This window comes from Callorhinus ursinus, unplaced genomic scaffold (assembly GCF_003265705.2).
Source record: "Callorhinus ursinus isolate GAN/ISIS: 27379988/994484 unplaced genomic scaffold, GSC_fseal_2.0 scaffold10, whole genome shotgun sequence".
In the NCBI taxonomy this organism is placed as follows: domain Eukaryota; kingdom Metazoa; phylum Chordata; class Mammalia; order Carnivora; family Otariidae; genus Callorhinus; species Callorhinus ursinus.
This window is the reverse complement of record NW_027397072.1, coordinates 40,225,948-40,503,780: the sequence shown is the minus strand read 5'-3', so window position 1 is coordinate 40,503,780 and position 277,833 is coordinate 40,225,948. Positions and strand designations below refer to the sequence as shown.

The window sequence follows — 277,833 nt, the reverse complement described above, 5'->3', positions numbered from 1 at the left end:
TGTCAACCGTACTGCTGACAAGTATCAACAAGTATCAGGCCTTTTGTGCAAAACTAAATAGGACAAAAGGGTGTGATTTATTATAATCTCACTCCCATAATGCCAGACAGCCATTAGGCCTGCCACCTAAGAGCTTATAAAAAGGAAGACCATACAGTTATCCATTCCCTCCTGTGGGCCATCCCTCTAGTGCAAGATGTGCTCCAGTTTAAGGCAAGATACTTCTCTTCCTGGCTCCCAACTTTCTTGGGTTTTTTTTCCCCCTCTGGTTTCTCTTTCCAAAATGGTTCAGTTCTTTGCTTGGGGTTAAATTCCCTCCCGTGGGCATCTGGGAACCCCTCAAGCTCGGAACTGGTTCCATGGGAAAGGTACCCTGTGGTAGGAGGGGAAGGGCAGCCCCAGGGCCCAATCTCCAACCACCCCCACCCCAGCTCATCGTAGAAAGCTGCCATGCTCCTTGCTGCTCTGGCCCTTCTCTGAGCCCAGAGTATTACTGGCCAGTAGCAGCTACCCTGGGAACGCCTAATCCTTCCCCATCTTCCTCACCAAGCTAGGGCTGCGGGTTTCTCTTGGCTTTGGTTGCCCCCAAAATTATTTACTGAGCAAGTGCTATTTCGTCACGACACCAGAGATGATATGGTTCCTGCTTTCAGGAAGGTTGTAATCTGGTCAGGGAGGTAGGACATGCTCGAGAAAAGACAAGCATGGAGAAGTAAGGAGGTTCCCAGGGTCAGTCAGAGACTCAGAGCTTTGTTTCATCATTTTCAGTTAGACCAAGCGAACAGGCTTATACACAACGGTGTTTCTATCTCCAGCCAATACAATTTCTTGGAAAAATGAGTTCTAGTTCATTACCCAGGGCACAAAGTGAGATTTAATTTAAAATCTCTCCGTCACACCCCAAGGCAGAATGGCAAGACTGGGGTCCCAGCAGCCCCAAGGGCTTAGGGGTGCTGTAGGCTTAGGGGTGCTGTAGGCTTAGGGGTGCTGTAGGACTGCAGTCCTCAAAATGTAATCCTGGACCAGCAGCAAGGCCTGGGACCCAGTTGGATATGCAAATTCTTTGGTGGTGTTTGGAGGTTGCGGGGCGCCCAGCCATCTGTCCTAACAGGCCCTCCGGGGATTCTAAGGCTTGTTGATGTTTCAGAACCTTTGCCTGGAATTTAGTGGGGGGAGCAGCAAAGAGAAAAGGCTCAGCGGCTCCCTGAGGCTGTTTTTGAAAGCAGTCAGGCAGGCTGAGCCCTCCAGGGGGAAGCGGCCTGGTCGCAGCAGCTGCAGGGGCCTCAGGCTAGAATGGAGAAGCCACTGTACCCTTCCAGATGTAGATCTTGCCACAGAGCCCGTTGTCCAGCACGAAGCAGTCATCCGACAGCAGCAGCTCGAGGGCAAAGGGACTGGAGTCGGCCACCTTGGTCAGGTTCATCTGTCCGGTGGCATCGGAGACCTGGGAGATGATGGGCAGTGCCAGATCCCATGCCCTGCCCCCAGCACACAGCCCCGACCTCCGCCCCTAGACCATAGCCCCCATGGTCCCCACTCACGGTCCCTGCCCAAGGAGCAGAGAGGAGACTGGGCACCCCTCCCCTCACGTCACCCTCAATCACTGTAGTGCCGAGGCCTTGCATCCATTTGGAAATTAAGTGGATTCCAAATTACGAATAAATGCAAAGAATCCAAAAAAGTCAAGCTCAGCACTGGCTTCACACCTCCTTCTCCAAGAAAGGGCCGGAAGTGAAGTGGTCTTTATCTCCTCAGGAGGGCCAGACATCCAACCATTTCCCATCCTCACCTCACTCGAACCCTGGATAAACAACCCTGCTGCCCGACCCAACCTTCCCCGGGCTTCCTCCTCTCCCTTCAGCACGCCCTGCCCCAGCCCAGGGTAGCCCAGAGTGCCCACCTTATACAGAGCCGCGGCCTGAGCGTTTGTCCGGTCAGCTGTGAGGTCTTCCTCGGGGTTGCCCTCCTTCAGAGCTGGCTTGGGGCCCAGGACCTAGAGGGGCCAGGGCGGGCCAGGTTTCCAGGGATTCCTGGGCACCTGCCCCAGACCTTCCCAGCCCATCATGCCGAAGGCTACCAGGCCTGGGGAGGCAAACTGTGTCTTGCACAAGGGCACCCAGCAGAGGCGAGTGAGGGCTGGGTCCAGTCCAGTCCACCTGCCAGGCCCCTCGTCCATCCACCCAGAGGAGCACTTTACTCTGAATCACACGAGGGCACCCTGTGAGCTAGCCACAGCCCTAAGCAGTACCCCAGACCACCCACCCGTACCCCCCTCAACCCCCCAGCTCCTCCCGGCTGCCCACCCCAACGTCCCCCTACCTGGATCATCTCAGCGGGCTCTTCCCCGTCTGTGACAATCTCCACCTGGGCCTTGCCCTGCCGCTCACTGTCCCGGATGGCCAGGGCCAGGTCCCGGGCCTTGTTGCGCTCCAGGATGTTGGACTTTCCACCACACCAGGCGAAGATGTTCTGGAGGGAAGTGGGGAGGCTCAGCTGCCTGCATCATGCCTGTTGACTCTGTGTGTGTGTGTGTGTGTGTGTTGGCGGAAGGGTCCTGAAGAACTGCCCCTGGAGGCAAGACCATCCTAAGACAACACGACACTCTGCGAGAGTGTTTCCCTGCAGCCCCGTGTCCCTCCGCGTTCTCTCCACAAGGCTCACCCACATATACATAAAGGTCTTTTATCTTGTCTGTAATCTATCTCCCCTGACTAGAACGTAAGCTTCATTAGGGCATGAGCATTTTGTTTTGTGTTGCTTTGCTTTGTTCACAGCCGCGTGCCCAGTACTTCAACAGAGACTGGCGCATATTTAGATGCATATTAAATAATGAATGAATGTACGAGTGCGTGGAGGGGTGAATGGCATCCTTGAGGCCCGTATCTCACACGGCTACCAGCACTGTGCTGCGCCGGTCGCCTGCCTCCCGCTCACTGCTGCTCGCACCCCTTCCACTGCCCTGGGTTGGCTTCTGCCTCGAGCCTTCTGCACAAGACGTGGTCCAGACTCCTCCAACAGTCTCGGGACCTAGGTCTCAGGCTCCACGAGAGTTTTTGCTCCCACTGCTCCTGTCCCCACCCAGGGTCCCCGTCAAGCCAGTCCCCTCCCTGCTGTCCGCATGCCTGTCTGCACCTCTCCGCCTTCAGTGCCTCAGCCTCAGCTCACCTGTGCCTTCATCTGGAAAGGCTTGTCCCCCTCCGTGAAGGTCTAGTCAGAGGGCACCTTCCCGGGATAGTGGCGCCAGCACCAGCGCCCGCTAGAGGGAGCCCTGCCAGCCCCAAGGCGCCTCAGCACAGGCCCCTATCACATCCTACGGAGCATCGGAGCATCGCAGCAGGTGACAGGCCTGTGTTGGCTGCCTCCCCAGGGCAAGCCATTTGTGGTCCCCGAGCTGGCTCAGAGTAGGTACCAGAGACTCACTGAGTGAACTGCTGAGCGGACAAATGAACGAGAGGTCTGGCTGGCCGCGAACTCAGAGCTACTAAGGCTCCAAGGGAAGGAGAAAGCAGGCTGCTCTGTTAGAGACAGTGGCTGGACGGCAGAGGGAGGTTGCTGTCTTTTTGAATGTAAGATGTTTTCCTAAAGGCTGAAGCGGCTTCTCGCCGGCTCCCTGGCCTCTTAAAAGCCGGGTGCCCACACAGTGCTCAGCCCCGCCCTGCCTGCTCACCTGGCCCAGGTCCAGGATGAAGCAGTCCCCGGTGTTGAAGCTGTCCCAGCTCAGTGCCCGCTCAGTGGCCCGGATGTTCTTCTTCCCCTTCACCTGGTACAGTTTCTTGATGGCAGCTGGAGCGGCCCCTGGGGAGGTCTTGTGAAATGCTGACTCCACTCCTCCTTCCTGCAGCCCAGACCGGCCAACCTTAGTGGGCTGACAGGAGGCCCGCGGCCCTCCGTACCCTGTGCCCGCGGAGGCTGGGCAGAAAGGTGGGGAGGACCCAGGCCTGAGGGCGCCTGGGCCTTCTGCAGCGTGCGAACTGGCTGGAAGGAGGAGTGGCTCTGAGAGAAGCCACAGGGTAAGGGCGCTGGGAGGTGGGCTCTGACCTGGTACTTGAGGCCACGTGGGAAGTAGCTCATGAAGAGGTCGGACTCATTGCCCTGCACCTCTCGGTGCTGCACGGGCCGCTCCCCAAGCAGGGTGTTGAGATGCACGGCCAGCACAGCACAGGCCCCCTGCTCATCCCGGGAGGACTGCTGGCCTGCGGTGGCAGGGAGGGGCAGGGCAAAGCCCGTGAGACCCATGCCAGCCCCAGCTCCACACCCTCAACTGGTCCCCCAGCCCCCTTACCTATCCACAGGTGCAGGTGGGAGAGCTCCTCCGGACCATTGTGCAGCACTAGGTAGGAGTCCCCCGAGAAGAAGACGCCCTGGTTCTCACGTGCTACGGGCACTGGCTTCAGTTTCTCCACCCGCCATACATGCAGGCCGGGATCCTGCACCGAGGCTGGGAACGGGGAGCCACTGCAGGAGGGAAGAGGGGTGGCAGCGGGGGCCAGGGCCCATGAGGAGTGGACCTAAGCAGACACCTGGGAGGACCGGGATGCGCGGGGGACTGTGGTGTGGGGATGAGGGAAGCTGTGAGGAGGGCAGCCCTTGGGGGTGAAGAAGGCGAGGGATGAAAGGGAATGGGGCACACAGCCTACCTCTGGGGGAGGCGTGTGTACATGCTGTTTCCTGTTCTGGAAAGACAGAAGAAGCCATTATGATTACACATGTTATGACAACCACCTTTCACACTGGTCTGGGGAGGCCCTTCCAGGTGTCAAATGCTATCATATTCATTAACTACTTCATCTCCAAGAGCCCAAGAGAAGATTACCCTGGCTCCATTATGCAGGCAAAGAAACTGAAGCTCAGAAAGTCTAAGTCCAAAGCCACAAAGCTTGTGAGTGGCTAGTGAAAACTATGTTTCTGACTCCTGGGCCAATGTCTTTCTCTTGCTGTGACTTCTCAGCCATACCTCTCTTCTGCTTCCAGACCCCTAACTCTGGGTCTTACACGAGGCTGACTGATGTACAGCTCTTTAAGCAATACTGCTTATATTAGAAAAGTCGAAAATCAATAACTTAAGTTTCCACCATAAAAACACCAGAGAAGGAAAAGCAAATTAAGCTCAAAATAATCAGAAGAAAAGAAATAATAAAAATAAGAGCAGAAATTAATAGAAAGAAAAATATATATACAGAGAGAAAATCAATGAAGCTGGTTTTTGGAAAAAAAATCAATAAAACTGATGAACCTTTAGACAAACTGATTAGGAAAAAGAAAAGACACAAATTTCCAATTCAGAAATAAGAGAGATGAGTCACTACAGATTCTACAAATACTAAAAGGATAAAGACAATATTACAAAAACTTATGCCAATATATTCAACAAATGGGCAGATTCCTTGAAGGATACAAATAATGAAAGTTCACTCAAGAAAAAATAGATTACCTGAATAGTTCCAATATCTATTAAAGAAATTGAATTTGTACTTAACTCCCCCTCCAGTTCCAAGTCATGGTACATTCTTTTTTAATTTTATTTTCTTAGATTATTTATTTATTTGAGAGAGAAAGAAAGAGAGAGCATGAGTGGGGACGGTGCAGAGGGAAAGGGAGAAACAGACTCCTTACTGACTAGGGAGCCCCACCTGGGACTCAGTCCCAGGACCCTGAGATCACAACCTGAACTGAAATCAAGAGTTGGATGCTCAACTGACTAAGCCACCCAGGTGACCCTCAAGTCATGGTACATTCTACCAAAAATTTAAGGAAGGCATAGTACCAACTCTATGCAAACTTTTCCAGAAAATAGAAGAGAACAGTTCTCAATTCATTCTATGTCACCAGCATTATCCTGATATAACAAACCAAATAAATATATTATAGAAAAGAAAATTAGGGTGCACCTGGGTGGCTCAGTCAGTTGAATGTCTGACTCTTGATTTTGGCTCAGGTCAGGAGTCTGCCTGGGATTCTCTCTGTCCCTCTTCCTTTGCCCCTCCCCACCATGCTCACTCTCTTTATTCTCATAAATAAATAAACAAACAAATAAATAAATAATTTTTAAAAATTAGGCCAACATCCCTCATGAACATAGACACAAAAAATATTATCAAAATTTTAGCTTATGGAATTCAATATATAAAAAGGATAAAACACTAAATGGCATTTATCCCAAGAATGCAAAGTTAGTTTAACATCTGAAAATCAATCAGTGTAATCCACTTTATTTCTTTCTAAGTCAGCATGACTGTACGTAAACTTTGTTTAAACCAAAATCCTGATTTATGTCACACCAAACATACATTGTACACGTGCCTTGTAAATGAGTAGCCTGAAGGAAACCATCTCGTTCTTAAGATAGTGACCAATGCTCCTACTTCCTGCATTCCTTGACGTTGAAACTCATGGTTCCTACCTATATGCTAATCTATAATCTCTTGAGCTTTTGTAAAATGTAGAAAAGTATACAACCCTGTAAAAACTGTCCATTCTCTGGAGCACATTCTTCCCTGTGAAGAGCATGTTTCCCAGGCAACTGTCCTAACTTGGGCTCAAATAAAACTCTCTTTCTTTCTTTTAGAGATTCTAAAAGGTTTGTTCATTTTGCATCAACTATATATATTGCATTGACAATATATGTGTGTGTGTATATATATATATATATATATAACCATCTCAACAGATGCAGAAAAAGCATTTACTAAAATTCTACATCCGTTCCTGACTAAAAAAAAAAAAAAAAAAAACTTTCGGCAAACTAGCAATAGAAGGGAACTTCCTCAAACTAATAAAAGGCACCTACCAAAAACAAACAGAGAAACACAAAAGCCCTAGAGCTAACATTACACTTAGTGCCTTCCCTAATTCTAAACTCTCAGTTCCCAGGCATCAACAATCACTTGCGGATGACCAGCTCTCCTCAAATGCCTCTGTAGGGGGCAACCACAGCACCCCAAGATCGGCCACTTTGGCATGAACATTATTTTGACTTAAAAGCAATCAAAACCCAATTGATTCAGTAAAAGTGGTTTACCTCCCCTTTAACTGCCTACTTATACTAGGAAGAGAGCTCTTAACAGATTCCTCTTTACCTAAGAAACTTACCTATATAATGGGGCAAGCTTTGTTTTCCAAGCATCTCCTCTCACCTTCCTGCTGATGGTCTTTCTCCCCTTTGTATCCTCAGACCCTAGCCCTCTCCTCAGCTCCTATTAAGAGTCTTGTTGCTTCACTGTCTTTGGAATTTCCATGTCTGTGTGGATTCCCCATACGTATGCTATTAAATTTAATTTTCTCCTGTTAATCTGTCTCCTGTCAATTTGATTCTAAGTCCAGCTAGAAGGACCTGGAGGGGCAGGGGAGTTTTTCCTCCCCCACACCTCAAACGTCATGTTATTCTATAGGCCACCAGTGAAAGCAACCTTTTTTGGACAAGTTACTCAGGGGGGAAATGGTCAAGGCAAGTATTTTAAAAATATGTATATTTTTTAAAAATTCAGCAAATGCAGTAGCTACAGCTTCACTCACCATCTCTTTCCTATGTTCCGATTACTACACAGCTTTTTCTTTTTTTGGCTTAAAATGCACAGCCCACACACTAGCAAGCACTGTAACACAATTCACGCTGTGCAGGTGAACAGCATTTTTGTAAGCTGAGCCTCTGTGACTCAGAGTAGGGGTCTGGGGAATTTCAGGGTGAAGAGGCAAACTGGCACCATGGGGAGCTTCTTGGGGACTGGGGAAGCAGGAAGAGCGAAGGGCCATCTTTAGGGGACGGGCTGGAGAGCAGAGGGTCTTGGGTCCGAGCAGAAAATGGAGGGAAAAACAGGAGCAGTGGTTATGGATGTCAAATACCATGGGAATCATGACTTCTTTTCCATTCCTAACTCACAACAGAGCTGAAGGCATTTTTTTGGAACCACCCTTTCCTAAAGCAGGAGGTGGTGAGGGGGAAGTTTGGGGGAGGGAACCTTTAATGTTCCTCCATTCCACAGAAGGTCACATGCTTGCCCACATCCCCTGCCATGGGCTACTCAGCCTGTGACTCAGGTCTGGAAATGGTGAGGCAGCTGCCCTTACGCCCAAGCCAGCAGAGAGGTGGTGTGAACAAGAGGGTCAATTGTTAGCTTTACTATTTCTCCTTCTGTGTTCCTGATCTGGGAGCTCAGGCCGTAACTCAGAAGCAGGCAGCCCCCTCTCAGGACTACAGGTCTCTGGCAGCCACTGCAGGGTTTTAACGAAAGGGGTTTGGCCACCTGCTTCTGCATCATCGTGGCTGCCTGTTAAAATTAGCTTGGGATCTTATAAAACGCAGAGGCCCCGGCCCCAGGCCTGGAGATTTTGATCACAGAGGCGTGGAGTGGGGCCTGTGCATCTGTATTTTCAACATATGTTCCAGGGGATTCTCTGCTGCCAGTTAACTGTCCAGAATGGCATCTCACATCTGCCTGTATATTAGAATCATCAAACTCAAAAAAAATCCCAATGTCCAGGCCACACACCAGAACAGTTAAAATCAGAGTTTCTGAGGGTGGAGCCCCGATAGCATATGTAAGAAGTCCCAGGCGACTCTAAAGCTCAGGTCAGGGCGGAAACCCCTGCTGTCCCATCAGGTCCCTGCCCCTTGGCCTTCTGCTCCAGGCTCTGCTCCAGGGGCTACTTGACACCTCTGCCTTCTAGCCACTCTGCCCAAGCCCACAGTGGCTTGAGCTTTCTCAGTGTGCACGCCCACCCTCAAGTCCAGTATGCACCCTCCAGGCTCAGACCAAACCCCAGCTGTCCAAGGAGCCTTCCAGGACATTTGGTAGCCTCAGCCTTTTCTGGGAGTGCTCCCAGCCCTCTCACTCGGGAGCAGATACCTCAGTCTCTACTTGCAGGTGGTCTATTAGGATGACCTGACAGCTTCATGTCTTATCCAGAGCGACAGACTTGCCTGACATTCCTGCATTCCTCTAGCAGCCCACGCCAGGCTCTATGCAATTCCATACAAAGTCTACGCTGGGAGCTTGGCACTGGGCAGAGTGATGGTGGGGGCACAGAAATGAGAAAGAACAACCCATGTCTCATGGTCTAACTGGAGGAGGCAGAGAAGTAGGGAGCCATCACACCCAGTGGGGCCAAAGACAAACTTCCCCTAGGTGGGGAATGTCACAGAATCACAGATGTCAGTGTTAGAAGGAGTCTAAATACTTATCTAAATCTGCTCTGCATCTGCCTCCCAACACATGCCCATACGCACACAGTGCAGGAATCCCTTCTATAGCATCCCTCACCATCCTCCTTTTGAACACTTCTGGGGATGGGGAACTCACCACCTCCCAAGACAACCTCTTCCATACATACCTCTTACATTAAAACCATTGCTTCTTCCCACTCTGCCAGAGTACTCTGAGTTATGGATCTGCCCACCTCCCCTACCAGACTATAAAGGCCTATTGGGCGGGGACTGTATTTTGTCTCTCTGGACCTAGCTGGAACCTGAAGGGGAGCAAAATATACCACCCCAAAATAAGCCTCTTTGCATGCCGATTATTTTAAACCGGCTATTTTTAAGAAGCAGCAGACACAGGTGACATTCTGAAAACCAAGTAGAAGTTGCCCTTCGTAAGAGACATTTACACTTATAAGGGAAATCTCCCTCTGTAAGGGTGTCTCCCCACTGCATCAGGAAGGGAGGGGGGATGACTGTAGCAACTTATCAGAGGGGAAAGCAGCCACTTAAATCTGCATAACACTCTTACCCTTGTTCACCGTGCTTTTCCTGGTAACCTCCCCTTAACGGACCCCCAACATCCTTTTTCTTTAGCATAAGATGGTATTTAAGGTGATGGCTTCGACCATTTCAGGGCGTTTTCCTGGGTCTCTCCCAAGTATACAGCAGGTATACACGTTATTAAACTTTCTGGTTTTGTCCTGTTAATCTGTCTTATATCGATTTAATAGACCAGCCAAAGAACCTAGAAGGGAAGGGAAAACTTTTCCGCCGCTATAAACCCCACCCTGTGCCCGGCATCCTGCAGGCGCTCACAGGGTGCGTCGGATACACAGGACTTGTGGTCCTGCGATTCCTAGAGCAGCTGGAGCCCGAGAGAGAGAGAGAGAGAGAGAGAGAGAGAGAGAGAGAGAGAGAGAGAGAAAGAGATTTCACAGGCTGGGACAAGTTGCAGCAGCCCCAGAGGCAGAAAGCAGAGGCTGGGGAATCCAGTGAGACCATCATGGGGCCAGGGGTGGCGGAGGATGCACACGGGTCTGGCCAGACTTCGGACTTCGGAAGGAACCTGCCTTTGAAGACAGCCTGGGGGACCTCCTCCACTCTCCCTTCCCTCCTCCCCCCCTTCCCCTACCCCAAGCCCAGGACCAGACCCTCAGCTGAGGTCTCGTTGGATCTGCAAAATAATGGGCTGTGCTAGTTTGAATTCAAATGCTCTGACCGTCCCCCAACCACTGCAGCCCACCCGTCTACAATCACTCCAGTCCAGTCTTTGGGATGGGCAGCCTCAAATCTGTCAGGAGGTCCGCACCACCTCTCCCGCCAGCCAGGTCACGCCTGACCCAGGAGTGGCTCGTCAGTATCCTGGGCACAACCTGCCCTCCTCTGGGGCAGCCTGTGGGGCTCCAGTCAGACCATAAATGTACCTGGAGCCTGGCACAAAGCTGCCAGGACAGCGGGCTGGGGGACACCGGTCCCGGACAAAGCGGCTTCCAGAAATGTGAGTCTGTTTCCAGACCCTGGCAGCCAGCCCTCACCTGCCTGCGTTAGAGGTCCCAGCTAGAAGTCCCCGGGGCCGACTCTCCCTCAACCACCCTGCCACTTTCACCTTTCCGCAGCTCTCCTTCCTCGTACTTGTTCTTTTCAGGCTCTTCCTCCTAGCCCGCCGCACCCAGCCTCTCACTTTCCCAGGTCCCGGCCCGGGCTGCCCCGCCCACCTGCCCCGCCTGGCTCCGCCCCCGCCCCGCCCCTGCGGAGCCTGGTCCCCATCCGCTCGGGGGGACAGTGCTGAGGAGCCGGACGGCCTCGATGGAGGAGGGCGAGCGCTGGGGGCCAGCAGTGGATGCCGCCGGCCTGGCTCCTCGCGGGCACCCCCGGGGGCTGAGGTCCACCCCGGCTCGGGGCCTCCCCATAGTGGCCTCAGCTGGCTGCTGGCCAGGGTCACCTCGGAGACTGGGACCTGCGAGGAGAGCCCCAGGAAAGCCACCACACTCACCAGCACTGGGCGGCCGTGTCTGCCAGCCCCGGCCTCAGCTGGGTTAGTCATATTTCCTGGGTGGGGTCACTGCCTCTGCAGTGACAATTTCCTCCTCCCCCAGACTTGTCTTTCTCCTTGCCCTGAATGCATACATTTGATTTTTTTTTTTTTTTTTTTTTTAAGCTCACTAATGAGGGAGTGTCTGGGGTCTGGAAAACATTCTTTGCTGTGTCCTGCATTCCAAATGCCTCTGGAGTCTACCCTGGGTCATCTCCTTGTTCACTAGATGTTTACTGACACACAGTCTTGGCACTGGGTGCTCTGAGGGACAGCAATAAAAGGAAGAGTGGTTCAGGGCACCTGGCTGGCTCAGTGGGTAGAGCATGAGACTCATGATCTTGGGGCTGTGAGTTTGAGCCCCACATGGGTGCAGAGCCTACTTAAAAAGAAAAAAAAGAGTGGTTCTGGCTCAGCCCAGGGGCCATCTTTTTTTTTTAAAGGATTTCACTGATTTATTTTTTTAAAGATTTATTTATTTATTTATTTATTTATTTATTTATTTATTTATTTATTTGAATGAGAGAGAGCGCACATGAGAGGGGGGAGGGTCAGAGGGAGAAGCAGACTCCCTGCCGAGCAGGGAGCCTGACGCGGGACTCGATCCAGGGACTCGATCCAGGGACTCGATCCAGGGACTCCAGGATCATGACCTGAGCCGAAGGCAGTCGCCCAACCACCTGAGCCACCCAGGCACCCAGCCCAGGGGCCATCTTGCCTACATCACATCACAGGACCCTAGAGCTAGTCTGGCCAACTTGCTTGCCCACTTCCTAGAGGAGGATGCTGAGGCCCTGAGAGCACAAGTGGCTAGCCCACGGTCCTGTGCGAGGTCACACAGGAATGGGAGGCAGAGGCAGTGTAAGGGAAGCTTCCATTTCTTTCTGAATCCATGCAGAGGGATGCAGAGTCTGTGTGTGCTCCAGGAGAAAGTTAGCCCCCAGTTACTTGACCACATGTGTGGCTCCTCTGCCCAGGACTCTGGCCTGCCTGTTCAGAACACAGGCCTGTCCTGGCTCAGGGCTGCTCAAAAGGCTAATTAAAGATAAGGTTCAGCCTTTAGGGTCAAGGCCCCACCCAAGAGGTGGCAAATTGGACAGTAGAACTAGGTCAATCCATGTGTTAAAATTTCTGGACCAGGGGCGCCTGGGTGGCTCAATCATTAAGCATCTGCCTTCAGCTCAGGTCATGATCCCAGGGTCCTGGGATTGAGCCCCACATCGGGCTCCCTGTTCGGTGGGAAGTCTGCTTCTCCCTCTCCCACTCCCCCTGCTTGTGTTCCTGCTTTCACTATGTCTCTCTCTGTCAAATAAATAGATAAAATCTTAAAAAAAAAAATTCTGGACTAGAGCAAGATGGTAAGTTCTCTTTGGAGAATGCAGACTAGTTGGCATCTGAGCGTCTCCATGGTCAAACTGCTGGCCTTAAACACAAGGTAATCTGGGTTGTAATACCAGCAAGAGCCTTGTCCCCGACAAGAACCAGAGGCTGGGCAGATAACCTGGCAGAGTGGAAAGAGCTGAATAGTCTGACTACTTACTCACTGTGTTTAATCTGGAGCCTCACTGTGCCCAATCTGTGAAATGGGAAGAAAAATAAAGGTGAAGATTAAATGAGATCATAAAATTAATTAACAAATAGATACTTAATAAACCTAGACTTATTTTTCTTCCCAACAAAGGGAATTTACGAGGGAACCCCAGTACCTGTGCTGGACACCTCAGGAAGTAATGGCCCTGCCCCCTCCAACCATGAGCTCGGTGTAGCTGGCAGGGGGATGGGAAGTTACAGCACACCACACCGCCTCTTGTCCCTAGCCCCGGGACTCCCACCCTAGCAAGGTTTCCGGACTCTAGTCTGTCCCGGTGCATAACTGGGGTTGACTCTTGGGTTCTGGACTGACTCTGAGCATTACCGAGGACACAGGATGAATGGGAGTCCCTGCTCTCCACATTTGAGCCTCACTTGGCGAAACGTGGCCCCATCACCACACAAATAAAAAGAGGTTTGCGAATTAACAACGAAACAAAAGAGCAGGTCACTCCACCTGGGAATCCCAAGCGCCTTGGCACTCAATACGCGCTAAAAACATTATCTGGTAACCAGACTCTAAAACTTGTTTTTTGTTGTTGTTTCGGTTTGTTTTTTAACCAGATCCACATTTTTCCTCTCCCTCCAGGCTCCCCCAGCAGGAATGCTCAGTTTGTCACAGATGGAGTAAAATAAATCATTCCTTTAGCAAGGATCCGCCCTCTCCCGTCCTTCCTTTCCGGAAGCGGGGAGACACGACAAGGCAAGCGGGTGTGCCCCAAAGAGAGGGGGAGCGAGCGCCCCGAGGAGGCGCCCCGGGCCAGCTGAGCCCCTCCGATCCCTACAGGGGAGCGGGGCGCCGGGTGGTCAGACCCCACAGCGCTGTTTGCCTGCCCGCGCCTCGCCAGGCGGCTCGGACCGCGGCCTCCGCGGCCCCCCACGCCGCGGGGAGTCAGAGGGAGGGGCGCGGGCGGCTGGAGCCGGCTGGGGGCGCTACTGAGCCCTCCTCGCCCCTGACCCTGCCCGGGAGCCCGGGACGCGCACGCGGACCTAGAATTGAGGCGGGTATTAGGGAGGCTAACAACAGCCAAGCAGCGCGGGGAAACTCCGCCAGGGATGGCGGTGTCCACAGCCCAGTCGACTGACAGATCCTCGGCCTAGGTCTAGCTCTGACCGCTGCTGTCTGTGCCTTGAGTGCCTGCTATGTACTCAGTGCTCTGCACACGATGTGGTTCTGTCCTCAGACTTACTACCCCCATAATTATGCTTCATGGACGGAGAAGAGTCAGGGAGGCTCAGAGGGGGTGACTGGTCCAGGGCCACATTCCCAGTTCAGCCACAGAACCAGGATTCTAGCCCAGGCTGGTCTGGCTTCAAAGCCGGTGCTAGACCTGCAATACCTCTCCCCTTTCTCTCTATTCAGAGGAAAACAGGCCAGCCAGTGTATGCACCAGCCAGCCAGGCCCTCCAGGAAGTGAGTCAGACAGCACATGGGCCACACTGCCACCTTGGATCTTGAGTGGAGAGTCATGAGCCGCAGGCAAACCCCAAAAGATGTCAGCTGACAAAAGGCATTGCGATCAGGGTATGGACCTGGCCTCCTGACACAGTGGTAACAGGACACTGTTCTTTCTTTAAAGAGCAGCTTTAAAACTTCCAACTAGGGACGCAGGGGTGGCTCAGTCAGTTGAGTGTCTGACTCTTGGTTTCAGCTCAGGTCATGATCTCATGGGTCATAGAATCGAGCCCCATGCTCTCTCTCTCAAATAAATAGTAAATCTAAAATTAAAAAAAAAAATCAAAAAACTTCCAACTAGCTTATGGGTGCCTGGCTGGCTCAGTCAGTAGAGCTTGGGACTCTTGATCTCCTGGTCATGAGTTTGAGCCCCATGCTGAGGGTAGAGTTTATTTTAAAAAATTAATAAATAAAATGTATTTTAAAAAATTCTTTTAGGGGCATCTGGGTGGCTCAGTTCATTAAGCGTCTGCCTTTGGCTCAGGTCAGGTCCTGGGAGGGAGCCCCTGTTCAGCGGGGAGTCTGCTTCTCCCTCTCCCTCTGCCCCTCCCCCAACTTGTGCACGCTCTCTCTCTCTCTCTCTCTCTCTCTCAGATGAATAAATAAAGATTTTATTTATCTGAAAGAGAGAGAAAGAGAGCATGAGCAGGGGGAGGGGCAGAGGAAGAGGGAGAGAAAATCCCAAGGAGACCCCACACTGAGCATATCCGACATGGGGCTCAATCCCAGGACACTGAGATCATGATCTGAGCCAAAACCAAGAGTTGGATGCTCAGCTGACTGAGCCACCCAGTGGCCCCTATAAAATTTATTTAAAAAAAAATATTCCAACAAGCTTGAATTTTTCTGAGGCCTACTGATGGGGCTTGGGGTAAAGGAAGTAGTTCAAAGTCTGGTTCTACCCTTTTCTGTCTGGACCATGCTAGGCAACCACACTTCACTGAGCAGTGCTTAGAAACCACCCTCCACCTGTCCACCCTCCTCTGGCCAACTGCTCACCCTGCAGACTCAGTTGAAATATCCGTCTCCTGAAACATGCAGCAATCCCTGCCTCCCTCCTCTGTAGACCCCAGGTGCTCTGGGCATCAAGGCTACTGGGCCAACTGGGTCTACAGCCTCCATGGGAAAACTTTTCAACCACACCCCACAAAGGAAGGTGGAATTGTACTTGTGGGTAACCTAGTTTGCCTCTCTGGTCCACTTCCCAACAGTTGTGCCCTGCCAACTCCCAGCTAGACATAGTCTTCCCAGAGCATTCCCATTTTCTACATTTTTAGGTAAAATTTACAGTGAAATGCACAAAGCATAAGCATAATGAGTTTTGGCATTTGCAAATACCCATGTAAACCTATATCCTACCAAGATATAAAACACTTCCACCCCCCTGGAAAGTTCCCTTGTCATCACTTTTTCTTTCTTTCTTTTTTTTTTTTTTAAGATTTTATTTATTTATTTGACAGAGAGAGACACAGCGAGAGAGGGAACACAAGCAGGGGGAGTGGGAGAGGGAGAAGCAGGCTTCCCGCGGAGCAGGGAGCCCGATGCGGGGCTCGATGAGGGGCTCGATGAGGGGCTCGATCCCAGGACCCTGGGATCATGACCTGAGCCGAAGGCAGACGCTTAACGACTGAGCCACCCAGGGGCCCCGCCCTTGTCATCACTTTTATCATCTGCTACATGTGTACCTCTCCCACCACACTGTTGGCTCCTCCAGCCAGGAGCTACATCAGGTTATCCTTGTGAAATGAGGAGTGCAAGGGCAGGCCACGCCAAGATGGGCCACCTTGGCATGAAGGTCATATTGAGTTAAAAAGCAATCAAAACCCAGCAAATTCAGGAAAAGCTCTTTACTCCCTTCCCCTACCAAAGGCCTAAAAGAATTTAAGTAGAGGAGCTGCTCCAGGAAGACAGCCATCACCATCAACAATTACATTATACTATGAACTAGGTACGGTAGACTGGAAGGAACCTAGCCCAGGCCCATCTGATCAAAGTCCTCTCTGTCCATTGTTTCTGAGTGGCCTAGAAAACATTTGTCGACCAAACATTTACTCTTGTTAATCCTCCTGTGCATTGCATTCTTTCCCTTTGAAGTCCCAGAACCCTACCCCCTTCTCCTTAATTCAGCATGACAACTGGATCTCATTTTGCCTGACTGTCTCTGGAATTTCCACATCTATGTGGGTTCCCCATATGTACACTATTAAATTTGATTTTCTTCTGTTAATCTGTCTCACGTCAACTTGATTCTTAGTCCAGCTGGAAGAACCTTGAAGAGAACAAGAAATACCTGCTCCCCGCAGACGCCAGCACCCAGCAGAGCACCTGGCAGGTAACAGACACTCAAAAAACATTTTTTTAAACTAGATTTTTACTCTGATTAGCAGATTAGAGAGCAAAATCCCCATATTCTAGCGCATCCCCAAGGTACTTTGTCACCTTGGGAAAGTCACTTAAACCTTTTGAGCCACAGGTTTCTCACCTGTGAAGGGAGGACAATAACCCAGTCATCCTACCTTAGGGAATTGTGGGCATCCAATGAGATGACCCGTGGGAAGGTCTCTGAAAAAAATAAAGACCTGGACACATGCAAGGTGCTATTACCATTATTATTAATAAACCACTTCTAAGACAAACATCTGGCTGAGGAAAAAAAAAAAAACAGGAGAGAGGCATCCGACACTGACTTCTGGATGTGGCTACTTGGGCTCTGGCCAAGGTCTGGAGCCATCCAAGATGTCCAGCCCTCTGCTTCTGTGTCCATGGATCCAGGCTTATGAACTGATTTCCAGGGCTAAGGATTTCTTGAAATTGCAAAGGATTCTCCCTAATTGAGTTCCCAACCTGGCTTCTAACTACCCTGCCATATGGTTCTCTCTGAGTCTGTTTCCCATCTGTAAAATGCAGACAGCAGACAAGGAGTCCCTTCTGGGTCCTCTGACTCCAATCCAGAGGCACAGCTCAGGCTGAGCTGTTGTATTTCCTCAGCCTGGGAAGCTGGCAGGGATCTGTTGCAACACTTAAAAATTCCAACATCAAAATTCCCCAAAATATTCCTTTGAAGGCACTGACTCAGAATGCATCTAGCCTTTAAATTTTATCCATAATGAATTTTTCTAGATCTTTTCAATCAGCTCTGAGGAATGGCCAGGGGTCTGGACCACCATATTTTCTGAATAAAGCTGTTGGGTCCTCAGAGACATTCTGGGCAGTGACATGCTGGAGTTTCTTGGTGACCTCTGGGAAAGTGGGACTCATCCAGTACGGCAAGAATGAGTGGGCCAGGAGGCTTCAGGGGAGCATTGTGGTGACAAGAAGGGCACTGGGTGATCGGGGCAGGAGGAAGGGCTGGTTTATCCCCTCAAAGCCAGGGTTACACTGGATCCTCAACACCACTGTAAGCTCATGGTAAGAGCTAACAGTCTTGAGGGCTGGCACTATATGCCATGTGCTGTCCTTTTTATGATTTTCTCCTTCAATCCTCCCATTTATTTTCTAAAGTAGATCGTTTCATTATCCCCCTTTTACAGATGAGGAAATGGAGACCAAATGAGGTAAAACCAAACCAAACCAAACCAAACAAACAAACAAACAAACACTTGCTCCATGATCCCTTTAGTGAGTGGCAGAGGGTGGATTGGGAGCCTGGCGGGGGGGTGGGGGGGGGGGGAACCTCCCAACACTCACAACACACAGCCTCCTGAGGCAGGGCTGGGCTGAGTCAGGCCCCCCCCCCCTCCCCACCAAGCCCTGCCCCTCCCTCCTTTCCCAGGGCCCACCCTACTCTCAACATCAAATGCTAGTCCCAGCTGGGAGTCCTTTCACTTGCAACAAGTTACCTCTGTTCACCTTCCAGATACTTGGCTTTAAAGAAAAGAAGTTGTATTTCACAACAATTGTAGACTCACAAGAAGTTGCAAAAAACAGTATGGAGTACTGACACATGCTGCAACCTGGATGAAATTTTAAAACATTATGCTAAGTGAGGGGTACTTGTGTGGCTCAGTCGTTAAGCGTCTGCCTTCAGCTCGGGTCATGATCCCAGAGTCCTGGGATCTAGCCCCACATCGGGCTCCCTGCTCTGCAGGAAGCCTGCTTCTCCCTCTTCTGTTCCCCCTGCTTGTGTTCCCTCTCTCGCTGTGTCTCTCCGTCAAATAAATAAATAAAATCTTTAAAAAAATAAAAAAAATAAAACATTATGCTAAGTGAAAGAATCCCATCACAAAAGACCACGTGTTATATGATTCCATGAGATGTCCAGAACAGGCAAATCAGTAGAAATAAATAGTAGATTAATGGTTGCTTAGGACTGGAGGAAATTAGGGGGTGCGGTTTAGGGGTGGCTGCTAATACGTAGGAGTTTCCTTTTGCGGTGATGAAAATGTTCTAAAATTAGATTGTGGTAGGGGTGCCTGAGTGGCTCAGTCGTTAAGCATCTGCCTTCCTCTCAGGTCGTGATCCCAGGGTCCTGGGATCTAGCCCCGCATCGGGCTCCCTGGTGAGCGGGAAGCCTGCTTCTCCCTCTCCCACTCCCCTTGCTTGTGTTCCCTCTCTCACTGTGTCTCTGTCAAATAAATAAATAAAATCCTAAAAAAATAAAAATATAAAAAATAAAATTAGATTGTGTTAATAGTTGCACAAGTCTGTGAATTGTACACTCAATAAAGCAGTCAACGAACAAACACCCAAAGGGCTTTGTAACCTTTGAGCAGTAAGGCCATCCTTGATTCATTTGCACCCCACTTAAAAAAATATTATAGACAGGTCCCACGTCTCTACCACCCAGCTTCTCCTGATGGCGACATCTCAGATAACTATAGTAAGCGTACGTTCCCTTTTAAAGTGAGCGTCCTGAAAGCCCAGAGCCTTTTCTCCACTGTCTCAAGTTCAAATTCTGACGATGGTAACTCCTCACCCATTACCGTCTTTACAGTTTACAAAACACTCCCACCCCCAGATGGTAACTATACTTCATGATAACGATACTTATGGTGGTGTTCCCTAATATATGTAATTGTCACTATGTTGTACACCTGAGACTAATATAATATTGTATGTCACCTATACTTCAGTAATAAAAAAAAAAACCCACCCCCCAACCCTGTTTATGTAATCCTCAAAGTAAACCTGTGGGCCAGGATTGCCCCATTTCTTGGTTTTCTTCCTCAGAAGAAACTTCCTTCCTCCCTGAGCTCCGTCTGTAGGGTTGCCAAATTTGGCAAATAAAATCTTATCTGTCAACCCTACGAGCTGTGCGGAGGCCGCACTTCATCCACCCTCCAGACCCAGGACAGTCTCTCTCCAGAGGCCTCTTCTCATTTCTGGCTCCCAAGTGGGGATTCAGGTCAGCTCTAATGTGCTCAGCCAGTCCTGGGCGAGCCTGTTCATCATTTTGAGACAGCATTGATCACAGATTCTTAAGAACTGAAAGGGCCCTGGACCCTCCCCTTGCCCAGCATGGCCCACAGGACTGGGCTGGGCTTCCCAGGCCAAGTCCTCACTCTGGCCTTTCCTCTCCCACGTTTACACTCGGGCCTGACTCGGCCTGACACCAGGGCAGACCACAGCCTGAGCATGCAGTTTTTCCTGCCTCAGTTTGCCCATCTGGAGGCTGGTCTTGCAGGTGCCGCTGAGGCGGTGGGCCGGCTGCAAAAAGGTCCACAGGGAGCCTGGCCGGAGCTGCGAGTCCCGGGCCAGGTCCGCTGTCCAGATCCAGGCCAAAGAGGAACAGGATGGCACTACGACACCTACCCCTCCACCCTCCTCCCACCACCCCCCACCCCCGCCCTACCCAGGCCCGAACCCCAGCCCGAACTACAAGTCCCAGTAGGAGTGGGCCACAGGGCGGGGCCTCGGGAGCCGAGGCCTGCGACCTCAGTGCCAACCCCAGGTCCAGTGGACCCTCGGGCATGAGGTCACGAAGACCGGGACGCCACAGCGGATCTCGAGACACACAGACACACCCACGCCAAACCGTGCTAGCCCCGCCCCCAGGAACTACAAATCCCAGTACGCAGTGGGCTGCGGGGCGGGGCCTCAGGGACGCGGGCTCTCAGGACCGGAAGAGTGACCCGCGCTGTTGGGATCCCCATCGCGGAATGGGGGCTTTCCTGCTACAGAGAAGAGGGTCTTCTCTCCCCGCCAGCCGGGCTCCTCGCACCTGCACACACTGCTCGACCGTAGGGCCGCGGGTCCGAGCCCTCCCTCTCCGCTGACCCAAGCCCTGGCCCGCCCTTCCCGCGAGCCTGCGCTGCTGGGGAAAGGGGATGGTGGGTGGGGGCTCGGACCCTCCGCGGTAGAGGGATGCAGAGTGCGCCTCCTTGACCTCTCCTCCTGCGCCTGGAGCGAACTCTCTTTCCCAAGAGCGGGGGAGCAGCCTGGACCCTGAGGCGGGACTGAGCCTGTTAAGGTCCTTGTAGGGCCTGCAGGTCTCCTGGAGAGGCTCGGGGAAGGCCTGGGTTCTCCGGCCCCTGGGACATGTGTCCCGACGTTCGGGCCGCGGTGTCGGACCGCTGTCAGTGCCCTGCGCCCAGGCATCAGCTTTACATGACAGACCCTGATAAAGGCTGCCAGGAAGTTACAAGCAGGGCATTCTCATTTAGTATGCTCTCTCTCAAAATGCTCTGCTCACAGTTCAGGGTCAAGCGCCAGACTTTTGTCCTAACTTTCAGGTTACCCAAGGATCCTCTGAGGCGTTACAGAAGAGACTTACCCAGTCCCTTCAGTACAAGTCAGGAACTCAGTCCAGTCTGCTCAGTGCGGAGGCCGCACTTCATCCACCCTCCAGGACCAGGACAGTCTCTCTCCAGAGGCCTCTTCTCAGCTGATTTCTGGCTCCCAAGTGGGGATTCAGGTTACACCTGTATCGGGAGCAGTGACACCACAGTGGCTAGCAACATATTGGACTTTCTGTCTCCAACCCTATTTTCAGCTTATACACTTTCTGATCTGATCATGTACTGCTGTGTCCCTGATCATCAAGGTTGATAGGAAAATACCTAGTTTATGAAGGTATAGTCATGACCCTGTAATGTCAGTGAAATTTTATTCTGTAGTTAGCTCGAGACCAGTATTTCCTAGAAATATTCCATTTATTTTTGGAACAATTAGAAACAACCTCAGAAATGATATTCAAAGTAGGTCGCCTACGTTCCTTTGGTAGCAGGAGTGGAGGTCATATTAACTAGTCAGGTGGTCTTTAAGCATACCCATTTCTGTCTGGGAAGTTCTCAAAGGCTTGGTTTTCCAAGTACTTTTGTTGAGACAACCAGTCTTTTGTTGACTGGTCCTGTGCCCGGAGAGACGAGAGACGAGAGATAGATACCATAGAAACTTGGAGACAGCCTTGCCCCAGGCCCTGGACTCTTTAATAAAAGCCCATTCTCTCCTGTAACAGCGACTTCTGCATTCCAGGGCTGAGCACCAGACTTGAATCAGTTAGAGCCTGTGTCACTTGCCTGGGAAATGCCAAGAGCCATTTAATGCCTATCCCTGCTTCCTAAAGATCCAGCTGACAGGATGCAGGTAAAGTCACAAGGCAGTGTTAATTAGGTCATTACAGGGAATGTGGCTAAGGGTAAGGTGCACCAAAAGTTGGGCTCTTTCCCCTTCAGGGCCATGGGAGAGACTCAGGACCATACATATTGTATACATGAAAGTAACTGCACCTATACTGGTTACACATCCCAATGCAACTGCAAGATTCTCATTTTGATGGAGTTATCCTTGGCACATGAATGTTTTATTTATTTATTTTTTTAAAGATTTTATTTATTTGACAGAGACACAGTGAGAGAGGGAACACAAGCAGGGGGAGTGGGAGAGGGAGAAGCAGGCTTCTCGCCCAGCAGGGAGCCCGATGCGGGGCTCGATCCCAGGACCCTGGGATCATGACCTGAGCTGAAGGCAGGCGCTTAACGACTGAGCCACCCAGGTGAATGTTTTAAATAAAAGTTTGTTAAAACCATCATTTAAAATCAAAACAGAGGGGCACCTGGCTGGCTCAGTTAGTAGAGCATGTGACTCTTGATCTTGGGGTTGTAGGTTCCAGCCCAGCGCTGGGTGTAGAGATTACTTAAAAATAAAATCTTAAAAAAAAAACCATAAACAGGGGCGCCTGGGTGGCTCCGTCGTTAAGCATCTGCCTTTGGCTCAGGTCATGATCCCAGGGTCCTGGGATCGAGCCCCGCATCGGGCTCCCTGCTCTGTGGGAAGCCTACTTCTCCCTCTCCCACTCCCTCTGCTTGTGTTCCTGTTCTCGCTGTGTGTCTCTCTCCGTCAAATAAATAAATAAAATCTTTTATTTTTATTTTTTTAAAGATTTTATTTATTTATTTGAGAGAGAGAATGAGAGAGAGAGAAAAAAAACAGGAGAGGGGGGAAGGTGAGAGGGGGAAGCTGACTCCCCGCCGAGCAGGGAGCCCCATGCGGGACTTGATCCCGGGACTCCAGGATCATGACCCGAGCCGAAGGCAGTCGCTTAACCAACTGAGCCACCCAGACGCCCAATAAATAAAATCTTTTAAAAAAAATCATAAACACTAGTTTTTTTATTATGTTAATCACCATACATTAGTTTTTGATGTAGTGTTCCATGATTCATTGCGTACAACACTCAGTACTCGTTTCAATAACACCTACCATCTTATTTGTACATATTTTTAAAATCTTTCATTTGTATAGCACTTCACAGATTTCTGCCCATTTTCAAAGCAAGGGCCTTGCATCAACAGCAGGTGGTAAACCTTTGGTGGTTCTGCAGGCCACGCCCCTTCCTGTCGGCCTGTCCTGGAGATGGGGACAGGTAGCCACGCTCCTTTTCACCACCAGGGGTCGCCCTTTCCCGTAGAACGACGGCTGTGGTCCCTGTAGCGGACCGGGTCGGAGTGGGGGGATGAGGGCTCTAGTCCTGTGTATAATACGATTGGATGGCCTTGGCCCAAGGCCCAGCATCCATCCCTGCCTGAGTCTCAAATTTTTCCGTTGGTAAAGGTGGGGAGGGCGATCTCAGGGCCCTCCACGCCCATCAAGGAAGGATGTGGGATGGTGACACATCCGTTAGCGGGAGTGCCTGGTCTCTCCCAAGGGGGAGGTAAAAGGCCTGGCCGGTGTTCCATAATCTCTCAGTTTACCAGTGCTAGGAGAAAGGAACGAGGAAGCAACGGGAATAGCAGATATCTGCCTCTCTGGCTCTGAGCTCGGGCCATATTACATCCGTCCAGGGAGATGGGGGGTGGGGGAATGAGAGGGTGGAGCGCAGAGGTTGGGGCGGAATAGGTGCCTCCCACACTCACACACTCAGGAAGGTAAATGGAGGAAAGGACCCAGTAGGGTAAGGGCACAGTCAGTCACAGGTGCCCAGAGAAGAGTCCTTGGTAATCCATCTGCATTTAGAGAAGGGAGTCATTCGCAGATAAACAGGGAAAGGGCCTCAGGACACTGTGCTCAGTCTAGGCTTAGGGGTTGGTATCCAAGGGGCAGTAAAGGAACAAGCTATGGCCTTTCAGAAGAGAGACACCAGAGACGTTTGCAGAGACGCAAGCTTTTTTTTTTTTTTTTTTTTTTAATTCTTATTTGCTGTCTCTGTAGAATAAAAGGCTCCAGCGGGCAGGGATTTTTTTTCTGCCATTCTGTGTAGTATTTCCAGTGCCCAGGCCAATGCCTAGCATGTAGTAGGTGCTCACAGAGAGGCAGGCTTCAAGTGAGATTTGAATATGTAGCGACAACAAATATTTATTAAGAGCTGGCTAGGTGCCAGGCTGTGGGCTGGGCACTTGGAATTGGGCCCTGAACTGAACAGACACAGTCGCTACCCATTTAGAGTGCTTCCGGTCGAGTGGGAGTCTGTAGTCTAGCTCTGAAGTAAACCTCTAGATTTAGTGGGAGCTCCAAGAGAGAATGTGTTGTGAGGAGAGACAGACGGCCCTGGTCTGGGACCCCTGCTGAGGGGTCACATAAGCTGTGGCCTGAAGGGAAAGGGAAGAAAGGGGCCAGAGTGTTGCAGCAGAAGAATGGCAGGTGTGCAGCCTCCAGAAAGGGATGAAAGAAGCCCATGTAACATGATAATTGTTTGCAACCACCCTGCCCCCCACCCCCACCTTCCCCAGGCTTCCCGAATCCTGGGACACTTCCCGAGCTCTCTATCCAGGTGCTCCTTCTAGAATCTGGGCAGTGGGCTGATGGATCAAATTTAAAGATAGCCAAAGCAGCTCTGGTGATCTGCAGAATCAGGCCCAGGTGGAGGGGAGAGTGCTGGTGTCTAGGGAAGGAGAATGTGCTTCCACCATCTGTGAAGAGAGTGTTGCCCCTTGCAGAGCTGAGTAAAGTGAATGGGGGTGGGTTAAACTTTTTTGAAGTATTACATACATAGATAAGAGTCCTTTTTTTCTTTTTTACTGCGTTTTGCTATACATGAAGAGTGCCCTCCCTCGGTTATATTCTCTAAGGACTCAGAAGGATCTAAATTTCTTCCAACTGAAATGTCCTTAAGTCAACAGGGTGCAGAGGGGCAACACCCCTCCTGTTGTAACCTCAGAGAGAAGGTGAGTGTGAGTGAGTCCGTGGGGGGAAATGGAGGGGCTGGGGCAGGAGAAGAAGATAGGGGCCTGACCTTACAAGGCAACAAGAAGCATTTGGCTCCTTCATTCAAGGAGCCATGGGGAGTCACTCATGGGTCTTAGGCAGAGCTGTGACATGGCAAAATCTGCTATGAGCAAAGGCTCCGGAAGAGGGAAGGGCAGGGTGTGTGGGACAGAGGCGTGCCAGGGGCAGGCGGAGGCAGGGTGCTACCGACTCGTGCTCTTCACCCTAGAGACCCAGAAAGCTGGCATCAGCCGTCAGCCCCCACCCTAACCCTTGGAAAATCTGAGGGAAACTAGTGTTCTGGCCTCCAGAAAAAACACAGAGACCTACTACACACCAAGCTTGGTATCACCTCCATTTCCCCCCACGGACTCACTCACACTCACCTTCTCTCTGAGGTTACAACAGGAGGGGTGTTGCCCCTCTGCACCCTGTTGACTTAAGGACATTTCAGTTGGAAGAAATTTAGATCTTTACTGAGTCCTTAGAGAATATAACCGAGGGAGGGCACTCTTCATGTATAGCAAAACACAGTAAAAAAGGAAAAAGGACTCTTCTCTGTTTTAGGGAGAGAGAGGGCAGGTCCCTGACCTTCACTTTAACCCAATCACAGAGTTTGATTGGCCTCAGGCTCCACCTGCTCAGGTAAAAATATCTTGAGGACTCATTCTCCCTGACCCCTCACAGGACGTTGTTTATCACTTGCAGGTCTCCCCTCCCCAGCCCTGCATGTTCAGGCCGCCCCAGGCCACGGTCTCACCTCTGCCTGGTCTCGCCTTTCTAGGAGACACCCACATCTGGCCTCGCAGTTGGGCTTCTGCAGTTTCAACTCTAGAGTTCTTTTTTTTTTTTTTTTAAAGATTTTTATTTATTTATTTAACAGAGATAGGGAGAGAGCACAAGGAGGCAGAGCGGCAGGCAGAGGGAGAGGGAGAAGCAGGCTCCCCGCTGAGCAGGGAGCCCGATGCGGGGCTCGATCCCAGGACCCCGGGATCATGACCTGAGCTGAAGGCAGACGCTTAACCAACTGAGCCCCCCAGGCGCCCCTCAACTCTAGAGCTCTTAAGTGAAAGAAAGACAAACCCACCCTAGCTAGTTTAGGCTAAAAAATAATTTATTAAAAATACTCGGTAGCTCACAGTGTCTCCGGGAGGACCAGAGAAACCCCCAGGAACAATGTCCCAAAGGTCACGGCCAAGTTGACCTGGTGGAGGCACCTCTGGGCACAGACACCACTCTTTGCCAACGCTGCTAACCTGGGCCCTGGTGGTACCACTAGCATCTCAACCTCCAGCCTCTGGAAATAGGATACAGCTGTCATCCCCTCCCCAGGGTGGGTTCCTCTTGGTGCCTGCTTCAGATACAAAGTCTGACATGAGGGCGTGTGGCTGGCTGAATGCCTGCACCCCAGCTGCAAGGGAGGCTGGGAAGGCCTCATGGGGCTCCTATGGCTGGAACCAGGATTCGGAAGATGGAGAATGCCCCAAATGCAGGACATGCTCACCAGTCAGAAAGAATGGCACATGTCCCCTTCCATTCTCCAGGAGTCTGGCCACCCCATCTTAGGGCTTCTGCCCCACACGCTGCCCTCCCTCACCCCTGAGACCTCTGGCCATAGCCTGCTTACCTTCCTCCTCCGGGTCCTCAGGAACCACGCCCTCCTCCTCACAGTACTTCCCACTTCGCCACACCAGGGACCCCGGCTAGACCTCGCCACCCGCCCTGTCTGCTGGCAACAACCTCGTCAGGCACGACACCGCTGTCTCAGGAAGAGCTGATATTTTATGGGGCGGCTGAGGTGTGTTTCTTGTGCCGTCCCCTCATTTGACCTCAGAAGCTCCCCTGCCAAGAGGGCTGCCTACTGACATCCCCATTTACACAAGAGGAAACCGAAACTCAGAGATTGGACATCTCCTTGGGGGGTGCCCGCTCCATCACTCAGAGGGGCCCCTTGAGAGCACGGTCTGTGTCACGTTCTCTCTCTGCTGGGGACCCCTGTGTTCTGAACAAGCAAAAGTCCATACAGGATTCTAAAAATGTCCTAGAAGTCACATGTCCTCAGACTGTTTCCTGTGGAACAGCATTTCCCAAAAACGATCATAAAATTAACCTAGGATGTTTGTTAAAAATAATATAGAGTCCTGGGGCACCTAGGCGGCTCAGTTGGTTAAGCGTCCCACTCTTGGTTTCGGCTCAGGTCATGATCTCAAGGGTCATGGGATCAAGTCCTGTGTTGGGCTCTGCACTCAGCTCAAAGTCTGCTTCTCTCCCTCTCCCTCTGCCCCTCCCTACTGCTTACACGTGTGTGCTCTCTCTCTCAAATAAATAAATCTTTAAGATAATAATAATATAGAGTCCCAATTCCCTCCTGGAGCAGACAATCCTTAAGATCTCAGGGAATGTTCTACCTGCCGCTCCCCCTGCTTATGCACACACGCGCTCTGTGTGTGTGTGTGTGTGTGTCAAAAATAAAAAAAGATCTCAGGGAAGGTCTGGGAACAAGGGCTTTTAACAAGCTCTCCAGCGATGCTTGTGATCATGCAAATAGGGGGGGCACTGCCCCAGAGAGCTGTCTGTTTTCTTAGGGTGGATTTACCTTGGGCCTGCAAATTATAGTCTGTTCTCATTGGAGATCAGCAGCTGAGGCCCAGAAAATGTGGAGCATCACTGCATGCCATGGAAGGACATTAAAACAGGCACTCGGGGGCTACCCGACAATGGAGCCTTGCAACCAAAATGTGAGCTTCTAGCAAGTCCACTTCTAGGGATTCATCCCAAGGGAAGAGTTATGGTTCTGCATAGAGCACTCCTGTACCAGAGGAGAAAGTTGTTGTCCAAATCTGCCTGTGTACTTAGGAAGAAGCACAGTCCTCACCCCACAGAAGGCCAGTCAGGATGAGACAAAGCCATGAGGCAGACCTCCTTCCGCCCCCGCCCCCTTCTCCCTGATCTGTCCCGGCCAGTGCCCCCACCCAGATGGCACGATTCCATCCTCTGTGCTTGGGGCCCTTTCACTCACTCAGGTCCTGGAATTTGCCTATGCAAAGCCCAGAATGGGGAGGGGGGGCGGCTGGGTACTTACTGGAAACCCACTCAGTTTGGGTATCTAGAGCAGTGGGGTGGTGTCTAGAGCCTCCTGCTCACTTGGACCTGCTGACCCTGTCCCATAGGAGGTCCCCTTGGTAAGGGAGCTTGCCCCTTGCATTACGGTCCAAATGTGGAACAAAGGTCAAATGGGGAGGGGAGGTCAGGGAGGAGCCTCCTGTTCTTCCTGACCCAGGCCTGGATTGTTTCTCTGTTTCTGTTTTCTCAGTGTTTCCCATTCTACCACATGGGCTCCCTGTTAAGCCACCCCAGTGATTTTTCATAGCTTCTGAAGTGCGCATTGACCCGCAGGTCCCAGGAATCATCTGGTCTTCCTCTCTGAAGGCTGTGGCCAGCTCCAACCGTGGGGCTTTCTCCTTAGTGTCCCAGCCGCGTGGCCTCCAAAGATGTAAGCACCTGGCCTTCACTTCTCCTTTCTGCCAACAGCGAGAACATCACCAAAGTAACAGACAGAGGAAAGTTACGGTGCCCTAGAAAGGTCTTATGTTCATGATCCTCATCTGTGTTTCCTCAGTCCCTGTTTTAAACAAAGTCAGACCCCAGGCCTTTCCCCCAACACTTCTCAGATATTAAAGTTCCAGAAGTCACTCGAGTAACAGAACACCTGGAAGTCATGGGCTCCTTCAGGCTTCAGGAAGCCATGTTTCCTGCTGTGTCTAATTCCGTCATAGGAAAGGTGGGTAAAGACTCAACCCCAGATGAGACACAGGAGCGCGCATTGGTTAGGGCACAGGCTCTGGGTTGGGCAAACCCTGGTGGGATTGTCTGACCTTGGGAAAGCCACTTAATTCCTCAAAGCCTCTGAGCTTTGGATTGCATTTCCCTCCTCCACGCATCTGGTGAAGCCCTACTGCCCACTGTGATTGGATTTGAAGACAGGCTCTGGAGGGAGGTCACTAAGGTTAAAGGAGGTCACAAAGGTGGAGGCCTGATTCCATCAGACGGGTGTCCTTCTAAGCAGGGATCAGAGACATCTCTCTCCAGGCCTGCACAGAGTCTAGGCCATGTGAGGACACAGCGAGAAGGTGACCGTCTGCAAGCCAGGAAGAGATCTCTCCCCAGAAAGGAATCCTGATGGCACACTGATCTTGGGCTTCTGGCCTCCAGAACAGTGAGAAAAGACATTTCTGTTGTTCAAGCCACCACATCGGTGGTATTCCGTGATGAGCCTGCTCTAACACGCTCACTTCCCTCATCTGAAACACAGGGATAAAACTAGCATTTGCATCATGAGGCTATTGTGAGGATCCAGCAGGAAATACACATGCCTCCTTGGGTTTTTCTATAACATCTTCAGCACCTGGAACAGTGCCTGGCATAGAGAGGATGTTCAATAAATATTTACTCAATGAATAAATACAGCCATCCACAAAGGAAGCTGTCAAACTAAATACACACGCATATTTCTGAGCTTTTCACTAACCTCTATTTCTTTGATCGTTGGTCACCATTCACCAGCAAGCATAAAGCGTTTAAGAAAGTGCAAGGACAGTCTCCCATTTTCAACTGGACCCGTCCCTTCATGTCCTATGTTCTGTGAGTTGGGAAAGGTCAGTCCGGCTGACAGCGGTGTGAGTCGGAACCTCTGGGAGGAGGAAGCACCGATCAGAGGGCTGCGGGAAGCCTCTGAGCACGGGTCCAGCCTGTGACCCTGAGGCCCTGGAGCAGAGGGGAGGAGAGCTCTTCCTCCAGTGGGGCAGAGGGGCTGGAGACCGGGGACCGAAGCTGTGGGAGGCAACGTAGGGGAGCTTATGGGAGCCTCATGGGGCAACTTGGTCCGAGGTTAGAGGCCACAGCCGACCCACCTTCCTGGTGCTTGTGAGATGCAAATGTTGAGAAGAATAGGGCCTCTGTCCCCAGGCCATTTGTGGTAGAGCCTAGGCTCCCAGGAATCAGAGCTCCTTCAGCCTGGCCATGGTGAGAGTTGGTCCTGGGGCAGCCGCAGGTGCACAGATGTGCCCACCACACCTGGGGGCCCAGGACGCTTCCCAGGGAGAGGCATCCGGGTGGCACTGACTCCTCCCTTATCCGCCCCCCTCCCCCGATTCTTTCCAGGACAAGCTCAGGGGAAGCAAGCGCCGGTGAGTACTCGGGCTCCTCTCTCCTCTGCCTCCTCTGTTGTCTCTACCTCGATGCCCCTTTCCTGGGCACAGCCCTACTTGCCCAGTGAGACCATCCTCCTACCTCCACCCCACTGTGAGCACTAGGGCTCCCTCACCACCGGCTTCACTGGGGCACCAGTTCATCCAGCTGTGTCCCCACCAGGCACTAGCTCTGCCCCCAGACTGTTCTTCCTGCTGCCCTGGCCCCAGGCTATTGGCACACAACTCCAAGGGGCGCCACTCACATAGTCGCTGCTGTGAATGTCCTGGGAGCAGTGCAGTGTCTGGCCCCTTGGGCAGAGTTGACTAGAGTCTGGTTGCAGGTTGGAGCCACCCCCTCCACCCCCCAGACGTGTAGGTAAGTGACGGTGGCCTCCTTATTTTCAAAATGCCGACCTCACGGTCCCTGCTGCAGTGTTGGAAAGGCTCACCATGAGTGGCTCCTCCGAGTCAAATGAAGCAGCGAGGCCCACTGTAAAAAGGCAGATGGTTTATTATGGCAGGGAAAGAGAGTAAGTCATTGTGGGGTGGGGGGCGCTGGAAGGTGAGGCCAGTCTCATCAGTCCCCTGTCCAGATTCCCCAGCCTGGAACAAAGATGCCCCCAGCCCATCTCCTCGGCCCGCCCCGGGGACCTGGAGACTCGAGGTAAGTGCAGCTGCTGAGCCTGGGGTGGAGGGAGGTGGGCCACAGTGGCTACCACTGGTCCTGCCCGTCTTCTGTCCCTTCTGGAAAGCCCAGGAGGAGGAGGAAGATGAGGAAAATAAATATGAGCTGCCCCCCTGTGAGGCTCTGCCCTTCAGTCTTGCCCCAGCCCACCTTCCTGACACCGAGGAGGAGGACTCTTTGTACTTGGGTAAGGGCTGGGGAGTTGACGCAGGGAGTTGGGTGGTCGGGCAGGACAGAGGGTCCCCACGAGGAAAGAGGTTGCAGGCCTTGCCTTGTCTCCCTTTGTGCTGGGGCGGTAAGGAGAGGCCTCAGCTGGCAGCTGTGGAAGCTTCTGGGCTGGGCAGAGAGAGAGAAGGATGAAGGAAAGGCGGAGGGAGGAGGGAGAAATGCAGGAGGAAGAGTGGGAAGGGGAGAGGAGCCTGGAGGGGCACTGTAACCAAGGCAACCGTGGGAAAGCAGGAGGCCCGACAGGGGCCCTGGGGCCTCCTCCGAGATCCCTCACTTCTTAGAGCAAGGGTAGGGATGCCAGGAGAGCCCCGGCGGCTGCTGGCATCCCACCCCCAGGGCTCCTCCGCTAGGCCAGGTGGGGGCAGGAAAGCTGGCCGCCTCCAGTTGCCATGGAGACGGGGCTGGGGGAAGCCAGGGAGGGGGAGAGGCGGATGGAGGAAATAGCGGCTAGGTGGGGGGCGGGAGGAAAATGGGAACCGACGCGGGAGAAACCCACCGACCCATGATGCCTGGGGCCTTTTCCAGATCACGCTGTGCCCCTGGGCCCTTCCAAGTCACCACCACCGCAGCCCCAGGCCACAACGGTGAACAGCACCCCCTGCCCAAGTCCCTCCTTCCCCACCTACCCTACCCGGCTACCATTTCCCAGGGAGTAAATCTAGGAGGCATCTCATCTGCAAGATTCCCCCATATTTGCATTCAAGAGGCCCCTGAAAAATTAGATGTGTCAGAAGCGGAGCCCAGTTAGCCCTTGCTGCTCCCACCTGCCCGACTGGCCCTCCCCCTCCCCTCCCCCCCACTCCTGCCTGTCAGCATCCCCCAGGACTCACCCTTCCTCTGGAGCTGGAGCTGGGAAGGCCTGGCAGGCTCGGCTACCCCTCCCCGCACCCTGGGGCCTGAGGACCCCTCCCTGCCTAGAGAGGGAAGAAATCCCCCACTCTGCCGCCATCGCTGCCAGCTCGAGAGCCCGCTGTGCTGAGAGAAGCTTATGGCCTTGGACGTTACCACTTTCATCATAGATTTTACTGGAATAAAAAGAAAAACAGGGAGAGACTCACAACAAAGGAAGAGCCACAGGACAGAGGCAGAGAGTCACCTCTGTACCTGAGTTCTTGTGCTGCGGTGGTTTCGAGGCTGCGCAGACATACATAACCTGGCCGCACCCCACCCCGCCATCCTTGCCCTTCCCCTGCCCCCGGTCCCCCCCGCCCCACCCCTAACCCTATTCTTCCTCCCCGCCCCTTGTGCCCACAGCTGAAGGCGGTCCTGAGCCTGCCGGAGACTAGGAAGCAGGGACAGCCCTTCCCCGTGGTAAAGCAAGGTAATGAGGATGTCCTGTGTCCTTCCGAGGCCCGCTCGGTGCTCACCCTGAGGTGGGGAATCCTGGCCCCCTCAGGGTAGACCTGAGCTCAGGCTACTTGGTTTCGGGCTTTGCCTGGTCACTGCCCTCCCCCCCTGGGGGGGGGGGATCCTCATTTTTTTACCTGCTGATTCCCCATCCCCGCTAGGGCAGGCAGTTCAGGAGGAGACTGAGGGCTGGAGCCCAGAAATGCTTTGTGTGAGATCACAGAGCTTCAGAGTCCCAGACTCCCAGGTCCTGTTGTGCATCTGCTGTGGTCTCCGGGGCAGGCAAGGGGCACTCCGGGATGAGGAGATCCGAAGGGCAGCCTTCACTATGGAAACACATCTGAGTGTCAACCCCCATCCAAGGGACCCTTTGGCCCCAGTCTCCAGCCTTGTCATCATTGCTATCACTGTCCAGAGACTCTGCCTGTGCTAAGTGCCCTGAGGCCTGTGAACCCAGAACCCTGGGATGTCGGGATAGTGAGGGACCTCAGCCAATGTGTTTTTGTCTGGAAAGGGCCCAAGAGGGGCACTCTCCTCCTGCCTCGGGTCAAACAGCTAATCTGAGGCAAGTTCTTGTTTACTGTGCCCAGTGGTTAGTAAGCGTTCATGAGCTTGGGGGTGGTTTTGACTTTTGGAACAGCCCGAAGTCGTTTGGAGCAATCCCGGCAAATGGTTTGGGAGGTCGAGCCCGGCAACACCCCCAGGGTTGTGAAGTGGGGCAATCAGAGCTCAGGGTGGCTTTCTCCTGGGGCTTCAACGCTGGCTCGGAGGATGCCCTCAGATGAGATCAGAGGACACTCCACTCTTCCAGCCTAAGTCTCACTGAATTCCTTTCTCCCTGTGCTTCTGACTGGTGGTTTCTCCTTTTCCTTCCAGAGCTGGCTACACCGGCCAGAGTGGTGAGTGGCCCCTCCGTCCCCGCCCACCACCACTTACCCTCTAGGGTTCTGGCTAGCAAGTTGGCAGAGTTAGGGTAGCAGGCCTGGGAGGGTCAGGAAATATCTCTGAAACCAAGGAAAAAGGCTCAGAGCAGAGTGGGCTCCGTTTGCCACGGGCCCCTGACAGGGTGTAAGCCAGCTGTCTGTACTGACCAGCGCTACTGGGGAAGGCCTCACCCAGATCTCCTCCTGGACGCCCATGTCCTAGCAGAGCTGGGGCCTACAAGCACCTCTGAAGGAGGAAGGTCCTCATGGATGCTCCTCCCCAGGCAAAGGAGCAACTTGAATCATTCCAGCTAGCTCTCAGAAAGAGGTCCACCTTGGGGGGGGGAAGTTGCCCAAAGTCCCCCCCCCAAATGATGGGTTCACCCTCTCTCCCACTTGCCGGTCAAACCCTTAGGTGCCAGGCCTTCCAAAGACATCTGATGAGAACCTCTACCTGGAGTGTGAGCCCAGTCTAGGTAAACATCTCCCTCTGTCCCAGCTCCCTCCTGCCCTGGGGCCCTCAGCTGCTCAAAACAGGACACATTCTGGCTCCATCTTCTTCCCTCGTCTTCCCTCACCGTTCCACCAATACACATTTGCCTTCAGACACCCACAGGGACACCCATCCTTCAGTCTTTGGTCCAGGTTGCCCCCCACTCTGCCTAGTAGGGGAGACTTAAGCAAGGGCTGCACGGGGCTTCCCAGCTCTTATGGCAGGACAGCGCTCCCTCTGGTTGGAAGGACTCCCAGAGATCCCAGGCTGCTGAGAAGCAGCAGGCCCTGCGGGCATCTGCACCCCTCCCTGGTCAGCGTGGATCTCCTGTCTGGTGCCCAGCCCAGCCCAGCCTGCCCCCCCTCTTTCAGTCCCGGCCTTGACTCAGACTCTGCGCTCCCAAGTCCTGATGCCCCCAGTCTCTCTGCCAAGGGTATCATTGGTGCCCAGGTGAGTGCCCACCAGGTGTGTGTGTGTGTGTATGTGTGTGTGTGTGTGTGTGTGCACAAGATGGCCAACTCAGGCTTCCCCAGCTCTGACCCTGTGATCTCTGAATGCACTGGGCTCTTTCTCTTAAAGGAGGTAAAACCTGAGCTCTCTTCCCCAACTTGCCCCCACAGGCCCACCGTAGCCCCCCAGGAAGATCAGAATGTAAGAGGCTAGTAGCCAGGGGAGAAGTGACCTGTGTTGGGGGGAGGCTCAGGGAGGGACTTCATTGCCCGGGGGATGGGGCTATGGGCCCGAGTCTCTTCTGACCAGCCTTTCTGTGTCCCAGGGAGCAGTGAATGCCACCTCTAAAGGTGAGTACAGGCATCTTCTGCATGAACCTCAGGCAGTCCTGCCAGCCCACCCCAGCCACAGCCCTGCAGGCCACAAACTCTGCTCCCCACCCCCCTGCCCGCCCCTCATGCCCCACTTTGCTGTGGGAGTCCTTGCAGCTCTGACTTCAGCTGAGAGCAGGCCGGAGGGGATCCCACTGGGCAATTTCTAGGGTCTTCACCAAAGCAGGAAACTCCCAGCTTGTACCTCAAGATCACCCCTCATTTGGAGGTCACACATGGCCTAGCTGATAGGTCCTACCAGAGCCCAAGACCTGGGAGAGGAGGGGTGAAGCACTGAGTGTCCTGCTTTGGGCTTCAGGCCTCTGTGCACAGCCCTCTAACCTCCCGCACCTCTGCAGCTGGGCCCAAAGCTTTCTTTGCCTAATCCCCTCCCCGCCTCAACTCTGTAATCTGCTTCTTCCAGCAGGAAGGAGATCCTCTCTTTCCTCTAGAGCACCCACCTGGAGCACCTCGGCTGCTGAGGTGAGGAGGGGCTGGGAGAGGGCTGGGGGGAGGCCGACAGGGAGCCCTCTTGGGCTGGCGGCTGCCATTGCAAGGAACACATTGACTGTGTGTGTGCCGCACCGTGCTGGGCAGCGGGCGGGGACACACCTTTGTTCTGCTGGCGGAGACTCCGTCTGGGGAAGGCAGATGTGAACACAAATTACAGCAGCCCAGGATTCTCTGCCCCCCAGCCCCTCTCTGGTGCCCTGGCACGTCCCTGAATGGCTGCGTGTGTATGTACAGGACGGCAGCCTGCTGGGTCAGCCCTGGTACTCAGGAAACTGTGACCGCCATGCCGTTGAGAGTGCCCTGCTCCACTTCCGAAAGGTGGGCAACTGCAGCCCCCCTGGGCCTTTGAGGAAACCCATCTGCTCATGGATGGTGGTTGGCTGAGCAGCTGGGAATGGGAAGGCGGGGTGGGGGGGTGCTGGCCATCTGTGGGCCAGGGCTGCAGGTTGACAGATGGGGTCTCCTGCACAGGACGGGGCCTACACTGTGCGCCCCAGCTCAGAGCCTCACGGCTCCCAGCCCCTCACCCTGGCGGTGCTTCTCCATGGCCGGGTCTTTAACATTCCCATCCGGCGGCTGGACGGTGGGAGCCACTATGCCCTGGGCCGGGAGGGCAGGAAGCACGAGAAGGTAGGTGCTAGAGGAGGACCGAGACTAGCAGGCCAGAGGGCAGAGCAGAGCCGTGTGCCGGGCCCAGCCGGGCGCATTTGCCTGGGGAGACTAGCAGGCGAGAGGGCAGAGCAGAGCCGTGTGCCGGGCCCAGCCGGGCGCATTTGCCCAGGGGAAAACTCACATTTTGCAGTTTTTCTGGACTGGGTGGACATGACAGAGGCCAGTGACTTGAATTCCTTCTCAGAGGTCTGCCTTCCTCTGGGGGAGGCACCCCCTCCCGCAGGGCTCAGTCTGCCCAGGGCCCGGGGGCGGGGGTGGGGATTTATGCCTGCCTTGACCCCAGCTAGGAGGCGAGCAGGGCCCAGGTAGTCCAGACTCCTGTCGGTGCCAAGAACCCGACTTTGTGCCCGGCACTTGCTGAGGTCCCCATCCTGGAGGACCCAGGCAGAGGCAGGGCGCCAGAGTTATTTCTACCTGGCCTGGCTAACAGCAAGCCCGCAGGTGCAGTTGTGAGAAAGTTGTGCGAGCCCTGGAATGGGGCACAACGTGGCCATGGAACTTCATGGGGCAAATCTGAGGGAAAGGATTTAGAAGAATGTCAACAAGCCTCCTCCCCAGAGTTTCTTCAGGAAGTTTCTCCCAGCACGAGGCTCGGGGGACTCACCACTGTCCCGCGTCCTGTCTAGCTGTTCCCCTCCGTGGCGGCCATGGTCCAGCACTTCACGCAGCATCCCCTGCCCCTTGTGGACAGACACAGCCGCCGCCATCACCTCACCTGCCTGCTCTTCCCCACCAAGCCCTGATGCCCCCGCGCACCGTATGCACCCACCTCTGGCCCCATAGTTTGCTCTCTGCCCTGGCCACCTTGGGCTGTCTCCCTCTCACCTCTCCCAGGTCTCCACCCTCCTAGGCCCTCCTCTTCCCTTGCCCCAGTCCCTGCAGGCCTGGAGGAGAGGCTTCGGGGAAAGGTTGCCCAGAAGCAGAAAGAACCCTGAGACCCCACTGCATGTTCACCTGGGGCTCAGCACTGCCCCTCCCTGCTGCATCGCCAAGGCTGGGAAGCAGGGTTCAGGCAGGGCCCCCATTCCCAGGCCCCAGGCATGGCGGTGTCTGCCCTGTTTACTAGAGCCTCCCAAGCTGTTCTGGATAAAGGCCGCCTCGGGGAAGTTGAGCCTCAGGAGGCCTGCTGGGAGATGGGGGGGCAGTGGTGGGCACTGCTTGGACAAAAAGAGAATCCTTTCACATTCTCTTGGGGGCTTAGCACAGGGCTGGCAGCTTTGGTCGCACTGTATATAGTCCGCTTTCAATAAATACTTGTTGACTGAATTCTTGAATCTGCTGAGCGAGGCAGAGGTGGCCTCCATGAGGCCTCCATGATACTCCAAGATCTTTTAAGTGTCCAAGGTACATACTGGGTCTGGGAGTGATGGAGCAGTGGTGGCCAGGCCAGGGCAGGAAGGGCCAGCCCCATTTCTGTCCCTGAGTGGGTCTTTTGCCCTCAGACATTCGGTGGAGGCCAGCCTGGGGTGGCTGGTTTTTGTTTGACTTTGTTTGCGGCGGGGGGGGGGGGCGGGGGGGGGGAAGGGTGGGAAAGGCTTGGTGCTGTCTCTACCGCCCCACAAAATGATAAGAACGGACTTAATTACTTGTCCCCCACCTACTTGCCGTATAGTGCTGTCCCAGGGAGGGATGAGCCTGATTTTGCTCATTTGGTGTTGTCTAGAGTAAGGGGGACAGGCGGACCCCAGGAAGCAACTGGGTATTGGACGCGCCACTCCTAAGATCAAAAGCTATGGAAGGCCCAAGGGTGGAGCTCAGAGAAGACAAGCGGCCAGGGAACAGAGATGCCCGCGGCGCGCGGCGGGGAAAGTCCAGCCGCGGGTCCGGGAGCCTGGGGGCGTCCGAGATAGACGGGCGGGCGCGCGGGGCCGGCGGGCGCGCAGGGGCGGGGGCGTCCCCGAGCCCTGGCGCGGCGCCCGGAACACCCCGTGCCGGAAGCGCCATGTGACCGTGACTGCGCAGAAGCCGCGAGCGCCGCCAAACAAAGGGCGGTTCTGCGGCCGCCTGGCGCTCAGGCTGGCACGGAGGGGCCGAACCCCCTACCCCCAGCCGGGCCCCCGGCCCCGCCCCCCGACGGACCCCGGGCGCTGGCCGGCCGGGCGGCTGGGCATCGGATGGTGCGGAGGCCGGGGAGTTGGGCGAGGGGGGCCGCGGGCACCGTGCGATGCAAGTGCGATGCGGGGCCAGGCTGGGCGATGGGGCGTTGGCCGTCGGGCCCGCGCGGCCGGCTCTGACCGAGCCTCCTCTCCTTAACTTCTGTAATAGAGGCGGAGATAGAGGTCCCTACGCAATTATCCTAGGGGAGGAGGCTTAAGTGAGGCGTGCTCTGGAAAGCAGTGAGGACAGTGCAGGGCCTGATGGGCCTGTCTCCCAGATAAGCACGCACGGGAATTCGGGTTAATGACTGTCACTTTCAGGGCCCACTGTACTTTCCGGCCAGGCCACCGGGAAGAGGAGCAGCATGGGGCCGGTGGTATAGGGCCAGGTGAGGGTGGGCGCAGCTGTGTGATCTGGAGGGGATTAGCAGCTGGGGGCTCTCGCAGAAGCAGGCGGATAGGAGACCCCAGGCCAGCCTCCCTCGGCTCTAGAGCCGGTCCTGGCTCCCTCTAGGCCCTACGTAGGAGTGGCCTGTCTCCTCTACACTTTCCCCAGCTGACGGAGGCGGGAACTTAGGGACTGGAGAAAGGTGGAGAGCCCAACCTTGTGTTGGCCTCAGGGTACTATCAGACTCTCCCATCTCCCACCAGATTTTCAGCTTTCACTTCTCGAGGAGCCCTCTACCCCAGGGCCCGCTTTTCCTAGCCCTGCATTTGCCTAGCCCCAGAGCCAGCTAGCCTGGGGGGGGAGGGGTGGGGATAGCAGAGGCCACAGCACAGAGCTCTTGGGTTGGTGGCCTAACACTCTCTGCTTGGTCACAGCTGGAGAACTAACTTTAAGGAACTAACCTCCGTCCTTCCCTCCCTGGGGAAAAAGAGAGGAGGAGCAGTCCAGGCAGTGGGAACAGCCTATGATAAGGGCCACTGAGGACCAAAAAGAGCTTGGTCTAGAGAGCCACTCAGTTTAGCTAGTACCTCCTCAGCTTACAGGTTGCACTTAGATGTCCTCTGTTCCAGGAAGCCTTCCCAGATCCCCAAACCTGGGCTCAGGCACTTAGGACACCTTCTAGCAATTGCCTTTTCACTCCTAGAAAAGGACCAAGCTCCCACTGCCCACTATTGTGTATTCAGGACCTGGAATACAGTAGGTGCCAAATATTTGTTGAAAGAGTCACTGAATAAAAAAAAGAAAGAAAGAAAGAAAAGGAAAGAAAAAAAGTCACTGAATAGGTCAGATCTACCCTGGATTCCTCTAAAGCTGTTAACATTCCTTGATCAGAGCTTCCTTTGTTAAGAGAAAAGCTCAATAGAACTTTCTGGGATGATAGGAACGTTCTATATCTGCATTGTGCAGTACAGTAGCCATGAGCACAAGAGGTTATTGAACACTTGAGATGTGACTAGCGTGACGGAGGAACTGAATTTTTAACTATAATTGAATTAATTTTAATTAATTTAAATTTAAATAGCCACATATGGTTCCTTACTATCCTATTGTTCCAAGTCTTTTGCATTCCCAAGTGCAAGAGGCAGTGGTAAAAGAGAAAACTAGAGAAGTTGGGAGGGAGGGCTAGGTCCTGAGAAGCCTGGGAAGCCTCCATAATGAGTGTGGGCAAAGGGGAGCCACTGAGGTTTGAAGCAGGGGAGGGTGCAGGAGGGATAGTATTTTAGGAGGGTCTCTTTAGCTGGGCCGAGCTGAATGGCTTGGAGAGGTGGCACGGGGACAGAGAACCATTAGGGGCTGCAGATATTTCTGTGGTTTAGGTGAGAGATGACATCCTTTGATTTTTTTTGCCATGCCAGTGTCCCACCAAACACCCCAGCCCCATTTCCTCTCACCTGAACAGGCCAGACTCTAGACAGTTCCAGGCAGGGTCACCAATTGGGGGATCAAGTCTGGGAGAAATGCCATTTGGTGAAGAGGTCCCTGTATTACCACGAGTGGTTCGCCTGTCTCCGTTTGCCAGGAAGGGCCTGTAGGACGGGGAGCGGAGGAAGTAAGCAGCCGGGAAGTTGGGAAGTTCGTGAAAGTCCCTGGCAAGACCACACCTGCTGGGGCTCACAGTGTGCAACTGTCCAGCAAGCTTTCAGCTTTGGCTTCTAAAGCAGCAGCTTGACCCTGGATAAAAATATGGGCTCTGGAGTCTGAAGGACCCACCTTTGAATCTGTCTCACTCACTGCCTATGTGTCCTAAAAGTCTGTCTCTTTACTTTTTTTTTTAATTCTTTATTTAAATTCAATTTAGTCAACATATAGTGTATTATTAGTTTCAGGGGTGGAATTTAGTGATTTATCAGTTGTGTTAGAACACCCAGTGCTCATTACATCAAGTGCCCTCCTTAATGCCTGTCACCCAGTTACCCCATCCCCCCACCCATCTTCCCTCCAGCAATCGTCTCTTTATTTTTAAAATGGGGCTAATAATACCTACTTCTTAGAGTTACTGTGAGAATGAGAAATGATTTATGGAACATATACTTAGCCTAATGTGGAGCCTGACATATAGTAGGGCCAAATGATAGGTAATACTATCATGATAATCCTGTGAATAGACCAAGCTTGGTTCTGGTCCCACCTGCATGCTCCCTTTTCAGGGGCTCTTTCTGACTCTGGCTTCCCCAACACCCCCCTTACACGCACACACGCACACGCACACGCACACGCACGCGCGCGCACTTGACCAACCTTTAGGTATTGTAGGTACTGTATTATTGTTTTGTCTGCCCACCTGGCTTTCCCATCCCCCTCCTCCTGTGACGTCATCCACTCCCCCTTACCGTAGGACCAGGTATGTGACCCAGGTCTGACTAGGGCCCAAACAGCCCCAATCAAAGCCTTCTCTGAGATGGATATATTGATGTTGAGAGAGAGAGAGAAGCCATCTCTCCAAGCCTGAATTTGGGCTGCAAATGGCCACCTTCTCCGCCACAGGGACAGATCCCACCTGCAAAAGTCAGGCAAAGACAAGGAGCCAGAATCTTGGGAGACCCTGGGTCCTGCCCCAAGGTCGCAGCTTTTGCTGTATGTGAGCTAGAAATTTCCTTTTTGGTTTAAGCTAGTGGGAGTATGGCTTCCAATATTTGTCAAGAAGACCCCTGCCTGCCACAGGCACTCGAGTGCTTGAAGTTTGGGGGCATCGGGGATTTTTCCGAAGCTCAGAGCTGTTAGTGGTAGAACCAGAGTTCAGACTTGTCTGACTGGCTCTAGATCTGCCATGAACTCTACCACACACCCCACACATCACTCACAAGTGTTTACTGAGGGCATATTATGTGTCAAGCACCAAACTAGCACCTTGTCCCCCTCCGCACCTCCTGGAGGACTCCTCCCCCCACCTTCGCTCCCAATCTCTAAGGACTCGCAAATCAGGATGGGGAAAAAACAGCCCTCTCCACCAGGATGGGGGAACACACTACACTCTCTTTCCAGAATCAATACTCCCAGAATCCTCCTTCTGTGCCAAGGATATGAGAGGAGCCAGCCAGTACTTACCTACCTACCTACCTAGCTACCTACCTACCTACTGCAGTCTGCTTGGCATGGAGTTAAGTCCTAGCCCTGGCCCAGAGCCCCGAGGCAGAGTTTCTGCCTGTGCCGTACTCTGAGCGACAGCTTCCTGCTTCCTCTACGGCTGCTCTGACCATTTATGGGGATACTGAGGTGGTTTTACAAGTGTTTTTGATCTCCATTGACCCAGATGTCCCCTTTGCTTACTTTGCAAATCTGGCTGAGGAGAGAGAGGGGTGTTGAGAACAGAAGGACTTAAGAACAGTGGTTTCCAAATCCGGTCCTCAGAACACCCATGGACCATGAGGGTGATATCACCAGTTTGTGATAAAAAAGGAGAAAAATACAACCTGAAGAGTGAGCTCTTCCTGAAGCAAAATTATTCCATTTAAAGGACCATCTTCTAAAGGGAAATCAAGTTCTTGCTGCTTTCTTGGTATCAAATTATACTTTCTTTTAGGTCACTTTATTTTGCTGGGCCTTATCTTTAAACTAGAATAGGAGGGGCAGGGGGCTCCTTAGGTAACCTCCAAGGGCCTCTCCGACCTTGATATCCCAAGATCTTCGGGGCCTGGGGTTCATTGCATGCTGCCTGGGACCGTGTCTCTCATAGCCTGGACTGCCTCCCCCTATGCTCTCTATTTCTCCCCCAATCCCCTCCAGCCCTCCCTGCTCAGCCCCACAAAGTTTGCCCTCTGGGCCAAGCTGGTCTTCTGTGCTCCTCTCAGAGAAGCGCCCCCTTTGCAGTGCACTTTGGGTTAATTGAAAACCCAGGAGATACAGCTTATAAAGGCAAATGTAGGTTTGGAGTAGCCTCATGTTTGTCCTGATATAATGAGTGGATCAGCCCAGCCTCCATAAAAGCCTGGAAGGTAGGGTGGAGGGTCAGAGACCAGGAGCAAAAACCCAAGAACAAACACCAAGGCAGGGTCTGCATGGGGGGAGAACATTGAAAGAGAAAGTTCTAGCAAAATAATGCTATCATGGACTCCTACAGCACCTGAGCCATCTTGTCCTGTCTCCCCATGTTATGGATGAGGAAATGAAAGCCCAAGGAAGGGGGAGGAGTCTATGATTGGGAGGGGGTGTGTGCATTTTTTCTCTGGCACTGCCTCGGCTGGGGGTAGGACCTGGAGATGGAGAGGAAGTGAGGGAGACTTGGAAACTGAGTCCAGGAGAGGCCGGAAGCACTAGGTTAGGGATGACCCGGGCTCCCATGAGCCCTTGTGTCCCTGCCCCCCCCCCCCCCCCCCCCCCCCGAGCCTGCCCTTTCTGCTCTGGCCCTCCAGCTCCCCTTTCCTTTGCCTGGCTCCCTCAGCTCAGCTCTCAGACATCACAGACAGCAGCCCCGACGGGCTTGGAGCAGGAGAGGGCTGGCAAGAGAGAGGGCTGGTTGGAGAGTGAGGAGGGCTGATGGGTGCCCTCCAGAGGGCCCGGAAACTCCACACGCCCCTTTGAGAAGCTCCAGGAAGAGGGGAGATGAAAGGGAGCTGGCATTCGCTTACGTTTCGAACAGACTCCTCTCCCCGACACACACGCACTTGTGTACCCCAAAAGGATCCAGGGACAGAGGAGGTGCCAGGCAGTTCTCCCGGATGCTATGAATCCCAAACACTGGGGAGAACAACAGAACAGGAATCCCTCCCCGAACCGCCTGTCGCATTCAACCCTGAGGTGAATAAGTGTGAGATAAAGGCCACATTGGAAGTCTCCGTGATACACGTCCTGCCCATATGTGCAGCACCTGCTGCTGTTGGTAGAGGGCCATTTTTAAAGTGGTGATGTCAGGGGCCAGAGAAGAACCAGCTCCAGAGTCCCTGAATCTACCTGGGAGACGCCACCAACTTTAGGAAGGCTTCCAGCAAGGAGACCTTGGCCAGGCCGGGTGACCTCCCAAGGCCCTCAGCTGTGCCTGTCCTTGAGCACACAGGCCATCTGCTGCCCAGGACGCTGGGAGCTGGGGCAGCTGGCCGGCCTGGGAATGGAGAGCCCGAGGAGCCCCAGGCCTGCTTGCTCCTCCTGCCCATCCTCTCCCCGAGAGCCAGAAGCAAGGCCAGGAGGCTCCAGGGAGCCTCCTGCCTAATTCCCAGGGCCCAGCAGCCAGCTCCGCAGCTGATGCAAGGCCAGAGTGGGTGAGCTCAGCCAGTCTCCGGTGCGGAGAGCTTCTTGTACCCCTCCGCACTCTAGAAAACATACCCATTCATTCCCCTCTGCCTTGGCCCTCCTAGGTCTCTAGCTCCATTCCTTCTGGAAGCAGAGCAGGGCCCCCTAAGGGAAGTCTCTGGGAGCTGGGGTAGGGCTGGGCGTTTCTGAGTCAACCCAGCTGCCCCACACCCGCAGCCTGTGAACAGAGCAGGGACCTGTTCAGGGAGGGCCTGGGCACCCAGTGGCTCTCAGGCTCTGTCCAGGCCGGCCCGATTCCTCTTCACTGGGAGGTCAGACCCTCTTATCCCGTTCGAGGGTGGACTTACCTCTACCTCCTCTCACTCTTATCTTTCAACGCCCAGGCCATAGGTAGGGATGCCAAGGCCCTACCACCCTCCTGAGGCACCGTCAGCTCAAGATGAGGATTCATTCACCATCCACTGACCAAGAGCTCCGTGATAATGACGGGAGGTGTAATAACATAACATGGATGATGTGTGCCACATCTGATGTCCTCCAAGGGACGATGCCACGATGTAAGGCAGCCCCAGGTGAAGCAGCAAAGGCCCGGAGAGGTGAAGTGGCAGAACCAGGAGTCAGGCCCATGGGGGTCTTCCCGCATCCTCGATCTGCCTTTGGCCCGTCCATCAGGCATGCGCCCAAGCAGGAAACAGCCCTCCGCAAACACACATGCTTGCCACCGGGACCCTGTTGACACAGAGGAACTTTTCTCAAGGGCACTGGGGGCCAGGTGGAGGAGGCTGGCAGAACCAGTTGTGGAGCTGGGGTAGAGCTACACTGGGAGCCAAGCCTGACTGGGAAGGCCTGGAGACATTCTGGGAGCACAGAGATGGGAGGAAGGGTACTCGGAGCCCAGAAGTGGCAGCCCCTGAGTGTCACTTGCTCCCTCAGACAAAGGGTCACAACAACCTCAGGCTGCCACCAGCGGGGTTGGGGTCGCTGCCCGGGGACGGAAGCAGGCTTCAGGACTGGGCCCTGCAGTTCTGGCTCAGGACCAGGGATCGTGGCCACGGCTGGCCTCCCTTTCTATGCCAGGGCCTGAAGGAGGGCTTCCTCGTTGACTGCCTCATTCCATTTGGGCTTGCCCTTTGCCCTCGGCTGTATCTGAGCCTCTCCGGGTGGCCACATGCACCTCTTCATGACCTTTGCCCACCCTCCCAGCGCTGCTTGTTGCTGATGCAACTTGTGGGCCTGGTGAGCTCAGGCCGGCCCGGTTCGCAGGTAGGTGAGCACACAGTGCCCTGCGCTGGAGGGTACAGCCTGTGCCAGCGACACCTGCCCTCCCTGACTCAGGCTCATGGGCCTGGGGCGGAAAGTGTTGTGCAGAGGAAGGCAGAAGAGGAAGGCAGGTGTGTCCTTCTCATTAGAGGGACTCCGAGACGACACCCCGGCTCCGGGGGCCACGCCAGGCCCAGCCAGCAGGGCACTGCTGAGCCCTGGTGCACCCTCCAGTTCCATCTTACATGTTAAGGCTCACTTCAGGAAAGCATGTCTCTCTGAAGGCTATAATGTGCCTAGAGTGATTTGGTCTACGCTCCTAGCCCTTCACCGACCCCACGTGGTCAGAGAAGGGGCATCTAAGGGAGAACACCCAGTGCAAAGCCAGCTCCCAGCTCTGTCCCGACCTCGAACCAATTCCTAGAACCACTCTTAAGTTGGAATTATACTTAATTTGTATTAGATATTCTAATCACATGGTATTAAATTAAAAAAGCGTAAAAGAGTCTAACACAGGGAAAGACTGTCCCTCCCATACCTTTCGCTCAGCTGCCCGTTTTTCACCCCCCGAGAAAAGCAGTGTTACCAGTTTCTTGTGTTATCTTTCCAGAGACAGGCTAGATTAGCCATGGGATTTTTGATTATTAGAGCTTGCACAACAAGGTCACATCTTGCTTCGATTTTCTGCTTGGGATGAGGAAGGGTAAACTCCCCTGCTTTGAACACTCCCTGAGAACGGACAGGAAGTGACCAGACATTAGCTTCCCACAGCAGGCCCACGTTCCGGTTCTCTCCCCTTCACTACCCTCCACCTGTTACTTTGCCAGATGCCCAAGGCAAGAGCGAAGGACAGATGGCATTGGCCTCATTCCTTAGACAGGGAAGCTGAGGAGCCAGGATGTTAAGGAGCCGCAAAGCCTCACACTTCAAGCTGAGGCACCCTGATTTCCCCATACCATCACTCTACTTCCCTGATATCTTCCCCTCGCCTTCTAAACGACCTTGAGTTCTTCATTCTGTTTGCCACAACTCGACTATGGACATTGCAAGGGCAGGGTCAAGGACTCTTCTGTCACCCCCTCCGAGCTAGACTCTGAGCTGGGCCCTGTGCAGCCCCCAGCAGTGGGAAACAACGTTGGCGAGGACCAGTGAGAGAAGCAGAGGGTGTACTGTTTCTTCCAGGGGCATCCCAAGGCCCTGAAGTTTGCTACCTGGACACATGAACATGGCTGACCACCAAGCTCACGGACCCACAGGCCTGTGCCTTATGAGTTCTTTTCTTGTGTAGTTGGCTCAGTTAGTGACCCTAGTCAGGAGGCCAAGGCCGTGGGTTGGATCCTCAGGGGTGGAATCATCCTGTGGTGAAACACTCTGTGCCTTGTCCATGAACTATATAGAGTGTTGCAAATTACAACTGGGTGACAAAAAGAGGTTTTTCCCCTCCGTGAAATGCAAAGCGCAGAGTCATCTAGCTGAAGGGGTTGACCTCCTTTGTGATCCCCACCTCCTCCCAATTCCTGCCCACTCCCACCTCTGTGATCCTTGGGGTTTCTCTGGGGTGAGCCCTGATGCACCCTCCAGTTCCATCTTACACGTTAAGGCTCACTTCAGGAAAGCATGTCTCTCGGGCGCCTGGGTGGCTCAGTTGGTTAAGCGACTGCCTTCGGCTCAGGTCATGATCCTGGAGTCCCGGGATCGAGTCCCGCATCGGGCTCCCTGTTCAGCGGGGAGTCTGCCTCTCCCTCTGACCCTCCCCCCTCTCATGTGCTCTCTCTCTCTCAAATAAATAAATAAAATCTTTAAAAAAAAAAAAAGTCTCTCTGAAGGTTATAATGTGCCCAGAGTGATTAGGCTCCGAGAAAACAGTGTAATAACAAGGGACAGTGGCTTCCAAAAAGTATGAGCTGTACCTGTTCAGTGAAGCAGCGGGAACAAGAGGAAGATTTTATTTATTTCAGAGAACAGAACAGAACCTGCCTTGGCTGTTGTGTGAATTCAGGCTCTGCGGTGGGAGTGAGGATGCTGGTGGGTGAGGGGGCCCCAGGGAGGAGGGGCTGGAAGGGAGGCCTGTGACCGTGACCAGAGCGGGTGCTGACTTGAGAGGATCAGAGGCCGTGCTGCTGGAGGGACAAAACAGGAGGCAGTCGGGGGCTAGAATCAGAGAGCAGGACACCCGAGTATGGAGAAGGGCGAGGGAGTGGCAAATCTAAGGTGTGCCAGGTCAGGGGTCACAGAGAAGGAAGCTGGAGGCTCCACCAGATGCCAGAAAATCAGTGTACTCACCAAAGAAGCTCCTCTGCCTGTTTCCTCATTTTGCTCAAGGTGTCACCATTCACCTGCTCTGGGCCCAGGACCTCACCTAACCCTCACCAGGCTCCCCAGAGACCAAAGCTCTGTTGTGGGATCTCAGGCCCCACCTGCTTTCCAAGGATTCCAAATGTGGCCTCCTCCCAAGCCCTGCTCCCCACCCCCACCCAGCCCCCACCACTGCCTTGTTCCCCCTGGATTTCCATCACAGGTGGCTGTGTGAGGTCAGGAGAAACCTAATTTGGAGTGCGAGATGATCATTGCATTCAATTGGATGGAATTGGTTTGTTGAACCATTGACCATTGAAAATGGTGGCCTTTCTTTAATATAGCCGTAATAGCATTCCTCCAGATAAAGCAGTAATAGAATCAGCCACATGGAGCCTGAACTTAGTCCGTCAATAATACTAGCAACAACAACACAAGGGTTCATGGTTAGTGAACACAGTCTCACCTGGCCTCTGGGCCTCCACTCTTTTCTGCTTCCCCTTTATTTCACCAGCCCCTCCTTCTCCACATATTTTTCTGGTTCCTCTTCATCTTCCTGACGTCTAACATTGGAGGGCCCCAGGACTCAGTCACTCTTTTTTCTCTGTCCTTGCTCACACAAGATGACCTCATTCAGGGTCATGAAATGAGATCCATCTCTCTATGCTGAGAGCAACTATGTTTATATCTCCATATAAACTATGTTTATATATCTGGAGATATAATTTGCCATCTTAGCCATTTTTAAGTACATGATTGAGTAATATTACTGTCCCCTGAACTCCAGGCTTGAGTACCCAACTGTCTACTCAACGCCTTGACCTGGACATCTAATAGACATGGCCACACTATCCAAAATCAAACCTTTTCTGTGCCCCCCAACCTGCTCCTTCCACAACCTTCCTGTAGTGGAAACTCTGGCCCATTGGTTTTCTTCTTTTTTGTAATGCAAGTGCCTGACTTAAGCTCAGATGGCCAAGGTAGCACTTCCAAGAGGCATCCACCTCACATTACCAGCTACAGGACTAGACCAAGAGCCAGGCGGCTCCCTGGACTGAGGCTCCTTTGTTTTACAGATTTTGGTCGATTTTGATAACTGATCATTTGGGTCCCTTGCCTTTTCTCTTCCCATGCTTTAAATTCCCCCTCTTGGGGCACCTGGGTGGCTCAATCGTTAGGCGTCTGCCTTCGGCTCAGGTCATGATCTCAGGGTCCTGGGATCGAGCCCCGCATCGGGCTCCCTGCTCCGTGGGAAGCCTGCTTCTCCCTCTCCCAATCTCCCTGCTTGTGTTCCCTCTCTCACTGTCTCTCTCTGTCAAATAAATAAAATCTTAAAAAAAAATAAATTCCCCTTCTTATGTTTTAAATTCACCAACACAGTGTGAGTCTGTGAAACCCGAGACCTCTACCTTTCACCCCAGGCCTCCATGTGCATTCTCTCTCTCTCTTTCTCTCCTTCTCCCTGTGACCTCACTCTGTGGCCCCAAATATGCTATGTAATTTCCAGGTCCTGTAAGTAATAAACCTTTGCTTTTTAAAAAAATTTCCCTGATGGTTATTGCTGAAGGGTGTGTTGCAATCATTATAAGAACCACAGGGCCAGTCCCACTAGGGCATTGGTTATTGATAGGCTGAAGCAGGTACGCGATACTTCCCCATCTCAGTAAATAGCCACATGGCACCTTCATCCCTCCAGTGCTCAGACCAAAATTTGTTCAAGGACTCTTCCTTGATGTGTTTTATTCGCACTTCACAGTCAGTGTATCAGCAAGTCCCATTGGCTCTGCCTTCAAGATCCATCCACCACTGCCCCTTTTGCCACTACTCTTAGCCACCGAAGTCTTGACCATGGCCTACCACCGAAGTCTTGACCATGGCCTACCAGGCTCAGCAACTTCTGGCCCGCTGCCACCTCCCTGCCCTCCTCTTCTGCCCCTCCCCCTCCTTGGCTCCTGCCATACCGGCCTTCTTCCTGGCTGCTCCTCAGACCCACAGCCCACTCCTGCACGGAGGCCTTGGCACTGCTGGCCTTTGGCGTTGGCATTCTCTCCCCCAGGCACTCACAGAGCTGGCTCTCTCATTCCTTCTGATCTCTGCTTCGATGTCACCTCCTCAGTGAAACCTCCCTGAAATACCCTATTTAAGACAGCAAGCCCTCCTGCACTGCAGCCTCCAGACCCCTCTTTACCCTCTCTTCGTAGCACGTAAGCACTGCCTGGGCTGTCATATATGTGTTTGTGTAGGTGTGTGCACATATAAACATTCAGATATCACATCTTTCTTGGATGTTTATTATCTGCCTCTCCCCTCAAGAAACTCCGTGAGGGTGGAGACTTGGTGTGAATTGTGCCCGGCTAGACTGCAACATCTAGAACCGTTCCTGGTGCATAGTTCCCTAGTTATAAAAGTTGTTGAATGAATCATCAGGCTTACAGAGGCTAAATTAGTTCCCCAAGGCCACAAAACTAGCATATGTAGAAACTCAAAGGGTTAACTAACTTGCCCAGGGTCACAGAGTGAGGTGCAAAGCTGGGATTCAAGCCCAGGTCCGAATTAACTACTGTGTTTTCCACTTCCCTAACCTCTCCCAATACCAATCATCTGGGTCCACCCAGCTTCGCCTTTCTGAACAGTAGCCTGCCCATCAGCCTCTTCCACACTGCAATCCATGCTCTAGAGAACATGATAGTTTATGTTCTTTGTATAAGTACAGCATAGCACACGCTTAACCTAGAAAATAGGAAAATATTTTTTAAAAGTAGGAAGAAAAAAAAAATTACCAGTTTCCCAGAACCCAGAGGCCACCACGATTCTATACTGCTCTTTCATTCCAGTCTTTTCTGTGACATTTGTGCGTGATAGGGATCATCATGACTCCATCATTTACTTGGGCCACAAATCCTTGGTTCTAATCCCAACAAAAGAGAAGCAAAGGCATATTATGGGCATAGAAAGATGAGCAGGCTTTGGCTAGAGGACACAAGGACAAGGGGTCTCCCTCGGCGGGGGCAGACGACAGGAATGGACAAGAAGGTTCTGAGGGAGGGGAGGCGGGGGACGATGGGAATGGCTGTCTCAACAGGAACACCGGGGAAAGTGAGAGACACGGTCAAGTGGGAGGAAGGCACGGGGCGCTGAGAACAGTAGCTGAGGCTGCGGAATTTGAACTCCACAAAGGAAGCCTCCAAAGATTCCTGCGTGGGAAGTGGAGATAGGAGAGGTAGGGAGACATGGTGAGATGAACGGTTCTTATCAGAGATAATTCCCACGGAGGCAACTGAACTGGATGTGAAGGTCGTAAGAAGGGGAGGAGAGCGGCCGAGTGACTGGGTGAAGAGTGGCGGCTTTATCAAGACTCCAGAAAGAGGGAAGGTGGCCTGGTGGACTCAGTTCTGGTTGTCACGAAAGGGCGGGAGCAGTTCTTCAAGCTGCAATGGCATAAACACAGACGTTCCCCTGAGAAGAGGAGATGGGTGAGGGGAACAAAGTGTAGAGAAGTCGGCACTAGGACGTTCTCCAGCCAAGACCCTGTGAAGACACTGCCCGGTGGACTGAATCTGCTCCACTTGCCTGGTCTGAAGGGCCCACCCAGCCCAGGCCTACCAGCCTCCTTCTGCCTTCCCTCCGCCTCTGCTCAGGAAGGCCCTCCACCGCCAGTGGACCAGCGTCTTCTCCACTTCACTTGCCTCCATGTGCTGGGTTGTAGGCCTCCCTGGCGGGCTCCTGTGTCTCGCTCCCCACGCACACCCTCAGCTCCCAGGCCTCCTTGCTATGTGTGCCTGGAGCTCCACAAATGCCCCTTGACTTGACTTCCCTTTCTGTTCTCTCCCCATCCAATCCCTGGCTCTGTCAGCTTCACTGCCCACCGAGGGCCAGGGGTTGAGCTGGACTCTAAGAGCTGCAGGTAACCTGGGGTCTTTGTGTCCACCATTGCTCATTGGAACCAACTTAGCCTTGTCAGGCTGCTTTTTTAGTACAGATTCCTCCAACAACTCCCCAGACCCACTTTATTTTTTTTTTAAAGATTTTATTTATTTATTTGAGAGAGAGAGAGAGCACATGAGAGGGGAGAGGGTCAGAGGGAGAAGCAGACTCCCCGCTGAGCAGGGAGCCCGATGCGGGACTCGATCCCGGGACTCCAGGATCATGACCTGAGCCGAAGGCAGTCGCCTAACCAACTGAGCCACCCAGGTGCCCTCCCCAGACCCACTTTAATGTGCCTGTGAATCCCCCAGGGTCCCAGTTCAGATGCAGACGCTGGTTCAGTGGCCTGGGGTCAGCCCAAGAACCTGTGTTTCTAACAATTCCCAGGCGCTACTGATGGACTAGACTTGTTGTAACGAAGACCTGGGTGACTTTAGGGAGTCACTTTAATCCCTCTGGCCCCAGTGTTCTCATCTGCCAAATAGGACTCTGACCACTTCACTGGGTTCCCATAGGGTCAAATGAGTTAGTGTTTGTGAAAATAAAATAAAACCAAAGTCACTGAACAAATGTCAGTTGTCCGCCTCTGTCTCAGGGGTTGCTGCCAGGATGAATGTGATAAAATACACAAAAGGCCTTAGCAGGTGTGCGACAGATGCTAGTTGCCCCCCTCCAGAGGCTGCAAGGTTGTATCATGATGGTCTTCTCCCAGGTAGAGATGCGTTCCTCAAAGTCAAGGCAATGAAGGAGGCTGGGCCGGGCTGAGGTAGGAGTGTAGAAAAGAGGGATCGTGTTAAGGGTACACAGTTCCGTGAGGCCTGGCCACACAACACGGCTAAGACACAGAGCATAGGCCTGGGCTTTCCAAGGGGAGCCCACTGCCACCCCAAAGCAGAGCTCTGTCCCTAGAAGCCAGTCACAGTGCCCATGCTCTGTCTTATGAGCCCAAACCAGCTCAGCTCCCAGGTCTGTTCTGGCTCATGACGTCCATACCTGTCTGACTCCTCTGGGCCTGGGAATCTGGCCCTGACCTTGACCACATCTCCTCATCTCACCCACCGCCCCATCGCTCCCATTCCACTCCACTCTTGCCATTAGTGACAGGTTTCCATGCTGACGCCAGCCTATTCCAGGCGGGGTCCCCTTCCGCCTGATCTGCCTGACAGGTCAGACACCCACGGTAATCTCACAGCCGTTTACAATGGGATGAGTGTGAAAGCCATTACCAGCAGCAGGCGACTGTGCGTGGTGACTAACTGGGTCGCTGTGCCAAGGGAGAGGTAGGAGTTGAAAATCATTCCAGGTTTCAGGTCTGGGCGGTGGAAGGATGAGGTCATTTTGGAGCATTGAGCTTTAGGGCCCGTGTTGGTCAGGCAGCAGAGTGGACCTTTCTCTGGGGCAGGTGGGAGCGTGGGACTGGAGTTACCAGAGAAGTCAGGCAGAAGTGAGGGCTTGGAGACACCCCCACAGATGCAATTGTTGAATCTGCGTAAAGACAAAAGAGAAGACTCAGGATCAGACATTGGAGAACATTGCTGTCCACCCATAAAGCCGAAATCATTTCTTGGGACAGGGTGGTTCTGACCGGGCCTTTCAAGCAGACTGGGGTCTCTCTCGGGTCCCAAATGGCTTCCCTCCGGGTGCTATTGTGGAGGTGGGTCCTGGGCGGCTAGCAGAAGGACAATCAGGCTCGGGCCTCACTTTTACAACAGGTCTCCGACTTAGACTCTTGTTGTTACTTCCAAATAGGATTATACTTACACTCACAGAGAGGCCCTGAGAGAAATGAAAAGAAGACACAGTGTGGCTTAGTGACTGGCCTTCCAGCCTGTGATGCAAAATGGACTCCTGTTTCTTTAAAATTCTGTGAAGAAAGTACAATTATATTTTATCTTTTATGTTAAAGTGTGAATTATAGGTGAACATTTAAACTAGACCCAATGTTGTAATCCTAGCTTGGTATTCTTCATTGTTTCAGAAAGGAGCCCCCCAGATTGGAACGGGGCAGGACAGTCTTTGCTTCTGCTTCTAACCCAAATCGCCAAGAAGTCCAGCTCCCGAGGTCTTCAGGGCGTTCGTGGTCCAGCCTGAGTTCCTAGCTGCCCTTCTCAGCTACCTCAGAAGTCAGTCTGTCCTGGAGTCTGGATTCACTTGGACTCAAAATATTGTTTCAACTACATTTTCCAGCTCAAGCTTAAATTAATCTTTACCAAAAAAAAAAAAAAATCTCTGTTACTCAAAAAAAGCTTTTTTTTTTTTTTTTTTTTTAATTTCTAACTCTGTGCTTGTGTTCTGTCCTTCAACACTTTCATACATCTGCTCCTCAGTAAGGAAAGCACATTTGATCCGGGTGTGGACACATTTAGCAGACATGGAACCACCATCCACCCTGCTGACATGTTTGTTCATTTGAGACAACTTGATAGGAAGGTGAAGTCTCACAGCACGAACTCCTCGGTGTCAGCCCAGGGAAACCCCACACACGTATTTTGGTGCTTTTCTAACCTTCTTGGTATAAAGGGAAACAATTCTATTATCAGGGGTTCGGGACAGCCTGGTTTTGTCATAGGCTGTGTTGTAGGACAGTCTACGATGGTATGTCAGCTGCTGGACCATCTAAATGCCTCTAGACACTGTCCCCAGAAAATTAAAAAAAAAATTAAGTTGTGGTAAAATATATGTAACATAAAATTTACCATCTTAGCCATTTTTAAGTACATGATTGAATAATGTTAAGTATACCCACATTGTTGTGCAACCAGTTTCTAGAATTATTTTCATCTTGCAAAATTGAAATTCTGTATCCATTAAATAACATTTCCCCATTCTCCCCTCCCAGCCCCCGCCTCTGGCAACCACTATTCTATTCTCTGTCTCCGAATTTGACTAGTCTAGGGACCTCATATAATTGGAATCATACATTGTCTTTTTGTGACTGACTCGTTTCACTCAGCATAATGTCTTCAGGTTTCATCCATGTTGTAGCATGTGTCAGAATAGCCTTCCTTTTTAAAGGCTGAACAATATTTCATTGCATGCATGTATATACCTTATTTTTTTATTTACTTATCTATAGATGGACACTTGGTTTGCTTCCACCTTTGGGCTCTTGTAAATAATGCTGCTATGAACATGGGTGCATAAATACCTCTTCAAGACTCTGCTTTTGGGGCGCCTGGGTGGCTCATTCGGTTAAGCATCTGCCTTCAGTTCAGGTCATGATCCCAGGGTCCTGGGATGGAGCCTCACATCTGGCTCCCTGCTCAGTGGGGAGCCTGCTTCTCCCTCTCCCTCTGCTCCTCCCCCTGCTTGTGTTCTCTTTCTCTCTCTCTGTCTCTCAAATAAAATGAATAAAATCTTTTAAAAAAACATTTTTTCCTATTATAAAATTAATTCGTGTTCTTGTAGAAAACTTGGGAAAGTGTAAGCCAAATAAAAATCATCCCTCATCAGTGCTGTGCTGATAAAAACGCTTGATTTATAGTATTAGGCGACTTCTGTGGCATCAATATTCCCACCATGGTCAATTTCAGCCGACTTTCAACCACCTGTATGGCCTCACTAAATGCAGGGTAGGGAAGAGATGTGCACAATGGGCTCTCACACCCCTGCCCCTAAGTCACCAGCTGGCCATAGCCATAGTTTGTGTAGGTGACAATCACACAGTCAGCCACGCAATGGTCCAATGGCCATTTGCTCCCCCTTCTCCTTCAGCCACTTCCACGACAGCATGGGATGTCGTGTCACCTAGTGACTTAGTGCCGGCCAACGAGATTGAGGATAAATAAGTCTTTTCAGGGGAATTTGAGAAAGAAAATGTTCCTCTCTGTTAAATTTAAAGAAGCATACTAATCAGGCCCTTCTCTGCCTCCCTGTTGTTCTCTTGTTTCCTGGCTTTGAATGTGATCTTGTAAGTCGCGCTTGAAGCTGATGCAGCCATCTTGTGACTATGAGGCCAGATGGAGAGTTTTAGAGATGCCAACTCAGCATCTGGACTTTATGCAACTGCTGAACTAAACCCTGGAAATGCCTATTTTCAGATTTCTTAAGTAAAGATATATATATATATATATATATATAATGATTTAAGCCAGGGGTCAGCATGGTTTTTCTGTAAAGAGCCAGATAGTATTATTTTCGACTTTGCAGGCCACACAATGTCTATCACAACTATTTAACTCTGCTGGTGTAGCGTGGAAACAGCCATACACAACACATAAGGAAAGAGTGTGGCTACGCTCTAGTCAAATTTTATTATGGACGTTGAAAATTAAATTTCATATAACCTTAACCTGTCATAACATCTCATTCTTCTTCTTCTTTTAAGAGGCAGAGAGAGGAGACTGTGTGCAAGCAGGAGCAGGGGTCAGAGGGAGAAGGAAAGAGAGAATCTTAAGCAGGCTCCATGCCCAGCACAGAGCCTGATGCGGGGCTTGATCTCATGACCCTGAAATCATGACTTGAACCGAAATCAAGAGTTGGATGCTTAACCAACTGAGCCACCCAGGAGCCCCCTCATTCTTCTTTTTTTTGTTCAATCACTTAAAAATGTAAAAACCATTCTTGGTTCACAGGTTCTACAAAAACAAGTGACAGGCCAGATTTGCCTTGCTGGCCAGTTTGCTTATTCCAGGTTCAAGTCCCCACTAGTTGGGTATTCTGTTACCACAACCAAAAGCAGTGCTGGTCCTAGTTTACAAAAGACTGTCCTCAAACACACATATACTGAGTCTCATCCACTTTCAATCCCAGGAGTCAGAGAGGCAGTGCTTATGCGCCCCTTGTTGAAGTTCCTCGACATTCATCAACATGTGCCAGAAAATATACTGAACATGTTGAGACTGGGAAAACATAATTTGGGGTGTAAATTGAGGCTTGGATATGCAAAAGTGTGTCTGGCAGCTTATTTGCCTGGGTGACTGAGCAGACTTCTGGGAAAGCTCTCCTCCCAAAAATGGGACCAGCCTGGGCCAGGCAAGAGCTGTTGGAGGAGAGTCATGTTCATTGGAGGAGAGAGGCACCGTGTGTCAGGTTAGAAATAAAAAAAAAAAAAAATAGAGAAACATTTTTATTTTTCAAGTTGGTGTGGCCATAAGTGGCTTTAGGATCCCTCTGACAAATGTAACACAATAGGGATGAACAGGTCTTTCCCCATTTTGCAATAGAACAATGTGCCATGTTGGCATCACAAAATGCCAGTATCTCCTGGAACCTAGTGGTGCCCAGAAGATATCCGGCGGGAGACTTGGGGCAGCCCTAATGCCAGAGAAGGGCCCATGTATTCCTAAGTCCTTGTGAGCCACCCCTAAAGACTCCCAGAAATTCTTGATGAGCACTTTGCAGGGCAACCTTCTTCCTCAAGGCAGTGTTTCTCCCATGGCTTTCCCATTCAGTGCCCTCTCGGAGACTTCCCCCTGTCCCTCTTCCTGCTCCAGCTGGTGTGTGTAGACTATCCTCTCTCTTATCTAATCCAATAGCAGCAGAGACTCGAACGTTTCCTGTGGACACCAGCTCCTACCCCAGGAGCTGTGATGGCCCCTTTCTAGTCCTGGCCCCTCCCTCTCGTTTCTGCCCTCATTGTGATGACCAACAAAATGGGGAGAATAAAAAGAGCCTCAGATTTCAATCTCCTATTTCCTAGCTGTAGTACATCCTGAGGAACTATCCCTCTAGAGTCCCTTTCCTAGGGACTGCCCGTCCCCATCTCCGTGACCATGGGAGCCGCCATGTTAGTAAAATATGACTCTACCCCCACCACACTATTGGTCCCTCCCGCACCAGCCATGGCCTCTACGCTCCTTGCCAAAGTTAATGGGTTTAGGAGGGACACGTGGCTCAAACTGGACTAACGCTCACTTCCTAGGGATTGGGAGAAGCAAGTGTGTTTCCCTGCATAAAATTTTAAACAACGAAAGTCAGCAGAAATCAATATTTCCCTCCTGAAATCCATTAAAACGGCAGTGGAGGAATTTGTGAAAAGGCATAAATGAACAAGAACAAAGAGAATCTGGGAGGAGACAGAGGAACAAAATGGAACCTGGAAAGTAGATGGTTGAATGGTAACTGAGAAGACCTGAGAAAGCTGAATCATAAACCAAAAAACAAACAAGACGCTACCCGTTTACACCACAGAACCCCCAGGAGCTTGAGATAGGAGGCAGCAGGTACCACTCACTTGGAGTAAGGTTAAAGGTGAGCATAAAAACAGGAGGACTGATTAAATGTTGATTTAAGAAGCAATTAGACCCCCAACCCCTCCTCCACTGCCCTTAGTGAGTGGCCATCCCTCCTCTACCCCAGCGGGAGACACTAGAGACTTCCACTAGGAAAGGATAAAAACAGGTTTTCTGGAGTGGGAGACATCAGTCACAGTTGAGGGCGTAGGGGGCATACTGGAAACAGGGGGCTTAAGCAGGAACATCCTACATAGTGAACGAGGAGACCACCACCTCTCTTTCCCCATTCCACAATCAGAACACTGACAGACTTATTCCCTCTGAGCATGAGACTGGCAGAAACTTTTCTGCAAAATCTGACCAAGCCCAAGAAAAAAAACCTAGAGATACGGACATCAGTGGTTTCCCAATGAACTGGCCCAGCCTGATCACGCTGCACTTAAGTCCCAATGTGGCAAGCCCCACATACGTATACGGGGTTTCTTTTTTTAATTAATTTTATTATGTTATGTTAGTCACCATACAGTACATCAGTATATGGGGTTTCTAATGCACTTTCCTATGCCCCACTCTTAAATATGTGCGCAGCCAAGACATCCCCAGGATGATGGTCAAATGAGACCCCATGACTACCCTACATAGCAGTCCTAAAGAGCGGTCCACACAAGACAGGATCAGGTCAAAGGCACTGGAGAGATTTCTTCAAGATGATGAAACTGATGGAACATCCATTGCTTGAACTTGATGAGAGATTTATACCACTCTCGGGGGAGGGAGGAGTTTGAGACTGGATTAACAAGAAGTATGTAGAAAACCAGGCAAATGAAAAAACAAGACATTAGTTACTCTAAGGAAGATAGAATTGTGAAGGAAAGGGGACGTAATTCGCTGGGACAATGAAAGGCTTGGGATGTGCGTGTGAAGGGGTGACGGGCTGCGGTCTGTGGGAAGTCGTCCTCACCGTCCATCATAAGAAGTCAATATCGAGCATCTGAAATTCTTCCATGGGTGCCAGGGGCAACCCAACTGGCATTCTAATAAATTCTCCCTTTTTTGCTTAAACTTGTCAGAGTTGTTTTTTATTGCTTAAATCTGAAAGAATCGCAGCGAAAACGTTAGTCACAGCATCTCTGCTTGTCACTTCCGTCCCTAGGCCTGGGGCTCCCTGCCCATTTAGCAAGGCCCTATTCTTTGATTCTGTGCACCTTTCAGCAGTCCACCTCTTCATCTCCTCTCCTCCTACTCAGCCTTTCCACCAGCTCTCTGCCACACCCACTCACCAAAAGGAAACTTCCTTTGCGGGTGTGCGCCCTGGCCCACATTGTGTCAACACTCAAAGATATTGACAAACCCTGCCTGGAGGACGGCCTGCTGAGGCAATCCCTGGGGGAAGGGCCTGGGGGAGAACAGAGCCCACTTTCCAGTATGTGGGTGTGATTCCGCTGCTCCCCAGTCCTGGACTTTCAGCTTTGATCATCTCCACTTTATTTTTTTTTTAATATTTTATTTATGGGCGCCTGGGTGGCTCCGTTGTTAGGTGTCTGCCTTCGGCTCGGGTCATGATCCCGGGGTCCTGGGATCGAGCCCCGCATCGGGCTCCCTGCTCAGCGGGAAGCCTGCTTCTCCCTCTCCCACTCCCGCTGCTTGTATTCCTGCTCTCGTTCTCTCTCTCTCTCTCTGTCAAATAAATAAGTAAATAAATCTTTAAAAAAAATAAAATATTTTATTTATTTATTTGACAGAGAGAAAGCAAGACAGCACAAGCAGGGGGAGCGGCAGAGGGAGAAGCAGGCTCCCCGCTGAGCAGGGAGCCCGATGCGGACTTCATCCCAGGACCCTGGGACCATGACCGGAGCCGAAGGCAGACATTTAACCAACTGAGCCACCTAGGTGTCCCTATTTCCCTTCTATTTTAAGGACACTTCCAGAAAGTCCCCTATAATACTTCCACTAACGTTTTAATGTACTGAACTTAATGACATGGGCACACCTGGCTACAAAGGAATCTAGAAAATATCTTTTAGTTGGTTGGATTGCTGCCCCGAATGGGATCACTAATGAATGCGGAGGCAGGCAACAAGCAGTTTCGGCTACAAACACTGACTGTGGCGGGTGCTTCCAGGCCCAAGAAATACATGAAGACAACACAGTCCTCGCCCTTAAGGAATTCACACATTTTAGGAAAATGCTAATAATCAACGGAATATTCTACCATTAAAAAAAAACACATTTTGTAAAGATGTGAATAAAGAATTCTGGGAGGAGAAATGAGGTAGCAATGAGTTAACTAGAGAGCCAGGGAAAGATTCATAGAGAAGGTGCCCACAGAGCTGGGCCTTCAAGGGAAGAGAATTCAGAGAGGAGAAAGTGATCTAGGTGCAGGAAAGAGCATGCACACAGGAAAGCATTAAAACAGGTGGGTTCTTGGCCAGGGGCAGGGGAGGGGGTTTTGATTCATTTTACATTCCTTAAAATAGGGTCATCAGAGTCCTGGTGGAAGGTAAGGCCAAAATAAGGTGGTAAAGGGCCAAAACCTCCACTGAAAGGATTCTAGAGGGATTGGGAAGCCCTGAAGGTTTGTAAGGCAGGGATATCGTGGGGTCAGATCTTTATGTTCAAAAGAGAACCATGGAATGTGAGAATTAATGAGCTAAAAGAGGAGAGCGTGGGAAGCGAGGCGACCAGCTAAGGCGCAAGCTAATTGTTTAAGTGATATGCCCTAAGGACCTGAATGAGGCAGGGTAGTACAGGGGTTTGGGGAGAGGTTGGTTTTGAGAAACAAAAGTTGGCTTATCACAGGTTTTAAGGAGAGTTAGAAAGAGGCCGAGACCCCTAGAAGACTCTGCAGCGTCTAGTTAATCCGTCAGTGGCATCGGATTCCCGGTCTCTTCTACCCCATTAAACAAGGTGCCTGGCGCTGCTCTCCTTCCTGTCCTCGGGGGCCTCCTGTCTGGGAGGGCGGGGTACCAATTAACTGAGCAATTTAAACACAATGTGGTGTCAAGTATAAGCACGCCCTGTGTGGAGCTGGCTCCTGCAGAGCAGTGTCGGGGGAACCGGGAGGTGAAGGACAGGCAAGGCACGGGAATTAGGGCTAGATCTGCCCACGGGGCTGGAGCCACGTGGACGCTTTAGCCGGCCAGTCTCCAGGGGCCTGCGTTAGAGTCTAAGTCTTCAGTTAGTGAGAGTATTTCCCCAGGCACCCGAGAAGAAAGTTCAGAGTTCATCTGGCCTAGAATAACACCCCGTGGGAAGGCCTGACCTTTCTTCCCTGAAGTGCAGGTGGGGATGCGTAACTAGCTAGGACTTTCTGGAAGGCAACCCAGCAATAAATATAAAGTACCTTGGGAATATACATTCCCTTGACCCAGTGACTCTTCTAGGAATCTACCTCAGAGAAATAATTAAGGATGTAAGCAAACTGTTTATATTAGCAAAAAAATTGGAAATGACCTTATTGTCTAACAGTTGAGAATTTGCCAAGTAGAATCCTATTTAGCCATTAACATCCACTGTGGTCATTTTTTTTTTTTAAGTAATCTCTACACCCAACGTGAGACTCGAACTCACAACCCTGAGATCAAGAGTTGAGTTGCATGTTCTGCTGACTGAGCCAGCCAAGTGCCCCTTATTTCACTTTTCAAATCAACTCCACTCAGGTAATGCATCTACTGTAATATATTTAATCATAATCTGCAATGTATATTGTATTTTCAGGGATTGAATTATTAGTGTGTTTTTACGATAGCCAATTATATTTCTAATATAACTGAACTGGAGTATATTGTTTTATTTTTTATTTTATTTTTTTTTTAAAGATTGTATTTATTTATTTGACAGAGGGAGAGAGAGAGCACAAGTAGGCAGAATGGCAGGCAGAGGGAGAGGGAGAAGCAGGCTTTCCGCAGAGCAGGGAGCCCGATGCGGGGCTCGATCCCAGGACCTCAGGATCATGACCTGAGCCGAAGGCAGCCGCTTAACCGACTGAGCCACCCAGGCGCCCCGAGTATATTGTTTTAGTATATGGGTTAAATCATTATACTTAAATCATTATACTTTTTTTTTTTTAAGATTTTATCTATGTATCTGAGAGGAGGGAGAGAGCACAAGCAGGGGGAGTGGCAGAGGGAGAGGGAAAGGGAGAAACAAACTCTTCTGCTGAGCAAGGAAACCGACATGGGGCTTGATCCCAGGACCCTGAGATCATGACCTGAACCCAAGGCAGATGCTCAACTGACTGGGCCACCCAGGCGCCCCAAATCATTATACTTTTAAGGTAAAAAAAGATTAATGAAGTACATTACAAATACATTTGTGAAATTGTGATACCTTGGAATAGCAATAGACAAATACCCAGGAAATCTAACAATCCAGAATTTCTAAGTATCTGGCACGTTCCAAGTCAGATCTATGCTTGGTTATTGAACTTTTACTGTATTATAAAAATTTGGAGTATGCCAAAAATTGTCAAGAAGAAAAGTAAAAAACAAAAATAAATTTGGTCTCAATTCCACCACTCAGACACAATTAACTGTTGACATGTAGGGACCATCATTCCAGATGTTTCTATCTACAAATACACAGATAAGAATGAGAATAAAAGAAAGTGTGTGTTTGTGTCTGTGTAGGTGAAAAAAAGAGAAATAGTTTTACAAAGAATGGAAATACCCACAATAGCATTACCCCCCCCCCCAAAATGGGATCACATTTTTCTTTTCAATAAAAAAGCGTGACATTTGTCAGGAGGGAAAAACTTGAAGGAATTCATGAACTTCAGAAAATATTTCTTGACACCAAGAAATACAGGTTCCTAAAAATAGCACTTTAAATTAAGAAAAATGACGACATTAAGAGTCCTGAGTCATTTTTACAAGACCAGTGCTCTAACCCCTGGAGAGTCTTGAGTCATTTTTAAAAGCATGTTTCACCTTTAGACAATGCCAGTTGACTTCCAGCCAACAAACATGAGGACATTAACACACTTCTACTTTTTCCCATTTCCTCTTACCTTGCTTCCCCCTAATTTTGTTGGTTGTATCATTTTCACATAGGAAAGGTTAATAATATTTACATTCCATTCTTTTACCACAATTCCCACAGTTGTCTGGTTGGCTCTGTGTCTAAATGGAACTGGTGCTCATTATTGTTCTTTTTCCATGACTTCTCCATTCCTATGTTCGGAGTCATCTCTTCATTGGTGGGGATTTTGTCATCAAGTAGTCTGTTTTCCTACAGATCTCATTGGATTCTTGCATGCTTCAAAGGGTCTGTGTCATTATACTTAAAGGGCACACTGAACAAAAATTCTTGGGTTATTCTTTTCCTCAGATCTTTCCAGACATTGCTCCTTTGTCTTCTGACATTGAGTGTTGCTTTGGGGGAAGCCAAAGGCTAACTGACTTTTATTCCTTGTGCATGACTTGCTTCTTCTCCTTGGATATATTTAAGATTCTCTCTTTCGCTCTGAAATTCAGCAATTTCACCAATATATACTTTAATCAGTGTATTGTTTAGGGTAGAAATTCAGACACAAACCCAAAATAACGGTGGCTTTAAAAGAGAGAAATGTGTTTCTCATTTAATGATGTAAACCGATATAGTAGCAATTCTCTGATGAAATTGTCAGGGGTTCAGGCTCTTTCTATTTTGTTGCTTTATCACCCCTAGGGTGTTGTCCTCATCCAAGGACCAAGATGCATACTCTAGCCAATAGGAAGGAGGAAAGAGAAAGAGATCACACTCCCTCCCTTTAAGGATGTACCCAGATGTTGCACACAGTAATCTTTTGTTCACATCCCACTGGACGGCACTTGGTCATATGACCCTACCTAACCGCAGGAATACTGGAAATACAGTCTTCATTCTTGGTGACTAAATATCCCGCTAAAAACGTTCCACTATAATGGAAAAAGGGAGAATGAACACTGAAGAAAATCTAGCAAATTTGGCTATGATCAATCTGTATCAGTTTTTTCCTGGGGTATGGTCTATCTTTTCAACCTGTAGATTCAAATCTTTATTTCAGGAAAGCTTCTAGAACATCTGTGACGATTTTTTTCTGTTCCATTTATTGCATTTTCTACTTTAGGAACGCCAAGTATCCAGCTTTTGTACTCTGTACGTCTTTCTTATTTGAACTTTGTATTTGTATTTGTATCCATCCAACATGTCTTGGTACTAATCCTCCTTCCTCCAAATATTTTACAATGCTTTCTTTCTGTTTCATTTTCTTTTCATTTGTGTTCTCAATTGTATTCAGTCAGAAAACTTTTTCAATTATATTTATTCCAGTTCTTACTGTTTCTACGGGTCTATGTATCTCTGTGATATTACTATTTTTTTCCTTTCTTTCTGAACTAGGCCAGCCTACTTTTCATCTCCTTCTGTGGCCTTGGAACCTCTTTGCACTCTTGCATCTTTTCTTTGAGCTCTCTTGTCAAAGAGAGACTGTTTCATCCCACACTCTTTAAGATCATGGAGAATTATTTGTTGGACTCCGTTTCCTGAAGTAATCCCTCTTCTGATGTATGTTTTTCATCTGCTTTTTGCTTATGTATCTCTCTTCTTTTTTTCAGGAGATGAAGGCCATTTATGGTGTAGGAGCGGAGTGACAGAAAGTGGTTGGAGTTTCCACCATTCAGGAGACAGACTTCCTCTTTTCTTTCTTCTTTTGTTTCTTTTGCCCCATGGTTAACATTTTGGTATATATACTTCCAGAGAGATGTGTACATGATAAGATGACAATATACGTTCTCTTCTGCGGTCTGTTTTCTTCATGTCATATATGTTTTGTTTTGTTTTGTTTTTAAGATTTTATCTATTTGACAGAGAGAGAGACACAGCGAGAGAGGGAACACAAGCAGGGGCAGTGGGAGAGGGAGAAGCAGGCCTCCCGCTGAGCAGGGAGCCCGATGTGGGGATCGATCCCAGGACCCTGGGATCATGACCTGAGCCGAAGGCAGACACTTAACAACTGAGCCACCCAGGCGCCCCCATGTCATACATGTCTTTATGTCATGAAATATATTTCTCCCACATTATTTAAATAGTTGCATTGCATTCCACTGGCATGATATAGCATATTTTTTTAACCCAATCTCTTGGCAGACTTTTCCATTGTTTCCAGTAATTCACTATTGTAACCAAACTGATGCATAATTTAAAATCTCTTATTTTGACTCTCTGGACTTAAAGCTAAAGTTGTGGAGGATCTCACAGGTTTTCACTTTTTCCTTTCCTTCTTTCGTTGAGATGTAATTCACCTGCCATTAAAGCTACCCTTTTAAAATGTACAGTCCACTGGTCTTCAGTACATTCAGAGTTGTGCAACCATCACTGCTATCTGTTTCCAGAACATTTTCATCACCTCAAACAAAGAAACACCGTATCCATTAGCAGTCACCCCCGTCCCCCTCTCCTAGCTCCTGGCAACCTCTAATCGACTTTCTGTCTCTGCATTTGCCTCTTGTGGACATTGAATATAAATGTAATTATAAAGTAAGTTCTCCTTTGTGATTGGCTACTTTCACTTAGCATAATGCTTTTAAGGTTGGCTCATGTTGTAGCATATATCAGTACTTTATTCCTTTTTATAGCCAAATAATACTTCATTGTATGAATACACCACATTTTATTTCTCCATTCATCAGTTGATGGACACGTGGGTTGTTTACACCTTTTGGCTATGATGAGTAAGCTGCTATGAACATTCGTGTACAAGTTTTTGTGGACTTACATTTTTAATTCTCATAGGCGTGTACCCACTAGTGGAATTGCGGGGTCATATGAGAAGGTGAACTTACCCTTGATCCTCGTGTTTCTAATTCCACATGACATCACCGGTCCCTTTGCAATGTGTGCCCCTAAGTAAAGAGCCTTTCAGATTTAGTTCCTACAGACACTGAATCTATAGTTTCCTGCTTGGGTTGGTGGTCACCTTGCCTTAAGGAGTGGAAGAAAAGGACTAAGCTCTGGGCACCTGGGTGGCTCAGTTGGTTAAGCAACTGCCTTCAGCTCAGGTCATGATCCTGGAGTCCCGGGATCGAGTCCCACATCAGGCTCCCTGCTCTGCGGGGAGTCTGCTTCTCCCTCTGACCCTCTTCCCTCTCGTGCTCTCTATCTCTCATTCTCTCTCTCTCAAATAAATAATAAAATAAAATCTTTTTAAAAAAAGAAAAGGCCTAAGCTCTAATACTCAGCTGTTTTCACCCTATGCATCGCCCCCACCTTACACAGTATCTGGTGCCTTGATGGCCTCTGCAGACACTTTAAGCCAGAACTTCCCCCACTTTGCTAATTTAGTTGCCTCTCACTCCTTCAGGGGCTAGGCCCCTTTTATATTTCTTCATTGTCATTTTATTAGGGTTTTGGGGAGGAAAGGCTATAAATACCAGCTTGTTTAACTGGAAGTTGTACTAATTATGCATAAGTCTTTCTGATTATTGTTCATCTTTGAAAGAGACCGGCTTTGTTAAAAATTAGTTGAGAGAAAGATGAGGCCAGTGATCTGGACAGTCGATGTTCCTTGAACGCTGCCACCAAATCTGTTTTGCCTTTGTCTGGGGCCATATTCCCCCAGTTTTCAGGATGTAGGAAGTCAGTGTGGTGACACTCCCTAAGATAGGCTTTGTCTTAGTCTGTTTGGGCTGCTATAAAAAAAACACCGCCAACTGGGTGCTTAAACAACGACATTGATTTCTCACTGTTCTGGAGGTTGGGAAGTTCAAGATCAAGGTGCCGGCAGATTTGGTGTCTGGGAAGATCCCACTTGGTTCGTAGATGGACATCTTTGTGCTGTATCCATATGTGGTATAAAGGATGAGAGAGTTCTCTGGGATCTCTTATTTTTTTTTTAATTTTTTTAAAGATTTTATTTATTTATTTGACAGAGAGAGTAAGAGAGCACAAGCAGGGGGAGCAGTAGAAGGAGAGGGAGAAGCAGGCTTCCTGCAGAGCAGGGAGCCTGATGTGGGACTCAGTCCCAGGACCCTGGTATCATGACCTGAGCCGAAGGCAGATGCCTAACCATCTGAGCCGCCCAGGTGCCCTGGGATCTCTTTTAAAATGGCACTAATCCCATTCAGGACGGTTTCCCCTTCATGATCTAATCACCTCCCAAAGGCTCATCATCAACTTGGGGATTAAGTTTCAACACAGGAATTTTGAGGGGACACAAACATTCAGGGTATACCAGGCTTTCTGATAATTACTATCTCCTCTTTCCCCCTCCCTATCTCTCCTTACTTCCAGCAGATTCCCTCAGGTAGGAGGCTGGGACGTAGATAATAAATATGGCACTTATACGTGGCTTCTCCATTATTTCCACCTTCCTACTGCCTACACCCTGCCTACACCCTGCCTACACCCTACCTCATTCTGCCTACATCCTGCCACACCCTGATGGAGTTACTTTTCTGGAGTCATTCCAGATGCTTTTCTTACGGTTCCAAACAATGAACCATAAGATGGGCTTTCCTGGGGCACCTGGATGGCACAATCAGTTAAGCATCTGACTCTTGGTTTCAGCTCAGGTCGTGATCTCTGTTGTGAGATCGAGCCCCAAGTCAGGCTCCGCAATCGGTGTGGCATCTGCTTGAGATTCTCTCTCTCCCTCTGCCCCTCCTGCTCATGCTCTCTCTCAAATAAATAAGTCCTTGTTTTTTTTTTTTAAGATTTTATTTATTTGTGTGTGAGAGAGAGAGTGCGCACACAAGCAGGGGGAGCAGCAGAGGGAGAGGGAGAAGCAGGCTCCCTACCGGGCAAGGAGCCCAACTCGGTACTCAATCCCAGGACCCTGGATTCACGACCTGAGCACAAGGCAGATGCTTAACTGACGGAGCCACCCAGGCATCCCAATAAGTAAATCTTTAAAAACAACAACAACAAAAAGATGGGCTTTCCAGAACAGTGCCTTTACCTTTATACTTGGCAGTCTACAGCTTCTTTGCGTCACTGAAGTTGGAGACAGGTACAAGAATGTTCAACACTGTCTGTAATAACAAAAAGCTGTAAACAAATGACAGCGACCAGGAGGGTGGATAAATACAGGGTCACATATTCACACAAGGGAATGCAATTCATCAATAAAAATGAGTGAATGAGGGGCGCCTGGCTGGTTCTGTCGGTAGAGCGTGTGACTCTTGATCTTGGGGTCATGAGTTCAAGCCCCATGCTGGGTGTAGAGATTACTTAAATAAAATAAATGAACTGAAAAAACAAAAAAGAGTGAACCATATAGCTGCACACAGCACCGTAGATGGGTCTTAAAAACACACAGTTGAGTGAGAAGAAAAGTAAGTCACGGAAGAATATATACGCTGTGATTTCCATAAATGCAAAAACTCCCTCAACTTAAAATATATTGTGTAGGAAAATAAACATGAGGAACAAATCTCTGAAGAAAAAGAAGGGAATGATTAAGTCACAATTCAGGATAGTAGTTATTGCTCGGAGGGAGAGGAAGGGGTGTGACGGGGCGAGTCCACACAAGACCTTCTAAGGCACTACTGAAATCAGGTTTTTTAAAAACAGGTTGGTAGGTACATGTGTTCATTTTACTGTGATTAGTTGAATTGTTCATGTACATTAAGTACATTCTTTTGTTAGCATGTACTTTCATAATAAAAGATGGAGTGATTGTTCCCTTTTTTCTCATCTCATCTTTTAAAAGATGGAGTTGTTTCTCTTTTTCATTCTTTGGAGGGTTTTTGGGTGGGGAGAGGAGTAAAAAATGCCTCTCCCCATCTTTATCAATGACTCTTTCCCCAGGGATTTGAATAATTTTCATGCCTAGCTATGTAAAGATATGGGCCATTATAGAGCTTGGGTTTCCATGTAACATTGAAGAAAAAGTCCCCGGAGAACTGACATCAAGAAGTTTTGTGACTTCCAAGATTGTTTCTTTCTGAAACCCTTGAGAGGAAAATGGCTTTAATTCAGAAAATGGCTCGGACTTCCCAACCTTTGGCAGTAGCTGGCAACTGTCGTCATTCCGTGAGGTCATGTCTTTGTCGACGGCGCAGCTGCTCAGGGACCTGACAGGTCTCACCTGGAGGCTCCCGGTGCAGTGTGCCCAGATCCATTCCAAGCCTCCGTGGGAGGAGCTTGGGACCATGGATGTTGCCGTTGGGCTTGCCTCCTGCGTCCTGTGTTTCCTCCTGCCATCGGGCTGGGTCCTGTCACATCTGGAGAGCTACAAGAAGCAGGAGTGAAGGGGGCTGTCCTGTCCCTCACTCTGTGACCTGACCACCCCTGGCCTCTCCTGATCATGTCTGCTGCATCCCTGGCCAGTCTTCCCGGGATCATGTCCTTCAATTACAATGACCTCTTCTGCAGTCATGACCTCTCCATTTCTCCATGTTGACATCCGGGGACCACATATATTGGTTTGTAAGGCCCTACTTGGTAGGGCCCTCCTTATAACAATAAAGTCTATTTAAACTTGAAAAAAAATTTTCAGAAAATGGCTCAGGCACTTGTCTGGAGGGACAGTAAGGCAGGGTTGCTGCAACAGTGACAAAGGAAGTAGCTAGGGGGACTTCACCTCTGCCTGGGCCTCCGTGACTCCCAGAAAGAGAAGGGGGGGGACAGGTGGTCTAGGTGAGCAGTCGCTGGCCCAAGGTGAGACCTGCTTGAGCAGATACCCAGTGGACCCATGCCCACCTCACATGGCATGATGCCTGCAGGAAGGGTAGATATTTTTTCCCACTCAGGAGCTCCAGATCTGTTCATGCCACAACAAATCTTGAGTTGAGCTGTGAGTGCTCAAAGCCATGGCCCGAAAGAGCCTTCATGTTAGAACTTGGTGGAAAGACGGGGGTAGGGGTGGTGCACATGCCAAGAGAGGTCAGTGGAATCAGGCAGTGCCTGGGAGGGAATTTGGACCTTATCCTGAGCAATGAAGAGCTGTTAAAAGGGTTTAAGCCAGGAAGAGACAGGATAAGATTTGATTGAGAAAGCATGTAATTTTAAAAATGCTGGTAAGACTTCAACAATTTATTTAAAGGAATAAACTGCATTAATCACATCAGCATCTACATCGATTATAATGATGTCCATATGTGGGTAAAATATGCTTTCACTCTGTGAGAGAGGGAAATCCTGATGCACATCAGGAGTCAGAGACACTTTAGGCAGCCCTCTTGGGTCCCCTCCCTCTTCAGAAGCGTCATACTCTCAATAAACTTTGCTTTGCAAAAAAAAAAAAAAAAGGATTCAGAGACCCTTTGCCAGACTCTGTGCCCACAACTTACACCCCTCCGAGGCTCCGGGCTCACAGGGTAAGCGCTGCCAGTCCAGTTAATGTTAACGCTAAACTGTTCTTGCCAGCAATTAGCAACAATTTCAGCTTCTTTCCTTAGGTTAAGCCCATGTCCCCAACCTAGGAGGAATGCTTGCTTTCTCATCTGCGGTAAAGGACACACATCTAAGGTGCATGCCCTGCTGTTGCTTTCAACCACTTAAGTATGTGCAAAAAATAAGGGAGGAACGAATGCACAACATGTATCTATACCAATTAGGACTGTTAGCAAAACTAATAAATAGTATTAGGATGCCAGTTTCGAATTTGCTTGCCTCTTTTATCCTCACAACATCAGCAGAGGTGGATGCCGCTGTTGCAATTGGAATTAACGACTTAATTATGTAATCTCTGTTTAGTATCCAGGTCCTGTGAAAAGTTCAATGAGGGCAGGGGACATGTCTGTCGCGTTTGCCCTTGTATGCCTGGTGCCTTGAAGAGTGCCTGGCATGCATCCAACATTCAAAATGTATTTTTTGAGTCCTCTTTTATAAGTGAGGACACCAAGGCTTACAATTGTTAAATAGCTTACCAACTATTAGGTCACCAGCTAATCCAAACTCACATCTGTTGGATTTCATCTTCTTACTGGCTCCCACATAGTCTAAGGTTTTATAAGGATCACATAGCTTGGTCAAGTTTCTAGCTATTAAATAGAAAGCTATTGAAAGATTCATTAACACCTTTTGAAAGGTCGTAGACATTTTCAGAACATAAAGCAGAATTCAGAGGTGGGCTGCAGTGGAATGGTTATGTTTAAACTTGCTATGTTTCATGAAGATATGACATTGAGAAATTCACACCTGACATTTGAGAATAAAAAGCTGGCTTAGAACTTGGAGGAAGTATTGTTGGGTATTTGCTCAGCTAAATCTTCCTAAGCTTGTTATCAATAAAGAAGGTGTTTTTATTAAAATAGAGATCATGGGGCACCTGGGTGGCTCAGTCGTTAAGCATCTGCCTTCGGCTCAGGTCATGATCCCAGGGTCCTGGGATCAAGCCCCGCATCGGGCTCCCTGCTCAATGGGAAGCCTGCTTCTCCCTCTCCCACTCCCCCTGCTTGTGCTCCCTCTCTCACTGTGTCTCTCTCTCTGTCAAAAAAATAAATAAAATCTTAAAAAGTAATTAAATAAAATAGAGATAATTATGATTTTATAGCCTTTATCCTTAACTGCTACCTTTCTTGGAGGAGGGTTCCCATTGTCATGGGCCACTTGGCATTCATCATTCTTACCTTGCTTGCCTGAAATTGTTGCCCAAGGAGGCCCGAGTCCTGATTCCAGCCCCTGCCTCACACCTGGCCTGGCCTGGGCACACACTGCCTGTTAAATATTCAATACTCCAAGGCCTGTGAAAGAAGCATAGGAAAATAAGATTACCATTTCCCATAGGAAGGATATTGAAGCAATTGTGCAAGCTACCTATGACGAGAGAGGGAAGTTAAGTCTCTGGGAATGGCTCCATTGGGAGTAAATAACAAGTCCCGGCCTATTCTCATTTCATCCCACTTCTAGGCAGGAGTCTAGGCCAAGTAGGCTTTCAGCCAGACAGTGCAAGAACAAGTGATGTGTGAACGTGCAGGTATTACCCCGCTCGAGAGACCGGCCCAGATCTTGTCTTTTCTCTGGGTTCCATCATCCAGAGTGTGGCTGGAAGGGAAACCGCAAACAACAGCCTAAGACTTCACATGTTCTCTCTTCGCTGCAGCAAGGGTAGAGGTCAGGGTGCAAAGGTCTCAGAAACTTGGATTCCATGGATCTTAGAAACTAACATTGGCATAGATTTTGATGGTCTCTGAGTCATCTCTGATGTGCAAAGTGTTTTCACATACACTTTCCTGCTGAAGTTGATAGACCAATATTATTATTCCCAAATTGGAGACAAACAAAGGGATTATGGTACTCATCTAAAACCATGGCATTGCCACCAAAACCCGCTTCCTGTGGACTCATGCTCAGTCATGTTGTTTGTTTTTTCTGCCCTTTCAAGCCAATCATTTCCCGCCTTTTTTTTTTTTAAGATTTTATTTATTTATTTGACAGAGAGAGAGAGAGAGACAGCGAGAGAGGGAACACAAGCAGGGGGGAGTGGGAGAGGGAGAAGCAGGCTTCCCGCCAAGCAGGGAGCCCGATGCGGGGCTCGATCCCAGGACCCTGGGATCATGACCCGAGCCGAAGGCAGACACTCAAAGACTGAGCCACCCAGGCACCCCAAGCCAATCATTTCCCACTTTTGCTTTTGGTGTATCATCACTTAGAGAATCAAATGAGCACTTTGGATTCCCATCCCAGAAAAAAAGCACATTTATTCACTGGCATACACACGGGCACATGCACACACACACAGAGTTGTATATTGGCACAAGCTAAAATTATTGAGGATCCCAAAGAGTTTTGTTTATATGGATTGTATCTATCAATATTTACTGGATTCAATATTACAGTGGGAAATTGTAAAAATAGTTATCAATTCATTAAAAAGAAACACCCCCAAAATAAGATAAAGTAGGGGCGCCTGGGTGGCTCAGTGGTTAAGCATCTGCCTTCGGCTCAGGTCATGACTCCAGGGTCCTGGGATCGAGCCCCGCATCGGGCTCCCTGCTCCGCGGGAAGCCTGCTTCTCCCTCTGCCACTCCCCCGGCTTGTGTTCCTCTCTCGCTGTCAAATAAATAAATAAAATCTTTAAAAAAATAAAATGAAACCCAACACATGTTAACATCAGAGTGGCGATGCCAGCACGCATCATGTAGCTTCTGGAAAACTCCACTGCACACTCAGCATGAGAGTAGAGAAGGCAAATAGTATCTTAGCATTGCTATGAAAATAGTTTTAAACGCACAGATCCCCTGGAAGGGTCTTGAAGACCCATGGGTGTCCCGGAACCACACTTTGGGAACTGCCTACTAGATCGTTCTCCTCAAGACCCAGCTGCCCAATTACTCAGCATCAAGTTTCAGTCCCTCGCCCCTGCGGCTGCTTCCTCCTCATGTCTCCTCTACTCACCCCCTAGCACTCTCCTGCTTGAGCCTTCCAGCCCCGGGTTTGTCTCTAGTACCCTTCAGGGCTTTGTTCTCTCCCCTCAAAAGCCCCCTTGCCTGGGAGGTTCTTGTTCTTTTCCAGCCACCCCATGGCTCAGTGGTCAGTCCCACCCTCAGACTCCTGGACTGTCCCTGCCCGGCGACCTCGGGCCGTGGTTCTTCTCTGCAGGTGTGTGTGCTAGTTTCTCCACCAGATGAGCCCGGGGGGCAGGGGACGGCTTGGATTTAAACCCTAACTCTGCCTCACTAGCTTGGTTTACATTTTTTCATTGGAATAAAAAAATTACATAGTAGCATATACTTCTTGGAGAAAAAAGAATAGGGTCTTGCATAAGGCAAAAGGAGCCTCTTCCTCTTGCTCGATTCCTTCCTGCTCCCCGGGGGGTAACCATAGTGGATCCTTGTCAGGTGTTCTTCGAGACCTTTTCGTAAACATATGCATGTGTACAAGCTTCTTCTAATTTTTCTATTGTTATAAAGAAGAGACCGTATCATACCTATGTCCTAGAACTTGCTTTCTTCTTTTCCTTTTCCTTTCTCTCTCTCTCTTTCTTTCTTTTTTTTAAGATTTTATTTATTTATTTGATAGAGAGAGAATGAGAGAGAGAGAGAGCACATGAGAGGGGGGAGGGTCAGAGGGAGAAGCAGACCCCCTGCCGAGCAGGGAGCCCGATGTGGGACTCGATCCCAGGACTCCAGGATCATGACCTGAGCCGAAGGCAGTCGCTTAACCAACTGAGCCACCCAGGCGCCCCTCTCTTTCTTTCTTTTTGATAAAATATCAAAGATACTCTTTGAATAGGTCTGCCATATTCTTTTTTCAATTTTTTTCCCAACACAAACGAGTCTCATTTATTTGAACAGTTTCATTAAATAAGTCCACAAGGGTAACAAACCTCAGGACCAAGCATATTTGGACAAAAAGTCTAGTGTTCTGGGGGCTACCTGGCTGGCTCAATCCATAGAGCATGTTACTCTTGATCTTGGGGTTGTAAGTTCAAGGCCCATGTTCGGTATAGAGATCACTTAAAAACGAAATCTTAAAAAAAAAGTCTAGTGTTCTGAGTTGGAGCAAAATGTCCAGTCAGTGATTGAACCAGAACCCCCTTAATATTTAAACTTATTTTACTTTTTACTCTATGTATTTAAATAACATAAAGAAAAACTCTAATTCAGGAAAAAATTCATGTGGAAAAAGATATGCTAGAAACAAAATAATCTGAAAAGTTTAAAGACCCAGTTTATACCATAGGAGGAAAATAATTAAAGCTATTTTGTGTTAAAGTTTTCTGTAAGAGAAAGAGCCTCAGTCATTAATGAATGAAGAACAAAGTGCTCTGTCGGGCTGTCCTGCCCTGGGCAATGTCTCCTTCTGTCTTATATTGCTTTAGATGCCCACCCTGTCTGCTCTATCACACTCGTGCTCTCCCAAGGACTTTTGAGCAAATAACGTAGGCCAAGTGGATAACTTTCTTTAAAAAGGGTATGCCTGGGGGCACCTGGGTGGTTCGGTCAGTTAAAGCATCTGCCTTCAGCTCAGGTCATGATCCCAGGGTCCTGCTCCGTGAGGAGCCTGCTTCTCCCTCTGCCTGCTACTCCCCTTGTGATCTCTCTCTCTGTGTCAAATAAATAAAATCATTAAAAAAAAAAAGGGTATGCTTGGGTTCCCTGGGTGGCGCAGTGGGCTCAGTGTCGACTGTCGATTTTTGGCTCAGGTCATGGTCCAGAGGTGGAGCCAATAGCTGACTCCACGCTCAGCAGGGAGTCTGCTTGATACTCTCTCCCTCTCCCTCTGTCCCTCCCCCGTGTGTGTGCACTCTCTCCAATAAATAAATAAATCTTAAAAAAGAAAAAGTATTCCTGCCCTCTTCATCTCCACTTTCCAAATACTTTTGCTTGAACTTATCTCATTTTTGCAGCTTTAAAGAGTCAACAAAAACACCCATAAGGGAACAGGCAGGATCTCCCCAACTTTGTGAGCTGGTTCCTTGTGCCTTGAGCTGGGTGAAGGGCTAGAAATGTACAATTTCTCCCATTCAAGAAACAAGAAGAGCACCCAAGAAATCAAGTCCCAACCTCCCTCCCTGTTTTCAGAGCACTGTGGAGATCCCAAACAAAGCCAGTTAGGCAAGAATGTATTTAGAACTTTTAAGTTCCTTTCTATACCAAAATTTAAATTTTTAATTATTTTTAAAAAATTTTTAAAGATTTTATTTTTTTATTTGACAGAGAGAGACACAGCGAGAGAGGGAACACAAGCAGGGGGAGCGGGAGAAGGAGAAGCAGGCTCCCCGTGGAGCAGGGAGCTTGATGCGGGGCTCGATCTCAGGACCCTGGGATCATGACCTGAGCGGAGGGCAGACGCTTAACGACCGAGCCACCCAGGCGCCCTTAAATTTTTAATTATTATATTTATTATAAACCCATCAGTTTTATCCTTTTATGGTTTTTGTATCTTCTTGGTCTTGCTTGGAAGGAGCTTTCATAATCCCAATATTTAAAAAAAAAGTTCACCACTGTTTATTTCTAGTACTTTCATATGGTTTGCTCTTCAATCTATCTGAATTTATTCTAGGGTATTTCCCCAAACTTATGCGTCAATTAATCCCTCTAGTTAAGCATTTCCCCATTTATTTAAATGCCCCCGTTAACATGTAAAATATTCTTTTATTCTCATAGCTGTTTCTGGATTATATTCTGTTCTATTGATTTGTTCCAATGACTCTGTGCACTGCATTGTTTTTATTACTATAGCTTCAAGGTAAGTTTTGATATCCAAAAAGATATCTTCCCATTTTTCTTTATTTTCCCATTTTTTTCTTGGCTTTTTTTTTAAAGCTCTTTTTTTTTTTTAAAGATTTTATTTATTTGAGAGAGAGAGAATGAGAGATAGAGAGCACGAAAGGGAAGAGGGTCAGAGGGAGAAGCAGACTCCCCACTGAGCAGGGAGCCCGACGCGGGACTCGAACCCGGGACTCCAGGATCATGACCCGAGCCGAAGGCAGTTGCCCAGCCAACTGAGCCACCCAGGCGCCCTCTTGGCTTTTTTTTTTTTTTTTAATACTTCATTAGTTTTACAACCTAGAGTAAGTCTGAGTCTGTTTTCTCATCTGAAAACATTAAGACTATGGGCTCTAGAATCATTTGTCTAGATATCAGTGTGGTCCACCCAGGAAAATGGAAAGTCTTCTCGGTCCTTCAAGAAGAGGAGATTTTAATGCGGGGAATTGGTGACCCGAGATGGAAGGACTAAGAAGCCTAGTGCAAGAACAAGAATCTACTCGACTGGGGGTACAACAGGAGGAGGAGTAATATTGCTAGAGCCCAGAGATGGAGCCATGTGGTGGCATGTAGGACATGGAGACTCCCTGATAGAAACTGGGACCACGGAGTGAGAGACTGCAGAGCAGATGTAGGTAGGAGACATAGCTGTTGCCAGAGACACCACAGGAAGCAAAGAGAGAGAAATGGGGAGAAATATTCTGTTTTCTCTCCTCCTCCCTCTCTCCAAGCTTCCATTGCGGCTTCCCTTTGGACTGAATCAACCTGGAAGCCAGAGAGCAAGGGAGCCTGGGAAATGTAGTCCTCTGTGATACAGCATAGAGGTTAGGAAAGGCAAGGAATTAATCTGAACAAATTGAGGCAGTTGGCCACAACCACATACCAGTTGTGTGACCTTGGGAAAGTTGTTAACCTCAGGTTGTCTCTGTTCCCTCCTCCAACAAGTAGGGATAAGTAACAGTAGTATTTACCTCACAAGGCTATCATGAGGATTAAATGCATTAATATAGGTTAAACACCTTTAAAGCACGTAACAAGTATTATTTATTATTATTATTATTATTCTGTAAAATGAAGATAACAATGCTTATCTTGCAGAGTTATAGTCAACAGTAAAGTGAGATAATGACTAAAATGTTTGCATGTAAATGGTCGTGGGTACTTCATAAATGTTAGCCCCCTTGTGGCCCCAATGCCTCATCCTTAGCACATACTTAATAATGTCTGTAGCTGATGGTAATGATGGCCCCCCACTGGGGAGGAGGCAGCCTCCCGAGAGTTGGGAGGGGCATTCTTGCCGTGCTGAAGATCTGGGGGGACTCTGGAGGGCTGGAGCTTTAGGGGTCTGGGCTATGCACAGGCCTACATTAACGGGTACAACCATACATGAAGACACATTTGGAATGACATTCTGCATCCTTTTCAGACGTTTCTTCTCCTGCTGCCATTGGTGCCCCTTTTCTGATTTTAGCCTGTTCTCATTGGCTTATACGGATAACTCTGCATTTCTGTGTTTGCATCTGTGGTATGACCTGTGTGTGTAAAGTATGTCACCACTTATGGATGTTGTCCCATCTGACCTTCCGGACAAGCTCTCTAATGCAGACAGGGCTGGCTTCTTCATCCCTGTTGAATAGCAATGGAAGCCAAAACCTCAAGAAGACAAGTGGCAGACGCAAAGGCCCATAGGGACTTGGGACTAAACCATCTCACTCTAACTCAGGACTCTTCCTACTAATATCCCAGGCTGCCTCCCATGAGCACATGTGAGTTAATGTGCACATACATGCATGCCTGCACCCCACACGTACAATAGATACAATATCCCTGCAGGGAAGGTTCATGCCTTGTCAATCTTAGTATTCCCTCCAGTAGATAAAGTGCCTGGAAGCTAGGAATTAATAGTGATTGTGAAATTGACTTGATCTTGACTCTGGAGCCAGCTTGTCCTGGGGGAGAGAGAGAAGGCGCACAGATGAAGATCATGGCCAGAGCCAGAGTTCAAGACCAGCTTGACCGAACTCTGACAGTGGTCTGGCCCTCCATTCCGGCTCTGCCCACACCCTTTCAGGCCACCCACAGAGCAGAAGGGCCTGGTCACCAGGAGAGGCTGGAGAAATGGATCTGCCCACCTGGCTCTGCCCCAGGACTTGTGACAGTTCCTTCTGGGGAGTGGGAGCCCTGGCAGGCAAGAGCTTGCTATAAAACAACAGTGCTAAACACCCACCTGCTTCAGCTGCCCACCCAGGACCTGGCATCCACAGTGATGCCTGGGAAACCAGTTGGAGCAGAGGCCTCATTCATGTGGGCACAGAGTGAGGACAGGGAGCATAGGACACTAGGAATTAGAATGAAATGGGTCACCACTATTAGGGCATTACTGTTTTGCCAGGCACTGCTGTATAAAGGTACCTGCTTCTACTCTTCACACAGCCACGCACAGCACTGCTGGACTCTGACTCAGCCCTTTGCACTTGCTTCAGCTATGAACTTGCTCCCCTGCGACATTTTGTAGATGCTACGTACTTGATTAATTTGGCCTGACTTTGCATCTGTGCTCTCTCCTGATCCTGAAATGGGAGGCCATGGTGTCCTGTCAGCCTGAAAGACTTCTGGAGCAGGGGCATGGGGGTGGGCCCGGCACAGGTGGCCCAGGCTGCTGCCCACACCACTGCTATGTGCTTTCAAGAATCCTGTTGGCTGCCCTATTCTCTCCTCTGCCCACAGAAGTCTCAGCACCCTTGAGAATCAACAGGAAAAGGCAGGATCATGAATTCAACAATGAGCGGTGAGTGGGAAGAATAAAAGCCAAAGGCCTCCCACCCCACAGTGCACTCTGAGACCACACAGAGCCTCTACCCACCCCTCATCCCCTCCCACCATATCTCTCAGGCCTCACTTCCTCTTCCTCTCCTCTCACATTATTCTTCACTGTTCCTAGAACATGCCAGGCTCACTCCTGCCACGGGGCCTTTGCACCACTCTTCACCCAGATAGTCCCATGCTCCCTCCTGCTTTCTGTTCAGGCCATTGTTCTAATGCCACTTTCTCCCCAAGACCTTCCTTGACCACCCTCTCTACCACTGCAAACCCCCATCACACTCCAGTCCCCACCCCCCTGCTTTTTCCTTGGTACCTCTTACCATCCACCTTGCTTATCTCGATGACTGGTCTCCCTGCCTGAGCAGTTTTGTCTGTACCTCCAGCACAGAAACAGTGCTGGACCCTGATTTTCACAGGAATGGGGCTAGACTGCAGGCTACTGTCAGGCAGCCTGTGGTTCAGGTCAGGCCCCCTCCCTCCCGGGCCTGACTACGCTCATCTGTCTAATGACGTGGCAAGGGGCCCTTCTTTGTGCAAGCTGCCTTCCCTTCCCATGGTAGTAACTGAGGAGTCCAGGTGACATGCTCTTACCACCCCAGGGAGGCCCAGACCGAGGGCACCGAGGGCACCCAGGGCAGGGCAGCAGGAAACAGCTGCTAGCCTGACTAACTGGGATCTCAAGTGGCAATCCCTCCAGGCCTCAGTGCGGCTCACGATTGTTAGCTGTTGAGACTCACATGGCGTCCTGGCCTGACCTGGCCCTAGATGACCAGGAGGCACACTTGAAAAAATAACCCTATCTGAGGGAGTTGACACTGAGGCTTGGAAGAGGAATAGAGACTTGCTGAACTCTGTACAGAAATTTTGCAAAAGTAGACTTGGTCCAGTCCTTACGAGGACTCCCACTGTGCCAGGCACTGTTCTAGGCAAGACCAGAGCAAAGAAGCAGAGGGGCAAGGCCCTGGCTTGCTCTGGGTGTTAACCTATGGGTTCTGCTATGCCATCCCTTCCCAAGGCCCGGGCCCTGCTTCCCTTCCACCTCCTGCTCTCCAGTATCTTAATCCTCCCCTGACCTACCAGCTCTATCTAGACGGGTAGATTCCCGTCATCTCCAAAACAGAGCAACGGTGACAACGCGCTGCACCCCGCCCCTGCTGGGCCAATGGGACTACTGCGCCGGCCTCACCGTGTCCCCTCCTCATCCCAGTCACATCAGCTTTGTACTTCTGTCCAGCTTTTGGGAAACTCCAAATCCCTCTCTCACGACCACCTGCCTATGTTCTGCCGCCTTCTACACCTGTTGGGCTAAGTGCCTCAGCGGCCCCCAAACGGATCATATGGCCCCGTGTTCAGCACATTCGGGTCCTCATCCAGTTTTCCCTGTCAGAACCGTCTCTTCTCTCCCTTCCCTCTGCCTCTGCTGCTCATCATGGGATAAATCAACTCTCTCATCTTCAAGGGGAGGCCGACTTCTCCCTGATGAACTCTCCACAGCCTAGCATGCCTGCTCACCATGAACGCATCGCCATTGGCCCCACACATCTTCCCATGTAATTATTGACTATCCGAGGGTGTTCGATGTATGTGTATACTATCTCTCCAAGAGGAAGTAAACGCCTTGAGGGCAGAGACAACTTTATCTTTCTGTAGCCTATACAGCCCAGCACCCACTCACTGGGCACTCAGTCCATGGTAGATTTGACCCAGGGATTTATGGATATCTTAAAAGGATACATTTGGGGAAATGTGTATTTGTTTACAGATATTAAGAGGAAAATGTAGAATCCAAGGTTGTATTATGGTCCAAATACTACAATTTAAACTGTGTATCCAATGGGTAAACCCGAAAGGCTATTGGTAAAAATAAACAAAAGAATTGTGTGTTAGGGTTGTTAGGTCATGAGTGATTTGTTCAAATAGTCTGTGAATGTTGTTATCGCATTGTTTATGCATTTAAAAAGATTTAAAAAATGGATCGAGGCTTTAAGTGTCACTGAAACATTTCACTCTTGGGTACAAACTCATTAAGTCTTTCTTAGGAAATAAGTGGGAAGGGGAGTGGGGTGGGCAGGATTGGTCGTCCTTTGGAGAGTTTGCTCAAGTCATATTTATACACGAATAGATGAGGAAAGGCAAGTGCAATTTTTGCCTGCAAATGTTCATTCCCTGGGGATGGGACAGAAAAATAAACAGTTTAAAATAACCAAATGAAATCACGTGAGCTGTAAAGGTTTTTTTTTTTTTCTTCTCTCAACAAGAATGAAAAGGTCATGCATTCCTCTTGAGTTTCCTGACGTTTTGTGCCATAAAGCTCCAGCAGTGGAGGAATGGCACTGGGAGCGGCCCCGTACACCTGTCCATCCAGGCAAGGACTGCTCTGGGCACCAGCTTGCTCCGAGTCTTTAACCTTTTTTACATGTTTATTTTATCCATCTCAGACCATGGGCTCTCAGAGAGGCAGACTGTATTCTCCCTGCCAAAGGGGTGGTCCTACAGCACACCTAAATATCTAAGAGGAACCTGAGAGATCATTGATCCAACCCTCTCATCAGACACTGGACTACCAGGCTCAGAGAATTAGACATGTGCCGAGGCCACACAGCCAACAGTTTACTTGGGGGGCTCTTTTTAGAGAGCTCTGGAGTGCTCAAGCCCAACCCCTGCAGTGTTGCTACTCAGCTTGGGTATTTAGAACTTTCCTCTGGTAAGTGTGTGTTGAGCATATATCCTCTAGGCCAGAAAGACAACAAAAGGCCAACAATGAACAAACCATGCTCCCTAACCTTAAGGAGCTCCACTCCGGATTTAGCGGGAGAGATGGTGCAAGTTCCCAGATGACCAGAATGCAAAGTGGAAAGGAGAGAGAGTTGAAAGGAAGGAGCCCTCTGATGAGGTGGGCTGAGGGAGCCTCCCTGGGCATCAAGCTGGCTTGAAGAGGTTGGCTTGCAAATGAAGTCAGAGGCACTGAATCTGTCACATCCATTTAACAAATACTGATGGTCAGCTACCGCATGCCAAGCAAGGTTCTGGGCATTTGGGAAGCAAATCTCTCCCCTCGTGGAGCTTACATTCAAGTAAGAATGGGGACAGACACTATGCAAGATATGTAAGTACAAGTGGGTTAGGTGGGCTGGTGAGAATGTAACATTGTGCAGCCGCTGTGGAAAACAGTATGGTGGTTGCTCAGAAAATTAAACAGAGCATTATCCTTTGATCCAGCAATTCCACTTCTGGGTATATACTCACCCTATGCCAAAATCTGGGGCAAGAGTAATCCAAACAGAGGGATTAGCAAGTACAAAAGGCTTAAGGCAGAAACAGCAAGGAGACTCCAGAGCCATTACTATGAGAATCCATTTGTGTATGTCTGTGGCTCTTTGGTCAATTCCAATGGTACCAGGCAAACTGCTTAATAACGGAGCTGGGAAAACCCTCCCTGGGGAGGTGGGCATCTGGGGGGGCGGTGCGGAATGCACAATGCATAGGGCCTTATTTTGGTGAGGGGTTGGGGGAGTGATTTGGTGGTTTTACACCCCGAGCCAAGTTACTGTAGACGCTAGCTGTTACCTTTCACTGGGGAATATGATCACTCAGAGCCTAAGAGTTGCATGTGACCACAACTTCATTTCTCTGGAAACAATTCTGCTAGGACAGGAACTGAAAATTCTTTCTCCACGACCTCTTGGTGTTCTAGGAGAACACTGGTTTGCACTTCTCCTCACACTGTTCTCGCAGCTCCTGGGACTGGAAGAGGCCATGGTCAGACTCTTTTATGACTTTCCCTCCCATCCACCCAAGGAGAAAGGTGAATAAAGAACTCACCCAAGTGAGTAGAACACTCTCAACGCCCCAAGAGGATTCCTTTTCATAAAACCTGAAGTTTCGTGCCAGGGGCATTATATAAAAATAAAGCCACAGTAGCCAAGGGCAACTTATATTGTTATAGACAGTGCTGTGAAATGAAGTCTTTCTTTCAATATATTTTAATTGCCGGATGCAAAAGATAGTAGGATCTTTTCTGGTTGAAACTTCGCCAGCCTTGTGGCTAATGCCCACTGTGGCTGCATTACCGGCCCTGGGGCATCACTGGCAAGAGGTGATGGCCAAGAACCAGGGGTGACTTCAGAGTGAGCTCTCTCAACCTGCCAGCCCCCACCAGCTTGCCCTGGTCTGCGCACCAGCTGCCCGAGTCGTACTTGCAGCTCCCATTGGATTGGTGTTCTGTCCTCACGTAGAGGCTAATACTCATGTTATATAAAGTTTTAGAAAACTAGCTTGAAGTTTAATGCTGAGGGATATTGTGGGCCTAAGGGTGGTCTCTGGGGGGATCTTCTCTGGAATTCTCCGCTAGGACCAGAGGGTCGAAGCCACCGTGTTATGGAAAGTGCATAGGAAGGAACAGGAGACAGGAAGTCTACGGGTTAGCCACGGTTCACCTCTGTGCTGGTTGTCTTTTGTTTGCTTCACCTACCCCTGACGCACTTCCTACTCTTCTTTGCCCTGTCTTATGCCCCAGGAGGCTGGCCTCTGCAGACTTCGACAGGCTCCCTTGACTTCTGGCTTTACTGCCGCCAATGAGGGTGTCCCAGCAGGAGAGACAGGTTGGGTGTTAGTCCCCCAGACTTCTCCCAAGGTCTCTGCAGGCTGCGGCCGGCTCCTCCCACCGCAGGTCTCCCTCCAGCTTCTGCGAACAGGGTCCTCCTCTCTCCTCCTCAGGGCTGGGTGGCTCCCCCAAACACTGGGCTGTCCCCTGTGGCTTCCCAATGCCCTGCCCCCACTTTTGTGAAGAGTCCTGAATTCTGCTGAAATTACCCAGCTAGAGTGTGTCCTCGGTTTCCTGCCAGGACCCTGACTGCTGCAGCCACTAATGAGCTGGGTGACCCTGGTTATAGCCACTTAGGCACCTCGGCCTTGGTTTCCTCGTCTTTTTTTTTTTTTTTTAAGATTTTATTTATTTATTTGAGAGAGAGAGAGCACCCGCGTGCGCGTGAGGCAGGGGGAGGACAGAGGGAGAAGCAGACTCCCCGCTGAGCAGGGAACCCCATGCGGGGCTCGATTCCAGGATCCAGGATCATGACCTGAGCCGAAGGCAGACGCTTAACTGACTGAGCCACCCAGATGCCCCGGTTTCCTCGTCTTTAAAATGGAGATAAAAATGCCAGTTCTTATACACTTGCTCCACAGAGTATTCCTAGCGTTTAAAATGAATACAAAGCGTGAAACGAACATGTCTTCAAAATAAATACGCTTTCTGAGTTTCACAATTCCAGGAATGCCTAAAAATAACCTGCTCTCTTTTCTATGGCATGATACTGCTACCAATAAGCAGACACTTTGAATAGTTTGTGTAAAATATGCATGGGTTTTTTTTTTAAAGATTTTATTTATTCATTTGCGAGAGAGACAGAGAGAGAACAAGCAGGGGGAGAAGCAGAGGGAGAAGCAGACTCCCTGCTGAGCAAGGAGCCCGATGCAGGACTTGATCCCAGGACGCTGGGATCATGACCCGAGCCGAAGGCAAACGCTTAACCATCTGAGCCACCCAGGCGCCCTATGCATGGGTTTTTGTTGAGGACCCAAAGGCTAACCGGATTTCACTGTGATACACCCAAACACGTTAGGTGGCTAATAATACTTTAATCCTAAAATCTATCTCAAATTCAGGAAGACCGATACTACAAAGCCATTTTTAATATTTTGCACCCATCAGGGTAGTAATGATTAGCATTTTACTAGAACACCATCTAAGCATAAATATTAACATATTTTTCATTTTGGATAAATAAAACTAGCTTTGTTATCACCACTGGCTACCGTGAGGCAATCTGGTGCAGGAAAAAGGATATTGTCAGACTTAAAAGATGGGTCCTAAGTGCCAGTTCTGACATATCCTTTACGCAAAGCATTTAACCCTGTAAGGTTTTTATCAGATCTGTAAACCGGGGGTGAGAGCTGCCTCCCTTACTTACAAATGAGATAACAGTGAAAGTCCTTCGTAAATGAAACTGGGCTGTTTGCAATTGCTCCCCCCAGGCTTCTTCAAATACGTCATCCCTCCCATTATTCTCATCTGATTAAGATAAGTGGGGACAACTGAATGCTGCTCTGATTTGGGACTCAGAGGGGGATGGCGTAGATCTTGGGGAAGACAGCAGGGGACAAAGGAGAAAGAGGACCAGATGTCCTGATTAGCCCAGCAGTGAAGAGATTTTAGCCACCCAAGGCTGGCTGCAAATAAGACCAGTCCTTGCCCTCGAGGACTTTATCCTTTAGCCAGAGAGCTAAGTGCAACCCACAAAAAATCATTTAACAGGGGGTTATAATTGCCAAAGTGTGCGGTTCACAGGATGCTCCAAGCTCACGGTACACTGGAGTATTTATGTCAGGTTTTGAGGAAGAGCCAGGCCTCCAGGGGAACCTGGGGGTAGGGGTGGGGCGTGGGCACCATGCACCCAGCAGGGAGGAAGCGGGCTATAGGGAGGGGAAGCGACTTTAGGAAGGTTAGAAGGGTCCAGATTTCTAGGGCGGCAGAGCCAGGCTTGATAACACTTATATTCTAGGCATTAGGAAACAGAAAACCACTGCACATTTTTGAGCAGAGTCCTGAGGTGAGGGTGGATTTTTAGAAAGGGTTTTGTTAGAGATGAGCCAGATAAAGTGATGGAGAGACCACAGAAAAAAGACAGATTTTTTTGTTCACTCTTTTAAAAGAAACCTAAATATTTGCACTATAACCCATGAATTAGGACAGGTGGTTCTGCTTCCTGTCAAAGACAAGGCCTTCCCAGAATATTTGTTTCCCCTTTTATTTTTTTCCTAAGTAGGGTCCAGGCCCAATGGGGGGCTCAAACCCCAGAGAGCCAGAGTCACTTGCTCTGCAGACTAAGCCAGCCAGGTGCTCCTCTTTTCCCTTTACAGGAAGTTTATTTACCCTTCGAAACAAGAAGTTTACCCTACCGTGAGGTGACTGTCACCGCCCGGCAGGTCCTAAATCAGACGGGGTCTCTGCTTGCGGCTTTGCAGACTTACCACCACAAATTCCCCACTTGTCATACTCAAGTGATGGTGCATGTGCATTAAAAAAAAAAATAGGGGCTTTCACAATATTAACCCATTGGTATTTCAGAGATGACCCCTGAGGATCAATTTAGCACCTTTTATTTTTGGTAATCGGCTTTCCTCTATTATCAGACTTGGCAGGGCAGCTGAAGCCTTCCTGTCAGGCCAGGTTGGCTCTCAGAAGCACCTGGATTGCCTCCCTCAGAGGCCAACGACCCTTTGTCTCAGGTCCAAGTTGTTTATTTATCTTTCCTAGGCTATTTGAGTCATTAAAAGAAACGTATTAGTTTGCTTTTTCAGTTTGCTATTCTCTAGAATTTTACTTACAAGGAGTCAGGCCTAGCATTTTTTTGGGGGGCGGTTTTAGCAGATTTTGAGGTGGGGGGACCTACTATGAAATAAAGAGGGAATTATCCTTTTATTTTTTTTTTAGTTTTAATTTTCTCCCTCGCATTATCATAATCACCACCATGTCATAAAATGCAATGTATATTGGCACAGAATGTATGGGAGGCACCGCCCCACGTGAATGTCAAGATTCCTGTCCTTTGGGAGTCTACAATCCAGGTGGACAGTCTGTCTGGAATAAGCTATATATCCTGAGTCAGGACAGCAAGCTGGAGGAGGTCAAGGGTCAGAGGCTAGGGGAGGCAGGGAAGGTATGGAGGAGGTGGGGCCCTGAGGCCTCTTCTGGGGGCATCTGGGCCCGGGGGGCGGGTAGGGATGCCAAGCAATACTGCTGGGGAGGCCAATGCAGGCTGGTGGTGTCTGAAGGAGCGGTCACTGGGAGTGTGCCAGAGGAGAGGTGTGTGTATTGTGGTGTGGGGGGGTGATAACTCTGAGAAGCCAGGCCCATGTCCCAGGGCAGGGGCTTGGAACCCCCACTCCGTGGCTGGCTTCAGGGGTCCTGAGCCCTGAAACTGTGCTGATGACGGGTGCTGGGCAGGGGGGGGATTTGGTGCTGGTTTCTGCAGAGATGGCTACGGAAGTCAGAGGAGCTAGGGGAGAGCTCAGCATGCTGTGCCTTGGTTCTGGATTTTATTCTGTGGAAGCCATTGAGTTTGGGGGCCGAAAAGAGGGGTGTGGTGGGGAAAATAGTTCTGCGTCTGGGTTTTTGTGGTTGCTGCTGTTTGATTTTTACTGCTTAAAGATTAACCCAGCAGTGATGGGTTAGAATGAGGAGGAACTCAAGCAGGGAGATGACTTCAAGTCCCTGTGGCTCAGGCATGAAGTGAAAAAGGCCCAAACACGATGATGGAATGGGCAGGAGAAATATTATAAAAGATGAATTGGGCAAGCGTTGGAGATTGCACGTGATGGGCGAAGAGAATGTAGCCGTGCGTCAAAGTGACTGGGGCCTCAGCCAGGCCCAGCGTAACTAGGTTTATGCACAGCCCTGGCTTATGTCTGTAACTTACTGCTTTTAGCAACAGACTTTGCTTACAGACTGCCCCACTTATAGTTGCCAGAGTAGCATTTTCTTGAAGCATCAGTGGGTCTTCTCAAAAGGGTGTATGAGTGACCAACAAGCTTTGGGCTCCTTCATAGACTGAGAAGCTGGGCCAGGACACCCTATTGAGCTGAGGGTGACCAAATATGTAAGGGTTTCCAGGAGAAAGTCACAATAGGCCTTAGGGATTCATCAGTTTCCACTGGTCCATCTTTCTTTTAAATTATTTTTATATGGGCAACATGAAACCATAGAAGAGAGTGGAGAAAACAGGAAAAAGGATTTCCGTTTTTGGCTTTGGCATATAGATCCCTGAATAATCCTACTAAATGCCCCCATAATAAAAGTATTTGTTGAAAGCCTACTACAATCAAGGCTCTTTGGGATTTAAAAACAATGAGTGCAAAGGCAAGGTATTTCCAACAAGGAAATTAATGTTTTTTAATATAACTTTCACTGAGTTGAAGAAATAGTAAAATTTTATTATCTTGAAAAGAAAAGAAATGGGTCAGAATGCTGTTTTCAGATATCTGTTTGGTTTTCACCGGGCTTTTGGCTTTGGGTCAACAGAGTTCTCTCCTGTCTGGGGCCCCGAGTGGTGCGTGTGAGCTGGAGAGAACCCACTCCGGCCACAAGGGGAGATGGTCTCAATCTCCCAGGCCACGTTGTCGCCTCTTGTGCCCAAAGCGGGAGCCAGGGCAGTGCGGAACAGACAGGTTTCTCTCTGGCTCTGCCTCAGAGCCCCTTTCCAATAGGTCTGATAGAAGCCAAAGAGGAACGTTGCAGGGTTGAGGCTTGGGACCAGGTGGGAAGCTGAGAACCCCTTGGGAAAACAAGTCAGTGTTTCCTAGACAAGGTGAAAATGTATAAACCTTAGGACCCAGAAACAACCCCAGAGAAACTCTCAACCGTGGCCCCTAGAGTTGCCTGCGGGAATGTTCCCAGTGGCACCACCCGCAAAAGCAAAAAATGCCAAACAACCCAAACATCTGTTGAGAGGAGAATGGAGAAGAAAATGGCAGAGTAGTCACATAAAGTAGAAGGTCGTACAGATGCATGCCACAGCAAGGACAAATGTCACAAACCGCATGCTGAGTGGCGAGAAAAGCAGATCAAAGAATACATACTGTATTTTAGATAAAGTTCAAAAGCATGCAAAACCAGCATGTTGTTCAGGGAAGGGTATTTTTAGGGTAAAATTATGAAGAAAAGTATAGGAATAATCAACATGAATTTAGGAGGGGGCTGGGAGGGGGAGGGGCGGGGAGAGGTACGTAGTGGGGCTTCAGTGGCCTGGGTGTAGCCTCTGTCTAAGCTGGCCTATAGGTAGTTGGATATTTGTTTTTTATATTTTGCTCATGTGATTTATTCTTTTGTATGCATTTAATATTTAGTTAGATTTTGAAAACTAGATGGGGCGGAAGCCTCCTGCCAAAGATGTGATTACAAAGCCTGATCCTCATAATCCTGGAACTCGAAACTCATCAACTCTGTCTTTGTTTAACCATCACACAAATAAAACGAAAAGGCCAAATATATATACGGAGCAAATATAGATGGCACAGATGGCCCAGGGGCCCCGAGTTTCTCTCCCTTTCTGGGTCGCATTTGCCTTTGACATTTCTTCTTTTTTATATTTCATTCATGATCACCCTCAAAACCATTTCTTGAGTATCTCCTGAGTGAGGCATGGTTGACGTTGTGAGGACGGGTGAGTGGAAAGCAAGACAGACATTGGTTCCTGCCCTTGTGAAGAAGACAGATAATTAAGCATTACAGGGCGCCTGGGTGGCTCAGTTGGTTAAGCGACTGCCTTCGGCTCAGGTCATGATCCTGGAGTCCCTGGATCGAGTCCTGCCTCGGGCTCCCTGCTTGGCAGGGAGTCCGCTTTTCCCTCTGACCCTCCCCTCCATGTGCTTTCTCTCTCTCTCAAATAAATAAATAAAATCTTTAAAAAAAATTAAGCATTACAGATAAATGAGGACAGGTGATGCACAGAAGTATAGGTGGCCGGGAAGCACAGGGAAGCCGCTGACCACCGAGTCACTGACTACCAATGTACTTTAGAAAGTAATAAGAGATGCTTACTGCATGTGAGGCCATGTTCTAAGCGCTTTACATATTCTGTACACCATATAGTAACTCACTGAATCCTCACAACAACCCTAATGAGGTAGGTGCTACCATTATCCCCATTTTACAGCCAAGGAAACTGAAGCACAGGGAGGTTGAGTGACTGGCCCAAGGTCACACAGCTAGGAAGTGCTGAGTCAGGATTCCAACCCTGGGCACACTGGTGTTCTTAAGCACCGTGTTCTGCTGCCCCTCATGCTTCCCTAAGAAAGTGGCATTCTGGCTGAGACTGGAGAGATGGAGAGCAGTCTGTCCAGTAGAGAGGAGAGCAACGAGAAACTCTCAACCGTGGCCCCTAGGGTTGCCTGCAGGAATGTTCCCAGTGGCACCGCCCGCAAGAGCAAAAAACGCCAAACAACCCAAACATCTGTTGAGAGGAGAATAGAGGAGAAAATGGCAGAATAGTCACATAAAGTAGAAGGTCATACAGATGCATGCCACAGCAAGGACAAATGTCACAAACAGCATTGTTGAGTGGCGAGAAATGGGGGTTCTGGGCAAAGGGCCCATGTATGTATCACCTGAAGGTGTTACAGGGAGCTAAAATAAATATTTAACCACAAAAAATGTGAAAGAGCCATCCAACTGAGACCAGTCCTCCTTTCTATTCTTTTCTTTCCTTTTCTTTTCTTCCCTTTTCTTTTCTTTCTTTTCTTTCTCTCTCTCTCTCTCTCTTTCTCTTTCCAGACTTGGCTGAGAAGAAGCAGTGCAGGGATGAGGTGAGGTCTGGGGGAGGTGGTTCGAGCTGTGGGCGAGACACAGACCCCGGTGCCAGGGCTCCGAGGGTTTCTAAAGGCCCATGGCAACAACTGCCGGGGCTCCTGGGAAAATCCCCAGGCATCCAGGATCCTGTGGCTTTGGCAATCCCTCTGTCCCCTCTTGGCCTCGTTTCCCAAATGGACCCAACATCAATCAAGGACAAGAACCTAAGGCACGACCTAGCAAACAGCTGGAAAACTATTTTTAAAAATCCAATTTAAAGTTGTGTATGTGTAAGCCCCAGTGTATTTCTCTGGGGGATTCTATCTTTCAAGTGGAAAAAAATTTTTTAAGTCAAATAAGGTAATCTCTATTTTGATTCCCATCAAGCCCTAGTGCAGGGCCCTGCAGCCTACGGTAAGTGCTAATCCACTTTAAGCACAGGCAAGTCAGAGCTTGGGAGTCAGGGAGACTCCAGGACCCACGGACAAAGGTCAGGACTGCTGATATTTATTGTGTGAACACTCTTAGTGTGTGTTGGGTTTCGTCCAGCAGAAGAGAAGAAAGAGAGGACATTAACTGTGGCTGTGGGAGGGTGGGGAGAGCCAGGCTTCTGGGGTCTGCCCATCTGTTGTCCAGCTCCCTAAATCTCAGACCCCCTCTGGCCCCTTCCAGAAGAAAAAAATATTAAAGCTCTCAGAAGAAACAAGCGTGAGGTGAGAGCAGGGTCTGCGGCAGGGAATGGAGCAGAGAAAGTGAGAGGGAGGGCGGTCAGGGAGGCCGACACAGTCCGCCAAGACTTCACAACGCCTGCTTGTCTAACTCAGGCTACTGTTTTTGTGGTGGTTCTGCAGCCGCCAGGCCTTGGCTTCAGGCGCCACTGGCAAGATAAAACATCTTGTCCCGGGGCCAGCAGCACAGCGTAGCCTGTGAGGATGACAGCATTTTGCTGCTTCTAACAAATGCCTTTTGCATTCAGCAACCCAGATTTATTCGTCTGGGCTCTTCTTCTTTCTGAGGCCTACACTGGATAGATACATCTAGGGAAGGATTTCTCCAGCTTTTTTCCCCCCTCCAGGCACTTGTTAAGTTTCCCTTTTTCTCTCAAACAAAGAAACTCTAGATAACCCAAAGGACCCTTGGTTCCCTGAAGAGTCAAGCCTGTGGTGGCCACAAACCCAATCAGAGTCCTCATCCAACATCCTTGCAGGTGAATGTTTTGTTTTTTTTTTTAGTCACTGGAAGGAGGGAGCGGTGCTGGACGGGCATCCTGGGGTAGGGCGGAGAGGGTCCCAGCCAGGACAGATAGGCGGGGGGCAGAAGGAAGCCCCAGAGAGAAACACTTTATACTTTGCTTGCTGTGATGAGACCCAGGGAGGAGCTGCAGGAGGCTGCTCACAGGCCGGAAGGCAGTTCTATTAGGAGGGGAGCGGGACAGGGAGCCAAGTCAGAGGCAGGCTTTTCAGACAAACCATGAGCCTATAAATGTCACTTCCCGGTGCTCGTAGTCACCAGTGTCTGCAGCCGGGAAGTGACTGATCACAGTTTCATCAGGCAGCTCATGTTCAAATCTCAATCATTAAAAAGTCATTCTTGTATTGAATTAATGGACACCAAGCCCTAAGCACACGTCAGAGTCTGGTGTATGGTTAAGTGCTTCTAAATATGAGCCAGTATCATGAGTATCTTCGAGCAGAAAGCTGCCTCCCCCAAATAGTTAGCCATTGGCCCAGTGCTCTCTTCTAAAGCAACGTGGCCGATCTGTTCTAGGCCCTCTGTTTTCATTTCTATAAAAAACATTTTTAGTGTTTTCCAGTACTGTACAGCTTCCAGACATGGCACCATCATTGCCTCTATAGACAATTCATCAATGGCCCTTTTGAAACATTTTAATCACGGTACCCAAGATTGACTCTAAAATTCCAGGTATCATCTGATCATCCAAGAATACAGTGGGAAAGTACTCCTTGAATTCTCTCACCTGTTGATGCACAAACCATTATGCAGGCAGGTGGGGAAGGCTGGAGATATGAAGATGAATACAACATAGTGCCTGCTACTTACAATCCATCATACCTGGATGGACCAGTGAATCGTGGTCCGTTCACACCATGGACTATTATAGGGCAATGGAAATGAACTACGACTGCACACAACAATGTGGGTGACTCACAAACATGATGTTGATTAAAAGAGTACCCATTATTTGGGGCCTTATTTTTTTTAATTTACAAAAACAGCCAAAACTAATCTATGCTTTTGAAAGACTGGATAGTGGTTGCCTTGGGGAGGGAAATAGGATAAGGGAGCCCGAGGAGGGCGCCGGGGTCGGGGGGGGGCTGTAATGCTTAGTTTCTTCATCTGGGTGCTGACTGTATGACTTTGTTTAGTTGGTGAAAATTCTGTGAGCAGCACATTTACAACAGGTACCTTTTCCTGCTTGGATGTTGTATCATCAATAAGAAGTTAAGGGGGGAGGGGCGCCTGGGTGGCTCAGTTGGTTAAGCAACTGCCTTCGGCTCAGGTCATGATCCTGGAGTCCCGGGATCGAGTCCCACATCAGGCTCCCTGCTCAGCGGGGAGTCTGCTTCTCCCTCTGACCCTCTCCCCTCTCGTGCTCTCTATCTCTCATTCTCTCTCTCTCAAATAAATAAATAAAATCTTAAAAAAAAAGAAGTTAAGGGGGGAAATATGCATAGGATCAAGGTAATTGGAGGAGACAGTGAGATAACTTCAGTGCAGCAGGGGGAGATGCCCCGAAGAGGAAGATATAATGTGTGATATGGTGATGCAGACAGAAGATGGAGCAATAGCTAAGGCTCAGGGGTGGGAGAGGGTCAGTGAGGCTTCCTTGAGGGGGACCCTAGCACTAAACAGGAACTGAACCTTATCCTTGGAGGCTGAACACTTGGGAGAGAAGGTAAATGTTGTTTTAGATATATTTACCCAGAGAAGGCGGAGATGTTCAAGGCCCTCGTCCTGAGGGTCTTGCTTGGTCCTTGAAGTAAGAAGGCAAGAGAGTTCACAAGGATGAGAGTGGAAGTAAGAAGTGAGAAGTGAACATGATGCTGATTTAGAATAACGGGAATGAGGGCCAGAGCCAACCAAGGGTAAGTAAAAATAAATTGATGGGTGGCAAAGAGAGAGCCCAGCAGAGGTATAAACCATGAACCTGGGGTGGGGCCATTCTCACTGGGTAGGTGCCCTTTTCAGGAGCAAAGCCAGAAAATCCAGGGTTGGGATTTTACTGGGTAGATGTGGCAAAAGAAGGGCAATTTTCAATTGTGAGGGAGTAGCTTAAAAAAAAAATCAGCCAGGGCGCCTGGGTGGCTCAGTTGGTTAGGCAACTGCCTTTGGCTCAGGTCACGATCCTGGAGTCCCGGGATCGAGTCCCACATCGGACTCCCTGCTCAGCAGGGAGTCTGCTTCTCCCTCTGACCCTCTCCCCTCTCATGCTCTCTCTCTCTCTCATTCTCTCTCTCAAATAAATAAATAAAAAATCTTTAAAAAAAAAATCAGCCAGTGTCCAGCCAGGGGCAGGGAACAGTCGTCTGCAACCCCAATCCCTCCTGTTCCTCTCACAGCCCTGATCGCTCACTTCTCAGCCTCACCCTGGTGGGGGGGGGTGCCTCTTCCTTTACTCAACACTCAAAAATGGGTATCTGTAGAGCACCACCTTGAACCGGGCCTCTTTTTTTTTTTTTTTTTGGTCACACAACTTCCTTATACTCCTTTTCCACTCCCACCTGATCTGGTGTGTTCTATCTCCAACTCAGAATTTGCTGAGCTCCATACTTCTATGTCTACTCAACATAATCAGATTCAATGTGTTCCTCCACTCAATGAGTTCAGAATTGAGCTCAATTATTTTCTTCCCCACCGTCTTCTGGTCTCTAACCCTCTCCTTCCTCCCTTCGCCCCCCAATCAGCTGCCCGAGGCAGATGGCTGGGCCCCCTCCCCCAGTCAGGCGCCATGGCTGTCAGTTGTCCTTTTTAATGACTCTCCCAGCTGAGGCATTCTCCACCCCCACCATCACCTCCTAAATTGAGCCCTGCCCTGTTGCAAAGCCCTCTGACCAGTCGCCCCGACTAGTCTCACATATGCCCTCCGTCCTCCAGGCTGCTGCCTTGGTGGTCTTCCCAAAACCCCAGTGATCTGGTCACAATGCTTTTATTAATGCAGCTCAAACAAGCTGGTCCTGTGTCAGGACAAACCATAGTCTCCCACCTAAGAGATCCCTCTTTTTAACTCTTCCTTTTCCCTCCATGTTCCTTGTCTGCTTTTAAAATACTTATTTTAAGAAAAGTCTTACATTCACATGGTATAAACAAGTCAAATATTATAGAAATGCATCAAATAAAAAGCCAAAGTTATTTTTTCCTCCCTCCAACCCCCCAGCACCACTCTCCAAAAGTTACCAATGCTTCTTATGTATCCTTCCTGAAAAAAAGTCTGCGGCTACCTGTATATATTTTACAACTTAACACAAATGAGATCATATTGCTGTGCACATTGTTTTGTTTAAAAAAAAAAACAGAACACCTTTAGAAGATCTTTCCGTGTTCTACCTCATGTTTTAATGATTGCATACTTTTCTATTACATGTCTGTATTTAACTGGTCCCCTGTTGACGGATGTCTAAGTGCTCTGCAGTTTTTTGTTATTATAAACAATGATGCAGTGAACATGATTTTGGCATAATTTTGCCAGTCTATCCCTGGGGCAAATTCCTAGGGGTAGAATTGCTGAGTCAATGAGAACGAGCATTCAAAATGTTGACAGACATTGCTAAATTGCCCTCCAGAAGAGTTGAATCTGTTTACACTCCCAAGAATGGTATATGAGGGTGCCTATTGCCCCATAATCTTGCGAACACTGGATCTTACCAAACTTTTATTCATTTGCTGAGTTGATCGATGACAAATGGAATTTCATTGTTTTGTGATGCATTTTTTTTTTTTTAAGCTATGAGAGAGGTCGAATAGTTTTCACGTATCTACTAGCTATTTGTGTTTCTTGTAGACTGTTCATATCCTTTGCCTGTTTATGAGTCTGGGTATATGAACCATCGTCTAGTCTCCAAGGGAAGTTAATAGATTGATAGAATTCCATGAATTTTACGTTTGTATGAGCCTCAAGCAATGAGAGGATTGAGTGGCCTCTGAAAGTTCATATAAGGGCTTTTCCTGGAGCTTTCTGTCCACTGATGCTCGACTCAACCAGCTGAACACTCCCTACTTTTTGTGCAACCATTGCCCCCAAAAGAAACCCCATACTCATTAGCAATCCCCCTCCATTCCCTTTTCCTCTCAGTCCCTGGCCACCACAAATCTAATTTCTGTCTGTAGATTTGTCTCCTCCGGACAACTCGTATAAATGGATATCACAACCCTTTGTGACGGGGTTCTTTCACTTAGCATAATGCTTTCAATGTTCGTCCATGTTGTAGTACGTATCAGTACTTCATTCCTTTTTTTATTTCTACTTTAAAAATTTTTTTTATTTTTTAAAGATTTTTTATTTATTTCTTTGACAGAGAGAAACACAGCGAGAGAGGGAACACAAGCAGGGGGAGCGGGAGAGGGAGAAGCAGGCTTCCCGCTGAGCAGGGAGCCCCATGCGGGGCTCGATCCCAGGACCCTGGGATCATGACCTGAGCCCAGGGCAGACGCTTAATGACTGAGCCACTCAGGTGCCCCGTACTTCATTCCTTTTAATGGCCAAATAATATTCCATCGTACGGTCATGCCACATATTGTTTATCTATTCATCTGTTGATGAATGTTCAGTTTGTTTCCACCTTTTGACTATCATGAAAAAATTGCTATGAAAATTTGTGTACAAGTTTTTGTGTGAATATGTTTCAACTCTCTTGGACATATGCCTAGAAGTGGAATTGTGGGTCATATGGTAACTGTTTAACTTTGTGAGAAACTACTAAACTGTTTTCCATTTTCCATTTCCGCCAGCAGTGTATCAGTGCTCTAATTTCACCACACCCTTGCCAACATTTGTTCTTATCTTTTTTATTATAGGCATGCTAGTGGATGTGAAGTGGTATCTCACTGTGGGTTTGATTTGCATTTCTCTAATGACTAATGGTATGAGAATCTTTTCATGTGCTTATTGGACATTTGTATATCTTCTTTGGAGAAATGTCTATTCAAATCCTTTGCCCATTTTAAAGTTATATTTCTTGTCTTCTTATTGTTGAGTTGTGTGAGTTTTTTATATATTCTAGATAGTAGACCCTTACCGGATATATGATTTGTAAATATTTTCTCCATTCTGTGGGTCGTCTTTCATTTTGTTGATAGTTTCCTTTAATACAGAATAGTCTTTAATTTTGAGGAAGTCCAATATATTTATTTTTACCTTGGTTGCTTATACTTTTGGTGTCATATCCATTTTCTGGTCCAAGATCACAGAGAGATACTCCTACATTTTCTTCTAGGAGTTGTGTAGTTTTAGCTCTTACATTTAGATCTTTGATCTATTTTAATTTTTGTATATGGTGTGAGATAAGGACCTAGTTTCATTCTTTTGCATGTGGCCATCCAGTTGTTCCAGCACCATTTGTGGAAAAGACTATTCTTTCCCCTATTGAATGGTCCTGACACCTTGGGTGTATTTCTGGACTCTCAATCCAATTCCTCCAAACTTTCTTTAATGAGGGAACTTCAGGATGGAAGCATGGCAGGAGGCCAAGGGGAGAAGGTCAGAGTCTGGCTGTGTCACTGGTGGCAGCTGTGGGCCTGGGCATGGGCAAGAGTCCAAGGACAGGGCAGATTCTGTATATATCAGGCCACACCTCTAAGGGCTATCCATAGGGTAGTTTGTGAAAGATGGTTCTCAGGGCCCAGCCAGAGTTCATGAATGTAGTCCAATCTCCAAGCAAAATTCTCAATCCAAAGGAATGACTAGGGCAGTATCGCTGGAATAGATAGATACCACTGAGCCACAGGGAGCTGGCATTTCCCTGTGACTCAGGACCACGAGTAGTGAATTTTTAGGTCTTGAGCAATTTTCTCAAATAGGTACTTATCCAGCAAGGGCCAGGTCACTTATTGTTCAAGTCTAAGACCACCTGCAAGGAGAGCAGATAGTGGCATTCACTAGTATGTTTTGCCCTGAGAGGAGTAAAAGGGAAGCACCATGTGTGTGTCTCTGTGGTGCCTCACTTCTACTCCAGGTCTCAGTATGTGGTGTTGGTGTTCTTTGTTCCCAGGTTGGGAGTCCATCTCCAACTGCCTGTAGTTTGCCTCTGGGCAGTGAGGGCAGTGACCAGCCTCAATCTGCTTCACCACCCCTCTTTGCCCACGTCGCTCCCATATCCAGTGTCCAGAAGCCCTGCCAAGTGAGACTATTCCCTGTCAGAGCCAGAGACTCAAGTCTGCAGTAGTCCACAGACAGGGCTTTATCGTCAGTGGGGCTATGGGCTTCATCAAGTATGACTTTTAGGGACTTACAGTTTCATTCCAATCCCCAAAGGGAAAGAAGGCAAGGCAGACTTCCAGATAGGGTACAAATAAGTTGGACCCTGATTTATGAACTCCAGCATTAACAATAATCCTTTAATGTTTCCAATAGCTCAGTGGTTCTTAACTGGGGAGCACATTTTCAGTTGTCACAACTTGGGGGGGCGTAGGTGCTATTGGCATCTAATGGGTAGAGGCCAGGGATACTGCTACATATCCTATAATGCACGGAATAGCTCTCCATAGCAAAGATTTATCCAGCACAAAATGTCAATACTGCAAAGGTTGGAGAAAACCTGTAAAATATCTGATTAATAGCATCTGTGTACTATTTTGGACCAGAAACTGATCACACTTTTACTAATATTTCTGCATGCTACTGGGATCTGGCTCACAAAAAGTTTCTGCCTGGACTATCCTGAGTTGTTTCTTTTATAATCTCTTCTACATAAGCTCTAAACAATTCGAGGTTCAATTCTTGGAGTATTCTCTCAAATGGGTCTGGGTAGATATTCTTCCAATTTTTGTGGCTTTTTAACTCCAAAATAATATTTTAAAAGTATATGCTACCAGCGTATTTTTTACAAGACTTATTTATTTGTTTGTTTGTTTGTTCATTTAAGGGGGCGAGGGGGTGAGGGGGAGAGAGGACAAACAGACTCTGCTGAGTGTGGAGCCCAATGCTGGGCTTGGCTTGATCCCAGGAGCCTGAGATCATGACCTAAGCCAAAACCAAGAGTCAGATGCTCAACTGACTGAGCCGCCCAGGCGTCCCTACTACCAGCATATTTTTAAGTAGATATCTAAAGTTTTTCATCATAAGTACATTTGAAGAGTTGTAACTTTCAGCACATTGTAAATATTGGCATTTAAAACATAATAAACCATTACTCTTAAATATGTCCAATGGAATCTAAATACCATAGAGTTAATACCCACCAACATTCATTTAAAAAAATACATGAAGAAAAGGTAATCATAAAAAAAAATTAAAATACATGAACAAATTCCTCTTTAATAGGGGAAAAATTTGTATTGTTTCTTTTTCTCTGTGAACTCCAATCTATTTCCCCAACAGAATTTTTTACCTATGTAATATATTTTATATTTTATCTTGAAAGTCTTTTATTGATCATCCTATCACCTATTCTGTTCCAAAATACACATGTAAATTGAAATATATTAGAAAATGTTTATTATAAGTCTCTGAGAATTAGCCAAATTTCCTGTGGCTTGACTTATCAAATAATAATAAGTATACAATTTATCAAAATCATACATGTATTATAATCTTTTATAATTATCAATCAAAAAAGGAAAAATATGTAAGCACGTGTGTATGCATGTGTGTGTGTGCGTGTGTGTGTGTGTGGGTGTGTGTGTGATGAAGTGAATGGGTTTTTTCTCCCTCAATTAGTTTAAAGTCCATGGGAGAATATTACATATTGCTAGAAAGAGAGAGAGAGGGTTCATTATTGATTCTAATCCTATTTTTCATTTTTACAGATATAAACACTAAGGAAACTTGTTCATATAAATAGTTTTGTTAGAGCAGTTTTACTAAATGTTTTTAATTCTTCTAAATGCCAAAAAAAACCCCAAACAAAACCATATAATGGTCTATCATCCAAAATTATGCGTAATGTCCTATTAGCTAACAATGTCATTAAGTCATCCAGTTGTGTAGAAAACAAAAGGTTAAATAAGATTTAATTTGCAAAAAGATATGTTAGTTATCAGAATCATTAATTTTCTCAATACCTCCACCAATATTTCAGTGCGTTTCCTTGTTTAGTACCCCAGCGTGGGACTTGGCTGGGAGAGGTCTTCCTTTCCTTAATGCACTTCAGAGAAGGGCCATTGTGAAAGGGGACATGGGAGATGGGAACCCAATCTTTCATTTCGGGCCTATTCTCTGGCAGATTGGGGTGCCTGGGTGGCTCAACTGGTTAAACATCAGACTCTTGGTTTCCACTCCAGTCATGATCTCTTAGTCATGACCTCTCAGTCGTGAGTTTGGGTTCCGAGCTCAGCTCGGAGTCTGCCTCAGATTCTTTCTCTCTCTTTCTTCCCCTCTACCACTCCCTGCTCACTCTCTCTCTAGAATAAAAAAAATAAAAAATAAAAACCTTTATTCTCTGGCAGATCAGTTTTAGAAAATAGTTGATATGGAAGTTGGGGATCTGGAAATTGATCAATTAAAACTATCAGTGTCTAGATAGACCTTGGAAAGTTTCATGTAATCCCAGGGGTACCCTATCCCAGTTTGCAGATTGCCAGTCTAGATTCTTGCTACTCATTGAACTTCATAGTCCAGCAGGATCAGCACCACCTGGGAGCCTGTTAGAAATGCAGAATCTTGCTAAAATGTGTATTTTAACAGGTGGTATGTATGCACATTAAAGTTTGAGAACGCACTGCTTCCCACAAAGGTGTCCGTGGTCCTGAAGAATAACACTTTCATCGTATATATAATATGGATCTTGCAGGCCTCTGGAAGATGTAAGGTTATTACCATTGATTCAACCAACAATTGGCTAGCCCAATAATTTTCAACCCTGGTTATTCATTAGAATCACCTTTTGCTTTAAAAACCTACCTGTGCCCTGTCCCAAGCCCAGAGATTCTGATTTAGTAATCTACAAGTCTAGTCATCCCCTGATTTAAAGTGCTCCAGTTGATCCTAATGTATAGCCGGGGCTGAAACCATAATGCTGTTCCTTTGAATTATCTATTTGAGAAAGGTTGCCCAAGACTGAATCCCAGCTGTTGCAGTTGCCGAAGGAGTCCAGAAACAGATTCTGCTAGTTCTAATCTGCATATAACCTAATCCATGACAGTTGGGTTGATGTCTTCCAGATGGAACCCTGGAAGGAAGGTACTGAGAACCTTTACAGAGGAAAGCATCATTCCAGAAGAACACACTGGATGATCACTCTGCCGGACCCTCTTCCTTGTGATTGGTGCCACAAACCCTCTGAGAGTGTAGGTAAAGGTAACATCACTCCAGACCACATTTGGGGGCCAAGACCAGAACTCTGTTCCCCAGCATCTGAGAAGATCTCAACCTTGTAGATCCTGACCATGGCCTGGTTTGCACTCTCTTCCTCTGCCAGGTCTTTCATCACAGAATACAGTTTAACCCAAGTCTCTTTACATTTCTCCTTTGTGGATTGCCTTTTTCAGTTAAATGGGATTGTAAGAAACATCAACTATTCAGGCTTCCTAGAGAACTGGGTAGCCTAGAGGACTGAAAAGTTATCAAAGTATGGCAAAAACCTCAGCAAGTGTGTAAGGTCTCTGTGAATTGTGAAGGCAACACCACTGAGGACAGGGCCAAGTGCTCCCAGTTACCCACCACACCAGCATTCTCTGTCCTGGGGGCAGCTGTGTCCTCCTACAGAGCAGAGGTGGGTGACAAAGGATACAGAAGTTCCTTCCTACTTCTACCCCAACATTCTTAGTTATCCAGGGGTATGGGGCAGGTTCTTCCTTTGGCTGTCTATGGAGGCAGTTTACAATGGAAGGACCCTGAGGCCATCAGTTAGTGGGAGATCAAACCAAAAATACTATGCCAAAAAAAAAAAAAAGTGGGGGAAAAAGAGATGAAAAGGCAGGTCAAGGATGCCCAGGCACCAAGCAAACAAAGCTGGAAGCAAAAGCAAGTAGGTTACAAATAGGACAAAGCTGGCATTCATCCAAGGGTCAGATCTGGCCCTGAATTCAGGGCAAGTCTAAACTAGAACCAGTCTCAACAGATGGGTATGCGCTTTCCTGAAGTGTTGGGGTAGGGTCTAAAGAGGTAAGTCCCCAAGTGATACTTTGTCTGTGGGAAATGACACTGGCTTTCAGAGAAAAGCTGAGGATGGCCAGAGGTACATCTACACAATAGTGAAAACAATCTCAATCTGACCCAATAAAGATACTGATGAGTCAAGTGGACATCACTGTAGACAATAGCCAAGTGGCTGGGCTAAACAGCAACAGAAATGGTGAGACTAGATCCTTACAGGAGTCCCTGATTGATGAGCTGTAGCCTTTGGTGGCAGGTAGACTTGGCTCAATCCTAAGAACCCCATCCATATTTGGGTGGGAGAGAGATTTGAATCCTAGTGCTTGGACCCTATACACTCCCATGAATGGCACCATTAGAAATTCTGTAAAGCATCATCAGAATCATGAAATCTTCACCAGAGGCCAAACTAATAGGGCAGCTGAAGACTGAGCATCCTATTATTTAGATTCCTCCTTCTGCCCTTCCCTCCTCCATGTGCCTTGTTTTTCCCAAACTCACCATACAAATCAATTAATTCATTTACCTATCAGTGAGGTTGAGCATCTTTTCACATTTATTGACAATTTGCATTTCCTCCTTGATGAATTACATTCTTTTTCCTGGGTTTCACTGGGCTGTTGTCATTTTCTTATCAATTGGTACTAACCCTTTGTCACATGTGTTGCAAATGTTTTCTCCTATTGTCTTTGATTTTACTGATACAGTAATTTTTCATTTTTAATGTAGTTAAGTCTTTCAACCTTTTCCTTTGTGGCTTTTGGATAGTCTAACTTTCTTGCAGAAGTCTCCCAAGGGTAGGGGCGCCTGGGTGGCTCAGTTGGTTGAGCGACTGCCTTTGGCTCAGGTCATGATCCTGGAGTCCCGCGTCCTGCGTCGGGCTCCCTGCTCAGCGGGGAGTCTGCTTCTCCCTCTGACCCTCTTCCCTCTCGTGCTCTCTATTTTTCATTCTCTCTCTCAAATAAATAAATAAATCTTTGAAAAAAAAAAGTCTCCCAAGGGTATAAAAATATTCTCCACATTTTTCATTTGTCATACTGACAAAAATTAAAAAGAGTGATAACACGCAGCATTGGCGGGAGAGCTGGGAAATGATCTTGTCATACCCTACTGGTAGAAATGTGAGTTTTGACAGCCATTTGGAAAGTAATTGGCTGTAACTAGTAACGTGTAAAAGTGCACATTTCCTTTGTTTCAGCAACCCCATTTTGGGACATCTTTTCCACAAAAATAAAAACATTGGTTCACAAAAGTGTATGTACAAATATGTTCGGTTCATCAGCATTGTGTATGGGGCAAAAATGAGAAACAACTTGAATGTCAACCAGTAAGGCAACAGCTGAATGAATTGGATGGCAGAGTCAAACTATAGTATATTTTACTGTTAAGAGAATGATTTTGCAGAACTTAATGTCACAGACTGTACATTTAAAAATGGTTAAAATTATAAATATTATGTTTATTTTACTACACTAAGAAAAAGAAAAAAATAGAATGATTTACCCCCAGTGTCCTGGAGAAATGGCCATGAAAATTTTTAAGAAAAAAATCCATGTTTCATGTAAAGTGTGTGTATGTGTTTGCATGTTAATAGGAAAAGGTATGAAAGGATATAAACTAAATTTTTTTGGTAAAAAATTTTATTAGTTTAAAGTAATCTCTATACCCAACATGGGGCTCAAATTCACAACCCTGAGATCAAGAGTCATATTCTCCACCGAGAGAGGCAGCCAAGTGCCCTGGATACAAACTAAATATCAGTGATCTCAGGGAGTATGAAGGATTTATTACTTGACTTGTAACAAGGAGCATGAATTTAGAGCTCAGACCTAGGCTCAAGTCCCAGCTCCACTACTAAATTGATGTATGAGCTGGATGACTTACGTAATAGCGTCTTCATTTGTAAAACAGGGAGAGAGCTAGTAACTGCCCTGTTAGAACTGTTGGGAGGCCTAGATATGAGAACAGTGATTGCCACAATAAATGATATTGCCATTATAATTGTCTCTTTTAGTGTCTTCATGATACCCTATCCATTCTTCCATCCATCACGACTTTTACTGGAATTGTCAAAAGATTTGAATAAGAATCAGGAGAGAAAAAGAGAAACAAAAGCAAATTTCAAGAAGCCTAAAAATGAGGGGATTCACATCGTATTAGTTTCAGATCCCACTAGAGCTAGCTTGTGTCTGAGGCCATCTGAGATGTCTGAGCTTTGGCCCTAAAGGACTGGAACAATTTTGGAGACATCTGGTCTAGATTTCTTTCTTTTTGGCCTGTTATCACATCACATCACATTTAAGGTACTCTTAAGATTCACAGCCTAGCAGCTTTCTTCTCAACATCTCCACACCTTCTCTGTTGCTCTTTGATATACCTACTGTCATCTTCCTCTTTTCTCCTGCCCAATCAACAACTTCTTGCATGGTAAATGTTTTCTCTTAGTTACTGGAACTCTCTTCTTCACTGGCAAACTGATAAGACCTGGAGTTGTTATATTTGCTATGTGAGTCACAAACACTAGTTTATCCAGTCCCAACCTTGCCACTTTCATAGACTACTAACACATTAATATTCTTTGTGTTGAGAAATCTGGAGCCTTTAGGCAGTGATTAGATTTTTTTCTTGTGCTTTACAACATTTCACATTCCATAAATCTCATTAATATTATATGTGAAGTATATCAATAACTTCTCCTGGTTTATTTTACCCTTAAAGGCACTAATGTATGGATTCAAAAATCTCTTCTCAGACCAGGATGGCAATGAAGTTCCCTGATAGTAAAGGGCCTTCAATTTTATTATGATGCTTGCAACTAAAACCAAACTGTAGCTCTTTTCCATTGATCCCAGGATTTCTCATTTCCCTATTTCCTTCTGCCATCCTTATATTTATTCCTTCTTTGTTTCCTTCCTTTTCTCCCGCTCTTCTCTCTCTCCTCAAATATTCCTAATCAGCTTCTGTGTGTCAGACACTCAGTAACAAAGCTTGAGCAAAACAGACCACCTTCTCATTGTCATGGAACTTACAGATTACAGCGATAAGTGCTATAATTTCAAATAGCACCTTGTAGGAAACACAGGACCCTGTGAGAAATCAGTGTAGATGAAGGCTTCAGCCAGGAAGTGGCAGCTGAGCTGGGATGGAAGCATGAGGAGGACTTAGCTAGGCATCTCCTCCCATTTAGAGCTGGCGGGGAGAGGGGGTGGGCAGAGACCAGGACTGTCATAGCACCAGTCCCCGGGGCTGCGTGCCAGAAGTGCTCATAAATATTTGTGGGAGTAAGGAACAATGGGAAAAATATAAAATCAATGAAAATGTGTCTGCGTTGTTTTGAAACTAACCAATTAATAATGTAACTGTTACTAATTAAAAGATAAAAGTAAAAAACAGAAGGAGAAAGTGGCACAAGATGAGCAGCCAAATCATACTCAGGATATGGAGGGATTTTAGTCTCTATCCTCACAGCCATTAGAAGCCATGGAAGGGTTATTTTTTACAGCTAATGTTTTAAAAAAATACCTATTATGTTCTAAAGCTAAAAACTACTTGCATGATTTTATTTAATCCTTGAAGCAATCTTATGATAGTACTATTAGTATGCCAGTTTTACAGACTGAGGACACTGAAATGTAGAGGTTGTTTGCTCAACACTGTTAATAAGTGGCAGAGGCTTGGCTCCAAAACCCCTTATTCTTAACCACTATATTACACATGCTATGAGCAGGAAAGAGAAGTAGGTAAGCAAGTATGAACAGCTGATTCTAATCTCCTTGGCAGGAACAGCCCTACTGTGGAGCTGGTAGCATAAGGGTATCAGGGTTTAATGAGCTAATCATTAAATTTAACTAATCCCCTTGTTCTGACTCCATATTAACCAAATAACCTTCTAATTATATTCTGGCTCCCCATATAGATTTTTCTGCTGGGAGATAATGCACTGACCAGCCTACACATGCAATTTGTTCCAGTTGGCAATTTTATTACTCATTGTGAGTTAATAAATTGGCATTGTGCTTTAAAAAAAAAAAGATGAAATACACTAAAACAAGAAAAATTATGGAATAGTCTTATACAGTTGTTTTTCTGTGGTTAGTTTTAAAAATAAAAACATACATATTGTCTCTTCTGTGATTTAACTTTGCTGCCTACTTTGAGCCAACATGGATGTGGTCAGAAAGTCTAAGAGATCATGAGCCCTTTCTTAACCGTCTTTGTCAAAGCCCCTAGCACAGCCCAAGGGCTTCCATTGTTTGCCAATGGCAAACTCCCACCTTTCCTCCCGCGCTGACAGGCTTGTTCTTCAGAATTTAGCTAATTCTCTGAGCGTTAAAGCAGCTGGAGGCTGCTCCAAGGGGTCTCATTCATCTCCCCAGGGTAACATGCATCCTATCCTAGGAGCAGGCCATTCTCTAATAACATCGTTAAACCCTATGTTAATGCACTCGGGACCACCAGGACCGCAGCCCCTGTCGGACCTGCACCGAGTCAGCCCTCTCAGCCCCCGGAGAAGAGTAAGTGACACCTGCCCTCCTTCCCACTTGTGGACTCCTTCCAAACGCGGACTCCATGAAATCCGTTCCCGTCTCCCTACTCCTTGTTGGCTCGTTTTGTTTTGTTCTTTTTCCTTCTCTTCATGGGCAAAACTGGGACAAACGCAGGTGGATCTTTAAAGTGAAAGCTTCATGAAATGGACCATTTCATCTTACCAAGAGATCTGCTTAATCACATACAAAGGCTAAAATAGGCCTTTCCCCCCCCCCCAAAAAATATTCAACAGTCTCCTGAACAGAGGATTGAAAGGATACTCTAGACTGTGATTATTTTCCCCTCCAAGACATTTGAAAGTCAGCAAGTGCCAGGTCAGCCTTGTGAGGAGCCTCCTTTCTTGGACGGAGAAAAGGCCGGAGCCGAAGGGGCTGGAGTGCGGCCCTCACTGCAGGAGCAACAAAGGGAAAGGGCCTCTCTCAGAAACTTTAGCGCTGGGGTGGAAGTAAGACAGCAATCGATGACAGAACTCTCGTTATTCTGCTTTTTGGCCATTTTCACCACCGAGGCATCAACCAAGAAATTATTAGCAACCCTCAGGATTTCCAGCCGCTAGCACCGCGCGGGGTGGGGATGAATAGGCCGTGCAAAGAATCGCTCGCTGACCAGCCAAGATGGCCACTTTCACATGGCTGAGGGCCACTGGCTCCCTGTCCCCAGGGCATCTAAAGGCGGGGCCGGCCGGAAAGACCCTCGGGCAGAGCCTGAGGACAAAACCTCTGCCTATTCTCGCCGTCGCCGCTGGGGGACGCGACCTCGCGCACAGACAGCTCGGTCAACGGTCGGGAGGGAAGTGCCATGTCACAGCAAGGGGAACAGGCCCACGAAGTCCTCGTCGCTTTTCCATCCACTTCGAATACGGAAGGGTACAAGGGCCCCAAGCACTCGCATTTCCACTTAGCCCTTGTTAGAAGTGCTTAAGATAACTAAATATTCGCAGGAAGGGCGCGTTACCTCCGCTCGCTCCCCCTGCCCCGCGGAGTGGTTCAGCCCGGGCTCCCCTTCCGCGCACCGCCCCTTCGGCCTACCCCCGCGCTAGTGGCGCATTGGCGCGCGGCGCTGAGGGGCGGGGCCTGGGCCGGGCGCGCGCTGGCGCTGTGTATAAATACTGGGCCGCATCGCCCGCCGCCTCGTTCGCTCTGCGCCGCCCGCCCGAGCTGAGTAGGACGCCGTCTTCTGCCTGTGCATTTCGCAGTCGTCGCCTCGCCGCTCCCTTTTTCTTCAACGCCACTTACACTCACCGCTACGAACACCAACATGAACGGGCAACTCAACGGCTTTCACGAGGCGTTCATCGAGGAGGGCACGTTCCTCTTCACCTCAGAGTCTGTGGGGGAAGGCCACCCAGGTGAGGTGACGGGCCCTGGAGCGAAGTGAGGGGCGGGGCATGGGCAGGGCCGGCCGGGAATCGCCGGCCGCGGTGCCCACGCTGGTTGCCCTCGCCCGGCGGGCGGTGGGAAGAGCGGCGGCCGCGCGCCTTCCTCGTGGCGCCGCCGGTCCCGAGCGCGTGGCCGCCGTTCCCCTCCCCCTTCCTCTCCTCTACTCCCATCCGGCCGCGCGCCTCGGCATGCGGAAGATTCCAGAAAACGAGAAGGGCGGGGGCCGGGGCAGCTGTGCTCCACTCGGGGAGGGCAGTATTTCCTCATCTCCGCCCCGCCGTCTGAAAGCCCTCGAGTGGGCGACCGGCCCTGAGTGCTCGCGGCCGGTCCTCGGGAGCGCGCGCCCCGCATTGCAGCCGCAACCACGTGTTTGCCGCATGTGGCATCTGGGCGAGGGGGAGCCGTCGGGCTCCCGGCGCGCTCGGGTGTGCGGAGTGGGGGGCCCGGGCCTCGGGACGTCTGCCGTTTCCGTTAATTCCTTGCCTTGGGCCATTACGGCCCCCAGAAGAAGACGGACGTGTCTTTCGGCAATATATGGCCTTGCCGTCAAGGTGACAGCCTCCAACTAAATATAGCGCAGGTTGTGGGAGGCCTTCCTTATTTGGACCACGTTTGAAAAGGATAGGAAACATGAATTAAGTGTAAGCTGCTGTTGCGTTGGATTTCCCTTTAAGTCTTTGGTGCTTTGCCGTTAGGAAAGGTTTTACCGAACATTTCCTTCTCTGGGCTTTGTCCACTAGTCCGCCATTATGGAGATCAGTTTACACGTGAACGAGTGAAGCTGTTTCAAGGAACTTTTCAATCTCAGCCTGAAAACCTCACCTAGTGGAGATCGCTGTTTTGCTGTTCGAATTCTGCCTTTTCTTGGGATGACCACGGTGACATAGTTATCTAGTCTAATGGTTTTAAGGATCCGTTTCTCTCTAGTCTACTGTGCCTCTGAAATCCCACAAGCAACCTAGTGGTGTAGGAGAGGACAGACGCCAAGATCCTGATGAGGGAAGGTCATGTGTTGTGGTGGGGGTTACCCACCTTCCCTCAAGTGTTGAGAACTTAACATGTATTTGATCCACGTTTTATTAATTTAATCACGTAAGTCACAGGCGCTTATAGCAGTTTGTAAATTAAATCTTGAGCCTCTGACTTGATTGCAATACATGTCTTGCTTTAATTGTTCCGGATGATTGTAGAAAATTCAGGAAAGTGGTGTTTCTGTTCTCCCACTCTTTAACAGATCGCAATACAGTGGGGAAGTAACAAGGATTCAGAATTCATTTGGACATTTTCCAGTCTGTTCAGCTCATGTTCCTGGAATACACCTGACAAAATCAAATATTTTATTCCTTCTGTTCGTAAAGTGTCCTTTTATTGTTTAACTGTGACATTTTTTGTTGCTCTGATTAGTGTTCCTTAGGATCAGGGAGAAATTGATGGGGGGGGGGCAGTTCACCTTTCTGGGGGTTGCTTAGATTTATAATGAAGATTTTAAATTTGGGGGATAAAACGTAAGTATAGTTGTCCTTGAAAAATAGTATTGTATAGCAAAATGTTTCCCAGCTTTGCTTTTGGGTTTGAAGATAAACTTTCTGCTTTAACTTAATTCCAATTATGTGGCTGTTGTTTAACAGTGGAAATTGTATTGCCTGGGAACTTAATTTTTCAAAATGTCTGAAATACTTTAGAGATGGGATGAAATCCTTCTAAGGTGTAAATTGCATGAATCACAATGAATTTAAATGTATTAAAAGTGCTGGGTGTTCTGCTGGCTAATTGAATTGGTGAGCTTGTGGTGCAGCTATATTAAGACTGGTGTCAAGTTTTCAAGTAATATGCAGCATTATATCCAGCATTTATTTTTCAGGCAAATGGTTTCTGGTAAAGCAGTACTTTAATTAGACAGTAGTTAAGGTCTCCATAGTTGAAATGCCACTGAATTCTATGCTTGAAAATGGTTAAATTGGTAAATTTTATGTTCTGTAGGTTTTACCACAGTTTTTAAAAGAAAGCTCTCCCAAAGATCTGTACAGCAGTACTTACAAGGAGGAATGACATACATCCATTGACAGTAAGATAAAGAGATTGAGCCGGGAATCTTTTTTTCTACAGATAAGATTTGTGACCAGATCAGCGATGCTGTGCTTGATGCCCACCTTCAGCAGGACCCTGATGCCAAAGTGGCTTGTGGTAGGTTCTAAACCCTGCTTGCTTATCAACTGAAGAAAAGGTAACATCGCAAAAATTACTTTGTAAAAGAGTGACATTTGAGTGTGAATTTATCTTTTATTAGAAACTGTTGCTAAAACTGGAATGATCCTTCTTGCTGGGGAAATTACGTCCAGAGCTGCTGTTGACTACCAGAAAGTGGTTCGTGAAACCATTAAACACATTGGATATGATGATTCTTCCAAAGGTGTGTTTTAATGAGTTGGCTTTTCTCAGCTCATTTTTCCACATTTTCAACTCTCTCTAGCTCTGTCTTCAGAGTGTTCTTACTAAACCATTAATTCCAGTTGTACATTTACTATCTGTTTTGTTCTAGCCCTATTTAATTCTCTAAAAGTTCTAGGTTTTAGGTGTACAAGTTTCCCCCGCTATCCAAAAATGGGACGTTCCCATGAAACTTGTAAGCCAAAATGACGCAAAGCATGGCTTCATTTTTACAGCAGACCTACATTAGTACACGGCTTTTTTTGTAAAAGCATAAGTCCTCTGCAGATTTTTTTCAGTTAGTGAAAAGTACTGGTATAGGTCTTTCCTAAAAGTGAAGTGGTGAAACACTAACTTTTGAAAAGGGGGGTGGCGGGGATACCTGTATTTGGTTTCTTTAGCAGTATTTAAAATCCCAGATACTTACTGTAAATAGAAGGCACTGGTATTGCTTTGGCCCTTTTTTTTCTTAAGGCATTGTTTCGTTTGTAGGGTTTGACTACAAGACTTGTAATGTGCTGGTAGCCTTGGAGCAACAGTCACCAGATATTGCTCAAGGTGTTCATCTTGACCGGAACGAGGAAGACATTGGTGCAGGGGACCAGGTACCTTGGTGTAGACTCTTACCTGCATCTCTTCTAACATTAAATTCCGAAGCTTGGATTGATCGCATTGACTTTTTCCTTTCTTAGGGTTTGATGTTTGGTTATGCCACTGATGAAACTGAGGAATGTATGCCTTTAACTATTGTCTTAGCACACAAGCTCAATGCAAAACTGGCTGAACTACGCCGCAATGGCACTTTGCCTTGGTTACGCCCAGATTCTAAAACTCAAGTAAGTGATTATAAAGCTAGATCACACATACTGCACAGAACATCAGTAAAGTTGTTTAAAGCCAACTGAAAAAAAGACTATCCTTCCGTATGGTAATTTAGTTTTGTCTTGGCTCTAATCCGTCTAGTAAACTGATGTTCTGATCATCTGCTTTGCCTTCAAGGTGACTGTGCAGTACATGCAGGATCGAGGTGCTGTGCTTCCCATCAGAGTCCACACAATTGTTATATCTGTTCAGCATGATGAAGAGGTTTGTCTTGATGAGATGAGGGATGCCTTAAAGGAGAAAGTCATCAAAGCAGTTGTACCTGCAAAATATCTTGATGAGGATACAATCTATCATCTACAGCCAAGTGGCAGATTTGTTATTGGTGGGCCTCAGGTAAGGCCTTATGATACAATTTGACTTTTTTTAATTTTCTGTAATGGTTACTTGCAAATTTGGCTACTATAACTCCCCCCCCCCCCCACTTTTGTAAGTCTGCATGTGAATCTTCTGCGGGTATCTGCTGAGTGGTGCAGAATAGGCGTTTTAACAAACCTGACCTAGAACCATTTATTGGAAAGCACCAGGCATAAAGTGACTAAAATCCTGTAATTTCAGGGTGATGCTGGTTTGACTGGCCGGAAAATCATTGTGGACACCTATGGCGGTTGGGGAGCTCATGGAGGAGGTGCCTTTTCAGGAAAAGATTATACCAAGGTGGACCGTTCAGCTGCTTATGCTGCTCGTTGGGTGGCAAAATCCCTTGTTAAAGGAGGTCTGTGCAGAAGGGTTCTTGTTCAGGTATATACTCTTTTGTGTAACTGGAGTGATTAGAAGGCATGCAAGTGGGAGGGCATTTAGCGTAGTATTTGTCTTTTTTAAATACCGGTGTGTTACATAAGTGTGTGGGTCTTTTAGTCACTGACTCTCATATGACATTTGAATCCTTTTAGGTCTCTTATGCTATTGGAGTTTCTCATCCATTGTCTATCTCCATTTTCCATTATGGCACCTCTCAGAAGAGTGAGAGAGAGCTATTAGAGATTGTGAAGAAGAATTTTGACCTCCGCCCTGGGGTCATTGTCAGGTAAAGATGGTAAAGCCTATTGCTAGTCAAAAATGAGGGTGTGGGTGTTGCGTGTATATACATATATTTGAGATATATTCAAATCCGAGAACGTGAAGGTCTTGAAGACTCCTTAAGTGGGGAAATGTTTTAGTTCTTATAACTGTTGATGTAATCTTTAAATTGCCTTTAGTAAAGGCTTATGTTAAGAACAATCTAAAATTACAGTGCTCCATGGCTTAGACTAACCACCCTAGAAAGTCTTCCACATTTGATACGGGGATTTGTGCTCATGTTATCTAAGGATGTTTATTTTACTTAAAAGAAATTAGTACAGATAAGTGGGATATTCAAGGCTGCTATAAAGAAAATAAACAGGGTGTGGGCATGGGACCTTGGTAAGTATGCCATGATCTCAGATGAGCTTTTGACACTTGGAATTTCTCAGAATAATGACAAGTTTTCGTATTTGTTGAGCCAAGGATGGAAAAACAAGAACTGTAGTTACTAATAAGGACTGTGCGAGGAGTTTGGACACCAGGGAAGTAACAAACACTTCTGCCACAAACTTTTTTCCTAGCAAACCCCAGAGAACTGAACTCATTTGCCAGAACTCTTGAAAATGAGTCTTGCTGATTGTTTTGCTTTATTTTAATTGAATGCTACATATTAAGTTACGGACTTGTATATTCCAGGGATCTGGATCTGAAGAAGCCAATTTATCAGAGGACTGCAGCCTATGGCCACTTTGGTAGGGACAGCTTCCCATGGGAAGTGCCCAAAAAGCTTAAATATTGAAAGTGTTAGCCTTTTTTCCCCAGACTTGTTGGCGTAGGCTACAGAGAAGCCTTCAAGCTCTGAGGGAAAGGGCCCTTCTTCCTAAATTTTCCTGTCCTCTTTCAGCTCCTGATCAGTTGCAGTCACTCCTAGTTCAATGACATGAATTTTAGCTTGTGTGGGGGACTGTAAGTTGGGCTTGCTATTCTGTCCCTAGGTGTTTTGTTCACCATTATAATGAATTTAGTGAGCATAGGTGATCCATGTAACTGCCTAGAAACAAACCAACAACACTGTAGTAAATAATGCTTTTTGAAATTGAACCTTTGTGCCCTATCACCCAACCTTCTAAAATCCTAATTGCATTGACTTTCCCACCAAATGCTGAAAATGTCCTGTAATGTGCACGTAAAGTACTTGTAGTTCCATTATAGCCTCTGTCTGGCAATGCCATAGCCCTGTCAGCATGAATTTGTAATGTCTTGAGCTCTATTATGAATGTGAAGCCTCCCCTTATCTTCCCTATAACTTAATCCATTTCTAATTATGTAGCTCTTTGTCAGGGAGTGTTCCCTATCCAATCATTCTTGCATGTAACGCAAGTTCCAGTTGGAGCTCTAGCCTGACAAAAAAAAAAAAAAAAAGGCAGTTACCATTAAACCATCTCCCTGGTGCTTATGCTCTTAATTGCCATCTCTTAAATAGCACCAAATCAAAATCTCTCCACTTTTCAGCTGTCTTTTGGAGGACGTACGTAATAAGGTTTTTATTTAGTAAACCAATCCTATGCATGGTTTCAGCACTAGCCAAACCACCAACTCCTAGCTCTAGAAAAACAGGCACTTGGCACCCTTGTGATGTCATACAGAGAAGTCACAGGGCAGTACCTGAGGGTCTGTAGGTTGCACACTTTGGTACCAGATAACTTTTTTTTTCTTTATAAGAAAGACTGAGTACTCCACACTGCACAATAATTCCTCCCAGGGTTTTAACTTTGTTTTATTTTCAAAACCAGGTCCAATGAGCTTTCTGAACAGCTGGTGTAGCTACAGAGAAACCAGCTTCCTTCAGAGAGCAGTGCTTTTGGCGGGGAGGAGGAAATCCCTTCATACTTGAACATTTTCTAATTGCTTATTTATTGTATTCTGGGGTATGGCGTAAGTACAGAGAAGCCATCACCTCAGATGGCAGCTTTTAAAAGTTTTTTTTTTTTTTTTTTTTTTTTTTTTCCTCAACACCATGATTCCTTTAACAACATGTTTCCAGCATTCCCAGGTAGGCCAAGGTGTCCTACAGAAAAACCTTGGGTTAGACCTACAGGGGGTCTGGCTGGTGTTAACAGAAGGGAGGGCAGAGCTGGTGCGGCTGGCCATGGAGAAAGCTGACTTGGCTGGTGTGGTACAGAGAAGCCAGCTTGTTTACATGCTTATTCCATGACTGCTTGCCCTAAGCAGAAAGTGCCTTTCAGGATCTATTTTTGGAGGTTTATTACGTATGTCTGGTTCTCAATTCCAACAGTTTAATGAAGATCTAAATAAAATGCTAGGTTCTACCTTAACTGTCTCCATTATTCTTTAAAAGTGTTTTGGTATGAATATGATCTGAGAACATATTCTTTATCCCTTAATAATTTGAGGTAATCCTTCCCATGGTTCAGGGGAATCACCTCAAACCCCTTCAAACCATGACTGCAAACATTTATTTTTTTAAACTATTTTATTTATTTCTTCATGAGAGACAGAGGAGGGGGGAGAGAGAGAGAGAAGCAGACTCCCAAGGAGCAGGGAGCCCGATACGGGACTCCATCCCAGGACCCTGGGATCATGACCTGAGCTGAAGGCAGACGCTTAAACCATCTGAGCCACCCAGGCGCCCTGCAAGCATTTTAATAGGTTTGTAAATCCTATCCCTAGCACTAAGAAAAATATCCCAAGATTTGACGTTTGTCCAGCACTGCCTTTTTGGCTGATGCAATGGCCAAGATCCATGTGTCCTTACTGCAGCAGCCACTCAACTGCCAGTTAATGTTTTAAGATTTTGACAGATACGGTGAGAAAGGGAACACAAGCAGGGGGAGCGGGAGAGGGAGAAGCAGGCTCTCTGCGGAGCAGGGAGCCTGATGTGGGACTCGACCCCAGGACCCTGGGACCATGACCTGAGCCGAAGGCAGACGCTTAACTACTGAGCCACGCAGGTGCCCCCAGTTAATGTTTTACAGAATTGTCCAAGATTAAGAACAAAACATGGAATGGTAATGTTCAGTCTTGAAACGTAAACCCATTATCTAGCTTTCCAGTGTGAAAAAGTTTTTACTTAGATATGTCTTAAGTATTAATACCTTTATTATAAACAGGTGTTAAGGCTGCAAGTTACATACATGTTCAGTACATGATAGAATTGGCAAAATTTTTCAACAGTGGTGAGGGGGCCAGGTTCTAATCCATTTTATAAGATAGCTCACAAAATTACAGTGAAGATGCTGTAACTTTCTAAAACCTTTGAGTTTGTAGAGGTCTAGACAAGAACTCAAGAACCATCCCTTTTTAAGCCTAGGAGCTAAAGTACAGATAGCCATTTGGCACATGTTTACACAAGCATGTATGAAAATCAAGTGGTGTGAGACCCAAGGAATGCTTAATTACACCTATTTGGAGGCTTAAAAATTTGTAACTGTTGGGAGGGGAGGCAAAGTTAAATCTGAAGGTCTTTAAAAGTTTCAAAACATTATCTAGAGAATAGTGCATTGCTGTAAAAACCACCATGCTGGTCAAATAAGGGGAATGGGGAAGAGTTGGGTGCCTGTAGGCTGGTGGGACAGCACCAGAGAAATTGTTGGGTTTCAGTATTTACTAGGAAGATAACTGGACCTCAAGGAGCTTGGAGAAGGATCTTTTGTAAAAAGGCCCTGTCTTCTGCCTAACATGGGGGAGAAAAGATTCTAAAAATAAGGTGAAGAAATCGTAACCAGCCCAGCGAGAAGAGAAGCAAAGGTGTCAAATGGGGTGATGGTGACTGCAAATGGTTGAATATCAAAGCATGCCATGTTACAGAAAAGTTTTGAAGGGATGACCTGGCTAGCGACTAAAGATCCAAATACTGGAAGTAGAATGAATTGGAATATTAAAGCCTGGCTAAAAGGATGTTGATAGCCCATTCCTCTAACAGCTACGCAGGGCCTGATTCCTCCTGAAATCTGAACTCATTTATTCCATTGAACAGCATTCCTCATAAACAGTATTAAGACAACCACCTTTCCACTCCACACCCCAACATTTTCACTGGGAAAAAGAGGTGGTATGCTAACAGTTTTGGGATAGCATCCTTGCCTATATATATATATTTTAAAGATTTATTTGACAGAGACACAGCAAAAAAGGGAACACAAGCAGGGGGAGTGGGAGAAGCAGCAGGCCTCCCACTGAGCAGTGAGCCCGATGTGGGGCTCGATCCCAGGACCCTGGGACCATGACCTGAGCCGAAGGCAGACGCTTAACGACTGAGCCACCCAGGCGTCCCACATCCTTGCCTATATTAAAACTATTGTAAGAGTCCCTTCCCCAAATGAAGAACTACTTTTCTTACCAGTCAAGTAATGAGCTGGGTCGGGGGGTGCGGGGGTAGTGCAGGGGAGCAGAAGATAGCTGAACTTCCTAGCAAAGGACATTGTGCCAAGGTATATTGTGTCATTGAGATGTGCAAAACTATTGAGAACCGTGTTTCCCCACACTGGTCTTGACAAGTGATCAAGATACCCCGGGGCACCTACAGCTAGCTAACTCACACAATGCCTTACAGGAGTCAGGCTTCAGGGGGATGCCCTGATTCAGGCCCAACTGCACCTGCTCTGGTCTATCTCTGCCTAGATTCCAAGATAAAGGGTGAAAGAACAGAGGTAGTAGAGATGAATAAATTGAAGAGGTAGAATTGATACAACTTGGAATTCGGGAAATGTGAGGAAAAAAAAGGAAGACTCAAGACAAGATACTCTTAATGGCTTGGCCAGAAAAAATGCAGTTGCCACTCACTAATAGAGAAGCAGGTATGAGTTGGGGATGAATTAAGTTCTGCTTAGCACAGAGTTTGAAAGCTTTGCGGGATGTCCAGGTGGAGCTAGTTAGATCTATAGGTCCAGGGCACAGGAAAGAAAGCTAAGCAGCAGCGGCACTGGAAACCACGAGGTGGACATAATCATACCAAGTGTGTACAGTGAAAAGGCAGCTGCCTAGGAAAGAACCACTGACTGGGGGTGGGGGGGGGCATGGGAAGCGAAGCCTGAAAACAGAGATGCCATCCTTCATCAAAAGTTACTGGGACTGCCAATTTACTGCTAGTCTTTGCTGTGAGACCATGAACAAGCACCCAGAGCAGGAGCCTTTTTTTTTTCTTTTTTCTCTATGCATTCTTACTTCCTAGCCCAATGCTAGGCTTTTGAGTTTTCAAGGAATTGAGGTGCTTCCTCAATCACCCTGTATATCCAAACCTACAAAATAACTGCAAACATACCCTAATCCATCACAAAGTTTGGTTAATCCCTACATCACTTTCTGCTCATCAAAGGCTAGAGTAATGCTAAATACACTGCACTTGAGAGAACTACTACCAATCATCTAAATCTCCTTATTAGTTTAACCTTGTCCTATTGTAACTATTCTCAGAGCTGCTAGTGAAAACCTTACTGGCTGTATACATAATAGGAACCATGAAGAAACTACAACTGTAGGGAAGAGAAAATTACTCTGCGAATTTAGAACTTGATCACCATCCTAATCTTACCTGTAACTAAGAAGAAAAATTTGAAGCTACATTATTTCATAATTAATGTCAGTGATTCTGCAAATGACAAAAGGCAGGGTACGGGACCTTAAGTCAAACAGACGAGATTCAAACCATCGATACATCTCTTACTAGGTATTGCCTTTGAGCAAATTATGTTGTCTCAGCCTCACTGTCTCCAACTGTAAGATTGGGCTGATGGTCAGTAAGGACTAAATGCAGTAACACGGGCACAATGGTTCTCACAGTACCTAGCATATGGCAAGTACTCGAGAACAGTGAGGTGTTACTGTCATCATGGTACATTAAACCTCTTTCCCCAAGGAGCCAGTCACTGTAAACCTCTTACCCCTTTATCCTAGAAGGGCATTTTCATATTGCTTTTAAACCCCTCCTAGCTCCTCAACCTTGATTTGATAAAGCTTATCCTTGCTTGGCTTCTCTAAAGTATCCTCTCTGAATTTAAAAGAACTATAGACACAGAAAAAAAAAAGGATAAAATATCAATTTCTTCACATCTCCACTGCATAGGTTAATGGTCCTATGACTGGTTGCTCCCACATCTGTACCCAACATCTGCCCCCATCAGAACTCTGAGTGGACAGGGTCAGAATTTGGTTCAGGAGGATTAGAATTTGAAGAATCTGTGTTTGAATGACTCGACTCTCCAGCTGGCTCAAAGGGTCGCAAGTTTGCGTAAGTCACCTCTTGGGCCAGCTGCTCCAGGGAAGGGCGGCCTAATACCAGATTTCGAAGTGAGATACAAGTCATCAGGAAACTGAAAAAGAGGGAAAAGGTCACCCAGTCTAAACTCCTGTTTCTACATAGGAATTCCTGCCAAAGCCCTAAGGGCTACCTGGTCCTACCTTCTCTCATTCAGGCCTAAGTGAAAATATCCCCCTAGTGACCCACCCATCCCAGCTGGAAGGGCACCCCACTCTTTATATGGTCTGGTAGAGGATTCCAGAGTGGGGTAGGAATAACCCACAAGAGGCTGGTGATAAGCTGAGGTGGAACAAGACAGCAGGCCATCAGACACAGGTCATTTACTCTTCCATTAAGTCAGGGAAAGGAGAATGGAGAGGGAAAAAGATACGTAGCACTAGACTGTCCTTTCCTGGGAGAATACCATCCCCCCCCCATCATTACTTCACCAGAGAAAAGTTACCCAACTCACAAGCATCTGATGGCAAATGACTAGTACTGTTGTGGAAAACTTACCTGCGGCGAAAAATATAGAGCTTCCGCAGCAAGAAGCGGAAGAGCCGCTCGTGGAAAGGGGTATTTCTCCGGCGTTCAAGCTCTTGGAGCCTTCGCTGGCGTCTAAGAAAGGTCTGAACCAGCGGTGTTGGCTCAGGGCCCCCTTGTACTTCTCCTTCCAGCAGAGGTTGCAGCTCTGGAGGTAGAGGCCCCGTTTCTGCCCAGAAGATGGCAAAAAGAGGAATCACTGAGATTATTCTTTTAGAACTCTCACCAGCCAGAACCTTCCAGTTCATTCTTTTAATGGCTAGATCCTCATTCACAGCCCTGATTTCTCATAACCAGGTGCCTTCTCAGCCCAACTCTTCATATACTCACCAGTTCCATTCTCCACCTTCTCCTTTAATTCTTGTAGATATGCCAGGTCTTGCTCCAATGCAAGCTCTGTAGTATTGACGTAGATGTACATGTAGCAGGAAGGACTGGATGATATCGTATACACCTTATGGTACTCACCAGCAGGCAACTGACAAGGGGGAGGAAATGGATGTATTTCACTCCCTAACCTTTCCCTAGGCAGCCTGTGCGCCTCCTACACTACTTACTGTACCCCAATCCACCCTCCCCCACCTCCCCGAGGCACTTTCTTCTCATTGTGCTTTGGAGTCCAAAGGAACTGACTTCTAGAATCCTGGATGAGGCTATTCACAGCCCCGGGGGGGGCGGGGCGGGCTTGCTTTTTGAGCTGCCACTTTTTAAGTCTGTAATAACTTAACTCCACTCATCTAAACTTCTCTGCCACTGTTAATTCCAGCAAAATACCTGCATTTTTTCTCCTTCCTGAAGAGTCTGATTCTTCTGTTCTGCCATCAGCTCGACAATCACCTCCCCCTGTAGCAGCTGAATGCTAGTATTGCCCAGGTCTTCACTCACAAAATTCTCCAGGTGCAGCCCTGCCAGGGGCAACAGAGTTCCCCATCCCATCCTATGGAAGATGAAATCACTCCCAGCCAGAACAGAGACATCACACCTTTACCACTACCACCCCTCAGGTTTCAAGAACATTCCTCCCACCAGGAATGCCCCTCCCCCCTCTATCACATGCAGTGTCCCTGGCCAAGGAAGCCACAAGGAAAGACAGCAAAGCTTTCTTTGCTTTCCTCCGTACCAGGGAAATCTGCAATGAAGACCACCTCAGTGTGGTTGTCCAGGCTGCTCTTGATTTCCTGTAACTTCGTCCTCCAGGGAGACAGGTCCATCAACAGTGGCTGCAGCCAAGGTGTACGCTGGAAGGGGGACCAGGTGGCTTGCACGATGTCCACACGAGGGTCAAAAATCCTTAGGAAAGAAAACCATGTTCTAAGGAGACCACAGCCACCTACCCATTGGAATTTCTGGTTCTGTTTCTTTCATCACTGTTCCTAGATAGAGGGAACAGGGTTTCCAGATAGAAGAAAAGGCTTATGTCAGCATGTTATTGCCATTCTAGGGCAGAGAGAGAAGAGGAAAGAGATTCTGGAGCACAGGGGAAGAATGGGGGTTAGCGGCCACCTGAGAATTGCGTTAACAGCTTCTTAAAGGAAAAAAAAAAGTTACTTTTTCTTCTGGTTGATGGTGCCCCCTGCTGGAAGCAATCAGCTATGCCCACAACCAGGTGAACAGGGACATGCACCAGAGGACAGCCTTTCAAGCAAGACAACACTGGGGAGCATGGGCTACTCATCTTGGCAAAAGGAGTGGGACTTCATTTTTCCCCTTCTCTGTTCCCCTTGCCCACCTCTGCTGGAAGCGGTCATTGATGGAGACCCAAATATCAAAGTAGATCTGGGGCTCAGTGACATTGTACTTGGGAAGCAGGTGGCTCAGGCAAGTGGCATATTGCTTCAGCATGTCTGCGTGATCCTTCCATCGCCGGCTCTGTGTGAATACCTGCCCCAAACCCCCATGTTAGTCCCACCTCATCGTTATCAACCTCCCAGAAAGATCATGCACCGCCAATGGCACTACGAGATCCCTGCCTGGTGCCTGTTTTGACCAGGAAAAGAAAAAACCTGAACTTGTCTTTGGGGAAGAATTTTTCATTGCTGGGCTTTTTAATACTTATTTCCTAAACCTAATTTCAATTCAAAGGAAGTGAATGGCACTGTCCTATTTCAACTTCAACACAAGAAGGGTCAACCTGGCTCCTGAGAAAGGGCAGAGTGGACCCAAATGTGTTTTATAACTATGTTTAAGATCAAACCAGACCCCAATACTCCAGGAAGCTCTGAAGAAGTGTAAGTTATCAACATCAGGTATCTCACCCCAGGGTTAAGGTAGCCCAGCTCGCCAGTGCGGCCGTCCCGGTAGGTGATCTTCACGTGCTGGTGGGAGCGTGAGTGCACCATCATGTCCCAGGAATAGCCATACAGCCCATTTGTCCAGTTGTTATAGCCCTGAGAAGGCAGGGCAGAGGCAATCAGCCCAACTGTTCTCATATTATCCCCATGCCCCACCAACACAGGGCTGCAAAACCAGCCCCACACTTTCCCTAATGCTGTGCCCTCTGCCACCTCCCAAGCTAACCCCCAGGCCACACATACCTGGGTGAGGAAATGGGAATAGGGCAGGAACAGCTGCTCCAGGAGGTAGAGCAGGGTGAAGGCAGCACCCAGCTGATGGCGCAGCCCTGGCTTTTGGCCACCTTTGGCCCGGCTCCTCTTGTACATGCAGGACTCACTGGGTTGAGGGGCAGCCTTGAGGGGCAGTAGTTCCTGCAGCTTTTCGGGGAAGCGAGATATTAGCTTCCGGGGCCACTCAGGGGAGCAGAAGAGAGGGCTGCTGGCCAGCATGACGTAGGGGAACATTCCTAGAAAAGGAGGGAGGAAATAAGCATTTCAGGAGTTTGGTTGGGGGGGCACCTGGGTAATCCCTCAAGCCCTCTCCTTTCGGAACCTCTCCCAGGTACTCCACTTGTGACGAAAGCAGCTCGTAACTAGAGGCGTCTTACTTCCCCAACACTCCTTACTCCGCAACACACTAGCTGAGCCCAGACGCCCCGGCCCTCTCCTCCCGTTTACTGCCATTTCAGTGACTGCACCTGGCTCAATGCAGCTCCGGGTGCCATCGCCATCTCCCGCTCCCCGCACCCCTGCGGCTTCCCACCTCCTACCAAACCACGGGTACTGACCAATGCTGAAGAGCTGGGAATTCATGCAGTGGAAGTAGGACACGAAGAGGAGGCCGATGGACCTCGAGGCATCAAAAAAGAGCAGGAAACCCGCTGAGAGGTCGAGCAGCAGTCCGCACCAGTGCACCACCAGCAGACTGGTCATCTCCTCAGACAGTACCAGTCTGCAGACACCAGAGACAAAGGTCAGGCAGCGGCCCACTGCAGAGCCCAGCATTTACAGCACTTCTGCAGCCAACCTGCCGCTGCTCACCCTATCCTTGCCAAAGGAAGTACCCTAGCGGGTGCGTAGAACGCTACATGAAGACACCCTATGGTAGAGTTTCCAACCCACCTTCCTTTCCACACAATTCAGGTGTTCAATTTCTTTTCAATATATCCTATGTGCTAACCAAGGGCAGATTTCCTAGGGCAAATCTGATGGAGAAGTGAGTGTACTTGGTGGTGGTGGGGAGGGGCGGGAGTGGTAGATTCTTCACAGAGATTATAAATAAGAAACTTTAAAAGGTGAATGCCTAACATAATAAAATCAAACGTTTGGAACTGGGAAATAAAGAACAAAGTAAAACACGAGGAAAAAACACACGGGAGGAAGGGAGAAATCAAGATTTTCTAAAGAGGTGGCAACAAAGCTTTGGCAGGGCAGGGACGCCAACTGTCCATCTTCTAAGTCTGCTGGCCCAGAAGTCCTGGCGAGAGGCTGGGGTGGCCACCCAATGACACGGGGCCCACCCACAGCAGTGGCTGGGAGCTCGGACTCATTCACCAAGTCACCTTATTCTGATTCTTCCCCTTTGTTCTTTAGTTTTTTTCCCTTCATTCTTGCCCCTACCACACGTCTCCTAGATATTCTGGTAAGACTGACTCCGCCGTCGGCTAAAGAGAAAGATGAGCGGACAGAGGAAAGCATGTGGCAAACTGAGGCAAAGCAGGACCGGCAGCCGTCCCCGCAGACCTGAGGGAGGCGAGTTCCCCACTGTGTACCGGTGCCGTGGCAAGAGAACTCTGCCCTGCCTGCCACTCACTTGAAGGGAGCGAAGAGCCAGTGCCGGGACAGATATTCCATGGAATAGCCCTCAACCCAGTCCGCGTCCAGCTTCTTCACGCCCGCAATGAAGTACACGATGAAGATCTGCAAGTGCAGAACGCAGAGTGTTCAAACACAAAAGAACCTGGTTTGCTACTGACTGTCACAAATGACCTAAGTCCTGACCTGAGTTCAGGGCCTAAAGATTTTGATACATTCAATTCACTCATCTGAGATCTCCACTCGTCCAACAAGTATTTGTGGCCATTCTGCCAATGGCCATACAATGGCCTGCCAATACGATGCCAGGCATAGTATTCGGTCCCAAGGGAAGTCATGAAGCACAGCTCTCTCGTAAGGATGCTCTTCTAGGGGCGCCTGGGTGGCTCGGTCGTTAAGCGTCTGCCTTCCGCTCAGTTCATGGTCCCTGGGTCCTGGGATCCAGCCCCGCATCGGGCTCCCTGCTCAGCGGAGAGCCTGCTTCTCCCTCTCCCACTCCCCCTGCTTGTGCTCCTACTCTTTGCTATCTCTCTGTCAAGTAAATAAATAAAATCTTTATTTATTTATTTATTTTAAAGATTTTTATTTATTTGACAGAGAGACACAGCGAGAGCACGAACACAAGCAGGGGGAGTGGGAGAGGGAGAAGCAGGCTTCCCGCGGAGCAGGGAGCCCGATGTGGGACTCGATCCCAGGACCCTGGGATCATGACCTGAGCTGAAGGCAGACGCTTAACGACTGAGCCACCCAGGTGCCCAATAAATAAAATCTTTAAAAAAAAAAAAAAAGGATGCTCATCTAGCAGGGCCAAAGCTCTATCCTTTCCATGACGAGGTGAGAGAACCCAGAGACTAGGGGATTGGCAACGAAGGAATCAGCCTCGCTTTCCAGCAAAAGGGAAGAAAGGGAAGATCCAGGGAGGCAGAGTACAGAGCCACCTGGCAGCAGGATGGTCGTGCTGACAATGGCTGTAGAAGAACACCCTCCTCTTTCCAAAAATCCTGTACCTGGCCACGCAGCACAGCATAGTTCCAGAGGGGCACGTGGGCATTCCGCTTACAGGCATTCAGCAGGCCGTCAGCAGACCTACACCGAGGAAGTGAGGATTAAGGGGAGCTGCTCAGTCCAGCACATTTCCACCTTTCTCAGTGTAATAATCTATCTATCCCAGGACATCCCCATATCCTCTCTGGTCCTCTGGGATCTTCTGAGGCTCTTCAGAATTATATGAGCAAATTTAACAGTGCTTATTTTCAGTCATAACAGAAATGTTACTAGTGGGTTAGAACACACAGTTCAGTGTTTACCATTAGTTAGTAAATTAGTTGGTCTTAATGGAACAAATCAGGAAAAGGATTACAATGCTTCAGAATATGACTGAATTTGAAAAAAGAATGCATTTGAGGGAATGTTTGAAAAGCTCAAGGTGTAGGTGTATGTAACTATATAGTACTTTTAAGAAAAAAAAAAAATTCAATATCCAAAACAAACTGACATCTCAGAGACCTAGATGCCAGGATCTAGTGCTGGAGCTTACCTTGGGAGAGAACCTATAAACCCAAGATACTAAGACTAAATATATTCTGGGGAGGTGGAAGCAAAGCAGGTTTCAAGAAGACAATGAATGAGCTGAGAGGTTGGGAAGGGGGCAGCTTACCCTTGTGGTTAAGAGCCTCATGGCATTGTAATGAGGAAAAATTTAAAGTGTTTAGTGCCTGGCCATGTGGAAAATCCTGAGGGCTAAGTATTTTTTCAAACTGTGTAAAAATTATAAAAATGAAACTTTTCAGGAGTATTCTATCAAAACTGTCTCTTGATTTTATATGATCAGAGCTGAGCATCTGAATGAGTTTAAAGGTTTACAAAGGGTATCTGTAGGTATATTTAATGACTGATAAATCACTAACAAATTCAATGTTTGAGATTTTTTTCCCCTATACCCATCTTACTGGCATCTCCTATTTCCTTTTCACTTAATGGGAAGAATCCCTAGAGTTTATCTGCCCTGCCACCCTGTCTCCAAATCCCTTCACCACCTCCCCTGAGAGATGGTCACCTAAGCCAGAGGTGGGGGAGGGTTACTCCCTCCCAGGACAGCACTGCTGAGCAGCCCTGGTGGGCCCTCTCCTTCTGACATGACTCTGCCTCACAGCAACTTCTACTCTTGGCTCTAACTCTGCCCCTCTGGGCTCACACAGAGAAAGTCTGCTCCCTCTTCCACATGACCACCCTTGAAGTATCTGAAAACATCTATGTCTGGCTTTAGTCTTCTCTTCTTCTAAGTGGATTACAGGAAGTGGATAGATCAAGGCACCTGGGAAGATATGGAAAGAGTGAAGGGGTGGGGATGGAGCCATTCTGCTTTTTGTCATCCCAAGTGCCCCAACCTCACTGACCCTTCCCCCTCCCAAATTCATCCAGACCAAAGTGTGACCCTGTAACCACACTTTGCAAAGTGCAGTTGGAAATATGCTTGCTGGGGGGCGCCTGGGTGGCTCAGTCGTTAAGCGGCTGCCTTTGGCTCAGGTCATGATCCCAGGGTCCTGGGATCGAGCCCTGCATCAGGTTCCCTGCTCCGTGGGAAGCCTGCTTCTCCCTCTCCCACTCCCCCTGCTTGTGTTCCTGCTCTCGCTGTCTCTGTCTCTGTCAAATAAATAAATAAAATCTTAAAAAAAAAAAAATCTTAAAAAAAAAAGTAAATATGCTTGCTGGGGCAAATTCTAGAACCTCACCGGGCCCCTACCACTGGTAACCATCCTGACCCAGCCAACCCCTTCCCCTTTCCCCTAGAATCATACCAGTAGTGGTTTGCATCCATGAATGTTAGCTGAAAGGCCAATAAACCATACAGATAGGAGTGGTTGTTCCATGACGTCTTGTCCAGGAGAAACACATACCAGTACGGCAGCAGGAATAAAACACAGCTCATCCGGTAGCACAGGCCCAGCATCATGCCTAGGGCCCCTGGGATTTGTGGGGGAGAGGATTAAGAGGTCAAAGGGTCACCACAGGCCCAGCTCCCCCAGGACAGGCTGTGGGTGGGATTAAGAAAAGTCATCGGACATTTTATAATCATAAAACCAAATGAAAATCAAATGTTATTTTAGTATTTTAAAAAGACTTATGGGGGTCACAGCTCAGATGACACACAGGTCGGCGGGATGAAATGAGGAATCACAGCAGAAGTGAAATAATGAACCCAAGACTTTGGTCATTCACCAGCATGCTTGGTTTAGGTAGGCCAGTCAATATTCCCATCTCTCCCATACTTTCCCTCACCCAGAAACATGACGGTATAGACAAGATACATCCAGTCAAGTGGTAGCGGCTGCAGGGCATCCAGCAAAGGGAAGCGGCACACATCTAGCCCATCCAGGTATCGTCGGTCCAGGGAGCTGAGCCCCCGTTCTTGGGGAATGTCCAACACCATCATCAGCCCTGGGAAGGCAGTCGAGGAGGGGCTGTTAGGCCTCAGCAAAGGAAGCAGTGAAATACACTGGAATACATTTGGATGCACCCAGCTCCAGGGTCAGACTTCTTACCTAACCCTGGTTCTGCCATTTATTCATTCATTCAACTCTAATTACTGAGGACCTGCTCTGTGCTAGGCATTATGCCAGCTGTGTGATCTCAGATAACCACTGCACCTCCTGGAGCCAATTCCTCATTCCTTGTTTGAGAAAGGGACTCATAATATATAATTTACAGGGTTACAGGGGGCGCCTGGGTGGCTTAGGCGGTTAAGCATCTGCCTTTGGCTCAGGTCATGATCCCAGGATCCTGGGATGGAGCCCCACATCAGGCTCTCCGCTCAGCAGGGAACCTGCTTCTTCCTCTCCCTCGGCCCCTCCCTCTGCCTGCGCTCTCTCTCTCTCTCTTTCTCTCTCTCTCAAATAAATAAATAAAATCTTTAAAAAGAAACTGTATAGGGTTACAAAGAGGATTAAATGAGAGAAGTGTACAAAATGCTATAAAAGCTGTCCGGGTTTTGATAATTTAAGGTCTGTCCTATGAAGCCATAAAAAGTGTTCTAGGGTGGTGCATCTCAACTTTTTTTTACTTCTTAGCACACCCAGAAAATAGTATTTGGCTTACCACAGTAGAGCAAACAGAAGGGGCTACTCAGGTCAGGAAGCCAGTTCCAGTTAAGGCAGGGTTTCTCAACCTCAGGACTACTCACATTTTGGGCTGGTTAATTATTTGCTGGGAGGGGCTATCCTGTGCATCACAGGTCACTTAGCAGTATCCCTGGCTCCTAAGTAGATACCAGTAGCCACCTATTTCCCTTCCCTCAAGTTGTGACAAAAATGTCTACAGACATTGCCAAATATCCCCTGGAGAGCAAAACTGTCACCCTTGAGACTGGGTTAAGGGAATTAATACCTTAGCACATCTGTAACCCATTCCAAGCATACATGCTGTGGCCTATGAGTTAGGAAACTCTGGATTAGGGAGCCACAGCCAAAATGTCTGCCCTGTCACGCCTGCTATTTCTCTGAGGTCTGGTCCTGAGTATAGTTACTGGGCAGCTTCATGCCACAAGCAAGATGGGTCTCTGGTCATCTGCCTCTGTATTTCCTATGGCCTCAGATCAAAGCATTTCTGGCCTCCAAACCCTAATCAGAGGAGACAAAGGTGGATTTGATCCTAAACGCCACAAATCTCTCTTCCAGGAAATCAATATCTATCTTCAGCTCTGAAGGAAAGGGAGGCAAGCCACTAAGTAAGTAACCAAGAAATGCACAAGGGACGATGGTTATTCTCCCACCCACCACCACACTGGCCCCTCCAGAAACCCGATTTACCAAAAAGAAAACGGAAGACAGCCAGGCTGGCAGGATCCGTTGGTCGATTCAGCAGGGTCACCAGCCTTCCCCAGCTGGAAACATCTGTCCACTCAAACCCCAAGAGTGTCCCCATTCCGCTGCCCTGCCTGGGCCCTGAAGACTGTCCAGCCTTGTCTTTCTGTACTTTATCTGCAAACAACAGAAAGTGTATGCGCAGGTGTGGGGACGGAAATGCTTTAAAATCGGCTCCTTCCCAAATCACAGAAATCACAGTCCCTACAGCCCCAGGGTTTCTTCCTACCAGGGTTCTCCCCCTGATTTCTGACTACTAGAAACACCCTCGCAGTGCCAGATCCTTCTGGATCTCCCAATGTCCCAGAACCTCTCTCAGACTGCAGCCCCCAACCGCAAAGCTCCCCGAAGGTCATCATCACCCCCAAAGCCGCGGACTGCAATCTCTCTCTACAAGCCCCTTCCAGAGATCCCTTTCCCGGGGTCCCACAGGACAGTCCTACCGCCCCCGCCCCTTTGAGACAGAGTCCCTCTCTCTCCGCCGCATGGGAGGACTCTGTGCCTACGTGAGTCCGGCGGGACCCGCGCGGACCGGGCAGACACCGCCATGGCAGCGCGGAGGTAAGACGGCCAAAGCAGTGGCGCCCAAGTAGTGGCGCCCAAGTACGGAGCGTCGGGAGGAATCACTTCCCTAAGCCCCGCCTCCCCGACACATCAGCACGCGCGCGGCCGGCCGGAAAGCGCTAGGACTGTCGTGAAGGGCTCTCGCCGGCGGCGCCTGCTCCGTGCTTAGCGGCAAAGGGCGGAACTAGGAGCTTTGGAGTGGGGGGAGAGGGAGCTCGGGTTGGTCCCACCTTACCCGGTGACGGAGGAGGAGCGAGGACACCTCCAGAGGAGCTTGTTTTCAGCCGCCAGACTAGTCTCGCTATGAAGCGTCCCAAAGCCCCTGGTGCTTTCAGCCCTAAGAAATCTCAGAGTCTTGACAACTTCCCTGCCACCCCCCCCGCCCCCATTATGTCTCTCCAGGTTGTAGTGTCCCTGCGGTGCTCCTTGACGTGAGCAATGTGGGTGCAAATGTCAGACTCTTTCCCCAAGAGGTTGACCTCAAGAGTTGAGGACGCACCTGGAAGGGCTGTCTCGGCGTAGGGAGAGGGTGCGAGTTCCTTTATTCTCTCTTCCAGTACCTGCCAAAAACCAGAGGTTTGAAATCAGCGGGGGAAACCCGAACGACACAACTGTAGGGGGATGTAGAATAGGGGCAGCGCGTAGAGTGTGCTCGATCAGGGAGGATTCCTAGAGGTGAGTCTTGAACAGCACTACAAGATCTAATTTTCTGCCCTGGGATTGGCCAGCAGGATCATAGGAAGGCATCCTAGAAAAGCAGTTCTCATATTTTCTTGGTATCAGGACACTTTCACACTGCTACACATTATTGAGAACCCTAAAGAACTTTTATTTATGTGGGTTATATTTTTCCACATTTACCATGTTGGAAATTTATACTGAGAAATGTTTATATATTGATTCACTTAAAAAAACTAACCATGTTTACAAATAAAACATGTTTACATAAATAACTTTTATGGGAAAAGTTTATTTTCCACAAAAAATTGCACAAGTAGTACTGTATTGTTTTATATGCAAATCTAATGTCTGGATTAATTGGAAACAGCTGGATTCTCATGTCTACTTCTGCATGTAATCTGGTGTTGGTTGAAGTATGTGAAGGAAATCTGGCCTCACAGATACTTAGTTGGAAAAAGGAAAAACATTTTAATAACGTTTTTAGATAATTGTGGGTATCCTTCGTTGATACCACCCCTAAACTTAAAAGTGGTAGTTTTTTAAAGGTTAGTCAGATGTAGAATCTGAAACCATATCAATGAACTTTATGCTCTGTCACATTAAAATTATTGGTATATCTTGCGCTTTGAATGGAACTTTTACAAAATCATACATGTAGGCTTTGGAAAACATTGGTTCACTGAGTTATGCTGCTCTTCTAAATGCAGAGTCTGTTAAATGTTGGAGAGCTGCCCAGCTCACACTGGCGGATACAAGTTTTCCAAAATTCTAATTTTCATTTGAAAGTTCAAATTTATTCATTGGCAACAAATACTGTCTATTGTTTCCCTTCAAGGAACAGCCACACGTCTTTGATTTTTGGAAAAAAAAAAAAACCTGCCAAATGTGCCAGTTTAAATAACCATAGTTTGTCCAATATCCACAAGTAAAATGATGTTTAATTTTTAAAAAAGAAAGAAAAAAAGATACTCAACATTTATTAGGAAATTGCAAATTAAAACAATGAGATAACTATTAGAGTGGTTGAAATCCAAAGCACCACCAACAACAAATGCTGGTGAAGATCGGAGCAACAGGAACTCTACTTCATTGCTGGTAGGAATGCAAAATGGTATACCCACTTTGGAAAACAGTTTGACAGTTTCTTACAAAACTAAACATGCTTTTACCATATGATCCAGCAATTGTGCTTCTTGGTATTTACCCAAATAGTTGAAAAATTATGCCCACACAAATGTATAGCAGCATTATTCATAATTGCCCAAACTTGGAGGCAGCCAAGATGTCTTTCAGTAGGTGAATGGCCAAACAAACTGGCACATCCATACAGTGGAGTATTCAGTGATAAAATGAATGAGCTATCAAGCCACAAAAGGATGTGGGGGAACCTTAAATTCCTATCCCTAAGTGAAAGAAACCAATCTAGAAAGGTTACATACTGTATGATCCAAACTGATATCCTGGAAAAAGCAAAACTGTGGTTTTAAGGCAAAAGATCAGTGGTTGCCAGGGGGGAAGGAGGAAGGGATGAATAAGTGGATGAAACTATTAGAGAGATGAAACTATTCTGTATGGTACTGTAATGGTGTCATGGTGCGTACATATGATTATATATTTGTCAAAACCCATGGATGTGAGCCCTAATGTAAACTATGGACTTTGTTAATAATAACGTATCCATCTTAGCTCATCAGTTGTAAAGCAAATATACCATACTAGTGCAAGCTGTTAATAATGGGAGAAAAATGGGAGAGTGCTGAGAGGTGTGAGGGAACTGTCTGTACCACTCCAAAAAAATAAATTCTGTTAATTTTAAAACATTACTTCAGCTCACAGTTTAACTACACGAGTGCTTTTTCTCAGAACAGCTGTAAGAGAGCCATCATACTTGGGTATGCAAAGTGTAGTGTGTGTATTTCCCATTTCTTCCCACAAAATAGTTAAGGGTGTGTACTCCAGTGTCAAGAATTAATAAAATTAGTGGGGCGCCTGGGTGGCTCTGTCAGTAAGCATCTGCCTTCGGCTCAGGTCATGATCCCAGGGTCCTGGCATCGAGCCCTGCATCGGGCTTCCTGTTCGGCAGGAAGCCTGCTTCTCCCTCTCCCGCTCCCCCTGCTTGTGCTCCCTCTCTGGCTGTCTCTCTCTCTGTCAAATAAATAAAATCTTTTAAAAAAAGAATTAATAAAATTAGTAATTTGTACTGCTTCATTAGGGATGTTGGAAATGGCATTTTTTGAAAATGCAAGTGTGCAGCCAGGTGGAATACAAGGACTACTACTACAATTTGGTGCCATTGTCTCATTCCTGCTAAGTTGCCAACAGTTTTATTACCCACAGTTGCTTTTATCATGAGTGCAAATGGCAACATAGTTAAAAGGAAAAATAATGTATCGGTATTATTATAGAAGTGGTTTTATTCTTGAAGACTCCAGAGGTTCGTGGACCATGTGTTGAGAACCACTATCCTAAAGGGAAAAGAATGTCTAGAGTAGATGTAGGAGTAGGGATTACTAGGGACAGATGTGTTTAGCAGGTAGAATCATGGGGCTAACAGTGTTCCTGCTACTGAGGGTCTGGTCCACTTCCAGGTTATCCTAACAGGCAAGGTAGGCCAAGTCACTTTGGAAGCCACAGATCTATTTAGGGGATGAATCTCTTAATCAGCTGTCAAACCCCAGTCCAAATGAATTCAGTGTGGGTCAGAAAGTTTGGGCTAGCTCTTCTAAGGCCACTCAAAATTAGATGGTTCCATTGCATTCAGCTTTTATAGTCTGTTATGTGCCAAGAACTGGACAGGTTCTAGAGAAAGAAACAAATGATTAAGCTGTGGCCTCTGATACATAGGAATTAAAGGATACGGAAACATAACAGAATGTGGAAATAATAGAATGATAATATAATGTACAAAATCCTAAGTATTAAATGAGGTTCAAAGTGCTGTGGGAGCAGTGAAGAGGAAATGAACCACGACTGGAGAATTCAGGAAAGATTTCTGAAAACTTGGAGCTGGGCTTTGAAGGATGAGCATCATTTTGAGAGGAGAGAGGGAAATCAAAGTTCTTAGTATAGTCTTGGGTGACTGGAGAGCATTCGGTACAGCTAGTAAATGAGCTGTGCTAACTCAGTACCTCTCCACCCAATGACCGTAACTTGTTTTTGTTGAGGGGGTTGATTGCCAGTTTATCCTTTCAGGACCAGTACACAAAGACTCTTGCCATTTAGTATTCATTTATCCATAAAATTGTCCAAAATTTAGGAAAGAGATTTCTTCTTGGGTCTTCTCTTTTTTTTTCTTATTTTTAAGATTTTATTTATTTATTTGAGAGAGGGAGAGAGCATGAGTGAGGGTGTGGGGCAGAGGGAGAAGGAGAAGCAGACTCTCCACTGAGTGGGGAGCCCAATATGGGGCCCGATATCCCAGGACCTTGAGATCGTGATCTGAGCCAAAGGCAGACACTTAACCGACTGAGCCACCCAGGCGCCCCATGCATGGGTCTTTTCTAATAAAAATTATCTTTTTATCTGCACAGCAGAGAAAGAAGCCCTCTTTCAGATCTCTCAGTTCAATACCCCAAACCTTTAGTGAATGACTACTGTGCGCATGGTGTATGTTATTTTTGACAAGAGTACCACAATAAAGACATAGTCCCTGCCTTCACAGAAGTTAGAGTCTCGGAGGTGTCAATGTGTATGCCCCTAATGGCAAAGCATATTACAGATTCTATAAAAGATAAAACGTGTTTAGGGATTCCTAGCTTGGGGAACTGGTACAATGGGAGTACTACCCAGCAGGAGGAATGTGGGGAAAAGTTAAAGGGTTTGGTTTAGCTGTTGGAAGTGTCTGTGAAGAGGGCACTGGAGAGGCAATTGAGAACAAGGTCAGGGCTGAGATACAGATTTGGGGCTCATCCGTAAATGGCTGCTGAAACCATAAAGCATGGTACTTCCCTTGGGAGACTAGGGTTTCAACCTTGGCACTATTGACATTTTGGTCTGTATAATTCTTTGTTGTAGGAGGGCTGTCTTTTGCATGTAGGAAATTTAGCATCCTTGGCCTCTACCCACTGGTTGCCAGGAGCACATCCCCCCCAGTTGTGACAACCAAAAATGCCTCCATATGTTGTCACATGTCCCTTGGAGAGCAAAATCAGCCTCGCCTCATAGAGGACTATTGCTCCAGGAGAGTGCAGTGTCTGAAGGGACAATGGCCACGGGTGGAAACTTCCGGCTCTGAAAGCACAGTCAGAAAGGGAAAGAGACATTGGGAGTGATGGGGGGTGACTGTCACAGATGGGGTGGCCAGCAGTGTAATAGTCTACAAAGGGTTTGGAGACAAAAGAGGCCTTGGCAGTGGTGAGAGCTTTCTGATCCTTTAGGGAGCAATTCCAGTTGTACCTCCTGAATGTGCCTTTTCCTTGTTTTCCAGCCCTTCCCCAGAGAGGTACGGGAGTAAACTGCCACTTGGGCCATAAATAAGGTTGAGATAGATGTCAGTGCACCCCCAAAGTTTCCCTGGTTGCTTTGCAGGCTGTTAATATTCCTCTTTCACTATTTTCTCATTCTATTTTCTCTATTAATCTCCTTTTTCATTTGCAAAGTGCTTTAGCAGAAATACAGAAATATATATCCGGATTATTTAATCCCAATAATAACCCTGCAAAGCAGCTTTAATTCTTCTTCCCATTTTGCAGATGAGGAAACTGGAGCTCCTAGAGGGAAGTGGCTTGCCCAAGACTACACAGCCAGGGAGTAGTAGAGCTGATACCCAAACCTTTTGGTCACACAGGGACTGAGAACATTCTTCATCACACCATGATTCCTTCTTTGGCTACAGTGCCTACCACCTAGCATTTTTCTTTGCAAAGTGACTGATACTCCATTTCTCCATAGAGCCTTCCTTGATCTTGCACCTTGCCCATAGTACCATTTCTTTTTTCTTTCTTTCTTTCCTTCTTTCTTTCTTTCTTTCTTTCTTTCTTTCTTTCTTTCTTTCTTTCTCTCTTTCCTTTCTTTTTAAAGTAAGCTGTAGGCCCAATGTGGCTTGAACTCACAACCCCAAGATCAAGAGTCAGCATGCTCTTCTGATTGAGCCAGCCAGCCCCCCTTCCCACCCCCCCCACCCTGCCATATTACCATTTCTGTTCATTGTGCATTGTTTGGTGCCTTACTGAATGGCTCGTCTTGTGAGGGTGCTAGCAAGGTGGTCTCTTGACAAAGGGAAGCATTGTGATATGTATACAGGTGAGGCCAAGCCTGCAGGGATTCTGCACGGTGAAGAGGAGGGTGAACAGGTTGCAGTTCCAACTGTGGGTGCTGGAGAATCTCCCTAATGGGTGCTGGGTTTAGGCGAAGGGTCAGCTCCCGCAGGGACACCAATGTATGTCCCAGGCTGGCGGTGGCATACTAGACCCCAGTAACTCCTCAACAACCTGATTTCCACCCGGGAAATCCTCCTCCATGTCTTTCTGTTCTCCTCAGCCATCCTACTCTGGCCCTTTGTTTCTTGGCACCTTTCATGTTTCCCTACCCACCACTGCACTTAGCATCTGGAATTCTTAATAACAGTAATCATCATAGCCACCACGTACTGAGGGCTCTTTCGGTACCAGGCACAGACAGCGAGGTAAGTGAGGTTTAGAGATGTCACATCAGCCTGTCCAAGGTCACACGATTATTAAGGTATAGAACAGTGTGTCTAATAGAAATATAATTTGAAGCACATTTGTAATTTTAAATTTCCTACTGGCCAAATTAAAAGAAAAGAAACGTGAAATTTAACTTTTAAAATTTAACTCAATATACCTACAACATTATTTCAGCATGTCATCAGTATGTAAAATTACTGAAGAGATATTTACATTCTTTTTTGCATAGTAAGTCCTTGAAATACTTGGGGCGCCTGGGTGGCTCAGTCAGTTGAGCATCCCACTCTTGATTTCAGCTCAGATCATGATCTCAGGGTCATGAGATTGAGCCCTGGTGTAGGGCGCCACACTCAGAGGGGAGTCTGCTTGAGATTCTCTCTCCCTCTCCCTCTGCCCCCCCATGTGCGTGCATGCGCGTGCTCTCTCTCTCTCGCTCTCTCCAGTAAATAAATTTTTTTTTAAGATTTCATTTATTTATTCATGAAAGACACAGAGAGAGAGAGAGAGAGAGAGAGGCAGAGGGAGAAGCAGGCTCCCAAGGAGCAGGGAGCCCGATGCGGGACTTGATCCCGCGACCCTGGGATCATGACCTGAGCCGAAGGCAGACGCTTAACCATCTGAGCGACCCAGGCGCCCCATCCAATAAATAAATCTTAAGAAAAAAAAGAAATATGGTGTGTACTCTTCCATCACTTCTCAGTTCAGACTAGCCACAGTTCAAGTGCTCACCAGCCACATATGGTCAGTGGCTACTGTACTGGACAGCACAAGGACAGATCAAGGATTCTGACCCCCCTCTAAGGATGGTGAGAAGTGGGGCAGCCGCATTGTCTGGGAAAGCGGGCTGGTACTGTCCACCAAATTTCAGGCTTGCAAAATATAATAATCTTATCCAATTGAAGATAAGATTTCATTATAAAGTAGAATAAAACATATCAAAACAGAGGTCCAAAATTTGTTAATTCCTTTTAAAAAAGTATGTGTTAGAGAAGCTGACGTTTCCCTCTTAGAACTGACACTGATACTTCAGGGTTGGGACAGGAATGTTTGTTCCCTTTTGCATGGCCCTGTTATTCTTCTGTCTTGATAAATACCATCTGGGAAGACTAGATTTTCTGTGGCCTGGAGCCAGGTGGTGGAAAAATCCTTTGCCCTGGGGCCCTTCTCGGTCCATAGGGCAGGCCTCTGACCATTTCTCACGGGGCTCACCAACCCCTCATGGCGGCTCCTGAAGGGACTATTGAACTCTGGAAGGAAAGAAGGGACTGGTAGGCCGGCATTTCCTGGTTCCAACAGTGGACAGGCCTTCCTCCGGGACACTGTGCCAGGCACGCTGCAGGTGCTATCCTTTTACACCTCCCCACCATCCTCTGAGGTCAGCGTTAGCACCTGCAAACCCCAGAGAGTGAAGAGGTTCATTCAGGGTCACAGAGCTAGTCACCCTGAGCTTTCTGACACCATAGCCCCGGATTACAGCAGTCCAGCCTTTGGGGATTTTATTTTATTTTATTTTATTTAGAGAGAGAGAGAATGAGAGATAGCATGAGAGGAAGAGGGTCATAGGGAGAAGCAGACTCCCTGCCGAGCAGGGAGTCCGATGCGGGACTCGATCCTGGGACTCCAGGATCATGACCTGAGCCGAAGGCAGTCGCTTAACCAACTGAGCCACCCAGGCGCCCCCAGCCTTTGGGGATTTTAATACTTTCTGCCCACCCACGAACATGGGAACAGGGGTTGCCAGCAAGAAATTTTCGTATCTGTGTTCTGTTTCCATGTGAACTACCCCTGGTGGAGTACTTAGAGTTGACTTCAGTCTCTAAGATTTGAGATCAGATATTCAGGACATGGGGAAAAAAAAAAAAAAAGAAAGGAAAGAAAGAAAAGAAAAAGGAGACAGCCTCCCTCTCTCTATCAGGAGGTCCAGCCTCAGGAAACTTAGGAGGGCTGCTAGAGCTTTTTCGTCTTGTTCCTGACAAGTTCGAAGATCTTTGGTGCCGGGAGCCCTGTGGCTTTAAGCCCGACCTGGTTTGTTTGGGAGGAGACTGGGAGGGCGAGGGAAGGTGCCCGCCTACCTGGGGGAACCTGCTCGAGGTGAGGCTGGAGCGGCTCGGGATGCGAGGCGGGCGGGGGCAGGCTGAAAGTCGGAGCAAGCAGGAAGTGAAGCGAGGGCCGCCCGGGAGGAACCAGACCAGGCGAGTCCCGTCGCTGACAGGCCCGAGCCGCTGGGAGACATGGTGAGCGAGCTGCGACCAGAAAGGGGCTGATTCAAAGACGAGCCAGAGTGGGCTGGGGTGGGGGTGGGGGGATCGGGGGAGCTGGTGGCAAAGTCAGAGCGCGGGGCCAGGGCTGACTGTGGCCGCTCTTCTTTGACAACTTGGCTGCGTAAAGCTCCGAGCTGCCTGGACGGGTATTCCTGCTCCTGGCCTACTCCCTCCCACCCCTGACCTCCGTGCCGCCCCGGAGCAGGGTTTCGGTGAGGGGGGCGGCGGGGGGGGGGTGATCCGAATTCCAGGCGGGGAGTTGCCGAGAGGCCCTGCATTTCCTCCTCCAGCCCGCCAGCCGCCGGGTGTTGTGACACCCCTGGGCAGCACCTCCGAAGTTCTCGGGGGCACATTCCAGCCCCGCGGCTGCCTTTCACTTTATCCCTATATAGAAACTCCAAGAATCTGTCTCCCTGCCGAGTCTAAGGAACCGGCGGCCCCCTCTCTCTAAACATGAGGAAGAAAGCTAAGGGTTTCTAAAAGAACCAGAAGTTGGTTCTCTGTGATAGTCCGTCTAGTTTGGACCCACGCTCCCCGGCCTGTTTCGGAGGTCGGGTGGGTCGGGGAGGGAGGAGCCTAAGAGTGGTTTTTCCCTCCCCGTTCAAAAACCTTATCATCAGCCAGGGGGTACTTGCCCTCCATTTCCCCCAACACCCAGGCTGCTGTTTTTTTTTTTTTTTAAAGATTTTTATTTATTTATTTGAGAGAGAGAGAATGAGAGATAGACAGCACGAGAGGGAAGAGGGTCAGAGGGAGAAGCCGACTCCCCGCAGAGCGGGGAGCCCGACATGGGACTTGATCCCAGGACTCCAGGATCATGACCTGAGCCGAAGGCAGTCGCTTAACCAACTGAGCCACCCAGGCGCCCCTGGGCTGCTGTTTTTATTTAATATCTGCTTAAGCAGGCAGGGGTGGCCTGGTGCCTGCACACGGTGCTATGTGGTGGTGAAAGCAGAAGTTCATGGCGCAAGGGTCCTCCCTGGTGGGGGAGGTCCTGGTGGGGGCCTTGGAGCCTGGTTGCTGTTACTCTCCAGCTGCTTGCTGTCTTGCAGTGAGAGGGGCTTGTGCCAGCACAGATATTTATTTATTTATTTATTTTTTTCAGCACAGATATTTTTAAAGAGTACCCTGGTAAATAGTGGTGGGCTTCTCCATCCTGAGATGCCAGCTTAGCAGTCCTCTGACCCCAGTGGAGGAGCAAAGCCACCCTGGAGTGGGATTTAGGGCTGTGTTTCTTTTCCTCGTCAGGGGCTCCGGAGAACCTGACAAGAAACTTGATCTAGTCTGTCTAGCATCAGCACTCACCTTCTGGGGCTTCAAAATGCATTTGTTTTTGATTACATGAGTAATACATGAAAACATTCTCTTTGTAAACAGTTGAGGCATTAAAAAAAGCTAAAGTCCATCCCAGGCCTTCCCCTCCCCTGGCCTCTGAGACTGAGTCTCAGTTCCTCCACCACTTGGCCTAATTAACCCCTGTGTTGCCGCCCAGGAGGAGGCCAGTGGAGGTGGGGGACATGACCATGTGCGGAACCTGCAGAGTGAGGTGGAGGGCGTCAAGAATATTATGACCCAGAATGTGGAGCGGATCCTGGCCCGAGGAGAAAACTTGGAACATCTCTGCAACAAGACAGAGGATCTGGAAGCCACAGTGAGATGGGGAGCCCACGGTTGGGGGTGGGTAGAGGAAGAGAGGGAGGGAGGATTGTTGGGTTTTGGGGGGGCTGGTGTTGTTGGGGGCAAAACGAATAGGAGGGAAGTCTGTCTTTTCACTTGTTTTGGAAATTGACAAGCAAGTCCCCAGTTCGATTCTGCTCTACTCCACTGATACTGGTACTGGGGTCCAGGGAATGGCTCCAAGGACTGGCGGGGGAAGGAGGAAGATGGGTGGGGCTGACTCTTGGAGGCATCTTCTGAGGCAGCTAAGATGGCCCAGTTAGCCCTCGAATTCTTAGGCTTCTCTCCCATGAAACCGATTTTTCCCTTTGAAGGCTGCCCTTGACAATCATTTGGACCTGACCTCCCAAGGACAAAAATATTGGCTCTGGAAAATCCTCCTAGGGCCTTTGGCCTTCTCTAGGAGTTACTAGGCAGGGGGGCGGAAAACTGTTAGAGTTTTGCTGAGTCTGCTTTAAAAAGAAGCTGGGAAGAGCTGTGAAATTCTTTGATCCAGGGGTCCTCTGCTAGCTGAAGGCTAGAATAATATCTCCCACACATCTTGCTAGACCTCATTCCTCTCCCTCTCTCTCTCTCTCTCTCTCTCTCTCCAGCCAGGGGCTGAAGCCAGCTGCTCAGGGAGGGAGTAACTCTAACAGAATAGTCCAACAAAGGTTGGAGGCTAAGTTTCCATGTCCACAGGGAGAGATGCTGCGGCTTTCTGAGTCCTAGGCGTCATCTTGGGTATAGTCTCCCCGGGACTTAGTGTTTCTTTCCACAGCCTAGGCTGGGGAGCACGGCCCTGGGAAATGTAATTTCTGCAACTCGAGTTGCGGAGGAAGAGTAGCAGTTTCTCTCACCTCCAGCCTCCCTGCTGCCCTGGTCTGTCCTCCAGCTTCAGCGGTCCCCATGGGGCAAGGAGTCGTGGACCCAGGGAGATGCGGCCACCTGGAGCTTGCGCTGCTTGGCCCCAGTGTGCGCCCTCCCAAGGGCGGATTGTGCAGACAGTGTCGCATCCCTGGGTGTGAGCATATGTAAAAGGCCCCTCGATGTGCGTGATGGTGCAGGGGTAAGAAGAGAAGAGGGGAGGCAGGGGGCCAACGGGAGCCCAAGAATTCTAAATTTGAGCCTGGCCCATCAGAGTGTCATGAAGGTGTATCTGTCAAGGTAGAAGGACAGCACAGTTTTTTTGTGTAACAGTCTGTTCCTTCAACTGCTCACTTAAATATTTAGATGGATAGCATGTGGGCCTCTGTTTGTCCTCTGGTTCCGGTGGGAGGAGGCACTGGTTCACTCTGCCTTGTCCCCAACAGTCGGAGCACTTCAAGACCACATCGCAGAAGGTGGCCCGGAAGTTCTGGTGGAAGAACGTGAAGATGATTGTCCTCATCTGCGTGGTTGTTTTTATCATCATCCTCTTCATTGTGCTCTTTGCCACCCATGCCATCCCAACCTAGGGAGCCCCTCGCCCCCGTCCTCCTCTTCTGGGCACCCCTCCATAGTGGGTGCCAAGAAGGGCCCTCTCTCCCGTCATTGCCTGCAGGGAGTGCTGCTGTGTCCTCCCACCCCTCACTCTGAGGCCCCTCTGCCACACTGTCTGCCTGAGGCACCTTGGACCCCTGGAAGGAGAGAGCTGGACTGTGGCTATGTTTCATGGGCCCTCAGAGCTGGTTGGAGAGACCCCAGAAGGCCCAGCCTGGGGCTGGGAAACTGATGGTGGCCGGTGGGCAATAAAGACCTTTCAGTATCCCTACACATGTGAGGTAATTTCTTCCCTTCCATTTTGCCTTTGGCTCTTCTATTTCTTTTCTCCCTGGGGACACCCTCTGGCTGAGATTCTCCTATTTGAGGCCCCATGGTTGGAGGGGTAGAGAGTGTAAGTTTGGAGAAGAAAGGTGGGGTCTCCCCATCCTTCTCTATTTCTCATTCTTTGTCACAGGTCTTAGGAACCAGAATTTTCTGAGGCTCTTGGCATGTGGAAAAATAAACTGTTTTAGGGTGGTATGCAAGACTCCTAAGTGTGTCCCCCTGGGGTCTTGCCATGTCCATTTATTACTTTTCTGCTGGAAGTGTTAGCCGAGACAGGCAAGGGCCTCTTTCCATCTCTCTTCTGTGGCCCTGTTGTAGTCAAGAGTGAGGGGTTGGAGGAACTAGGCCACTTTTCCTTCTTTTTGTTTCTGCAAAGTTCTTTTTATTTATTTCTTTTTAATTTTTAAATTTACGTAATCTCTACACCCAACATGGGGCTTGAACACACGACCCTGAAATTAAGAGTCACATGTTCTTCCGACTGAGCCAGCCGGGTGCCCCTGGTTCTGCAAAGTTCTATTTGTCTTTTGTCTGCCCCTGCCCTTTTGGGACTTAGCAGGGCCTCCGGGTCTCAGCTGAGGGGGTGAGCATCTCTCCTCATGGCTCGTGGCTGGGCCCAGTCAGTGTCACAGGACAGGGCCTATGGCCCTCCTTCCCCTCCACATACAATGGGCCTCTTTGTCTTTGGGCTTCTCTCTTCTCCACCAGGTTCCACCTCATTGTCACTCTTTCCTGTCTTGGTTTGGGGAAAGGATTCTTGCCGTCTCTGTCCCTGTTTCTCCTGTGCGCTTTCCAGTATTGAAAACAACCTGTATAGAAGGGATAGGGTTGGGAGACAGGATTTGGGACTCCTCCTGGCAAGTCAGGTTCTGGAATCATACTCTGAAAACCAGGGAGGAAAAAAAAAAAAAAGGCACAGAAAAGCCCTCAGGGCAGACTTTGTCCTCCTATGTCCTCCTATATCAGACTGTGGCCATCTTCTCTCCTCAGGTCATTCCTGGACTCAGAGTCCACAGAACTGGGGTGAAACCTCTTCCTTGGGATCTAGATCGCCCAGGGTGGGAATGTGGGCTGTACTGACGTGGGCTCAACCCAAGGAGGGAAGCCCTCAACCCCCTTCCCCAAGAGGGACCACAGTTGAGATAGTGGGGGTGGCATGGGGTGGGGTGGAGAACAGGTGTCTCAGACTCCGCTGCAGAGGAGAGGGGGAGAATGGGTAGATTCAGCTCGGGAAGGCTCTGGAGGGGTGGCTTTGCCCATCCTCCCTCCCACTGAGGAACAGGGTCATATGAGGGCAGGGCTGCAGCTGCCCTTGTGGTGAAGAGGGCAATACAGAACAGCCAGAACTAGCACCTTCTCCCTGGGGGTCTGTTTTCTTTTTGAATGGGGGTGAAATTCACACAACATACATTGTATAAGTGTACATACAACTGTAACAGACAGTGGTACCATTTTCTTTTTTTTTTTTAAAGATTTTATTTATTTATTTGAGAGAATGAGAGAGAGAGAGCACATGAGAGGGGATAGGGTCAGAGGGAGAAGCAGACTCCCTGCTGACCAGGGAGCCCGATGCGGGACTCGATCCAGGGACTCCAGGATCATGCCCTGAGCCGAAGGCAGTCGCTTAACCAACTGAGCCACCCAGGCGCCCTACCATTTTCCGAAATATACAATTCAGCGGCAGGTAGTGCATTCACAATGTTGATTGTGAATAGTTTCTTTCGTTCCAAAACTTTTCTTCGGGGAGTCGGGTTTGGGTTACCGGTGAACGCACTCACCCAGGTGGCAAAGACCCGGCCCGGCTGGCTGTTCGAGGCGTCTCTAGCACAGTGCCCAGCATTGGCACGGATACAGAGGCTCGTGGAACGAGCGATACCTCCGCTCCGGAGCCCACTCTACTGTGCGCGGGTCACAGATTGGGCCCCCGACATGTGGCCAGCGTGCCGTGCGAGCACCAGGCTGCTCAGGCGTGAGGCCCCCAGTTCCGGAGGCTGGGGAAGCCGTGCGAAGCTGGGCCGGGTGCCGGCCGCTTTCGCTTTGCGTCGCCCCCCGCCCCCGCCCCCGCCCCCGCCGGCCGCGGCCCCGCCCCTCCGCTTCCTCCCGGGTATCTGGCACCGCGGCCGCTGGGCGACAGAAGAGCCCGAGCTGGCGAGGCGGCGGCAGCAGCTATGGTGAGGGCCCGGGCGGGGCGGAGCCGGCCGGACGGGGGCCAGAGGGCGATGTGGGGGTGCGCGGCGGGAGGCTGAAGTCCGAGGGCGGGGGTGTCGTCCGGGACCCAGGCCGGTCCCCCCCAACAACACCACCGCGAGGTGGCCGCGGCCAGGAGCCGGATGGGGGCCATAGCCTCCACTGGGGGCGCGCAGGCTGGGAAGGGAAAGTTTGATCGCCTGCGTGCAGTGTGCATGACTCCGGCTTCTCCCTTCCCTGAGCCAAGTGGTTACGAGCCCGGGCTTCGGAGTCAGACTCCCGGCTGAGATCCTGGTGGTGGGCACTTACTGGCTCTGTGACCCCGGGCCAGTCACTTAACCTTCCTGAGCCATCTTCTTCGCATCTGTGAAGTGGGGTCAGCAATACCTGACTTACTGGGTCCTTGCGAGGTTAAGGGAGATAAAATGGCAGAGCCCTGCCTGGCACCCAGAACCTGCTCCTAAGGAGTGGTAGGTAATGTGATGACCTCTTCAGCCCTTCCCGGAGCTGTGAGAAGCCAAGTGTGGCCCGGGAGTTGGAAACCTGAGCAGATGGGGTGGTAGAGGCCTTACCAGCGCCCTGGCAGGGTATTGGAGGGCACACTCCTTTCCCTGCAGAAAGATAAAGGGAGATGTTTACCATAAAAGTTCCCCTGAAGTTATCAGACTATGGCACAGTCCTGGCTCTCTCCTAACCTCTACCGAGGGACACATTCTTAAGGTGAGTCATCCCCCACTCCAGCTGCAGACTCTGGCCTGTGTCCCCACTTGCCATCTCTAAGGCAAAGGTGTCAGAAACAGGTGGTGCCAGTAGCTTGCCTCCATCCCCTGGACTCCTGGGAAGATAGGCTGGGCAGGAAGCAGGCTTGGTGCTTTAAGCTTCTGCCCTGGAGAAACTGGCAGAGGTGTGACAGATGTGGCCTGGCTGGGGGTCGTGATGCCTGGATGGCCGCATCTCTAGGGAACCGGAGGCAGGAAGAGGAAGCGGGGCAGGAAGATTGCACTGAGCTCTAAGGCCACGCCAGGAAACTGAGGGAGGCTCCAAGAATGGGACAAAGCTCCGAGCCCACTTCCCAGCATGCAGGGCAAGGGATCAGGCAGGGCTAGGGGTGGGCTTCCAGTCAGCCTTGAGCACTTGGGGAGAAGAGGAAACTCCTGAAATGAAGGCTGAGGCCAGGATAATTTATGGGGTTTCATCTGAGGCCAACAGTGGATCAGAGCCTGGGGGGGGGTACCTTGATCTTTCTCCCCTCCCGGCTCCTAGCCCCATCCCTCTGTTTCTTTCACACCTGCCCCTTTCTCTGGCCCCAGCTCTTTCCCTTTCTTCTTCCCACCCATTTCCCTGCCTGGTCTTTCTTCCTCGTCCTGTCTCTGATTCATTCAGTCAACAAGCATTTCTTGGGCATTTCCTCTGTGCCAGATGTGGTGACAGGTATAGGGGAGAGAGCAGGAGTAAATAGTGATGGGAAAGATGAAACCTGAATGGGTAAGGGCTTGAATTCATTCATCCTATAGATGGTCCTCTCTCCTGCACTGTCCGGTGAATGTGGGTTTTGAGCCACGGGCTTCCCTCATATAGCACACAAGTTGACTTGGCCGCATTAAAAAGTCTGGGGAGTCTTTGGCCAGCCAGCTAAAGGATTTGACCCTCCTTTACCTGCATTCACTTTAGCACCGTGGTTAAGAATGTGATTCTTGGAGTCTACACTGGTTCCACTCCCGGATCGGCTACTTACTGGCTGTATGACCTTGGACAGATGATTCAACCCCTCTGAGCCTCAGTTTTTTATAAAACTGGGATAATAGCATGCCTTCAATGGATTGTTGTGAGGATTAAATAAGATCAGGTGAACAAACAGCAGGCAGCACCATGCTTAGCTCAGAGTGTGTGCCCATTGGATGGTGGCTGTTTTCCCCGTCAAGACGTAGAACCTTCTCAACAGCCTGCAGTACCTGGTGGACGTAAACTCCATGCAGATTATTGAAGGCCCAGGTGATGTTCTGTATTTAAGTTAGAGACAAGTGCACACGTTTGCAATAAGGAAGAGCTTGCTTGGCTGGGTATTTTGTAGAATTATTTAAGAGGTTTTATTGACCACAGGTATTGAACAGTTCTTGAGATCTGACTGCTTAAAAAAAAAAATCAGTGAGGGAAACTTTGGCTCCATCCACAATAATAGCTATTATTTATTGAGCATTTAGTACGTGTCAGGTATTGTGCTAAGCACTTTGTAACAGGTCATATGCGTTAGCTAACATGGTAGATATCATTCTTGTTGCCACTTTACAGATGAGGAATTGGAGGGTCGGAAAGGTCTCGTAGTAGGTGAGGGGCAAAGGCAAGATTTGAGGGAACCCAGGGGTGCAGTGCAGAGCCCTGGCCCTTAGCTCTGAGCTCGGGTGAATGCTGACCTAGGAAGGAGCTGGTACACCCCTTCGCTGCCCCCTGTCCTGTGACTAGGACAGTGTTGACAGCTGCAACAGGGTTTGTTTGGCACTCGCCAGGAGAGAAGGGAGACAGGAGAGTTAGGACAGGGAGGTTGGGAGAGATTTGTCTTCAGAGGAACCAAGGGTATGTGGCCTGGAAACACCGGAGCTATTTGAGGGTTTTAGGCGGGATATTCTGTACAGAGGGTAACGGTCTGTGGAGAACATTTCCCGTGTAACTGCCACCCCCTGTCTGCCAACCACGCGGCTGCTCCGCACTCCACTGCACCCCCTCAGCCCTGCAGACCCCGGGCAGGGCTGCAATGCACCCCTCTCAGCCGCCCTCCATCTCTCTGCTCTCTGCTCCCCACGAGCCTGGCAACTCCTCAAACCCTTGCTGGTGGCACCCTCCGGCCCAGGGTTCTCTGCTGCCAGCCATACTAGTCTACCACGGATAGAGAAATTCTTTTTTTTTAAGAGTTTATTTATTTTATTTTATTTATTTGACAGAGAGAGAGAGAGAGAGAGCACAAACAGGGGGAGCAGCAGAGGGAGAGGGAGAAGCAGGCTCCCTGCTGAGCAGGGAGCCAGATGCTGGGCTCCATCCCAGGACCCTGGGATCATGACCTGAGCCGAAGGCAGAGGTTTCACCGACTCAGGCACCCAGGCATCCCTAGAGAAATTACTCTGAAGCCCCCCTCTGCTGTCCCCCTTGGCTCAGAAGTCTACACTAGGTCTTGTTCCAGTCTTCCCTCCAAGTTAGTGTCCTCTTCTGGACTTTCATTCTGTGTGTTCTCTGGCCCCACCCTGCCCCTCCGCCCTTACCCTCGGCCTGGTCTGTCTCTGTGGAATGCCCCATCTCCACCCCATCCTGCAAGGGCTCCTCCCCCCGGGAATCCGCTCTCTGAGGGGGGCCCCGACCCTCAGCGTTGGCACCTCACAGCACAACCCTCCACTCTTCCCTAACAGTGTCACGTATATCTCTTTCCCCCAGCCTATAGTGAGCTTCTTAGGAACAGGCACAACTCATTCAGAAATGTTTTTTCCCGTGTCTACTGTGTGCCAGGCACTATGCTGAGTTCACTACTGCTGGAGGGAGCGTGGCCCTGTCTCCTGGTCCCTTATCTCCATCCCCATCCTGTATAGTTCTTCATTTCTCCCCATGCCAGCAGAGACCTGTGCATGTAGTTTCCTTTTTCCTCTGGTTCAGGGAGGGCCAAGGAGGGCCAGGGGGTTAAGCCTGAGGCCTCTGTGTTCCCTGGAGCGAATGTGTTCATTTTGGCCCGGTCCCACCTCGGTCCGGACAGACCTGGCTTCGCAGCAAGAAGCACAGCCAGGTCTCCTGGAGAATGTGACCCAATGCCATCCCGTGTTGGAGCATCAGGGAACAACAGCTGTGGTTTTCATAGCGGAAAAAATAACATTCAGCATCCCACCAACCTCTAGCTGCCATTGTCATTTGGAAGCTTTGCCCATTCTCAGGTTTTGGCCTTGGCCCATTATGAAGGTGGGGATGCCTGGAATTGTGTGAACATGGGCCCTGGGGGTTTGTTGACTACAATGGTAGTAAGAATAGTGCTGATGATGGCTGACTGAGGAAAACGTGCAGATGAGCGCAGCCTCCCTGCTCTCTGCATTATTGCTCCTTGTTCCCCAGTCACTGCTCCCCAGCCTGGGAGTGCACCCCTCTGGCCTGGTTTGCCTGCCCCCTCTCCAAGCAGGTTGCTTTTCTAGCTCATGGGTAAATATTGACCTACTCGGGTTTCAGATGCCTGCCCCTCGAAACTCCTGCTGGGCTGGATAAACACACTGGCATAACATCCCTTGAAAATAAGAGTTGCTTTTGGATAGGCTATAATGTGATTGACCCACTCACTGAGTCCTTGTAATGGTCAGCACTGTGCTGGCCCCCCTGGGCCACCGGGATGGGAGCAGACAAAGGTAGTCCCTTCCTCTGGGGCTTGTGGTCCAGTTGGGGAGATAGGACTCATATACTGGGAATGCCTGGAGGCTGTGTGCAAGGCAGCTGCAAGGATCCTGAATGTGAATTCTTGCCTGAGTAGGAGTGGCCCTCTGTGACCACCAGATCTTTCCCCTTTCTCCGGTTTTAAGTGGAATTCAGTCAAGTGCCAAAGTGTCTGTTGCAGACAATGGGCAATGTGGTCTGGCAGGAAAGGGAGCTTGGCCAGTGCTCTGTGGGGAGGAGATGAGAACAGGGATGGGCTGCAGGGGACTAGGCTGGGAGGAGGGAGCTGCTGTGGTTTGTGAATCTGCTGGGATTCAGCTCCCTGACTCATCCCTGGACCTGTTTCTGGACTTCCAGCTCTTACTGGGGCCTCCTGCCTTGAGTCTCTCTCAGTTGCCTGTCTAAAGCCCAGTCCCTTTCTTGCTTGTGACACATGCTCTCTTCCTCTCCCCTGTTCTCTCAGCACTCCCCACCCCTCCCACGCTTGGACCCTGTGCCTCCCTTCTTAGTCCTCTGAAATGAGCTGGGTTCTTTTGTCGGGTGTGGTTGCTGCTAAAGCTGAGAGGTCTAAGAGTTGGTTTCATCTCTGTGAGTTGGACCCCAGGGAAGATCCTGGGTAGCTGGAAGGCTGAGGCCAGAGGCCAAGGAGGCTGAGGTTTCCAGGCAGACAGGGAATCAATTTTGAGCACTGATGTGGGAGTAGGGTCAGGAGGCAGAACTGGCCTGACCAGTCAGAAGGAGGTCTGATGTTTTCAGTTTGTTTCTCTGTGTGTGTCTGTGGGGTGAGGCAGAGGTTATGATGCATGGTGGTCCAAAGCCCAGGGTAGAGGTCATCCTAGAGCAGGTGAGGAAAGTATCTGCTTTGTGGGGCAGGGGTGGGGTGAGATCCTGGGAAGTTTCCATCCAGGGGCATCTTAGAGGAAGCTGAGATGCTGTAGCCAAGGCTGACCTAGGACCTGCCTTGGTGGGCATAGGGAGGAACCTGTGAGATCAGAGGCAAGCCACACACACTCAGGAGACCAGTCCTTCACTCTGTACATATCATACCCTTACCTGAAAGATGCTATTCCCCCTCCCCATACACGCCCCCTCCCCCCTCCCAACACACACAGTGGGGGCAAGGAGGCTGCTAGGTCTCAGGATCAGATGCGGGCTGGCTGGGGGCCTCATGCAGTTCTGACCTTGGGCTTGGTGCCCAGGCAGGGACAGAGTTGGAACGGTGCCAGCGGCAGGCGGACGAGGTGACAGAAATCATGCTCAACAACTTCGACAAGGTCCTGGAGCGCGATGGGAAACTGGCAGAACTGGAGCAGCGTTCAGACCAACTGCTGGACATGGTGTGAGGCCTGGGGAAGCAGGGATGGGGGTGGGAGAGGCCAGGGGGAGTCCTCAGAGAGAGTTCTCAGGCTGTGCTCAGGGTCTCCAGGCCCTTGGTGGGGCCTGAGGCTTGCCTGAGGGCCAGTGTGGGGCCTATGGGTTTGCATAGCCTAGATAAGCTCCAGGTAGGCCTCATGAAGTCAAAAGACCTTGGTTTGAAGCCGTGGACCTTCCTGAAGGTTGAGGGCTGGTATTGTTAACTGAAAGTGAGCCTGTAGGGGTACGAGTCAAGGGCTACACAGTGTCTGAGACCAGGAGTCAGGTTGGGAGGGTCCCAGGGTGGACGATGTGGAGAAGGGGAGCCGAGAGGCTGGGAAGATACAGATTAGGCCTTGCTGTGGGCGGCGGGGGCGGTGGGGGGTTGGGAGAACCTGGCCCTGGGGTTCCGGGGAAACCACTAACTCCCACCCTGTGTCGGGATGTTCACAGAGCTCAGCCTTCAGTAAGACAACCAAGACCCTGGCCCAGAAGAAGCGCTGGGAGAACATGCGTTGCCGGATCTACTTGGGGCTGGTGGTGGGCGGTGGCCTGCTCATCCTCCTGATTGTGCTGCTGGCCATCTTTCTTCCACAGAGCAGTGGGGGCAGCAGTGCCCCACAGGCCCAGGACGCGGGCGTTGCCTCAGGGCCTGGGGACTGACCCAGCCAGGCCTGGAGGAGAGGCCGAGTGGCCGCACTGGCTGGTCCTCGTCTCCAGAGAACCCTGGCGTTTGCTCCCATCTGAGCCACCCAACTGAGCACTGAAGAGCGACCCTGATGCGTGCACCTTTGCATCTCCTATCACGCCACAGACTGGCCCTTGCGGGCAGCCTGCTGCACTGGCCACTGCCAGGCCAGCCCCACCTGGAGCTCAGTAAAAGCTGCTGTTTGGTTAAAAGCTGCTGTTTGGTTAAAAGCTGGTATGTGTGTATGTGAGTGTGTGTGTGTGAGTGTGTGTGTGAGTGTGAAGCTCTCCATGTTGGTTCATCCTGCTCTGCCTCCACTCTTGGGGTTGCTTAAAAAGTCGGTAGAAGGACTTCACCCCTGGGAGGGGGCCTCTTTCCTCTTCCTTCTGTACTTGATCCAACCCTACCCAGACATAGCCTTCTGGAGTGCAGGTGCAAAGACAGAGTGGCTCCCAAACCAGACCCTTCACAACCAGGGCCCTCTGAGCCTGTTTCCCTCAGAATGAACTCTATTCTTTTTCTGATGTCTTGAGGATGCTCAGAATAGGACTCCAGAAGAGGAAAGCGCCTCAAAGGTTTTTTATCTCACAAGGCTCTCACTTAAAAAAAAAAAAAGATTTTAGGGGCACCTGGGTGGCTCAGTTGGTTGGGCAACTGCCTTCGGCTCAGGTCATGGTCCCAGAGCCCCGGGATCGAGTCCCGCATCAGGCTCCCTGCTCAGCGGGGAGTCTGCTTCTCCTTCTGACCCTCCCCCCTCTCATGCTCTCTCTTTCGCTCTCTCTCTCTCAAATAAATAAAACAAAATCTTTTAAAAAAAATTTTATTTATTTGAGGGAGAGCAAAAGAGAGAGCGAGCAAGCAGAAGCGGGGGTGGGGGACAGAAGCAGAGGGAGAAGCAGGCTCCCCGCTGAGCAGGGAGCCCAATGAGGGACTCAGTCCCGGGACCCTGGGATCATGACCTGAACTGAAGGCAGATGCTTAACCACAACTGAGCCACCCAGGGGTCCCAAGCCTCTTATTCATTTTTTTAAAAAAGATTTTATTTATTTATTTCACACAGAGAGAGCACAAGCAGGGGGAGTGACAGGCAGAGGGAGAGGGAGAAGCAGGCTCCCCGAGGAGCAGGGAGCCCGATGTGGGTCTCGATCCCAGGACCCTGGGATCATGACCTGAGCCAAAGGCAGTTGATTAACCAACTGAGCCACCCAGGCGCCCCCCGCCCCCCACCAAGCCTCTCATTTTTTAATAGACGTTTCCCTCTCTGAACACTCTGTCCTCAATTTGTCTCCTACATTCTTCCTCAAACTTTACACTTGATTACAGATGAGGCCAATAGCAGTGAAAATGGGAAGGCTTCTCCGGTAATGCATCATTACAAAGGATAGCCTAGAGTTTGCCCTGTACGCAAGAATTTGGCCTTTTCAAAGCTCCAGGGCCACACAGGGCTAAGCTGGCAGGGCCTCAGGGTCACAGGAAAGATGACTGGGTAAAGGCCATGGAAGAAGGAAAGACTGCGGGATCTGGGCAGTCTCTGCCTGGGCTACTTGACTGCACCTCAAAGTCAAGTGTGGGTGGAAGAGGAATTCAGAGTAAAGTGTGTAACAACAGAAGCAGTTCCTTGTTAGGTAAAGTGAGAGCTTCTGACAGAGAAACAACAAAGCTGAGACCTGTGTGGAGCTTTACCTCTCACAGAGCTTGTTACTTCCATGGGGCTCATTACCATCTTCTTTTCGGAAAGATGGGGAAAAACACTTGGCCCTGTAGTTGGTCAGCAACACCACTTAAAGGCCATGTGAATTTGGGCAAGCCACTTCTGAGGCTTGGGTTTTACATATGTAAAAAGGGACATACTTAACTCCCAGAACAATTGTGAGGATTACTTATATTGTGTGTAAAACATCCATCAATGTAAATGGTTCTAGATGCCAAGTAAATGATAGCTATCATCCAAATCATTTAGTGCAGTTCTCAACCCTGCCTCACATTAGAATCACCTGCAGAACTTCTAAAAATACCACCCCTAGGCCTAGATCAGTGAGTACCAGAGCTAAGATTTAAATCCAAGTCTGTGGGATGCCTGGGTACCACCCATTAGCTACTGGCCTACACAGCTTCCTTATGGGGCCTAAATCGGTTAAATCAGACTCTTTGAGGGTAAGTCTCTGACGCAGGGTTGTTTTCCCCTAAAGCTGCAACCCCTGGTTCTCTCTCCAGGATAGTCATGGCTAGCCAGGGAGGCAAACCGCTTATTGAATTCAAGCCACTGATTTCACAGAAGCTCGGGGAGAGGCTGCTTAAGGGGCTGGAGGTCACATACATAGTCCCATGTGAGGGTAAGGCCCCAGATTCCCCAGCAGGAATCTTCCCTCCCTCGGTGGGGGAGTTTTGTCCCACCCCTTATTGTGCCTAACAGAAGAGGTAAGTAGGAAATTTTTGTTTTGCGGGTCAGAGGGGAATCAAGAGCCAACTCCTGAACCACTTAGCAGCAGGTGCAAAAGTGCCCGGCAGAGTAGTTACTCAGGCCAAGTGGAAATGACCCGGTAAAGCCAGATTCCAAGTGGCAGTGTGGACTTCCGTGCTTGTTCCAAACGAATGTACCGGGACCGGGCAGAGCGGCGGGAAACGCCGTGATTCCAGGTTGGCAGTACCGTGAGCCCCTGCGCCAGCGCCTCGCTCTCTGGAGGGCCTCTAGCACCTGCACGTCCTAGGCCCTCTGAGCCGCAGAACGGACTGACACGACCCCTACAGCCCCGACATCTGGCTTTCCAAGGCGCTGTGGACGCGAAGCTCACGTCACTCCCAGATCGCCTACCCTAGGTTCGGAGTCCAAAACAGATGTTTTCTGTCCGGCCCCAGCCGCTGCCATTGGCTTTAGCCTTTGGTCACCTGATTTGTTCGAGCCAACGAGGGGCAGCAGAATTAATACTTCCGCTTTCAGTGCCCCTAACGAGCCTCTGTGCCCACCTTTTGGGTGCTCTGATTGGTCTTCCTCTCTCAGGCCCGCAGCCTATTGGCCAGCGCCGCGGGGCCGCAGTCCAGCGGGGTGCAAAGGCTGTGTCAGACAGCCCCGCTGCCATGGCGTCCTATTTCGATGAACACGATTGCGAGCCGTTGGATTCCGAGCAGGAGGCCCGAACCAATATGCTTCTGGAGCTCGCAAGGTGGGTGCACGGTGCTGGGAGGTGGGGGCAGGTAGCAGGCTTCTGGGCTGGGGCTGGCTGGAGAAGGCGGATTATATGGGGCAGAGGTTCTGGGGAGGACGGATGAACAATCTGGAGAGTTAGTCCGGAGACGAGATTCGAGGAAGGTCGATAATTTGGATCATCCGTGGTTGGGCCGGGCAAGGGGATTGTGGGAAAGACTGGAGCTGGCGAATAGGGGGCAGTCGGGAGCGGGACGGTAGCCGGTTCTAGCAGGTACGGGAGAAGACGGGTCATGGGGTCTGGGGAGGGGCCTTGGGGGTGTGAGTAGGAACCTTCGTTAGGAACAAGCACGGAAGTCCACACTGCCACTTGGAATCTGGCTTTACCGGGTCATTTCCACTTGGCCTGAGTAACTTCTCTGAGCCTGTTGCCTCATGTGTAAATTGGGACTAAACAGCTTGCATGCTTGGGGTTGTCTTATAGCAACTGTAAACCATTTCCCACTGTGCTTTTTATCTACTGAGCACTTTTGTGGGGTAGCTGTTAGTACTAGCTGTTCAGGGTATTTATCTGTTAATGCCTAGTGGATTGTGGGGGCAAAGAGAAAGGATGGTTTTCTTTGGTTCTGAACACGCGTCGTTCTTCCCAGGTCACTTTTCAATAGGATGGACTTTGAAGACTTGGGGTTGGTAGTAGATTGGGATCACCACCTGCCTCCACCTGCTGCCAAGGCTGTGGTTGAGAACCTTCCCAGGACGGTGATCAGGGGCTCTCAGGCTGGTAAGAACACTAATTCTTTCTGCTGTTTGGGGCAGGCGTGCCAGACCCACCCCCTCCCAAGCTAGACTGGTCTAGCCCTTCAGTTTTCCAGGTCAGGTTGGGGCAAGAATGTCCTTCAGGAGTGGGAGCCGGGAGGTAGGGCCTGTAGCAGCTCTCCTGATCAGCACTCCCTCCTAAAGAGCTCAAGTGCCCCGTGTGTCTTTTGGAATTTGAGGAGGAGGAGACTGCCATTGAGATGCCTTGCCATCACCTCTTCCATTCCAACTGCATTCTACCCTGGCTAAGCAAGGTACTGCTTCCTTTCTGTCAGCCCTCACCCTGCCCTGGGCCCAGTTTTCAAGCCTCTTTCTGTTTATGGACTTTCAGGGGATCAGAGAAGGGAGAGGGGTAGGGGTAGGAACTGGGAGCAGGGGATGGATATTAGCTGATGAAGACCAGACCTGGGCTGGAACACTGTGCTCCTTTTCTCAGACAAATTCCTGTCCCCTGTGCCGCCATGAGCTGCCCACTGATGATGACACTTATGAGGAGCACAGACGAGATAAGGTAGGGGCTGGTGGTAAGTGGAGAGGTTGGGTGGTAATGGGGACCCCCCCAGTCCCTGTCCTCAGTGTTCTCATTCCCTACCTTAGCAGCCCTGGGTCGGCCTCAGGGTCGCTGGCTCTGGTCGTTTTCCTGGTGACTTTGGCAAGGGACGAGAGCCTTGGCAATGTACATGCTAGGGGCCTGAACAGTGATAGGCAGCCCCATGATAGCTGTCCCATCACTCCACCCACAGGCCTTCAGGTATGGCTCATGCCCAGTGTAACTCTTTCCTTCAGGCTCGCAAGCAGCAACAAAAGCACCGACTTGAGAACCTCCATGGAGCCATGTACACATGAGGTGCCTGGGGCGGAGCACCTGTCTGCCACAGCATCTTCCTCTTGCACCTGAATCCTCATTAAAGATTCCTTTACCCACCCTGCACTGCATTGCTCACAGGCCTGGGCAGGGCCTCTGCACCCTCCATAAGGTCCCTACTGCTATTGGGGAAGGTAGGCGTGAACCACGGAAAGCACCAGGCTGTGTGTCCCTTCCTGCCAAGCCTGCTGGCCTGAGAGCAGTGGAACCCAGGTCAAGAACCTGGCCACTAGACCAGCCAGTGCTTGGGCCTATATGCTCATCGTTGGAAAGCAAAATGGGTCAGGGTCTGGCATCCAATGGCTACTTACAGATGGTAAAGAAAAATTAGCCTACATCTCTCTCCCCTGCAATTTTTAGTCAACCTTGGAATCCCACAGGCTTTCTTTAGCTTCATTGTGAAAATTGCTTCTAGCATTTTCAAGTTGTTCTATGAATGACCCCACCCCCGCCAATATCCCTTACCAAGGAAGCCAACTTCAAACCACACTCTGAGTGGGGGGAGGATCACGTCAATTCTTCAGACAGTTTAAAGGCCTAGAAAGGGTTTCAAGCCCTTGAGGGGTATTTGGATGGCACCAGGCATCCTTTACTCTTGGCAGCCCTGCTCTCAAAGAGCATTGGGCACTCAGGACTCTCCCTGAGGGCAGGGGTTTCCTCCCATCCTTTGCCTAGGGAGGCTTAGGCCCTCCCTTGATTCTTTAGAACATACTACAAACATGCAAATTAGAATTCTTTTAATAGATTAAAAAAAAAAAGTACTAAAATACCCATGTGGTTCTGCTGTATTATTTGCCCAAAAGAAAGTAAGGGGCAGAGTGAAGAATCCCAGTGCACCTCAGTGGGCCCAAAAGTGGGCCTTCCCACAGACTTCTGTCCCTCTTGCTGTTCCCAGCCCCCAATTTCTGCAGCAGGAAACCCCAGTGGTGTGGCCTTGGCACTGGGGAGTAGAAGGCACCTGAAGGGCCGGCTGGGTGAGTGAGGATATGTGACCTTTAAACATAAAAACAACCCTGCAGAGTTGGAGAGTAGGTTGTGTGTGGTCCAGGCCACCGCCAGGCCTGCTCCCCTATGGCACAGGTGGGCATGGGATGGCCACTCCTCCAGCAGCAAGGAAGCCTATATCCCAGCAGAATACTTTCTCAAAATTGTTTTTGGTACAAAATAAATGCAAAGTTAAGAGGTGGGGAGCTGCTGAGGCTGGGCCAGCCACCCTCCCCAGATCTCAGATCATGGTGATGCTTTCGGGAGCACAGTTGAGGTGCGTGGAGGTGCTACAGCTCCCGGAGGACTTGCAGGCCCGGCCAGGGGCAGGCTGCAGCGCAGCCACCAGTGTCTCTGAGGAGACTGCCCCAAACTCATAGCTGAAGGTGCCGTAGAAAATGAGGATGTCAATCACAAACACCCACTCACACAGGGCTGCCCCGTGCTGCAGCTGAGAGCTCTCATGCATAAAGAAGACACCGCCTGGAATGGGGCTAAGGAAGTGTTCAGTAAGACACGTGGGAGCTGGTGACAGTTCTATCTTCCCAGGTAGATAGCTAAGCTGGGGCAGCCGGGGCAAAGAGCCAGGTCTCCCCACCAGGGAGGGGAGGAAGGAAACCGCACTGGGCAGTATTTTCTGGATATATGTATGCGAGGCTCTCCCCCACCCCCCGGGGTCTCGGGTGGGGAAAGTCTGGGCTAGAGGAGGAGTTCCTGGCTGCACTGTCCCAGAAGGATACTGAGGACTAGGGTGACAAAGGCGATGGCTGCCAGTACAATCCGCAGGTAGGCCATAGCCAGGTCCTGGGGGGCAGTGGCCCCATGGTAGGAGAGGGCACAGTGCAGGCAGACGAAGAGCAGCCCAGCGGGGAAGGCCACACCAGTTCCGATGTAGTGCAGAGACTTCGCATGATCCACCTGGGCCCGGAGAGAGGGGCTGATCTGTGAGGCAGCCCCCCCTCCACCACCCCTCTTTCCCCTGCCCCCTTCCCTCCCAGCCCCTCTCTCCCCACCCTCAGCCTTGAAGGGCTGTCTCTGCAAATGGGGTCAGCCTTCACGGGACTGAGGGCACAGGCAGAAGCCAGGCCCCGTTAGTAAAAGTTCAAGAGGCAGGCAGGCGGGCACACCTGGAAGTTGCCGACCACCACGAGGCCCGCAGCATTGGTGCAACCCGTGATGAGCGTTGTGGTGTTAACCCAGGAATGACGACTCTGCTCCAGGAGCTGCCCGTAGAGCAACAGGCAGATCAGGACCACTGGGGGAAGAGAGCACAGGTGGGGCCGGCACTGGGGCCCTCCTCCCACCAACTCCCCCACCCCTATCCCCGCCAGACACTCCTGAGGGCTGAAAGGGAAGAGAAGGGCAGGGTTTCCTCAGGCTCTGGCCAGCAGGGTGGCTGTGTGGGAGCCTTTGGCTCTTGTTAAAGGAACAGGAGAGAAGTGGCCCCTCTTGCTTTAGCCCTTGGTGGGGTGGGCTACACTGAACAAGGGTTTCCTGGGCCTTTCTGGGGGGGGTGGGGAGTGGGTTGGACTGGGCTGGCTAGGGGGGCTGAGGGCACAACTCACCCATGAAAGCACCCATGTTGCCAATGAGGCTGAAGAGGCAGCTCTCTGGGGGATATGTGCCACACTTGCTGGGGGCGGGGGGCAAGGACAGAGTGAGAGAGGGGCAGGAGTACTAGCACCCCCATTCTGGCCCATCTGTCTCCTGCTTTATCTGTGCCTGTTCCTTAGCAGGCAAGCCACTGATTTATGAGAAGGACCAGTTGTGTATCACAAACAACCGGCCCCAGGCTGGGCCCTCCCCCAGAGCAGAGCTCATGTGTATGATGGGTAAGGGAGTGCCCAGGATTGCTTGGCAGGGCCTGAGACTCCTTGGACTCCCTGAGATTGTCAAGGCCTGCAGCCAGTCTGGCTTCCCTTGAGCCAGAACTGGGGCTGGGCAATCAGAGGGCTTGAGCTTCAGGTGCCTCCACTTACTAGCTCTGTGATCTGGACCGATGACACACCTCAGTCTGTTTTCTTGCCTACAAGACGGTGAAAACAGGAGCTGCCCTGGTGCTGGCAGGATTAAATGGCACCATGCACGTAGAGCACTCAGCACAGTGCCTGGCACATAGTGACTGGCACGGAGAATCGTTCTTAAGTAATCTTAATACACTCATTATTCCTGAGACTGAGGAACAGGTCTTTGCCTGAGGGGCTTGGGTCTCCCTGACCTGCCCAGTTTCCAGACTTTACCTGATGAGGGGAACATCGTCCAGGGTGCAGCAGGTCTTCGGGCCCCCTTGTTCAGCGGTGTCAGGAGAGCAGGATTCGTTGTAGGACCTGGTAGGCAGGACAGAGAGTAGCCTGGGGAAAAGGGGGTTGCCCCAGCTTCTGGGCCTGTAGCCTCAGGCCCTCAGAGACCACCCTTCCAGACTTCCCTTGGCAGGGACAGAAGAGCCCACTTCCCAGAACCCGCCTGAGACAGAAGCCAAAGGGGTGAAGGGATGGTGGGAAACAGGTAGATGGGCATGGAGCCATGCCTGGGGAGGGGCAGGCGTTGCCAATGTCAGATAAGAGCAGTGAGGCCCAGGGTCTCCGTCTGGCTCGCAGCTGCCCCGACCCAAGAGGGAACAGAGATGAAGGGAGCTTTAGAGGGAGGCTGTCTGCAGAGTGCGCCATACCAGTTCTCCACAGGGCATGCGTGGCGGTTCATCACGGCCATGGCATACCTGCGGGAGCAGAACTGTCACCCCACACCCATGGCCCTCCCAGCCCAGCTTGCTCCCATGGACTCGTTTCTCTTGATTCTGGCCCCATTCAGCCTTTGTTCTTGCTGGGGACTCAAGTTAAGGTAGCCCTGAAGCTTGATGCCACACGAGAACCCACAGCATGGCCCCACACTCGAGGACCTCTGGAAGTGGCCCTGGCTGGAAGGTCTGTCAGAGTCACCCTACTGGACGGCAGTGGTGCCAGCTTGTCCGAAGGGGCTGTGTGCCCAGGCACCAGGCCAGGCTTTGGAGACAGCTAGCGTGATCATGGGTACCACGCTGGAGCCCCCAGCAGGACAAGGGACTCTGTGTGTGCCATCGAGCTCCTGTTGGGTCCTAGCCCTCCTCAGCCTCAGCCCATTTTGTCCCTTAGTCGCCCTCCCCCTCCTTACTCACACAGTCCATAGGCCCGTGATGGAGAATGCTGACAAGCTGACAGGAAGGAGGATCCAGGCGGTCATGAGGGAGGGGAGCCAGGGTGGTGGTGGTGTAGGGGGAAGGACAAGAGGTAGGTGGGAAAAAGGGGGCCGGCCCAGCTACCTTAAGATACTTCGTCAAAACCATCAGCGGCCCAGGCCTGGTGGAGAGAGACAGGTCAAAGTCCAGGGTCCAGTGACTGGCCGCAGCCGGTGGGGGGAGAAGGTGGTCAACACCTGATTCACAGCGCCCACATTTGGGGCTGAGCCCACGCCAGAACGTGGACACCTTCTGGCCTTCACCGTGGGCCTCCGCGTTCCACCCGAATGCCACCGGTGCACCCCAGACGCTCAGGCGGGGCCGAAACATCTGGGGGTGGCTCCCACGCTGGGGGGGGACCGGGCTGGGGGAGGGGCTGCAGTCAGGGCCGTCCAAGGGGCCGCCCAAGGAGAGCCTGCGGGCGGGTGCGGGGCCCGGCGGAGCGGCGGCCGCGCGCAGGCAACACCTGACTGCCGGCGCCCCGGGGAAAAGGCGGGTTCGCGCAGGAAGCCCAGCCCGGCCCCCGCCCGCGTGGGCGTACGGAGCCCCCCCCCCCCCGGGAGCCGGGAACGCGAGCCTCCCCAGCGGATCCTACCCCCGAGGGCCGGGGACACGAAGGGGCCCAGTACGCACCTCCCCGGAGCGCCCCGCCGCTACCGCCGCCGCCGCGCCCTGCTCGGCCCCGCGTGGCGCCGTCTCTAGCTGCGGCCCTCGGAGCAGCCCTGGAAGGTTTAAAGGGCCGAGCGGCCCCGCCCCTGGCGCCCCAGCCGCGCCGCGCCGCCCGCCGGGACGTGGAGTCCGCGCCGCCCCGGCCCCCGCGCCCGCGCTCGGCCGGAGACTACAACTCCCGAGCCCCCGCGCTCGAGTGGTGGTGGAAGCGTGGGCGGTGCCCCGACTTCGGGGCCCTGAGAGCGGAGGGCTGTGGCGTGGGACTCGGGCGGAGGCTCCGATTCCGAGAAGCCCGTCGTCCTGGGTATCTTGTTTCTGCGGTGGAAGCTTCGGGGGAGCAGGAAGCTCAGGGGCCGCCCCGCTGTGATTGGCATCGCGCGCAAGGCTGGAGGAAGACTCCCTCCGCCGCTGGGCACATTTTTGCAGCCCGGACCGGCCGACAGTAAGACTTGGGGGAACCTCCCTTAGCGCGGCGCCCCTTGCCTGCCTCTGTCCTAGGCGAGGAGGGTCCGCGAAGAAGGGAGCACAAAGCCTTGGCTGTTAAGTTCAAGCGCCCGCGATTGGGCTTATGCTTCCCTCGGCTCAGCAAACTCTGGAGGGCTACTTTCACGAGATACTTTTTATTTTCAAGGGTCCAGGTACATAGAATACTGTCCAGAAGTCAGTGTCCAAAACCTGTTTCCTGGCTGATGAACACTTACTTGAAACAAGGCCACGGAGACCAATGGATATCCATGGTCACACATGGCCAGGTATTGGTAAAGAAAAGACAGACTGGAGACCCAGAGCAATTTGGGAAGAGGAAACAGGATAGTGTGGGAATAAATTACCATCGGCTTCACCAAAATGTACAGGCTAAGGGTGCCTTCTTGGACATTCTTTTCATGATAAAAAGGGTGGGAAAACGTTTCACATACCTGAAGTGTATGTGGCACTCTAAGAAGCCCGTCAGGTGCTGGCATCCCGTGACAGAGCACCAGGGCTGACAGCCGGCTACCCGAACGGAACATGGGCCCAGGCTGCCAGGAGCAGGGGAAGCTTAGGTCTGGCAGCATTGGTGCATCAAAGGTGATGTGCAGAAACGGAGCCCGGTATCATGAGGAAAAAATGGAGCAGATAAACTGCTCAGGGGCTTGAAGGAGCAACCTTTTTTGGACCAAATGGAAGGTAAAAACGGAAACCAGAAATCTATTGGAGAGTGCTTTTCCGAATCAGGACAAATAGTTTAAGCAGGGCCAAGAAGTTTGGTTGAGCAGGGGCGCCTGGGTGGCTCAGTCCATGAAGCGTTTGCCTTCAGCTCAGGTCATGATCCTGGGGTCCTGGGATTGAGCCCTGCATAGGGCTCCTTGCTCAACTGGGAGCTTGCTTCGCCCTCTCCCTGCCCCTTCCCCTGCTTGTACTGTCAAATAAAATCTTAAAAAAAAAAAAAAAAAAAAGTATGGCTGTGCAGTGATCACCTGGCTGAATGGATCAGTGGGGTTTTGCCTGCCATGCTCTGCGTCCCAGGACACGGAGGTGTTGCTTTCTAAATCAGAGAAGCACCATCTTTCTGCCCAGGTGTGTTTCCATTTGGAGTAGGCACCTTTTTCCCATCTGCCCAATGGTGCTGTGAACCCTCAGCATTTCCTACCTCACTGGAAGCTTTGCAAGTCTTAGTCAACACTTACTATATCCTGCTGAGTTGGGTTTGAGTTCCTATCCAACTGTTATCATGGGGAAGACCTGAGAGGGTACTTAGGACCTAAATTGGCTATTCTAACAAAGTGGGGGTAAGATGGGCACTACAGAACTGTGACAAAGAGGCAAATTTTGCCTTAATAGGATAATAGCAGTCCTTAAAGTAGAATTACCCCAAGACAGAACTCCCTATGACAGAAGGGCTCTTCATGGGTAGTTGGCAGGATGGAGTTACTTACCAGATAAGAAGTGGGACCAGACATCTTTAATAGTCCCTGCTAGCTCTAATGCTACGTGAGTCTAGTTGTTATGCTCCAACCAGGACGGTTCTTAAAATAGTCAAGGCAAAGCAAGAGATGAGATTTCAAGTGCTGATCCTGTGCTGCTGAATGACTTGAGGGCAGGCATTTAATCTTCACTTCCCTATGTACACAAGTGATTTCAAAACTCTTGGCAAAAACAGTGCTGTAAAAATAGTTTATTGCTTAAAAAGAATACTGTTTTCGAAAAGTACCACCTTCCAAGATTTTCAAATAATTTGCACACTTCATTCATTCACACAGCAGAAACATTGGAAATGAGAAAACAAGAATATATGGCTTGTTATACATTTAACACAACCAGTGCAACCAATCTCTCATCCTGGAGGTTCTGAGAAGGCAAAGGAGCCATATACTCAGGTTTTTACTTCTGGCGTCACTCTAACTACTGGAGAAATTTGGGTGGGTGCCTATGGCTTCTTGACCATCTGAGTCCTTAGGGATAGGATAGGAATTCAATGAGGGAGCTGAAAATGTTTCAAATGATTGTTAACATTCCGTGCTGATTATCCCAAAAGGCTCAAAGGTAGGAAAGTCATCTGTCCTCATTCCTCTTTTGATATGCAAAGGTCTCATTTATGCTTGTGAACCAGATGGGGATCCACTACCCTACTATCCATGCATCCTGGCAAATGCACAGCAGTTCGGATACTCACTACTTCAAAGGGTTTCTTCCAGCCCCATGGGCTAATCTCTAGTTGGCAGTGCGCCTCAGAGTGGACCATGGAGGTGAAATGCCCCTTTCAGAGGCTCATCCACAGGGAGAGTCATTTGTTATTGCCCACGTTGGTTCTACTGGCTGGCCAAGTGCCACAGACTCCTACTCTCAGTACAGAAAGCTTTACATTCTTCCTTTTCCTTCTTTCATTACATTCTTCAAAGATTTCTAGGCTTGTCAACTGGCTAGAACTCAAACTTTAGTGTTTACTCTTACACAGCCCAAAGCCCCTAAAAACCCCAGATTCCTTCTATTTATAGTATCACCCATGGTGGCCCAGGAAACAGAAAGCCTTAAAATCCAAGGCCTACCCTCAGTAAGTGAAGAACACTCATGGGCATGAGATAGGTCTATGAGACTACCAGACTTTTTTTTTTTTAGACAGCCAAGAATGCATCTAGTCAAATGAGTGTTCTTTCTGAAGCAGCCTGCCAGAGAGCTCCAGTCAGTCTGACACTGTTGCCACTGTACCAAATAGCATGGGGCAGTCCTCTGTAACATCTCTAGAGCCTGTGGGAAATGCTCTGTAACATGCTCCTTGATGGGAAAGCACTGATTTCTGAAAACAGCTGGAAGATGTCTGGAGGCAAGTCTGGTGAATAAACTGGATAGTAGCAGTACCATCCTGGACCCTAGAGGAGGGGTGGCAATAAGCAACGAGCCTGAGCTAAAAGGCTGTCAGCTGGCTGAGAAGCAGAGAGGCATTTCAGGCACATCCGGGGCTATGGCAGCATCACCACCAACAGGCCTCCCCAAAAGGACAACCTCCCGTTTAAGTACCAGGCTTAGTGCTTCCTGTAGTCCTACTGCTTAAATTAGCTAAGAATTAGGCTGCTTTCTTGGGTGGAAAATATTTTATATGCACTTGATTAGCAAAATGCCTCAAGAAAGAAAGTTCACAAACAAGGAGTTCCAATCAGTCTCTTACCTGCGAGTGTGAGTACATGACAGACATAAAAGGTTATATTAGGTACACACTTCCCTTCTCACAAACAGGAATGGAGGCCAAAATTTCAGGTGCCATGCCCCCAACCTCGTCTTCTGGTCTTGTTTCTGAATTCTGTAATAAATCCGTGAAACAGGCCATCCAGTTGTGAGCAGACCCAAAAAGTATTTCCAGACTAGGAAGCCTAAGAGTTCCAGTGAAATCCTATGTCCAAGTCAGAAGATCAGTTGAAGAGCTGGAAGACTAAAATCCCCAGGCCTCTGAGCTGCAGGAAGATTGGGGAGAGAGTATGGCACAGCCTCCTTGACTCGGAGACTCTGGAGGATAGTTAACATTTTAAGTCAAAAGGCACTTCTAGCCTGGCTGAGTAAGTGGAGGGCAGACTTTCTCCTCTGAAAGTAGAAACGAGCCCAGGACTGGCAAGTTTAAGGCATTTAACCTTGGGCCAGCTCTGTGGGCCAGGAAACACTCTGGTCCCTGGCTCCCTTCACAACCAGGCCCATCTAACTTATCTACCTCACTCACGTTGCCAGAATTCCTCTGGGCACTGCAAGCTGTGGCTCACTGGGTTCTAATGATGTAGTTTAAGTAGCTGCCTTGCCCCATTTCTGAGGTGGTAGATTTTCAGGGGTGTAGGCGCAAACCAACAGTGCCCTCAGGTGTCCTTTAAGAGAAAAGCCGCTGAGATAGAACAGCCAGACTGATCTTGAGACCCTGATGTAGAGAAAACCCCTGAGGCAGGGGGACTTTGGTTTCAAGAAGTCTTAGTGTTCATGGGCTCACTTAAACCCCATACTTTAAGTCACTGAGGTTAGGTCAATTGCTGGAAATCTGAAGTGGCAGTACATAGGATGTCTTGTGGACTTCTCAGACAGACCTTAGCCTAATCCTGCATTAGGGAAAATGTTCACTGAGGTGAAAACAGTGATATTCCTAGGATCTTTTAGTCTAAGGATCTCAGTTTCTATACTCTTGGGAGATAGGAAAGGAGAAAGAATGGGGCAGGGGCAGGGCAGATGAGAGAGGCTCATTTTGCTGCCCATTGTACAGGCCTTTTTTTTTTTTTTTTTTTTTTTTGCAACTAGGGCTCCAAATAGGCAATTATTGCTCATGTTGAATTTCCCTTTGTACATACATTCAAGACTGTTAGATCACATTTGGAGAGTCAGTTTCAAGCTTGTTTTGATAATTCACCTTTAGCCTGAGCCGGGGATGGTCTGTTCACAGCTAGGGATGAGGTTGAAAACTGGAATCCTGTAGCCCTAACCAAGGCAGGTTTTGCTGCAAGAAATCCTTGCAGTTGAGTTCTGGCATCATCTTCCTAGGTCTCTTTATCTAGACAGTGCAAAGCCGTGCGGTATGAGAGAAACTTGCAAAAGCCATGGAAGGGGAGGGAGACATGCTTGCAAGTCAGTCTCAAAAATGAAGATCTCCCACTTTATTGGTATGAGAATTACCGGGAAAGAAAGGTAGAACCCCCAGAACTCCCCACCTCCAAAGTCCTGAGCAGTTGGGAGGTGCACAGTCACATTGGGAGGTGCGGTGGAACTGATGGATTCTGAGACAAAGATGAGGGAATGGAAAGAACAAAGAAACGGCTGAAAAAAAGATCTAGGAAAACATGGATGGAAGTGAGCAGAAGCAAGGAACAAATGAACTGTAAAACAACAAACAGGGTTCATTGAGCTGGGTGGAGCAGCAGTGGTTAGGTGTCCCACGGCATACGACCTCAGTAAGAAAGCAGCATGTTGGCATAAGGTTTCATAAAGCTCAGCTCTCCCTGGAATCTATGCTTCTAGAACACCAAGTTAGCCAAACAAAATTCTCAAATTCCAGAATACTAAGCTGGTCAAATGGGCCAACATGCAAGAAAGAATGGCCTGTAAAGCAGGCCTGTCCCTGCAACACTCTGTTCCTATGGATGTTGAACTTGGGTGTGTGTGTGTGTCTCTCAAGATCAGCTCAGACTGGTCCTGGCACCCCCAAACTAGGAGTGAGCTCCCTGGGCAGTGAATCCAGCCTGGTGAGAATGCCTTCAGCCTGGTCAGTGTCGCCTCTGGCGCTTTGCAATCTCCTCCTGGATGCGCAACTTGAGGGCCTCTCGCATGGGTGGATCCAGAGGCGTGTGTGCTGACACCTCCTCACTCACCCTTCCTGGATCATCGTCCTACGTGGAGGAAGAGTCAGGAAGCTCAGGGCCTGGCCTCTTCTGGAAAGGCCACCTGCCCTGTCCCTAGACAACATTCTCACAGAACTCCATTTGACTCACGGCTTCTTGCCAGTGCCTGTCATTTCCCAGGTGTCCCCTGTAATAGTGATTTTCAGCTGGGGGCCACATGCCCTCCCAGGTGCCTGCTGAGAATCACTGTGTGACAGGCATGAGTTGTGCTCGAAAGCATCGCCCAGCAGTCTGTGCTCCTATGTGGAGCCGACACTTCCCACTGGCCCTGAGGAAAACAGTGGCTCAGGCTCTGGCAGTGATTTCTAGCACGGCCAAGGACCTTCAGGCTGCAGCTGTTTCCACGAGGCATACCTGATACACGATAACTGAGGTGACCTCTCCGCTGTCTGCCTCATATTCTAAACAGAAGAGCTGATGGCCAGAAGGTTCTGGCTCGGAGCTGCCACTACTGCTGCTTTCACCGGACTCCTCACAGTCTGGGTTGCTTGGGTGGGTAGAGCCATCTGGAAGGATGAATCACAGTGAGAGGGAAGAGGGGAAGGCTGCTGGAGCCCCTGCTCATATGGATGACACATGAAAACATACCGTAAAGAAAGCTCTGATCTTCTTACAGACTCTGTGCATGTGTGTTATGTGTTAAGTGCACAGCCAATCAATAGTTTCATTTACTTTTGTATCCCTGCTCTGGGGCCAGCACACTCATATCACGTAGTAGATACACAATGCACCTTCATCTAGTGAGTAAGTTTGGAAGGTAGTCGAGATGTGGCCAGAGTCCTACCTGGGTTCAAATACAGGTTCTGCCATTTATTAGCTATGGGACCTTGGGCAAGTTAAGATCTCTGTGCCTGTTTCCTGTGAAACAGAAATGACAGTTTCCATCTTATGGGATCCATTGAAAATTAAATGAATTAACGTACCCAAGATCCGTAAAACACTTTTAAGTAACGCTAAACAAATTTAGTGCCATGTTAGCTATTGTGGTCTCTAGGTCCCTGGGAAGCTGGAGAAAAGGCCATTTTTAGTAGTGAGTTTGAGTTGCATTCCACACCTATGTCCTAGTCAACTATAGCTGTGCCAGTCTCCGTCAGGTAGTGAGAACCCTAAAGCACAGCATGGTGGGCAAACCAGCAGACAAACAACTACTTGCTGGCTCCCAAGTACTTCCTATTAATAGTGATGCTTAACTGGGGGCCACGAGCCTTCTCTGTTCTTAGGGAGAATCAGTGAGCGAATGGGGAGCGTCGAGGTAGGGGTTCCGGGGAAGGACGACATGAACTGAGCCCTGGGGGTTAGGAAGTGTTTGTTTTGTTTTGTTTTTCCCACGTAGAGAAAAGAATGCGTAGAGACAGAGAGCTGGGGGCCGAAAGAGCGCGCGGGCTGGAGGAGGCAGGCGGGGTGGGCGGCCTCACCTCGGCGTCGCGGCAGGTACACCTGCAGGTCGGGCTTGCGGGGCCGCGTCGGCGCGGGCGTGTGCCGCCTCCTCGCCTTCTCCTTGGCCGCCTGCTTCACCTTCTTGTCATAGTCGTCCCTGCGGGGAGCCGAGCGGGAGTCAGGGACCGCCGGGCCAAGCTAGGCTGGGGGCGGCGGCGGGGCGGGGCGGTACCGGGCGAGCTGGTTCCGTCGGATGTGGTGCACAAAGCCGTGGCTCATGTCCAGCCGCCCGCCAGGTTTGCAGCAGAGCCCCGGCCCGGGATCTGGTGCCGCTTCCATCTGGAGCCTTGTGCTGGGAGCCGCCACCAACTCAACGGCCCTAACGGCCACCCTCCCGTCCGGCGAGTTCCGCGCCGCCCCTCGCCTGACTTCCGGCCCCGAGCCCTGACGTCCCGCCCGGAAAGAGCCTGTCGGGCCGAGCGTCGCGGCGCGCGGAGTTCCCGGCGCGGGTGCTGGGATGGGGCATGCGCGGCTTCCACCCCTTGTCGGGGCTTTTCTTTGTGACATTAGCAATAGGAAACAGGACTTAGGCTTACTGCTGATACATCAGAAAAATCAGAAAAACACAAAGCACCCATCATACCACTCAGCAATCGGTGTGGAGTCTTCCTTTCCTTTTTGTGGTGATAAAATGCTGTGAAACTCCCATCACCGGTTGCGTGACCTCGGCTACTGAACCCCGCGGAGCCTCAGTGTCCTCATTTGTAAACGAGGACATTGAGCGCATCTACCTCAAAAGAGGTTGTGAGGAGGCGAATGCTCAGGCAAGGCACACAGCGGCATCCTGGCCGCACAGCCCCGCGAAGGCTGCCGGCGGCGGGGGCGCCCCTTCCAGCCCAACCAGCGCCCGAGCCCACCCGACCCTTAAGTGCCTCCGCGGGAGGACCCAGCGCTTTTTAGGATCTAAGTGTGTAGTTTTGGAGTCCTCTTTAAAAATGACAAAATTAGAAATTTGTGATTAGTACAGCGACATACTGATACATCCACACGATGGAATAGTGCTGGGCAATCAAAATGAACAAGTTGTTGATACACGCAACCACGTGGATGAAACTCAAAATAAATTCTCCTAGCCAAAGGGACCAGGCAAAAAAGAGGACACGCCGTGGGCTTCCATTTATATAAAACTGCTCTGTAGTGACAGAAAGTAGATGTTTGGGGAAGGACAATTTTGAGGCTGGTGGGTAGCTTCCTTATCTAGATCGTGGTGTTGGTTTCAGAGTGTATACACCCATCCATCAGTATTTAGCAAATTGCACACTTTGAATAAACATGCATTTGATTGCATGTCAACTTCATCTCGGTAGAACTGTACAAGGTCGTGAGGGTCACAGGCCCTGAAGTTTGAACTTTATTAGGGTCAAGGTTGTCTCTCTGCCTGACGTTTGTATTTTCCTGTGAGGCCGAGAACAATCCTCTAAACGCGGAATTAGAGTAGCCAGGTTGCTGCTTGAAGGGGATGGTTTGGGGATGTCGCCTAGTTCTCTGGTGCGCAGCGACTGTGGAGACGACCTCCAGATTCTGGTTCCCGGGCACAACTCGAAGAGATCCGGGGCCCAATGACAACCTTTTTTAATCCAGAAAAGTATGGGTAAGGTGGCAGTAGGCCCGCAGGCTTTTCTCAGGTGCGCACGCAGAGGGTAAGAGGCCACTGGAGGCGCAGTACTTCCCAGAAGTTTCTCGCGGCATGATGTGTCCTCGACGGCGACTCGTAGAGAGCCGAGGGCTCCATAATAGCACGGCTCCTGATTGGCTACCTGCCGCGCGCTCCAGCGTGCCTGGAGCCTGCGCAGAGCGACTCGGCTGGTAGTGGCGATGTCTGGTCGGTCCAAGCGTGAATCTCGTGGTTCTACCCGCGGGAAGCGCGAGTCCGAGTCGCGGGGCAGCTCGGGTCGCGTCAAGCGGGAGCGAGATCGGGAGCGGGAAGCCGAGGCGCCGAACTCCCGAGGCAGCCCCGTGCGTGTGAAGCGGGAGGTCGAGCCGGTGAGCGCGCGGGAGACCCCGACGCCCGTGGTCCCGGCTGTGCGGGTGAAGCGGGAGCGCGAGGCCGACGAGGACTCTGAGCCTGAGCGGGAGGTGCGAGGTGCGCGGGGCTGGGCTGGGCCGGACCGTGCCAGGCGCGGGCTCCACTCTCACGTGCTCCTTTTTCTCTTTCCAGCTTTCCCTGGGGGTGGAGGTCGGCATGGGGTTAGGGGATTCACACTCATAGTGTCCGCGACCAGAGTTGACTGCATTGTAGTGAGGACAGTATTAGTTCTCCAAGGCTTTATAATTTTGCTTTCTGGCCCTGGTTATCTGTGTATGATTATACTTTAATATTAAATCTTAAACTTCTTGCTTAGGGTCCTCTGTTTGACATATTTTTGTATTACACAGAGTCCAGAATAGCACCTTGCGCGTAGAAAATGTTTGATGAATATTCTTTGAATAATTAATAATTTCAGGGTATTCTTTGATTTTTCTTAAGTACCATGTCAGCTTCAGGTTTCCCCTTATTTGGAAGAGAAGTTGTTTCTTAGGTATCTTGCGGAACTGTGATAAGGAGATTGTTTTCTCTGAGACACACCAGGATCCCACTTGCTCTTCTGGCTTGTCTTTTTTTGTTTGTTTTTTCCCTTTCACTTTTGGATGAAATAGATCACAGGTACTAAGATGGACTGAATATAATGTACAGGTATAGTTTAAAGAAGAGTGAAAATATACATCCTTAAATTTACCACTTGTCAAGAACTGTGAAGGGTTTGAGATTTTATTTGCAAATTACCTAGTTAGCCTGCCATGGTTTTCTGGATGTAAATGAAGACGGGACAAGTTCCTGTAGTGTCATTTCCCACAGTGCAGTTTGAAAAGAACTTTTATTTATAGTGGGTGGCCTTCTAGGAGAGGAACTCTGGGCTTACAGAAGGTGAATCTTTTATAATGGTCTGTGAACTTGACTCCCCTTTGCACTGTAGGGAGGCCACAGACCGCCCCCCCTCCATGCGTTTACTATACAAATATCCTTGACAAGGTAGTGTGGAGGCGGACGGTGCCTCTGGTCACAGTGCGGGCAGAAACATGAGAGACCATGGAGAATTGTCTCCTAATGCTGTTCAGCATTAGAAGTGCCACATAACCAGTACTTTAGAAGCTCCCATAGGCCCCTTCCCAGTTGTATCTGCCTGCTTTCCTTGCTTAAGAATTCACTATTCTGAAATTTTTTCTATAATCATGTCTATTTTTATTTTTATTTTTACCTCCTATGTGTATCCCTAGGTAGTACTGTGTTTTACTTTGTGTTTGATATAAATGGAATCATACTATATGTGGTCTTCTGATTTTCCTTTTTTTTTTTATTGCTAGCCATATTTTTGAGGTTCATCCACATAGATGTTTATGGCTATATAGTGTTCTATTGATTTACCAGAATATGTTTATCCATTTTATTTGTGGTAGATATTTGGTTCGTTTCCAGTTTGGGCCCTTTTAAATATCGTTGCTATAAACGTTTTTAGTAAAGTACTCCCAGTGTACATGTGCAAAAGTTTCTCTCTGGTTTGTAAGTAAAGATTGCTGGGTCAGAGGTCTGCATATTTTCAGCTTTGATCTTGCTGTACTATTTTCCAGGAAGTCGTAACAATTTACACTCCCACCAGCAGTACATGAGCATTTCCATTGCTCTCTGTATTTGCCAACACTTGGAATTTTCTGGTTTTATTTTTTCCTCTCTGGTACGTGTGAAGTGGTATATCGTGCAAGGAAATTGGCATTTTCTTGATTTTTGATGAGGGTTATATTCCTCATTTTCTGTTGGGTTGTTTGTCTTTTTCTTATTGCTTCACTAGATTTCTCTATATAATCTGCAAATGAAACATTTGTTGGTTATGTGTGTTTCAAATATATTCTCCCAGTTTGGTGCTTTTTCCATTAGTGGGCTTTTTGGTGTATTGCTGGGCCACCTGTGTAGGAGCTCATCCTGTTGGGTTTTTCTCATTTTTTTGTTTGTACTAGTAGTTGACCCTGAGTACAGGTTTCCCATTTTCACAGCCTGTGATGATTTTCCTTTCAGCAAAGAATGGCCGCGTGGATTCCGAGGACCGGAGGAGCCGCCATTGCCCATACCTGGATACCATTAACAGGTTAGTAGAACAGGGATGCCGAGGGCAGCAAAAAACAATGGAATCTATGCAGAAAATTCTTTGAGCTGTACATCGAACAACACGTTCACAAACTTTATCCCTTTTAAAGCTTTCTGCCCAGAAAATTGTGCTTCTTGCCATATTTATTAATCTTTGCCTTTTAATATAAAGTGTCAGAGTGTTTTTTTTAAGGGTGGGAACATGCATAAAGAGCTTTTAGTTTATCTTGAATTTGTTTGATGGAATAACAGGGTACATGGTGTTCTTAAAATGACAGTAGCAAATTTAAGTATCTTTTGAGCACTCGCTATGTGCTAGGTACTACTTTAGGTGGCTGGAATTCAACAGAGAAAGGAAAAACAGATAAAAATATGTCCTAAAGCAGAAGTAGTTACCTTGTCCTTGTTTCTTTTCTCTGATCCCAGTTGGCATCTTAGGATGCTTTTCAACTTAGGCTCTAAGATCGTACTGTCTAATACATAGATTAGATACAGAACTTCTCTCAGTAATGGAATTACTCTTTACAAGGGCTATCCATTGTGACAGGTACAAGCCATTTATGGCTAGAGAGGACTTGAAACATGACTTGAGGAACCCAGTTTCAAATTTTAATTATTTTAAATTTAAATGTAAATATCCACTTGTAGCTATTGCTTCCTATAATAGACATTGCAGCTTTACTGGGATCATTACCAATTAATTAGAGTTAATATTTGAGGAGAAATCTCTTTGTCACTTGTGGATTCAATGGAAGTAAAGTATTTTTTGTCCCTTAACCTGTCCACTACTCATATAACATTACTTTGCAGTTGAATAAGTAGATCTGTTTGTAGGTATTCTTCTAATATTCAGGCTTCCCATTTATCTTTATGGACAAAAATAGATTTTTCTCTTATAAAAGGGTTTGTTCACTCTTTTGATGTCCTTCCACTACCTGTCTTTTTTTTTTTCTAGAGAGGGGGTGGGCAGAGGGAGAGAGAGAATCTTGAGCAGGCTCCATACCCAGCACAGAGCCTGACTTGGGGTTAGATCTCACAACCCTGAGATCATGACCTGAGCCGAAATCAAGAGTTGGACACTTAACCGACTGAGCCGACCAGGTGCCCCCATCCCCAATCTTTTAATTTGGAATGCCACTGGGGCCCTGTTACGTTAGTCCTACATTTAGCATTTCCTCCAGAGGAAGCAAGTGCAGTGGAAGGTTCTCTACTGGTTGTAAATTTTAAAAAGAGAGGGTCATTGCTTTGTGTGTCTGGTAGAGATACCTTGACACTGCTTTGGGGCTTGGTGGGTAGGGGTGCTATATTGAATGTTTAGGGAGGAATAGTTAAGAGTTAATGTCCAGTGTTCCCCACAGTTTATGTATGGTCGTTGAACCATCTCTGAAGGATGCTATGTGACGTTGTGGAATGTGGAGCCAATGCTGCTTCACTTGGGTGCTTTCCTAGGCATCTCTCCCTATTAATTGTTTTTTCTTTTGTTTGGTTCTTTTAGGAGTGTGCTGGACTTTGACTTTGAGAAACTGTGTTCCATCTCCCTCTCACATATCAATGCATATGCCTGTCTCGTGTGTGGCAAGTACTTTCAGGGTAAGTAAATGTTGTATATTATAAACTTGCTAAGTTTTCAGTGCCAGCTACTGGTCTGCTCCAGAGAGGTTTTTTTTTTTCTTTTAAAGAAAGTAAGCTGCTGTCAGGAGTCATATCTGAGAATCCCTATCTTTGTTCTCAGGAAATTGGGATACTCTTAGGAAATCAATAGGAGATTCTCCAGTCAGAACCTGTATACATATGAAAAGGAGAAAGAACTAGTTGAGGCTGTGTAGGAGAACTTAAAGGCTGTGAGTTTTTGAATCTCTGATGTTTTCTGTACTCAAGTCTTTTTTTTGAAAATCCTTTTGCTCTGAGGGCGTTTTCATTCTGTTCTTTTCTGGAAATTTATTATTTCAGTTCACTCAGACCAAGGAAATGCTATGTACACAGTATACTGGAGGATTCAAAAGAAATGTAAACTACATTCCTTGCACTTATAAAGAGCTCATAAATAGTCAAGGTTAACAAGTAAAATGATCAGCAGACTCTATAAGATCATAAGGATTACTGCTGGACTGTTTGGCACTGAGTATGAATAAGGATTATGGGAATTGAAATAGGCAAAGATCAGTGTTAGCTGGAGTGTTTATGTTTAATTCGCAGAGGAGGTCAAGGTAGGACTTGAACTGGCAGGACATAGGGGGTTTGAATGGGTTAAGGGAGAGGGATTCTAGAAAGGAGTGGCAATGTGAACAAAGGTACGTAGGTGCAGGACTGTCCTGAACGTGGGTGTTTGGAAATTCAGGACTGAATGGTGGTGGACTGTCATAGAATGTTCATGTGTGTATATGTACATATCTGTGCATGTGTTTGCATTTGTTAATACATGATACACACATAGATAATCTTAATTTTAGGTAATATGGAACTAACTCATACACAGCCGCACACACACACAGATTTCATATTTATGTGTATGAAATTAGTTTCCCTAACAATGTCTTATGCCAGCCAGGGAATAAAGGACTAATGTGCTATTCTTCCTTGCTAATTTTTTGATGAGAAGAGTTCATGTAAGAGATTCATTGCACAGATGGCATAGTACTTTGTTTTTGCTGATATTAACATGTTCCAGTACAAAATTATGAAAGGAAAATCAAATCTGATTTGTGCCTCTCTGGCATCTGCCCTACACTTACAGCCTTTCATCCTTCCCTATAGGCCGGGGTTTGAAGTCTCATGCCTACATTCACAGCGTCCAGTTTAGCCACCATGTCTTCCTCAACCTCCACACCCTCAAATTCTACTGCCTGCCAGACAACTATGAGATCATCGATTCCTCGCTGGAGGATATCACAGTATGTCCAAGAAGGGCTTGTTTGGAACTAGTTCTCTTGGGAGCCATCCCAGGGCTCCTGGGGATCTGCCTCACACGAGGTTAGGGAAGAATTTCAGTCCTTGAGGCTTGGAGAGGCTTCTTTTCCTTTTGGAGGAACCAGGGTGATGTGAGTAAGAAGGTCAGGATTCATTATTGTGGTCTATGGTCTGCAGCCTAGCTGTTATTTCTGCTTTTAATGTGAGAGGATTAAAAGAATATGGCTATCTTCTAATTGGGGTGAAAGCATTTTTGTGAAATATATTCCCTTTCACACTTTGGAGTAGGAATACGAATTGGGCCTGGTGTAGGACAGTGGATACCAAGCTGCATACCAGCTCTTGGCTAGTTTGATATGATGCGGCCAGAATGGCCAGTGCATCCCATCTGTGGTCTCTGGTGTGTGATCTGTGCCAAGAGTCACTGTACTTAAGTGGAGAGCATGAAAAGTCTTGGGTGTGATTAATGTTGGAACTGTTACTATTTTCCTTTTTAGCAAGTGTCTATATATTCATGCTGAATGCTCTGTTCATTTTTAAGGAAAGCTTGGTGTTCAGGGTTTGAAACATTGTGTTACTTTTGTAAGTTTTATAGACCTATTAATAGTTGAGGTTAAAGTATTCACTGATATGAGGAATTCTTAATCTCAGGAAACAAACTGAGTGTTACTGGAGTGGTGGGGGGTGGGAGGGATGGGGTGGCTGGGTGATAGACATTGGGGAGGGTATGTGCTATGGTGAGCGCTGTGAATTGTGCAAGACTGTTGAATCACAGATCTGTACCTCTGAAACAAATAACGCAACATATTTTAAGAAAAAAGAAAAAGAAGCAGGAGAGGAAGAAAAGGGGAGTATGTCAGAGGGGGAGACGAACCATGAGAGATGATGGACTCTGAAAAACAAACTGAGGGTTCTAGAGGGGAGGGGGGTAGTGGGATGGGTTAGCCTGGTGATGGGTATTGAGGAGGGCACGTTCTGCATGGAGCACTGGGTGTTATGAACAAACAATCATGGAACACTGCATCAAAAACTAATGATGTAATGTATGGTGATTAACATAACAATAAAAAATTTAAAAAAATAGTTGAGGTTAAAGTAGTTACAGTATTTGGAGAGAGAGAAACTGAAATACGTGCAAGGTTTCAAAGTGAGTTAGTAGAGACCTCTGTTCAGCCCTTTATGTGATGACCCCCGGAGCTCTAGGACTGGGTTCCTGCCCCTCCAGCCACAGGGAGTTCATGAGATCTCAGGTTTGCAGAGGTGGGGAGACATTCCTGCACCTGTGCTGGTCCATGCTGGCTCTGTTAGTTCCCACCTGGGACTCAGACTCCTGCTGCCTGCAGAGACTTGAGTGTCCTCCGGTTTCTGACAGTCCTTTGTCATGGAGTTGGCCAGACCTGAGGTCGGAGGAAAGACCTAGATTCAGTGATTTTGGGTTAAACAAAGAGATCCCTTTCTGTTTAAGTAATGTGGTGAGGGCCTATTCTATGTTACCTCAGCCTTTATACCTATTATTGGGAGCCCTTTAGGTGTGTGGTGAGACATTCATGACCAAAGTGTTTTCTGTTTTTGGGGAGAAATTGCTATTTCAAATATATCTTATGAACTCTGTAGACAGCCCTACAACAACTTGGAATTTTCTTTTGCTTTGCAGTATGTGTTGAAGCCCACTTTCACAAAGCAGCAGATTGCAAACTTGGACAAGCAAGCCAAATTGTCCCGGGCATATGATGGTACCACTTATCTGCCAGGCATCGTGGGCCTGAATAACATAAAGGCCAATGACTATGCCAATGCTGTCCTTCAGGTAGGATCAGGATGGAAACAGTGGGGGAGAGTGGGGGAGGAGGTAACCTGGGAACATTATGAAGGTGAGTCAAGAAATGACTCTGTTCTGGTATAGTCGGTGGTTCTTGGAGACACCAGGTCTTGCAGAGAACTATACTTGACTTTTTTTTTTTTTTTAAAGATTTTATTTATTTATTAGAGAGAGCACGAGTGGGGCAGAGGGAGAGGGAGAATCAGACTCCCTGCTGAGCAGGGAGCCCGACATGGGGCTTGATTCCAGGACCCTGAGATCCTGACCTGAGCCAACGACAGATGCTTAACCGACTGAGCCACCCAGACTTGACTATTCTGCACCAAACAACATTCCTGTGTCGCTTAAAGGGCTGCTGCCAAATTGTGAGGCCTTTTCTAGCCTTTGGGCTCAGGGCCTCTGGAGTTTTCAGGGAATAAAGGATAGAATGTGTGTGTGGCCTGGTAGTACCAAATAAGAAACACATGCATGAGATGATGGTTTTTTGTTTTGTTTTAATAGTGCGGATGTTCCTTGTGCTGGTTGTCTGATGTCTTGATCCTGCTCTTGTGCTTAAGCCCCAAAGTGGGGAATGCAGAAAGCCAGAGTTGTCCTATTTGCAATTAAATTTTGTTTTTTTTTTAAAAGTATATGAGTAATATATACACATTGTAGAAAAATAAGAAAATGTTGGTAAACACAATTAAGAAAATTAATCTTGATTGACAAAAAAATTAAAAAATTTGTAAACATAAACACTTAGGGGTGGGTGGAAGATGTAGAAAGTATAAAGTGAAGGCTTCATTCTTTCCTTTCTCTAGTACTCTGTCCTGGGCTGGCTTAACAGCATATTATGAAAGGGGCGCCTGGGTGGCTTGGTTGGTTGAATGTCCAACTCTTGATTTTGGCTCACGTCATGATCTTAAGGTTGTGAGATTGAGCCCTGCTTCGGGCTCTCTGCTCAGTGTGGAGTCAGCTTGGGATTCTCTCTCTCCCTCTGCTCCTCCCCCCGCTCATGTGCTCTTGCGCTTTTTCTCTCTCTAAAATAAATAAAATCTTAGAAAAAGGTGTATTATGAAATCAACACAGGCATACTTCATTATTGTGCTCCGCTTTGTTGTACCTCCCAGGCATTGTGCTTTTAGAAATTGAAGGTTTGTGGCAACTCTGTCGAAGAAGTCTTTCAACGCCAACTTCTTATCACTTCATGAATGTCACATTTTGATAATTCTTGCAATTTATTATTATATTGGAATTGCTGCAATCTCATAAAATGTTAGTGAATGAGGAGTTGCTCCTTATGAATGAGCCGAGAAAGTGGTTTCTTGATGGAAACTACTGGTGAAGATGCTGTGAGGATTCAGGACGCCTGGGTGGCTCAGTCGGTTAAGTGTCTGCCCTCGGCTCAGGTCATGATCCCAGGGTCCTGGGATCGAGTACCGCATCGGGCTCCTTGCTCAGCGGGGAGCCTGCTTCTCCCTCTGCCTGCCGCTCCCCCAGCTTGTGCGTGCTCTCTCTCTCTCCCTCTCTCTGTCAAATAAATAAAATCTTAAAAAAAAAAGATGCTGTGAGGATTGTAGAAGTGACAACAAAGGATTTGGTATATTACATAAACTTAGTTGATAAAGCAGTAGTAAGGTTGTAGAGGATTGACTCCGGTTTTGAAAGTTGTGCTGTGGGTAAAATGCTGTCAAACAGCATCACGTGCTGCAGAGAAATTGTTCATGAAGGGAAGAGTCAATTGAGAAGGCAAACTTCACTGTTGTCTTATTTGAATAAGCTGCCACAGTCATCGAAGCCTTCAGCAACCTGATCATTCAGTAGCCATCAACATGGAGGCAAGACCCTCCACCAGTAAAAAGAGAGTGACTCATTGAAAGCTCAGATGATGGTTAGCATTTTTTTTTTATTAGAGAGAGAAGGAGAGAGAGCGCTTAACCCACTGAGCCATCCAGGTGGCCGAATGGTTAGCATTTTTTAGCAATAAAGTATTTTTAAATTAAGGTATGTACATTGTTGTTTTAGACATAAGCTATTGCATACTTAATAGATTATGGTATAGTGTAAATACAAACTTTATGATGCATTGGGAAACCCAAAAAATTCATTTGACTCTCTTTCTTGCAGTATTAGCTTTATTGTGGTGGTTTGAAAGCAGACCTGTAATGCCTCCGAAATAGGCCTGTACCTGCGCTTGGGCCGCATCTTTAATGATTACATGTTAGTCCATTTCATGGATGAATTAGAGCTTAATCATCACCTCTTGTATTAATGTATCTAGGGCCTAGGTCTAGGCTGTAGGGTGTTTGTAGCAATTCACAAACCCATCAACAACACAAGAGAGGGTTCTTCATTTTGCATTGTCACTGTTACACTGTTATTTTTCCCCCATTTTGATACGTATAACATACCTTTTTTTTATTAATTTCTAAAGTTGATTAGATTTTTTCATGCAATGTTGGGCCGTTCGTGCTCATTTTTCTGTTGGTGGTTTATTTCACTGGGCTCTAAGAGATACATATTAGCCTTTTTCTGTTGTATGTGTTGCAAATATTTACTTCTAGTTAGTTCCTATAGGAAGTTTTTATTTATAAAATAAGTAGATGAACAAACCCTCTGTGATATTATTGCCGCTAGAATGGGATTGAATGGACAGAGTTACTCCCTCTGGAGGCTGAATAATTTCTCTCTGATACTTTTTGTAATGGTTGCTGAAGCCGGAGAGCAACCTCCCTCCACATCTTGGATGACTGAGCACTAGGAAGAACTTTATCCATACTCCCTTCCTTAAGAGAGTGACTGGTTTTTTAAAAAAATTATTCTCTGTGCATGAAGTCCTTGTTTGTTTATCTGAGCTAAACTTGTAGGGGCTGTCCTAATCCCGTCTGTTGTGACAGTGCTCCCTGTGTCCTGAGTTGTCTTCCTCGAAGATGCCGGGGTTTATTTAGTAGAAACCTTGGTCCTCCTTTCTAAATGGATTACCTCTCCATAGAAGGTTGTGCTCATAGTAAGCATTGTTGTTGAGGATTCACAACCCATCAGGAGGGGCCTGCAGGCAAACTGTATTTATTTTGGGTCTGTTCTGTGGTCTTCCTCCCAGTTTTGTAGCTCACACTAATGAGCATGTATTTCTTCCTGAACCAACATGGCTGGTCTTTATCTTTTTGCTTAATGAGTTAAAATGTATTTTTGTTTTTCTAAACCTTTTGACCATTTCAATTCTAACAGATTTTTTTTTTAAGATTTATTTATTGGAGAGAGAGCGAGATAGAGCAAGCACCAAGCAGAGGGGAGGAGCAGAGGGAGAAGTAGAAGCAGACTCCCCGCTGAGCACGGAGCCCTGTGTGGGGCTCGATCCCAGGACCCTGGAATCCTGACCTGAGCTGAAGGCAGACCCTTAACTGACCGAGCCATCCAGGCGCCCCATGTAAAAATTAATCATTTTTACATATATGTTCATTTTGTGTCATTTTTATATATAATTCATTTTTCTTTCATTTTATTTTATATTTATTACCATTCTCTTAGTAAATACCACTTTGGGAAAAAAACCAAATTTTAAGATGATTGTAAACATAGTCACAGGCCTGATTAGAGTAAATAAAGGAAATTATTTAAAAAAAAAGTTGTTCAGGGGCGCCTGGGTGGCTCAGTTAAGCGTCTACCTTCAGCTCAGGTCATGATCCCATGGTCCTGGGATTGAGCCCCGTGTCAGGCTCCCTGCTCATTGGGAAGCCTGCTTCTCTCTCTCCCACTCCCCCTGCTTGTATTCCCTCTGTCGCTGTCTCTCTCTCTGTCAAATAAATAAATAAAATCTTAAAAAAAAAAAAGTTCAGTGGTGAATAAAATCTAAAAAAAAGTTGGCCAGTGGCTAGGGACTTGAATACTTTTTTTTTAAACTTCCATGGGACGCCTGGCTGGCTTAGTTGGTGGAGCATGTAACCCTGGATCTTGGGATTGTGAGTTCAAGCCCCATGTTGGGGGTAGAGATTGCTTAAAAAAAAAAAAGTAAAATCATTAGATGTCTGGGTGACTCAGTCAGTTGAGTGTCTGCCTTTGGCTCAGGGCATGATCTCAGGGTCCTGGGATTGAGTCCTGTATCAGGCTCCTTGCTGAATGGTGAGCCTGCTTCTCCCTAGGCCTGCCACTCCCCCTGCTTGTGTGCTCCCCCCACTTCTGACAGATAAATAATAAAATCTTAAAAAAAAAAGGTGAGATTTAAAAAAAAAAAAAGTAAAGTCTTAACAAAACTTCTTCATCATGTCTACGTCAGTAAAGTGTCTGCAGAACTGGACCTTATGTGACTTAGTGCAGAGGATGTTTCTATAACATGAACTTTAAACCTGAGCATTTCCTTCTGACTCTTGAAGGCCATCACAGGCCCAGTTCTAGTAGAAGAGCTTGTCCCCAGGGCTGTGCACAGGGGCCCTGGATTAATTGGAGTGTTCGACTTCCAGGCTTTGTCTAATGTTCCTCCTCTCCGGAACTACTTCCTGGAAGAAGACAATTATAAGAACATCAAGCGTCCTCCAGGGGATATCATGTTCTTGTTGGTCCAGCGTTTTGGAGAGCTGATGAGAAAGCTCTGGAACCCTCGAAATTTCAAGGCACATGTCTCTCCCCATGAGATGCTTCAGGCTGTTGTCCTTTGCAGCAAGAAGACCTTTCAGATCACCAAGCAAGGTAAGGAACGAGTCTTTCATCTTTTCTGATGGTGGCGCAACAAGACTAGTTTGATGAGCAGATTTACTTGTGCTTGCAGCAAACTTTGTAGTAACCGGATGTCTAGTTGATAGCGTGATTGGGTTCCTCACTCCTCTTTCATCAGCCTGCCCTGCTCAGAGTCCTGAGACTTGAGCTGGATAGAAAGTCTGTCTTATTTGGTAAACTAAACTGTATGGCTCAGGGGAAAACTAGGAGGCTGGGAAAGGCACCAAGCCTGAAACACTTGCCCCCTTTGCTTCTCATTTTGTCATGTTGCAGACTAGATATTCCGATGACCTATTTTGACTCTTTTCATCCCTCCAAGTCTAGCTAATTATTGCCGTGTGAGTAAAGTGGACATTCTGGAGTTCTTAGCGCCTGGATCTCATACAGCGTCCTCTTGCCTCCTCTCCGTTTACTCACCACCTCTTCCTGCTGCTCTCATAGGTTTTAGAGCTCCGGGGATGAGCAGCACAGTTGTTTTCTTCCAGGAGATCCCATTCTAGTGGGGAAGATAGTTGTGTAAAAAGGTGACTCCAGGGTGTAAGTGCTGTGCTAGAGGAAGTGAAGTGTGCTCTGGGAGGGAGCATGGAGCAAGGAGCCCCAGCTAAGCACATGGGCGGTCAGCTGGGTCAGAGCGGAGGAGGAGCTAGCTGAGTTCCAGGCACAGCGGAGCTAGGTCAGGGCTGGGCACTCCAGGTAGAGAGGATGCTGCCAGCAGTGTGGACGTGCCCGGAACAGATGGGAGGCTGCCAGTAGCTGGGAGCTTGGAGTCCAGCGGACAGCGTGAGAGCCGAGGTGGGAGGGAGGGACTGGATCATCTTGTTTAGATGCCACTGGAAGGAGCTTGGGTTATAGCCTCACACCAGTGGGGAGTGAGTGAAGGCTTTTAAGCCAAGATGTGACATCAGACTTAAGTTTTAAAAACATGATTCCGGCTGAGGAGTGATTTAGAGGAGAAATTCAATATTGGCTTTTGGTGGGTGGTGAGAGACAGGTTTGAAGTAGAGATGATAATGGAAGGTCTTGGTTGGGTCAGAGAGCCCAGAGAGAGAGTAGAGATCAGAAGACTAAGAGCTTGACCTTGAGGAGTGCCAGCATTTAATGGCCAAATAGAGGAGGATGCTCACGGGACGGGATGGTGTGGCCTGAAGGGAAGGAGGAAAACCAGGAATGTGGTGTCCTGCCAACCAGGGCATGGTTTGGGTTGTACTAATTTCCACCTTCGACATGCCCCACCCTTCCTTCTTTTCCAGGGGATGGAGTTGACTTTCTGTCCTGGTTTCTGAATGCTCTACACTCAGCGCTGGGGGGCACAAAGAAGAAAAAGAAGAGTAAGTCATGTTCTTTTGTAAAAGAGAGCTCTTTTTTGTTTGCTTCCTTTTATGGGCACTTTGCAACTTCCCATCCTTTTCTTAACTGTTGATTTTTGGTGTCTTAGGATAGTGTTTATGTACACGTGAGCTAAGTTTTATTCCTGAATAGGCTCCTCTCCATTTAAAAAAATTAGGATATGGTTAATCCAATGGCATGCTTAATACATGGAAATGGATATAATTATACTCTAGAAACTCTGACCCAGTTCCACACTGAGGGGCTGGGCAGCATGTTGTCAGCTGCTAGTCTGGTAGTGCAAGAGTTGATGTGAGGAGGGCTCACTGAGTGTTTGCTTGGCTTCTAAGTTGACTGGTAAAGCAGAGTGAAAGCTGGTTCCTCCGTCTGGGCCTATACTTGGAGAAATGAGGCTGGCCTTTGTACAGATTCTCAGACTTCAAGTCCTGTGTCCCTTAACATCCATGGTGGCATATCAGTAGTTAGTTTCCATGAATGCCAGAAATAACTCTCAGCTTAGAGACTGCCAAGCTAGATTAATAATTTTGGAGACTGAATGCAGTTTTTTATCTTGGCCTTTTCCTCGGTTCTGCTGGTGTTGATGTTTATTTTTATTTATTTATTTCTTGGTGTTGACGTTTATTGATGTGGAATTGTGGGCTGGTGCTCTTTCTACGAGGTGGCCCTGCCTCTTCCACCAGTTGTCTTCAACCTGCGCCTCTGAGTTCTGTTACTCGTGTCCTGTCCGGATTCTAGAACCCTGTTGTGCTTTCCCTCTGCTTTGGGTCTCTTCTGCTCTGTCCCTTAGTCTGGATTTTCTTTTATGTCTAGCACAAGGTGGACTCTGTCTTCCTTTGCACACAGCATATGGTTATGGGAAATTCTTTGGCCATGTCTTGTTTTGCTTGTGAATTCTTTGTGATTCATAAGTCCCTAGGTTTTATAAATCATTCATTCATTTCAGACACACTTAATTTTTCTCTTATGGGCCAGGCCCTATGCTGGAGGGTCAAAGGACATCTTGTGGAGAAGACAGCCATAAAATAATTATTTACACAAATAATGATGAAGATGGTGGTATGTGTTATACAGGTACTTCTATGTTTAGTGAGAGCTTTGGGTCTTACGCTGGAAGATGCTGGTTTATTTCAGAAATTTAGAAGTTAGGACTGTATTTGGAAACACTTTCCAACCTGACGGAATTTGCATTTTGATTTCTATTTGTACAGCTATTGTGACTGATGTTTTCCAGGGGTCCATGAGGATCTTCACTAAAAAGCTTCCTCATCCTGATCTGGTGAGTGGGTTGAACCTGACTCTTGGCCTGATTTCTCTTGTCTGAGGGGATTTAGGGTTGACAAAGAGATAGAGATATGTCAAGTCCTCTTGCCCCAGGATGAGATTCTGTAAAACACTGGCCAAGGGACAGTTCCTCAGGTTCCTGTCATGCCAGTGTGCCGAAGTGTGGGAGTTATGGGACGGTATAGTCCACTGGTTAAGTGGCCTGGCCACTGGGTGGTGCTGGCATGATTCTTCAGAAAGCTCAGGTGAGCTTTCTAGATCATCTGAAAGCGTTTTAAATAGTCTGGTATTTAAATAAAATCTCTTTGAAGATGGAAGCCCATCACTTTTTGCATTACCCTAACAAGGTAGGTGATGCTGCTGCCCATGAAATGCCCGGTCTCTTGGGCACCCTCTTCATTCACTTCAAAACAAAATGAAGTGAATGTAACAAAAACATTGTTTCTTTCCATGTATGTGGTGGTCTCTGTACTGCTCACACTCCTTCCCTCCTTTCTCTCCTCCCTTGTCTCTAGCCCGCAGAAGAAAAAGAACAGCTGCTGCACAATGACGAGTACCAGGAGACAATGGTGGAGTCCACCTTCATGTACCTGACTCTGGATCTCCCTACCGCTCCCCTCTACAAGGACGAGAAGGAGCAGCTCATTATCCCTCAGGTGCCGCTCTTCAACATCTTGGCCAAGTTCAACGGCATTACGGAGAAGGTAGCCCATTTGCACATCTGCCCTGCTGATGCTTTTTTCTCTCTTGACTTTTTCAATTTCTTTTTATATGTCAAAGTTGCCACATAGGTGGAATGCATTTACCATAAAGCATATTATCTGTATTGAGCTTCCCAGACTCCATTGCTGTTTCTAGCTGGTCACGCCAGCTCTTAACTTGATTTGCTGTGCCCCCTCTTGTACTTCTCATACATTCTTTTAACCCTAACCATCTGCCTCTGGGTAAGTTGGAGAAAGGAGGGGATATTTAGGACAGTAGAAACTCAGAAAAGTAGGAAAAACTCCCATCTTTTAAAAAAATGTAGTGTTGGGGCGCCTGGGTGGCTCAGTCTTTAAGCATCTGCCTTCGGCTCAGGTCATGATCCCAGGGTCCTGGGATGGAGCCCCGCATTGGGCTCCCTGCTCAGCAGGGAGTCTGCTTCTCCCTCTCCCACTCCCCCTGCTTGTGTTCCCTTTCCTGCTATGTCTCTCTCTGTCATATAAATAAATAAAATCTTTAAAAAATAAAAAATGTAGTGTCAGCATTAAAGTGGAAAAAAACAGGGCTAAGATATAAATAAATAGAAATCATTTGTTCTGTCACGTTACTTTTCTTTTTTAAGATTGATTGATTGATTTGAGAGAGAGAGCATGCATGTGCAGGCCTGCAGGCTGGGTGGGGGACGGAGCAGAGGGAGCAGTGATTCTTAGAGACAGCAAGTCCCGCTGAGAACTGTACTTGACTCTTTTTTATTTTTTTAAGGTTTTATTTATTAGAGAGTATGAGCCGGGTGGGGGGCAGAGGGAGAGGGAGAAGCAGACTACCTCCTGAGCATGGAGCCCAATGTAGGGCTCAATCCTAGGACCCTGAGATCATGACCTGAGCTGAAATCAAAAGCTGGCCACTTAACCGACTGACTACCCAAGTGCCCCTGTAATATTACTTCTTATGAAGTTAAAAGTGTCTTTTTATCTACTGAATTAATGTTTCTTGGTTTAATTCCCTTCTTCATGCTAGACAAATGTAATCCTTTTGGTTCTGGGAGAATTTACTAGGAGAGTTTTTTTTAACTTAACGTTTCATTCCCACCCCTTTCTGCCCTTTCTCTTCATTAGTTAATGTTTCTCTTCATTAGTTAAGATTCTTTTGTTTTCAGATATTAAATACCAACAAAAAGCTCACTAAAAGAGGAACTTTATTGGAAGGCATCTCAGGATCTTCGGGAGACTTGAACTGAGCAGGACTTGGGAAGGACGGAACGAGAGTGAGGGGGTTGTCAGAAGTGGCGGTCCGTTGATTGTCCCTTGTACAGGCTGCTATTACCTTATCTCCAAGGCCCAGCCTCTGCCACGCTGCTCTGGGTTCCCCGGGGGGAGTTGAAAGGCCTGCTTGAATCAGGTGTCCTTTCTGTTCAAAAACCCTGTGACTAGGGGCCTTTCCTTGAAAAGGCTGAGTTGTGAGGTAGGCAGCCATACCAGCACTCTAAAACACGCCTCCCCTGACCTCCATCACTATTTCCGTCCAATGCCCGAGTCCGTTGTACTCTTAGCACACTTAGGAAGCACAACAAGCCCTGGGTATCTGTGGACATTGGCAGCTGCCTGCCTCTCTGTCTCTCTCTGTCTCTCTCTCACACACACACACGCACAGAGATTGGTAACAGTGATACCTAAGATGTCTAATCTGCTGTTCAGACTCATTTCATTTTAGGGAGGTGAAAGAGACCTTAGGGTTTGTGTAGCTCAGTTTCTTTATTTTATGGTTTTAAGTGACAGAGCTGGGAATTTAAACTCCAGTTTTTCATCCGGCATTTTCAGCCATGCCACTCTTGGTCCTTATTATCACTGTTCAAACTTAAGGAATATTGAGATTCTCTTGAGCCCTCAGTATTGATTTACATTTGTTTTTACTATAATACTTAAGTTAGTATAAATGTAAACTTTGGTATAAGCTCATTATACTTACAGCTTTTAAGCAAGTATAAAGTTATAACACATTTATAAGTTATGCAGACAAAATTTTGAAACCAATAAAAGTGATTAACAGTGCTATTACAATGTGATGCATAGTTACAGCCAAATTGTTCCTTGCTGTATGAATGTGGTACTGCTGTCCATGGTGAAATTCTTCCTCCACGTTTTCTGGAACTCCTGAGAAAACTTTGTGTTAGGCTGTGATATCATTTATGTGTTAAATCCTTCCCTAGTCTGAGATAATTAAAATGAATGCTTCTTGTGACCACTTGTTCATAGATTCAGATGTGGACAATGAAATCTCTTAGCATTTACCTGATTAAAAAAATTTTTTTGTGGCGGTGGGGAGAGGGGGAGGGCGCCTGGCTGGCTCAGTCAGGGGAGCATGCAACTCTTGATCTTGGCTTTGTGAGTGCGAGCCCCATGGTGGGTGTAGAGCTTACTTAAAAATAAAAACCATTAGGGGCGTCTGCCTTTCGCTCAGGTCATGATCTCAGGGTCCTGGGTTAGAGCCCCACAGCCCTGAATCGGGCTCCCTGCTCATTGGGGAGTCTGCTTCTCCCTCCTGACTACCCTCCTCCCCCAGCTCATGCTCTCGCTCACTCTCTCAGATGAATAAATTAAAAAAAAATTAATAAAAAAATTAAAACCTTAAAATTTTTTTTCTTTTAACACAGTATGTTATTTCAGCCACGCAGAAGTTACTTGATACCAACAAAAAGATATTTTTTCCAGTAGTGCTTATACCTATAGATGATCAAATATTTACCAGAAGGATGTGCCTATGCTGTGTGTAGTAGAGATGGAAAGCTTATTTCTCCAGTGCTCTCAGGTTACTCATCATGTGACAGGGCAATTTGATTTAAAAAAAACATAACAGCTTTATTGAGATATAATTCATATACCATACAATGAACACTTTAAAGTTTATAATTGAATGGTTTTTACTATATCCACAGATACGTGCTACCACCAGTTAGTTGTAGAACATTTTCATCATTCATGTTTTTATCACCCTTTTGTTACCTCTCAACCTTCTCATCTCCCTGAGCCATAACTTCTAATCTACTTTGTCTCTCTGGATTTGCTATTCTGGACATTTCATGTAAGTGGAATGCTGTAATATGTGGTCTTCTGTGATTTGCTTCTTTCACTTAGTGTAATGTTTTCAAGGTTCGTCCATGTTGTAGCATGTGTCACTACTTCATTTCTTTTTTGTGGCCAGATAATACCCCATTGTGAATACACCATATTTTATTTATCTGGCCATCAGTTGATGGACATTTGGGATTGTTTCTACCTTTTGGCTACTGTGAGTAATGCTGCCATAAATATTAGTCGACAGGTTGTTCTGTGAACATGTTTTCATTTTTCTTGGGTGGTAATTAAGAAGCAGAATTGCTGGGCTGTATTGTAACTCTTCTGTTCAGCCATTTGAGGAACTGCCAGGCTGTTTTCCGAGGTGGCTGCGACGTGTTGTATCCCCATCAGCAGTGAATACATGTTCCAATTTCTTTGCATCTTCACCAACACTCATTACTGTTCGTCTTCTGGGTGAGAGGCATCCTAATAGGGTGTGACGTGGTAGCTCATTACGGTTTTGAGTTGTATTTCCCTGAAGACTAATGCTGTTAAGTATCTTTTCGTGTGCTCATTGGACCTTCATGTATCATCTTTGGGGAACTGTCTATTCAGATCTTTTTGTATATGTTTTAACTGGGTTATCTTTTTATTATTGAGTTGTAGGAATGCTTTATATAATCTAGATTCCAGTCCTTTATCAACTGTCTGATTTTGCAAACATTTTCTCCTCTTTGTAGATTGCATCTTCACCCTCTTGATAGTATCGTTTGAAGCACATAAGTTTTAAGTTTTGTTGAAATGCTGTCTAGGTGTTCTTGTGAAGTGTGTGCTTTTGTTTTCATATGTAAGAATCTGCTGTCAAATCCCAGGTCGTGAAAATTTACCCTTATGTTTTCTTCTAAGACTTTTGTAGTTTTAGCTCTTATATCTGCTGGGATACCCCCCTCCAATGAGGGGTCCCTCACTGCTTCAGAAGTACTTGTTCTGTGCATATCTGCCTCTCGTGGTCAGGATGTTCTTCCTTATTTTGAATTCAGTGAGACTTTCGTGGTTTTATTTTTTATTTTTAAAAAGTATTTTATTTATGTATTAGAGACTGAGAGAGAGCATGAGTCAGGGAGAGGGGCAGAGGGGGAGGGAGAAGCAGACTCCCCACCGAGCAGGGAGCCCGATGCGGGACTCTGTCCCAGGACCCTGGGATCATGACCTGAGCTGAAGGCAGATGTTTAACCGACTGAGCCACCCAAGCACCCCAAGACTTTCATGGTTTTAATTCTGCAGTTTTTAACAAACCTCTTTTTCATCTGACATTTTTGTTTTCCTTGTAGAAACAGATCCCACATTGCTGTGGGTGGAGTTCAGCAGTATGCTCATGTGCTGGTGTAAACACGGCCCACAGCTGTATTTTAGTCAGCCGTGGCCATGTTGCTGTCCCTAAGCCTTTATGTGACTTCTGGGATCAGGCGTCTTCTGAATTTTTTTTTTTTTAAGATTTTTTTATTTATTTGAGACGCAGAGAGAGAGAGAGAGAGTGCACGAGCAGGGTTGAGTGGCAGAGGCAGAGGGAGAAACAGACTCCCTGCTGAGCAGGGAGCCCGATGCGGGGCTTGGTCCCAGGACCGCGGGATCATGACCTGAGCTGAAAGCAGACGCTTAACCAACTGAGCCACCCAGGCACCCCTGTCTTCTGTAATTTTAAGCACAAGGCAAAATTATATTTAAAAATCCAAACCAAAACAAAACTCACTCCCCTACCCCAATACTCCAGCACTAATTTGATAATTTCTTTCTCACTCTGTCTAGGAATATAAGACCTACAAGGAGAACTTTCTAAAACGCTTCCAGCTCACCAAGCTCCCTCCATATCTCATTTTTTGTATTAAGAGATTCACTAAAAACAATTTCTTTGTGGAGAAGAATCCAACTATTGTCAACTTTCCTATTACGTGAGTATTACGCTGCTTCACTTTCTCTTAGGGGGAGTGAGCCTGAATCTCTTTTCATGTTTTTGTACCGTTACTCATTTTGGACTGTCTTAGAGATTGGGAACAGAGCCTACTTACACTGTGTAAGTTAAGGGTTGTTGTTGGAAGGATACAAATATTTCAGGGACTTCAAAGATAGATGTTTACCTCGAGGCGGTCCTTTCACCTTCACTCCTGTTGCTTGTGGGGCAGTGTAGTCTTTCAGCATAGGGAAAAACTGTTGATGAAAGTAGGGCAGGACCGGTAGGATTCTGCCTGGCTTTGAAGATGATCCTGAGCAGTTAGAGTCTGTCCGTCTGTTTGCTGGTCTTTGCATCTTCTTGCATACTGTAGTTAGGCACAGACAGTGGGGATGGTTCCACATTTGCCTTGCCATCTTGGGGTCCTTCCCTATTGGTGAGAAAGATAAATTTTGGTGTATGGTCTTGTTTTTAGTTTACCATGCAGTTATCTTTTTTATGAACGTCTATGAGTATTTAATGCAAATTGAGAGGAGTTGTACCAGATGCTTTCATTTTACTACTATCTAACTCAGAAAGCTCCTGCAAGATCCTTTTGGGGGTAGACAGTTGGTTTTCGGTTCTCAGGAGACATGGTTTTTCATACTGTGAAGAAGATATCTCTGAGAACACAGAGAAACCTGGTGGCAGGACTGGCAGGAGGAGTGAGGGTCTCTTTGCTGGTGTTTAGGTCAGAGTGGAGCCCTAAGGCAGCTTCTTGTTGAGAAGGATTTGGGTGGATATATGACAGAATTAACTTGATGTTTAGCTCAGCGTTGTTTTTTGTTTTTTGTGTTTTTCCCCCCAAACCCTCAGAGTAGTTTGGGAGCTGTAATGTGTAAATGCTCATCCCTTCCTTTCTTTGTCTCTCCATCCCTCTCCATTTCTCACTTGCCCAAACCATACCAAGACTGCCAATTTTCTCCTTTGAAAATGGTTCCAGTTCTTAATTCTGGTAGTGTTTAAGAGGGTAGTATCTGAAAGTAAAGAGGCCTGAGTGCTGTGCCATCCTAGCTGTGGGACTTTGGGCAGGTCATTGGCATATCTTCTGGAGTTACTCTGACATGGGTAAAATGAGAGGCTTGGACTAGGTGAACCCTCTGGGTCCTTCCAAGAATAACATTTTATTTTTCCTGGTTCCATGATCACCAAGAATCTGAGAACAGTTGAAGGGGTGAGGAGAGAACACCTTTGTAGTTAGCATTACAGGAGAATCTCTTACTTGCTTTTCCCACACTTTTCTTCCTGTTCTTCACTAGCATCTTGTCTGTGTGACAGTGAAATTCGGGGACATGGAAGCCAGTGTTCTGCTACCTTGAGTGAGACCACAGAGAACCTTTGTTTGAAAGTCCATGTAGTCGGGTTTTCTTTCAGAACTGGACTTTTGTGAATTGCCACAGTCACCAGTGTGTTTGTGGGAGGAGGGAGTGCACTTGACACAAGGGCAGTTCTGGAGGAAGGAGGACTATGAATCGATAATAATTCCTGCTCAGTCACCACAGAAATGGCCTTACTCCATTGGTTTCTTTTATATTGCACCTGGAATATGTTTATTTGGCTGCCAGTTGCATTTAGGCTTTTGGTAACTGATTTCAGTAGTTTGTCCTTTGGAAAGCTTGCTTTGGAGAAGTTGAGAAATGCTAGTCAGCCTTTTAGAGACCAGTTCTGGAAGCCTGTACTTTAAATGCTTTATGCATTATGGTTCTAGATTAGCTAAAGCCTCCATTTTTTTTTTAAGATTTATTTATTTTAGAGAGTTCGTGGGCGAGAAAGGAGAGAGAGTGATTACATGTGCGAGCAGAGGGAGGGGCAGAGGGGGAGGGAGAGGAAGAGGGAAAGAATCCCAAGCAGGCTCCACGCTGAGCAAGGAGTCTGATGTGGGACTCGATCTCATGACCCATGAGATCATGACCTGAGCCAAAACCAGGAGTCGGATACTCAACCGACTGAGCCACCCAGGCGCCCCTAAAGTCTCCACTTTTTGAAAAGGACCCTTTTTTTTTAAATTAAAGATTTTATTTATTTCACAGAGAGAGAGAGCAAGAGCAGGAACACAAGCGGGGGGAGTGGGAGAGGGAGAAGCAGGCTTCCCGCCGAGCAGGGAGCCCGATGTGGGGCTCAATCCCAGGAGCCTGGGATCATGATCTGAGCCGAAGACAGACGCTCAACGACTGAGCCACCCAGGCGCCCCGAAAAGGACCCTTTTCATACCTAATTTTTCTCCTGTGTTTTATTCATAACACATCTTTTTACTGGAGATTGATCAGACTTGCAGTGATTAGGTGCCCTCTGCTTATTTGGAGGTAGATTTTTTGGAGCACAGGATTAAAGCTGCGCTTCCAGCTAATTAGGTGTTCTCTGAATTGGACTGTTCTGATTGGGAGAGGAGTATAGTGGGCTCCTTTGGCTATTTTCTAAAACAAAATGATTTAACATGTATTCATTCCCTTTTATCACTAAACAGTTTTGGTTTAGTCGTGAAAACTTGAGTACTAATACTCCTGAAGATTCTCTAGGACTTGTTCAGACAAACAAGTCTGGACAGCTGTTGTTAAAGCTGGGGAGAGCTAGCTTGAGAACACAGCTCTTAGCAGCCAGCAGGCCTTCTGGCTCTCTGGAGCTCATGTGGATTTCTTTCAGCTCCTGTCTACATTATCCTTAACAATAAGTGTTGCAATCTATATGGTACACACTCAGTCTGTAGAAGTAAATAGCTATCACTAACATGAAAGCTACATAATATAATTAGAACAAAGTTGTATGTTTATTACTACATGGTTTACATAGAAAGTTTTTGTATTTTTGGACAGGTGATATATTCACGGTCTAGAATTCAGAGGGAGATACACATTTGGAAGTGACCACGGACATGACCACTGTTAGCATTTCCCATGAATCCGTCATGGGATGACGTTATTGGAGTTCATGTTTTGAGTGGTAGTACATCAGATGGCATGTCAGTTCTAGAGATACTAGAAATATGATACAGTCTCTCTTCTTGCTAACAGTCACTCTGTTTCCCTGTTTAACTATAGGAAAGTTCTGCACAGTTGTCTTTGTCCCGTTTTCATAGCTGACATTTATCATAGCGTTTGACTTTGCAATAACTGGTGTATACATTTATGCTTCAACTGATGGTTAGAATCCAATGGGTAAAACACAAAAGTAGATATTATTCCATGTTCAAGAATGCATCTCTCTATTTGAAAGTGAATATTCAGATATTCAAAATAAAATAGATATTTTGCAGTCCCAATTGAAGGAACGTAGTCAGTAGTTTCTTTTGGCAACCAGAACTGAGAAATCGGGAAGCTGTGGCGTAGCCCGGGTGGCTCACCTAAAGAACAGAAAGAGGGGGTGCCAGAGGGGAGAGAAGGACAAAGCCGATGTCAGAGCAGAAAAGAGGTCATGCGTCTCCCTTGGATCTTGCTTCTTTTCCAGGGCCTGGTTCTAGCCACGTTTCTACTTTATTTTGAGTAAATTCCCTTTCTGTGCTGAAGCTACCGGTCTGCCTGCTTTGCCATATAGAAATTGTGAAAATGACTGTTTAAGTGGCCGCTCACAGAATCATGCGGTCAGGCCTTCCATAGCCCGAGGCTAGGGACCGGGCATCGACTGCACCCTGCAGCTGTGGGATTCCCACAGAGGGCAAAGGGTGACAGATTACTCCTGCTGTCTCCCTTAATCCTCACCATCTCAGAGGAGATGGTGACCCTCCTTTTCATTTCCTAGAAGAGCCTTCGGCGGTGTAACCTGCTCAGATTCTCACATACCTACCTCTGAAGCGGCAGAAGCCCTCATTCCAGTTCTAATCTGAATGACACGAGGCCCTGCATCTTCTATGGCTAGACATGCTTTTACAGTGTGCTTTGCCTCTAGAGCCAGTCTTTCTAGTTTGCCTCATGTTTGTGGCAAATTATGTGAATTTCCACCAACCTGGGCTTCCATGGCTCTGCAAGCCTACCCAGATCCAGGCTTCTAAAATAGGGTTCAGTAGCCCTGTGGTCCGTTGATGTCAGACCGTTTCCCCTTCTGTAGCCTTTGTCTGATCTTGTGACTTTATTTTCATCATCCTTAGAAACGTGGATCTGAGAGAGTACTTGTCTGAGGAAGTACAAGCAGTGCATAAAAATACCACCTACGACCTCATTGCCAACATTGTCCATGACGGCAAGCCCTCGGAGGGCTCCTACCGGATCCATGTGCTCCATCATGTGAGTGGCATAAATGGGGGTTGTTCCTTTGGCATTTCAGTGGGCAGCTCTCTTCACTTTGCCTTATCTTGAGCTTGACTTGGGCGTTCTGCAAGTAATAGAGCTGTCAGTGGTTAGTTTCAGGCAGTGGTTCTCAATTTTGGCTGCACGTTGCACTCATCTGGGGAGATTTTTAAATCCTGTTGCCTGGGCCACTCCAGGCCAGTTCCATTAGAACAGTGTAATTTGTGCCTGTTGGTTTTTACCTGGAATAGAGGCGAGGGCTGCTGGTAAATATCCTGTAGCGCACAGGCAGCCTCCATGACAAAGAATTATCTGGCTCAAAATGTCAGTCGGTTAAGAGACTGCATTAGATTATCTGGAGGTGGGAACTAGGCAGCATGGTGTTAAAATTATTTGGGAGATTCCATTGTGCAGCCAAGGTTGAGCACCACTGTCTTAGACTAGAGCCTTACCACCTGAAGTGGAATCCTCGAACTAGCAGCATTGATACCATATGAGAACTCACTAGAAATGCAGAATCTTAGGCCCCACCCAAACCTCCTGAATCAGAATCCGCATTTTAACAGGACCGTCTGGAATGTAATTAAAGTTTATGAAGCACTGATCTAAAGGTTTCTTTCAGCTAAAAAAAAACTGTTTTGAATTTGTCTCAAGCTGAAAATGGATGAAGCATGTACTTAAGATATATTTGGTTTCACACACATTATTAGCACAGATTGTTTTAATTTGATTAGTCTTCTGGGACTGTGGGTGTAATAACTAACTCTGTTTAGCAAGTATTTTAGTTGAGCTAGAAAGTATGCCAAGCGCTTAATATATATTCATCTCATTTGTATCTTTTTAAAGAAAAAGTATTTATTAATTTGAGAGAAGGGGAGGAGTGCCCAGGGAATCTTAAGCCGACCCTGTGCTAAGTGCAGAGCCCAACACAGGGCTTGATCTCATGACCTGAGTGGAAACCAAGAGTCAGATGTTTAACTGTACCACCCAAGCACCCCTCATTTGTATCTTTATTATTTTTTTAAGAATTTTTTAAATGAATTATTTTTTTTTAAGATTTTTTATTTATTTACTTGACAGAGAGACAGCAAGAGAGGGAACACAAGCAGGGGGAGCGGCAGGCAGAGGGAGAGAGAAGCAGGCCTCCCACTGAGCAGGGAGCCCGACCCAGGGCTCGGTCCCAGGACCCTGGGATCATGATCTGAGCTGAAGGCAGACGCTTAACCAACTGAGCCACCAGGCGCCCTGCATTTGTATCTTTAAAACACACCTCTGAGACAGGTGTTAATACCTTTTTTTTTATATTTTATTTATTATTTGAGAGAGAGAGAGGGAGAGAAAACACATGAGTAGGGGAAGGGACAGACGGAGAAGGAGACAGAATCTCAAGCAGACTCCCTGCCGAGTGTGGAGCCTGATGCAGGGCCCAGTCCCAGGACCCTGGGATCATGACCTGAGCCAGAGTTGAGCTGGCCGCTCATCTCACTGAGCCACCCCGGTTCCCCTGGTTTCACTGTGTTCTTAACCAGTCCTCAAAACAGGAATGGGTGCTTGATTATGTGATCCTGAGCTTTTGTTATGTTTCTGAACTGTTGGACTATCTGAATATCTATAGTCTGTAGTATCTGCCTTTGGCATTTCTTTGAAGTTTGGATGGTTGAGGCAGGTGAGCTTCCAGCAGTGCCTCTGCCATAATCCAGAAGCCTCTTTTCCCCCTCGTGTATGGCAGCATGAAGTAAGGTAGATTTGTTGTATTTGCAGCACTGGTTTTATAGACCAAAGGAAACCGGTTACTATTTTGAACATTGTCCACCAAGGACACTTCTCTTGGCTGTTGCTGTGTTCTCTGGGATGGAGGGCGGGGATGTGTACTTCTAGGCTTTCCCAGTGGTTAACACTGCACCTGCTAACTGAGTGTGTCTAGTCTATCACCTAAATTCTTCTTAAAAGTGTTGGGAGACTCCATTGTACTTCAAGGAATCCTCGGCAGGGATTGCATTTGCCAAGATCAGCACCCCAAAAGCTCTTTAAATTGATTGATGCCATGCAGAAGTCATGTACCCTCTTAATTACGATTCTTGCTGAGTGGTGGTCTAGCAGCTATTCTTCTGATTTTTCTCACTTTTTGCTGCGATCCTTTCCTTCTACACCTTTTGGTTTTAGGGAGCAGACTAACCCATCCCTTCATACTTTTTGCAGGGGACGGGCAAATGGTATGAATTACAAGACCTGCAGGTGACTGACATCCTTCCCCAGATGATCACGCTCTCGGAGGCTTACATTCAGGTGAGTTGGCCACAAACTTGGTGGCGCTGAACAAATAGGGTGTGGGGCCAGTGAGGGGAATGATGTGGGTGAAGGCAGGAAGTGGGATTGAGTCAAAGCCTCGGTTAGGCTGGGTATCTGTTAGAATGCACGGAGGAGTGAGGTGGGGCCAGATTATATGGCCCTGAGAGCCCAGGGGTGATTGCTAGAAAAGAGAAGGGCAAGGAAGTGTGAAAGATTTGTGGATGTGCAAGGAGGTTATGTGTGTGGTCAGGTTAGTTTTGCGGAGGTGTGTGGTCTGGTTTCAGGGCGGAAGAGCCTAGAATCATCAGGACCCCAACAAGGAGTCGGCTCTGAAGCTTTCCGCAGCATCCCAGGCCAAGTGAGCGCTCTTCATGACCCCACAGCGCTTTCTTCATGTCTTTGCCAGAGCACCAACCTTATTATTTTAACGTCTTCTCTGTTGGATCGAGAACTCGTGAAGCAGAGTATCTCTGTTTCTCTTTATAACTGCCCTGGTACCTAGCAAAGAAGGAAGACAGAGACCAAACCTTGTTCTGTTTTGTCTTGTCGTACCATACATTGATTGACAAACACCGGGTATGTTGAACTCAAGAGTTTGATCCATTTTTCAAGGAGACTGCACTTCTTAAAGCACTCCTTTTCACGTCTACTTAATAGATTAAATAAAACATCCTTATTTCTTAAGCAGTTGGTATCTTACTAGAAAAAAAGGTACAGCACATCCAGATCCAGAGTACAGAGTCATCATAATTAGTAACTGCCACTTGTGTTCCACCGAAAATGGCAGATGGCTTCCTGGGCCCTCCTCGGAGGGGCTCCTCCGAAGCCCAGAGCTTGCGAGCCTCGGCTGCTCTGTCCCGACCGAGGGGCTGTTGGAACTTCTGTGAAAGGTGCGGAGATCCAAGACGGTGGAAGTGGCAGCGCCACACCACATCCTGCCCTTTTCAGGACCTTGTTCCCTGGTGTCAAGAAGCTATAGCTTCGTAAAAAAGAATGGAGACACTTCTCGTTCTAGAGATAACACTTTAGTGACTTTGTGGTTATAGGCTTAACTGGGAGTTCCTAGCGAGTTTGGCATGGAAAGTTAAGAAGGAGAGAGGGGGATGGGTAGAAAGATAAAAATCAAGCCAAAAGGAATTTTCTGAAAGGATTGAGTTAGTTTCAGGGGACAGACAAATATGGATGTGGAGCGACAGGCTGTCCCTCGCCTAGGGTAGAACAGGTACTTGATAAATGTGTGGATTGAATGTCAGCTCTTACATGTCTGTTGTATTCATTTCTTACAGATTTGGAAGAGGCGAGATAATGATGAAACCAACCAGCAGGGGGCTTGAAGGAGGAGTTTAGGGTTTTGCTCCCCAGGGCTTTGGCTGAAGCTGTAATAATAGCAAAGCTGTAGCTGACCATGGGCTGACTGGCACATTCCCTGAGCCAACCCGTTTTGTGGGTTCGGGTTCACACCAGGACATCAGAGGGGCCCACCCGCCTGGGATGGCTCTGCACCGTCACCTAGCTCTTCTGAGATCAGTTGATTATAGATTGATGCTCCTTTCTCCTTCCTGTCGAGCTCCCCTCTAGTTTCAGCAGGCCAGAACTCCTTAACAGATGTATATAATATCTTTCTGGGCATCTGGGAGTATCTGAAGGGCAAGATGATGTCTTTTACACATCAGAGCCTCAGGATTCTAGGAATAAGAGCATGAAGCCAGTAATATCCTTCTTACATCGTAGGTGTTTTTCCTGTGGTTCACTTCATTTCCTGATGTGTATTTTGGAATGGATTAAATGTTTTCCTGTTTTTAAACCAGCCTCTTGTTTTATATCCTTCCCTTAGGCTCTTGTCAGCTTGTGGGTGGTGTGTCATTTGGGATGCATTTTGGTCTCTAGGTAACAAAATATCTGACTAAAGCAATAAATTCCTGTGCTTAACTAGAAGGGTGGAGGTGGGTGGTTTCAGGCTGAGGTGCAGGGCTGTGTGAGGGAAGAAGGGGGGGAAGGAAGGCAGGAGGGACGTCTGACTGCAGTGCAGTTCTGAGAAAGTCTCAGCCAGGCCAGTGGGGGTCCCAGAGCAAAGATTGCCAGTCAAAAGAATCAAGCAGAAATGGCTTTCTTCAAGCTCAGTCGTTGATTAGGACCAGCCTGGAGAAAGTGTGGCCTCGGCCCAAGCACTGTGACAGAGCTGAAAATGTGGGCGATGTAAAGAGACAGCCTCTGGTGGCAGTCAGTCAACCAGAGCATGGTCTCTTAAAGGGAGGTAGGAGCCCTGCACGTCTGTGGCTGCCACCCTTCTGGGAGTCAGCGCTGTCCCTGTTTGCCTTTACCTCTTTGACAGCTTCAGGATGTCCCTTGCTGACTCCTCTTCCTCTCTCCGGCTGTTAAAAGTTGAGATTCCTCAGGACTCAGTGCTGGGCCCTCTCCTCAGTTTGCTTTCTCCCTAGGCCATTTCAAGCCATGTCCATGGCTTCACCTACCCCCTAAGGGGGATGGCTCCCATCTTAATCCCAGACTTCTCTCTGTTCTTCAACTTTAGAGCCAACTGCCTCTTGATATATTTTAGGTGTCTTAAAGTCAGTTCAAAGCCAACGTTGTTAAAAACTGAGCTTGTGAGTTTTTGCCTCAAACTTGGTCCCTTTCCAGTGGTTTCTATGGCGCTCTAGGGTTCCATCATCCAGTTATATAATTTGGAAATTTATGCGGTTCTCCTTCCCCCACCCCCACTTCCCTCATCTAATCTATAACTGAGTCCTGTCGGTTTCAGGTTGTAAGTGTCTCTTGAATCTTCCCCACTTTAATCCTCTTCCACTGTCCAGGCTAAACTATAGTCAGCTTAGTCCAGGTCCAGTTAAAAGAGAGAAACCATACAGTAATTTGATCAGGGAAAACTCAATTTCAAGAATTATTGACTATAACGGGATTGAGGTCAGAACTCTAAAGAACACAGCAATAGCAGGTGTAAGGAGCATCTGCCATCCCTAGGGTTGCCATAGCATCTAAGGCTGAAAGTCCGACCTCTGGTGCCCATCAGTGGTCTGTCTAGGGCGTCAGGAAACGCTGCTTATGGGGAGGCGTCTCACTCTGCTTCCCAACTGCCTGGGGAGGAGAGGAGTGCCCGGTGCGGCTGGGGCACCCGAGGCTCTGTGGGCACTGCGGGAACCTGACGCCAGAGCAAGCTGCGCGTGTTGCCTTTGAGCGGGTGCGCCGGCTCCGGGACGCAGAGCCCTGCTGCCTGCTGTGTGTCTCCAGCACCTCGGAGCATCCGTGGCAGCTGGCGAGGAACAATCTAAAGGACCCAAATCCGTTTTCATAGAGCGGGCGACAAGGGTGAATTTGTGGAGTCGCAAGGCACTAAATTGTGGAGTTGAGAGGCACAGTCCACCCCTTGAGGACTCAGCTTCCATATACACTCTTACACACATTTGAACTTCTGTACAACAGTGACGACAACAGAGAAAAGAACTCTATTTCTGCCTAACAAAAAACTGCCCTTACGAGTGAACAAGTTCTCAACCTTTCCCAAAACAAGATGACCTCAGAGTCCTGTATCCTCTGATGCCTGTATTGGTTACTCCTCAAATCCAGTCCTAGTCCCACTGAATCTTCCGTTCTCTAAAGACTAAGTTGTAAAGGTAACTTCCAAGGAGTTGTATATAAAATGAAAATGGGAAGAAGAGAGAAAAATGGTTAACAGATGCAAATTATCATGTATAATTATGTATATCGTGAAGGCAATAAGCAAGTAGAAAACAAAGCTATAGTCCATATTTCTGTAATAGGGCAAAAGGCTACAGTTGATGTCTATGCTTCTAACTTCCACTGCCCTTTCTGGGTCTAGTCTGCCCTTAGCCTCAGCTAGTTGGGGTTCTGTACCTGGTAGGGTGACACAAATCTTCAGTCCCTAAGGACCTGACTCCTTAATCATCTGACTCCCCACCCGCTTTGTGTTGCTCTAGTTTTCCATTAACCTTTACGACTGGGTATAGTCCATCTTGCCTGCATTTTGTAAGAGCAACCCAGTTTCACCGTGATAATCGGGATCAGTAGACTAGTAGATTACACTCCCCCCCCTTCCCCCCACCCCCATTGGTTTAGTAGCATAAGGAACCCAAAATGTCCACGTGGTAGTCTCATCTTCTAATTGAGTGAAACCATGTTTCCTGGGTGGAAGTATTTCATCCTTGGGAACCAAGACCTTCTAAACTAGCAAAGTTGCTGCAACAGAAGTAAAAATTCTGCTAAGTTGTTAAGTGTACTAGAGGAGTCACACCAATGTTCACCTATTTTTTTAGACCCATGTATTTTGGTAATGGGGGAGAGAGTACCATATAATGTTCTCTGGTTCAAAGCATACTGCATCCTATAAAATGAGCACTAACTGGTACTGTAGCAGAGTTTTCAGTAAGCCATTCTATCTTGTAATGAGGCTAGCTCCTTCCAGATGATGGTGTATGTGTTAAGACCAGTGAGATCTACGGGCATGAGTCCATTGCTGTACTTCCTTTGCTGTGGAAAGACTTCCTTTGTCAGATGCAATGCTGCATGGGATGCTGTGATGGTTGATAAGGCATTCCGAGGATCCATGCATGGTGGTATTGCCAGAAACATGGGCAGGGACGGCAAACGTGTGTCTGGAATGTGTTTCTATTCCTCTGAGGATAGATCTCTGCCTCCATAATAGAAGATGTAATCAGCCTGCACCAGGTAGCTGGCTGATGCCCACAAGGAATAGTGCCATACTGGGGACTCACTGTTAATTCCTGCTATTGGCAAATTAGATATTCAGCAGAAGCACTACTCAGGTCAGGGGACGGGAAGTCCAGGTTGTTGAGCCCACGCATAACCTCTCTTGCTGCCACCATGGCTCATGAGCTCACTGAGCGAGCACTGGAGAAAAGAGGCTGCTGGCTGACATTCCACAGGTAATGTCACTTTGTAAACCTCATTATTAAGATTCTCCTCTGTGGCAGATGCCTTTTGGGGGCATTCATATACAAAACAAATATTTTCATGGTATATAATATTACTATAGTAATATAGTATATATATATGTAGTATATAGTATATATAGTGTAGCATAATATACGTATGTGTGTATATATATATGTAGTGCATAGTATATATATAGTGTAGCATAATATACATGTGTGTGTGTATATATATATATGTAGTATAGTATATAGTATATATAGTGTAGCGTAATATATGTATGTAGTATAGCATATAGTATATATAGTGTAGCATAATATATGTATGTGTGTGTGTATATATATGTAGTATATATATAGTATATAGTATATATAGTGTAGCGTAATATACGTGTGTATATATATATGTAGTATATATATATAGTATATAGTATATATAGTGTAGCATAATATACGTGTGTGTGTATGTATATATGTAGTATAGTATATAGTATATATAGTGTAGTGTAATATACGTGTGTGTGTGTATATATATATATGTAGTATATTCAGGGTCTATCCTTACACCTCTTCCCCAGACTTCCTTTTCGTCAGGTTTACAATCCTGTTCATTCTGAATCCCTGGCTATCCAGCCAAACCATCGGCAACTACCCATGAGTTAGTCGAGATCTATACTTCTGGCCATCTCACACTCCAAATATAGTAAGCAACCCAATATACTGTTTGCAGAGGCTTTTCCTTCCCCACTGTCCTTCAGTGTCACCCTGAGTGGGGATGAAGTGCTACAGCTGTCTACTTGCATTCTGTACCAGCATTTTGTACGACTCTATCTGTAAACCAGGCTTGAGTTTTGTCTTCCTTTGTCAACTGGACGTAAGTAACACCCTGGGAGGCAACGCAACAGGAGTTGGTGTCAAAGGAATGTGGGCCACCTGCTCGTGTAACTTACTTGTGCCTTTTGGACCTGCCTGAGGTTGGCTTAATATACCACCCATTTAATGATAGCTTGCAACTACGCATGGCCAACATTCAGGTTGGCAGGTTCATGAGCGGAGATTCAGTTTCCCTGGTCGCCTGTTAGCCTGTGTTTAGACACTCAGTCTATTCGGGCCCAAAAGCTAGCCAGAAGCTATTTCTCAGAAGGAGAATAGGTATCTGCGGAAGATGAGGGCATAGACTTGTTCCAAAATCCTGAAATTCTGCACTGTGATTCTCCTGTTGGTTCTTGCCAGAGGCTCCATACAGCATTGCTATTTGCCAAGGACACATCAAAATAGTGGCCATCCTGGATCAGAAGGTACAAAGAGTAGAGCAGTCTATCCTGCTGCTTAAACTTCTGTGGAAACTTTTCTTGTCCTGGCCTCCCTTTGAAACCAGTAGCTCTACAGCTGTCTCCAGTTGGGTTAAAGTAGCACACTCAAATGTGATATATGATGTCTCCAAAAGTCAAAAAAGCCTACCATCCCTTGTGCCCTTTTTCTTTGGACCTGCCCAAGCAGGTGGGGCAGGGGGGAGGTGATAGGAGGTATAGCAGCCTGTCTTTCACAAAGGAGGGGATACTTTGACATAGTCTAGACCACACGTAGACCCCCAGAGACTTCTAAGGTGGCAGGCCCCTGAATTGTTTTAGGGTTAAATCGTACCCTCTTGTTTGCTTATGGCTTACTAAGACATCTAAAGTACCTGTCACAGGGCGCCTGGGTGGCTCAGTTTGTTGACCGTCTGACTCTTGGCTTGGGCTTGGGTTGTGATCTCGGGGTTCTGGGATTGAGCCCCACATAGGGCTCCACACTCAGCAAGGAGTTTGCTTGTCCCTCTCCCTCCCACTGCTCCTCCCCTTGCTCACGCTCTCTCTTCTCCTCTTTCTCTTTCAAACAAATAAAATCTAAAAATAAATAAATAAAGTACTTGTCACTTCCTGCTCATTGGATAGCATCATCATAACATCATCAGTGTAGTGGTCTAGTGTGATGTTTTGTGGAATGTCAAGATGATCAAGATGTCTGCACGGTGTTATGGTAGAGCGGGAGAATTGACATTCCCCTGAGACAACACTGTGAAGGTATCCTGCCAGGTAAAAGCTAACCATTTCTGGTGATCTTTATAAACTGGTATGGAGAAAAAGGAGCTAAAGCTGCATGCCAAGGACCACGGGCTGTGCCGTAAAGATGCTACATCTGGGACAACAGCTTCAGCTGGAGTCACCATCTGATTATGTTTATGATAGTCTGACGTTATTCTCCAGGATCCGTGTGACTTCTGCACAGGCCCTCTGCCACTGTCATTCTAGTCTAAGCTATTGCTAATTTCTGTTTACAGTGGTCTCCTCACAGGTCTCCACCCCTTCCCGTGTCCCCTTCTCCCAGTTCATTCACACTTTGGCCAGGCCAATCCTTTAAAGCACACACCGAACCAAGTTGTTTCTCCTCACACCCTGATCTCCCACTGAAGACACTTTGTTGGCTCTTAGATGGAAATCCTTAGCCTCTCAGCCTCACGTCTTGGGAAATTTCTCCTGGTCATCAATCCCAGGACCCCTGTCCTTCCTTCCATTTCCATGCAGGCCTTTGTGCCATCTGCTTCTTCTGCTGGGGATGCTCTCTCCCTTCGAACTTGCTCTTCCTTCACCTCTCTGACCTCTCACACCTCCTCAGCACCGTAGTGTCTCTGAGTGACAGCACATAGCTCACCTGAGGTATTCCTTTTTTTTTCCCCCCTGTGATTCTATGATTGATGTCTGTCTTCCCAACTAGACTCTAAGTTCCAAAAGGACAGACAGGAACTGTTTTTTTGTTTTTTTGTGCCCAGCCCTAGGAAAATGCTTGACACTAAGAGTCAGTTGCTAATGTTCACTGAGGAAATTATATAGTGCTAAGTCTGTGTTCTCTATCCTTTTGACAAAAATTTTGTCTATTTTTTTAAGATTTTATTTATTTGAGAGAGAGAGAGAGCACGAATGAGGGAAGGGGCAGAGGGAGAGGGAGAAGCAGACTCCTCGCTGAGCAGGGAGCCCGACGTGGGGCTCCATCCCAGGACCCTGGGATATGACCTGAGTCGAAGGCAGACGCTTAACTGACTGAGCCACCCAGGCGCCCTGATTTTGTGTCTTTAAACCCACCCAAGATGTTGACAATAGACACTATTGACTAAAAGGTTTAGAACCACTGCTCAGAGCTGACTGTCATGTCCTGTGTACAGAAGCTTAAGGGCCTTTGTGGGTGACATGTGGCTTGCTTCCACCCCTGCTGTCTGAACTGGGGTCACAATGTCTCTATGGCTATGATCTCAGCAGATGCTTCTGCTTTTGGAGCCCTCAGGCTCTGGATGGTCTGACCCACACATGAAAAAGAAGTGGAATTCATGTTTTCTTAGCCAGAAATCACAAAGGAAAAGATAGATACATGGAAAACATAACCTAAAGGTAAAAGACATATGACAGGGTAAATTTTGCAACATACAAGACAGTAAAGAAATGAATATACCTAATATATTTTTAGTGGTAAGAAGAAGGATACCGCTGGAGCACCTGGGTGGCTCAGTCAGTTAAACCTCTGCCTTCGGCTCAGGTCATGATCCCAGGGCCCTGAGATGGAGCCCTGCGTGGTCGTGGTGGGGCTCCCTGCTCAGCAGGGAATCTGCTTCCCCCTCTCCCTCTGCCCCTGGCCCCTTGCTCGTGTGCAAGCTCTCTCTCTCAAACAAATAAATAAAATCGTAAAAAGAATATCCCTATGGAAAATTGGGCAAAAACTCCAATAGGCATTTCACAAAAGGTAAAAAATATAAACGGTCAATAAATATGTGAAAAAATTTTTACTTAGTAACTGAAGAAATGCAAAATAGAACAACAAGAGAGGTCATTTTTATATTTTAGAGTAGCAAAGATTTGAAAGTTGCTAGTAACGAGAGTTGGTGAGAGTGAAGAGGCATGTGTTTGTTATTGGGATAGAAGCTGGTATGGCTGGTACAGAGGGGTAGTGTGGCAATACAGCCTATAGTTAGAGTAAAGATGTGCATGGTTTTTGTCCCCAAATTTCATGTCTTGGAATTGACTTTAAGGAAATTGACTGGTAAACAAAGATGTAAGTGCCAGGGTTTTTATTTTTCACAATATTGTTATTAATGCTAGTTGATACTGTTGATAAAGGGAAGAGTTTGTATCCAGAAAAAAATACCATGCAGCAGTTACCAGTAATGACAGACGTCTCTATTTATTGACCTGGAAAGATTATTTTTATTTTATTTATTTATTTTTTAAGATTTTATTTTTAAATAATCTCTACACCCAACCTGGGGCTCAAACTCATAACCCTGAGATCAAGAGTTGCATGCTCCACCAACTCAGCCAGCCAGGAATCCCTGGAAAGATTCTTTTTATTTTTATTATCTATTATTTATTTATTTTAATTAAAAAAAAGATTTATTTATTCATTTCAGAGAGAGAGAGGGAGAGCTTGCGTGGGGGTGGGGAGCAGAAGGAGAGAGAGAGAGAGAGGAAATCTTAAGCAGATTCCCCGCTGAGCACAGAGAGGCCCAGTCTTGATCTCCGAACACTGAGATCACCACCTAAGCTGAAACCAAGAGTCGGCCACTCGACCGACTGAGCCACCAGGCGCCCCTGGAAAGATTATTTTTATTTATTTTTATTTTTTAAGATTTTATTTACTTGAGAGAGAGAATGAGAGAGAGAGAGAGAGAGAGAGAGTGCGCACAAGATGGGGGAGGGTCAGAGGGAGAAGTAGACTCTCCGCTAAGCAGGGAGCCCGACGTGGGACTCGATCCTGGGACTCCAGGATCATGACCTGAGCTGAAGGCAGTTGTATAACCAACTGAGACACCCAGGCACCTGGAAAGATTATTTTTAAATGAACAAAGCAGTTGTTCAGTTTACAAAGCATATATAGGATGTTTCCATTTCTGTAAGTCTGTTATATATAGGGGCGCCTGGGTGGCTCAGTTAGTTAAGCAGCTGCCTTTGGCTAGGATCACGAACCCAGGGTCCTGGAATCAGGCTCCTGCGTCAGGCTCCCTGCTGGGCAGGGAGCCTGCTTCTTTCTCTCCCTCTGCCCCTCTCTTTCTCAAATAAATAAAATCTAAAGAAAAAAAATCTGTTACATCTATTTTTGTGTATGTGCAGAGAAAAGTTTGGAATGATCTGTAATAAAATGTTATAATGATGTGTTGTGGATTTTAAATCTCAGTCATTAATCAGGGGGACATGAAAGTAACTGTCTTTATTGTTTTAAAATTGAACTCATTTGGGCTCTTAAGCCCCCACAATATAATATTTCCATTCGAAAGTGATTGAGCCCCTTCCTTTTTTTTATTTAAAAAAAACATTTTATTTATTTATGAGAGAGAGAAAGAGGGAATCCCAAGCAGACCCCACACCCAGCATGGAGCTCCACGCAGGGCTCAATCTCACGACCCTGAGATCATGACCTGAGCTGAAATCAAGAGTCAGCTGCCTAACTGACTGAGCCACCCAGGCGCCCAGCCCCTCCTTTTAATACTCAGCCCCTCTTGGGTTATTAACGACTGGACCCTACTTCCATTTTTTCTGGGAATGATTGACAAAGTGCCCTGTCGTGAGGAGAGGTATTGGGGACTGTGCTCTCCCTGGTCCTCTCGGTTCCCCTCCCCTTGTGCTGGGATGGGCTGTCAGGTCTGACTTCTGCTCCTCTCAAGGTGCATGAAATCTGTCAGTGCTTTGTCCCTAGTCATAGGCTCTTTTGGGCCCTCCATTTTGTGCAGAGCTGATTCTGATGGCCTCTTGGGCCCTGGGGCTGTGCTTGCTCTTCTGCATCATGCAGGGGGCACCCTCTGAGGCTGTCCTCAGGCCTGTCTGCTAGGCCCCCTCTTGAAGGCTGTTTTTTGCACTCTTTCTAATGTCATGTTGGAGGCAGCCTTCTCTAAGGGACTTGTGTTCTCCTCATGCCCTGGAAAGGGAAGAACAAGTCCTCTCTGCTCTTCGGCCCTCACACCTCCTGGGGCTTCTCCTTTCCCACCCTGCTCTGGGGGTGCAGGTTGCTGGGCATGTCTCAGGGACTCCCCAAGCCTCAGCCGTAGCCGCTTCCTGCAGTTCTCTCCTCCCACCAGCTGGTCCACTCCTGACCCTCCTGTTGCGTGAAAGCTTCTCTTCCATCCTCACAAGCTCATCCCCATGCTTGCCTCCCCTCCAGGCTCTGTCTTGTCATCTTCCCAGCCAAGCTTTTAAAAAATTTAAAACGCTCTTCTCTCGGGGATCTTGACCTTACAATCGAAATAATGGTTTCCAAGGCAATAGTCTGCTATAGATTTACAAAAATTCACTTACAAGTTCAAATTCAGAGGCCAGGGATTTGTGTCCAACATCCTTACCCCCAAGAGCACATTGTATAGAAATCTTTTTCCTGGAGCTTGAATGGTGGAGATGTGGGGAAAATGGATTGGAAATGTCTATAGCTCAGTGCCAAAGTATACATCCTGCTCCAGTCCTCTCCCGGGATTGGCAGGATTGTGGGTGATTTCCACTCCTTTGTGACCTGCAGGTTCTGAATTTTCTATAATAAACATGTATATCTTTCATAATAGGACGTATAGTAACAAAAGTTCTTTTATAAATAAAGGGACACTTCCAGGCACTTAGGTCTTTAAAGATAAAGGTTCATTTAATTTTTTTGTTGTATATTTTGATTTTTGGGGTACCCTAACAACCTCATCTCATCCCCACGAGTGGGCTCTTTGGGAGAGGGGAGGGTGAGAGGTGGGGGTGGGGCGGGAAGCATTTACGGGGAGGGGGCAGCACTGTGGGCGCCTACTTCTCCCTCAAGGAGGAGAGTGATGTCGCTGCCCAGTCCAGCTGCGTGAGGCTGCAGGCTTCGGGGGCATTTTCAATGACTGTCTTTTTCCTTTTAGTATGAAGCAATAGGCTTTATTAGTATTGTTACAGGCATTGGATTACATAGGAACCGATTTTTAGCCCGTGCCCCAACTGAGCTTTGAGGAGATAAATCATAGCAGAAATGGAATCACCCTGGAATTTCAGCCAAAACTTGGAGGAAGCTTACCTTGCAAAAAGATAAAAAGAAAACCCCTTTCTACATCTTAAAGTGATAGCCCTTAAGCCGGAGAACATCTCAAATATGAAAGTTTGTCCAATCACCTTCCCACCTTGCTTGAGCCCTGCCGCATCCATTCTTGACAAGTCAGGGATTTCCTGATTTTTTTTTTTTTTTTAAAGTTTGACTTCGTATATCTATCTTTTATGGTACTTGATGTTCCCATTTTTTTTATTCTTCTGAATTTGAGTTTTGTGAAAATATTGGCAAAACCACTGTAAAAGCCAGTATCTTATGCACATGGAGATGAAAGTGAGGCAGGCTGCCCTCTTGGAGCCAGGGAAGGAGTGTGTGGCTGACGAGTTCCCCGGGACCAAGCCTGGGGGTGTTGTGGGAGCTGCGCTGGCTCCAGTGGGGTGTGTGAAGTCTGGCCGGAAGTCCCTGTGCCGGAAGCCCCCCTCTTGCAGATCTCCTCCAGCAGATGCTGCCCTGGCTGCTCCTCACACCCGGAGAGGAAGAAAGTGGCTCTCCTTTAGGCTGTGGTTAGAGACAGGAGAGGTAAGACTGACAACAGGACTGAGGTCACAAGCTGCGGGCTCATGGTCCATCAGCTTAAAGGAGATGGGGAAGGCGACCGTGGGAGTGAAGGCTTCCCAGTGTGGGCAGAGGGCAGGGAGCCTGAGGAAGAGGCTTGTCACGTGGGAGAGCTCAAGAATCCTAGAAACCACCTCTTTCAATCCCCCTTTGCTGCTGAGGAGAATGAGAGCCAGAGAGGGGGCAATGTATCTTGGCTGGGGAACCCAGGGTCAGTTGATGGCAGAGTCAGGACCAGAGCCCAGGCCCCCTGGGCCAATCCGTTGCTTTTCCTGTTCCAACAGGGATGGAAGGCCTGGCTCTTTCTGGTGCCGGAAGCCTTAGGAGCTGGGGAAAGGAGACTGCCCTGGTCTCCTGGGCAGCTCCCAGCCCCCAGATCCCCCCAGCTGCCATCAGGGTGGGGGGAAAACATGAATTTGGTCCCTGGGGGATAGGTCTGAGTTGGGGCAGACACTTCCTCCTCACCGCCTCCCACAGGGGCTTATAATTCTAGAGAGATTCGGGAGCAGGCCTGGGCTGCCCCACTCAGATGCAAGAGTCAGACCCTGGGGCCTGAGCGCCAGGAGGGCATGGGGTTCATCGTTTTCTTCACAACGGTAAACCTTGCCCCTAAAGCGCAGCCTGGCCATAAGGCACCCACTACATTTTTTTAAAAAATGAGTGAACAGACCTAACACACGGGTGTTAGGGTCTGGCTCTGAGCGGAATGGTGAAGTGGGCCAAGTTTGCTCTCAGGGACACTTCTAGCCCACAGTTGCTATGTCTGTCCCTCTCAGGGTCATTTCCCTGTCCTGAGGGCCCTGGTCATAGGGGCTGCATCTGACTTACCCCTCCATTCTAAGGTGCTACCTCTGACTTAGACAATGACAGTCAGGAAGAGAGAAATGTGTCTCAGGAAGGAGGAGTCAGATGATGGTGGAGTTCCTGGCTTCTAAGGGGACAACATCTTTGTGCAGCACAGCATGATTTCCCCTGAACTTCAGGAAAGGTTGGCCTTGGTACGTCAAATACTGAAGATCAGTGAGTGCAGAGGGTGAGCTGCAGCTCCCTCTGAGGCCCGGGACAAGGTGAGGGAGGTGGGAGCTGGGCCTAGCCCCAGGGGTGGCAGGATTCTGAGGAGAGGGAGTGAGAGAGGCCATTCTTGAGATGGCGCTGTGAGGGGCCCTCAGGAGCCTTGAGTTGTGGCCTATGAGGGGGAGGATGGGGCAACCAGCAGCAGTGACTACCTCTTCCTGCTTGGGGAACACAGGGCCCCCTGTCCCGATGGGTACACGACCCATCTACCTCTTCTTCCCCTCAACGGGGAGCCCGGACTCACCTGCCATGGCTCTGAGTTCTCGTCAGAAGTAAGGAATGTGGGTACACTGGAGAGGACTGAACGTGGTCTTACACGCGCCCAGGGCCTGCCGTAGGGACAGAGTTAGGGCCGGAGGCCTTGGACCCTGTTCCCCCTTCCCAGCTCTGAGGGGGATGAGAAGCTCCTGCTGGAAGGGGCAGCTTTCACTTTGACTGCCATGTGGTGGGTGTTCTTGGTGTGACCTTGTAGACCTCCTAAGCCATGGGCCTTCTAGGTTTGGAGCCTGAGGAGGTGGGATGCTTGCCCCAGAGCACCCACTTGGCAGCTCCTGCCGAGCACACGCTGCTCAGCGAACAGCCTCCATTCCCTAATGTGCATCAGACCATACTCCTTACAGCTGCCCCCTCCTTTCCTATGTCTCCTTGTCCATTCTTTTGTGGCTTTTCCTTGACCCGTGTTAAAATAGCGTCCTGGGCCTGCACTCCTGGGGTTGCCCTGGCCCCAGAGGAGCGAGGCCTCTGCCAATTGTGGACCGGAGAGGGTGGGGGCTCTGGGAGCTGAGGAAAGTCCTGGCACCAGCCGGGAGGGTGAGCACCTGGCAGGTGGCGTGGGCATCCTGGCCCCCGGCCATGAGGGTGTGCAGCTGGGGTGTGTGCTGTTCCACAAACTGCTCGCACTGAGGAAGGAGAAAGAAACAGGTGTGTGTTGGGGGGGTGGTGGGCCTGTTGCAGGACTCTCCCCTTATCTGCGTCACTCCAGCGCTCCCTCCTGACCAGGTGGAGGTCCAGCCATTGCCCCCAGCGAGCAGCTCTGGCTGTGAACAGGCTGGTGTGGGCTGAAATGGAGGGTTCTGTCGGGAAAGCCGGGGACATTGGAGATGGAGGGTCTTGCAGCTCATGCGCAGGGGCTGCATCTTAGCCACCATCTTCCCATCCCCCCAAATTTCAGGTCTAGAAATCTTCAAGCTCCTCTGGGCTTGGCAACCTGACGTGGTGGGCAGTGGGGAGCCCTGCACATTCTGGAGCAGGGGAGTGCCATACCAAACGCTGCCTCCCTGGCAGGTCATCAGTAGACTTGCCTCAGGACTTGACTTTGTGAAGAGAATTCACTGTAGGGACTCTGAGTCCTGGGACTCTAGAGCCTTCAAGCCCAGCCCTCTCTGTGGGTGGATGTGTCCCTGGTGAGTCGCACTGAGAGAGGGATGGGGCAAGGACAGGACAGGGACCCTGGAGAGAAGGCCAGGCCCTCTCCTGCTCCCGTGGGCATGGCGTGATAGCCGGGCCTTAGTCTTTGTCCGTGAGGGAGGCCTGCAGGTCCTCTGGGGCCCATGCCCTTTGTCCAAAGGCGACCCCTGACCTTGGCAGGTTTTGCCCTGTGTTATTTTTCCAAGGTTTTTGGGCCCACGTCCTGCCTGTTTGAGCTCCTCGAGGGCAGGGGTCGGACCATTCTGTGCGTCTCTGATGGGGAAGCCTTTCCCGGGCTCCCCCCTCCACTGGGGGCAGGCCCAGGGCCCCAGGTCCACCGCGTGCCCGTCCCTCACCTTTTGCCTGCCCAGCCAGGAGCTGAGGCATGCCTGGTGTATTGCCTGCGGCATGGCCTGCTCGCTGCTGTTCCCGGCCTGTGTGGCCACGAACATGCAGACTTGGCACTCGGACTCTTGAGGTAACCATTCTCCGGGCAGGGACTCCGGAGCTGTGAGGACTGGGAGAGAAAACCGTCAAGCCTGCCCTGCAGAGGTGCTCAGTTGTCGTCCGGACTGGTGCAGTGCAGGGGGCACCGGGGAGAGGGGAGGGCGGGGCAGGGCCAGGGGCAGGGAAGAGGAGGGTGGGCGCTGGGGAGGGGCGGGGGCAGCAGGCTCACCGGGACCAGGGCTCTCCTCGGAGCACCGGAGGACCAGGCCGCACACCATCTGGGGCAGCACGCGGCTCAGCAGAGCATCTAGCAGCAGGACAGTGTAGCGCTCGGCCAGGCACTGGCAGATGCCACCCACCACCAGGGGTACGACATGGCACACCTGGCCCATAGCCATGGCCAGCACACCCTGGGGTGGGGCAGAGACAGGGCATGGCGGGGACCTGCCCTGGCAAGGTCTACGCCATGCCCGGCACCTGCGGGCATCTCGTAGTTTGACCCTGCGCCCTTCTGGGAGGGGGAATGAGTACGCTGTTTACAGATAAGGACGCTGGGCATCCAAGAGTCTGAGGGGCCCCGCCAGAGTCACTAAGTGAGTTCAGGAGCCAGGCTGCCATCCCAGCTCGGCGTCCACAGGCTCTGGGGCTGTGGGAAGGAACGTGGCCAGCCCAGACAGGCGGCCGTCAGCCGGGCCACACGGTGATCAGACCTGGGTCTTCCCCCTGCACACGCGGGGCTTGTTACATTTCCCTGCAGCGGCAGCAACTTTCATCTGTGGCTCCTGGAGCCCCTGGGGGAAGTGAGGAGGTTCCCCAGCCCACCCCGATTCCAAACTCCATCTCCCAGCTGAAGGGCAAGGAGAGAGGTAGAGGTGACAAGCACTCTGGCTCATTCCCTCCTTTCTTCATTCATTCAACCAACACGTGTCAAGAACCTGCACGGCGCCAGCTGGCCTTGGCTGTGCCGCAGCTGGTGGCCGCCCCGTCCCCCATTGCTGGGAAGGTGGAGGTGGGCGCACGACACAGTGAATTATTTGTCTCTGGGGTGCTCTACCTTCCAAACGGGTACATTTCACCAAATGCTTGTGCATGTCACCTGCTTGTGTCAGAACCCACACTCGCCTAGCCTCCCCGCTTCACTGACAGAGGAAAGAAAGGTTGTTGCTCTGCCCAAGGCCAGCCCATCGACTCGTGCCCTGGACCCCCACCCCCACCCACCCAAGTACGTTACCCTGCATTGTCCTCTCTCCCCAGCTCACTGCTTCTCCCATCTGCTGGCCAGTCCCATTGGCACACAAACGTGCCAAGATGGCTTCTGTCGCTAAAAGCCTCACTCGTCCGGGTGCCTGGGGGGCTCAGTCGGTTGAGTGTCCAACTCTTGATTTTGGCTCAGGTCTTGATTTCAAGGTAGTGAGATGGAAGCCCCACGTTGGGCTCCCCACTGAGCGTGGAGCCTGCTTAAGATTCTCTCTCTTGCCCTCCCCCCACCCTCACAACCCCCCTCTTCCCTTTTGTGCACTCTCTCTGAACAAACAGAGAAACAAACCGGGATTCTTTGCCATCCAATGGTGAGCTGCTGGTGGACAAGACCGAGGTCTTGTTCATTTTTATTCTTTGATGCCTGGCACAATGCCTGGCATATAATAGCGGGGGCTTTACAATTGTTGAATGAACTCTAGGCCTGGCCCCCACGGCGCCTGAGCCTGAGCTCCGGGGTCCCTTGTGTGGCCCCTGACAGGGGCATGAGGAAGGGTAGGGGAGGGTGGAGCTGTGGAGGGCCCTGCTGAACTACTCGTATTCCTGGATGTCTTACCTTGGGCATCACAACTTGGATCCGCTTGATCAGAGTCCTGCAGAGCCAGCAGTAGGGGAGGGGGATGGGCAGCCGCTGCTCGGAGAGATCCTGGGGGAGAGAATCACCCCCAGGTGAGGCCAGGCTGGGCCCTGGGAGAAGACATCCTCCAGGCCCTACCTCCCCTGACTTCTCTTCCCCTTTTCCCTGCCTTAAGCCCTGCTTAGAGCTTCTTGCCCCTTTCTGGCTCTGCCCTCTCCAGGGCAAGTGCTTACGGGCCTTGGCTGTGGCGTCACTGTATGGAATCCCGCCTATCTGTATGAAGGGCCAGCAGTGCAGGGGCCCTCTGTCACCTGGGTGTGAGGCCCAGCCCTCACCTGGAGGGCTCCCGGCAGCCGGGGGAAGATCAGCTTCTCCGGCAGCAGGTCTGACAGCCCTGACTCCTGCCCTGGCTCTGGACGCCCAGGTTCGCACAGGCCCAGGTGCTTGCAGATGACCTTCGGGTTCTAGGGCACAATGCAGGGTGAGGGAGTGGTCAGGGTGTGGGAGGGGACCCACTCCTGCCCAGCCTGGCTCAAGGGCTTGCACTAAGACCCCTGGCTTTGGGCCTGGAATGAGGGGCAGCAGGCTGGACGGCGGCTGTGGCTTAGGGTTCTGTGGTGAGGGTGGGGGGAGCCAAAAGGCAGAGGTGGGGCTGTGTGGGGTCTTCGGGCAGGTGTCTGGGGATGTGTGTGAATGAGCACAAGCATGTGCGTTTGTGAGAATGGATGAGTGCAAGCATGGGTGTGAGAGTGTGTTTGTATGTGTGAGTATGTGATGGTGAGGGTTCTGCATGAGACTGAGTGTGTGAATGAGTGTATGTGAGTGTGAAGGGTGTGAGGGTGTGTAGTGGGTGTTTTGTAAACCCGTTGTGTGGACCCACTCAGTACAGCTGAGCAGGTAGGGCTGTGATCTGGGGCATGTGGCTCTGGGTCACTGTGTCTCCTGGACTGGTCACGGGTAGGGTGTGTGTGTGTGTTGGGCTGGGGTGTAGTGTGTGTGGGTAACTCTGCGTGTGGCTGGACATGGGGGCTGTCAGGGAGGCAGGTTGGAGGCAAGGTTGCCGGGCCCTCACAATCTGGCTCTGGAAGTAGTCAATGAGCACTGGGAAGTAGGTGTCGAGCAGGTGACTGCACTGGGGCACGAGAAGCTTCGAGGGCAGAGTGTCACACTCTTTCTCCAGGAACTTCCGCATCCTGTCCTGGGAGGCAGGGAGAAGACAGTCAGGCTGGTCTCTTTGAGGTCTGTGCCCGCCCGAGTCCCTGGAGGCAGGACCACCACCAGGCAGGCTGGCCACCCTCTCCCAGGTCACCAGAGCTGAGAGAGTGCCGAGGGGTTAAGTAGTTGGCTACAGGGAGGATCCTCCCCCTTAGGAGATACCATCTCTGGCTCACTCCCAGGACCCTCTCCTGGCCAGGAGGTTCCCGGAGTCCCCAGGCAAACCCATGCCTCACTCTTGGCCTGGAGATGGCCTCTTTAAGGGGCTAACCTCTGTGCCCTGTTCTGTCCCCCATCTCTTGGCCCCCACGCTTCATCCAGGATCTGGGCCTCATCACCTGGAAAATGGCCTCCTTGGTCATCTTGGTGAGGATGCGGATGATGGCCTCACATTCCTGGCACAGGTCATCCTGGGGAGGGGGCCCCAAGGTGGGGAATTTGAGTGGGGGGGCCATGCTCCCAGCTCAGGTGTGTGAGGCTGACAGAGCGCTCCAAGGCACAGGCAACTACCCCCCATCCCAACCCAACCATATCATCTTATCCCATCGTATCCCAACCCATCCCATCCCCTAGGGGGGGCTTGAATCCCCTCAGGCCCACGCAGAGGCCACCCAGCATGCTCTATGCCAGACCTCCAGTCCCGGTGCATCCACGGGAGGCACTCACAGCTCTTGCATGGCCCCAGACTTCCTGTAGGCAGTGCCCCAGGGCTCTGCACTGCAGTGCTTGCTCCAGGCTTTGGCACCAGAACGCGGGACCTCGGGCACAATCCAGGGACGAGGCGGTCCAGTCAGCTGCAGTTTGGGGCCAGAGCAACCTTGGGATTTAGGTCACACCTGGCACTCTGACTTCACCCAACCTCCAAACCTAATTTTACCAGGAGCGCTTGGCCCTTAAATGTGCTGGAGTCAGATGGAGCAGGGTCCCACCTGCAATATGCGCCAACCCCCCCCCCACCGCCCCAAGAGCTGTGTAACCTTGGACAAGCGCGGGAGCCGGAGCCGCTCCGAGCCTCAGCTTCCTCAGCTCCTACGGACGAGGGCTAACGCCTGGCTCAGGGCCGGAGCTCGGTGCGCCTGGAGGCAGACAGGAAGCCTCCTCCACACCTGGCCCCGGGAGAGAGGGAGCTGAGAGGCTGGGGAGACTCACCGGCGCCTGCGCCGCACAGCGTGGACAGCAGTAGTAGCCACAGCAGCCTCTGGGACTTGGCCATGGCACCTCCACAGCCTGGATCCCCTGCTGGGCCGAGGGCCCTTATACCTGGCCAGGGGCGGGGGTTGCCAGGCTCTGTGGGGGCAGCAGGGACCTCAGTGTTTGCCTTTGTCCTGGAGAGCCCTCCAGGTGCTTTGATCCCTGCCTCTTCTGAGCGGTGACACTCTACCAGCACCCCCCCCCCTCCCGTTTCCTGCCTGATGCCTGGTTCCTGCTCCCTCTCTCCTCCTGCCCTAAGTCCCATGGGCCTGCACTCCTGGGACCCTGCAAGCAGAGGGCTTTTGAGTGTCCACATCTGTCCCATCTCTCTGGGCTATGGGGGGGAAACAGAGGCAGGGCAGGGCAGCCAGAATGAACCCCATTACTCCCCAGCCCCTCAGGCCTCCTTTACTCTTGAGCAATACTCTCAAGAGCTTCCTGCCTGGCTCTCTCTCTCTCATTTGTTTTTTTTTTTTTTAAGATTTTTTATTTATTTTAGAGAGAGAGAGAGAGAGAGAGCGAGCGTGAGCAGGGGGGAGGGGCAGAGGGGAAGGGAGAGTGAAACCCAAGCCAACTCTGCACGGAGCCTGGAGCCCAAAGCAGGGGTTGATCTCATGACCCTGAGATCACGACCTCAGCCAAAACCAAGAGTTGGTCACTTAACCGACTGCGCCACTCAGGCGCCCCTCTGCCTAGCTCTTGACCCAGGGCAAGCCCCGGAGGGGCAAACCTGGGACCCTCCAAGGCCACCTACCTCCCACCCTCTCCTAATCTTTCCCCAGAAAACTCCTCTGGTTCTGTGGACAAAGGATTATCATTCCTCAGAAGAGCGTTTACGTGAAACCAACAAACAAAACCCCCAAGTGCCCCAGGAGTGTGAGACAAGGATGTGGGAACAAGATTTCCAGAGTGGCTCCTGAGCAGCCCACGTGTCCCCTGGGGGCCCCTCCCGGGCCAGGGCGGGCCACCACTGGAGGTCCAGGAGAAAGGAAGTGTCCTTGGCAGGGGTAGGGGCTCCAGGGTCAGGTCCCACTGGCAGGGCACGCCCGGGGATAAGCTCGCCACCTGCCCAGGGGAGGACACTTCTGTGAGTGCAAGGAGTAGAGACTTAGCTCCTCGTCACCAGCTGGTGATGAGTGCATTGATGACGGAGGCACCCTCTGCAGGGGAGTCTCCCGGGCTCTGAGCTCCTGGAGGCGCCCCGATCCTCCTGGCGTTGGGGGGCTGGAGTTAGTGCCACTGCACACTGGATGGTCAAGTGACACGCTGGAGGTCACCCAGCGATCCGTGCAGCTTGTTGGCTCAAGCCCTTGTGAGTAAGAGAATGTGCGACCACAGATCGGGAGCAGGGTGACTTGGGCACGAGCCAGGAAGGTGGGACCGGAATGTCCTAGTGGGTCACTAAGTGGGGAACAGCCGAGCTGGACGCAGCCGGTTTGGGTGCAGTCAGGATTGGCCAAGCAGCAGAGCAGGATTTGGGGACGGCCGTCTCCAGGGTGCGCTCCTCAGCGTAGTGTCACAGAGGTAACACAGAGCCCTTGAGGCCAGTGGCTTCCCAGGACACATGCTTGTTTCTCACTCCCATCCCAGGACAGAGCAGGTTGTCTTGGGTGAGGGGGAGGATCTGGTTCACAAGGTCGTTCAGGGGCCCGGGCTCCTCTGTCTGCCTGGCCGCCATCCCCCAGGGCTGGGAGTTCTCCCCTGGATCCTCTGCCTCTGGCCAGCAGGGCACAGAGAGGCAGCCCTGAAGACATGAGGGAGGTTCGAGGCCGGGCTGAGGAGGGCTGTCCATCATCTGTGCCCTCAGCTCATGTCCAGAACTCAGGCACAGGTTCCTGCTGAACCACACAGCAGGCTGGCAGATGCAACGTGCCCGAGCGCCCAGGGCACAGGGGAATGGAGTCGGACACAAGGCTTCGTCTCACATCCAGCCCAGTGAACGCAGAACTGAGTGTTTCGTGAGGTTTCCTGGATAGCAGGTCTGTGGCTTCTCCCCACTGCTGCGAATTGTCATCCATGAGTATAAAATAAAAGACACGCAGAAAGCCAGTCATTGCAGAGAGCCCCGGCCCTGGAGGGGAAGGAGGTACCCTGTCTCATGGTCCCTAGAATGGGTCTCTGGTTCCCCTTGCCCCAATACCACTGTCGGCACAGTTTCTGATCAAAGTTTGGCTTTTCATGGGGCATGGACGTAGGGAGAGCCTGCACAGATCTGTCCCCTGTCCTCCTGGCCCATCTATTTCTCACTGTCAATGAAAAAAAAAATCATTCTGGGAAAAACAAACATACAAACAGACAAACCCAAACACTATTAACCTTCCCAGGGTCTGGGAGCTCATGAACTATAGTTTGTTGATAAAGATGGCTCCCCCCGGGGTGTGGACAGTTATCATTTCTGTGGGCCAGTCTCTGGTGACCACACTGTTTCCACTCAGGCTTCCTGTGTAGCACCGTGTCCACAGCTGACCTCGGTCCCCACTGCCCCTGCCCACAGCAAGAAAGTGGCTTCGTGGGGCACCCAGGCAGCTCAGTCAGTTAAGCATCTGACTTCAGCTCAGATCATGGTCTTGGGGTCCTGGGATGGAGCCCCGAGTCAAGTTTCCTGCTGAGCCAAGGAGTCTGCTTCTCCCTCTCACTCTTTCTCTGCCCCTCCCCCCAGTTGCTCTCTCTCTTTCTCAAATAAATAAATGAAATCTTAAAAAAGAGAGAGAGAGAAAGATGTTAAAAAAGAGAGGAAGAAAGGAAGGAAGGAAGGAAGGAAGGGAAGGAAGGAAAGGGAGGGAGGGAAGGAGGAAGGAAGGTAAGGAAGGAAAGGAAGGAAGGAAGGAAAGGAAGGAAGGAAGGAAGGAAGGAAGGAGGGAAGGAAGGAAGGAAGGAAGGAAGGAAGGAAGGAAGGAAGGAAGGAAGGAAGGAATGTAAGGAAGGAAGGAAGGAAGGAAGGAAGGAAGGGAGGGAGGGAGGAAGGAAGGAAGGGAGGAAGGAAGGAAGGAAGGAAGGGAAGGGAGGGAGGGAGGAAGGAAGGGAGGAAGGAAGGAAGGAAGGAATGTAAGGAAGGAAGGAAGGAAGGAAGGAAGGAAAGGTGGCCTCACCACACTCCTGGAATTGGAAGGCCCGTGGATCGCCTCCCTCCACTCCCCTACCCCAAGAGCCAGCTGCACCAGGGCTAGACACCTGCCCCAAAGAGGTTCAATCCACAGGCTTGGCGGAGCCAACTGGACTTTGAATTGGGAGATCAGAGCTGGGTCACTGGTGGTGGAACAGTGGAGAAGCGAAGATGTAAACACTCCAGTCAAATTGATGGTGCATGCAGAGGGTCCTTGGCTACTGAAGGCCCAGTGGCCTGGACCAAACCCTTCACACCCTCTAGGATGGCTGTTATTATTATTTTTTAAAGATTTTATTTACTTATTAGAGAGAGAGAGAGAGAGAACACAAGCAGGGGGGAGCGGCAGGCAGAGGGAGAGGGATAAGCAGGCTCCCCGCTGATCAGGGAGCCCAATGCAGGACTCCATCCCAGGACCCTGGAATCATGACCTGAGCCGAAGGCAGACGCTTAACCGACTGAGCCACTCAGATGCCCCTAAGATGGCTCTTATTAAAAAGCAGGCCATGCCAAGTGTCAGTGGGGATGTGGAGAAGGGAACCCCAGTGCATTCCTGGTGGCAATGTGAAAAGGTGCCGTTGCTGGGTGAGCAGCCTGGGCAAACCAGTTCTTCAACAAGTCATCAGGGTACTTGGTGCCACTGAATGATATACATGGTCGATTTTGTTTGTGTATATTTTACAGCAATTTTGAAACATTGAGGGCAGGAAGAAGACAGAGAGAGGGAGAAAGAAGCCAGCTGGGGTGGAGCCAAGTTTGTTTTTCTTCTTCTTCTTTTTTTTCCTTTGTAAATGAATTCACTTTTTACTGCAATATAGTCGGCAGACTTGTTTCTCTGACTGTGGAAAAGGCCAGAAGTCTGAGTGGAGAGAACTGGGGCCTGAGACAGGGGGTCAGGGAGTGTCGTCACAGGTTATACGTGGAGATCTCTGGGGTCTCCCTGGAGAGGTGCAGGTGAGGAGCCCACCGACTTCCTTGTCACTCCTCGGTGGCTCTGGGCTGCGTCTCTGTGACTTGCCCCTGGGGCTGCTCCCCAAGGGCCTAACACTGCCCTCCCTGGCCATCCCCATGCTCACGGCCATCCCCGCTCTGGGTTTGGGGGTAAAACCCAGGGAATGCCTGGCAAATGCCAGCTTGGGAGGCCTGATGGGAGCCCTTCCTAGAACTGCTCCTTTCTTCTGCCTCCAGTTCTTTCAAAAGAAGGAATTTCCCCTGGGAGGGGGGCAGGGTGGGGAAGCCTGGCCTTTATACCAGGGCTCTCATGGATGCATTCACCTGGCCCAAGACTGGTTAATGATCTGGGAGTTGGGAGCACAGGGGTCACTGCCCTCGTGGACTTCAAGTGCCTTGGGAGCCACAGACCGGTAAGCAGAGCAGGGGCACGGCCCAGGCCCTGGAAGAAGGGAGGCTCTGCGGGGCAGAGGACAGCGAGGTAGAGATTTCAGGAAGCCTAGGAGTGGGGCCGGTCAGATGGGGGGTGGATCTGGGAAGTGCTCCAGGCAGTGGGAGTGGCTCCTGCAGAGGCCTGGGAGGGGGTGCATTGGGGTTATTTTGTTCCTGTTGGCTGGAGGAGACAACTGAGGCCCCCTTCCCAAGAGTGAGCTCAGAATGGTGGGGCCCAGTGCAGGGTAATGGCCGGCCTTTTAGCCTCCAGCCCCTGAGGGAATATACTTCTTTTGTTTGAAGCCGCTCCTTTTGGGACTCTGTAAGGGGGCTCTCACAAAGCACTACCGTTGCCCACCATACTCAACCCGTTCCATTTCTCCCTCTCCGACACCAGCGGCTACGCCCACACTTGGCAAATCTGAATTCAGAGCTGCCAGGTACATGGAGGCCTGGTGCTGGTCCATGTTGCTGTGCGTGGTTTTGTTTTCTGGGACGCAAGGGTCTGATAGTGGTAGAGACCTGTGGGAAGAACACGGTTTCTGGGTGTTAGGAGAGCTGAGTCTATGCCCCAGCCCTGTGGATGCGCTACGAGTCGGCCACACCAGTCCCCTTTGCCAGTAATGACTTTGGAGTAAACATGTGTTCAGGTTCTGGTCCAGCAGAAATCTGCTGGGAGCTTCAGGGGTGGGTGTATTTCTGGCAACGCGTCCTCCTGGTTCAGAGACCAGTGGGGACAAATGCTTCAAGATTTTTGGACATTCCCATGCAAAGATGTGATGCTGGAGCAATAGTAGCCATTCTGTCCCAGAAGGTAGAAACATGAGAAGCACAGAGAAGCAGTTTGGAGCCCTGACCTGGCTGAGCTGCCAGTTTACTATTCCTGAGCCTTTTCTGTTCAGCTTATACAGTTTCAGATATTTTCCTGTGTGTGGCCCAAATCATCTTAACCCAAGGCAGAAGGAAGGGAAGAAAGACCTAGGGAGGAAGCAAGGGAAGAGGGAAGTCAGTGGATTTTTTCCATTCTTTCTATGCAGATTAAATTCCATCTCCTCCAAGGAGGTCTCCCAGTTTGCCCCCACTGGAGTCCATCCCCCCTCCTCTTGCCCCCACGGACCACCTGTCCTTTGTGGCATCTCTCAGCACTGGCAAACTTGCATGAACTTTGGCTTGGAGGCCACAGAATAACCCCTCCTGGGGTCTACACACAGTGTGTTCTGCCTACGTCCTGGGATGGTAGCCCTGGGATGAACAGAAGCGGGGGGTACTGGGGAGCCTTTCTGGAGAACCCTCTCCCTGAGGGACAAGGGAGTCAGCCGGCCAGACTTGTCCCTCTGACAAAGCCTCAGACACCTGAAGAGAGGTGGGGACCTGAGCCTCTCATGGCATCTGTCACTCCCCAGCCCAGCCCTGCCCCCTCAACTAAGGCCTGGTAGGTGAGTGTGGGGAGGGGGCAGGGCAGGGCTCAGATTGGGTATAAGAAGCCCACTTTGAAGGTCTCTGGATCCAAGGTCTCATCAACCCTAGAAGCTAGAGATGAATATGTCAGTGATGTGTGGGTTTCTTAAAGGAGGGGACCCATGTTGGGGTAATGCTGGGATGGGAGAGTCATGTGAAGTTAGGACAGAAGGTGGACACAAGGGAGAAAATGTGATGTAAAAGCATTAACTTTGTTTTTCTTTCTTTCTTTCTTTCTTTCTTTCTTTCTTTCTTTCTTTCTTTCTTTCTTTCTTTCTTTCTTTCTTTCTTTCTTTCTTTCTTTCTTTCTTGACAGAGAGATAGAGAGAGAGAGAGCACAAGTAGGCAGAGAGGCAGGCAGAGGGAGAAGGAGAAGCAGATTCCCCAATGAGCAGGGAGCCCGACGCAGGGCCCGATCCCAGGACCCCAGGATCATGACCCGAGCAGAAGGCAGCCGCTTAACTGACTGAGCCATTCAGGCTCCCCGTAAAAGCATTAATTTCTGAGAGCAGAACCCTGGGTGAAGCTGGGCCCCTCTTGTGGCCTGGGAACTTGAGAAACTGGTCTTGGTGGTTCTGAAGAAGTTTGCTATCTCTATGAGAAACTCCTGATCTCTTTTCGTGTCACACTCTGAGGTGTCATCAAATGGTGTTGGCCTGTGGTCAGAAGTGTGACCTGAGCTTTGATCAGGAACACTAATGAGAGGTTCACGAATCAGCCCTCCACATCTGATCTGTCTAGTTGACCAGAGCGGTGCATTCAGTAGCTTCTGTCCAAAACACAAAGCAGGTATGCCCGTCATTTCTCAACCACCAGTCAGGCTTCTAGGGTCAGCAGGCTGCCGAGGCACTGAAATGGCCCCTTAGAGTCAGTTGAATACATGAAGTGTGTCTGTAACATGTAGTTTAGAAGGTATCCAGGGAGGTGCATCCAAAATGTGAGAGGAAGCTATACCATGTGGAGCTCCTTCCTGTCATTCAACCATCCATGCATCCAACCCAAGTATCATTCAGATTTCTCTCCTTCACTTATTCCTTCCAGACCAACTCCATCCATCCATCCATCCATCCATCCATCCATCCATCCATCCATCCAACCAAAAAGACACAAGGAGGTGATGGACACGTTCATCTTCTTGACTGATGTGCTAGTTTCATAAGTGTAGACGTGTCAAAATGATAAAGTTGTACACTTTATGTTTTCTAAAACTTTTATTTTTTTAAACAAGTGGTATAATATTTTTTCATTTTGAATTTATTTTATTTTAGAATATTTGGTGTATACAATGAATTTTTTAAATGATTTCAAGTAACCTCACTGAAATACAGGATGTGAAGATTTATAAATTTTTAAACTGCTTAGTATGACTCATTTACTTTTACTATTCTTCTTTTTCTTTTTAAATGTAGTCTCCATGCCCAGCATGGAGCTCAACAGAGGGCTTGAACACACAACCCTGAGATCAAGACCTAAGCTGAGATCAAGAGTCGGATGCTTAACTGAAATCCCCGAAATAGGACACAGTGAGTGGTCGGTCGCTGAAAGGCAAAGTGGATGAATGCTCGAGACATGTCAACACATCCCATAACACTGTGATAGGCGTTTTTGTTCTCAGTCTGAGTGTGAGGATATTGTGTTTCCCCAGGTAGAGTCAAGAACAGCAGAGAGTTAACAGGGAGGGGCTGGTTCACGGGGCTGAACAGCGCAGTTCTGGGGAGAAACAGCAGAGCTCGTGCAGGGAAGTTTGGGGTGGCCAGCTGAAATACCTCACGCTTGAACCCTGCGTCCCCCTCTCTTCCATCCTCTGCTTTCTGGGCTGGGTTGTTCTGGTGACCATCTTCTGATTTTATGTCCTTTTTACTGCCTTTAATGATCTCACTTCTGGTTCCCTGCCTGGTTTTTTTAGAGCCACCTGCCCCATGAGTAAGCTCCAGTCCTGGGCCCCTGTGTGGGAGGAAGCTGGACTCCTAGCAGCTCAACCTTCTTTGGAAGGCAGGTCTGTTCTGTGGCCTCCCCTGGGAGATGCCAGGAGCAGGTCCTGGGGTCACCTCCCCAGGCCACGCTGCTTGAGCTTGGTTCCTGTGCATGAGAGTTCCTCCTATAACATATTTGAGTGATACAAAAGAGGACTTGGACGAACAGGTCGTGCTATGCTCATGGTTGGAAAAGTGACTATAAAGGCATAAACTTTTTTTCCTATTAATTTTTCATCCTAACAAAATTTAAAATGAAAATTACAATGCGGTATTTGTTTATTAAAATAATTTCATAGGTATAAGTATTATATTTAGTAGTTGGTATATATTTAGTATATAAGGTATGCTTTATATATGCTTTTGGTATATAAAATTATTACAGTATATAAAATATCTGAAGTGTAATGTTATTTTTGTTTACTTTTCTTGAGTCTAGTTGACACACAATGTTACATTAGTTTCACGTGTACAACACAGTGATTCCATGAGTCTATATGTTATGCCAGGCTCCCCACAAGTGTGGCTATAGCATCGGTTACCATGCAACCCCAGTACAACACCATTGACTATATTCCCTACGATGTTCCTTTTATTTCTGTAACTTACTCATTCCATAACTGGAAGCCTGTACCTCCCACTTCCCTTCATCCACTTTGCCCATCTCCCCACATTGCTCCCCTATGGCAACAATCCGTTCGTTCCCTGTATTTGTAGATCTGATTCTGCCTTTTGTTTATTCATTTGTTTTGTTTTTAAGATTCCACATGTGAGTGAGGTCATATGGTATTTGTCTTTCTCTGTCTGACTTATTTCACTTAGAATAATACCCTCTAGGTCCAGCCATGTGGTTGCAAATGGCAAGATCTCATTCTATTTTTGGCTGAGTAAAATTCCATTGTGTATATATATTACATCTTCTTCATCCATTTATCTAACGATGGACACTCGGGTCAATTCCATATCTTAGCTATTGTAAATAATGCTGCAGTAAACATAGGGGTGCATATATCTTTTAGAATAGTGTTTTTGTCTTCTTTGGGTAAATACCAAGTAATGGAATTACAGGATCATATGGTATTTCCATTTCTAATTTTTTTGAACAATCTCCATACTGTTTTCCACAGTGGCTGCACCAAGTTACATTCCCACCAACGGTGCATGAGGATTCCCTTTTCTCCACATCGTCACCAACACTTGTTATTTCTTGGTTTGTTTTTTTTTTGATTCTAGCCATTCTGACAGGTGTAAGGTGATATCTCATTGTAGTTTTGATTTGCATTTCCCTGATTGATGATTGATGTTGAGCATCTTTTCATTTGTCTGTTGGCCATCTTTATGTCTTCTTTGGAGAAGTGTCTATTCAGGTCTTCTGCCCGTTCTTAAATTGGCTTGTTATTATTATTATTACTTTGGTGTTGACTTGTATAACTTCTTTGTATAGTTTGGATATTAATTCAATGCTGGATATATCATTTGCAAATATCTCCTCCCATTCTTAAGTATAATTTTAAAATAAAGTAATATCAAGGGACAATCTGAAAAGATAAGCCATAGTGGTTGAATAATATGGTGTTAATTGAACATAGGCTATTCAGGTTGGTGAGACAAAATACCTAGCACAGAATTTTATCTTACTACGTACAACTTAAGATATGATGAAAGAATCCTTTCAAATCTGCTGGGCAGAGGGGAAAATATTATATGATGAAGGTTTTAGATGAACCAAATAGCATTTTGAAAAGAATAAATTTTGATCCCCCTATAATTTATTAAAATAAGTTCCAGAGGAATAAAGTGTCACCTTAAAAAATAGATAGCTACAAAAATTAGAAAAAAATTTTTTTCAAGGAAAGGAGGGTAATGACAACTTTCTAAACTGAAAAAGAGATCTCATGAAGAAAGATACACGACTCTAGAAATTAAAAATTTTCTAAACATAAAAAAAACTTACCATAGTTTAAAGTCAACCAAGAAGTGACAAAATATTTGAAGCAAATATATCATACCATTAATACATTTATTCCGTAAGGAATTTCTACATATAGAAAAAAATAGCAGAGTCTGATAGATATTGGATAAAGGAAACAAAAGACAAAATGAATTTAATAGTCAACAAACATATGGGAAAATATTAAACTTAATTCGCATTTTTTTTAAAGATTTTATTTATTTATTTAAAAGAGAGAGAGAGCACATGAGAAGGGGGAGGGTCAGAGGGAGAAGCAGACTCCCTGCCGCCGGGACTTGATCCAGGGACTCCAGGATCATGACCTGAGCCAAAGGCAGTCGCTTAACCAACTGAGCCACCCAGGCACCCTTAATTCGCATTTTTAAGTGAAAATTAAAGATAGTTGCTATGTTCTCTCATTACATTTGCAAAATAAAGACTCTGATAATATTTAATGCTGGTGAGAGCACAGGGAACTGGTATTGGCGACGGTGTAAACTGATACCATCCATTTGGAAAGTATTTGATCATGTTCATTAGGAGCCATGAAATTGTAACTGGAGGATATGTTAGGTAATTTTATTGGGTATGGCTTCCATAGAGGGAAATGTGTAAGTCATTTAACTGTAGAATTGGAGGAGATTTGCTAGATGCACCGCCCCCAGGCAATTCCCAGCCCATTAAGATATAAACATTATCATCACCTGGGAACGTCCCCCCTCCCCCTTCCCCAGGATGCCCGCCCTCTCCTCTAGCCTCCTTCCCTTGTTCTGCTTGTTGATGCCACAGATGAGTTTCGCTTGTTCTAGAATTTCATACAAATGGTGTCATACAGAATGTAGTCTTTTTGCTCTGTGTTTCAGATACATCTGTTTTTTGCATATATCAGTAAGTCATTCCTTTTTATTGTCAAGTAGTAGTATATTGTATGGCTGTACCTTAATTTGTTTATCCATTTACCTGTTTTTTTTAAAGATTTTATTTATTTATTTGACAGAGAGAGAGACAGCGAGAGAGGGAACACAAGCAGGGGGAGTGGAAGAGGGAGAAGCAGGCTTCCTGCCGAGCAGGGAGCCCGATGCGTGGCTGGATCCCAGGACCCTGAGATCATGACCTGAGCTGAAGGCAGACGCTTAACCGACTGAGCCACCCAGGCGCCCCCATTTACCTGTTGATATACATTTGGTTCACTTATAATTTTTAGCTTTATGAAAGTTTCTGTGAACATACTCCTTTTGTGAAATTTTTTTGTGGTAAAATATGTATATCAAAATTTGCCATTTTAACCATTTTAAATGTACAATTCATTGGTGTTGATCACATTTAAAATATTGTACAACCGTTGCCACTATATATTTCCAAAAAATTTTATCACCCCAAATAGAAACTGTGTAATCATTAAGCAGTAACTCCCTCATTTCCCCTCCCCTAGTCCCTGGTAACGTTAATCTTCTTTCCTTCCCTATGAATTTGTCTATTCTGGGTAGTTCATGTAAGTGGCATCACACAATATTTATCTTTTTGTGTCTGGTTTATTTTACTCAGAATAATGCTTTCTAGTTTCATCCATGTTGTAGCATGTGTCAGAACTTTGTTTCTTTTTAAGGCTGAATAATATTCCATTGTATGTATATACTGCATTTCATTAATCCGTTCATCTGTCGATACACACATGGGTTTTTTCTGCTTTTGTCTGTTGTGAATAATGCTGCCATGAACACTGATGTACAAATATCTGTTTGAATCCCTGTTTTCAATTCTTTTGAGTATATATCTAGGAGTGTAATTGCTGGGTCATATATGTGTGAACATTCTTGTGTAATCTTTATATGTACATACGTTTTCATTTAGTGTGGGTAAAAAGGCAGATGCGGCATCGCTGAGTCATAGGGCAGGTGAGGCTTAACTCCATGAAAAGCTGTCATCCCAAGTTTCAGAGTGATTGACCACTTTATACTCCTGCCAACAATGTCAGAAAGAGCAGCTGCTGCACATCCTCGCCAAATATTTGGTGTTTGCTTTTGTACACCCCCCCAACCATGTGCCAAAGCAATTCAATAGGAAAAGGAAAATCTTCAACAAATTGATCTGAAACTGGGGAACCTCAACCTAGCTCACTTGAGATGAATCATAGACCTAAATGTCAAAGTTAGAAACTATAAAACCTAGAAGAAAACCAGAGGATACCTTCATGGCCTTGGAGAAAGCCAAGATTCCTTGAAGAAGATACACAAAGCAGTAAGCTTCACACAGGAAATCCTGGAGGGCCTGGGCTTGACTTGCCATCCATGGGACCCCACGAGTTGGGAGAAGGTAGGACCTTCCCAGGTGCTCTTCAGTGGGAACCCAGACACCTGCGTGGAGGCTTGTGACTAACGACGTGAACCTCGTCCTATGCCCCTCAACTCCCCAGGCAAGAACATACTGGAATATCTCGTCTTCCCACATACCCACAGCAAACGTGAGTCACCCTCCAGAGCCTTTTCCGCTTCATTAATGTGGTCTTCACACATTAGACCAAGGTCCTTCCTTCCATGTGATTAGAGTACAGGGGGCCTGCTGAGAGCAGGGGGAGGCAATGCTGGAGCTGGCTGGGAGAGGGGTGGCAGCTCCACACTGGACACCTAGATAGAGGGGCAGTGTGGGATGGGGGAGAACCCGGACTTTGGAGTCAGCCAAGCCTGGATTCAGCAGAGGCAACTCTGCCCTGGAGCGGCCCACATATAGCGGCACACAATGCAACACCTCAACGGAATTTTTCACAGACAAGCTCCTTCTCCTATCTTTCCTGCTTCACAACCAGTCCCTCAGCTTCCCAGGCTGGAAATATGGTGAAACTTCGGCCTCCTCTCTCCTCTGTTTCCTGTTTCCGATTACATACAAAGTATTATCAAGTCTTCCTTCCAAAGGCCTTTCTTTGAGCAAGAAATCCTCCTGTAGCCCATACTGCTGTGGCCTACTTGATTCCCATTCTTCTCATCTTTCCTGGCAGCAGCGCTATTTTGTTCAAAGTGACAGCAAAAGTCCTGTAGAAGGCTTTCTTCCTTATAGCCCTTGGCAGCTGGGGTTGCAACTGAGACCTATGCATGAGATGGAAGCAGAAGGTTTCTGGGAAAGATTTGCTTCTCTTAAATAGGTGCCACCCCTTCCTGCTTCACTCTTTCCATTTTTCTACCTGGGATGAGGCTCTGAGCCCTGGACGAGCTTTGGCAGCCATCTTGAGATCATGAGGCGCCCTATTTCTATTACTCACCTAGACCATTGCAGGAGCCGTCACAGGGCTTTCCCCAGCTTCTGCTGTGCCAGTGAAAGCATCGTAGTGGACATATGAGTCCCAGAATCAAAGGACTCCAGTTATAGCTCATCCCTAAAGTAGAACCTTAAGCCACCAGTGGAAATGATGAGGGAAATCTACATAGATTGACCTGGAAGGATGCTCATGATATTTTGTTGAATTAAAAAAGCTGTTTACAAATAGTTTTTTATGGTATATAGTTATACATAAACATATGCATTTAAAAGTGTAAATGAATAGTCCTGTAAATCTACAATAGGCTTATTATATCTGCTTGATGAACTTGTATTTGAATTTTCTTATCTGATTAAAATATTTTTTAATAAAAAATAGGAATAGGAGACAAAAGTACTTAAAATGCTGAAATTCCATGCTCCTCAGTCTGGCATCGGTGATGTCCACAATGGGCAAGAATAAAGACGGGGTGTGTGTGTGTGTGTTTGTGTGTGTGTGTGTGCGCACGTGCATGTGGCAAGAGTGCGGTCAATGTGTGTGAATGTGTGGTCTGACACCTAGTGTGTGAGTACTTTGCAGAGCGTGTGAGTCACTGTGAGTGAAGCATGTGATGTGAGTGAGTGTGTGGGTGTGTCTGCCCTGCTGGGGTTGGACAGAAGAGCCAGAAGGACTCAGGGCGCCCCACGTTTCTCATCTCAGTCTGATCCATCCCGGGGTGCAGCAAACCTGCTTGGCCCACTCTCCACTCTGCCCACTTTGGAGCAGGAAAGGAAGTGAGAGTGAGGAGGACCTCAGTCTGACCGTCTGGGGAGGGACCTGGCTGTCTGTCCTTCCGTTTTTTAGTCTCCATGACAGCTACCCCTCAGGCTGTGTTGGCTACTGAGCCAACATCCTCCTGCTCACACATCCTGAGATGGTGACCAGTTCAGCTAGTGTCTCAGAAGCCCTCTCAGAGCTCCTGGGCCAAAAGGCTTTGTGGTCAATGATGTTCGGAAAGGCTGAGAAATTGGGGATACACCAGAGATGCTGGCATGTCAAGGGTGCTGAGAAGTCCCCTGGGGAGGAGGCCTGTGGCACCTTCCTAGCAGGGCATTTCCTCCTGAGGACAGGAAGCCCCTCCCAGTCCCCTCCACAGCACCCGCTACCCTCCCACAGTAGCAGTGCTCACGGAAGCCAGCTTGGGGGATGCTGACCCAGGACGCCAGCCTACCTCGGCCAGCACAGCGCAGGTGTAAGCTTCTCAGGCACAAAGACAGGCCACATGGGAGCCCCATGAGCAGGCAACACTACACCCACTTCACAGATAAGGGAACTGAGGCTCCAAGAGCTGAGGAATCTTGCTCAGGTGCCCCTAGCTTGTCAGAGGTCTGCTTGCCTAGGACTCCACCCTCTTTCCTTCCCAGCAGAGGCTGAGGGGAGAGCAGGGCTATGAATGGGCTCAGAGAAGATAGAATAATTTAGAGAAAAAGACTGGGCTGACCCTTGGCCCTCAGCCCATGATGGGATTTCCAGGCCATGGGATGGGGTAGAGTAGTTAGAGCGAATACTCAGGGGGGATGGAGGCCTGGGAGGTGCTGAGGGGACCGTGCCAGCTGGTCCTGGCTGGGTGGCTCTGCCATCTCAGCAGCTGGGAGTGAAAGATCCCAAAGGAGGTGGGAGGCGAGTTCTAGGCCCGGCAGTGTGGCCAGCAGCCCACAGGGCTGAGGTCAGGCCCCCCGCTCTCTGCACGCAGTCTCCTCCTCTGAGCATGAAGGGGGAGGGTGAAGAGTGCCAGACAAAAGATGGGATGCACAGGGTAATGTGAGTGTCAGGTAAACAGTGCACACAGTTTAGTATGAGTATATTCCACGCAGTGTTTGGGACCTACTTACATGAAACAATTCTTCATGATTTATCTGACTCTGGATGCTAACTGGGCAGCCTGTATGTCTATTACAGACGAGGGCCAGTGACCTTCATGCACAGATGAGGAGTCAGAGCCCCGGGGAGCTGGGACTAGATCCCTGGCCAGGGATCCCTTCCTTCCCACGGGCTATCTCTCCCTGTGGACCGGGTCACTGACAGGCGCGGCTGAACCTGGCTCTGAAGGAAAAACTCGCCTCCATGGTGATGGCCAGAAGGCTGGTGACGTGCTGAGGACCCAAGGAGTCAGCAGTGCTCATGCTTGGGGTTCACCACCCTGAGGAAGCAGGGCTGGAAGGAGCCATCAGCTTCCACGCTGAGCCACCTGCCTCTAAATCCGGCAGAATCTGGTAGTGTCCGTGGGCCGCAATGGCTGGGGGAGAGCAGGGGTCCGGGAGATGGCTGGTGGAGGGACCCCAGCTTAGCCCCCTGGGAGAGGGGGGAGAAGAGAGGGAGGGGGTGGGATGATCCATGGCCAAGGGCCCTCCCTGAGCCCTGAGGCGCAGGGACTGCTCTTCCATCAGCACATCCCGGGCAGGGTGGGGGCATCATGGCGGCTCCTGCCCTCCAGTTACTCCCCACCACTCAGCTCAGAAAGTTCTAGCAATGTGTGTGGGGGGAGGTGGAAGATAGTGTGGAACCTCAGAGGAACCCCTCCCCCCGTACTTCTCCACAAACTGGTGTTGGGGTTTGTGGTAAACCCAGTGACCCGGGGAGGCGGCCTACACGAGGAGCAGGACCCAGCAAGGTCACGATGTGAGGTGGCCAGCCTGCATAAAGGGGGCGTGGAGGGTGTCTCAGCAGCTGCCCCACCATGACCTCCTGGGCCCTCCTGCTCCTCGCCTCGGCGCTCCTGGCCACCCCAGGTAAGGACATTCCCCATGGAGATCCTGGCAACTCCTCCTTAGCTGAGGCTAGGGACAGTTCTGGAGAGGGGGCTGGACTGGACCACCTGACTGGAATTCTCCGGGGAAGGCAAAAGAAAAAGGAAAAAGAAAGACCTCAGAGAGGAGATGAGGGACGGTTTCTTTTAGGTCTAATCTGTGTTGTGTGTGTGTGTGTGTATATATTTGGGGGAGGGAAAGAGAGAGAGAGAGAGAGAGAGAATAGGGACAAAGAGACAGACAGAGACAGAGACAGAAAAGGGGTTCATGGATGATGGTAAGGGGAGGTATAATCTTTTTCCTCCTGTTTTCCAGAAAGAACCAGAGAGCATGTCTTTGGCACAGAGACTGGGTCAGAGCAGTGCCAGGGCATAGTGTGAGGAAGGGGCTTCCTGGGCTCCTCACAAAGCCCTACCCCTGTCCTGGGCTCTGGCCACCTCCTGGGCTCCCCACCAGCCAGGAGATCTGACTTTCCCTCTCCTTCCACCTGTGGAGGGATGCTGATGTTGTTTCTTCCGCAGGGCTGACCTTTTCTGGTCTGTCCCCTGAGGACCATGACCTGTCCATGGCTGACATGTATGAGGAGGAGCAGTTCTTCGAGATCCTGGCCGAGGAGGCCACCAAGGTTGGCAGCTGGCTCCCTGCTCACCTCCCACAGCACTCCCCCCGCCCGCCGTTGCCTCTCCACCTGGGTCTCCTCCCTGGGAGCACCAGGCAGGGCAGCACTTCTATGCTGGTGGGAGGCGAGGCAGGGCTGTGGACTGAAGATGCTGATTTTGTGCACACCCCTGCCTGGGTGGGGGCCATGTTGGTCTGGCTGGGCTCTCCCCAGCAGGGTCCTCCAGGGTCTGACCAGACAACAGAAGAGGGGCAGGTGCTGAGCTGGGTAAGGGGCCGTGGGTGTGGGGCAGGGTCTGGGGTGTGTCAGCCCCACCAAGACTAGCAGGAGGGTGGCAGGGGCCAGCCAGCCTGCTTCAGGCCCTAAAGGACAGAAAGATCATAGATGATCCTGCTGGCTTAGGAGGCATGCAAGAGCCTCTTCCTGGGGTCCTGCCAAGGGCTGTTGGGGGTGTCTGAGAGATCACATTAGGGGGCATCATTTTCTGACAGGGGGACCAGATGATCTTCACCTGTAAGTCTTGCAAGTTTATAATCAAGAGCCTGAGAAAAATCCTGGGACACAATATCACGCGGGTGAGGCCTTATGGTTTGGGGAGCCATCTGCAGGGTGGTCAAGGGCATGAGTGGGGATTCAGGGGGTGGGGGCAGCGCTGAGGGAGGGGCTGATCCCTGGTTGGGCTAGAGCTTCTCAGCAAGGGATCTGTGTCTGGGGACTGACTTCAGAGAATCCCCTAAGATGGTGGAACTCTGGGCGCATGAATGTGGGAAGAAGAGTGTGCCTGGTTTCCCTTCCACTGTTAAAGGAAACTCGTCCCCAGAGAAGGTAGGAAGCTTTCCCCTGTGGCCCCACTGCGTGTGTCCTCAGCAGAGCTTTGTGAGGCGGGTTCCAGGGGGCCCTGGGTCAGGACTGATCAACCCCAGATCTGTCACTTCCTAGCTGCAGGGCTGGGCCCAGTCCTCATGCTTTCTGAGCCTCAGTTTCCTCCCTGAAGAATGAGATGGATAATAATCCCGATCTTGCAAGTTGCCTAAGCCTTTTAAAAGAGCTGCGGGTGTGGGACATGCTTAGCTCCCTGTCAGGCCCTGAGCAAGGGCTGAACAAGGGGATGTGTTACTACCAAAAAGCTTTGTTTTGCCCTCCCCCGCCTCCTTTGTTCCCCGATCCTGCTCAGCCCACCCTCAGCCCTGGGTGCTCAGCTGTATCCTTCTCCATTGGGATGATAGTAGCAGATACTTCAACATCAAACGTGCCAAGGCTCCACGCTCTCTCTTACCCTAACCTTCCTGACACAGCCCTGAGCATGAGCCCCGCCAGGCCTGGGACCCAGGAAGCTTGGCAGGCAGAACCTTCAATGTGGGTCTAGCAGCAAAGGGCCCTGTTCTCTACATGGAAGGCAGGGGGCTGGGGTGATGATATGCAGGGGACTGAGACACAACAGGGCCAACTGTCTTTCTCTCAACAGCCCCTCGTGGCCAGGCTTGGGCTGGAGCCTGTGCATGAGGGTCGATCCCGGTCTCTCCAGCTTCTGCTTCCGTGGCCACCTGGCACCAGGTGCTACTCCCAGCATGGCCGCGGTCGGAGGTGCCCAGAGCCTCGAGCTGCCGGGGTCTGCGGGGGGCACCTCTCAGCTGGGCAGAGCTCACCTGAGTCCTATGTCTTTCTGTGGTGCTGTTACTGCAGGAAGCCATCAAACAGGTTATGTCCACGGTGTGCCGGAAGACACTTATGCGCAAGATGTTTTGTGATGAAATAGTCACTAAATATCTTCGTGCCATCACCCAGGGTATCCTGAATGACAAATCCCCGCAGGAAATCTGTGTGAAAATCAGGATGTGCAGACCAGAAATAGGTGAGCGCAGAGGGGGCAGCAGGGCCTCCTTGGTGGAGGGCCCAGGTCACATCCCTGCACATGCTGCTTTCCTCACAAGCCATCCTGAGGTGACAGCAGGTCTCCGTCCGTGGCCTGCTGGGCACTTGAACAAGTAGCTTCACCTCTGGGAGCCTGAGTTTGCTTACCTGTGAAGGGATAATAATCCCTATTTCTTCTTCTTCTCTTTTTATTATGAGTCATTTTTCTTTAATTTTTAAATTTAAATTCAATGAATTAACATACAATGTATAATTTTTTTCAGGGGTACTGGTCTGTGATTCATCAGTCTTATATAATACCCAGTGCTCATAACAATCCCTATTTCCTATTTCAAATAAGGATTGAATGGGATGATTATGCATAAGGAGGTTGACACCAGGGAAGTGGTCTCAGACCAGGATACTCATAGACCTCGGAGCCCTGAGTGACCTCCCTTCCCCAGTCCAGCATGGGCTCCGGGGGCTGGGGGCCAAGCACCACCTTTGCCCAGGATGTTTGGGGCCTGAGAGCTGGGCTCAGGAACCCCCTGGCAGGAAGGGTCTGCAGTCTTTTCCTCCAGGGCTGCTCAGGACGTGCCCACAGTCAGGCCAGGGCTGCAGGCCATGGGGCAGGGAAGGGCTCCCTGAGATGCTCTGGCAGCTCGTCTAGCCTTCGCTGAGATTTTGGGACTTGATGCTGGCAGATCTGACTCACCCTGTACAGTGAGCTCCCCTCCATTTCGTGTCACGGAGCCTATGGTTTTCATCTCCAAAGCCCCACAACCCGCTCAGGCTCCTGACTGGGTTCCAGGATGTAACTCTGGGCATGTTCAGTAGGGGCAGGTGGCTCTGAGTCCCCATGTCCCCCGGAGACCCCACACACCTGCCCACAGCAGACTCTTCTCTCCACTCCAGGTCTCGGGGCCTCCGGGGCCTTACCCCACCCTGGGAAGAAGCACGGACTCTTCAGCAACCTTCGCCGCATCCTGCCTTTCTAAATGCAGCGCGGACCCTCCAGTTTCCCTCAGGGAACTCTTTGCAGCGCCTTCCCCTGGCAGAGAATAAAATGTCATGCAAGCTTGTAGGCACAGCTTCTGTTCCTTTGGTGGATTTGAGGGGAGGGCCTCAGAGGCATGCTGGGGGGACTCACGCACTCTTTCAGGAAATGTTTATTGTATGTGTCCCGCTCTGTTCTAGAGGCTAGGGATTTCGTGGTGAACCAGACGTTAGCAGCTCTTACACAGATGGTCCTGAAATACTTATGAAGCACTCACTAGAGACACATACTCCTCCTCTAAGAGCCTGGGGTGCACAGTGAATATACCCCCAGAAGCTCTCAGACCCGCGGGGCAGAGCAGCGGGGTTGTAGTTAGGAGGGCCTTTGGTCATCGGGAACAGAAACCCATCTTTTGTTTTTCTCTGCAGGGAGTCCTTTTTTTTCTGTTTTGGGGGAGTGTATTACTTAGGGTTCTTTTGGTTGTGAGCAACAGGAATATTACCTTATCTGGTTTAAATTAAAAAGGGCAATTTATTGGCTGAAAAAATTAAGCAGTCCATAGACAGCATTAGGCATAGAATGATCCTGCAATTTGTGGGGTCACCAGAACTCCAGTCCCGTAGCTCAGTCTTTCTCCTAGTTTCTCCCACCGCTGTCTATGGAGATTGACCTCAGGCTAGCCTCCTTCTGGGCAGCAGCAATGACCACATCAGGTCCACCCTTTACATTTTATACTACGTGATCAAGAAGGAAAGAGAGTTCTTTGGTAGCCTCTCTCCAGTGGATCCTTTGGAAGAGGGTGGAAGCTTCGTTCCTAGAAGTCCACTCAGACATCTCCTGTGTTCTCATTAGCCATCTAGAACCAAGCAGTATGTTCCAGGGGCATGGGCTACACTGATTAGCATGAGCCAAGTCAGGCACAGCCCTCCAGTTGAGGAAGGGTTTAAAGTTCCCAATGACTTGGATGAGAATGGACATGAATACCTGGGTGGAGATCATTCTGGGAGAGGGAAAGGCATGCCGGCCTTCACAAGGAGCAATGGTGCATTGGTCCAGGCTCAATCATAATAGCAATTCAAGGATTCCCAGTGGTGAAATCTGGAGCCACTTGTGTTTCAAAATCGATAGAGATAATATCAGATTATAACCCATTGAGTAAATTAGAATCCGTGAATTTATAGAGATATTAATAATAAATTAATAATCAAGCAAAGGAAAGCTTTACCTTACTGTAGATGCCAACTAATACAAGTAGACATAGCTGCAAAATATTTTCTCACAGAATATATACTCACTTGATATGTGTGAATTCAGCAGGCATGGACAGTAAAGAACTGGAGAGAAGTGAGGTCGAGCTGGAGGCCATGTGAAGTTGGGGGGGGGTGTGTTTCAGATGTGTCCATGTGGATGAGAGTGGTCCCAGCAGAGGAGAGAGGCTGATGGTGCAGGACAGAACTGAGGAACAGCCTCAGGGGAGGCCTTGAGAAGGGAGAGGATGGGTCCAGGGCACGATGCAGGGACTTCTAAATGTGGGAGCATAATAAGGTGGCCTCAGCCTAGGGGTAGAAGCTAGCAAAGGACAGAAACCAAGCTGGCTCTGGTCCCCTGTCAGGAAGGGGCCTGAGTGTACTGATGTCATAATATAGACTTGGCGGGGGCACCTGCTCTCTTTCATAGGCAGTTCTCTTTTCTGTTCTTTCTTTCCCTTCTAATGGGTCATTCTTTCTTATTTATTTGTATCTTGCAATTTTGGGGGGGAATATTTTAGATAACATTGTGGCAAATCTGGCTATCGGTCACCGCACCCCCACCTTGCCATTGCTATTGGCCAGTTTCCTTGTTTAGTGCCTGCAGAGTTAATTTGCGTGGCAGCCCATCACTGCCTCTCAGGGGAGACCTCTGATGGTGCCTGTCCGGGGGAGTGGCCTTGAGCTTGCCCACGACTACCCTGTGTAGACAGGTGTTTGGGCAGGGCTCTCTGTCTTGTTCTCTAACACCTGCCCTTAAGTCCCACAGCACGGTCTGCTTACTGTATTGTTTTCAACATGCCTCAGGGAATAAATTCTTTCTGGTGGAATTCAATCAAAGCAAAGTGTCTTTGTAAAGATCGTGCCTGAGGTCAGCGTTAGAGATGTGTTTTGACCAGGAGGGCCTTTACTGTTGCCCCCTTCCCCATTTCTCTCCAGCAAATTAGCCTGCCTACGGTTTAGCCTATATTTTTAAGGAAACTATCAATCTCCTAACAAATGTCTTTCACCATGACCTCCACTGTTTTTGAGAGCTCCCGGAAGCTTGCAGCTCCTTACAATCTGTTGCAAATGGAGTCAGTTCTTTTAGGGAGGAGCAGAGTGCTCTGTTGGTGGCCTGCTTCTCCCTCCTGGGGGAATCTTAGAGCCAAGGCTCTGTGCTGTGGGTGGGGACAACGGATGCAGGCTGGCTGGGTCCCGAGGACCCAGAACAGGTCCTTCAGGACCAGCCAAGAAAGTCCTTGGCTTCAGGCAGGATGGAAATCAATCTCAAGCTGAGAGGAAGTAGGCACAGAGTTTATTGAAGACGGAGCATCTTGGAGACTCAGAAAGAAAGGAACATGAGTCTTGTCTTTGCTTGGAATCTGGGGTTTTTATTGCAGATGGTGGTCTGGTGTACGGTCTTCCTAGGCACCCTGGAACTGGTCAAAACAAAGAGGAGTGTTTAGGTGTTCTCCGACAGCCCCCCACCCCCATCACTTCTTAGATGTTAGCTATTGTGCTAGAAGACTCTATAAAGAAATCATTAAGTCCTTGACCTTTACAAGGAGGACATGCATTACCTGAACTATAGGCGTGTATAGGGCAGCAGTTTAGGTCCTAGCAAGAACAGAGGCAGCAAGAGCCTTTCATGGGGTCCCTTCGGTTTCCCTGTCTCACAATGACGCACTTCTCTCTGAGTGACACCCCTGCTCCAGTAGCTGAGTGTTCAGTGCTTCCGGAGGCAGCAGCCCAGGCCTCCTCGGCTTGCCTGTCCTGGTGGGAATTCCTTGCCTATGAGCTTTCCACGAGGAAATGGTGGGTCCAGTATTCTCGGCCCTGCCACGCTCCATGCAGAGCCTCAGTCCCACCTGTAGGGTCTGAGCAGAAGACAGCCCCCACCTCTTAGGTGTCCTTGCCTGAGACTTGGTCTCAGCAACAGGTAGCTGGGGGCAGAATGGCAAGTGCTTGTGTTTGTCTCTGCCAGGAAGATAGCCTGATGGCTGGGTTCTGGGAGGACAGAGAGGCCTGGGTTCTTGTCTGTACCAGACAGGAGTGGAGTTTCCATCTCGCTGAGCTGCGAGGGGAGCGAGAAGGTAGATCTTGGTTCAAATACCACAGACTCCATGTAGTTCTTCCTGAGTTTTAGTAGATTTTCTTGAATAAATCTTTCTTCGTTTGCTCTATGCACTTAGATTCCAGAGAATTTAGATGGTTGTTTTAAAAACAATTTTCACTGGTTCCACTGGGTCATGGGTCCACGGAGCATCTCACACTGTTATGCCAGATGTGGACCTGCCTTGATGTTTTCTTTCTTTCTTTCTTTCTTTTTTAAGATTTTATTTATTTATTTGACAGAGAGACAGCGAGAGAGGGAACACAAGCAGGGGGAGTGGGAGAGGGAGAAGCAGGCTTCCCGCGGAGCAGGGAGCTCGATGCGGGGCTCGATCCTAGGACACTGGGATCATGACCTGAGCTGAAGGCAGCCGCTCAACGACTGAGCCACCCAGGCGCCCCTGCATTGATGTTTTCTTTTGACAAGTGTAACCGCAGAGAAACCAGAGAAGGCTGGCCATACAGCTTCGAATGTGTGTTGACTGTACAACTTCGAACCCAAGTTGGTTGTTTAGTGTTTAGTGGCCTGATGCATTCAAAACCATATAAAAGCATAAAGTTGAACAAAAATCAAAATGGCTGCACTAATGCTTCAGGGAAGCTGGATTTTAAACTAAGTCACCTTTTTCCTCTTTTGCAAACCTCCCCTCCTCCCTTCTTAGCCTTTTGTTTCAGGAACCTGGTACCACCCTGAAGACATGATGAACCAGGCTGGCGGCACGCACACGATTCCTGTCGAAACCAGCTAGATCCTGTATTTCCCTATTAACTCCGCCCCCCCAGCCCCTTTCCTTCAGGTGGGCTTGCAGTTTTTTTTTTTAACAGATTTCTTTTTTTTATAAGATTTTATTTATTTATTCATGAGAGAGAGAGGGAGAGAGAGAGAGAGAAGCAGAGGGAGAAGCAGGCTCCCAAGGAGCAGGGAGCCCGATGTGGGACTCGATCCCAGGACCCTGGGATCGTGACCTGAGCCGAAGGCAGACGCTTAACCATCTGAGCCACCCAGGCACGCAGGCTTGCAGTTTTGAAGGCCACAGCCTGCTGCAGCCTCCTTTGCCCGGCAAAGCAATATAGCTATTGTTCCTCTTTACCCTAAACTCTGTCTTTGCTTCGCTATTTCGGCTCCAGAGCACAGAGGTTGGTTTTTGCCATACAATGGCAAGTCAGGATCACAGCAATGTGGGGTAACTACGTTTCCAATTCAGGTGCTTCCCACATATTGACCTGGAAGCCAGTTTTACAAATGTGGAGGCTGAAGCACAGAGAGATGAAAGGACATGTGGAAGGTCCAATAGCCTTGACAGATTTGGGATTTGAACCTAGGCAGTTGTGTCTGTATCTCCACACAATCCTGCCTTTCTCCAAGGGGTAGGGGTTTGAGTTCCATTTGTTAAAAAAGAGACAGCAGGCCCACATCACCCAGCCAAGACTTACTACCTCATTTAATTCCAGTTTTAACTTCTCCCGGGAGTGGAAACTTAAACCAGTCGGTCTGGAATTGGCCAGCACTACTGAGGTTGTCCGCCTGAGAGACCCCTGCCATCACCCAAAGGAAAGTGACCTCGCCTAAAGCAATCCACTCTTTGCTAGTGACTTCTTTGTCCTGCCCCCTTCTACCTATAAAAGTCTTTTATCTCATATACCTCTATGGAGCTCCTTTCTGTCTGCTAGATGGGATGCTGATTCATGAATTGTTGAATAAAACCAAGAAGATCTTTTTTTTTTTTTAAATAGTTGCAGAGGTAGAATTTAGTGATTCATCAGTTGCATAGAACACCCAGTGCTCATTACATCACGTGCCCTCCTTAATGCCTGTCACCCAGTTACCTCATCCCCCACCCACCTCCCCTCCAGCAACCCTGCTTGTTTCCTAGAGTTAAGAGTCTCTTATGGTTTGTCTCCCTCTCTGATTACGTCTTATTTTTTTTCCTCTTTCCCTATGCCCATCTGTTTTGTTTCTTAAATTCCAAATATGAGTGAAATCATATGGTGTTTGTCTTTCTCTGACTGACTAATTTTGCTCAGCATAATACACTCTAGTTCCCTCCATGTTGTTGCAAATGGCAAGATTTCATTCTTTTGGATGGCTGTGTAATATTCCACTGCATATACATACCACATATTCTTTATCTATTCATCTGCCGATGGCCATCTGGGCTCTTTCCATATTTTGGGAAAGCCAGCAAGATCTTTCATATTTACTTGGTTGAATTTTGTTTTTTCACACCTTATAACTTGGGGTAAATGTCCATCATAGTAAGTAAGCAGGGCACACATCCTTCAGGGACAGCAAGACTGGAAGGCTCTGCATACAACTGCAAATGGTCAGGGACAGGAAAACAAAGTGGACCAAGTCGATCATTTCCTCCCTCCTCTGATGTAGTGAGCTTGACCCTGCCCTGCTGCCAACACAAATCTGAGGAATGATACAATAGAGAGGAGGTAACCATTAGGCGTTTCTTGTGAGTTGAATAAGCACTTGAAATTCCACCCCTCCCATCCCTTTCATAACAGGTGGCGTAACTTTGTCAGGTAAACTCAGGTTAACTCAGGTTTTCCATGTTCTCATCAGAAGTTTGCACCTGGCAGATGGCTAGGTTTGGCTAATTATATAAACGACTTCTCCCCCTTCCCCTTCTTCCTCCTTCTCCTCCCTCTTCTCTCTTTGTTAAGAATCTTGGGAAGTTCATTCCCCTGGGGTAGAAGAGTCACATGTGGCCTTGGATCCCATGTTGGACTTCCCTAGGGAGGAGAAATGGGAATTCTTCTTCTTGTTTTTTTAAAGATTTTATTTATTTATTTGAGAGAGAGAGAGAGAGAAACAGCATGAGAGGGGGGAGGGTCAGAGGGAGAAGCAGACTCCCCGCTGAGCCAGGAGCCTGATGTGGGACTCGATCCCAGGACTCGGGGATCATGACCTGAGCCGAAGGCAGTCGCTTAACCAACTGAGCCACTCAGGTGCCCAGAAATGGGAATTCTTTAGGATGAGCTGGTGTATCAACTGAGTTCATTAATGGTAAGCAATTGAAACTAACTCAGGCTAATTTAAGAGCTGGGAAGTGCGGGCACAAACACGGGTGCCACAGGGTGGGAGGGAAGGCCTGGAACTGAGCTTGAAGACAGGAGCCATGCAGCTCAGAGGATCTTGGAAGTAGGAACAGCACCCATGGTCTTGCCCAGGTGCAGTCACTGGGAGGAATGAACTTCCATTCCTTTGTCCTCGGGTTTTTTGCTGCAAAGCCAAATTCCTAGGAAAGAGAGTCCAATTGGCCAAGCTTGGATCAGACACCTGCCTTTGGTTGTTCTAAGGTGATGAAAGAGAAGTCAGCAGCAGGAGATTTGAAGGAACTTTTTGGCTAATGAATTGGGGGGGTTGGATCCCTGGGTGGATTACTGTCCACCAAGACTGTACACAGTAGGTGCCAGATAATTCCCCAAAGGAAATTAGAGTTATGTCAGAAAGAGGAGTAGATACTGTATGGCCAAACCATGTCAAATGTCCAGCCTGCCTTGTAATGACAGGAGGGTGCTGTCCCTGTGGTACTGCCAAATAGGAAGACGTGTCACTAATGGGAATCAAATACCGCAGATTCCTAGTTCTGGGGGGCTTGGCTGCCCTTAAGTAAGATGTGCTTTCCTATATACTCTGGCTGAGAACCTTGGAGTTTACTCAACAGACATCCAGAGTGCTGCCTGTGAACCAGCAGGAGATGGATCCTTTTTTTTTTTTTTTTAAAGATTTTATTTATCTGACAGAGAGACACAGCGAGAGAGGGAACATAAGCAGGGGGAATGGGAGAGGGAGAAACAGGCTTCCCACCGAGCAGGGAGCCCGACGAGGGGCTCGATCCTAGGACCCGGAAATCATGACCCGGGCCGAAGGCAGACGCTTAATGACTGAGCCATCCAGGTGTCCCAGGAGATGGTTCTCATCCTGGGGGCAGTGCTCTCAACCTTGACTTTAGGGCACAATGTGAGTGAAGGTTTCAGTTGAGGGACCCACGGATGTGTTACTACTTAGAGCTGAGGTCCCAGAATTTGTGGATTATTTATTAGAAAAAAAAAAGCTTTGGGGTGCCTGGCTGGCTCATTCGATGGAGCAGAAGACTCTTGATCTTGGGGTTGTGAGTTTGAGCCCCATGTTGGGGATAGAGATTATTATTTAAATAAATAAATAAAAATAAACTAAATTTTTAAAAAAGCTTCAAGGTTAACTCTAAAATAATGACACTGTATGTGATATGATGTGTTGAGTGGAAAGAAAGCTGAAGCGTGCTGCCAGAAATGCTGGGAACATCCTCAGAGATGTGTTGGGCTTGTGAACATTACGGTCATGTGGCTGAGTGGGTTGGATACTGTTTCCATTTTATAGACATTCAAGCCCTGGACCCACCCTCTTCCGTATGTACCAGCTTCATTTGATGAAGGAAGGCATTTTTTAGGGAATAAAGATTGTGCCTCTCCAGGATCGACCACCTACCCTGAAGGACTCCCAGAGTAAAGAATTCTCTGCTTACCTGCCTGGAACTACCAGCTGGGAAAAGAAAGGCTCCCCAGTCATCTAACCCCTGGGGAGCCAAGGTGCTCAGGACCCTAGTCCAGCATCTTGTCAATCAAGTTTTTCCCCCAATATTCTTTTTTTTAATTGAATACAATTTACATACAATGAAATGCACAGATCTTAAGTGCTCTGTTAGGTGAGTTTTGACACTGTCTGTACCAAGTATCCACCATCCCTATCAAGCATAGAATAATTCTATCACCCTAGGGAGTCACTTCCCTCCTGCCACTTGGTAGTTAGTAACCAAGCCTCAGAGAGAACTTCTCCCAGAAGGAGAAACACTGTCTGTGGGGCCCATCTTCCTCTCCAGCAACACCCCTCAGGAGACAGAGCCCCACTGAAGTTCTCAGGCTTCCTCAGGTCCAGTCTTGGCCCGATGGCTCGAGCCCCAGCCTGTGGCCCGAGGCACAGCTCAAGGACCCAGATGGGCATGGGTTTCATTTGGCTGCGGCTCTGCTTCTGGCTTCCTCACCTGACACAGGCAACCAATGGTCTTGCCTCAGAGACGCCTGTGATGCCCTGATGAGATAAACCACATGTGTGCCTCGATTTGTGCTGAGAGGGCGGGGCACTGCCTATAAATTTCAGGCAGATGATGAGGTGATCAGAATTGTAATTGTCTATAGTTCAGAGGACAATTCTCGTCTGCAGGCTGTACCCCAGGGAGAAGTTGGAGCCTTCGGCTTGCCTTGCTGCAGACTCAGCCCCTGTTCTAGCGGCTGGGCTACTACCCTGTTCCCCCATTCCTGGAACCCTGAGCATAGAGGGGGCCTCCTGTCCTGCAGAACAAGATTCATCCCACAGGCTTGCCTTGTTTCTGCCTTAGATGCCATGACTGCTCCTGGTGTCCTCCTGAGGGACCAGCTACTCACTGTGTCCTCAGAATTGTTGGATGTCTCTCCTCTACCGCCAGGTCATTCCTACCCAAGGAGATGCTTTCGGTGAGAGTGGAGGTGATGCTCAAGGAGAGCACCCAGGCGGTGGCTCTCTCTTCAGCTCAATCCAGGCCCTACAAGCTGGGTGCTCATATGCAGAGGCCAAGGGTGTGGAGGGGTATGAACTCCTGGCGGGTGGGACCCCAGGCGAGGGGGCAGGGTGGGAGTGTGCGTCGGTCCAGGGATCTGAGGCTCAGTCAGCTGCTTTGAAAGTGGACTTGAAGTAGCCCAATGTAGTATAGGGGGATTGTACCTCAAATTTTTGAAGAGGAGGACACTTTTTACAATCAAAGCATTTTATGGAGATCACATGGTAAATTTTACACCTTTAGTTATATTAATTACTTCATATTTATTATAATAGTAAATATTAGGTAAAATATTAATAAAATAATATTGTATAAAAATGATATTTTTAGTAATACGAATAATTAAGAAAGTTACTATGTTCAATAACACCTTTAAATGAATTTATATTTTATTCACAATGGCATGTATATGTCATGGGAAAATGTTTCAATATGTAGGTTAAGACTTTAGTCTGACAGTCTACTCTTTGGGAGGAGCCCCTTGTCAGGGTGCTGGTTGCCCTCAATGGCCTTGGGACTTCCAACCTCCTCAGCCAAATCTGATTGGACCAGGGAGGGGGTCTACCCACATGGGTGGAGCCTAGCCTGTGGCCTGGGGCACAGTCATGGGCTGGACCCATCAGAGGGCTGACTCTGGAATCGGACCTAACAGACCCAGAGGGAGGAGGCTGCCAAAAGTTAGTCTTGGGGCTGGGGCAGCCATAATGTCTAGAAGCGAGCGGGAGTTATGGAGGACCAGACACCATAATAACACAGGTAATGAAAATGTAAATAATAACAATAACAGTTGTGGTAATAAAAATAAAAGCTAACTTTTGTTATGTGGTCTCTATCTGCTGGGCTCCATTCTAGATACTTTACAATATTCTCTCATGTAGTCCTCATGAAAACCCGAAAGCACTGTGAGGTTTCCAGATAAGAAAACTGAGGCCCAGAGGGGCTAAACAACTTGGTCAAGGCCCACAGCTAGGAATTGGCAGCTCTGGAGTTAGAGCCCAGGCCATGTCTTGCCCTCTCCTGCCACTCAAGGGAGGAGGATTGGTCGTGTTAGTGACAGGAGATGGTGACTCCATGTAGCCACTTTGATTTCCTGAGTCCGAATGTCTTCTGTGGTTGGACAGCCCCGCGTTCTACTGTGGGGCCCCGTTGTCGTCCTCCAGTTCTTCAGCTAGGTCGAGCACATCTCCATTTCTTGCCTCAGATCCAGACTCTTGTTATTCTAGCCCCAGGCAGTGAGGGTGTGCACTAGGGTTCACATCCTTTTATAAGTCCCTGGGACCCCAGACAGGGTCAGGGTCCTGAGAATCTGTTCCACCTTCTCTCCAGGCTGCAGGGCCTTCAATAAGTCTGGTCCAATTTGCCCCCCACCCTCAACTTTACTCCAGAGATGGCCTTTGGAGGCCTGAGGGGCCTGGGGGGCACCCACCTGGGCGAGGAGGTACCCTGTGGCCCATAGCGGGTTTGGACAAACTTGTTTGAATTCCCTGCTGGCCCTTCACAAGTGTGCTTAGATGTGGGGCATTTTTAATTTGCTTTTAATTTTTTTAAAGATTTTTTTTATTTTTAAAATTTTTTATTGTTATGTTAATCACCATACATTACATCATTAGTTTTGGATGTAAAAGATTTTGTTTATTTATTTGACAGTGAGAGTGAGTGAAAGAGAGCGTGAGCATGGGGTGGGGAGGGGCAGAGGCAGAGGGAGAAGCAGACTACCCGCCAAGCAGGGAGACTGACATGGGCCTCCATCCCAGGACCCTGGGATCAGGACCTGAGCTGAAGGCCGACGCTTAACCGACTGAGCCACTAGGGTCCCCTAACTAGATTTTTAAAAAGTTGTGGATTATTTTTCACATTTTGTCTGAGGTTTCCAATTCAGAGCTTGCTTCCTGTCTTCAGCAGGCCCGGGTGATCTACTGCGATGACTTTTTTTCCTTACCAATTGTACACATTTAATTTTATTTTTTATTTATATATTTGTTTATTATGTTCAGTTAGCCAACCTATAGTACATCATTAGTTTTTGATGTAGTGTTCAACGATTCATTAGTTGCTTATAAAAAACCATGAGAGACTCTGGACTCTGGGAAACAAACTGAGGGTTTCAGAAGGGAGGGGGTTGGGGGGATGGGGTAGCCCGGTGATGGGTATTAAGGAGGGCATGTGCTGTGATGAGCACTGCGAGGACTTGATTACCGAGACCCTGCTCAAAGACGATGGTTCAAGTGCTGCCACCTACTGGAGAAAAATTAACTTTCATCACAACTGTATGGAAAGAGAAATATGCGATCTGAAGAGAAATATTTTGACAAACCACAAAGTTTCCAACCTCTTTCTTGTTTTACTCATATCAATTGGTATTCTGGGTCAACCTTTCATAAAAACTATTAGATATCAATAGAAAATTTTTTTATTTCCCAATTAATAGCTAATAAAAATTACTATTTATCCAGGGCTTTCTAGGTGCTAAGCACTTCATATACTTTAACTCTTTTATTCTCAATGCAATCCTGTGAGCTAGATATTGTTATTATCTCTAGTTTATACATAAGGTGAGTGAGATTCAGAGAAATAAATAATTGCCTACTTCCAGAGCTCACTCAATTAAACATTAGGCTGCATTGCTTCCTTCTTTGCCCATAACATTGCATCACGAACATTTCATGATTTGACTGAAATCACACAAACTCGAAAGAAAAGGCATTACAAATCCTGAAAATATTTCAAGTGTATTCCACCATCAGGCAAAGAAGTAAATATAGGATGGATAGTGAGAGCCAGGTTTTTCACTGTTGGAAAGGAGTAACTAAAATAGAAAGGAGGGAGGTTAGCATGCACTCTGTGTGTTGGATCGGAGGCAGAGAAATTGGTGTGAACTCATGGCTTTATACACACAGAGGCTGAGACACAGAACTAGAACTAGATACAGGTGTATACGTGTGTGCGTGCATATGGATGTCTATATCCTCGCTTTGTCCTGTGAGAGGGACTGGAAATAATGACGTGACAGTAGCTGTGAGCATGCTGGCCCCTAGACCTTGGTTTCTAAGTACCGTTCCCTGAAATGAGGAATCAGGGATCCTTGGAGAAATGGGTAATTCTAGGGCTGGAGCAGGCAAAATATAAAGGCGCTTGGAAGACTTTGCAGTGCTAGAAAAGGTGCCCAGAAACATTGAGGACATTACAAAAGGACATAAGAGCCACACTGAAAGGGGGTCCCCGCGGCCAAATCTGAGACAACTTTAGTGACAAAATAAATAATGATAGTAGTAGATTATAAATCACAGAATGAAGCAAATATCCATGACCAAAGATCATGTTGGTAGAAATAAGTTATTGCATAAATAAATAAATAAGGGAAAGCTCTTCCTTACAGCAGAATTTCAATTAATAAAGGCAGAAAGAATGCTGGAAACAGGAAACCGCCATTTGGCTAACATTACGGTAATAACTGTTTCAGGCAAGAACAATGGAAGACTGCTAAAATTCGTGGGTAAAAGTATGACAAGAAACAGGACATGTTCAGAGTGTCAAGCTATCTCCCCACAAGATACTTATATTCATTGCCAAAGGAAAAATAGTAAATTTGCAGTGGATAAATCTGATAGGCACCACCGCAACCAAGTGGTCAAAATTCGTATCACCAGGAATGAGATGTAAGAACTTCATGTGACCCTGGCATGATTCACGGAGGATGGGAGGACACCACGTCCCTTCTGGGGTGTTCATGCCCAAAATGCAGAACCTCAGTCTCATCATGGAAAAACACCAGGTGCACCCAAAATGAAGACTATTCCACAAAACAATGGGCCAAAAGTATTGCGATCATGAAAGACAAAGACTGGAGGAGACTAAGGAGACATGATCTACAAAGTGCAGGATTCTAGGACTCTCTCGGAGCAGAAGAAGGTACATTGGTGGGACAGTGGAAAAAGTTGGAATGAGGGCTGAAAGGAAGTTAACAGTGTTGTATCAGTGTTCGTATCCCGGTGTTGATCATGATACTTGTGGTTATGTAAGATGCTGTTGGGGAAGCTAGGTGAAGAGTATACATGAATTTTTGTACTATTTTTGCAATGTTTTTTAAGTCTAACATTCCCTCAAAACAAAAAATTAAAAATAAGTGTGCAATAAAATATATATAGCTTTAAAAATGCTTTTAAGAAAGCATTACAAAGTGTATCAGGTTTCTGCTTACCAAAAGTTTGAAACCCCCAGGCCAGAGCCCAAATTCTCTGGTTTCTGGTCTCTTAGTCTGTCAGATGAAAATCTCCTGTTTGACTTCTATGTTTATCACAGCCCAGAAGTAGAAAGAAGGGAAATATTTGGGCAAATACTGAGGAACACACACATAGATGTTCATTTGCTGTTTTAGCTAAATTACAGAACACACATCGGACGGGCCAAAGCCTCCATTCCAGTTCTGGTATATCCTGACCACAGCTTTTGGCTTATGTTCCCACATTTCACAGACATCCCCAGAGCTGCACCCAGCATGATCCTGAGGACCACAGGACTTAAACTTCCTGCTTTCACAATGCTGGCCCTTAGGTGTTACACTTAAGAGGCTAGAGGAAGCAGATCCTATCTGCTGAGGGCTTGAAATAGTAACGATGATGATAATGTAGCTAAGCGATCACATGCCAGGCAGTGTTCCAAATTCCTTAATGCTTAAACCAACCCTGGGAGGGTCTGTTATTACGGACCCAGGCAGATTGCCTCCAGAGCCCACGTCCTGATGAAGGAGCATGTGCAAGGGGTGAGGGGCTGAGTTGTGGGGCACTAAATGCAAGGTTTACTGGGGGTTAGCCCCCCACCCCTCTTGGGTTTGGTATAAATCCTTCTCACCGAGTCTCAGGACAGAAGTTCAGTGATGATAGAGCCCCCGGAGGGCCCCTGGGATGTCATTCTGGACTTGGCTCTCATTCTGTAGATAGAGTTGGAAGGGGTGTGGACTTCCCCATGATCCCAACTCTTTGATTATTAGCCATTTTCTAGCCATGTAGCACTTTCTGCTGTTAAGTGCCACAATTGGGACACTTGGAGGTTCTGACTCATGGGGGTTCCTGATATTCCCCCTTCTGGGCAAAGTTATCCTTGATGCCTGGGCTGCTTGAGGCTGCTTCCTGTTGCCAAATGGGGCCCCAGTGCTGACCCCTGAGGTGGAATAGGGCTTCCTTCTGAGCAAGTATAGAATAGAAACAAACCTAAATAAGCCACAACCTTCCCGACATTTTCCTTCCTCTGTCTTCTGAGAAGTGTATGCTATGAAGTAAGGGAATAGACCAGGAGTCCCGACCTTGCTGTGTGACCTTGAGCAGGACTCTGTCCCTGGGCTTTGGTGAACCTAGATGTGAACCAGGAAGTGGGACCTGGTGGTTTCTAGGGTCTCTTCCGGCTCTTACGTTTTGTGGCGCCAGGAGCTTGTGACTGGGCAGAAGGAAGCCAGGCCTGTTCCGGATGGACTTGAAGGTGTTTGCTTTTCGTCCCACGGAAGAGCTTGGCTGAGGTGTTGGGGAGGGATTGTCGCTGCTCTGGCTGCACACAATTAAGGCTGAGGTGACTCAGAAGTGAACACGCCATGTGTTAAAATAAGAGTTGGCATTTCTGAGAAGGGAAGTCCCGGAGCCGGCCAGGATGGGATTAGCTGTTGATAAGGGGCCCTGCATTGTTCTCGTTCTCCCCTGGGGCCCACACCACATCCTAGAAGAAGAGAAGCCAGGTCCCTGGAACCTCGTTGGGACAAAGTCGTGGCGGAGCTGAGGCTGCGGCCCTCGACGTCTGACTGGGGCTGTGGGCAGGAGGAGACCGGGCCAAGCAGTGGGTAGAAGTGCGGCCAGCGTCAAGGCCGCTCTGCTCTGCCCGGGATGCTGAGGGCCCTGGCCTGTCACTCGACTTGGATTCTCACTCCAGGGTGGGAGTAGGGCTGAGGGGACAGCGGAAGCAGACACTGAAAGCCTAGCCCAGCAATCGTGAGCAGCATCCCCCACACCCTCAAGGTCCAGGTAGAGCTGAGAGCCTGGGAATGCAGTGTGGGGAAGTAGGGGAGCTCTCCAGTTTAAGACTCTTCAGTCTTGGACAACAAAGGCTGACAGGAACATGAGGAAACCACTGTTTACTTGGTTTTCAAGAGTGTGCCACTGAAGTGTGTTCTAAAATGTGTCTAAGGTAGAGGACGATGGGGGGGCTGAGGCCTGAACCATGGGAACTGGAGATGTGGGGCTCTGCGGAAGCCTCGGTGAGAAAGCCTGGATTCGTGAAGAGGCCGTCGTCCCTCTAACTCCCTGGGGGGAAAAGGCCCTGCAGGGGAGGTGGGCGCCAGCCTCCTGTGGAGTCGAAAGGGAGCCAGAAAAGTAATGGGCTCAGGGGATCTTGTCTGGAGCAGAAAAGGCCCAGATTGATGTTTCAAGAAGGTGCCTATGGGGGCGGGCAGTAGACATTGATGAGTCTCCCAGGGGTTGGCTGGTGGCAAGTGATAGACATCTATTAATGCTGATTTAGCTAAAGAGGAAATTAGGGGAAAGATCTCATGGAAACTGAGGGTAGCAGGAGGACGAGAATGGGAACCAGGAAACTAGTGGAACAAAGTCAGGCTCCAGGTCGGTGCCTCAGCCCTCCTCCCCTGGAGTGTCTGGGTTTTTGTTGTATGTCTGCAGACCTGGTCTCCCAGTGTGATCATTGCCGCTTGTAGCCTCAAATGATCTTTCCCCATATGGCATCCACAGACCCTGAGGCTCTTGACCTTCCGGATAGAGCACAGGAAGTCAGCTCCCCAGAGACCCTGTGGGTAAGCCCCAGATTCTAGGGAGAGAGAGAGTACTTGGATGAGGCTGGCCAGAGATTCACAGTCTGTCCACTGGGATTGGCCAGGTGAGGCAAGTTCAGAAGAATGACGTGGAAGTCCTCCATTTCTGAGGAACCGTGGCAGGGGAGAGTGCTTGCATCCAGAGGGGTAAACAACAGAAACAAGGGAGATATGGGGACCAGGAGGTTGGGCAGGACTGGAGGTGGAGGACGGGGGCCAAGGAAACCTCCTGACTGGGGCTCCAGGTGAGTAGAAGCCCATCACAGAACTGGGAAGAAATGGGAATCCAGACCATGCATCCATACCCGTGAGCTGGACAATTTCCTCACAGACAATGAAGAGTGGTTTGAACTTTATAAGTCAGAATTTCCCTTGAAGAGAATCTGTAATCTGATTGCCATTGATATAGCAAAAAGATCAGAGTCTGATCTCTCTAGAAGGCATATTTTGCTCAAGATAACCTCAGAGACAGAATTAGGGAAGTTTAAGAACAATACATTTTTCTTGGCCAGAAGAGGAGTTTCTGCCCAGAAAGAAGCCAGTGGGGAAAGGTCAAGAAATGTGTATGTGTGTGTGTGAACCTGGGCCCAACCCCAGACCGCTAAAATCAGAATCTCTGGGGATGGGATATAAACTCCCCAGGTGATTCCCATGTGCATCCAGAGTCTCAGGACAGACAACAGGTCACCCCCTTTTCTCTATGACAGGCACTCAGATATTTGAAGATGGCTAATGGAAGTCAATGTGACAGATCTTGCTCCACTACCTGGACCTTGGGCTCTGCAAACTGGCATCTAAGGGCCTCGTGGGGCAGAAGGGTGCTGTTGCCACCCTCATTTCTGTCAGTGAAGCCACCTAGCCTCTGATCAGGGCAGCTCTGAAGCCATCTCCTCTAGGCATTCAGGTCGTTGGTAGGCGTTCACCAAGTTGGGAGGCCTTTGGAGCATCTTGCGCATCAGAAGCTTCTGGCAGTACTGAAAGGTGGAGGCTGTGCTCATAGGTGTACAGCCCTTGTAAGATGACCAATTGTCCTGGTTTTCTGGAACTTTCCCAGTTTTAGTACTGAAAGTCATGCATCCCAGGAAACTCCTCAGTCCTGGGCAAACTGGGACAGATGGCCATGTTGCTCAGCAGCTTACATGAGGTGGAGCACATGTGGGGGAAGACACTAAGTCAAAGATCAGAAGAGCCTGGCTGACTGCTTCCAGCACCTCCCCAAGCCCCGCACCCGCAGCCTTCTAGAGGCGTCTCTTACCAGGGTGTTCCAAGTTCTGCTTGTCTCTCAGCACCAGGCTCTGCCCTGTCTTGGAGAATGTTGACTTTTCTCACACCCACACATGCACATACACAAGCAAAAAAAAAAAAAAAAAAAGAGGCAGGCATTGTTTAAACTTATAGCAGGTTATATTCTAGGAAAAGGTGGTGTAAGTAAAAAAGATAAAAACTGGATCGATTTTCCCACAGAAACAATACCATGATGAGAAGCTCTGAGCAAGGGAAACAACTCTAAAGAGTCCTATCCTGGCCATGAAAAATTCCTCTAAACTTCTCTAATTTTCTAAACTTCTCTAACTATTTCTCTGAAGCAACACAGAGCAAAACAGTCTCTTAGAGAAATCAGACCCCAAATACAAGTAACTGAGAAGGAAATACCTGTACTCTGGACCATGTAAGACCCTCAAACTACGTAGACATCAAAGGAATGGGCAGATCACGGATTAGTCAAGTGCAATGTTATTTTGTTTGTTGAAAAGATTCTCTATGTGAGGGGCTCCTCAAGTTAGAGCAGAGGTTCCCAACCATGTCTGTGCACGTGGAATCACTGGGGAGCCGTAAAGCCTACTGATGCCTGGCTCCCACCCTACAGATGCTGATGAACTCAGGAGTGGCTTGGGAGCTGATGGGTGGCAGCTGCATCTGGGACCAGGGTCATGGAGGCCTGCTGGGAGGGGGTGGAGACTGCCTGAGGTCTGGGGTCAAGGCCAGGGTCTTGAGTGCTGGAACACTGAGACACATACTAACTGAAAATGAGACCTTAGTGGTCATCGAGGTCATCCTTCTTGTTTTGCAGAAGGGGAAACAGATCCAGAAAGGTGAAGGGATGTGCCTCAGTCTCCCTCAGCATTTAAAGATTTATTTATTTATTTATTTATTTATTTATTTATTTATTTATTTATGTGTGTGTGTGTGTGTGTGTGTGTGTGTGAGAGAGAGAGAGAGAGAGAGAGAGAGAGAGAGAAAGAGAGAGAAAGGAGGGGCAGAGGGAGAGAATCTCAAGCAGGCTCCCCACTGAGCATGGAGCCTGATGCAGGGCTCGATCCCATAACCCTGAGAGATCATGACCTGAGCCAAAACCAGGAGTCAGACGCTTAACCCACTGAGCTACCCAGGTGCCCCTAAGTCCCTCAGCATTTAGAAGTAAATTGAGAACATAAGCATTTTGACTCCTTATCCTGTACTCTTTTCACATTTTGGTGATTTAGAAATACACCCACAAATTCCTTGATATCCCTCTCTCTGAAAGGGGAAATTTAGTTCCCTTCCCCTTGAGTGTGGGCTGGACTTAGTGACTCATCTCTAATGAGTAGAATATGAGGGAACTGACAGTTGTGACTTTTGAAACTAGATCATAAATGCTCTGTCTTTTGGATCACTTGCTCTGGGGCAAGTTAGGTGACATGTCCATGAGGACACTTAGGCAGCCTTAGAGAAAGGCCACGCGGTGACTCTGAGTCCTGAGGCATCCTGCCAGCAGCTTTCTGAGGGTGCCATCTCAGAAGCAGATTCTCTAGCTCCAGGCATGCCCTTGGATGATCATAGTCCCTGCCGACATCCTGATTGCAACCTCTTGGGAATCCCTGAGCCAGAACCATCCAACAAAGTCACTCCTTAATTCCTGACCCACAGAGACAGTGAGATAAGAAACATTCATTGTTTTAAGCAGCTAAGTTTGGGATGATTTGTTACATAGCAATTGATAACAAATACACACACCACCCTAAAATATTTTTCAGAGCCAGGTATATCCAATTCAAGCACCAACTTTAGTGGAGTGGGATAAAAGAATTAAAGATATATAGAGTATACCAGCATTTTCCTTCTAAGGGAGGATGACGCCTGGGTGGTGGGAAAACCACTCTCTATAGAATCCTTTCTATCTGTAGAGGCCGGTGGAGGGTGGAGAAAGGAAAGTGTGAACTTCAAGGTGTGGGGCAGGTCTTCATTCTGTTGATGCTTACAAGCTAGAATAGATGGCCTTTGTTTTAACAGAGCTCTAACAGAACAGACCTGAGACTGAGTAGGGATGGGAAAAACAGACCGAGCAACTTTTAAGAATCACTGTGCCTGACATGTCATCCTATTTGGTGTTGGTGTGAGGTAGAACTCCTCTGGTAACCTCTGAGCCCCCTGTGAAATCCACTGCCTTGGCCTTGGGCGGCTCTAGGAAGAGGGCTGAGTTCTCTGTGTGGGTCAGTGCTGAGCCAGGGGTGAGAAGAGAGTCAGGGGGGGAACACAAGGCTATGGGGTGAGAAGAGGCTGGAGCTCAGATCCAGACAGCAGAGAGATCCTGAAGGCAGAGTCAGGGTAGGCCAGGAAACAGAAGCCATTCTGCATCTTGAAGACCTTGGCCCAAAGCCCTGGCATGTGAAGGGAGAAACTGACCTGAAAGTGGGAGTGCTTGGAGGTCTGGGATGCGTCTGCTTTGGGTGTTGTGATTTGTGTACTGTGCTTGTGGACCTATGTGCATAGGACCTTGATGTGCTCTCCATGTTTGGGTTGTTCGGGCTCCTCAGATGGTTGAGGACATTCTACCAGCTTTTACTTGGACCTATTGAATGTCCTTTAAAGACAAAGCATATTTCTAAAATCATCATCATCATCATCATCATCATCATCATCATTCCACCTTTCATTCTTTACTCATTCCTCTATCTCCTCTCCCTGCTGTCCTCTGATCAGTAGAAAGCTAACCGGTACCCACCATGTCCTATCCTATTGAAAGGGACAGCCACTCACCTCCATTGGCTCTTCCCCAGCCTCCCCAGTGCCTGATTTACATCCCTGCTCCTTCCTCCTAGGCTTCTGAGAAGCTCCAGGAGAAGGGATTCCGGGAGCCCTGCTTGGAACAAGTGGCCAGTGAAGCTTGCGGCTGGATCCCTTCTTCGTTAGAGGAGGAGGGAATGTTTGTGGGGTGAGGGCAGCAGTTTGGGTGACTGGACCAGCTGTGAGGTCTGGGGACTGAGCTGGACGAGAAGGATTACCCAGGACCAGAGGTGAAAGTGGATACTTCAGATTCAGGCAGAAAAGAGTTGGGTCCTGGGGAAGTCAGTAGGGCAGGCAGCCAAAGAAGCTAAACTGTTCTCCCAAGACCAGGGAATAGGGTCGGAGTCCACAGGCAAAGAGCCCTTAAGAGCAAGTGACACACAGATGAGATCTGTCTTTGGACAGAGCTATGGGACCTTGTTAAGCACATCCCTTGTGTGGAAAGTTCTGGTGGGCTAAGGCTTGGAGTCTGAGATGGGACTCTGAGATGGAATTTGAATTCCAGTTTATCTGTCAACTCACCATATGACTTTGGAAGAGACTCTTGACTTCTCTGAGCCACAGTATCCTTATCTGTGAGATGGGAGAAGGCCCACTCTCTCCACTTCTGAAGTGTGTTGGGAAGACAGGGGGTTGGAGGCCTGGGGGTTCTTTGTGAGCAGTGATGAACACAGGGGCCTGTTGCGGGGGGAGCAGGAAACTGGGGAGTTACAAACCAGGATCAGGGATCCCAGTAGCAGGGGGGAGGGAAATCTGGGACTGGAGTCTTCCCAGATTTCTGCATCTGTATGGGACGGAAGCACCCCACCTTGACCTTGGGCTATTTCTAGAGCTGGCCAGGCCACTCTCCATGATGGCAGCTGCTGGCTGCCTCCTCATGGGGCTGGCTGCCCGCTTGTCGGCCCTTGCTGGACCCGCTCCATGCTGGGCTGTCACTAGGTTAGCTGTCAGAACTGAAAGGGAGCGCAGGGCCCCAGCTGGGTCCTCTGGAGAAGCCCTGGTATCTCAGAGGCACTTCAGCTCCTGAGGAGAATAGACCTTGAGAGGAGTTTGAGCCCCTGCCACCTGTGAGAAGCCAGCCAGCAGGGCAAGTCTGAATTGGTCAGTGATATTTACCTTTGCGAAATACGTTACCCTTTGCAATGGCCTTCTTGTTCAGTCATTCCTACACTCCACAAATAGTTACTGAGGGCTGAGGGCTGAGGGCCCCTAGAGCGAATAAACAAATAAATAAAGGTGAAAAGCGAATACAATTCCCACTGTGGTAAGAGCTTATCGGGAAAGGAGCAGCGTGTAGTGGCAGGGGGCCTCCCAGAGGAGGTGTCGTTCAAGCCGAGGCTTGAAGGAGGAGAGTAGCCAGCTCTGTGACTGGTGCAGGAAAGCGGTCCAGGCAGAGGGAAGAGCATCCATGAAAGTTCTGAGGCAGGAAAGGCTCAGCGCCTTACAGATGGCAAGGAGTCCGGGGCGACTGGACTTAATGAGGAAGGGAGTGTAGGAGATCAGCTCAGACGGATAGGCAGGGCTCAGATCTTATGGCCAGAGGAAGGAGTTTGGATTTTATTCCAGGTACAATGGGAAGCTGCCAGAAGGTTTCAAGGAGGGAGTAATGGGGTCTGGTTTACATTGAAATAAGGTTACTGTGACTGTGTCGAGGAAGAGAAGTGTAGAAGCAGGGGGCTACCTACCGTAGGGCTTTGGGTGGGATGATGGGATGACATTAGTGTGTCAGTCAGGATGGGCTAGGCTGTGCCGCAGTAACAAACAGCCCCTAACCTAGATGTTTAATATAGTAAATATTTTGTTCTCCTTCATGCTCAGTTTTTTTGTGGGTCAGCAGAGGGGTTCTGCTTGTCTTCATCATTCGGGGACTCAGGCTGACAGGGTCCCCATTCCAACATGATTTCTATAATCTCCATGGCAGGAGGAAGGGAACTGTATTGGCTTTTAAAATTCCCCACCAGAAGCCACAGATGTCTCTTCCTCTCACCTGTTATTGGCCAAGGAAGTCACATGGGCATGCCTAACCTCAGACGGGGCAGGGAAAGCGCCGTCCTACCATGTTCCCAGGAGCAGAAAAGCTGGGCCACCATCCAGACTGAGCCAGTGAAGACGGAGAGTACGTGGGTTTAAGATATGTTTTGGAAGTGAAAGTGGCAGGTCTTACCGATGAGTTCTAGATGATTCCCAGGTTTGCGATTTAAGCACCCAGCTGGTTGGCGGTCCCGTTTGCCAAGTGGGAGTGTGAAACAAGTTTTGAGTGGAGGACAGGACGAAATGTTGGGAGCTGACACACTCGGGTGTAGCAGTTGAATGACGCAAATTTTCAGGAGCTGAGGAAAGAGGCTTGGGCCGGAGACAAATTTGGGTGTCATCCAGGATAGGTAATGACTAAGCCCTTGGGACTGGAGGGCGAGGGCGCACCTCAGGAAAAGGTGTGGAGAGAGAACAAGGTGCAGGAATTAGCCCTGGGAACTCCAACACCCTGAGGCTGGGGAGAGGATGAGAGAGTGGGGGGGGGGGGGAGGGGAGAAGCTGGAGGGGGGAAGCCGGAGAGACCAGAGGGAAGCAGGGGACTGTGCCTCACACACAGCGAAAGAGTGCGGGGTTTCTAACAGAAGGAGAGGTGGCTGAGATGTGCTTTCTGATGAGGCAGAAAAATGCCCCCCACCCCCAGCTTGGACATGAGCAGGTTTGTGGGTTGAGAAATGCATGCGGGGAGGCCGGGAAGTGGACAGGGTATATGTGGACACTCGAGGGAAGTGCAACTTGCTCTAGGCCCAAATGATGTCCCTGGAGCTAGTTTTCTTCCCCGTTCCTTGGCTCTCAGCAGATAGGCCTCCCCCAGGAGGCGAGAGGGCATCCTCAGCTTCAGCCCCATTTCCCTCGTGCGAGCTAGGAAGAGAGATTCCTTGGACTTTCGGTGCCTCACCATTGCTTGCATTGGGTCATGTTTCTTTCTTTGCCTGAACTAATTCCAGAGCCAGGGACTCGGGGGCTCTGATTGTCCCAGCCTGGTTTGTGCTGTCCGTGGCTTCTAAGAGCAAAGGGTGGGGTCGGTGACCCCAGACATTTCATGAGGAGGTTGATCCCAGAGGAAAATTAAGGCCCACATTCCAGAAGAATGAGCTGATACTGGGTGGTGAAAGTAAGAGATGCTCCCTAAATCAAGTTAAATCTGAATTTCCCGTGTCGAAGTTGGTATTTGCTGTACCACTTACATAGAAACCAAGAGCTGCCAGGGGAAGGAATTGCCAAAACCATGTTGCTTCAGGCCACCCTGCACTTCTGTGCAGAATCATTGCCTGTGCGGAGGGGCTGTGGCCCTTCCAGAGCCTGGGGTACCTGTGAGTCCTGGCACGTCCCAGAGAGCAGGCGTCCTGACCCCAGAAGTTGCCAACTCAGTGGACAGTGAAGTACCTCCTGACCCCTGTTCCCAGAGGCAGGGACCCAGGGAATGGACGCACTGCCTAAGTCACAGAGTTAACACCTCGCAGAATTTAGTTAAAAAAAAAAATTCCGAAAGGTATGGAAGGATACATGGGGAAATGTCATCTTAGCCCCACCCCAACTCCTATGTGTCATGTCACCTTCCCAGAGTCAGACCTTGTCACCTGTCTCTTATGTGTCATTTCAGAAATTGTCAGTGCGAATGTGGGCATATATGTGTATATTCCCTGCCTCTCTCTCTGTGTCCTTGGTACAGAAATGATTGCATCTTATAGGTACTTTTCGGCAGTACTTGTTTGTTCCTTCTTTTTTTTTTTAAGGATTTTATTTATTTATTTGAGAGAAAGAGCAAGCGAGCGAGAGAGAGAATGAGCTGGGAGAGAGGCAGAAGGAGAGGAAGAGGCAGACTCCCTGCTGAGCACGGAGCCCAATGCAGGACTCGATCCCAGGACCTTGGGATCGTGATCTGAGCCAAAGGCAGGCGCTTAATCGATGGAGCCACCCAGGCACCCCTAGTTTGTTCCTTCTTAATATCACTTGGCAATTGGTCATCTCAATATAAATCTAGTCGCCGTATTCTATTTAATGACTGCAGAGTACTTTATTGTATGAATGTACCATAATTTATTTTAGTCTGTTCCCTGTTACATCGGTTGCTTCCAATCTTGTGCTGGTAAAACAATGCTGTAATGATTACTTTAGACCCATGTGCCTTTGTGCACATGTGTGAATATATATGTAGGATAAATTATTTTTAAAAAAGTCAGAGTATGTGCATTTACGATTTTCACATGGTTGTCAATATTCCCCTCAAAACTTTTTTTTTTTTTTTTTTTTTTTTACCAGTTGACATTGTCATCAGTGATATTTAGGACTCCTGCTTCTCTATCCCTCACCGATACTGAAAGTATCTGAATCCTTGTGGCTACTTTAGAGTTTCAGTGCAGCAGTGGAAAAGGCAGAGCAAAGGGGTTCATAGGGCATGTGATTGAAGGGGTTCACAGCAACGGGTGCGTGGAACTTTCTGTGTAGAGCAGGAGAGTTCAAACTCTCTGTGGTTGAAGGATCAGGTTTTTAAAAATTCCAAACATCATATTCCAGTGTTTTTGAGAATGCAATAGAAGCAAATTACTAGAAAAATGAAATTAAAAAAAGACATTCATAGTACAAATGCAGTTTTTAATTATTGGGCCAGCCTTGGTGAATGCACTTTTCTGGTGAAAAGTGCATTCACTTTTCATCAGAATTTGGTTTTGCAGATGTTGAGGCCACCATGGGCATCATAATTATTTCCTTGGGTGCAGCTTCTTTGCCAGTACTGGGAGGTGGTGGCGGGCAGGGGGTGGGGGAGACAGACTACTGGAGAGAGGGTCTCACGGAGAAAGCGGTTGGCAGAGAGGGGAGGAAGAGTGAGGTGGAGGGTCACCAAGGTTCTGCTCTAATAGCAACTATTACTTCTTTGGGTCTTTACTATGTGCCAGGCACTGTGCTAAGAGATTTTCATGTATTATCTCTTGTAATCGGCACAAAACCCATAGGAGGTAGGATCCATATTTATTATCCCCAACTTACAGATAAGGAAACTGAGGCTTAGGTAGGTGAAGGCCCCTGAAGATTAGACCGTAAGTGAAACTGCCAAGCTCTCAGTTGAAAAACATCCATGACCCTGTTCTCCACTGTTCCTGGTGTTATGTTACAACGTGGCATTCCTCAGACAGCTCCAAAGTGTGGCTCCAATGGGGGGAAAAAGGACCCTCTTCATTCAGGTTGGAGGGGACGGGGCATACAGAAGTTTCCCAGAGGGCAGAAGCTGGGGTCCTTAGGGACGCTGCTCAGCCGGTGCCCAGGAGGCCACCAGGGGGCAGCAGAGGCCCGCGCTGGAGGGGGTGCCCTGTCCCCAGCTGACTGCTGCCTCCCAGCAGCTGTTCCCAGTCAAAACCTGAACCGCTAGGGGCCAAGAATAGCAAGGGGCTGTAATTCACATGGGTCCTCCTTCCCAGGGTTTCGAAAGTCCCTCGCGTCATCCCTCCCATTTCACAATCCTGCTCACAGAGCACTTTTTCCATCTTCCTCAAACAGGTCCAACTGGGCCTGTGAGGAGAAGGGCTTCAGGGGCACACATTTCCTGCAGATGGCATGTTTGATGCTGGGCTGTGTGCTTTGGTTGAGAAAAACCCCCCAAACACCAAAACAGGTCTTGCCCCCAAGGCAGACTGTCATGTAAATAAATAACCAGGGTACACTGTGTACAGAGCAGTAATAGGTATGCATGTGAAATCTGGTGGCAGCACAAAGTCGGGGAGAGAGGGGTGGGATTATAATGTAGCCATTTAGCTAGGAGGGAGCCCAAGGGAGCGTGCCTACCTGCAGGAGTCATCTTCCCCATGAGCTGAAGTGGAGAAAGAGGCTGAAGGCTCTGGTCTAGAAGGATGTTGGGTCTCTTAGATGCTAAGGGAATATCAAATGTTCCACCAATCATAAACTTCGCATCTCTTAAGTCCTTTGTTCAGGGTGCAGGCTGGGATAGTTGAAGCAGAAACTAACCTGGGCTCAGGAAGATGGGAAGAGAGGGTAGAGGAGTGTGGTTAGGAGGTTATTATGCAGTCCGTTGACAAGGTCCGTGGGCTCCAAGACCCAGCAAAGCCAGTGGGGAAGAGACCCAGCCTTGCGCCCACCTCTTGCTTCCCACAGCAACCACGGTCCTCCATCCCCAAGGATGACAGGAAAGCTGGGACCAGCCCAGATGCCCCCTACCCTAAGCTAATGGCATAGGCTCTCAGGCTTATGGGGGGAGTGGTTTCCAGGTCTCCATCCAGCCCAATCCCTTCCCCCAAAAGAGTCTGAAATGGGCCTTGGCTGGATCTTTGACAATCTGGACTTGTTCTCGGTTGATAAGCTGTGTGTGGTCGCTGAAGCTCTACTCCCCCCAAGATTGTCCCAGAAGGGAGTGGGGGTGCGAGGGGAGATGGGCACGCTGGAGGCACTGCCCCCTGCTTGCTTTGCCCCCTGCAGCCCAGCAGCCCTCAGGCGTGCCCTGCCCGCTCCATGGACACAGGTGTGCTGTCCCACGGCCACGAGAATGCCGCATCACATGGGACACCCCTGCTTTGCTAATCTTTAATTTTATTCCCAGGCAACTTCCTTCTTGGCAGGCTGATCCCAGATGGTGGTTTTGGGCAGCCATCCTGGGCACAGCCAAGGGCCAGGGAGAGGGAAGAGCCCCGGGGCTTCTGGGGGCTCGGCATGCAGCGGTCCCACCACAAGCAAAACATTTTGTTGACCTCTCATGCTTTTTTTTTAAAGTTCACATGCCTTTTGCCTTCTACTTTTTAGTGTATTTTGGCAAGTTTTAACATAAAAACAATGTTTTAAACGACTTAGAGTTCAACACAAAATGAGCTGAATGGCTGGTTTATTTTTTCAGTTCGAAGATGCTGTCAATTGCAAGAGGCACTACGAATTTAAGAACATTAAAAAAATTTTTTTAGAAGTAAGGAACATAGCTGCATTAACAGACATATCAATGCATTCATATTTTTAGAAATGTTTATATGAAAAAAATGCACAACTGAGAATTAGGGAAATTCTCGGTAATTTTCAGCCTCAGAAAAAAAGCTCCAGAGTGCACATTGACTCTCCCGGCAGATGTGTGATGTTTGTCCAGCTTCATGTCCCCCTCATGCGGCACTGAGGGGCACAGGGTGAGCTCATGCTTGTTCTGAGTTGGCCCCTGGGTTTTCCCAGAGAGAAGTTTTTTTAGTCCCCCGGAATGTTCAGGGGCTAGAGTTGAGTTAAAGCTTTCCTGTTCAATAAGGGCCACTCTCCCTGTAAATAGTCACACATTTAGGAATTTTGACTTCTGAAGTTAGAAATAGTTCTAAAATATCATCTCATCAATGAGCATTTGATGGATACCTAATATGGATCTAGCTCTCTATTTTTACCTTGTCCTCTCCACACCATTAATGGGTTCTCACTCCAATGGCTGATGACAGGGCCTCCGTCCCTGACACCAGTTTTCTAGAACTAGAAATTAAAGAAGTGGGAGAGGGGGAAGGATGAGGGGGAATGCCATTGGTGTGTCATGGTTTTTGGCCAACACTTTGTCACGTGGCATCTTGTGTGGTTCTTACAACAACACCGGGAGTATTATTGCCATAAATATGCTCACGGGACCAGGGAAGAAACCGAGTCTCTGACTGAAGAAGCTCCTTGCCTGGCACCAGGTGGCTAGTGAGTGGCAGACAGGCCTCCCACCGGGCTCTCTGGTGTTGGGTCCCCGGGCCTCCCTCTTCCTCACGTGGCTTCTGTGGTGTGGGAAACACCTGGGCTGCTTTCGTTTCATTTGTTTGTTCCCAGAGAACCAGAATGCTTTTTGAAGGATCTTTTCCCCCCACACTGAGGGCCAAGCCCCAAGTAACTCTAAGACATTGAGGAGAGAGAGGGAGAAAAAGAAAAGAGAGAGTGCTAGAAGGCCCTGGAATGTACGTGGGTATATGACAAAGACCTATTTAAATGCATTTAATTGGCAACTATTTGTTTGGGTCCCAACTGTGTGCCCACCATGGGACAAACAAGTCACCAAAGTGGGCTCCCTATTGCCCTCAGCCACCTCAGTGAGTCCTGAGGGGCAGACCCTGGTGACCACATGTCTGTCAGAGGACCGAGTCACGCCTGAGCTCTGCCAGGATTCAGCCGGCCCTGGAGGCACCCCTTGTCCCTTGCCAGTGGGGGAGATGGGCAGGCAGGCTGGGGAGCCATCTGCTAAGTGGTTAAGGTGCTGCCCGAGCTCCGAGAAGGGCTCTCATGAATCTATCAGTGGAGAAGGGGCAGAGGACGGGGTCAGTGTTGGGGGGGGCGTTGTGTCCCTGAGGAGGTGACATGTGAGCTGCCCTGAGAAGGATAAAAGAGAGTCACCAGGTGGGTGGAGGGCATTCCTGGCAAGGGAACAGCGTGAGCCAAGCTCAGAGGCTTGGGAGTCCATAGCACAGAGAGGATGGTATGGGTATGAAAGTGTGTGTGTGTTGTGTGTGTGTGTGTGTGTGTGTGTGTGAGAGAGAGAGAGAGAGAGAGAGACAGAGACAGAGACAGAGACAGAGACAGGGACAGAGAGAGGCAGGCTTCTGTTTGTGTCCACGGGTCTTTCCTTGGCCTCTGGCTCCAGGGCCACCCTCCCCAGAGCTGTTGGCCCAGCCCTGAACCCTTTGGGCCTCTCCCCCCTCCCTTCTGGGCTCAGAGCGCCTGCACTTCAGCCCCACAAGTACATCCCTGTTCCCGCAGCAGCTCCCCGCCTGGCCTTTGTTCTTCCGAAGCCTGCCCTAAGCCTGGCCTCCAGAAGGACACTTGAGCCCATCCCAGGGCTGGCGGTGGCACGCAGCCCTTGGAGCAGCTGCAAGGATGGCGTTGACTCCAGATGGAAAGTGTTTCGAGAATTCTGACGTGACACCACACCATCACGACGCTGCGCGGACAGTAACTGATCTGGGAGGGGCCAGGTGAAGCCACTCCGGCCGTGCCCCTTGTCAAGGGCTGGCTCAGATCAAGGAGCTCGGTGTGGAGAGGAGGGTCATCTAGAACCAAAGGGTGGCACAGGGAGAGGCCTTGGATGTGCAGGCCACTGCTGAGAGCAGCCTGGAGGCACACAGACGCCCTGCATCCATCCCCTGTGACTTGAGACCACTGGAGGCCATGCACTCCTGCCACTGGTTGTGGGCAAGGCCCAGCTGGGCGTCTCTGGGCTCCCCTACCCCACCCTGGGGCCCAGACCATCTCTCCTCCCACAGGCCAGGCCTCCCCTCCCAGAGGACCGCCAGAAGGCTGCCCGTGGAGTCTTCTCCACTAAGCCCTGCTTAGCCAGGTGAAGAGCTGGGGCTGCCCCAGCCGCACGCGGGAGGAGGCTAGGAGAACACCCTGCCACAGCTGATGTCCGCACCCTGGGCCCAGACCCAGGACTTGTCTTCAAGGCACCATCTGGTGCCTGCCAGGGCTGAGCAGGGACAGAAGGCTGGCACTGAGGCTCAGGGGACAGAGCTGGGAGGGGAAGTCACAGGGGCCCGCACAGCAGGTTTTGAGGGCCCCCTGCTGAGAGAGCACCTCGTTGCCCCTTCTGCCACCATCACCCACTTGTTCGAAGTTAGAAGCTGGGGCTGGGGGATAAAGGAGCTGGAAGTGGTCAGCCCCCGTCTCGGGCCGGCTTCCGCGTCCCTGACATCTAAGAGCATTCCCTTCTGGGGAAGCCAGAGGGCACAGCCAGATGGTCTCCAGCCCAGGCAGGCATCCAGTTCCAGGCATCACAGTGGCCACCATGGAATGATGGGACAGAAGCTGGCACCGGGCGTGAGGCCGTGGATGGGCTGCCTGGGGTTGGCGCCCTAACTGGCTCTCTGCGCCTCCCAGGGGGCAGGCCATCCTCAGAGCAGAGAGCCAGACAGAGCGGGAGGCTCCCCGGGTGGGAACAAGCCCCACCCCCCTCCGGCTGGGCCGGGCCCTCGGGACAGAGACAGGTCACAGGGACTGGGGAGAGGAGGGCCGCCTGTGCCGGCCGCTTTGGAAGGGGCCAGTGGGTTGGAGAGAAGACAGAGGGGAAAGGGAGGGGATTTAAAGATCGGGAAGGAAAGCGAGAGAGAAAAATGTGAGAGGGGAGAGGAGGAAGAAGGAGAGGAGAGGTGAAAGGAAGGGTTGGTTGGGCTCCAGGTGTCAGAGACCTCAGAATAACGGTGGCTCAAACAAGATGGCCGTCTCTCCCATGTAAAGCTGTAGGCGATGGTCCCGGACGAGGGCTGGAACCCAGGCTCCTTCTCCTTCTACCATTTCCCAAAATACAAGCTGCGGTGTGGAGGGAAGTGGTGGGCGAAGGGCACAGCCCTCACTTTTGGACCCGAGTGGGAGTTGCACACATGGCTTCCTCCACCGTGTCACTGATCAGAATGGAGTCACAGGACTGCCTCTAGCTGCAAGAGAGGCTGAGGAAGGTAGACTTCGTTCTGAGCATCCTACGCATCCAGAGCCAAAAGCTCCATGAGAAAGAAGACAATGGGTAACGGGGCAGAGGGAAATAAAGAGGAAGAGAGGCTCTCAGAGGGAGGAGGGAGGGAACAAGAATGAAGGAAAGACTCTTGGGAGCAACTTGTACCTATGGCCAGACCCGGCCTCCTAGCACACCTGCACCCACCCCAGGGCTTTGTCACAGGCAGGCTCCGTGAGGCTGGGAGCTTTTCCCCAGAGATGGATTAACCTGCCAACTGGACCCACACCTGACGTGGGTTGAGGATACCCCGGCCACAAGGTATCCTCTGGAGAGGGGTCTGCCTCTAACAAAAGGAAACAAGATGAAGTGCAGGGTTTCACTTTCCTATTTAGCCAAGAAAAGGCTCCAGAGTGCACTTTGGTCATGAAGAAGGACGTGATGTCATACCGAGGAATATTCTTTCAGGATGTTAAGGAACTTGACCAGTTTTCTTCAAGATACATGAAAGTGCATAAACCTGGGATCATTTCACATATCAATCAGACCCCTCTGGGCCACAAGTAACAGAAAACCCAACCAAAATATTTGATAAGAACGTTTATTATCTCTCAAAAGAAGAGGTCCAGAGGAGGGCTTTTCTGGGATTAAGTCAACAGCTCCATGGTGTCTGGGCTCTGGTTCCATTTCCTGGAAATTCTCACAGTTCTTCCTTTTGGTTGTAACATGGTAGCTAGACCCCCAAGCATATTCTTCTAAATCTGCTTTCAGAGGAAGGAAGTATTCTCCTCACCAGGGCCATCTTATCTATGAGGGAATTCTTTCCCAGAACCTCTTCATCAGAATTGTTTGGAATCAGAGTCTTTTCTTGGCTAGACTAGGTTACATCTCTATCCTTTGACCAACCATTGGCAAGGGTGAATATGGTCACCCCTTCCCATGGGATGGCTGGTTTGGGCCAATCATGAGTCCTTGTCGGGGGCCCACCTTCTCTGAGCACGTTGCAGCTGGATGCTAAACAAAGACAAGTTCTGTTATCAGAGAACTAGGGAGCCATGGCTGCTGGTTAGGCTCAGGGCAGATGTTAATAATCAATTAGCGCTCTTTTACTTAGATGGTCATTACCAATCAAACAAAGTTGGCACAGGAGATAAAACCTATGTGTCATCTCGGCCTTAGGTAATGGAAAGTAAGGAAGCCATAATTCAGGGCATCTTTAGTGACCCAGTCATCTTGTCATTGCTTCCTGTGAGGTCTTTAAATACATCTAAAAATACTTTTACGTCCACCCTTCAAAGGGGGCAGGTAACTCCTTCCCTTTGAGTGTGGTCTTGATCTAGTAATTCATTTCCTGTGAACAGAAAATGGCGGAAGTGACGGTGTGTGGATTTTGAATGGTGTTATAAAAGGCAGCATAGCTATTGCCTCGCTCTCTCTCGGATCACTTGTTCTGGGGAAGGCCAGCCACCATCCCATGAGGATGCTCCTGCAGCCCTACGGAGAAGTCCCTGTGGGAAGGGAACTGAGAGCTTCTGCCAACAGCCATGTGAGGAAGTCATTTCGGATGTGGATCTTCCGGCCCCACTCAAGTCTTCATATGACTGAAGTCCCTGTCACCATCTTGACTGCAATCTGAGGAACCGCCCCCCCAAGCCAGAACCCCCCAGCTAAGCCACTTTCAAATTCCTGACTCACAGAAGCCATGAGATAATAAATGTTGATTGTTTGAAGCCACCAAGTTTTGGGGTGATTTGTTATGCGGTTAGGGCTAGGACTAGGGTGAAGTAAGTGAGGAACCCAGGGCACAAAATTTGAGGCCCAACCCTGAGAATGAGCCCCTCCTTAAATTTTGTGCCCCACCTTCCTCACTTGCTTCCCACTCGTCCCGACCTTGTGTCTAGCACTACATAAACTTCCATGCCTCTTCCCATTTCCCAACATTCTCCAGCTTGCCCTTGGGGGATCCTTGGGTTTCTGAAGAAGCTGGCTCCATCTCTGGTTCCAAGGGTGGAGTGTGTGACTAAGCCTGTCGGCACATTCCAGTGCCCTTAGGTCTCAGTGACTAGATCAGCTGTGGCCTGTGACCCAGTCCTGTCTAATCAGAGGCGATATCAAGCCTTTTGCGAGGGATGTGGGACAGGTATGATTCCACTCTTGTCATGGAACAAGGTAAGTGTAACTGTGCCGGAGGGCCTCCGGCAGCTTCTTTGGGACCTCTGAGGAGAGCCAGTTTGGGGATAAAGCTCCTAGCAGGATCCGAAAAGACTGGGTCCCTGGTGACATTGTTCAGCTGCTAGGTTAGTGCTTATCTGAAGCCAGCCTCATCTCTGGACTTTCCAGCCCAGTGAGCTAATAAATTCCTTTTAAAAAAATTTAAACCAGTTTGAGTCTGGTTTTCTGTTACAGGCAAAGGAAAGCACAAATGTGATGTTAAACACACAGAGGAGACCCCACATCAGTTACTCATACAGATGCTGCCAAGGATCCAGCTGTTCCGCACTGTGCCGAGTGAGTATCCAGATGTCCTGCGAAAGTGTTCTGGTTTCAGCCAGATGTTGAGTATCTTGTAGATGGAAGGTTAACATGATTTAATGCTAAAAAGCAAACTTCCTTCCCTGCCCCTCCTCCATCCCCCTGGTCTGGTGCCTCCCCACTCAGAGCCCCTTCCAGGTGGCCATGTCCCACCCGAGTCCTCAGGCAGGTGTCCCATTTTGTAGCCTGTGGTACAGCCCCCAGTCCACTTGTCTCCTTCTTCCACAGCCGCTTGGGCTGGGGATTGGTATCTAGCCCAGAGAGCCGGTCTAGAGGCTGGACAACCACCCACGTGTGGCCTGACACAAAGGGATGAGCTGGGGCAATTGGTCTTCCTCTGTCTCTCGGCACTAAGACAGTCCTGGAGAAGGAAGGCATTATAGGCAGAACTGTGAAGGAGAGACAGGGCGGCGGGGGGGGTGGGGGGGGAGAATAATCAGCAAGCAAAAGTTACGTGGGAGCTGAAGAGAGGAGCAGGTGGTGCGGCTACAAGGAAAGAGCTGTGCCGGAGTCCAGGGCAAGAATCAGCTGGTTGGGAGTGAGAAGAGGCAGGATGGATTCGCAGACAGAACAGACTCCCTGAGTGAGGGAGAGCGTCACTGAGAAGGAGACAGAGCAATTAGTCAGGCTAGGCTAGACTCGGTTGTGGCAACGAACAGTCCCAGATGCCAGCAGCTGACCCAGCAAGAGTTTAATCTTGACCGCACACGACCTGTCCATCGAGGGTCCTCAAGGACGACGCTGCACGCCAGGGGGCCATGAGAACTCAGACCTACAGAAGCTCCACCTCGGCAGGTGCTTCCATGGTTGCAGAGGCATGGGAAGGAAATTCAGCCAACTGCTCATCAGCTATTAAGGCTCTGCCCAGAGGTGACACATGACCCTTCCGCTTAAAACTTAGGACCGTGCTTAATTTTAAAGGTGGGAGAGTCGTGCCATGCTACCGTGTGCGTGAAAAGACAAGGAACAGGAATGTTCTTGGCCAGCCTTGGTGAGGTCCAAAGAAAGGGCAGCTAGAGAGCTGCTTCCAACTCCAGAGGTCCGGATCTCACGAGGCCCTGCCATACCGTGGTCCAGATTTGTACTCACACAAGATCTTCATCACCCTTATTGCCCCTTGCATGCCTTGCAACGCCCACCGCTCTCCACACACACATTTGCTTATTTCTTGTAACTTAAGACCTCACTCCAGGGACTTCATATTTCCTTTGAATGCTCCTTTCTCAACTGGGGATTCTGTCTCTCAAAAGCCTAAAGCCAGCACAAAACACCATTGTGTCTCTGTTTTATAACAAGGTGGAGATCTCCAGGCCTGCCTGCCTCAGGAATGTCAGAGAAGACTGCTGGAAACTCTATTTGCACACCAACACTTAGTAGGTTCCCCTGGCAGGTAGTAATACAAATCCATAAAGTTTTCTAGCGCTAACTATTAGCTAAGCACTGTGCTAAGAGCTTCATCTGAATTCCTTCATTTAAAATACTTTCAACCTTGCTTTGCCAGTGAAGAAACTATGGCATAGAGAGGTGAGCAGCTCCCTTGAGGTCTGATTTTTGTATCTGAGCTCCTCACATTCTAGGACACACCCAAGAGAGACGGTGGGGAGGGTTTTGGGGCTGATGGGCCAGGCCTGGGGGACTGAGATTGATCTTTTTTTTTTTAATAAATAAGATTTTATTTATTTATTTGACAGAGAGAGAGACGGCGAGAGAGGGAACACAAGCAGGGGAGTGGGAGAGGGAGAAGCAGGCTTCCCGCGGAGCACGGAACCCAATGCGGGCTTGATCCCAGGACCCTGGGATCATAACCTGAGCCGAAGGCAGCCGCTTAATGACTGATTCACCCAGGCACCCGGGACTGAGATTGATCTTTGGGGAAGGAAGAAGGGTAGATGCTTCTCCAGGTGGGTAGAGAGCTTACCTCCAAGGAGGAGAGACAATCTGGGATCTGGGAGAAACACACTTAATGGGGCAGGGTGTGGTATCCTTCAGATGCCCTTTGGCCCAGACTCAAGTCCTTGGAGAAGATTAAGAAACTAACTAACTAAATAAATAAAAAATAAGCCATCTTTGAGCATATAGAGTGATCAGATTGTGGTCTCTAAACATCTTTCCTTACTGGCTATTTCCAGGTCTGGAGCAGGAAATATATAAGAGAAGTCCAGAACGTCTTGTACCAGAAGCCAAGAAAGCTATCAAACACTATTGGGGTCATGTCAAAAGGACACAGGTGCCAACTTGAAGGAGAACCTACTAGACAGAAGGGGATCATTTGTGCATTAAAATCAAAACTAAACAAATAAACAAAAACCTTGCAATGGATTGCAACACATCAAATACTTTAAAAATCCATAAATTCAAAATGATAATAATAAAAAAAGACATTTGGTGGATGCTTATTGTTTAAAAGCTAACTTTGGGGCCTCCCCAAAATAAAGTGAATTTGAGGCCTTGTTGGAAGGCTTCTCATGTACTCCCAAGACTCTCCCTCTGGCTTTCTCCTGGCCTGAATTTCCACCATTAGAGATTCATTTCTTTGGGTGAAGAACACCCTGAGCTGGCTCTCCAAAGTTCTCTCCAAAGTTGAGCTTCTCGGTAGCCCCATCAGGTGGTATCTGTTCCAGCAGGTGGAAAGAAGGGCAGAAATGTATATTTTATTGTACGTCCCAGGTGATTTGGACCCAGGTGATTCCATCCCCATTTTCTGGGAGACACTGGGCCAGAGCTCCTGGATCTTTCCTAGTAGCCTGTGTGACTTGCTGCTCCAGCAGTGCTGGACTGTCACAGCTGAGTGCTCCCAGCTTCTGCAGACTCTCGCAAGCCCCTCTCCCTGGGACCTCTTTACCACTGCCAGGCCCTTCTTTGTGTGGGGAGCTGGCACCATGGAGGAGAGACCCAGCCACATGGTCCCAGTAGGAGCTCTGAGCTGCTTGCTTCTCCCCTCTCCCGCGGCTTCCTGAGCTGTCCTAACATGCCCAGCATCTCATGTGACAACCCACTCACTCCTGGCCCCTGGCGCTTGACACCACTTCTTGGGCTCTCCTGGGCCTGGGACTGTGCATCTCAGCGGAGGGATTCCTCTCTCCTCCCTGGCCCACCCTGGCCGGCCTTGTCCCCCTGCCACCCAAGCCTGGGTTATGACATCTTTCCACTGAGCAGCTCTGATTTGAGAAGGCAAACACGGCGGCATCCACAGGCATGTGCACACACCAGCGCGCGCACGCACGCACCCCCTCCTCGTCCCGACACCTCACCCGCTGGCCGTGTTTATTTTCCTTCCTCTAATTTCCCCTTTAGAACAAACACCAGTCCTGTTACACGGACCCCCCCCCCCCCGCAGATCTCTAGCCTCCCCACCCGCGCCCTGTCCTCCCTCGCAGCTGTGAATGAGAACAGAGTGAGTCTTTTAGCAGGAGGCAGGGGCCTGAATGAATTGATCACAGCCTCCCAGCCAGCAGGGGAGGGGTTGTGAGCCTGGGCCTTTGCTTCTTAGAAACTCTTTGCACATCCGAAGCTCATATATTTCCATGTGCCTCAGAGCAAACGCCTCCCCACCTCACCCTCCTCCTTTCGAATTTTATTTTAATTCATTTTTGGTCCCATGTAGTTTGTTTTCTGTTTTCTACAAGGGAGCCTGAATCAGGGCCTCAGAAAAACAAGACTGAGCTGCCAACTGGAAATGTTTGCTCTGGGGGCGAGTTCGGAGGCTGGCGTCAGGCGGGGCAAGATCCGTGCCAGTGGAATGTGATTTGGGGGGGAAGCTGCAGGTCACTCAATCGCTGGCAACCCGCCCAGGAGCAACTGGATGCTTTCTGGGCTGTGTGTGTGTGTGTGTGCATGCATGCGTGCGTACGTGTGTGTGTGTGTGTGTGTAGACTTTTTTCCCTCATGCAAACAGAGCCCTGGAGATGTGGAGACAGAAGCATTAGGAAGAAACTAGACAGGGGGTTGGAAAATCAGGGAACAGGGGAGATTAGGTGGGTGGGGGTGGGAGGCTGGTGCAGGATCTGCACAGCTACTTTATCTAGCACCCACTGTGTTCCCGGCCCGGAGCTGGGGGCCCTCAGGAGCGAGGGGAGATACAGACCACCCCTGCTCCCAGTGACTCATAGGCTCCTCAGGGGGAAACAAGGCTCCCAGTTCAGAACACAGCCAGGCCCATCTGGAAGTTCCCCAGAGCAGGCTGCATGATTGACTGAAGGTATTCAGGGAAGGCTTCCTGGAGGAGGTTTGGTAGGGTCCAAGCCCTGAAGCATGAAGCAGTGCTTTGAAAGGAAAGGAGAGGCGTTCAAGATATTGTTCATGCCAAGCCCTTTGCATTGACAATCCCCTTCAGTCCTCCCAGCAACCCTATGAGGGTCACTGATCTTTCCAACTGACTTTGCAAGCAAGGAAACTGAGGCCCAGAATAATGAGGGAACTTGGCCAAGCTCCGAGCTCATAAGTGGGAAGCCAGCGTTCAGCTAACGGCTGTCCCACAGTAAAGTCCCACTTCTCCCCACCGCACTGGGGGTCCTTTTCCATTTGGCCAAGTTCTCCAGGTAAGGGCCAATCAAGTGGGGATCTCAGATACCAAGGTAGATTTCCCAGAGGCAGTGTGACAAGTCCTTGGAGATCAGAGAGGACCCTGCCTGGTTTCACCATTCCCAGGAGGTGGCAGCTGGGCCCCTGGACGGTCCTTCCAGGTTCCATCCCAAGCCAGGCCTTTCCTGCAGCCCGACTCACCTTACGGATGACCCACATCCCCTCCCACACTCCCCAGCATACTCCCTTCACATGCCAAGTTCTTTCCCACCCCGGGTGTTCACTCTGGGACTGCCCACCTTGGAGGTCCTTGGAAGCTATGTATGGTACTCTGAGTGGTACATGAAACTCAGGTGAACCAGACAGAATGGATTTCTCCAGGGCAACCAGCATGACCCTAGAGAGTCGGGAGTCAGGAGACTAAGGGCTGCCATGACTTCCCAGAGATATCTAGCAAGTCCTTTCCCTGCTCAGGTCTCCGCTTTCTCAGTTCTACAGTGAGGAGTGGCCTGGATGGACTCTGAGCTGCCACACACTGAAGGAGAGAATCTAAGAATGCAGAGTTGATATGCAGGTGTGGGGTGGGAGGTGAGAGGAGCTTGTCTAAGGTGGCCAGCCCACTGCAGAGAGATTCTCTGGCAGAGGAAGCAGGGTCCAACACGGTCTCAGGAGGGAAGAAGGAAATAAGCCAGGCTCGGTAGGACAGAAGACAGAGTGAGGGAAGTGGAGTCATGCTCATGATGGTTCGACCCAAGCTTGTCGGGCAGAGATCAGATGGGCAGTAATCTATCTGATTAGGTTGACTCCAATGGCCACTTGGGGACTTTATTGGCCTGAGATCAAATAGTTGGTTAGTCTCCCCCATTGGTTCTTTTTTACCTAACTGACCACTAGTATTAGTAAGCACTGGCTTGGGGTCACCTGGGCCTGCCAGATCACCTACGTTGGTTGAACTGACTCATCAATTCCACAAGACAACTGATTTTACCAATTGTTTCCAGGAAACAGGTAATTGACTGAATTTCACCAAATCCAATGATTGTTCTGGCTTTTCAGAGACAGTCTTTAGATCCTATATCTTTGATCCTCAGCTACATTTAGGCTACCTGCTACTTAGCAACAACAGCCAGACCCCTGAGAAGGCTGGAGGGGGGAGTTATGAACAATAAGCTTTGGGACTCAGTCTCTCCAACAATAAAATGGGAAGGTTGGACTAGATCAGGAGTGGCAAACACATGGCATGAATACTACCACTCTTCCTCTTTCATCCATGGCAGACATTGCTAATCAATTACAGCACTCATTCCCATGAGACCCAGATGCAGCCTCAGACTCCTTTTCAACACAGGGCTTCGGGCAGCCCCTACCAATCAATCAGATTTGGCATGGATGATAAAAAGCATTTGTCCTCTGGGCACTAGATGATCTCCAAGCTTCCCTCCAGCTGTGCTGATCTAGGATTGCAACTGATTAGGTATCTGAGGGCTCAGCCTGGAGACCACCAGATCGACAGCTGTCCCTGGGGCTTCCCAGGTCTGTGGAGCTGCCCTTGAGCTGCGCCATGGCTGAGCTGGTGCCTTATTAATTTTCCTCACTGCTAATAAATGTGCATTGCGTCAGCTCCTCTCTGCCCCCTCATGTTCTCCGGCTGCCGCCAGCCACGGGAACTTTTTCAGAGAGCTGTAAAAATAGTTTTTTTTTTAAGGAGCTTGCACAGAAGCAGCCAAACCTTTTTTGTTTCCTTTCTTTTTTGAGGGAATGGGGGAGATGGGTAGAGAATACTTCACGATGAAGGAATGTGCTCCTTGGGGAATTTTAAGTTGTTTTCCTTTTTTTTTTTTTTTTAAAAAAAAGGAGTTATCCCACTCTGGTTTCACATCTAGCCACAGAGCATGTCTGTGAGGATTGGTAACCGCTCCCAGGAGATCACTGGCTTAAGCCGGGTCTTGTTAGGCTGTTGACAACTTGGTGCTGATGAGCGGAGCCCTAATGAACCGCTTGCTTGCTCGCTCCCCGCCTGCCCCTGCCGGCTGATCCAGCTTCGGTGTTCCAGAGGGCTTGATGGCTCATGAGACAGCTTTTCTTGCCTGCAATGGAGGCTAGGCATGCAAGAGAACCCTCTTTCCAACGAGTGAATGTTTTCCTTTTCCCCACTGGTGCTCTGGGTGTTGAAGAGGCTTATGTCCAATGCTAAGATGCTAGGGATGGGAAGTTCTCAGGAGAGGCAGGATTCCAGCTCCTTCTCACTCTTCCCATTTCATAGATGAAGAGACTGAAGCTTGCAGTGGGGAGGAAGGCAGGGGAGGCAGGAGCCAGAGCGGAGGGTACTGCGAGCGGAACCTGGGAAGAGAACGCATCTCTTGCCTCCCAGACCAGCAAGTCAAAGCTGCAGAACTCTGACGAAGCTAGCCCAGAGCTTCTTGAGCCTGAGAAATGTAGGCCATTGTCTGAAAAGACAACACATTGTCACCGAGCCCTATGACACAATTGTACTCTTATGCTTTATGCTTTTAAATCCTTACATAATTATCAACCAAAACAAATCAATAAGTTCATAAACAAAACTGCAAAGGTGGTAAAACATTAATGACATTTAGTACAACGGATAATGTTGTTTTGCTGAAACAGAACCCATAGAAGAGGAGCAGAGGAGAAGCAACAGAAGACTCTGGGCCTCGCCCATCAGAGGCCGTTAGGGTGACAGAACCTGGGGGACAGTATGAAGCCAGGCTGAGGGAGGGGGACAGGAGAGGGTGAGGCCAAGTCAGATGCTGCTCAGAGGAAGCTGAGAGCCTGGACACGTAGCTCCTTCAGGGCAGCCCTTCCGTCCTCTGGCTAACGGTGTTTCTTCCTTGGGCAGGTCTCCTCGAGGCTCAGATGATCCCCTGGCTTTTAGCAAATTCTCTGAAGTCCAGGCAGTACCACGTGACCATCTCCCCTCTGCCATCTTGCCCACCAACGGGAAGAACTCTTGTTGGGCTTTGCAAGGGAGCGGGTGCTGCTCCTTCCCGCTCCTATCTCCTTTGGGTGAGAACACAGATGAGGAACACGATGTGTAGTAGACCATAGAGTGTGTTAGCAGCAGGAAAGGGCCAGTGGTTCGGTTGTAAAGGGGTGGTGAGGGGAGGCCTCAGTGACAAAGCGACATGACAGCAAAGGCTTGGAGGAGGCGAGGGAGGAAGCCGTGGGTGTTTGTCAGGGAGGCGGTCTGCTGGGCCAAGTCTCACAGTTCTCCAGTGTGGTTTAAATGTGCCTTCCTCCAGGCAGTCCCCCAGAGCTGTTCTGCTACGCTCAGAATGCCCACAGCTTTTCTTGCCGCATGGAGCACTTTGCACCGTGTCTTGCAGCCCTTGTCAGACTTGAGTTATCTTTCTCTGGGACCAGGAGCCCCTTGAGGTTGGACATCACGCCTCCCCCCTCCAGAATGTCCGTCCCCCCTGAGGGCAGGGGTGTTTGCTCTCTGCACTGTTTATCCCCAGCCTCAGTTGGTGGTCTACAAATGCATACTGATTTGTCAGAGGTGGACCAAGGAGGGGATGGGAATGGTCTGTCATTTGCACTTAAGCTCCCGATGTGGACACTTCAACTCTTTGCCCCAGTCCCATCGTGAGACTTGAATGGACCCAAGATTTGTCAAATGAGTGGATGACTTTGATTAAAACCCATTGTCCTCCACTCAATTTATCAGTCCAGAGGCCAAAAGTCAGAGAAAAGAAACTGGATCTGACAGGACCACCAGTTTCCGGTGGTCAGAGCAAACCATTCCTGTGACATGATCAGCTCTGTCTCTGGATCCACTGGTTCTTCTTGCAAAGCGGCTGGTCGAGCAATAGTTGAGCAGGCCGACGTCCAAACTGTGCAGTGGGCCTTCGTTCATTCAGCAAGTACTTTCTGAGTGCCTACTGTGTACCAGGGATTGTTCCAGAGGCTGGGATATAGCAGCAGAAAAGGCAGGCAACAATCCCTGCCCTCATGGTAAGTGCTTGAAAAACTAAAGCAGGGAAGAGGGAGAAAGGGGAGGGGTACAAACTTTCCATGGGTGCCCAGGGACACAGAAATACCGGAAGAGGTGAGGGAATGAGCCGTGAGGATACCTGGGGGAAGAGCCTTGCAAAGGGAAGAGCCAGGGCAAAGATCGCTTGGATAGAGGAAGGTAAAGGGAAGATGGGAGACTGAGTCCAAAAGAGCTTCCTGACTGGATGTCTCATCCCTGTCCTCTGGATCAGTGTCCTGCTGACTAATGGTGGCAGTGTGGCCCCTGTGACTGGGAGCTAGGGAGGGACTTTGGGGCCATCAGGCTGACTGTATCCTACTTTCTGCTCACTCCCCTGGGTGGTCCTATCTAGGGCTGCTGCGAGGACGACTCTGGGTGCTCTAGTCATATGCACCCCATTTCCTTCTGCCAATCCAGTTTCCACTCTTCCTCCCTTTCTTGAGTGGCTGACAGACACACCCGCTTTGGAACAATCCGGACAGCCAGCAATGAGGACTCCAGATTCAGGAATATAGAATTTCATGTAGCAAGTGTCCAAGGTTCTATCCGTCCAGCTAAGAGGATGTCCTACCAAATTGTCCCCATGACAAGCTGTCCTAATGTCACCCATGGGTGTTGCACGTGCACCAAGGACTTGCTGGCCAGGTTCCACTCAGCAGTGCTGGGAGGGCACTGATGCATGGACGCCAAGATCGGAGACCCTCGAATGTCCAGAAGTGGGGCCCTGCCATCTGATCCTGACCTGGAAGGAGCTGGAAGCACACTGGGTTGGTCCAGGGGAGGTCAGTGGCTTCAGCTGAGAGGTGGACAGCAAGAAGCTCACCCAGCCTGGCAGCACAAGCAGGGACAGCCAGGATGCCAAAGAGGCCAGCACTATAGGTAGCCCAGCTACTCAATCCCCCAGATGCTAGTCTCCGAGGTCTCAGGAGGCAGCAAAGCACAATGATTCAAAGCTTGGGAGTTTTGGTCAGTTGCCCTGGGTTCAGAGCCCACTTCTGTTATTTCCTTTCTGTTGGTAAGTTTTTTCCTCCAGGAACAGTTTCCTTATCTGTAGAATGGGTTTACCTCCTTGGGTGATTATAAGGATTTAGAGAAACAGAGCCTATAATCAATCCCTGCATAGAAGTAATGATTGTTGCCTGGCTGCCTAAGCTCCCGAGCTCTTGCCTTCCTTTCCCTTTCTAGCTTCATTCTTGTTCCTTGGACCAGCCATCCAGGGGACGTGGACCCTCCCAAAGGCACCATCGTGCCAGTGCAGGGTAACATCCAACAGTTGATTCAGTGGGGGATGTTTTTAATGTAGGGCATAGGTTTTCTTAGGGTGTCTGTGTTGTGTCATACCAAGCAGAAGGTGAGACCACCTTGAGCCTCAAAAGCCTTTTTATCCTGGCAACTCTGTGAATTCACAAAATCCATAATACTGTCATCACAGGGCTACCACTGCCGGCTTCAAAGTGAGCAAGCTCCTTGCAGGGAGATGAGCGGTACAGGCAGCATCATACCACCAGGGGGCGCTGCCTGCCTGGTCTCTCTCTCTCTCTCTCTCTCTCTCTCTCTCTCTCTCTCTCTCTCCCATTTCCCAAGAAGGCTGAGGGAAGGCAGAATCAGGAGCATTAACAGGGACCCTTCACATCACTTGGGCCCCTTACAGTTTGCCTCCTGTTCTTGTACATGCATTCCATCTTAGGACTAAGGGGATAATGCCCAGATAATGAATTAAGTCTCAGAGAGGTGAAGGGGCTGCTCGAGGCCACACAGCTGGTAAGTGGCAAAGCAGAGATCCCTGCTAGGCTTGCATGATGCCAACCCCCAGGGCTCCAGCCTCTGACCAGGGGGGAGGCAGCATGGCGAGGGGGCAGGAGGGTGTCCTGGGAGACGGGATCCAGCTCTGAGTCTTGCTCTACCTCCACCCAGCACAGCTGACCATTCCTATCCATTCCCCTCCCCTCTCCCCACATCGTGGGATTTCAGCAACCTTCTCTCACTGCAGAAGGTGAGGGGCTAAGGCAGCACAAGTGGAGCCCTCAATACTCAGCCAACATATGTGCTTTTCCTGGAGCACAGCCTGGCCTCTTAAGGGATGATTTTCAGTCCTGCCAGAGACTTCCACACTAGCCACCCCAACTAGCCACAGACACCCTAGCCTGCAACTGTACCCCGAGTCTGGGGCAGATGCTGGGATGCCAGGAGCCAAGGCAGTGTGCTAACAGGGGAAGCCTAAGGCCACCACTCACTCTACATCATCACTATGCTCAATGCTGTACATGCAGCCTCATGTAATCCCCGGGACGGCCTTAGGATGCACAGTATCATGATCTCCATTTTCCAGGTGAGGACTCTGAGGCTCAGAGAGTACCTCTGCAGTTCTGGGGTTGGAGGGTGGCTGGCTTTCCTCCCACGTCTGCTGCTGACTGACTAGATGCACAAGGAGAGGGCAAGCGTGGATCTTGGCCTCTGCCGAGTTCTGGAGAATGTAAAGGACATGAGGGCTGGCTGTCCTCCAGCAAAGGTCTCCAGAGCACCAACTCTTGGAGACAGGGAGGAAGGAGACTGTGGGCTTCCAGGAGCTCACAAACCTAGGGGGGTCAGCCAGGTCCTCAGTGGAGGATAGATTGCAACCAGACTTGGGAGCGAGCATGTGCAGAGGCCAGCAAGAGCGACAGGGGGCTCTGGTGGTCAGCCAACGTTTACAGGAGGAGGGGAGACTGGAACCAGTCATCAAAGGGTGAGGAAGAACGTGCTCTGCAGAGCAGAGATGTGGGAGACCTGTGAGCAAAAGCTAAGGCGTTAGGGTCCTGTGGCTGGGTGGGGAGACAGCAGGTGAACAAGGGCTCCTCTCTGGGGCACACCCATGGTCTTATAAGAGAGAGAAGGTGCAGGAAGATGCTGGGTGTCCATGGAGGGGCGTGCCTCAGGGAGCCCATGCATTATGATGATTCCTCCTGGTGGAAAAAATGAGGTTTGGGATTTACGATAGTCAGAAAACTGCATGCCTCCATGAGTGTGAATGTGTACACATGAGTGTATCTTTGAAGCCCTATGTCAAAGTCATTTTATATCTCTGATCTCTTTTTACTTTCCCAACTACCCTGAGAGGTTGGCTGGACAGAAATATCCTCAAGGACGGAGGAGAATACAGAACTCCAGTGGGATGAAATGTCTGGCCTGTGGTCATGGGGCTCAAAAGTTGAAAAGCCAAGGTCTATCCTGGGCTCCTGGCCCTAGCTCTATGCTCCTGCCCCAAACTTCCGCCTGGACTGCCATCCTATCTCCCAGGACCCTGCGTGCCACAGGCTACCATGCACCCTGCCTCCTCTTGCATTTTCACAGGAGAACCCCCACCAGGTCTGGTGGGTCTGGGAGCAGGAGTGAAGGACTGAAACAGAAAGATGAGGACCCACTGGCTGCAGATGCCAGAGCCCAAGTCCAGGGTTGAGGGTCCATCTTTTTCTCCCAAACTGCTTAACGTGCCCGCCACCGCCTTTAGGAGGAACTGCGTCAGAGAAAGGACCGGGCAGGGTGAAGCCCTGTGCTGGTTCTCCGGGGCAGACCTGGGGAGATGGGCCTCAGGTAGGGGCTCCCTAGTTTGACCTCTTCTTTCCAGAGTCTCCAGTGGGATGGCACTGAGGACCGAAGGTCGGGGGAGCGGACTTCTGCTCCCTGCCAGTACCAGTGGGCACGTGCGAAGCTCTCCCTTAGTGCCAGGCCCTGCTCTGAGGGCTGGCGCACATATTCTCACTCTCCAGAGCCACCTCCGGAGGAAGGTTCCATTATTACCTCCCTTTTACAGATGAGGAAAGGGAGGCACAGAGAGGTTCAGGGACTTGCTCAAGATCCCTCAGTTTGTAAGTGGTAGAGCTGGGGTTGAACCAGGACATCTGCCTCTAGGAGCTACTCTGCCCCTGTTATTAGTAACATTCATAGGCAAAGCCACCATTTGACCAGTACCTCCTCTGTGCCCGGGGCTTAGTTCCTTACAGCAAGCCTGGGCCTTGGGCACTACGCCCTGCACACTTCTCATCTCATAGATGAGTAAACCTAGGTTTGGCAGGCGGCCTGGGGTGAGGCACCTTCAGAATCCCACAGATGCCAGGTCTACCTAAGTCTGAAGTGTCCACTCTCCCCAGCCTCTACGACTCCCTGTGTGACAGTGGGAAAGCGCATTCCCTTTCAGAGCCTCAGTTTCCCTAT

At 49.0% G+C, this 277,833-nt stretch overlaps 13 protein-coding genes across 26 annotated transcripts in view; 8 read left to right on the top strand and 5 right to left on the bottom strand.

Moving 5' to 3' along the window:
- Nucleotides 1–11,246, bottom strand: part of CAPG (capping actin protein, gelsolin like) — a 12,793-nt gene extending 1,547 nt beyond the window's left edge. The window contains exons 1-8 of one of the 3 annotated variants that reach the window (XM_025868295.2): nucleotides 11,190–11,246; nucleotides 4,638–4,673; nucleotides 4,283–4,455; nucleotides 4,039–4,193; nucleotides 3,668–3,835; nucleotides 2,320–2,469; nucleotides 1,901–1,993; nucleotides 1,312–1,444 (exon numbers count right to left, since the gene is read on the bottom strand). In XM_025868295.2, the coding sequence (XP_025724080.1) occupies nucleotides 1,312–1,444; nucleotides 1,901–1,993; nucleotides 2,320–2,469; nucleotides 3,668–3,835; nucleotides 4,039–4,193; nucleotides 4,283–4,455; nucleotides 4,638–4,660 (895 nt within the window). In that variant the 5' untranslated portion in view covers nucleotides 4,661–4,673; nucleotides 11,190–11,246. Of the gene's footprint in view, nucleotides 1–1,311; nucleotides 1,445–1,900; nucleotides 1,994–2,319; nucleotides 2,470–3,667; nucleotides 3,836–4,038; nucleotides 4,194–4,282; nucleotides 4,456–4,637; nucleotides 4,674–10,731; nucleotides 10,910–11,189 lie in introns of those variants that run through there. The other 2 variants (XM_025868294.2, XM_025868296.2) reach the window with 2 other exon arrangements.
- Nucleotides 11,247–30,558: 19,312 nt separating this feature from the next.
- SH2D6 (SH2 domain containing 6) lies at nucleotides 30,559–36,478 on the top strand. Its single transcript, XM_073897941.1, has 13 exons — nucleotides 30,559–30,708; nucleotides 30,802–30,916; nucleotides 31,483–31,541; nucleotides 32,212–32,278; nucleotides 33,181–33,203; nucleotides 33,643–33,703; nucleotides 34,092–34,170; nucleotides 34,341–34,371; nucleotides 34,496–34,520; nucleotides 34,966–35,024; nucleotides 35,289–35,372; nucleotides 35,526–35,684; nucleotides 36,353–36,478. The coding sequence occupies exons 1-13, from the start codon at nucleotides 30,559–30,561 to the stop codon at nucleotides 36,467–36,469; spliced, it is 1,029 nt and encodes a 342-aa protein (XP_073754042.1). The 3' UTR covers nucleotides 36,470–36,478.
- A 31,631-nt stretch (nucleotides 36,479–68,109) lies between these two features.
- Nucleotides 68,110–221,594, top strand: LOC112820650 (cytochrome c oxidase subunit 8A, mitochondrial-like). The gene is made up of 2 exons (XM_073896854.1): nucleotides 68,110–68,442; nucleotides 221,583–221,594. Exon 1 carries the CDS (start codon nucleotides 68,110–68,112, stop codon nucleotides 68,317–68,319), a length of 210 nt encoding a protein of 69 aa, XP_073752955.1. The 3' UTR covers nucleotides 68,320–68,442; nucleotides 221,583–221,594.
- Nucleotides 106,336–113,238, top strand: MAT2A (methionine adenosyltransferase 2A). The gene is made up of 9 exons (XM_025868266.2): nucleotides 106,336–106,557; nucleotides 108,695–108,772; nucleotides 108,876–108,998; nucleotides 109,508–109,620; nucleotides 109,708–109,851; nucleotides 110,015–110,233; nucleotides 110,456–110,638; nucleotides 110,791–110,924; nucleotides 111,599–113,238. The coding sequence occupies exons 1-9, from the start codon at nucleotides 106,467–106,469 to the stop codon at nucleotides 111,699–111,701; spliced, it is 1,188 nt and encodes a 395-aa protein (XP_025724051.1). The 5' UTR covers nucleotides 106,336–106,466; the 3' UTR covers nucleotides 111,702–113,238.
- Nucleotides 113,708–127,343, bottom strand: GGCX (gamma-glutamyl carboxylase). The gene is made up of 15 exons (XM_025868249.2): nucleotides 127,215–127,343; nucleotides 126,655–126,825; nucleotides 125,129–125,287; nucleotides 124,648–124,813; nucleotides 122,857–122,935; nucleotides 121,848–121,954; nucleotides 120,823–120,986; nucleotides 120,236–120,501; nucleotides 119,957–120,088; nucleotides 119,431–119,582; nucleotides 118,822–118,991; nucleotides 118,476–118,606; nucleotides 118,032–118,179; nucleotides 117,675–117,870; nucleotides 113,708–117,231 (listed from the first exon to the last, which is right to left on the bottom strand). Exons 1-15 carry the CDS (start codon nucleotides 127,255–127,257, stop codon nucleotides 117,039–117,041), a joined length of 2,277 nt encoding a protein of 758 aa, XP_025724034.1. The 5' UTR covers nucleotides 127,258–127,343; the 3' UTR covers nucleotides 113,708–117,038.
- On the top strand, nucleotides 135,676–139,270 carry VAMP8 (vesicle associated membrane protein 8). The gene is made up of 3 exons (XM_025868284.2): nucleotides 135,676–135,832; nucleotides 137,352–137,510; nucleotides 138,829–139,270. The coding sequence occupies exons 1-3, from the start codon at nucleotides 135,830–135,832 to the stop codon at nucleotides 138,970–138,972; spliced, it is 306 nt and encodes a 101-aa protein (XP_025724069.1). The 5' UTR covers nucleotides 135,676–135,829; the 3' UTR covers nucleotides 138,973–139,270.
- VAMP5 (vesicle associated membrane protein 5) lies at nucleotides 139,162–148,156 on the top strand. 4 transcript variants are annotated; one of them, XM_073897459.1, is made up of 3 exons: nucleotides 139,162–139,278; nucleotides 147,103–147,240; nucleotides 147,854–148,156. In XM_073897459.1, the coding sequence occupies exons 1-3, from the start codon at nucleotides 139,162–139,164 to the stop codon at nucleotides 147,917–147,919; spliced, it is 321 nt and encodes a 106-aa protein (XP_073753560.1). In that variant the 3' UTR covers nucleotides 147,920–148,156. The 4 variants fall into 4 exon arrangements, with proteins under 4 accessions (XP_073753560.1, XP_025724066.1, XP_025724067.1 ...); XM_025868281.2 differs by having other exon boundaries at nucleotides 147,710–148,156; XM_025868282.2 differs by lacking the exon at nucleotides 139,162–139,278 and adding an exon at nucleotides 141,400–141,495 and having other exon boundaries at nucleotides 147,710–148,156.
- Nucleotides 150,952–153,536, top strand: RNF181 (ring finger protein 181). Its single transcript, XM_025868283.2, has 5 exons — nucleotides 150,952–151,105; nucleotides 151,737–151,867; nucleotides 152,047–152,156; nucleotides 152,339–152,413; nucleotides 152,689–153,536. The coding sequence occupies exons 1-5, from the start codon at nucleotides 151,020–151,022 to the stop codon at nucleotides 152,746–152,748; spliced, it is 462 nt and encodes a 153-aa protein (XP_025724068.1). The 5' UTR covers nucleotides 150,952–151,019; the 3' UTR covers nucleotides 152,749–153,536.
- Nucleotides 153,488–159,049, bottom strand: TMEM150A (transmembrane protein 150A). 5 transcript variants are annotated; one of them, XM_073897456.1, is made up of 8 exons: nucleotides 157,596–159,049; nucleotides 156,903–157,083; nucleotides 156,420–156,467; nucleotides 155,992–156,102; nucleotides 155,731–155,777; nucleotides 154,879–155,006; nucleotides 154,492–154,669; nucleotides 153,488–154,234 (listed from the first exon to the last, which is right to left on the bottom strand). In XM_073897456.1, the coding sequence occupies exons 2-8, from the start codon at nucleotides 156,965–156,967 to the stop codon at nucleotides 153,993–153,995; spliced, it is 819 nt and encodes a 272-aa protein (XP_073753557.1). In that variant the 5' UTR covers nucleotides 156,968–157,083; nucleotides 157,596–159,049; the 3' UTR covers nucleotides 153,488–153,992. The 5 variants fall into 5 exon arrangements, with proteins under 5 accessions (XP_073753557.1, XP_073753556.1, XP_073753558.1 ...); XM_073897455.1 differs by lacking the exon at nucleotides 155,731–155,777 and adding an exon at nucleotides 155,317–155,384 and having other exon boundaries at nucleotides 157,596–159,046; XM_073897457.1 differs by having other exon boundaries at nucleotides 155,992–156,078; nucleotides 157,596–159,045.
- On the bottom strand, nucleotides 159,772–165,281 carry CUNH2orf68 (chromosome unknown C2orf68 homolog). Its single transcript, XM_025868278.2, has 4 exons — nucleotides 165,081–165,281; nucleotides 164,887–165,005; nucleotides 163,826–163,977; nucleotides 159,772–163,459 (listed from the first exon to the last, which is right to left on the bottom strand). Exons 1-4 carry the CDS (start codon nucleotides 165,185–165,187, stop codon nucleotides 163,337–163,339), a joined length of 501 nt encoding a protein of 166 aa, XP_025724063.1. The 5' UTR covers nucleotides 165,188–165,281; the 3' UTR covers nucleotides 159,772–163,336.
- USP39 (ubiquitin specific peptidase 39) lies at nucleotides 166,695–195,120 on the top strand. The gene is made up of 13 exons (XM_025868260.2): nucleotides 166,695–166,991; nucleotides 168,957–169,026; nucleotides 170,521–170,615; nucleotides 171,780–171,916; nucleotides 173,587–173,739; nucleotides 178,188–178,413; nucleotides 179,691–179,768; nucleotides 180,996–181,063; nucleotides 181,584–181,772; nucleotides 186,630–186,772; nucleotides 190,889–191,024; nucleotides 193,227–193,313; nucleotides 194,603–195,120. The coding sequence occupies exons 1-13, from the start codon at nucleotides 166,724–166,726 to the stop codon at nucleotides 194,648–194,650; spliced, it is 1,698 nt and encodes a 565-aa protein (XP_025724045.1). The 5' UTR covers nucleotides 166,695–166,723; the 3' UTR covers nucleotides 194,651–195,120.
- SFTPB (surfactant protein B) lies at nucleotides 204,861–213,155 on the bottom strand. Of its 4 annotated transcripts, none has more exons than XR_012379761.1 (12): nucleotides 212,997–213,155; nucleotides 212,514–212,641; nucleotides 212,186–212,257; nucleotides 211,705–211,830; nucleotides 210,968–211,096; nucleotides 210,612–210,701; nucleotides 209,028–209,208; nucleotides 208,708–208,868; nucleotides 207,763–207,843; nucleotides 207,189–207,273; nucleotides 206,699–206,982; nucleotides 204,861–205,813 (listed from the first exon to the last, which is right to left on the bottom strand). XR_012379761.1 is itself a non-coding variant. In XM_025868268.2 (11 exons), the coding sequence occupies exons 1-10, from the start codon at nucleotides 213,058–213,060 to the stop codon at nucleotides 207,211–207,213; spliced, it is 1,095 nt and encodes a 364-aa protein (XP_025724053.1). In that variant the 5' UTR covers nucleotides 213,061–213,155; the 3' UTR covers nucleotides 204,861–205,813; nucleotides 207,189–207,210. The 4 variants fall into 4 exon arrangements, 1 of the variants encoding a protein (XP_025724053.1); XR_012379763.1 differs by having other exon boundaries at nucleotides 206,699–206,880; XR_012379762.1 differs by having other exon boundaries at nucleotides 206,699–206,864.
- A 7,183-nt stretch (nucleotides 221,595–228,777) lies between the features above and the next one.
- GNLY (granulysin) lies at nucleotides 228,778–232,496 on the top strand. Of its 2 annotated transcripts, none has more exons than XM_025868280.1 (5): nucleotides 228,778–228,924; nucleotides 229,464–229,567; nucleotides 230,053–230,136; nucleotides 231,347–231,413; nucleotides 232,328–232,496. In XM_025868280.1, exons 1-5 carry the CDS (start codon nucleotides 228,873–228,875, stop codon nucleotides 232,408–232,410), a joined length of 390 nt encoding a protein of 129 aa, XP_025724065.1. In that variant the 5' UTR covers nucleotides 228,778–228,872; the 3' UTR covers nucleotides 232,411–232,496. The 2 variants fall into 2 exon arrangements, with proteins under 2 accessions (XP_025724065.1, XP_025724064.1); XM_025868279.2 differs by having other exon boundaries at nucleotides 228,782–228,924; nucleotides 231,245–231,413.
- Nucleotides 232,497–277,833: the final 45,337 nt, after the last annotated feature.

Excerpts from the sequence above, each read along its gene's own strand:
- SH2D6 (XM_073897941.1), top strand. The coding sequence starts at position 30,559 with ATGGCAGGGAAAGAGAGTAAGTCATTGTGGGGTGGGGGGCGCTGGAAG. Across the intron at positions 34,521-34,965 it reads AGTGAATGCCACCTCTAAAG|CAGGAAGGAGATCCTCTCTT; the intron begins GTGAGTACAGGC and ends TGCTTCTTCCAG. Across the intron at positions 35,373-35,525 it reads CCCTGCTCCACTTCCGAAAG|GACGGGGCCTACACTGTGCG; the intron begins GTGGGCAACTGC and ends TCTCCTGCACAG.
- LOC112820650 (XM_073896854.1), top strand. The coding sequence starts at position 68,110 with ATGTCTTTGTCGACGGCGCAGCTGCTCAGGGACCTGACAGGTCTCACC.
- MAT2A (XM_025868266.2), top strand. The coding sequence starts at position 106,467 with ATGAACGGGCAACTCAACGGCTTTCACGAGGCGTTCATCGAGGAGGGC. Across the intron at positions 109,621-109,707 it reads ACATTGGTGCAGGGGACCAG|GGTTTGATGTTTGGTTATGC; the intron begins GTACCTTGGTGT and ends TTCCTTTCTTAG. Across the intron at positions 109,852-110,014 it reads GCCCAGATTCTAAAACTCAA|GTGACTGTGCAGTACATGCA; the intron begins GTAAGTGATTAT and ends TTTGCCTTCAAG.
- GGCX (XM_025868249.2), bottom strand. The coding sequence starts at position 127,257 with ATGGCGGTGTCTGCCCGGTCCGCGCGGGTCCCGCCGGACTCAC. Across the intron at positions 118,992-119,430 it reads AATGACCGCTTCCAGCAGAG|GATTTTTGACCCTCGTGTGG; the intron begins GTGGGCAAGGGG and ends TTCTTTCCTAAG. Across the intron at positions 118,607-118,821 it reads CTTCATTGCAGATTTCCCTG|GGCTGCACCTGGAGAATTTT; the intron begins GTACGGAGGAAA and ends TGCCCCTGGCAG.
- VAMP8 (XM_025868284.2), top strand. Across the intron at positions 137,511-138,828 it reads CAGAGGATCTGGAAGCCACA|TCGGAGCACTTCAAGACCAC; the intron begins GTGAGATGGGGA and ends TGTCCCCAACAG.
- VAMP5 (XM_025868281.2), top strand. The coding sequence starts at position 139,162 with ATGTTTCATGGGCCCTCAGAGCTGGTTGGAGAGACCCCAGAAGGCCCA. Across the intron at positions 139,279-147,102 it reads AGTATCCCTACACATGTGAG|GCAGGGACAGAGTTGGAACG; the intron begins GTAATTTCTTCC and ends CTTGGTGCCCAG. Across the intron at positions 147,241-147,709 it reads CAGACCAACTGCTGGACATG|AGCTCAGCCTTCAGTAAGAC; the intron begins GTGTGAGGCCTG and ends GGATGTTCACAG.
- RNF181 (XM_025868283.2), top strand. The coding sequence starts at position 151,020 with ATGGCGTCCTATTTCGATGAACACGATTGCGAGCCGTTGGATTCCGAG. Across the intron at positions 151,106-151,736 it reads ATGCTTCTGGAGCTCGCAAG|GTCACTTTTCAATAGGATGG; the intron begins GTGGGTGCACGG and ends CGTTCTTCCCAG. Across the intron at positions 152,157-152,338 it reads TTCTACCCTGGCTAAGCAAG|ACAAATTCCTGTCCCCTGTG; the intron begins GTACTGCTTCCT and ends TCCTTTTCTCAG.
- TMEM150A (XM_073897455.1), bottom strand. The coding sequence starts at position 156,967 with ATGACCGCCTGGATCCTCCTTCCTGTCAGCTTGTCAGCATTCTCCATC. Across the intron at positions 156,103-156,419 it reads GCATGCCCTGTGGAGAACTG|GCTACTCTCTGTCCTGCCTA; the intron begins GTATGGCGCACT and ends CCTTTTCCCCAG. Across the intron at positions 155,007-155,316 it reads CAACATGGGTGCTTTCATGG|TGGTCCTGATCTGCCTGTTG; the intron begins GTGAGTTGTGCC and ends CTCTTCCCCCAG.
- CUNH2orf68 (XM_025868278.2), bottom strand. The coding sequence starts at position 165,187 with ATGGAAGCGGCACCAGATCCCGGGCCGGGGCTCTGCTGCAAACCTGGC. Across the intron at positions 163,978-164,886 it reads GTACCTGCCGCGACGCCGAG|ATGGCTCTACCCACCCAAGC; the intron begins GTGAGGCCGCCC and ends TCATCCTTCCAG. Across the intron at positions 163,460-163,825 it reads CCTCAGTTATCGTGTATCAG|GACGATGATCCAGGAAGGGT; the intron begins GTATGCCTCGTG and ends TCCTCCACGTAG.
- USP39 (XM_025868260.2), top strand. The coding sequence starts at position 166,724 with ATGTCTGGTCGGTCCAAGCGTGAATCTCGTGGTTCTACCCGCGGGAAG. Across the intron at positions 166,992-168,956 it reads GCCTGAGCGGGAGGTGCGAG|CAAAGAATGGCCGCGTGGAT; the intron begins GTGCGCGGGGCT and ends TTTTCCTTTCAG. Across the intron at positions 186,773-190,888 it reads ATTGTCAACTTTCCTATTAC|AAACGTGGATCTGAGAGAGT; the intron begins GTGAGTATTACG and ends CATCATCCTTAG.
- SFTPB (XM_025868268.2), bottom strand. The coding sequence starts at position 213,060 with ATGGCCAAGTCCCAGAGGCTGCTGTGGCTACTACTGCTGTCCACGCTG. Across the intron at positions 210,702-210,967 it reads GGCTGCCGGGAGCCCTCCAG|GATCTCTCCGAGCAGCGGCT; the intron begins GTGAGGGCTGGG and ends TCTCTCCCCCAG. Across the intron at positions 207,844-208,707 it reads CCTGGCTGGGCAGGCAAAAG|TGCGAGCAGTTTGTGGAACA; the intron begins GTGAGGGACGGG and ends CTCCTTCCTCAG.
- GNLY (XM_025868279.2), top strand. The coding sequence starts at position 228,873 with ATGACCTCCTGGGCCCTCCTGCTCCTCGCCTCGGCGCTCCTGGCCACC. Across the intron at positions 230,137-231,244 it reads TGGGACACAATATCACGCGG|GAAGCCATCAAACAGGTTAT; the intron begins GTGAGGCCTTAT and ends CTGTTACTGCAG. Across the intron at positions 231,414-232,327 it reads GATGTGCAGACCAGAAATAG|GTCTCGGGGCCTCCGGGGCC; the intron begins GTGAGCGCAGAG and ends TCTCCACTCCAG.